Raw genomic sequence first — 235,096 nt, 5'->3', positions numbered from 1 at the left:
AAGTTTTCCCGAGCAGCTAAGCCAGTTGAGTTGTGGAATCCCAACCATCAATGCCGACCTGATACAGCTGTAATTCCCAGCTGAGCTAACGACACGCGCCAGTCATAGTATCGCATCGCATCTCCATATTATCTCATGCCCTAGACATCTATGGGCAGCAACTAGCAAGATATCAATGAATGAATATGTAGCAACTAGTCAAACCCGCTGTGACCATGAAATCGTGCATATTGAACCATTATTTCTGGCACCTCAAAATAAAAATGCAATCCTTTGAGCCGTTTTGTTTAACCTTGGACTCACGCTTGGACTTCTTTAGACTTGAAGTGTAAACATTGCACTTTGTTTCGCCGGCGTTGAAGTCGCTTGTCACCTCCGCGCATGTCTTGAGTCGCTTTGCACGGACTTATGCTGGTGCAGCGAGGGCACGAGGCCGCGGCCGGCAAAAAACTTCCTCATTTTTCCATCACGAGTGATCACGGCATAGTGGGATCGACACACATTTTGCATGACAAAGCAAACGTTTAGTTAGTTTGTTTTTCCTTTTCAATTTAGAATCTGTAAAAATTATTGAGAACGTTTGATAAATTGTTTGATCAAAACAGTGATATTTTTAAAGATATTATACATACATTTATACTGATAAAAGATTCCAATTTCAATCCAGACCAAGGGGCTGGAAACTCTAATATTACTTAGGAATACTGAGTATACTAACGATATTCCAGTATACTTGTTAGTATACTAACCGAAAAGCAATAAACTGTTAGTATATTAAAGATACTCTCAGTATATTGGTAAGTATACTGGCGATATGTAAAGGAAATAATAAGTATACTAACATATATTTTGATATACTGGTGAACATAATAAATATAACTCTAAGAGTTTCCAACCCCTTGATCCAGACTCGATTATCCGAAGTTTTGATTATAAGTTCTGAAGTTCGATTATACGAAGGTTTGTATGGGACTTCGGATAATCGAATCATCAACAAAAAAAATGTTTTGCTTTTAACATCAAATTCGAATTCTGCGACCCCATTTTAGTCAAATTTGAGTAGTTTATTGCCTTAAAATTAACAAATGCATTTTTTCAATGTTTCATCACCACCATTTTGGCCGCCATCTTGAATTTAAAAGTTGTGAACTGCCGCTGATCGCATAAATGTCCCATATGCATTTTCATCGTTTTTGCATTATTGATGCAGTTTGATTCAAAATCGTGTGCTCTTTCAAAAGAGCCTACGACATTCAGTACTTTGTTCTAAAAATCAGTAGGAAATCCTGTTTTTTCGCTAAAAGTTAACACGTAGCCTTATGTGTGGGACAAACTTGTTTTGCGTTTTTCCCAGCTTACTGTTTTTGCATATGGGACATTTATGCGAACATGGGCAGTGAATCACTTTAGAGTAGCTTAGGGGTTATACTCAAGCTCGACAATCAAAAACAAGACAACGAAAAAAATATTTTTCGTGATTCGATTATCCGAAAATACGAAGTGAAAATTTTCCGAGGCCTTCGGATAATCGTGTCTGGACTGTATCCAGTTGTGCATGCATTCTTTACGTGGATTTGTCGTTTATCCCTGTAAGTCATCGTAAGCTTTTGCATACCAAAAAAAGAAAATAAAAGCATTTTGCAAGAAAATTATTTTTGTCATTTAAAAATACTCTGGAGTTTTAATCACTATGGTATTTATTTAATTTTTGTTTGATGAATGGAAATTCAATTTCAAGTTGAAAACCCCTAAAACTTTGTCCATGTATTTTTAATTTAAGATTTTTTATATGTTTTAGAGGACTGAAAAAGACATCTTTTGAACCATAGTGCGTTGGTGGATACGAATTTTTGGAAAAAAGTAATGTTTCTTTGAAAAAAGCGAAAATCTGGATAAAACAATTATTAGAAATCATGTTTTGAAGCAAAATTAAATTTGCATTGGAAAAGTACAGTCATCAGAGGTTGCATTGTGGCTTGGGTCTGGAGGTGAGATTGTGTCATACAAAAATGCAAAAATGGTGAAATTTTATGCAATTTCACCTCCAGAACCAATGTTATCCCTGATGAAGGTACTTTACTTAATTTTTTTGTAAAGTACACCGTTTTCAAGTTATAACTACTAACTTTATTTAGGTTTTTTGAGTTTAAATAGTTCTAAAAAAACCCATCTGCATTTTTTTAAGATAGAAAAATTTCCAATAATTTTTAATGCGGAACTTTGAAAATCAGGCAATTCCTTTCTGAGATACAACCTCACGAATAATAATTTCTAATCGGCGAAAATGATTATTTTTTTCTCTCAGCATTTTTTCAATATTTCATAACCGCCATTTTGGCCGACATCTTGGAATTCCGTAGTAACAGTTCAATACGGCGAATCTTCATTTGTAAACAAGCAGTCTATCCCTTTTGTTCAAGTGAAGTTCACGTCAAGTAAGAAGGGAATAGACTGCTTGTTTACAAACGCAGATTCGCCCTATTGAAATGTTACTAATTATTCTTATTTAGAGTAGTTTATGAGTCATACGGATTTTTACCGTGATCCGATTATCCCAAGTGATTTTTTTCGAGGTCTTCGGATAATCGAGTCTGAACTGTACATGATAATCAACAAGGTTGATGATTGATAAAATTATCGTCAATGAAATCATCATGGTTATCGCTATCGTCAGGAATACTAAAATTTTCAAAAATTGCAATATGGGTATCAAACGAAGCAAAATTTCGTTTGCTTTTTCAATTTTCCATATACTAAAATTTTCACAAATTACCATTTTTTTTCGAAAATACTGAAATTTTCAAAAGTTGAAATATGGGTGTCAAACGAAGCGAAATTTTGTATGATTTTTCACTTTATTATTTTCTTTTGGAAAATTCCAAAATTTTCACAAAATACCGTATGTTTTCGAAAATACTCAAATTTAAAAAAAATGCAATTTGGGTATAAACCAAATTGAAATTTTATGTGCTTTTTTAAATTCATTGGAGTTTTTTTTTAAACTAAAATTTTCACAAATTACAGTCATCCCACATATTCGGAACGGTTTCCAGATCGGCCAATGTTCCAAAAATCATTGATGTTTTGCAGCGCGACTGTGTTTTAAATGTAGGTGGCGCCAAAATGAGGTTACATGCCAAAAATTGTATTCCTTTCTGCTGGATTCAAGAACAAAATCGCTTATTTCTCATGATTCCCTACATCAATCTTAATGAAACTGGTTGCAAAAGACGAGAAAATTTTTTTGCTTTAAAATAATGAACATCATTTTTTGGGCGCGCAAAAATGTGTGACCTTTTTCTTTTAAAAACATGTTTTGGAACACGAAAAAATGAGTTTCCCCGTATATAGCAATGAAATAAACAGTTATATAGTAGATAACAGATGTGTTAACGTATATTCAACAATTTTTATTGATTTTTGACAGACTTTCTTGCCAAATAGTCTAAAATACTATCTTTTTATAAATTTACAGTTTTCTCATATAAAAATCAAACAAATATTGGAAAGTTGTTCACCAAATTGTTGGAAATAATTTTTCTCATCCGAATCCGGCATAAGTTTTATAAAAATGTTGATTATGAAGCAAAAAACACATTTTTTCAAAAAATCATAGGTTTACGCTATTTCTTCATAGGTGGCGACATGTGTCTTTTAGCTTTGCTGCAAATTCTCTATAGCAAATCGATAATTGCACTTAATGATTCGCTTTTACCTTCATTTGAAAGCTTTTCTTGCGATCTTTCGAATGCTGTATCGAACATCTGCAAATTTTAACTTTTATACGAAGTTTTTGAAGAATTACTTTGACCCTTGACATCCAGAAATTCGGAACACTTTTTTCTTACGAATGTAAACAAACTTTGGATCTCTCCAGGAGTACATATTTATTACCAAATAATGACTTCACACACTGAAACCAATGAAACTCAAGCTAAGTGATGTTTTATACATGGTTTGATAACTTTTTTTGTGAAAATATCAGTTAAATTCAGGTGTTCCACAATTGTGGGAGGCACAATAACATCCCACAATTATGAAACAGGCCATATGGATGCAGTGTTTTGCTGCTCTGGACAAAATAGTCTTGGAATGTAGTTTTTTGTTCAAAAAGTACTACTTTTACTAGTGAAATAGCAAGATAATGTCCAAATGAAGGTTCTTAAAAATAGTAAGGTCGGCAGAAAAGCCACTTTTGGCATTCTATTGACAAATTATCATAAAAGTGTTCCGAATATTGGGATGACTGTACCGTATTTTTTCGAAAATACTAAAATTTTCAAAATATACAATATGGGCATGCTTTAAACAAACAAACAATACAATTGTGTAAATTTTCGAAAAAATACGGTAATTTTCGAAAAAAAAAATATTTTCAAAAAAAAATTGTTAATGTGAAAAAGCAAACCAAATTTTGCTTCCTTTGATATCCATATTGCGTATTTTAAAAATTTGAGTATTTTCGCAAAAATACGGTAATTTGTGAAAATTTTAGTATTTTCAAAAAAACTCTAATAAAGTGCTAAAAAGCATAAAAATCAAAAAATGTTGTTTCGTTTTAAAGCCATATTGCATATTTGAAAAATTCGAGTATTTCCGAAAAAATACGGTAATTTCTAAAAAAATAGTATTTTTCAAAAAATACATTCTTAGTGGAAGTATTGAAAATTTTACGTGGTTTGGTTTAATTGATTGATTTTAGAAAAAAAAATCAAAAAAATGAGATATCGTCCATTATTGGCGATAAGATTAGCGCCGATAGAATTAATGCACATCACAACACAACACACAAACAAGTTGCAACCGACGGGACTCAACCCCAACACCTCGTCGCCATCGTGCTAACTTGTCGTACGTGCATTTTGGGCCAAATTGAGTTAAGAACGCCATTTTGTGCAGCTCACAATGCCTCACCTTTTGACCTTCACAGATCCCCAAAATTCGATTTCAATCCTGAGATATTCAACAAAAACCGAAAAAACTCCGTGCATTTTTGTCACTTTACATATGAAAGTAGTTTCAATCTTGTCGTGCTATCTTGTCACTCTATGAAAATTGATGTAAGTGCGACAAAAGGCCAAAGGGATTTCAGGCCAGGAAAGTCAGGATGCGTTTGTCGCACGTACAAGCTAGACTACCGTAAACATTTGTAATTATAACTCGGGACTCCAGCAACCAACTTCAACCAAACTTTGGGACAATGCACAGAATGGTGAGCCAAACAAAACGTGTTTGTTATTGTTTACATTGCGTGCTCTCGTTTTTGAATATTCAAGGTCAAACATTAAAACGCGTTTTTCTCGGAACGTCAAAATGGCGGGTGCGACAAGATAGCACGATGACGTCGACCTACAGTAAGCACTGGCGCCTTAGCCCGCTCGGCCATCAGACCGATGAAAAATGGAAAGGATAAACGTATTTGTGAGCTTGCCATTCGGTCAAGTAGGTCTCCCATACGGATGGGCTACATATTGCAGGGTGTAATATGACATATAATTTCATTAAATAATGCAACATTTATTTTACACCCAGGCCTATTACACGCAGCTGGATTACTACTTTACTTGCTGTGTAACAATTTTATTTTTCGATAAGCGTAGCGTAATGTTTCCTATAATTTAAAAAAAATCAGACAAAAACAAACTTTCTATCCACTAAAGGGTTACCGATCGCGCGAACCCCACCAGCCCAGACTCAACGTCGTCCAGAGAACTCGCAAACATTCAGCAGAGTTCGCGCCGCGAAACAAGATGTGTCTAAATACCTCCGCTCGCTTCCTTCTAACACAGTTCAGTTGACTGATCGCGATCGTTTCCTTGCATAAAAGCACCAATCTATTCTGGCTCGATCACGTTCCAAACATCTTAAGGTCGATCGATTGGTTTCAAAAAGTGTCGCCGCGTCGTTCCGGGGGAGTGAGTGACCGCCCCCGAGGATCTACTTGTGCGTCTGTGATCCTCGGCACCAACTCGCGCAATGAGAATAATTGATTACTTCAACAACAAGTGCACCGAAAGTGGATGAGCAAACAGATACGGTGACACGGCCGGCAAACGCCTCGGCCAAGAGTGAGTGGGAGGATCAGTGATATTCGAGCCGTTGGAGGCAAAAGCGGTCACTTTTTTCGATTTCGGTGTTCAAGGAAGTATTCTGGAAGAAAGTGGTAGCCTAGAGGCCACGCGAGGACGTTTATCGCATTAACCCATATTCAATAACCCCGTTTGGTCTGCAAAGGAAGAAGTCAGCCACTCATGGAAACCAAGTAAGTGGCCACCAGGCACCACGTGCTGTTTGTGGGAACGTCTAGACAGGAAGACGATACGGGTGTGAACTTTTAGGTTGAACTCGCAAGGACGAACGGCAAGTGGCCCGGTTTAAATTTCACCGGCAAATGTGCTAAGAACTGAGGAGTGTGAGTCGGATTAAAAACTTAATTTAGGGAGCAAGAAGAGCTCATAACGCCCGCAAAAAAATAGTCACCAAATGTGACCAAGGAACAGATTTAACAATTGAAGCGAAATGACAAGTTTTTAAGAGCTTACCGAAGTTCCCCACATGAGACGAAGGTTGGGATTCCTCTGGAAGGGGTTTTTTACTGATCAGCCTCGGCGAGGGAATAAGACAGAAGAGACACAAGCGTGCGTCGTTGAACTTATTTTTCGGGGAAGATCAATATCTGAATGAAGTTTTGAGTGTAGTGAGTTGTTGCGCAATAAGGCAGGCAAGGTTAAGAAAGTACGTTTGTTATTATGCAACAAAAACTGTTATTTATTTTTTAGTCAAAAGATTTTGCAACAACAATAATTAGAAGATTTTTTTTCCATTTAATTCTAAATTCCCAAAACTCTAATGTTCATTGATTTGTTTTATTGTAATCTAAAAATCTATTTTTTTTTAGCAAATTGCTAAAAACTTTTTTTTTGCAATTCCGTCGTGAAACTACTACTTGTTATTCCTGTCATTTTCAAGTGACTAAACGGCCTTCTTTTTTAACAAAACTGACAGAATGAAAATTTAAAGATATTCAATACAAGTGCTGACAAGTTCTCAAATGAGTGCTGAAAAGTTGAACTTTTCAGCACGGTTATCGAAAGTAAAAAATGTCAATACTTTTTTGTTTTGAACGGTGAAATTACTTAACACATGGATGTTTGACATAAAATTCCATTCCAATGATTGCAATTTCCATTTTTCGTAATTGCAAAAAATGTTGTTGATTTCTTTCGGCACTTATCGTTTATCCAACTCGACTCGTTCAAATGTACGACTCATGCTGAAAAAAAAAAATCTTTTTTGCAATTCCGTCGTGAAACTACTTACTTTTCCTGTCATTCTTGAACGACGAAATAGCCTACTTTTCTGTACCAAAAATAACAGAATCGAATAGCAACACTTTTCAAAATAAATGCTGAAAAGTTCTACTTTTCAGCACTGAAATGGGTGCTAAAAAGTTGAACTTTTCAGCACTTGTTTCGAAAAGTAACACTTTTCGACATTTTTTTGATTTAAACGATTTATTGACAAAATACATGAAAATTCGACTTAAAATTTCACTCAATGGGTGTTTTTCGAAATTGCAAAAAATGTTGTATGGAACACGTTGCAAAACTTGATTTTTTCAGCACTCGTCGTATTTATCCAACTCGGTGAACCTCGTTGGATAAATGTACGACTCGTGCTGAAAAAATCCTCTTTTTGCAACTTGTTGCATAAACTACTATTTTCGGTTTTTCCATACTATTTCAAATCTGCGCTCAAAATTCGAGGATTATGTAATGTATGTAAATGTGTCTCAATTTGTCACAACAAAATATAATTCAACAAGGATCGTTTTCACAAAAAAAAATGTTTTCTGAATTCAAAACCACATCCAGGTTGTTTTCCAATTGAAAACTGTATCCAATGCAATACCTGTTGGCCGGCTGCGAAAATATGCAAAGTATAGTTTTTAACAAACTTAATTTGTGCTGATACAGCTTATCTCAGTTCCGGGTATGCTTAATTATATTGTTATTAACAGCATGCATGAAAGCTAAACATGATTGCCTAAACTAGATCAAGGAGCTATATACCTATGGCAAACAAACTAGCACTTTTTTGTGTTTGACAGTTTGCCAAACTCGCTGTTTGCGGCAAATTCCCAAACAAAGCCAAATGTAAGCAGGCTGACGTTTCTGCAAACAAATGCAGACAAACAAGCAAAGCAAGCAAACTGTCAAAAAGTTCGTTTGTTTGTTTGTCGTAGTCTAATGCATCCTTTAGTTGCGAACAAATAACAGTCATTGGCCACCAACGGCGCCCACCATGTCGGTTTGCAGATCTCGATTTTAAGGGACTGGAATGTTAGTAAAGCTTGTTTGCTTCTTTACGTTGTATGTACACACCACAAGCACCGAAACCTGAAAGTTTGCCATATAAAATAATGATGAAAAAAACAAAAATAAATAGAATTCCCAGTAGTTTTCAACCACGTATTTTTTTTATTATGAAATAGAGTAAATCGACGGTAACATTTCAAAAGGCATCATGTACATTTTGACACTTTCTGGGTTATTGTGTATTCTGAAAGTACTTCTAATAAGCTACCTCTCCACCAAAAATGAGCAAATGTTACTTCAGTAAAGTCTGTTTAATCATGATTTTAAATAAAGTAACATAAACAAAATCTCTGCCATCAGCAGTCCCTGTTTATATAGCCCTGTCAACCTGTCAAATAAAAGGCTACATAAACCTCGTGACGAAAAAAAGCAACATGAAAAAAGCGCCATGTAAATTCGGCGAAGAAAAACGAATCATAACAAAGCGCCCCCCTCAGTGACAGCAGGGTGATATCGACGTTGGTGATTTCAAAAGAAGTTATGTTTTTTTTTCGCAAATAAAATAACGGAAATAATGTTTTATTGAATATGGATGATCAAGTATCAACAAAAGCAATGTTTTTCATCTTATTTTGCTTTTATATAAAAATGGTAATTGAAAATGGATGCTCAACATTCAAATGCGTTTTTCTCAAAACGCATGGTTTGTACATGATGCTTTTTGAAATGTTGGCATCGAAATGTTAAGAGCTTTTTGCAAAGTACATTGTCATATTGGTCATGTATAACATAACCATCTGCACCTTGTTTTATTTAAAGTTGATCAAAATTGTGAATTTGAGAAAGAGTATGGTTATTGGTTGCTAATAGAAAAAGCTCTCACAATGTTTATTGTAAGTATATAAACAATAAATATTCTCTGTTTCGGAGTGAGTTGGTCAAATCTGAGTTTTTTTAAAGGCTAGTATGCAGATCGGAAGGAAAGGGGTCAAGAAACAGCTTTACGAACAGCGGAACAAAAGAGAGGGAGCGATTTCTTGGGGCTTTTCTTCACCCTGTCTGACTTGCTTGCGCTGCCGCTGCTGCCCATTTGATTTTTTTCTTGACCGGTTCCTTCCGAAGTGCGTATACCGCTTAAACAAGGTTCTATTACCTATTGTCGTTCACATGTTTATACTGCCCATGATCGCATAAATGTCCCATATGCATTTTCATCGTTTTTGAGTTATTGATGCAGTTTGGTTCAAAATCGTGTGCTCTTTCAGAAAAGCATATAACATCCAGTACTTTGTTCTAGAAATCAGGAGGAAATCCATTTTTTCACGAAAACTTAACACGTAGCCTTATGTGTGGGACAAACTTCAAATGCGTTTTTCTCAGCTTGCTGTTTTTGCATATGGGACATTTATGCGAACATGGGCAGTATAGGACTCTAGAAAAAAATTTAGAATAAGCAGAAATTGTAATTTATTCCAAAAATTGCCACAACAAAAAGTAGGTCGACGGTTACCACTGGAAAATTATAAAAATGATATAAAAAACTAGATAAGTAGAGGGTAGAAATGAGATACTTGTTCATTCTTCAAAAGCTCGATATACAGATCATTGCGGTTGTCGAAAATGTGCTTGTTGCTTCAAAGTAATGACGTGCTAATTTTCCAAATTCAGAAGCCATGGTATAGTGCGGATGCTTGTATTTGTCCAGTTATTTAGAGCACAAGTGACGTAGTGTAGACGTTAAATTGCAACTTAAATAATCGATTTTGTCGGATTGATTGAAGTACTTTGGATCGCAAGTGTCGGTTGAAAAATATTTGATCAAATTACATAACCAGATTTCTTGAAGATTGTCAAGTTCGAGGAAATATTATGATCTTCACTCACTTAACTCATCTTTAAAATTTCACGGAAATCGATATTCTCGAGCGCGAAAACAAGTGTGTCTGGCCTCAACAAAACATAAACACTTTTGCAGTGTGTGTCCTTACAAGCCACCCGCGCCGGGTAATAAATACTCAATATCTGAAAAGGTACACGATCTTTTTATTGCGCCAAGCCTCGCAAAGGCAAACAAATTATCGCGGCTATGCTTTTTTATATTATTTGTGCTGCTCGCGAAGGAGTTGAATCCGCGAATTCCGCCAGCAATGCAGCAGAGTGGCGATCAGTGCTAAAAATAAAGCAATTCGTCCTTGGGGCGAAGAATATTGGTCAGCGGACTGGAAATAATTTCTCAAGTCACTATTTTTAAACGAACTGCGAGATGGAGTTTAAAGAAACAATGAGCATCCATTCAAAAAAAGTGGCAAGAAAGTATGACGCTTCGGGGCAGGTTTGTTTCAGACAGATCTTGACAATTGAATATATATTTATTTGGATGTTCAAACATTTGGCCATTACTGACGTTCATTGTCAAAATTCTTCTGAATTTCCATGAACAATTAAATAAGAAATTGGGTTTTTTGTTGTCGCTCAAAACAAACACACACATCTTCTCATTGTGAGATGTGCGAACTCAACAGCAGAGACGCTAATTTATTTAAATCCGGCTGCGAAATGACCAGCGATTTGTGTAGAGTCGTGCGTGTGGCGCTTCGATTGATCAATTTTCACGAGCCGTTAAATTAGTGGATTGCCTTATCTCCGAAGGAACAAGTACCGTTACAGCGCGGATATGCTAATGAAGGGTTATTCCATAGATGTAAGGAATTTAGGTTGATTAGCCTTCCACAACTGGATTGTTTTGAACAATGTGTTTGTTGTTGATTTTATTAAGGGAACAAAGGGTTGGGTCATTCGTTCCAGAATTGCGATAAAAAAAAAACAAATTTCATTGTTTCTTATTGTGCAAAAATATTTTTTTTAATTTTCAGGGAAAGATTTGATTAAAAATCCTGAGAATAATATATTTAGAAAATACTAAAATTCTACATTTTTAATAGTTCTAAATTTCTGCTATTCTAAAATGCTGAGATTCTGAGCAATTCCATGCCAAATAGGGAATCGATTGTACCGGACCCTCTCCGATTTCAATGAAACTTTGTAGACATGTTATCCTACGCTTATATAAGCCATTTTTGTATATATGGAGCCAGTTTCACTCGATGATGACGTTTGAGAATGGCGTAAGTGTTTGAAATATTGTTGGTCAAAGACAAACTTGTAGGAAATTTGACGGGCTTTCCGAACAAAAATACACTGAAAGAAAAAAACACGCCACTTTTATGGACTTAGAACAGTGGTCAATATGAAAACTTTTATGTAAAATTGCCTGAAGAATCGATTTCCGTATTCGGTTTTTGAAAATTTTGACGTTTAGAGCACTTTTCAAAAAAAAAAGTTTCAATATATGATTTTTGTATTTTTTTATTTTTTTTTTTAGATTTGCTCCATCCTGTATTTTACGTGAGTCTTTTTATAATATCTTAGGCTTATTTTCACAAAAATTTTAAACGAAAAAAAATCATGGGCTCACCTTCTAATTTGACTTTGAAATTTTAAAATAAAAAAATCTCATAAAAGTGGAGTGTTTTTTTCTTTCAGTGTATTTTTTTCGGAAAGCCCGTCAAATTTCCTACAAGTTTGTCTTTGACCACTTTTTGATACGATGCAACGGCTTCGAGACACAGAAGTATTTAAATTACGAAATACAAAAACATTTAAAACACTTACGCTGCCCCTGATCGCATAAATGTCCCATATGCATTTACATCGATTTCGAGTTATTGATGCAGTTTGATTGAAAATTGTGTGCTCTTTCGAAAGAGCCTATAACATCCAGTACTTTGTTCTAGAAATCAAGAGGAAATCCAGTTTTTTCGCGAAAATTTAACACGTAGCCTTATGGATGGGACAAACTTCAAATGCGTTTTTCTCAGCTTGCTGTTTTTGCATATGGGACATTTATGCCAACATGGGCAGTACGCCTTTCTCAAATGTCATTACCGAGTGAAACTGCCTCCATATACACAAAACCGGCTTACATAAGCATAGGATAACATGTCTACAAAGTTTCATTGAAATCGGAGATGGTCGAGAAAAAAGTACCTAAAAAATTTGTTTTCAGCTGGAATTGCTCTTCTAAAATTTTATAATACAAAAAATGCTAAAATTCTGTTGTTCTAAAATTTTTAAATTCTAAAATTTGAAATTTCTGAAATTCGTTTAGTTACTTGGTCGGCTCAGTGTTTTTTCTCCAACATTCCAATAAGGAATAGCTACTGATTTTTCAAATATTTTTTTTAACTTACCCCGTTTTAAGGTTTTACCAAACAATGATATTTTGTTCGTAACTACCCCGTTATATTTTTCAAATAACAGTAAATCATTTACCACTTTCAGATACAATCACAACCCCGAGCTGAACGACAACATCCGGCTGCCGGTCAAACCCAGCCACTACAGGGAGCAGTACGATCCGCGCAATCCGGAGATAAACGACGCCTTTAGCAACTATCGCGAGCTAAACAAGGGCAAGTCCAAGCAGTACGATGCCAGCAAATACAACGACTACCACGAGCTGCAAGCTGAATTCAAAGAGTTGAAAGTAAAAAAGAAGAAGAAGAGCAGCGCTAAATCTAAAATGAGCAACGCTCAGCGGAAGGGCCGGAAGCGGAAGTCCAAGATTAACTTTGAGGGGGAAAAGTTCAAGGACCCGGACCCGTACCAGTTGGCCGTCCGGAAGACCCAGTACGGGAAGCAGCAGGGAAAGTTTAAGTTTGAGGGGGAGAAGTTCAAGGATCCGGATCCGTTCGGGCTGGCGATACGGAAGCAGAGCGGGACGGATTTGAACGATAAGGACGTCAAGTATGAGTTTATGTCGCAGCTGCACCACGCTCATCCGGGGTTGGTGCATGGAAAGTCGGAGTACTGCAACAACAATGCGTACATTGCCGATCTTGACGAAGACGAAGACGACGAGGAGGAGTACGGTAGCGACGCTTCTGGGGAAGATCGGTGCTCAAATAGGTCCGCGCTGGCGCAATTTCTCGCGGTCAGCGTGAAAAACGTCCTCCTGCTGGGTTACGGAATGACGCTTGGATTTCCGACGATCGTGATTCCTGCGATTCAGGGCGGTGACGGACGCGAGGCTAGCTTGGAGCGAGACTTTACGCTGAGCAAGGAGGAAATCTCCTGGTTGAGCTCGATCAACCTGATCTGCGTGCCGCTGGGTTGTGTGTTCTCGGGGATGCTGACGCAACCGATCGGAAGACGCCGGGCGATGCAGATTGTGAACATTCCGATTCTGATTGCTTGGCTGTTGTTTCACTTTGCGAGCGACGTTCACTTTTTGTACTGCGGACTTGCGCTGGCCGGCTTCAGCGGTGGGCTTAGTGAAGCGCCGGTGCTGACATATGTGGCGGAAGTTACGACCCCGAAGCTGCGTGGTATGCTGGCCGCTACTGGATCAACCTGCGTCATAATCGGAATTCTGATCCAGTTTCTCATGGGCAGCTTTCTCCGGTGGAGAACGGTGGCCCTCGTCAGCGCTTCTCTTCCGGTGATTTCGTTCCTGTTGCTGTTCCTCGTTCCCGAAAGTCCCGTTTGGTTGGCGGGAAAGGGAAAATATTCGCAGGCCAAACGTTCCCTTGCCTGGCTCCGCGGATGGGTTTCCGTCGAGGACGTCGAGATCGAGTTTTATGAGATTCAAAAGCACACCCAGCAGACGATCGAGATGGAGAAGGACTACAGCGCCACGGAACGGATGCGGCTTTACACCAAGCGGTCGTTCCTGCAACCGTTTGCCATTATCAGCTTGTGCTTCTTCATTGGACACTTTTCCGGGATGACTACGCTGCAGACGTACGCGGTCCAGGTGAGATCAAGGTGGAGAGAAACTCTTTACGGTTATTAAAACGTTTATTTTCTTCCAGATATTCCACACGCTGAAAGCCCCAATCGACAAGTACTACGCAACAGTATTCCTAGGAGTAGCGGAACTGCTGGGAACTCTTTTCTGCGTTGGTCTCGTACACTTCAGCGGGAAGCGCCCGTTGGTTCTCGTATCCACAATCGGCTGTGCGTGCTGCTTTTTCGCGGTCGCTGGATACGCTTTCTTTTTAAATTCCATTCCTGGATCGTCCGTGGGAAACGTGGTCGCGAATGTGTCCGCAATCAAGACGGAAATTCCTGTTATTCCGCTGAATCACACCACGGAGCGGCTTACTGCAATCGCGAACCTCTCCAACGCGATCAACGAGACAACTGACAGTATCAGCGGAGCCGTGTATGACGATCAAAGCTTCACACCGTACTATCTGAACGGATCGTACGACGACACGCTCAACAGTAGCATCCGATACGGAGAGTACGTAAAGTCCGCGATACCTAAAGATCTTCTAGTCCAGATACCGAACGCAAGCGAAAACAAATACCTCTGGCTACCTCTAACGCTTCTGCTGGCCAGTGCATTCCTCACTCACATGGGCATCCGCTTGATTCCGTGGATGTTGATTGGCGAACTGTTCACTCCATCGATCCGAAGCGGAGCCTCCGGTATCGCCGGAGGTACTGGATACATATTCGGCTTCCTAGCGAATAAACTGTTTCTAAAAATGCTCGCCACCCTAACCCTCCCAGGAACATTCTGGACGTATTCAGCAATCACGTTCATAGGTGCGGCCGCTCTCTACAAGTTCCTTCCGGAAACGGAAGGCAAAAGTCTTGTGGAAATCGAAGCATTTTTCATGTCCGAGCGCAAACGAAGCATTCATCTGGACATCGAAAATCCTCCTCCAAAGCCAAAACCACGAGGATTTGCAACGGCATTCGCCCCACCTCCACCCCTGCCACCAAGACCACACCCACTAAAGGACGACGTCGGACGAATCCGGAAAATTTCCCAACAATTCGGAGCCCAATCACGCAAGAGTTCCACCACCTCCAACCCACGCAAAGCCTCCCGAACATCGGCCAAGATCAGCGTTTGCTCCAACAAATCGTCCAACTCTTCCAAAGGTTCCGTCTGCACCTACAACATGAGCGGAAGTGATCGCAAAGCATCGCGACAAGAGGACAAACAGAAACAACCCTCCCCGGTATCTCTCTTCGAGAAGAACCACGGAACCCTTACGATCAGTGAAGATCCCAAAGAAGTCGCATCGGAAACCCCACCAGCAATCCAACGATATCGTAAAATTTCCGATTCCAAGCAACAACAAATCCCTCCCGCAGTTCCAACGATCGTAACCTCGGACGAAACTGCCAAACCCGTCAAAACAAAGCCCAAAAAGAAAAAGCCGTCCACCGACAAATCCCTCAAGAACTTTGACGTCAAACAGTGGGACAGCAGCAAACGGTTCGAGGAATTTCTGCGCAAAAGAGAGCAGCAAACGGGCCACGAAAACAGTCCCGTGACTACGAGTCAGCACGATTTGAAGAAACAGGTTGTAGATGAGGAGCTGCGAACGGATGCGCACCTGTTGAAGATCGGAATGTTGCGCCATCGGCAGAACTCGGGCAGTTTGAACACGCTGCTGGATATTGGGGGGCGCGAAAATCGGGGCTTTGTCGGCAGTCGGGTCAATATGAGTGAAACGAAGATGTAACGTAACGGTTGTGAATAAAGTGTAAATAGTTGTAGATAGTACTTAGAAGATTACGTTTGATTTGTTTTTTTTAATAGTTTGTGAAATGCTTGCTTCCACCTTTCGCATATTTTTTCATTCTAAAATTCTAAAAAAAATCATAAATTTTAAAATTCTTAAAATCTAAAATTCATAAATCATAAAATTTTAAAATTCTAAATTATAAAATTTTAAAATTCAGAAATTCTAAAATTCTGGAGTTTTTTTAAAGGTCCAATAAACCAAATTTTCAGTTTTTGCTTTTTGGACCTTTTGAAAAAAAAACTCAAAAATTCTAAAATTCAAAAATTCAAAAATTTAAAAATTCAGAAATTCAAAAATTCAAAAATTTAAAAATTCAGAAACTCAAAAATTCAAAAATTCTAAAATTCCAAAATTCAAAAATTCAAAAATTCAAAATTCAAAATTCAAAATTCAAAATTCTAAAATTCTAAAATTCTAAAATTCTAAAATTCTAAAATTCTAAAATTCTAAAATTCTAAAATTCTAAAATTCTAAAATTCTAAAATTCTAAAATTCTAAAATTCTAAAATTCTAAAATTCTAAAATTCTAAAATTTTAAAATTCTAAATTTCCAAAATTCTAAATTTCTAAAATTCTTACATGTAGAAAATCACAAAAAATCATTTTACAGAAAATTAATTGAATCCACTAAAAAGATGATTTTCAATCACTCCTGAAACTTTCATGAAGATATTACATGATTAAACTGAGTGAGAGACGATTTTAAGCTCAACATTTTGTCGTGCGCAAAGCGAACTGCCAAACTTTCTAAGCGTTTTTCTCGAAACACTGAGTTGATTTACAGGTGCCACGATATCTCGTGATGGGATGGACCGAATTGGCTGAAATTTGGAGTGCAGACTCTGAAGAACTATCCCGTATGCATGACGAAGCCCGATTTTGAAATGATGTTTTTTTTAAATACAAAAATCAAAAACTGATTATTTTTTATATAAAAAAAAAACAAAAATATTTTTATCTTTTTTTGGAATAAGTTTTTTGAAAATCGGCTTTCGTCATGCACACAGGACCGTCTAATGAGTCTTCACTAAAATTTTGGTCGACGATTTGGTCAAGGCAGTGTTGAGATATCGTGGCACCCGTTTTTTGAAACTGCTAAATTCAAATAGCTGTATCTCGGCAATGATATAACCAAATGTCTTCAAATTTGTTTTGATAATACATAGATGAAAATGTATATTTTAATGCCCTGAAAAAAACACCTTAAATTCTAAAATTCTAAAATTCTAGAATTCTATAATTTTGAAATTCTTAAATTCCGAAATTCTGAAATTTTATAATTCTTAAATTTTAAAATGTTGAGATTCTAAATTTCTAAAATTTCAAAATTAAAAAAAATCATAAAATCTATGTTTCTACTTAAATTAAAAAAAAACAAACTGCCAGAATTTTTTGCTAACAGCATGTCACGAAAAAAAAACTTTTTAATTTCCGTATTTTTAATTATTAAATTTCTAAATTTATTTATTTTTAACATTTTCACGAGCTACTTTTAAGATTTTTTTTTTGAAAATTTGTTTTGTCAGGCCTTAGGGCTAATATTTTGATATTTTAATGGCTCAATTTGATTTTACTTTCACTCAGATTTGTATCGTTTTTTTCTGATATTTCAAAAACTGTGAGATTCAGGGCGGTCATCAAAATCAATACGGCGCGAAGCGTTACATCGAGCCACAATATATTAGAAAAATATCGATAAAGCTCTGAAAAATAAAATAAAAACACACCTACCTTACTCGTACTCGCACAGGTGGCCACACTTGGGGCACCGTGGATTGTTCTGGAACCAGCTTTTCAGATGCAACAAATGGCCACCGTGCGAACAGCCCTGGCACCAGGCGTACAGACCGCGCACGACCGAATTGCACACGCTGCACTTGGACCCCAGCACCGATCGTCCGTCCCCACAGCTGAGGTGCATCGTCGTCGACTGTTGGTTCATCTCGGCCACCGATTGGATCCAGCTTCCGGCCTTGATGACCCTCGTCGCCTCGTTCCACAGCTGATGGCGGTGCAGCAGCTCGATGTAGGAAAGCAACCAATTTTCGTACACGGTCTGGTCGATCTGGAGACTGTGACGGCGTTCGCCGAGGGCCAGCAGGATGCAGGATGAGGTTTGGACGTCTCCTATTTCTGTTTGAAGGCAGAGGCAGTCAGCGAGGACTTGGTGGGGTTGCCAGAGCGGCGGGTTTACGGGATTGCTTTCGATGATTTTGAGGAATGAGGGCGGGTTTGGTGGTGGGGAGTTTTCCTGGGCGTTGTCGCGGAGGTCCTTCCTGGGGTGAGCTTGCAGATCGTGCATCACGTTTGACGAGGGGAACGTGTAGTCTTTGATTAGGTCGTGCGGTCCGGTGTAGAGGAAGCCGTCGCGGCAAGATTTGACATTGTCGAAGGTGAGTTCCGTTTCGCCAAACACAAAGTCACAGCCGGTTGGTTCGACGGAGAGTAGCTGGCCTTTTCCGGAAAGGAGCGAGTTTAGATCGCTTTTGGGGTTGAGGAAATCTAGGAAGTCATCAGTACAGCTCACAACCTGTCCAGCGGAGCCAACGTTTGGATTGCTTCCAGTTTTGTCTTCGGGGCGGCCCGAGCTCGACTGGTTGGAGTTTTGTGCCATCAGACGATTTGAGCTTTGGCCCTGGCTTGCGTTTGAGTTTCGTTGTTCCAGCTTTAGGTTTGCGATCGAAGAGTACGCGTACAGTTGGCTGATGAAGTTCCACAGGAAAGACACGCTCGTTTTGCCGTACTTTTTCGCCACTCCAGCGTTGTGGGCGCACATTTCCGTAAAATTACACTCTCCTTGCGATTCGTCCAGAATGTACTCGTTGGCACAGCCCTTGAGCGAGTAGAAATCCTTCAGCAGAGAAGTCTTTGTGACATCTTTGGAACTGGGAGCTTTCGTCAGGAAATGATTCAAGCTAGACTTGGCGAGATGAAACTGATCCGTAGAGGGGGGCGTTTTCTGTCGACTTCCGAGCAGACTTGGCTTTTGGACCGGCGGAGGCGTCGGAGGTTTCAGTTTGTACGCGTACAACAAATCGCCCTTATAGTTGAAACTAGCTCCTTGCGGATTCGCTCTCAACGCAGGCCTGGCCGCGTCTTTGAACATGTGCTTGAACACTGTCGAGTCCTTGCTCGTGGAGAGCAAGATGTGCGAATCGTTTCCCTTGAAGGCGATGCCGGTCGTCACGTTCGAGTGTTCGTTGAACGAGGCGTACGGAATAAACGGCCGACGGACGTCCCAGATGTAAATGTTATTGTCCACGACCAGGGCGCAGCTCGCGATGTGGTACATTTTGTCCGGCCGCCAGCGAACCCGCCCCACAACGGCGATCGTGTGAATGCTGTACTCGAGCGAAACATTTTTCGGGTTCTCCAACGAAGAATTTTTCGGATTGGTGTTCCAGATCTGAAATGGAACGTTGATTTTAGCATCAATCTAATTTGTGAAAAAAAGAGAAACTCACCTTAATCTGCTTATCCCGACTTCCGGTGGCTAGCCACTGGTGCTGCGGGTGCCAATCGCACGTGTAGATCGGTCCGCTGTGCGCCGTAAACTGCGTCGTACATCGATCATTCTTGCGAATGTCCCACAGCTGAACCGTCCCGTTCTCGGACACCGCCGCAAACGTGTTTGGCGCGTGCGGACTAAACTTGACGTCCCGCACGGGGTCCAGCCCCGAATTGCTAAAGTAAGTGTTGATGGCGGTCTTGTCCGTGCGCAGGTCGAAGCACTTTATCGTCCCGTCCTGGGACCCGGAAATAAGCAGATTCGCTTCGGCACCGTGAAACGCCACCGAGTGGGCTGTGCGCTCGTGCTCGGCGTACACCAGAAGTTGCTTCTGCCGACCAAATTTCGATAGGTCCCACACCGATACCACTCCGTTTGTGGCCGCCGTAGCGAGGATATTGGAGTCCAGCGCACTCCAGGCCACGTCGTTCGAGGAGGTGCTCAAATTCTGGTTCTTGCCTCCACGCATGTTGCACACCTCAGTAAAGCCATCATTCTCGATTGAGAATACCTTCAGCACTAAAATATTTCAAAATTTAAATCAATTTGCCCCGACATCCCCTACACAGACTACGATACTCACGAGAACGACCCGCCACGGCAATCTGCGTCGATTCGCGATTCAACGCCAGCGCATTCGCGTGCCCGTCCTGGCAGATGCGAATCGAGCACGTCCGGTCCTCGTTCATGGCGCAAACCGACCAAATCTCGCCACTTTTCCGTTAAAACTTGTTAAAACTCGGTTTAAATCGCGAATTTCGTTCCAATCAACCAACCTGTGCGTGTTTTTGTTTTGACTCGACTGACAGTTCAGCAAAATCGCGACGTCTCGCACACGAAGCTGGCAACACTGGCCGTCTCGTGCAAAGTGGCGCAAAAACTGCATAATAACAAGTTCTTTCCTGAAACAGCAGCAGAACCATGTCCGCGACGGAAGACCCGGACCTGGCGCTGGCCCGCCAGCTGCAGGAACAGTTTGACCGCGAGCTCGTCGAGCTCAGTTCCGGTGACGAAGATTCCATCCTGCTGGCCACGGAGCTGCAGAAACGATTCGACGCCGAGACAATAGAGTTGTCCGAGGGCGATGATGACGACGACGTTATTGTGCAGGGACCGGCCATTGTGAAGGTGGAGCGGAAAGTTTCCACGGCGGATTCGCCGCCACCGGTAAAGTTTTACCGAGCAGAGCGAAGGGATCTGAACGCGCAGGAGTACTTTATCGAAGAGCTGCAAACTTACGTCGATCCGGAGAACAATTTTGAGTGGAAGTTTGTTGAGGTCATGCCGGATTTGAAGGCAATGTTTCTGCGGCTCGACGAGCTGTTTTTCCAGTCGCGGTTCAAGGCTAAGAACTTCCAGGTACTGTGGAGCCAGGCCATTGGGAAGGAGTGTACGAACCGGAACTTTAACGATCCAACCGATGGGAGATATACGATTGTGTTGAATGAAACTTTGCTAGCTCTGAGGCCGAGAATCGAAATTATCAGTATACTGCTTGTAAATCTTTCAATCTTGCTTTAAAGAACATCTTAATTAACTTTTGTTTTCTTTCAGCACGAGATGATACACGCCTTCCTGAAACTGGAAGGTGTGCAAGAGCCCAACAACGGTCACGGTGCAAACTTCCGCAAAATGATGATCTTTATCAACCGTATGCTGCAAACCAACATCAGCTTCAGCCATCGGCTCACAAACACCAACACCCTCTGCCGAACTGAGTGGTATCGCTGTACGGGCATCTGCCACAACTACAAACCATTCCAAGGAATCGTCCGCTCCACCGACGACGCCCCCGGACTGCAAAACGAGTGGTGGAGAGTCCACGCGGAAAACTGCGGCGGAACGTTCTACAAGATTTACGAGATGAGCCGCATCGACGAGGACGGAGAAGTGTCCACGCGGTACGCCGTCAACGTAAGGTACATGAAACCCAAACGGGAAGACATTCGTGGCCGGTACAAGTCTCGCCTCCCCCCAAAAGAGTCCATCGATCTGACCAGCGGCACGCCTCGAGTCATTCCAACGCTCACGGAAACGGTGTCCCTCGATGACGACGGCCCGCGCGCCGAGGACACCAAAGCGGCGGACAAATTCATACAGAACTTTAACCGATCCGTCGCGCTGACGAGAGATTCGTACGAAATGCAGTGCCCAATCTGCCAGGATCGCATCAAGCGGAAGCTGTTCGGGAGTCACATTGACGGATGCAAGGGAGTTGTTCAGCGGATTCAGCTTAAATGTCGTCGGATGATCGTGCAGAACGGAACGGAGGAGCACAGACCGAGTCTGAATGTGCAGCCGAACTATTCGGCCTCAACGTCGACCGTGGACAACAGAGCGCTGGGATCGTCCTCCACCATCGCTGACTATCAGCGCATTAAAAAAAGACGTTTTCTGTAAGATACTGCCCTAGGAGCATTCCATTTGTACTGTTTAAATTTATGTAATTTTTATTAAACTGTATTTCAACATAACATACTTTCCATTCAATTTTGCTTCAAAATCCGTTTTTCGTGAGAAACATTTTTACGTTTTCTACGATTTTTTGTCTGCAGAAAGATTGCGCTTTCTCGCAATGAATGAATTTGCAGAACCGTAAGTAAACGTTTATCCCAAATTGTGAGCAAATTAATTTCAGTGTGTATCAGCTGTTGTGCCGGCCAGTGTTGCCAGGTTTTCAAAGGGAGATCTGTATTTCTTTTTAATATATAAGTTTGCTAGAATTTTTGCATTTTTTTTTTTTGTTTTAATCACACTGCATATTTTTTACTTAATTTATAGCTAAAAGAAGTTGTTTTTTGTTTAGCTCTTGATTTGCATTTTTAATATTTTTTTTATTTACAGTCCAGACTCGCTTATCCGAAGAATTTAAAAATTTAAATTTAAAGAATTTAAATTTAAAAGAATTTAAATTTAAAAATCATTTTAAAGTAGTTAAAGGAATACGTATAGTATCCAGGTTTTAAAGCGAAGATGGTGTTCAAATGGTAAAAAAAAGTAAGTAAATCTTTCCCAGTTCCTGAGAGGAACACCCTTGAAGAGTATCGGGGCCGGCATTTACAAAGCGGATTCAGTGGCAGTTTCATTCTCAACTTAATGTTAACATGTTTAGGGTTAATGTTAACATTCCATAGGTCGCCTCTCTAAGGTGTTGTGATAAGGTCCAGTTTGTGATGATACACTACCTTCCCTTTACTAAGCAATCGATTCCAGAAGGGAAAAGATCACCAGTTGTGTTGGTCCGAGCCGGGATTTAAACCCGCAGTAGCACCAACATTAGAAAAAAATGTGACTGTCATGCCATGGCACACTTTTTTCGTAATGTTGGTACCACTGCGTGATTTTGACATTTCGGGCGTTCACCTTTCGAACGCCATTTTCGCTTAAAAATCTGGTCCATCAATCAAAAATAAGACAACGAAAAAAAAACAAATTTCGTGATTCGATTATTCGAAGTTTCGATTATCCGAAGTGAAATTTGGCCAAGGCCTTCGGAAAATCGAGTTTGGACTGTACAATGTTAACATTTTCTTAAAATTTTCAAAATAAGTACAATGTATTGTCATGTCTTTTAAATTAAAAGTTCAACAAATCTGTAAATAATTATTACATATTTTCTGCATATATCTGGCATTACTGGTGCCGGCGCGCTTCAAATCCGTTCACAAAAAATGTAAACAAAATCAGCTGTTGACTTTTTTTTTTTTTTTTTGAATTAAATATACTTTATTGAATCTTTCTTATAATAATTACATTTGGTTTACATAATAAGTGGTCAGCTGTGGCTCTTCAGCTTTAGTTTGCTTTTCGTGATTTAAACACTGTGCATTTTCTTAACTTTAAAAGTATATGATTTATCATTTTTGTAACACTAGGTACAACGAGGAAAAAAAAAATTAAGAAAACATAACCTAACCTAAAACTAACTTAATCTTACCATAAACTAAACCAATCCTTGAATCAAGGGGTATTCAGATATAGCACATTTTTCCCTGAATTTCAAACATTTTTCTTGAATCTTCTGATCCAACATTTTTACTTCTGCTAATTCATGAACCTCACTTGATCTTGTCCAGCCAGGAACATTCAAAACCATTTTGAGTACCTTGTTTTGGACACGCTGGAGCTTCAATTTATGAGTTCTAGCGCAACACTCCCAAACAGGTACTGCATACTCAATAACGGGGTAAATTATTTGTTTGTAAACTGCTAACTTATTTTTCAAAGAAAGCTTTGATTTTCTGTTAATTAAAGGATACAAACACCTGATGAGAATGCTGCACTTGTTCAATATTTTATCTACATGCTGCCGAAACAATAGTTTCGAGTCAAGTATGAGACCTAAATAGACAACTTCCTTTGACCAGGGTATCGAAACATCATTCATTTTATCAAAACATCATCCTTTGGGGCAAATCTGGCCGATTTGGAAAGTGGAAAAATGATGGTTTGAGTTTTGGCTGCATTTATGCGAATTTTCCAGTCGCCAAAGTATTCGGAAAGAACGTCAAGACCCTTCTGAAGGCGGCCAACTAAATATCTGGTTATTTTACCCTTATAAATAACGGCAGTGTCATCAGCAAAAAGTGACAACACACCATTACCAGGAAGAGTAGGCAAATCAGATGTAAAAATATTGTACAGAAGTGGGCCAAGAATACTTCCTTGGGGAACCCCAGCATCAATGTTGAATAATCCAGAAGCAATCCCATTCAGAAAACCCTGAACGATCTCTCCGAAAGATAGTGCTGGATAATTTTGATAAGATACATTGGAAAACCGTATAAATACAGTTTATGTATCAAACCATCATGCCAAACATTGTCAAAAGCCTTCTCAACATCCAACAAAGCCATAGCAGTTGATTTAGACTCAAGCTTGTTCTGCTTGATGATTTTAGTTACTCTCGTAAGCTGATGAGCAGTATTATGTCCCTTTCGGAAGCCAAACTGCTCATTCAAAATTATATTATTATCGTTGGTAAAATCCAAAAGCCTTGAATAGATGACCTTCTCAAAGAGTTTGGACAGACTACTCAAAAGACTAATGGGACGATAACTTGTTGGCGATGTTGGATCTTTTGAGGCTTCAAAATTGGTATGACTTTGCCCAGCTTCCAATTGGTGGGGAAGTAACCAAGTTGCAAACATTTATTGAAAATATTGGCTAGATGTTGAAAGAACTGATCACTCTGTTTTTCAACACTAGATTAAAATGTTATCAAAGCCTGGAGCTTTCATATTTTTCATTTGTTTAACTGCAACTTTGACTTCCTCACCAGAAACATGGGAATCTGCAGGAAATTCAAAGGTAGAGTCATTGATTGTTGAAATACTATTGGCAACTGATGTTTCTTTACGGCTGGTCATGGAAGCGCCAAGATTATGTGAACTAACAAAATGAAGCCCAAGTGCATTTGCCTTTTCCTCGGATGTAATCAAACGAGAATCCTCAACAATAAGAGGAGGAATAGGCTTTGGTTTGTTTTTAAGAACTTTTGAAAGTTTCCAAAATGGTTTTGAATAATTCCCAAGCTGGCTTACATGTTTTGAAAATTCTTGATTTCTGATATTGTCAAGTCGGTCTTGTATGATTTTGTTCAAATTGTTCACTGAAATCTTTTGTCATAGTCCCCAGTCCGTTGATATTGTCTCCTATAAACATTCCTAAGTCTAATCAAGTGTTTAGTATCTACGTCAATATCAGTTACCTTAAAATTAACAGGAACCTCCCGAACGTTGGCAGCCTCTGCTTGGTTGATAGCCTGCTGGATCACCTCCAGCGAACGATCAATATCGGCAGAAGTTTCCGGGTGTTGATCATAGTCGATGTTGCTGTCGACCACTTGCTGAAACTGCTGCCAGTCAACGTTGTGGTAATCTTTCCGGGTTGGTTGCCGCTGCGGAGTAACGGAAGCTCCAACCTCCACAACCACCGGATAGTGATCAGAACTCAACTCTTCAAACACCTCAGGATGAGCCACGTTCTCAGCCATATTGGTAATGAAGAAGTCGATGATTGAGTGATTCCCAGACCGAGCCACCCTCGTTGGACGATCCGGACTCACAACGTTGTAGTATCCGTTTTGCAGATCGTTGTGCAGAATCACTCCGTTCCGATTCCTCCTGCTGTTGCCCCAAACTTCATGCTTCGCGTTGAGGTCACCAGCGATGATGTACTTTGCGCTCCGCCGTGTCAGCTTCTGGATATCGCTCTTCAGTTTTGCTGCTGAACCATCTCTGGAATTCACCTGACGTGGGCAGTATGCAGCAATGAAGAGTACTGGGCCAACCGAAGTGGGAATTTCCACCCCAACGGCCTCGATGATGTCCAGCTTGAAGTGTGGCAGCCGGCGTGGCTTGAGATCACGATGAACAGCGACAAGCACACCTCCTCCTCCAGAGGTGGTCCTGTCGAGCTGCGTCGCGATCTTGTAGTTTTGCAGATAAACTTTTTCACCGGGCTTCAGATGAGTTTCCGTGATGGCAGCTACGTCGATCTCCTTCTCGCGAAGAAAATCCACCAGCTCTAGGTTCTTCCTCCTAATGGAGCAAGCGTTCCAATTCAGCAGCTTGAGGGACCTACGATCCATACTGGATGACGAACGAGGTCAGCACTTCAATCTGCTGGGTCTTGGTTTTGCATCCACGCAGTGCAGCGGACATCTGTTTGAAAATATTGAGGAGTTCGGTTGAGGTGTAAAGATCATTACCATTTTCCTCAACTGCTGGTTCTTGGGTTGGTCTTGGCTCCTGGCTGAAGCCCGGTGGTGGCGGTCTCGGCTCCTGGCTGGAACCCGGCCGTGGATGATTCATCTCAGCTCTCTTCCTGGGATCCAACGGCAACGGTGCCAAGTTCGGGACCTGGCGTCGCGGTTGAAGAGGTGGAAAATTTTGCTCCACCAGGGCTGGAGGAGTTCTACGACGCTGAGGCTGATTCTTCGTCGATGCTTGCTGCCGAATTTTCACGAACTCAGCTCTCTTGGGGCACTTTCGGTCGGTTGACGAGTGCTCACCGTTGCAGTTGAGGCACTTCACCAGCGAATCTTGGATGCACTGGGATGTGATGTGCGCATCGGTACCACATTTGGCGCAACGACGCTTTAGGTGGCAGTTCTTACCTCCGTGCCCGAAGCCCAGGCAGTTGAAGCATTGTGTGACGTCACGGTGCACTGGTCGGTATCGCTCCCACGACACGATAATGTTGAAAACCGCTCGAATCGCCTTCAGCTCAGGAAGCGTCGTCGATCCCTTAGCCAAATGCAGCAGGTAGAGCTGGTCACGGTACTTGATGTCTTTGTTGCGTCGGCTCATTTTGTGCACGGCCAACACATCCAGTTTCAAAACTTTTAGCTCGGCAGCTAATTCCTCCACTGGCATGTCGTACAGACCTCTGACGACGATTTTGTACGGCTTATCCATGACGACATCATGGGTAAAGTACTCCGCCTCGTTTTCGGTCAAGTAATCCTTGACCAGTTGATAGTGCTGCCTGGATTGCACCAGCACCTTAAATCCGTCCTGACACAGACGAATGTTGCCTAGGACTTTCCCAGACTTGATGAGTTCAACCAGCCCCGCTCGAAAGTCGATCGTTGCTGCTGATTGCCTCACATAAAAAGGAGGCAGTTTCTCCTTTCGCTGTTTCACTTCATTCTCCTTTGCTTCCGCTACCTGGTCCTCGTCAGGCAGTCCAGCGAACTTGTTGTTCTTCAATAGCTGCTCCTCGTGCGACGAAGAGTTCTCCTCCTCCTCATCCATCGGTACAGTACCGTCGCTCTTTTTCGTCTTTTTGCTGTTCGATGTCACTTCCAAAAGCACCTTCCTTTTGGAAATCCCCGGTTTTTGGCCATCAGTTGAGGCCTCAACCTTCCTTTTGGAAATTCCCACTTTTTTGCCTGCTTGAGCCGCAGGTAGGGCAATATTGCCGGCGTTTTGCGCCGGGACGCGACGAGTCATGTTGATTCAGACAACCTTCACCAACGAATGCTCGGATAACAATGAGCTGTTGACTTTCTCCCTTCTTTCTCTACGAAGTGTCATTTTGAATTATGTTGTGTTCCGGGTTTTCGCGGCACTTGGATTGACAGCTGTTGTCAGTTTGTACGGAAAAATGAGAAAGATAAACTTTAAATTTCGACTTACTGAAATTTGCGTTGAAAACATTTTTGTACAGTCGAAATTCTCGGTAGAAAAATGTTTTTTTCATAACTTTACATTTTAATAATTTAGTTCAATCTAAAAATTATCAGAATTATTGTCGAAAAACAGCAATCGCGACTGAAATTAAAAATCAGTAAAGCAAACTATTTCTCACTATTTTTCGTGTTGCGTGCAAACGTCAACAATGCGCACCGTCATCGGCCGGGCTGCCAAATCGTCCTAATTTTCGCGACTTTTACAAGCAGTCGAGCCCGGTGCAAGCTGACACCCCTGCGGTCACAGTGAAAAATCAAACCCAACGGGAGCAAGATGGCTGCACACTCGGGAGGAATCGATTGGGCGAAAATTTTGCCCCTTTTGAGCAATTCAAGTGAAAATGTTAGCAAATCCGACACGCAAAATCTGGTGAAGACCATCATCCAAAGGTAGGTGGCCAGTTGGGACTCCGGTGGGAGGCATTTGGGCGGAGAAAAGGTTGATTGCAGTCCGGGGGGAGAAAATTTTCAACAATGGCGACTGTCGGCCCCAAGGCGGAGCTCCAAAGTTTGTGCAACTCGCACTCCCAGATGTTGGCTGGCGTTCCCGAAGGGGGCCCACCTTTTGCTGATCGATTTTCGTCCTTTCTTTTTGCAGCGAAAATGAAATCTTGGATCACGATGCGGCCCACAAGCAGTTTTTCGACAGTTTTGTCGTGCTGGCGGCCGAATATCTCACCAACCAAGTCACGACACGTAAGTTTTCTTTTTGTTTTCATCAAACATAATGGAAGTCGTCGGCCATTGCTGAATCGATTTTTTTTTTTTCGCAATGAATCATCTTTGAACAATTTTCTCCTCCGCAGTATCGCAGACCCAGCTGCCGCAGTTTTCCGAAGCTGCGACGGTCCTCATCCGGTACATTCTGCAGCAGCACCAGGACGTGCAGGCTCCGAACAAGCCGAGCATTCTGCTGATGGCCCTCAAAGTGCTGTGCGAAGGGCGCAAAGATTCCGGCGAGAATGGCACCGGAACCGGTTCCGGATCGTCGATAATTTCCGCGTCCAGCATGAAGTACCTCAAGTATCCGGAAGCGCATGGCAAATCTTCGTGCGGTGGCAGCTCGTCTTCCGGTGTGGGTGTCAGCTCCGGTGGTAGTGGCTCGGAGAAGGACAGTCCCAAGAGTGAGATGAAACGCTCGCGCTCAGATCTGTCCACCGTCATTCTGCAACAGCTGACGACCCCGTTGGGGGCCGGCGCGTTTACGTTCGCCACGTTGAGTGAGGAGCAAATTGATTGCACCGTAAGTTGTCTTTTGAATATTGTTGCTGATTTTGAATAACTTATTTTCAATTTCCTTCAAACCAGGACATGTTCGTCAAGTCCAACATCCAGTGCCTGCAGGCGACCAACGGAGGCGACACGCTGTACAAGTGGTGCTGCAACTCGCTGGCCACTCTGGCGAAATATCGCGCCAAGTACGAAGAGTGCACCATCCAAGGCAAACCACTCTACTTACCGATTACGACCACGGAGGCGAGCGCCGTCAAGGCGAACCTCCCGCAAATTGAGTCCGACATTTCGAACCTGCTGCTGGCGGTGTCCATGCCCGTGTTAGACCTTTGCCCTTCGAAGATTGCGCTGCTCTCGCAGTGCGCCATGTCCGCGCTGTACTGTGGCGTGCTGACTTCAACCGCCGTGAGCGTCCTGACGATGGCCGCAAGTGGATCGCAGAAGAGTGCATCGTCATCGCAACTGCAACAGAAGGAGCAACAACAGCCGGGAAACACTCCGTCGCAGAAGGAAGCTGACGACGAAGACGACCTGGCCCGGATCGTTGTTGATCGAGCGTTGGAAATTTTCACAAAGATTGGAAGCATTTTGAAGAGTTCGACGCGAACCCACATCTACCAGAACCACGTCTGCATGGGCGCGTGGCTGCTCATCTCCGGCATCCAAGGGACGATGGGAGCTTCGGGCAACCCGGGCGGAGGTTCCGTGCAGACAACGGCTTCGGTCAAAACGTCCGAGGAGAGTCTCAAGGGTAGAAGCCCGTTGAAAACGTTGGACGTACCGCAGATGGCGTCTGCCGCACCGACTCCGGCGCTCAGAGTGAACCTGTTCAAGGTTCAGCAAGGCTTCGGCGTTCTAAACGCGGCCATCGCCCGGCACAGCATCACGCTGCTTACGGAACTGATCGACGATTTGAAGATTGACTCTCGTACCGACGACGAAGAGTACAGCAGCATCGAGTCGGCCGGTTTCGATATCCTGGGACAGTATTCCTCAATCCAACGCGTTGTTCGTGTACTCAACAGTGCTACGTTGCAACAGCTGATGACCTTCCTGGCTACGGTGTCCTACCGGAAGGCATGCACTCTGCGCAGAATCAACACGAAAACCACCAACGAAGGCGAACCGATGAGCTACAGCGATTCCACGACCTACTACAACGACACCTTTTCCTGCTCGGAAGGAAGTGAACCCGAAGAGGAGGACAGCGACAGCTATTTGGGCCTCTGGTTCAAGGAGACTCTTTCCCCAGAGGCGAACGAGGAGATGACGGAGTCCCAGGAGCAGGAGAAAAAGGAGGAAAAACGGCACGGCAGCAACCTGGTTCCGGCCAAGGATGAACCGCACGAGTATCTCAACTTGAGCTCGCTGATTTTCAACTTTTTCGACGTTTCCCTCGGGGGTCAACACATCTATCTGAACCGTTACGTACGCACCGGACTTAGCGAGCAGCAAATGGTTCTACTCGCTAATATTCTCCGCGACTTGGACCGTGACTCGGCGCGTGGCGAACCCGAAAACTCCGGTTGTCTTCAGTGGCAAAACGCGATGGTAAAGTTCTCCGGTTCCGTCGGTCGTTACCTGCACAATCTGATCTCCAACTCGCTGCTAAACGAGTCGCTGCAATCGGCACTGCTGCTTCATCTGGGCGTTTCACCGTGGACCCAAGATTCCAACATCTGGCCACTGCAGGTGTATTCCCGAACGCTAGCCGTACTCGTGCAAATCTTGCTGCTGAAACCATCGCAAGAAAAGGAAGCGGCCTGCCTTTCGGTTTGGCACCGCCTGGTGAACACACTCGTCGAAGGCGTCTGCTCCAACCCAACCATCCCGAACGAAACAGAAATCGAAGACCTCAACGTGGAACATGCCCAGCTGCTGCTCTTCCTGTTCCATTCGCTCAACCTCATGCAGAAGAAGTCGATCCTGCTGCTGACCGCCGGCGGAGTGATTCGTTGCTCGGAAGTGTGCCGTTCGGTCACTCCGGAAAAGCCACTTCGTGACCACCAGATCATGCTCCTTTCGAGACTGCTTCTGTTCCTCGAGTATCTCATGAAGCACCTGTACAACCCGCCGAACGTGCTGCTCGAGCAGGTTCGCTGGAATCTGTTTAGCGTGTTCACGCTCGACTCGGAACAGAAAATTTCCGATCTCATCAACTACAAGACCAAAATGATGTCGTTCTGCCGCAAGGACATCGAGGACAAGCACAAGAAGCTGGCCAACGAGTTCAGCGTGGGCGGAGTGAAGCCCAAGTTCTACTCGCTCACAACCGTCGACGCAAAGATCCAGCAAGAGTTCAAGCTGGACGGGCTGGCGTGGAACTTTATCCTGTGCACACCGGACAAACTCAAGTATCCGTGGCTGATTGACGCGTTGATCGACATTCTCAGCATTACGGACATGTGCCTGGCCAAGATTCCGTACCAGACGCTTTGCGCCGTTCACTACTGCTTCAGTTTGTGCTGGAAGCTGCTGCTGGGTCTGCCACCGTCGACGCAACACGTCGAGGCACTGATGCAGGAAAAGGTTCCCAATCTGCACTCGCTGCTTTGGTCGATTCGTTGTCTGCATCCGATCACCCACTCGCACTACCTGATCGTTAACAGTCTGGTGAAGCAGGGCATGTACACCCAGTCGGCGGAAGCGCTCTGGAACCGCCTCACGGATCACGTCTCAGACGTCAAGTACAGTCTCAAGCTGACGCTGCTCGGTCTGGAATCATTCGCCGCCTCGTTCGCGCCCGATCAACCGCGGCTGTCGAAAATCATTCTACTCGACGCGCTCGTCTCCCACCTGTACGCGATTTGCTGGGCGGAAAAGGAAGGCGTCAACATCAAGACCAAGTCGAACAGCAGCAGCAGCTCGTCCAGCAGCAGTAGCAGTTCGACCTCGAGTAACAGCAGCTCCACGTCGACCAGTTCGAGCGGAAGCGATTCCAGCGTGGGAACCGTCGGGCAGACGCAGCTCACCGTAACGCCGGCTGTCGCAAGTACGACTGAGGTCACGGCCGCCGCTACACCTGGCGTTGAGGCCGTCAAGTTGGCCTCGCGGAACGATTTGACGCGCAGTTTGGTGGTGAAACTGATGGAAGTGCTGGATATTGTGAAGCAAGCCACCTACAAGACCATGTTCCAGAATTTGAGTGGTCAGATTCCGGCCTCGCTGATCGAACCGCTGATTGCGATCTGTGGCTCGAAGAATACCTTCTGTCAGGATTTGTCCACCCAACTGATTGGGCTGATTACCGGCCAGGACAAGGACTTGATTTCGGTCGAGTGGCGCAAAAATCTGTCGATTCCCAGCGAGGACAACTTTACAAGCGGATCGTTCCCGGTTGAAATGCACACGCTGACCGTGATCAGCAACCTTACCGAGACTTCGAAACATTTGACCAACTCTATTCTACTCTCGCTGAAACATGCGCTCAAATCGTGCGTCAACTTGATCTACTACATGTTGCCGAATTACGACGATAAAGATCTGGACAACGAGCTGAAGGATATCCTCATTCCGATGGTGTTTGATCTGCGTTCGGAATACCTGTACGACGTGGTCAACAAGTGTCTGGAGTCCCTGCTGGGTGGCGACAACAGCTCGGAGACGTACCAGCTGCTGGCCTACTCCAACATCCTGCGCCACAGCTATCAATTCCTCATTGAATACACGGAACTCTCCGCCCAAGGACAGACGATCAGCATCGAGGAGACCGTCCTGCACAACATTGTCAAGTTCTGGGAGTCGATGCTGGACAAATCCATCGGACTGAAGGCCATGCGAGAGTTCTTTTACGAAAGCAAGAAGGGCAACCTGGTTCAAATTCTGCTCTCGTTCACCGGCACAAATCTGTCGCAGAAATACTCAACGAAAGTGATGCAGTTTTTCGAAAAGTTGTTTGCCGCCTCCGAGAAGCTCGACGCCCAGTTCGATGAAGAAGAGGTTTGCAGCTGCATCAGCGAGCTCGCGGACGCGGACGCCATCAAACTTAAGAACTGGCTCAGCCACATTCTGCTTGGACCGCGAGGCGCCAGCCTCACAGCTGGCGGTTCGAACGCTTCCAGCAACGTCCCAACGCCGACCAACATGGCAACGGTATCGGCGATACCCAGCATCACCGACCAGTTGGCCGTTTCGGCCACCTCCGACAACAACACGGGGAACAACGCGTCGGTGACGGGCGCGGACGCGATGGAGATCGACTTTGAGTGCATGCCCTGGCAGCGGGAAACGAGCCGCACCGGCAACGACATCGTCGACGAAGCGCTCGAGAAGAACGGGAAGCTGCTGCAAACGCTGGTCAAGTACATTGTCGCCGAGAATCGGATTGCGCCGTCCGTGTCGGAAGCCCTGTTCCAGGCGTTGATCCAGATCGGGCACAATCTGCTCTGTCCGGCTCAGGAGGCGATCGAATTTGCTGACCTGCTGCAGGTGATGATTACGCTGGCCGACGCCGGGAAGGGTCGTGGCCACGCGATGCTGTTTACTGCGGCGGTGGATTGGTTGGAGATTTCCAAGAACCAGGTCCTCGAGAACAAGGGTGGCAAGAATGGAGCGAGATCGTCCGTTCAGTTGGAAAACGTTACGGCAATCTTGAAATACATGAGCGATTTGCTGCTTGGACTGGGCGCCGGAGGAAGTCGCGCGGCCAACTCGCTGGACGAAGAGTCACCGCTGGAGGTGGAAGACATCCTCGATGATCTGGGTGGTGACGATGAGGACAGCGCGGTGGAGGACTCGGACGAGGACAGTCTCAGTAACAAGCTGTGCACGTTCTCAATCACGCAGAAGGACTTTATGAACCAGCACTGGTACTATTGTCACACGTGCAAGATGGTCGACGGCGTTGGCGTTTGCTCGGTTTGTGCTCGCGTGTGTCACAAGAACCACGACATCAGCTACGCCAAGTATGGGAACTTTTTCTGCGATTGCGGCGCCAAGGAGGACGGATCGTGCCAGGCACTGTCTCGCCGCAGCAACTCCGGACACGGCGAAGATTCGATACTTGGGTCGGCGTTGCCACGATCCACCGACCCAGATTCGGTGCTGCTGACGAGCTCACTCCGACGTCGTGCTTCGAGCCCAAGTAGCCAAAATGCGAACCAATCCGGGGGTGGTCAAATGACGGAGAAGGAGCTACTGCTGACGAAGATCATCGAAAGCTCCAAGGACATTCTGAGTAACCCGGATCAGTGGAAAACCGTCGTACGATGCATTTTGACGTTCTTCAACGGACTGATGCCGGCCATTGCCGACCACTGCGCCAAGTACTCAACGGTCGGATGTCACCTGCGGGCTCGTAACGCCCTGGAACGGCTCCACCAACCGGAAAAGTCGTACTCTTTCAGCGACCAGATCATGGTGGCCACGCTGGGATCCCAGGAGGGAGCCTTCGAAAACGTCCGAATGAACTTCTCGGGCGAGCAAGGTCAAACCATCAAGCAGCTGCTGTCTTCGAACCTCGTCCGCCGCGTTGCCTTGTGCTGTCTGTCGTCGGTTCACGGAAAACGCCAACAGTTGGCCATTTCACACGAGAAAGGAAAGGTCACCATTCTGCAGCTGTCCGCGCTTCTGAAGCAAGCTGATGCCGCCAAGAAGAAGCTCACCCTGACAAGACTTGCGTCGGCTCCAATTCCCTGCACGGTTCTTTCGTTGGCATCGAACCCGGCCAACGAAGATTTCCTGGCCGTTTGTGGGCTGAAGGAGTGCCACATTCTTACCTTTACCAGCACCGGTGCAACGAACGAACACATCGTGCTGACTCCACAGCTTGAAACTGGAAACTTTATCAAGCGAGCCATCTGGTTGCCGTGCTCGCAAACGAAGCTCGCCCTGGTGACGGCTGATTTCGTCAAGATCTACGACTTGGCCGAGGACAGTTACAGCCCGCAGTACTACTTTTTGGTGCCCAGCGGAAAGATCCGTGACTGTACGTTTGTGTACCAGGAGGACGCGTACTACATGCTGATTATGTCCTCGCACGGATACATCTACACGCAACCGTTGAGTGACGAGAGTTTGGCCAAGCATGGTCCGTTCTACGTTACAAGCACCCTCGAACTGGACCATCCATCGATCACGGACGACAATGGACAAATCCTTGCCGGCGGAGTGTCCATCTACTACTCGCACGTGCTCCAGATGCTGTTCTTCAGCTACGTCGCCGGACGCAACTTTATGGCTCCGTTGTCCAATGTGAACCAGGGCGTCAAATGTGTCATCAATCTGATCTCAAACCCAGCTTCGAAGGTGTTTTCCAAATCCACGACCCAGCCGCTCTGCCAGTGGACGGAAATTCCTGGCCACCCAGGTCTCATCTGCGCCATGATGCAGAACCTCAACAACCCGGTCATCTTCATGATCAAACCGGACGGCTACGTTGCGCAGGAAATCAAAGCGCAGAACGCCAAGGCCAAAATCATGGACATGGTCGCGATTCGTCATTCGGTGTCCGGCGTGGAAAAAACGACCCTCATCCTGCTCTGCGAAGACGGCAGTCTGCGAATCTACGCGGCCCACCCGGAAAACACCGGCTACTGGCTCTCGCCGGAAATTCAACCCATCGGAAATCAGTTCCAAACCGGAAGCTGCTCCAAGTCGCGCAAGTCTAAGAAAGCCAACAAGCAGAACGCCAACAACCCGGTCGGTGGCAAAGGTGGCGTCGCTTCTGCGCCGGCCTTCCCGATTGATTTCTTCGAGCATTGCACGCTCATGAACGAGGTCGAGTACGGCGGCAACGATCTGCTGCAGATTTACAACACCCAGCACCTGAAGCATCGGTTGAACTCGACCGGACTGTACGTGACTTCAACGCGGGCCAACGGATTTACGCTGGATGTGATGAACAACGATGCAAACATGGTCATCACCGGTAAGTTTGTAGGCTTATTTGTAAAATTCCAAGATTTGCTTACAAGTTCCCTTTCAGGCATTCGCATCTCCATCGGCTCGCAGGACGTGGCCAAATCGCCCCAAAATGTCACCATTCTCGGGAGGGTCATTCCGACCGTGGCGACACGCGCCCGCTGGTTCGACATTCCGCTAACCCGGGAGGAGAGCTTGCAAAGCGATAAAAAGCTGAGCATCCTGTTTGGTTCGTCGGTTGACGCGGAAAACGTCACCATTCTGGACAGCATCAAAGTGTACGGTAAAACCAAGGACGTGTTCGGTTGGCCCGAAGAGTCGGAAGAGGTGGGCACATCGCAGCTGAACTCCGCAACGCAAACCCAGAATGGACAGCTCGCTGGATCGGTGACCAACGGAGATGGCGGGGATGGGAATGGATCGTCGGGAGCGCAGATAACTCCGCTGGATAAAATGGTTTCGACGATGCTGCAGGTACTCGATAGTGGAGTTTCGTTGCTAGGTGGAGCTAACAGCGAAGAAAATTGCAAGCAAACCGCAATTGACGTGGCCACGATGTTGATTCTGCACCCGACGACCAACCTGGTTCAGCAGGAGGCACGCAGCGTACTGACCACCTGCCATCCTAGCAAGGTAGCTTATCACGCGTTTAAAGACAAGGAAATCCTTGCGGATATCAACGCGCAGCTCAAGAAAATGGCCGATAACAAAGACTATCGCAAGATTGATCCGGAAGCGTTCTACCGTGTGGTGCTGATGACGCGAGGAATCGCCATCCAAAGACCGCAAGCGCTCACCAAGATCTGCTCCGAGAACCAGTTCCCCATTTTGCAACAGCTAATGGAACTGATGAAGGCTCTGTACCGCATCACTCCAGCGTACGAAGAGCCGCTGGCGATTGTGAAGCAGGGATTGTCTCACGTTGAAGCCGTCGTCTACTCGCTGGTGGAGATCATATACGCTTTTGCGCTGGCCGACAATGAAATGGTAGAACCGATGACCAAGTTCTTCGTGGAGTTGTTACTCGACACCGCGCCCATCATCAGCCACAGCGCCAAGCAGGCAATGATTCGCTTGCTTCGTCCGAAAGTGCGTCGTCGCAAGGTTCTGATCGAGAGTCCACCCGTTTGTTCGACACCAACTCCGTCGACTGTTGTGCCCAGCTTGGCCGGACCATCGACCTCGAACGCAGCAGCTGCGTCCTCTTCAACTGGCGCTGTCGGTGGATCTGCTTCGAACGATGACTTTGCCGGTGCAATACAGGAAGTGGACGCCATTGAATCGCTCGGATTGGAACCGTCCGGAGGTAATCAGGCACTTGCCTCATTGGAAGCATTGCTCGGCGTTGGCTTCCCACACCTGCTGGAAACGCCCGATGCAGATGATGAAACCATTATGGAGATTGCCATCGCGTTGAGCCTGCAGGACAACGAAACTGATCTGGCGGCGCTGCAGCAGAGTATCGCTCAGTACCAAGGAAGAAATCGTAACCAAGCCCCGGGACTGCCAGCGGCCATCGCCGGCGGATCGTCGTTCAATGTAGAGTCAAACACCTCCGGTGGAGGTTCGGACGATGACGAAATATCCAACGTGGCTACGGAAGGTTCAACACTGCGTACGAGTCCGGCTGGGGAGCATGCCGGAAGTGGCAGCGGAGGATCGGAAAGTGGTTGCAGCGGAGTCGAGAGTATCGGAGGGACGTCGGGAAGAAGTTCAACGTACGAGGAGCAACCCAATCCGTCACCTCCGAGGACGTCCGGTGTGGACCAGATTCCACAGCCACAGCCGGTTGCTCCACCGGAAGCCGAGGAAGGCGCTGGAGAGAACGCGTGCAAACTCCACGTGCTACGCTATTCAATTCTGAACAAGCTGGTCGAAAACTTTGCCATGTTGGACACCGTCAACGGATCACAGTGCATTCCCTTTATGCAGGTGATTTTGATGTTGACCTCGGATTTGGACGGAAGCCAGGAAGCCGACCAACAAGTGCTGGGTCGTATGCTGCAGGCGTTGGTTGATCGTTTGGAGATTTCTGCGACTAAAACCTACCAGATGTCGAATCGAACGTCCAAAACTGAAGTTCAGCTGATTATCCTTCGGCTGGTTGGCGTTCTGATGGGTAAGGTCAAGTCCAAATCGTCCTCTTCGTCTTCGTCGGGAGGTGCGTCGATGGTCAGCCAAGCAGTTCTGGACAACGCTAACTTTGTGGCCCAAGCAACGGCCAACGCCCTGATGAAGAACAACGCAATCCCGTACTGTCTGATGATCATGGAGTCGTTCCTGCCGCACTGGAAGAATGTGGCCAACAGCGAAGAGCTACCAGCCGTTGTCCCGAATAACGCCAACGCCGGTCCAAATGCTGGTCCATTCATCTCGGGTGGGGCACCGACCAACAGCCTGCTAAAGCCAACGCTATACGGTCTGTCCCCAGATATGCAGCCCTTCTTCGCTCGGCAGTACGTGAAAGGATGCACGGACGTGTTTGAGCTGTACCCACAGGTTCTCACCGAAATGGCCGTCCGCCTGCCGTACCAGGTGCTGAAGTTGTCGTCGGGACACCCGTCCTCTCACGAGTGGTACCATTCGCTGTGTGAGTTCATGACCAACACCCTGTGCGAGTACATGATGTACATGCAATCGCCGGTTCTACGTCGACAAGTGCGCAAACTGCTGCTGTACATCTGTGGTAACAAGGAAAAGTACCGCCAGCTGCGTGATCTTCACTCGCTCGATACACACATGAAGGCGGTCAAAAAGTGCTGCGATGGGAATGCCGCACCCCAAATTCCGGCCATCGGATCCAGTACGAGCGCACTGCTCAGCTATGACTCGCTGGTTGAGCTGACGGAACATTTCCGAGCATGTCAGGAGATTGCATCGATCCGTACGGGAAATTGGCAAAAGTTCTGCGTCCGAAATCCGGACATCCTTTCCTCGTTGCTGAACATCAGCTGCAACCAGCTGGAGGAAGGCGTTTCGTCGATTATTCTACAACTGCTCCAGTCGGCAATCTGCAACACACAAGGCATAAGAGGACCGGACGCGTCCAACTCTGGCAGTGTCAAGATTTCCGTCCTGAAGGAACGCAAGGATCGCGACAAATCGGAGGAATCGGACACCGCGACCGAATCCAAGTTTGACTCGGCACAGTGCATTGCACTCGTTACGCAGATCTTTAACCAGGTGTCGCTGCAAAACCTGACCAAGTTCATCCGCAGCTTCCTGCTGGAAACCAACTCCACCGCCATCCGTTGGCAAGCTCACAGCCTGGTGTACGCGTTCTACGAGAGCAGCAACGAGGCAAACAAGGAACTGCTGCTTCAGTGTTTGTGGGGTCTGTGGCCATTGCTGCCAGCGTACGGAAAGCGAACCGCCCAGTTTGTCGATTTGCTTGGATTCCTCACGCTCAACACCAAATCGCTGAGCGACAAACTGCCCGATTACACTGCCCAAGCGGTGTCGGTTCTGCGCCAACAAAACGAGCTACTCTCGAAGCATCCGAATGCTCCGATTTATACCGCCCTGGGACACGTGCTGGAGCTGGAAGGATTCTACCTCGAGTCGGAACCTTGCTTGGTGTGTAACAATCCGGAGCTACCCTATTCAAACATCAAACTCTCGACCATTAAGGTCGACTCCAAGTTCACGACGACCACCACCATCGTCAAGCTGGTCCAGAGTCACACCATTTCGAAGATCATCCTGCGCATCGCCGACCTCAAGCGAGCCAAAATGGTGCGCACCATCAACATCTACTACAACAACCGCACAGTCCAAGCCGTAGTTGAGCTGAAGAACCGCCCCTCGATGTGGCACAAGGCGCGCAAGGTCACCCTGCAGTCCGGCCAAACCGATGTCAAGATTGACTTTTCGCTGCCGATTACGGCGTGCAACTTGATGATTGAGTACGCCGACTTTTACGAAACGGTCAGCGGATCGAGCGAAAGTCTGCAGTGTCCTCGGTGCAGCGCCGTAGTCGCGGCCAACCCGGGAGTTTGCGGAAACTGCGGCGAGAACGTGTTCCAATGCCACAAGTGCAGAGCGATCAACTACGACGAAAAGGATCCGTTTTTGTGTCACTCGTGCGGTTACTGCAAGTACGCTAAATTTGAGCTGAGCATCTTTGGGCGAGCCTGTTGCGCGGTTGACCCCATTGAAAGCGCCGAAGATCGGGCCAAAACGGTGCAGACCATTCACGCCTCGCTTGAGAAGGCGGACCGATCTTACAAGACGCTGCAGAACAACAAGCAGATTCTGGAGCTGCTCGTGCAGAAGGTGGCCGAGCATAAGCTGGACCGTACGCTGGATGAAACGCTGATTGGAGCGGTTGTTGGGTCTTCGCAGGTCAACAAGGTGATACAGTTGTTGGCCCAAAAGTACTGCGTCGAGTCCAAGTCGACGTTCGAAGAGCTGAGCAAGATTATCCAGAAGGTTCAAGCTTGTCGAAGGTAGGGCGTATTGAATTTAGATTCTGAGTGTTTGCTAATGAACTTGATTTTTGCAGAGAACTCGTCGCCTACGATCGCAGCCAGATGGACTCCCCGGTTGGTGGAACGCTGACCCTTGGAGCGTCTTCGGAGCGGGCCGTTGCTCTGAACAAGTGCTACGGATGTGCGCTGGCCTCTACGGAACAGTGTTTGACTCTGCTGCGCGCGATGGCATCGAACATGCCGTGCCGCGTCGGACTGTGCAACCAGGGCTTGGTGCAGGAACTGGCGCTGAACAATCTTCGCCGTGGAACGAACCAAATTCAGGACGAAGTCCGTCAGCTGCTCTGCCTGTTGACGCGGGATTTGCCGGACGCAACTTTGGATCTGTGCCAGCTGCTGCAGGATCGCGTCAAGATGGCTCTCAGTGGAACCGTTCCGCTGGCCAACCTGGATTCTGCGGTGCGTCATGAGATGGGTCTGCTGGAAGCGATGACCGCCCAGGACGATTCCTGCTGGGAGCTGAAGCTGAAGACCGTCATTGAATTGTTCCTGCAGGCGTCGAGGTAGATTCTATATCGATTTCTCACATCAACAATTTTACAAGTTCCCTCACTTTACAGAGACGTCCGTGGTCCGGCAGTTGCCGTAATTCAACCCTGTTTGCGCATCGTCCAATCGCTCATGTGTCCACCGCTGCCGACGAGCAAGGCCAACAAGGATCTTACCACGCAGGAACTGTGCACCGTTCAGCCGACGGAGGGACTCACCATCAGCTACGAAAAGTGGATAGGCGGCGATCCAAACCACTCGTTCGCGTCCTGGAAGGAACGCATGCCACCGATTACCGGCACGGCAACTCCGCGCGCCGAAGACAGCACCATCCAGCTGGCGCAAACGGCAACTGCCTCAGGCCGCGGCGCTGGTTTGCCGACCACTCCGATCAGCACTTTCCGGTCGGCGCTCGAGCAGAAACGAAGCCAGTTCAGAAACGCATATTTGTACGAAAAGTACGGCAGACGCTGGCGGCAGAAGGTCCTGGGCAAGGGTGTGAACGCGGTTCCGCTGGAGTTGACGGCCGCTTGGTTGCAACCGGTGCTGTTCAATACCAACTCGCGGCTGGGTCGTCAGCTGGCGTGCGCTTTGGTTACATCGTTGAGTCGGACGCCTGAACGTAAGCGAGAGATTTTGGACCTGCTAACCAGTTTTCTGAAGCACATTGGTGAAAGTGGTGAAGCCAGCGCAGAGTTTATCGCTCTCTATCGTATTTTGGCGGACGAGACCCCGTGGCGACAGTATCTGGCCTTGAAGGGAGTTCTCTCGTTGATCGCCGACCTGTTGACTGTTGAAATTGAAAAGATTCATCGTCTGGAAGAAACGACCCTTTCCTCGGATTTGGCACAAGGCTACGCGTTGAAGCAGCTCGTCGAGTTGATGGCCATGTTTTTGGACAATCCACCGATCCGGAAGGCGTTCAAGGGCAAACTGCTCGGCTCGGTACTCCAAGGATATCTCAATCTGCGCAAGCTTGTGGTTCAACGGACTCGCCTCATCGACGATGCGCAGGAGAAGCTGTTGGAGATGTTGGAGGAGATGACCACCGGAACGGAGGAGGAAACGGCGGCCTTCATGGCGGTTTGCATCGATACCGTACGCAAGACTTCGACGACGGACGTCAAGACTCCGGTGTTTATGTTTGAACGTCTGTGCTCGATAATTCACCCGGAGGAGAATGACGTCGGGGAGTTCTTCCTGACGCTGGAGAAGGACCCGCAGCAGGAAGACTTTTTGCAGGGCCGTATGTTGGGCAATCCGTATCCTTCGAACGAGGCCGGGTTGGGTCCGTTGATGCGAGATGTGAAGAACAAGATTTGCATCGACTGCGAACTGGTAGCTTTGCTGGACGACGACAACGGAATGGAACTACTGGTGCATAACAAAATCATCAGTTTGGATCTGCCCGTCAAGGAGGTTTACAAGAAGGTTTGGCTGCAGGAAGGTGGCGAACGCGATGCCATGCGTATTGTTTACCGCATGCGGGGTCTGTTGGGAGATGCCACGGAAGAGTTTATCGAAACGCTCAACGCCAAGAGTCAGGAAGAGGTGGACAACGAGCAGCTGTACCGTATGGCGAACGTGCTAGCGGACTGTGATGGACTCAAGGTGATGCTCGATCGAATCGGAAGTCTGCAGAACGTATCGAGGTCTAGAACTCTGTTGCAAGTGCTGCTGAAGCTGTTCCTGCTGAGCGTAAAAGTGCGTCGCTGCCAGGAGGTGCTGTGCCAGCCTGAACTCGGCGCCATCAACACCCTGCTCAAGGTACTGCAACTCTGTCTGCAAAGCGAAAACGACGCACAGCAATCCGTTGTGACGGAGAAGTTGCTCGAAATCATGGAGACGATTCTGTCCAAGGCCGCTTCCGACACGCTGGACTCTTTCCTGCAATTTTCGCTTACCTTCGGTGGACCCGAGTACGTTCAGGCGCTTCTATCCTGTACAAACTGCGCGAACGTACGTAACAATCCGTCGGTTCTGCGCCACCTGATTCGTGTGCTGGCCGCACTCGTGTACGGCAACGACATCAAAATGGCACTGCTGTGCGAGCACTTCAAGGAGGTGTTTGATTTCGACAAATTCGACGCGGACCGCACCCCGGAGGACGAGTTCAAGCTGGAGCTGTTTTGTGTCCTGACCACCGGAATCGAGCACAACTCAATCGGAGGTATTCTGAAGGACTACATCATGAGTCTGGGCATTGTGGACAAAGCACTGGGTTACATCGTAAATCACGCTCCGTGTGTCAAACCGACCCTGCTACGAACCGATTCGGACGAGTTGAAGGAGTTTATCTCGCGAGCCTCTCTGAAGTACATCCTGCGGGCGCTAACCGGACTGGCAACGAAGCATGAGGCAACCCAGCTGGCCGTCGCCAAGGACATCATTCCCATCATCCATCGGTTGGAGCAGGTGTCCAGCGATGAGCACGTCGGATCGTTGGCGGAGAATTTGCTTGAAGCGCTGTGCACCGAACCGGCCACCGCAAAACGTGTCCAGGAAGTGCGTGACTTTACACGTGCCGAGAAGAAACGGCTCGCGATGGCAACCCGCGAAAAGCAACTGGACGCGCTAGGAATGAGAACCAACGAAAAGGGTCAAGTTACGGCCAAGGGCTCAATCCTGTCGCAAATCGAGAAGCTTCGTGAAGAAACGGGACTTGCATGCTTCATCTGCCGCGAAGGTTACGCCTGCCAGCCGAACAAGGTGCTGGGAATCTACACCTTTACCAAGCGAGCCAACGTCGAGGACTTTGAGATGAAGCCGAAGAAAACCGTGGGCTACACGACGGTCACGCACTTTAACATCGTACACGTGGACTGCCACATGTCGGCCATCCGGCTCGCCAGAAGTCGCGACGAGTGGGAGAGCGCCTCGCTGCAGAACGCCAACACTCGCTGCAACGGGCTGCTTCCGCTGTGGGGACCGGACGTGAGCGAATCTTCGTTCTCGTCGTGCATGGCTCGCCACAACAACTACATGCAAGAGTCAACCCAGCGGTGCGAAATAACGTTCTGCAGTTCTATTCACGATTTGAAGCTGCTCTTGGTGCGCTTTGCCCAGGAAAAGAGTTTCCACGAGGACGCCGGCGGCGGTGGACCACAATCCAACATGCACCTGGTGCCGTACCTGCTGTTCTACAGTCTGTACACCCTGCTGTCGTCTCGTTCGTACTCGCGCGAAGAAATGCTTCTGAGCTCTTACCTAACCCACAAACCGTCGGAGCGTTGGCTCGAGTGCGCGTACGAAGCCGATGGTCCGTTCTACCTGATAGCCATGTCACTGGCCCTGCACACCCCAGGTATTTGGAACCGCAACAGGTTGGCCCACCTCAAGCGACTGATCGTGATCGCCCACGCGCGCCACGTGAGCCCCAACTCCATCTGCAAGTTTATCGCCCCGGCCGACAAGTCCCAAAAGGACTACAGCGTGTACAAGCCGTACCTGCTGATGTGGGCGCTGGTCGATTTGATCTACAAAAACTTCTTCCGCACCGTCACCACGCCCAAGGACGAGGACTGGCCGATTTCGCTGTTTGACTACATCCGCCGCAACGACGAATCGATGCTGAAGCACGCGGACAGCACGCTGGAGACGTTCTCCGACGAGTTTGTGCCGTGCACGTCGTTTGCCGAGTTCTGCGATGTCGCCGGTAAGTTCAGCGATGATTGCGTTGATTTTTGAAGCGGTTTTTGAAATTTCTGCTTTTTTCCAACAGGACTGCTCGGAGATATTGAAAATCCGGACGGATGGCTGGACGAGCTGTTGCAGGCGTTGCCCTCGCCGGGATCGTCCGCCGCCGGTGGGTCTTCATCGGCCTCCGGTAGCGGCCCGTCGTCGACGAGCGCTTGAGTTTGGTACGAACGGTCACCGGCCATTGGTGACGATGACGATGATTGGTGATGGTAAATTGAAGTTCTGCGTACATTATATACTATCCACGATATGCAATTATTTAACCCAAAATGTCAAACTGTTTGAAATATGAAATACATTTGATAGAGTTGGCAGTGATTTAGTAATATTCTCAAATATAAACATTAAAACAGTAACAGAATACTGAAAATAATAGCCGATGCACGCCCTATAATATGAGTGTTTAATCAATTCACGTTCTTATCAAAAATAAAAATAAAGCAGCAATTTAAAAAATCTTAAACTAAAAGACCTTCCTTTTATCACAGCCTTCCTTTAAAAAACTACTCAATTTGAATACTCTGGTTGATAAACGACTCAAGATTATAGACCTATTTTCAGTTTGGAGATGGCCCAGACGGCAAAGCTGGAGTTGAAGCAGCGCTGGAAGTGCAAACGGTTGAATATGCCACAAACGACTGTTCTGGTTATATCGAAGATATTACTAGGATGAACGATTCTCACCGGTGAGTAGGATGAAGATGGACCATCTAAAGGACATACGCTACGTACTGTTTCATGTAATTCCACTGTTTCGGATTCTCTGTACTGAAAAGTCATTGAATTTGAATTATTTATTTTTTTATTTACTCGTTCCTCAAATCTCTACACATAACCCCCACGCCATTCACCACGGATTCAGCCACTTGAGTCGCGAATCCTTCCGCAGCGTCTCCCCGTCCATGCGCTCCTCGGTTTGCGTAAACTGAACCGCCGCCTCCAGGCGCTTGTCCCGAACGGTGCGCGTGTCCAGCTCTTTCACCACGACGCAGCTGCCGTCCTCCTTGAGGAACGTGTAATCAATGTCCGCCGCCGTTGGTTCCCCGTGCGGAAACGTGATGGGCAGCACCTCAACCAGATGCTTTACCTTCCACAGGCGGGCGTTGTTCTCGGGGATGTTCTTCACCACGGCCACCGCGTTTACTTCGTACAGTCCGAGATCTCTCAGGATTCGCTTCTCCCAGTGGGGACATCCTTTGACCGGCTTGATGCGACGCACCCTGAACAGTTTGGACGGTTCCCCGGCTTCCGGCAGCTTGTGGGAGCTACATTCACTGCGAATGAGAATAAAGTTCAATTATGTAAGCCAACATTGGTCGGTGCCGAGCTCACCTGTTTGGGTAGAAGTAAATGTTGTTTATCTTTACGCCGTCCTTGTACAGAAACTTTTTGTTGTGCTTTCCATAATTTCGAACTAAAGCGGGTTGCCTGCACGTGCCAGTAAATGCAGTTAAAACAGTTTTGAACATTTTAATTGCAATTTTACCAAACTGAAAAATCGGTCCTGCGACAACAAGCGCACGAGTTGGGTTGTTTTGGGTGAGCTGTCAAAATTCGGATTGTTCACATATTACGCAACTCTCTGGTTAACATTGCAGACTTTTTCTACATTCACACAGAGATCTGCACTAGGGCGATTCGAATCAAACCAAATTATTCAGTTGAGGTCAATTTTATTGTTCCTTTGAGGAAGTTTAGTTCATACTAAGTATTAAATAATTATCTGAATGCCCAAATTCAGGATAGGCACTGGTAACCGTGTAACAAAATAAAGTAATATCGAAGGTAACAAATAGCGATCCGACGTCGAACCCTTTCACCACTGTTCGCTATCCTCATCGGGATTGAACGGCGTAATGGTCAGCTTTCGCACAACTTCCTCCTCCGACGACGAATCCCCGTCCTCTTTGCGATACTCGTAACGTTGCTTCCTTAGCCGGGACTCACTGTGGTCCTTCCGCGGTGGTTTTCCGTGCCTGTTGAACAAGCTTGCCGTTGAATCTCGCTTGTTGGTCCCGACCTCCGATGCACCCAGAGTTGAGCCATCAAAGTGCACGTTACCCATGCTGTAGCCAGCGGGTATTAGATTCAACGGGCACGTCGTGCCCCCTCCTGCGGCTTGTTTGCCATTCGTAGACGACTCGTTCCGTGCGAGATTAGCCGAAGCTTGACGGCGCAGTTTAATCGCGTTGAGCGCGACTTGCACATCGGCCACGTCCACGTCGTACACGCGAGTGTCCGGCCGCTGGTACGGACTGGGGACGGTTGGTTTCTCTTTGGGAGGTACCTTTGGTTGGAATGCTGGCAGTTTGATTTCGACCTGCGGCGGTGGGTCTTCGTCGTCGTCGTCGTCGTCCGAGATGGACTCGTTGACCAGCTGCGAGTAGACGCGCGTTGTTGGTCGATTTCGCTTCTCTGCGGCACTGCTAGCAGCGGTTGTTGCCTTCTGGGCCAGTGGTGCAAAGTCCACCACGCTTGCGTTCCGCTTGTTGCGTTCGTCCCAGTCGAGAACCTTCTCGCGAGCCTGCTCGATGGCTTGGTTTTCGTAGGAACATACGCGGGTCGCGTGGCGTGGCTTGCACCGTGCCGAATATTCCGGCCGGAAGGTATTCGAGTGGAACTTCATGTTCTCGACGCGCTCGTTATCTTCGAAGCGCTGCATGTCCAACGTACGGAGAGTTGGAAGGCCTGCAAGGGGAAGGTTGTTACGACTCAGTTTTCGAGAAAAGTAATGTCATCTTACGATCGTAAAACTCCTGCTGTTCGACCAGCATCACCATTTTGCCGCCGGCCTTTTTGAGCAGATCCGTTGCATTGTTCGTCACGTTCTGGTGAGATGTGATCTTCATCTCACCAAAGTACATGTCGATGCCGGTTACCTCGTAGTGATCTGCCGAGAAGCTAATCGAAACCGCTTCCTCGATGCAACCCTCAAACACCCGCACCACTCCCGGGCTCCAATCGGACACTATTTTGGTCACGTTGCATCCTTGAAGGTAGTCATAGCTCTGAAATCAGCAAAAAAATAGTCAGATCTACCCAGACCTACCCCAAACCCGCGAAACTTACACACTCAGCCGGCAAAACTCCCCTCAATCCACCCCTCATAACCGTGGTCGGCGCCCCACCCAACCCAAAACGTTCCGGCAGTGGTTTGATGTACCGAACGCTGGTTTTGACCGGAACGCCCTCGTCGAGCGCCCACAAATTGCACTGCACCTGGCCGCTCAAATCCGGAAAAATCGCATCGACGTCCGCGCGAATCCACCTCGCCAGCTGGAAGTAATACACGGCCACCGTTTCGCCCACCTTCTTCGGGGTGTAAATCGCACTGCCGATGTTGCCCCGGCCGTACGTTTCATCGCAGAACTTGTTCAGCTCTTCCTGGAAGTTTTGTTCCTCGCCGTTGAACAGATAGGCCGATTCCTGAACGGGGGGCGAAAAGCCGGTTGATATTTGATTTAATGGGACCTGCAAAGATACGCACCTGTTTGAACCAAAAGTTGTGCGGATTGATATAATGCGTGATCCGAATTTGATTGTCCTGCTCTTGGTTGGCCATTGTATCAGGCCCCGGATAAAATCCGTAAAAAACGCGTGCTCAAACCGGACCACTCTTGCGTGTGTTTGATTGTAAACAAATCGATCGAGCGTCCTGTGCGGTAGGCGTTCATATAAGACGCAACGAGTTTTGAACGAAGAATGTGGCCAAATCTCTCAACCTTTTTGGATTTTTTCTTGGCGCGAATGATTCACCCGTCTGGCAGCACTGTCTAAGCGGTAAACAACCAACCTGTCAAGGCTCATTTCAAAACAAGAAGACCCGCGAAAGAACCGTTGCTCGGAGTTGTTGGCGCAATTTTATTTGTGATTTTCAACGAGATGTCCCCGATTCCAAGGCACAACACGGCCCTAACGCGAATTGCACTGCAACGAGAAGCGGCCAAAGCGCTGCTGGATGGCCGCGAGTCGGATGCAATTTTCTACACCACGACGTCGCTTTGCGCCGGATTTCACGCCAAGTTTGACGCAGATTGTCGCAAGTTTAGCGGAAGTGGTGGGGGTTTGTTAATTTTTTGATTTCTATCGAATTTTAACATACTTGATTTCAGATAATCTTGTTACAACACTGTTGGAAGACCTGAACGGCAACGTCCCAAAGGACTCGGACCAGTTTGAGCCCACGAAGGGATTCAAGGATATTCGACGGCAGTGCGCGGAACTTCCGGAGAACTGGACCGTCATTCAGCTGAGCAAGGGCTTCACTCCGCGATGGAACCAGCTGACGCACAGCCAGCTTCTTGGGGAACGCACTGCCGTCGATCTGGTGCTGTTCAACTTCCCAAACTCCGAACTCGTTGCGGGAGGTCCGCTTTTGATCCGGCTGGAACCGCCCGAGGATGCCGAGTTCTTCGCTCTGGCATCGTCGATCGCGGTCAAAATCAAAAGTCTTCTAACGGACGAAATCAACACGAGCTCCATGCGGCAGGAGGAGATGGAAACGTTGATTGGACGGGTGATAAGTGGAATCAAAAGCTGGCTCGGTCCATGGATCGTGCTGTTTGGCGGGAAGTTTTGTGATCCTGACGATCAGCAACTGGAGGCGGAGGTGTTCAACCGTGTGGAAGATTTCTGCATCACGAACAAACGCAGCAAACGTGACCAGGTGCTAATCTCGCTGATTGCGCGCCGTCTGGACATGGTGGACCATGCCAATGTCTATCGGTTTTGCTGCGAAATTGAAGAAAATGTCGAGCAGATTCGCGAGCTGTACACATTTCTTGTCAAGCTGAAGGATGCCAAATTTGAGGCCTTGCCACGGTTCAAATGTTTTCCGTGCCTGATGATAATTGACGAGCTGCTCGACGGATATCCGTGGGAAATGATGAACCTGTCGCAGGAATTTACGCGGGTTGCGTCCTTTCAGATGCTATACAGCCTCTTCCAGGCGCACAAAGCGAACATTCGAAACGGATATCTGCACATATCGGTCACAAACTGCCACAACATCATCAACCCAGGTTTGAGCGATTTATTAATTCTTGTGATAATTATTGCACTAGATCGTAATATTTCGGTAGGCATTTCTCGACTCACTCGTAAAATTTTGATCAACCATTGACAAATTACGATCGAAACATTACTATCAAGAAATTTCGACCGTAGATCGAGAAATTACGATCGAAATTTGTAATAGCAATTTATAATTCATCAAAAATTTAAAAAAAGCCCTAAATTCCAAAACCTTACAATTCTAGATTATCTTAATATCTAGATTTTAAAAGTTAAAAAAAAATTGATAAGACAAAAATCAAAATATTTATTTACAAAATCACAAATAATTTTTATTTACAAAAACTCAAGAATTTTCAGTTTTTTTAAATAAACAAAATCTAAAAAAGCGAATCGGGACGGTGGAGTTAGCTAAGGCGTGCGCCAGAGTTCTATTTTTTTAAAGGAAATTTGAGAATTACAGAATTTAAAACAAAAAAACAACAAAAAGAAAGGGAATTTAAAAAGTCTAAACAAAACATAATTAAAATTTTAAACTTAAACCATTTTTAAATGTTTTTTTTTTTTCAAATGAAAACAATTCGAAAACTTTTGGAAAATAAAAAACAGAAATTTAAAAAATTAAAAAAAAATAAAGACTAAAATTCCAATCTAATTAAAACAAATAAAAAAACTTCACGTGAACTATTTAAAAACATCTAGTAAACCAAAAAAAAAAAAGGAATTAGAAAAAAAATAATTAAAAATAATAAATAAATAAAATCTGAAAAAAATATTGGAAGACTCAAGTTCAAAACTAATTTAGCAAAAACAATTAAATATTTGGAGTTTTTTTTTAAAAGGTCCAATAAACCAAATTTTCAGTTTTTGCTTTTTGGGTGTTTTTTAATTCTGAGTAATTTTTATTTCTCTAATTTTGCTGTTAAAAAAATGTTTATGTAATAAAATTTATACCTTATGTGATTTTTGTATTTTTACCACTTGAATTTTTCAATTTATTTAATCTATGTTTATTATTTATGATCTTTTAAACTTTTGAATTTAAAAACGAAAAAAATATAGAAATTTAATAGTTCATAAATCAAAATCATAATTTATGAATTTTTAAATTTCTAAATTTAGTTAGTTTTAATTTTTATATTTTTAAAATTAATGTTTTGCGTTTTTAAAATTTTGTAATTATGAAAATTTTATTTTATTTAATAATAAACTTTTATATTTAAAAACTTATAAATTTTATTTCGAAATTTTAGAATTTTAGAATTTCCCTGGAGATGGAGCCACACGTTGCCGTCGTTTCAGGGCTATTTGCAAAGATGGTTTCCGATGTTGATATATATCACACATTTATTTTATATTTATATACTTGTGTTGATAGAAATCACAACTATTGTACTATGTAAAATTGCAAGATATTGATTTTTTTTATTTGCATCTCAATATTCTTGTTTGTAAAATCTGCTTTGAACAGGTTTTAATCTTTTTGATACGTCGTTAGCTTAGGTAGAAATTCATAAAGCACAGCAACGCTTACACAAAACAGTAAGAGAGGCCTCTTCTAGGCATTGTGATTTTTTTCGTTTTTTCAAAGTGGGTGTTAGGTTAGGATTTGGTATTTTGATAAATTAGTTTTGTTGCAAGGCACTCAGAATAGTTAGTATTTTTTTGTAACTTTAGGTTGTTTAATAGTTCCAGACTCCATCTGTGTGTAAGTGAGTTAAGTAATGCTTTCAGAATCTCTGATTTCAATTTATGTGGTATGCTAACCATTCGGAATAGTCAAAAAAATCCATAGAGTCTCGATCAATCAGTAATGAAATGATATCGGACAAAATTCGTTGATCTGTTGAACTAACGGTTTTCGGATTATGGTTGTATCGACCATTGTTGCGAATCGAGGATCTACTGGAGTTTTGACGATCAAATGGAGCCTAACATTTCAAAGGGACACATGGTTTTTGTGAACAGGGATGCATCTCTCTCACTCAAATGACAGTTTACATAATGTATGATAGGGATACACTCTTGTTTGCAGAGCTTCTGTGCCCTAATGAAATGGAAGGCACGAAATCCGTAATAACAGTTCAATGGAGCGCGTCTGCATTTGTGGACAGACAGTTTATCCCTTTCGCTCAAGTGACAGTTCACGTCAAGTAAGAGGGGGATAGACTGCTTGTTTACAAATGCAGATTCGCCCTATTGAACTGTTACAACGGAAATAGTCGTCTTAACAACGAGTGTTCAACTTGTAAAGTATGAACTGTTCAGTTATGTTTATTGGGTTAAAAACAAGGTAAAGGAATGTTTGGCATTTGGGAGTTTGAGATTCAAGTTTCTTTCAGAAAGTTTAGTTTAGGTTGTTGATAAATGTTTGTTTTCCGTAAATAATAGTTTGGACTTTAATCAATGGTTAAACTGGTCGAAGTGTACTATTTCATTTGCACATCTGCTTCTAGTTGTAATGTACGATAAGACTACTGACAGACGCGACAGGACGGGGCCCAGGAAAAAATGCATCAAGATTTATATTCCATAGACAAGTTAGTTTTCATCTTTCGGTTTCCATTTTTTTTAAATTTCCTTTAAATTTGAAATACATCATAGGTGTCCTTTGTATAAATCTCCGATTATTTACATTTTCTTATTTAATTAACTAATAATTTAATTTATTCCGGGCCTTCTTACTTTGAATCACAATTTCAGATTTTCTTTATTCAGTGTTAAACTTAGATTACCGTAACTGCACAAGTCATCCAAGTTCTTACTACTCACACCAACACTAATTTTCTTTCACCTCCCCCCTCCCGATCCCCTATATCTTCCGGTGGTGTTCATTTGGTATGCAATACTAGTTCGGCCACTACCCTATTTTCCACAAGAAACCGGACTTGGACTGACTTGAGGCCGCGTCCCCCACCTTGCTCCGTAAAACGAAATTTTAGAATTTTAGAATTTCAGAATTTTGAATGGCATAAATTGCGAATTTCTGAGTTTAAAAAATTGGATTCATAATTTTCTTAAATTTAAATTTGTTGAGCCTTAAATATTTTTTTTGAATTGTTATTTTTTTTGAAAATTTCAGATTTTAACAATTTTTGTATTTGAAATGTTTAAATATTTGAATTTTTGAATATTATTTTTCTGAAACAAAAAGAATTTTGAAGAATTATAAACAATGACAAATATCAAGAAATTTCAACTATTTTAAAACCTTCTAAGGTTAAGGTAAATGTTAGAAAGCAAATTTAGGACATCAAAACTTTTAAAAATATTTGTACCGGTCTAATAAAAAAGTAACAAGCTATTTAAAAAATAAACTTTAAAATTTTAGTAATCTGGAAATGAAAAAACTGTTACTTATTAAAAAAAATCTGATTTATTTTGATTATTTAGAAATTATGTAATTTTGGTATTTATTTTTTTATTTAAAAAAATTTAAAATGGAAAATTAGCCGAATTAATTTCCAGAAAAACGAGTTTGTTTGTGGCACAATGCAGTGTGTAAAACAAGCAAATGTCGAACAGATACATGAGTGTTAGTAATTTTTGAGTTAGAAATCCTTATTTTTGAATTCCTGGAATTTTTAATTTCTTTATTTAGAAATATTGGAAATTTTTATATTTCTTTAATTATTTTTGTTTTAATTTCGGAATGCTTGATTTTTTATTATTTTGAATTTAAAAACTTTTTTATTTTGATTTTTTTTCAATTTCTGTGAAAGTTATCTTTTTAATAATTTATTATTTTTTTTATTTCATAATTTTTAAATTTTAATATTTCGATCTTGAAATCTCGATCGTAAGTCGAGGAAGTGTGATCGTAACAATTTGATCTAGTGCAATTAAATCACCATTTCTAAGTGTGATATTCTTTAATTTTGCAGACAAAAGCTTGACGAAGATGAGTGCACGGTTGCAAACCTTCTACAAGGAGTGGTATCCACACTTTAAGCTCATCGTGGACCAACCTCCGACCAACGCTCAGTTTAGCAGTATTCTCCACGAGGCCGATGTTATGATGTAAATTGGAATTCTTCAAAATTTTAGAAATTCGAAATTGAATTCCTTCTACTTCCAGTTACAACGGCCACGGCAGCGGCCTACAGTTCATCGACGGCGAAACCATCCTGCGGCACGACATCAAGAGTTTGGTGTTCCTGTTTGGGTGCGACTCGGTGCGGTTGGCCGCCAACGGGCTGTTCAGCGAGATGAACGGTAGCCATCTGTACTACAACACGGCCAAGTGCCCCACCGTGGTCGGCGCGCTGTGGGTGCTGACCGATTTCTACACCGACTACTACTCGATCCTGCTGGTTGGCGCCTGGATCCCAACGGAAAATCCCAAACTGCGGAACCACAACGTGCTCGAGCTGGACCCGAACGCGTTTAAAAATGGCAAATTGAGTAAGTGACTATTGTGGGGAACTAATAAGACAATGATAATTTATTGTTTATATTTCACTTTCCAGTATTTGGTTCGCTGCTGCCACAGGACTCGTTTGACGGAAACTTGTTGAAGCTGATGGCGCAGTTTCGCTGGCACAAGTGGCTGCCGAAGCGCATCACATGTGCGATGGTCTGTCGCGGCCTGCCCGTGATCAATGCCGTCGAATCCAGCAAATAGTTATCGCGTAAGTTCCACAGAAAGAAAAAAAAATACTGTCTAGTCGCACTTGAAAAGCACTCGAAACAAAAAGTTTTTGAAATGTTTCCGTCTGGGACGCAAAAAGAATGTCCCGCTCTCCTCAACGTATCTCCCTCGGGGGACGGGAACTTTGGATCCGGCCAGCTGCCGCTGTACACGCGCACATTTGCGCACATACGCGCCGATTACCGCCAATTGGATAATGGAATGAGCGCTCAGATTCAATTTGTGGCGGCGCAGCGAACCGATCCCCGAGAGGGGTCTCTAGTCTCTTTCTTTCTTTTTTCGCAATATCGGTCGTCCTGAGAGGGAGGTGCTCACTCGAAGAATGTGATACCCCCGGTCGGATCAGTCGCCTCGAGGCACTGGGCGTTAATGGTTGCAGAAATTGCCAGTTGACCGTCGCGCGGGTGAGGTTTCGGAGTTGCGTTGTGAAATTGAAACGCCATTGGATTAAAATTGAAAAGGACTTCCCAGAAGGTGTAAGTCATTAAGCAATATTGAATTGAAATTTCTACAAAAAGTTGTGTTTAGTGCAGTGAAATGAAGCTGAATCTGCGATCCGCGACGACGGTGTGTTTGCTGATCCTGCTGGTTCTGGTGGGAGATTCGATGGCCCGACGTGGCCGCGCTCGAGGACGCACCAAGTCAAGGGTAAGTACCCATCAATCACCGTGTGTGAGAGTGTAAAGTATTGAAATCGGAACCAAGTTTGTGAAATGGGATCAAACCGCGGCGTTCCAACACAGAAAATGGTCTTAAAACGATGCAAAAGGTGATACGACAGTTAACTCTAAGTGGAAAATTACCAACAATATCCCACCAAAGAGCGAGAGTTGATTGTTTTGTCCAGCCCGATCTGACCTGTTTAGGTTTTGTAAGCTAGCGAGCGCGAACACGACGTGTTCTAGTTTGACCATCTTGACTGAATGACCGCCCTCTTTCTCTTCTGTCTGTTTTCAGATGCAAATCGGGCTCCCCATCACGGGAAAGTACCGAGATCCGGAGTCGGACCAGTATTACAACAACAATAACGTAATCCACCCAACATCGACCACACAATTCTGTAATGCTAAAGCTCGCATGCGTTTCAATTTTAGGGAGCAAAAATCACGCTGGCCTCGCATTTCGATTATGAATACGTGTTGGGCCACAAGATTGCGTTTCTTTGCGTGGCACGTGGAACGCCACGGCCAACGATAACGTGGTTCAAGGACGGGGTGGAAATCTTCAGCCACCTATACCTCCATGTCTGTACCATCCGTAACGGGTTCAAATGAGGGGCTTTCCTAATCAAATCATGCACTTTTCTAGGTGCACGAGTGGTACATCGGGAAGGATAAGGTCAAGTCCAAAATTGAGATCGATCCCGCGACGCAGATGGATGCGGGTGTTTACGAGTGTACCGCAGACAACATGTACTCGATCGATCGGAGGAGTTTCAAAACTGATTTCTCGATTGCGTTCGACTAGAGGTGGAATGAAGGTGGATTACGGGCTAATGTTAGAAGGAGGGAATCGACGGTTTGTTTTGGATAAAAATGCTATCAAATTGAATAAATTTTGAATCATTGACTGCTCATATTACAGATGATAATATACATTTTAAACTAAAAAACATCTTTTTTTGTTTCAGTATTAGATACGTATACACATAATAACCACCACGCGTTTCCATTGCAGTAAAATATCCAATACAGTCCAGGTTCAATTATCCGAAGCCTCGATTGTCGGAAGATTTGATTATTCTATGGTTTGTATGGGACTTCGTTAAATCGAATCATGAACCAAAATGGCCGTCATCTTGAATTTTTGAAATTTTTAGTGTTTTTAAGGTAGTTATGGGCTTAGTTTAGCAATCAGAATATAAGACAACGTTTTTTTCGTGGTTCGATTTTCCATTGATTAATGGCTGGATAACCTTAACTTGAAAACTTCCATCATTGCCAAGATTTTTTGTTCAAAGATAGAAAATTTTACGTCGCTTTCAATATTTTGACAAAATTCCTTCTACAAGTTTTTTAGAATAGTACCCTACACATGCTGATACTTTTTGGTAACGATTAACGCATTCCTTGTAAAGTTATGGAAATCGTAATCAATCAATGATTGCCAACTAGGACGTCAATGATTGTACCGCAAAATTATATAAATTTTCAATTCGTCAAATTGAATTTAATACAGATTTTATTTTTTAGTGATGATCAATTTTCTTCGAAAATGATCAACGGCTTCACCTTAAGATCAAAGAGCTCCATCGTAACACACCATGCTTCTCCATCGAAATAAGTTTATTTTGCTGGAGACGCATGGTGCTTTATACTCGACGAATGTATCATATCCGGTTATCTTTTATTTATTTATTTTCAAATTAAAAGCTATCTCCGAATTCGATTCACGGATATTCTCCATGTTTGGATATGTTACGTAAACATTCTGACAAATCATAGAAAAAACATTTTCAGCTGTGAGCTGTCGAGGTTCGAATACGTTCAAATCAGCAATTAAAAGTTTTCATTTGATCTGTAACTGTATTCAGCTGTGTTTATAAATATCTTAGTACTATTCATTAAAAGCTTAACTAATCATTTTTCATTTCGAGTTAAAATTGGTTCAGCCGTTCCAAAGATATGACTTTTTGAAAAATGTGGTTTTGCGAAAATGGCTATAAATCCAATAACCTATCTCGGATAAGACCACCCTAATCGCCAAACAAAAGTAAAAAATACGGGTCTGAGGAACTCCCATTGATTTTTCAGTCTAGGTTATCCTTCAACAAAATTTCCATTTGAAGTTTGTGCTAACAGATAAAACTTAATTAAGTTACTCATAAAACTGAAAACAGGATGTTTTTAGGTGTAGTAACCTGGAAAGTGAATTAGTTAACATCAATAATAAAACTAGTTGAATTAAAATGCTTTCAAATGTAAAATTCATGGGAAATTGGACAAATTAAATATATGAGATGAAAAAATCACCAAATGGCAAACCATAAAAAATGTCAAAACCATTGTTTTTTCAACAAGTTTGTTTTTAAAACCGTTGCATCTCCATAAGGATTGATCTTAAGACAATATGGGGATACTTATATAAACTCATGATTTTTATATATTTTTGGGAGAGACAAACAGAAAAAATCGTGGGTTCACTTTTAAAATTAAAATTAAGCCTAAAAATTAAAAATCACATAACAGTGGAGTATTTTTTTTGTTTCGGAATGCTCGCAAAATTTCCTACTAGTTTGTTACTGATCACTTTCTAATACGATGCAACTGTTTCGAGAAACAGTAATAAAGAAATCACGAAATACATACATATTTAAATAACTTATGCCCTTTCCAAATGTCATTCTCGTGTGCAACGGACTCCATATACACAAAAATGGCGTATGAGCCTATGATAACATTTTCGCATTCGCATTCACATTCGCATGAAGATGGTGATCGTAGCGGGTTGCAGACTGGATTTCGTCATGTATGTGTGATTGATAATTGTCCAGCCCCGCCTGCTTAGAAATTGATTATTTCCTTCATCCCTTCTATTCAGAACAGGACTGGTAGCACTATGAAAGCCATCCATTGCCGGCCGCATCCATTTCCACCAAAATACAACAAAATATGTAAGATTCCATGTTTTTATTTTGTAAGATTGTTCCGCTTTTTATTAGAGCGAGTTGTGGCGCTATAACCATGGCAAATAGTGTCCAGGGCATTTGTGGAAATACAATGTCCCATCCTCGAGGGTCCTGGAGCACCAAAACTTCTTAGCATGGTGCTCCCAACGATTCATTGCTATAAAAAAACAGGAACGTGAGCGGGGGATCCCCACGTTTCTTCCTCCCCTGTAGATTCAGAACTGTATTGTTGTTTGAACATTCGTGTTCAAACTCAATCCAATTCAACGAATCATCTTTGCGGTAAACTGGCCGCTTTAACGTTTTGTGATGTTTCAAAGCAATTTATTGCATTGGGGCACTGCAAATGTTAATAATGACAAGAGGATGCTAGGCGTTAATCAACCTAAGGCATTTTCCAGGATGCCCTCGAAAGACTGGCTGCGCTAGGGTTAGATTAGATTAGATTAGATTAGATTAGTAAGATTGTTCCGCTTTTTATTAATATTTGTTTTTTTTTTATTTAAATTAATTATTGATAACATTATTATGTCTTTCTTCATCAATTTGGCGATTTTTTTTCATGTTGACCAAAATTCCCACACCTCAAAAGATGCATCACGTGGCAGAAGTACGAGCCAACACATTTTCATAGGTGTTATATTTCAAACATTCTATTCTTGCTTTGTGGCCCAGTTTTGAATGCAAACACCATCCCACTCACAAAAGGTGCATCCTCGGCAGCGATAAATCACCTCCAATATCGTGTAACAATAGAATACTTACTCTTTGCATTGAGACGGGTGGCTATAAAAGTGCATCAAGTTTGATTTTCTCTTGGAATTTCTTTCAAAACTTTAAACGAGACAAACTGCATATTGTCATGACATGTATTCACTTGTTGCTGAAAAATTCACAGTTTGTTCGTCACTTTCTACACTCAAAATCAATCAAGCAAGACGGGTTGTGCTGTTTAACACACAATTAATGGCACATTTAAAATATTTTTAAAAAAGTCTCTAAATTAAGCGAGATTCTCTATGTGTTGATTATAAAAAAGTTCAAAGAAAATTACTCTCTGGTTGATCTGGGAAATCGTGCCACCGCCCGTGGTTTACGGATCCACGAACGAAATCATAATGTAGCGCGTGCCTTTGGTGGTGAGTAGCCCTTCATGGAAGTGCGTCAGTCGTCCCGGGTGCATCAGCATCCAGCCCTTTCTCGTGTCCGTCACGGAGCAGTTGTAACGGAGGAATTTACAACCACCGCCTTCGTAGTCGACTCCGGCCGTGTTGAGTGCCACGTTGATGGTGTACGTGGACGAGTCGTGGTGAGGTCGGAGCGACGGTTGCTCATCCGGTCGATAGCGTACCACAAAATTCATCAGGGAACGTGGCGGCTGAAAAGAGCGTTGAATTTAAGGATGGTGTTTCGAGAATACAAATGAAATTTAACTCACATCATGGAAGTATCCGATAAAGACCTTCTCCTGCAGGGGTTTTACGTACAGCTGGAGGAACTTTAGCCAGACCTGTTCGAGTCCCACTTGGTTCATGTGGATGTCGCGCGTTGGGACCGCCTCGTAACCTCCCTGAAGACGTTTATCGCTGTGGGTGCCGTCGGACCATTTGCCAAAGGCTTCCACGATTTCACGCAGATGGTCGCAGAACTTTTCCGTGCCAATCGAAAACCAGTAAACGTCCGGACACGGCTGCACCGGAACAAAGTCCTTTTCCAACTGTTTATAGTAGTCAGCGGAGATGTACTTTCGCTCCCAGTCGTACTTGTTGTTGAACAGTTGGTAGAAATCCGGGTGAGTTCGGTTGGCGTCGTAATAGTCACTGTCGATGAGATGTCCAAACTGCTCCGTATTGACCACGTGCATGAAGATTCCCTTGGCACGCATGTGCCAACATAACGCCATATCGGGATCGGTATTGGTGAGCTCGTAACTGAACTCTGGCAGGACCGAACTCTTCACAAGGTAAACCGTGGATATGAACGGAACGTTCCACAATCCCAAAATTTTCCTCCCGACAATGTCCATGTAGTCACTCGATCGCGCGTAAAATCCTTGGCTGCTGAGTGCGCCCCAGAAATTACTCCAAACCTTCTCCGGACGGGTCAGCACCGGTGAAATGATGTCCCTGTTCAGCGTGATCAACCGACGCAGCGTGTCCGGATCGTCAATGTGACCATCCGCATCGACAACGAACAAGTAATCACACTTCTTCTTAAGGCATTGATTGACGGCCAACGATCTACCCGCAAGCTCCTCAAAATCTTCGCTGTAGTCCACCATACGGAATGAACGGTACTCCTCCGTGTATTGCTTTATAAACTGATCGATAGTTGGTTTGTGGTGATCGACATTGTTGTGAATGAAAACATCCATCTTCTGCTTCGGATAGTTTAACTTTGCGATAGTCTCGAACCACTCTTCGATGAAAGGAGTCGCTTTCTCAACAAACAGTGCCACCATCACCGTCGGAAGGTTCTCTTCGTCCAACTCGATCAAATTCTCTTTAACCGTTTGGCATTCTCCATTGACGAAGGCTCCCGCCAGATAGTTGGCATATCCATTCAGGGTTATCTTGCTTGGACCGTTTCCGTGCACGACCAAAGGATTCGTTGAGTATTCAGTGTTTTTCAGAAATGCTTCCTTACTGTCTGGGTCAAGCGCAAGAGTGATCTGCTCCTCAACACCATTCATGTTCTGGAACAAGGCCGCAGTATGGTCCAGTTTCATATTAAGCTCCTCCCTCAACTGCTGATCAATGTAAATCTTCGTGTAGTACAGCTGATCATCGTCCGTATCCTTTACCGGATTCTTCAGCATCTGATACACCTTCGATGCGTATCCCATAAACAGTCCAGAGTTCAAAAACCTCGTCCCCCGGCCCTCCAGCACCGGGTACTTGTTCTTCAACTCCGGATCTGGCCAACAAAAACCCTCCGAACCGAACAGAATCGACGCTTCAAATGTTTCAAACTTTTCCACAATTTTCTCCAGCGAAGCAAGGAAAAGTACGTCGTAGCTGTCGGTAAAAAGCACGATCCGGTCGTCGTCCGATTTGTAAGGTTTCAACGCGCTCCGCAGCAGATTGATTTTGTAGCCGCCGCCGAGTTTCTTCATGTCACCACCCTGCCATGGCTTTCCGAGTCCGAGAGTGGTCACCTGGTGGAGGCGCAAAGTGTTTTTTATCCGATTTACATAATTTAATTTTAGAGAGCAAAATTTACCTCAATTCCGTATCGTTTGGCAGATCGAATGTAACGCAGATATGCTTCGGTCTCATTACTTGCTACCGTGAACACGAGGGGTGCCTTCCCTGGGAGTTTTTCTGAAGCAAGAAAATTAGAGACATTCCAAGAAATAAGTTTTTGAACTTTTTAATGTAAATAATTGTAAATGTAATATCGAAGAATGAGTGTCTGGGTGTAGAAAAAGGTTTTTGGAATATTTTTGATTGTGTTTAATTGATTAAGGAATGATTCTGTTTATTGTATCAACACATAATTAAGCCGATGTAAATATAAAAAAAAAATGTTTTCCTGGACTTTGGCTAGATTCGAAAAAAATTAGAAAATTGTTGAATTGAAAACATTAGTTTTCAAACTATGTGAGACTCGACGAAAAAAAAAAAAGTGAAAAAAATGTGTTTGCGGTACTGTACATTGAAAATTCACTCAAATTGATTGAAATATTTTTTTTCTGCATGCTACGATTTACCAACATTCTAAAAATGAATGGAAACGCAGAGGAACTCTTTGAAAAAATTTGCAACAGCCTAATAAGTGACCAAAATGACAAAATGAAAAAAAATACCAAAATTACAAAAATTACAAAAATGACCAAAATGACCAAAATTACCCAAATGACCAAAATGACCAAAATGATCAAAATGACTAAAATTACCAAAATGACCAACATGACCCAAATGACCAAAATGACCAAAATGACCCAAATGACACAAATGATCAAAATGACCAAAATGACCAAAATAACCGAAATGATCAAAATGACCAAAGTGACCAAAATGACCAAAATGACCAAAGTGACCAAAGTGACCAAAGTGACCAAAATGACCAAAATGACCGAAATAACCAAAATGCCCAAAATGACCAAATGATTAAAATAACCGAAATGACCAAAATGACTAAAATGTCCAAAATGACTAAAATGACAAAAATGACCAAAATGATCAGAATGACCCAAATGACCAAAATGACCAAAATGATCAAAATGATCAAAACGAAAAAATGATCTAAATGACCAAAATGACTAAAACTACCAAAATGACCACAATGACCAAAATGACCGAAATGACTAAAATAACCAAAATAACCAAAATGGCTAAAATGCCCAAAATGACCAAAATGACCAAATGACCAAAATGACCAAAATGACCAAAATGACCAAATGACCAAAATGACCAAAATGACCAAAATGACCAAAATGACCAAAATAACCGAAATGATCAAAATGACCAAAATGACCAAAATGACCAAAGTGACCAAAGTGACCAAAGTGACCAAAGTGACCAAAATGACCAAAATGACCGAAATAACCAAAATGCCCAAAATGACCAAATGATTAAAATAACCGAAATGACCAAAATGACTAAAATGTCCAAAATGACTAAAATGACAAAAATGACCAAAATGATCAGAATGACCCTAATGACCAAAATGACCAAAATGACCAAAATGACCAAAATGAACAAAATGATCAAAATGATCAAAACGAAAAAATGATCAAAATGACCAAAATGACTAAAACTACCAAAATGACCACAATGAGCAAAATGACCGAAATGACTAAAATAACCAAAATAACCAAAATGGCTAAAATGCCCAAAATGACCAAAATGACTAAATGACCAAAATGACCAAAATGACCAAATGACCAAAATGACCAAAATGACCAAAATGACCAAAATGATCAAAATGACCAAAATGGCCAAAATGGCCAAAATGGCCAAAATGGCCAAAATGACCAAAATGACCAAAATGACCAAAATGAATAAAATGACTAAAATGAACAAAATGAACAAAATGACCAAAATGAACAAAATGACCAAAATAACCAAAATGACAAATATTACTGAAATGACCAAAATGACCAAAATGACCAAAATGACCAAAATGACCAAAATGACCAAAATTACCAAAATGACCAAAATGACCAACATGACCAAAATGACCAAAATAAACAAAATGACCAAAATGACCAAAATGACCAAAATGACCAAAATGACAATAATCACAAAAATGACAAACTACCAAAATTACCAAAAATGATTAAAAACCAAAAATCCGAAATAACTAAATCCACCAAAATACAAAAATAACCGAAATGATTAAATCAATTTTATGCGATTCAAAGTACGATGTTGGAAGTTAATATAAAAAATATAATAAAACAATTGATGTAGAGGCGAATTTGGGTTGTAGAGGGTTAATTTGACTTAATTGGTAATTTTTGTCTGTCTTAATCTATTATTCAAAGCAGAAGTGCGGTTCGGTCATGGTCGTGCGTTGCGCGTGTTTGAAGTCAGTTATTACCGTGAAAAGCGCAATATATCGGGACGAAATTGTGTTTAAGTGATTTGCGACTGGCTTTCTTGTGCCGTCGAAAAGGATTTTTCCTATAATCTGCCCGAAATAAGCGATAATAGCTGATTTTATAAGTCGAAAGTTAGATTTTGTGGGAGGCAGCCATATTGATTTTACTTTCACTGAGCCGAGGCCTCTCGCGAGTGTTTCTGTATTGTGAGAAAAGAGGAAGTTTGTTGCGTGGTATTGGTGTAGCAGTGCTGCAGCCTCTTCCACTATATCCGATGAGTGCCGCGTTTTCCTAAAGAACCTAAGAAGGTTCTCTACGTTTCCTCTCCGAGTGCAGAGAGTTGTGTTGGTGTGTGTAGTTTTTTGGTTTGCCGATGACACTTCTCGTCGTACTTGGTGGAGGGGTGGTGTTGGTGAGCAATGAAGAGGGGTTGAAGTGTGCTCAGCAGCGATTTGTGTGTTGGTGTGTTAAGCCACCAACCTCGTGGCGTGTAAAATGATCGAGGTGTGCTGCTAAAAAGTGGCACTGCATCGGGTGAACGTGTGTGTGATGTGTGACAGTTACAGTCACAGACAATCAGAAGTTTTGTTTTCAAATACGAGTTCTGGACGATTTTTCATACGGCTGGTGGATGTTTCACGGTACCGCGCATTACGGGTTGCGGAGAACTTAGAATCAACCGAATTTGTACCCGAATTGTGATTTGCGTTTGTGATGGAGAAGGAGTAGTTTTAAGCATCGGATTGGCGAGTGGCGATGGGGCTCTGTGGTGAAAGACGCGAGCAATTCGATAACGGTTTTGGAACGAGAGGAATCGGTATCGGTGCAGAAGAAAACGGAAGTTACGAGCGACGAATTTGGTGAGATCAATCCATTTAGACATCATTAAATAATAATATATTATTGCATAGTTCACAACAGACGCACATTAACACTAACACACAAACAATCCAATAAAGTTCCCCTGCAAATTCTTCAATATTTCCTACTTTAGGCATCTATCTAAAAAAAATGCTGATTAAACTCATTAGGGTAGAGTAGTCATCAATGAGACACGGGGAACAATGATAAAGTGGCTCTCACAAGTCGTAGTTTCAACCAATCAGGCTCATATTTGGGGGAAAGGTGTGTCTACTGGATACACGTCTGCCATATAAGTGGCTTTGGTTATGGACGCTCCCTTGAAAAGTAATTCATAAATGTTTGATTCTGGGGTGTAAAAGTAAATCATGGACAAAAAATACTTTTTCGCTCGTAGGCTGCCATTTACACCAAAACTAATATTTCTTCAAATGTCTTTCGACGTTCCGTAGGGATTAAGTTGGGCTACAATGTCCTTTCATTAGATTTGGCCAAAATTTAGAATACACCCAAAATCCAGGACTGTCTCATTGTTCCCCACTCATTTCAGTCCATGGGTAACAATGAGACACTTTGATTTTTTCTTCAATAAACTTTTCAAAATTGATGGAAATCTTTCAAAACATGAATTAAAAGTGATTTTTGGCATATTTATAGAGTTTAAACTTCATTTAACCAAAAATACAAAGTTATTTGGCATTAATATATGGATTTTACAAAATTTAAATACTTTTTAGTGTAACTTTTGTTATCAAAAGTTTCATGTTGACAAAATTGCTCTAAAATGTTCAAGCCAAGTCACCTGCAATGGAACAATACAAAAACATGATGTTTTGCTAGAAAAATGTTGATTTTCGTAGAGTGTCTCATTGTTACCCAGCTGTCTCATTGTTCCTGCCAAGTGCGTCTACAATGAGACAGTCGTATAACTCTGGCTGTAGATGTCGGATCGATCTCATATTTTGGTCAATGATAGAACACATTAAAAGAAAGATAATGCAACTAAAAGCTCATTAAGACATGCTGATGAAAAAATTAGAAAAATCGTTAAAAGTTGAAAACCAAAAGTGTCTCATTGATGACTACCCTACCCTACACATAAAGCTAAAAATATTAACTAAGTATGCTTTTCGAACCGGTCGTTTTAATTTCACTTCTAAGTCTTATATTTAAATAAAACAAATAAATTAATAATTAATGTTTACTCTGCATCGCTGTAAGAGTTTAAAATCAAGATTTCAAATCAAATGCGTTAAATCATTACCTCGAATTTCGCTTAAACACATAATATTTAAAGGAAAATAAAACTTCTCTTTACTCTTACAGACGGTAGCTTGAGTTTAACAGCAGCCATGTTAAAACTGTGTTTAATCAGCATTGCTTTTACCTCAGAAAATGGTTAGTTAAGTAATACTACAGTCTATAATCATGCACGGCTTCGTCGCGTTGTACCTGCCGTGGCTTTAAATAAAATATTTATAAATCATGAATCTTTTACACTGTACAATCATCAGTATATGTTTAATAATAAAAAAAACTAACTCTATTTGACTCGCCCGCAATACCTTTCGGGGTATATCCTAGGGTCCTACCTCTCCTACTAACATTGAGTCCAAAACCTCCCTACAAACATCTATACCACTAAGGTGACGTAGGGGTCCCTGCGCACTTTAGATAGGTGTTTACTAACATTCCTTCATTTCCCCGAGGATAGCTTGGACCCGGCGTGGACCCCTTATGCCCTGGGCTGTATTACACACTCATCAAAAGATGAAGACATGGTATCTCCCGTGTTGGACTATTGTTCCGGATGAGGGTCTAACACAACCAGACCAAACAGTGGGATAAGCGTTGTGGAGCCTTCCGGTGGTGGGGCGTCCTCCAAATGCTAATGCTAATGCTAATGCTTAATCTATTATTCAAAGCAAATTGTTGCATTTTATGGTCATATTGAAAAACAAGAAAAGAAAATAGGAAAATAAGATTTGAGCTTGTAAATAGACTTCAAATAATCGGAAACAAAGAAATTCATGCATGATGAATGTATTTACATAAAAAATAAAGATTATTCATTGCTTAGTTAGCGATCGTGCATAGACTTCGGTCACATTGTTTTTTTTTTTTAATTAAAAATTGCAAAAAAGGTGTGGAACCTGTGCAAACCTCGTTTTATCATCTTTCGTCCTATTTATCTAACTAAGTAAACCTCGTTTTATAAATGCACAGCTCGTGCTGAAAAAATCTTCATTATGAACTTTCTAGACAAAACAGCAAATATCGTATGAATAATGCAGAGAAGTTTAAGTAATAATATGTAATAGTGGAGTCCTTAAAGACCGCTTTAAAATAGAACTGCCACGCAACAATCGTGTAGGAGTGTACAATCTGCTATATTCATCACATCATTTAACGAATAGTGTTGAAAACGCATTCTGCGGCAATATCTCTCCATGTTTTAAGTCAACTGAAGAGACGTTTTCACATCCGTTGTGGAAATGGTATGCTCGTTTACATGTGTTTGAAAAATGCTGATTGACTGTATTTTTTACAATTGTTACGGTGTCTATTTTGGGATTCTTTCCATTTGATTCCTTAGTAAAAGGGCATGTAAACTGCTGCAAAATGTTTCGTTCATCCTATACGATGCACACAATGTCCTCTCATTGAACGTTCTGGAATGAGTTTACAACCACGCAAAGATCGCACACACTGCTCAACCAACATGTGTGAATGTATTGCCCGGCTCGTAATGAAACTGATTAAATGATCTCACTTGCTGCCGCCGCAACGAGATGAAAGTGTATGGTAACAACGCGGTTACTTCCGCAAGTGAAATACAATGTTTATTACATCAATGTGTGTTTTGTATATATTAGAAGATGCCGGGAATGGGTGAGCAGCACATATGGCATTTAAGAATAATCTTGTCCGGAGAAAGCGCGTACGTGATTTCTCACACTTCCAGAATGGACCAGCTAAACCAAATGTTTGCTTTACATATTGTGCGGTACGATTTGGGTCATTTACTTCTACTTTTTTTTTGACTCGCTGACCAGATTTCTTATCAAATTTGTCTTGTTCAATTTGAACCCAGAGGAAGTGTAAAATTGTCGAACATGACGAGTTTTATAGCTAAAATGTTGGTTTTATTCTTTAACCTAAATATACTATTACTTACCTTCACCCACGCACAGATGGCTCACACATGCCAAAAGTAATACTAAAAATTGCGCTAAAACTACCGTAGGACACATTTTGAAACAATTCTAACACTACCACCGCATTGAATCACAAAAAAGAGTTAAGGCGAGATGGCTTATTACTAATTTGCAGTAATTCACTGCACGCGCCGCCTACTATTAGCCAGTGCCAATGAACTGTTCACCGCGGCTTCACTCACTGAATTAACCCAAGTCGGCACGAGAACGTCTCTGTTCGGCACGAAGCGATCGTCAGTCTGGAAAAATAATTAAAAAGTGCAAGCACAGCTCAGTCACTGCCACACACATCTGCGTTTGACTCAAATTTCGTGTTGTGTTGTTGTTTTTGGTGCGCATAAAGTCCCATGATTTTTATGCGGTAACTCCAGGAGCATGGGAGGGAACGAGAGAGAGCATAACAAAAAGGGGCGAGTGTGGAAAAATAAACGCATACGTTCTGTCATGTCAGCCTCAGCAGCAGTTTGTCGGCCATTTTCAGCCGGACTTGCGTGCAACATTTCGAGCAAGGTTGAATGGAAGTTATGTTTATGCTGTGGTTTTTGAGCAACGGACATGGGGGGATGAGCGGAACACCATGCGCCTCCTTTACTGAAACCTTTATACATAAATTGTGATTTATTTTTGAAATTTTTAAGATTTTTAATTTTTGTACGATTTTTTAACTGACCTAGCCGATTGATCTTTACAAAATATTTGTTTGAACAGATTTCTAGGGAAAATCGTACCTTCAAAAAGATGTTTATTTGTAAATAGATATTCCACTTTCAAGACATCAATTTTTCATGTGAATTTCGGGTGACCTTGATCCTTTGGGACTATTATTATTAAATTTTGAATGATAGAATATTTTATTTTAACGATTTTTATTGTAACCTGTAAAAAAAAACTTTCTAGGTACAAATCTTCGTTGGGATATCTCGGTCTATAATATTTTGCAAGATATTTGGCTTCAGCCTAATTTGATTTTAAAATTTATTAAATGTTTCTTTTTTTGCAATTCCGTTCCGTAACTTTTTCTGTCATTTATTATTTCGTCCGTACCTTTTACTCGATTCGAGGCTTGCCAATCTTGAATCTTCTTGTAGGCAGCTTCATATAGCGCCTTCCATTTTTTTTTCTGAAATGTATAAAGGGCAGTCAGAATCTGTTTCGGTCTCACTCATCCTTCTTCAGATCTTGAAAAAAAAATTGCCTTGATTTGACGGTGGTTGGCAAAATCATGACAGAACAAACTATTTCAGAATTCACAGGCTACTGAGTCGGAAAAACAAGTTATAATATTGTAATGCAAAAACATTTTTTGCGTTTCCATCGTGCAACAGAATCGAATAGAAACATTTTTCAAAACAAAAGCAACGAAATGGATGCTGAAAGGTTGAACTTTTTAGCACTCGTTTGGACAAGTACTACTTTTTTTTTATTTAAATGATTCATTGACTAAATTCTTGGACATTTGACGTATAATTCTGTTCAAATTTTTTTTTTCGGAATTGCAAAAAATGTTGTGTGGAACTCGCTGCAAAACTTGATTTTTTCATCACTCTTCGTATTTATCCAACTTGGCGAACTTCTTTGGGTAAATTTACGACTCGTGCTGAAAAAATCCTCTTTTTGCAACTAGTTGCATAAACTAATATATTGCTGTTTCTTCGAGTGTATTTTAATGCTTTCAAAAAACACTATAATTTTCAAAAGTTCATAAGACCGTTGTAGATATTTTTCAAGGTTAATGTCGAAGGACCTGTGCTATTGATTGACTATTGATGAACAGCTGAAAATAATGTAAAAAAAAAAACAATTCTCGCTGTCTGCATACTGCACTGACCCACAGAAGAGCCAATAAAACAAGTTTTTGGCAGCACTCAAGTTAATGAGGTGATAATGATGGTCGCACATTACGTAACCGGTTTTTCCTTTCTCGCAGAAGGGGACATCATAAAAGGGTGCTGCTTACATAATATTAATGTCTTGTAAAATTGCACGTGGAGGTCAACATTTTCTTTTTTCTTCATTCTTGCAGGTCATGCCCAATCATGGATGACGACAGCTCGAATATGATGCGTTGGAGCATCATCGACATCTTCTTGTGATAAGGTTAGTGGTTTTATTTAGCAAGTGAGTTTGTATTGTTCCATGATAAGAGACTGATGAAATAACAAATGAATTTGGGTTTTGGTACATTTTTTTTTATTTGGCTTTTTACAATTGAAAATACGTTTGAAAAGTTATTCAAGTTATTCGGGAACGTTAACTTTCGGCTATCACATTGACCTATCGAGCAGGTCGACTCAAAAAGAGGAATCACAATTTAACCGCTAAACGTCTGTGACTGCGCACCTGCGTTCGCCGCCGACCCACTGAATCCACCAAAGCCTGGGAAACCTCCGGCACCGCCCGAGAAGCTCTGGGCACCTGCGTTAGCTGCCGAACCGCTGAAACCGCCATGGGGACCAAATCCGCCCTGGGTGAAGGATTGCGAGCCTGCGTTTGCGGCCGATCCCGAGAAGCCACCACCACCGTGGGGTCCAAATCCTCCGAAGCCTCCCTGGTTGAACGACTGAGCTCCGGCGTTAGCAGCCGACCCCGAGGCACCGAATCCGAACTGCGGAGCGCAACTCACGGCAGCCACGATGGCCGCAACCAAGGCAATACACAGGAATGACTTCATTTTGAGGCTTGAAACTGACGAGGATCGCTACTCTTGAACTTGAACAGTGTTACACCGGTTATGATGCTCCAGTTCTCGAGTGGCCAATCTTTTATACTCGATGACCGCCACAGCATAATCACAAATAATACACATAGTAAAATCGTACATATACATTTTTTTTTCACTAAGGTATCAATGTTTTTGTCGGGAGCGAGCCGGCAAAGACCGGTCTTATCGGAAAGACCGCGGTGCTAGTCGTTATTTTTGTGTGTTGTGTTCGGTATTTTACAGTGATCAGCTGGTGGACCGTTTGGTTCGATTTCTTCTCTTTTATGGTGGTGTAGTAATTACTATACATGCTCTTGTTGACGCAGTCTGGAGCATGTTTCGAGCTGGGTTTCCCCGACACATTGAGTATTCCCTGCATGAGATCCAGTTCATCAGCTGTTAATAAGAAAAGATGCGTGTTTCGACTGGATTCGGGAAATTCCCTGCAAGAGTTATTGATCTGTATTTTTTACTCTGTATTTTTACTAGTTTTTTTTTTCTCTGTTGATGTCTCGTCATATTTTGTTTGAATTAGACACGCTAAAATTTGATATTTTTGATTTTATCATGTATATTTTTCATCATTTCTAGCTATCACTAAATCTAACAAATTTAGAATGATAAATGCAATGAACCATTCTGAGAAACCATGCGCCTCCATTGGATCTCCGTTTTAGAATAAATCCATGGAGGCGCCTAGCTTATTAGAATCATTCAATAGCATTTATTCCCGACGTTTTTAATGTTTAGAAAGGATAAATGCGGCACCTGGAAGTATTCATACAGCATCATTAATCAATGATTCCCAACTATTATCTATGATTGTACCACAAAATTAAATAAAATTTGAAACACATTTGATTTAGATCAAAAATTCCTTCAGTGGCTTCAACTGGCCCTTGCTGATTCATTTTGGTGCTGAAATTTGTTAAATTGAATTAAATACAGAGCATTTCGAGTGACGATCAATTTAATTCGAAAATGAACAACGGCTTCACCTTAACAACATTTTTTTTTAGCTTTTTGGATGTTTTTGAAACCGTCAAAGTAAAAAATGATTTTTTATTGGGCCTTTTTCGAAAATAAAAAGTTGGATTAGTTTTTAAATAAACAAAAAAAAAAAATATTTTGCAAAAACAAATCCAAGGTCAAACAACAATAAAGAAGAAGCGACGAGTTGCCATAATGTCCTGCAATAAATCAACTTGAGACGGTTCCCGACCGTTTCTACCCAAAACCAGTTTCGGTCGCGATCTAGTATGGCGTCATCCATAAAGTATGTCACGCTAAAATCGGCCAAAATTAACCCCCCCTCCCCCTATGTCACACTTTGTCACGCTGGCTCTGACCCCCTCAGAAAGTACGTCACGTTTTGTCGGACCCCCTCCGCACTATCTTGTTTTTGTACAATTTTACACAGTAAAAAATCATGGTAATATTACATCTGGGAAGGGGAACATCTTTTATGTCAGAAAAAATGTGTAATTTTACCTCTGAAAATGAGTAATTTTACCACTTTTCTGGTGTAATGACACTTTTTGAGTCTAAATTGAGGTAAATTTACATCAATTAATCTGTAAAATTCAACTTTCAGAAATCACAGCTTCGAAATTTACATTTTTTTACTGTGCGGCATGATTTATAAAAGGATGATTTTGAAATTCGGAATTCATTCGAGAATGTTTTTAATGTTTACAGGTTGCGTTTGGATTTTTAAATTTTGTTCAATGTTGTAGTGATAAAAATTACCATCACAGTTTTTTGAAGCATATTAAATCCATCATCAAAAACTCTGTTTCATAAAGCCTTGAATCGTGTTTGATTTATGAGTCAAAGTTATCAAACATTAAATTTTCAAAGCTATATTTTAAAAAAAAAAGTTCAATATTAAATAAACAGTCTAGCGTGACGTCACAGTCTCACGTACCCCCCCTCTCCCTCTTGTCACCCTTTGTCACACTTGCGACAACCCCCCCTCCCCCCCTAGAGCGTGACGTACTTTATGGATGACGCCTATGACCAAAAAGCAGAGTGGGTTGAATGGCCTATTTCTACAATATAAATACAGCCTTTGAATCAGGGTCAAAAATATGCTAGACTCTGCAGAGATAAACTGAAAATTGGAGGAACTGTTACAAGTCATGTTTTGATCAATAACAATAAATTATGAAATATGGTCCTGTCCTGTCTAATCCAGAATTGTCATTTACAGCCGATTTCACCTGCCATCACCTGAGAATCAAGTTTGAAGTATCATTTCATTTGGCTTGCTTGATCATTAATCATTTTCTTCTCTTTCCGAAGATTCACTGGTGCGGAGAAAGATCTCGTGCAATAGAGTTGGCCACTCGAATTATTTTCATGTCCAGTTAATTAAAAGCTAATGTTGGATACAGAGTCGATAACATTAAAATTATTGTTTTTATGTGACTAATGCTTATGGGGTTTTATCACTCCTTTAATGGTATTACCACTGATTAAAAACAACTCGCCGGTAACATTCCCGGCATGTCGGTGACTCTATTCAAAAACTGGATTTTGGTTTGCTGCAGGGTATCTGCTATTTTTTGTTCCCTACGATATCGAGAATACGCAAAGGCAGAGGGCGATTCGCGATCATCTTCGTATCACACATTCGACTGAGCTGTGTTCGTTCTCGCTCGCTCTCTCTCTCTGTTAACCGTGATGCTGTCTGCAGAGTCGTGTGTTTGAGGAAAAGGAGTGACCGCGACCGGACATATAAACATGATGTAAACCAGGTGGGGTAAGGCGGGGGAAGGGTGCAAGCTGGGCGGATGGCATCGTCGAGAGACACTAAAACGAAAATTAACAGACTTATATAAATACCCCTATCCAGTTCTAGCCCGGTATCATTGTGCGACCAAAGTTCTTAAGGTACATATCGTCTTAGTCATTCCAAAGTAAGAGTACAAAAAATGAGATCCTTCGTGTGTGTTGCCGCACTGGCTTCCATGCTGGCCGTGGCCAGTTGTGCCCCTTACGGTAAATTTTGAAATATTACCAAGAAATGCAAGTCAGCCTAATCTTATCGCTTTAATTGGTTACAGTTATCTACCTGGAGGAGGCTCCAATTCGTGTGGTTCGCTCTGCTAACGTTGGATTCGGTGGAGGTGCTTCCGGAAGTGCGGCCAATGCCGGTGCTCAATCATTCAACCAGGGTGGTGGCTTCCCAGGCTTTGGCGGAGGTTTCGGTGCATCCGGTTCGGCTGCTAACGCCGGTGCTCAATCGTTCACTCAGGGTGGTGGCTTCCCAGGATTCGGAGGTGGTCTTAGCGGAAGTGCCGCCAATGCCGGAACTCAATCGTTCACTCAGGGAGGACACGGAGGTGGTTTGGCCGGAAGTGCCGCTAATGCTGGAACTCAGTCGTTCACCCAGGGAGGACATGGAGGTGGTCTTTCCGGAAGTGCGGCGAATGCCGGATCTCAATCGTTCACCCAGGGTGGTGGTTTCCCAGGATTTGGAGGATTCAGCGGATCGGCTGCCAACGCTGGAGCTCAGTCGTTCACCCAGGGAGGAGGCTTCGGAGGTCTGAGCGGAAGCGCGGCTAACGCCGGCACTCAGTCGTTCACTGCGGGAGGACACGGAGGTGGTCTGTCTGGCAGCGCTGCTAACGCTGGTGCTCAGTCTTTCACCCAGGGTGGTGGTCACCCAATCGGAGTTCACTAAACTAATTGACCTGGAAAAATTTGCATTTGCAAATGGCGAAAGAAACAACAGACTGCTCGGAAATAAAGACAAATTACCTCTCGGTACTTATAACTGGAATTAAAACCTCTTGTTCTAACTGATGGTACGACATTGGTCGACTTGTGATGATATTAATGTTAAAAATAAATTGTTCAAGAACCAAACAATTTGTATCGATGAATTAACGTTAATTAATATCACCGTGCCCTCCCGCCCGTGTGAATCAATCGGACCGCGTACTGGACTCCCAATCTAGAGGTCGCCGGTTAGAATCCCGCAGCAGGCGCCCTAAAATTCTAATTGTCAATATGGGTATTCGCTGAGTAACTACTAACTATAGCCCCTTCAATGTTGCCCCGAAAAATCAAGGGGCAAAAAATATATTTTTTCAAAAAAACTTCTAAATTTCTATGAAAATTTAAGTGCAATCTGCTGAAATCAATTTAAAATTCATTCCTTAGCGTTTAGAATCATTTTAAATGATAAACTTATGCAAAAATGATGTTTATCAAATTGCAACTTTATATCTATTCAAATTTAAAAATTTTCAGTAAATTTTGTTTGTGTTTCGAATGCGGCCTTGGTACTACGACATCGATGTACTGCCGTACATCGTATGGCATTCAAATCTACGATGAACTCAATGTGAATTCATGTCATTTGGAATTATTTTTGTAGGGGGAGAGGGGGTAATATGCACCCTCTAAGGGAAAACTGTGATTTCTCAACCATAACATCAATTCTGTGGAAGAATTTTGTTAGATGTTCTAAAACAACTATTATTCTTCGAGCGAGTTGTGGCGCTATAACCACGGCAAATAGTGTCCAGGGCATTTGTGGAAATACAGTGTCCCATCCTTGAGGGTCCCGGAGCACCAAAACTTCTTAGCTGGTGGCTCCCAACAATTAATTGCCCAAACAAACAGGAACGTGAGCGGGGGATCCCCACGTTTCTTCCTCCCCTGTCGATTCAGAAATGTGTTTTTGTTTGAACATTCGTGCTCAAACACAATTCAATTCAACGAACCATCTTTGCGGTAAACTTTACGCAGTTTGCCTGGCCGTTTTAACGTTTGTGATGTTTCAAAGCAATTTATTGCATTGGGGCACTGCAATAGTTAATAATGACAAGAAGAGTGCTAGACGTTAATCAACCCTCGAAAGACTGGCTGCGGGGCAAAATGCACTACAACAACGGGGCAAAATGCATCACAACAATGGGTCAAAATGTACCGGGTAAAAGCAGTTTTCACTAGTCACCACTAGATGACACCGCTGTTTTACAAAGGAGCATCACAGCGGTGCATTTTGCCCCGAAAACGCTTATTACATAAAATTTAATTAAAAATACATTTTTTAATGTTTTTGGACTCATCTATCTATAGAATAATGAAGATTGTGGTAAAAACTATATAAAAAACACTTAGAATATCAATAAATGCTTTTTATATTGTCCAAAAATCATATTGGAAGTTCAATAAAAATTAGATCAAAACACAAAATTTTAAAGTTTTCCAAATAACTTTGGCTGTTTTTATCCTACCATGCTCAAACTTTTCCAGCATAGTTTTACAATGTTAAGCTTCCAATTTCTATGATTTTTTCCCAGGAAAATTCTTACTAATATCGAGAAAAGCTGGGGGTGCGTTTTGCCCCGGGGGTGCATATTATCCCCTCTCCCCCTACTAACAAGCCGCCTTACCCGACAAACTTCGTTTTGCCTTTTTTTCGTTTGTTGATGTTTTTTGCTTTTTTTCTTATTCAGCCTGCTGTGATCAAAATTTGATTTTACGTAACTTTTTCCATACAATTTGCCGATGCTCCGGAATCGGTTCCAGAGCGGCCAAAGTGTCAATTAGTTAGCGTATGGCAATGTTTTACCTGACGAATGATGTAGATTGAAGGAATTATTTCTATGAGGCTATCTCAGATATCTCAATGGAACAAATTGGCCCAACATTTGGGATAAAGATTTTTCATGAAAAAGTTTGATTTTATAATCTTGATAATTCAATTCTGTGAATTTTGCATTATGAAAGGTGCCACCCCAAATATGAACCAAATTGGTCTATGATGTGATGAGACATCATGAGCTTTTTTATATGTATGGAGTAGGGTGCCCAGAATATGGGACTTTTCTGTTCAAAACCTCGCTCAACAAGCTGAATATTGTTCATTGAGCTACACTGCCGTTCTACGCATAATTGTCCCATGTTCAAAAAAGTGCTACTGAGAAAAACGCGATTGAAATTTTTCTACCGATTTCTGTGTTTCTACGCATAATTGTCCCGTGGGTTGCTTTTCGCCCTATGTGTCCCTAATCGCCCCAGTTAGCAGTTTATCACCCTTAATTGTGATTCTGTTGCTATACAACAGATAAACAAGGCAAAAATAATGATTCCGTGTAAGAAAATACTTGGTGGGACAATTATGCGTAGAAGTTTAACGATGGGACAAACAGGCTTGGTGTTATTTTCAATGAGTTTCCGAACAAAGTACCAGATTTTATGTGTTTTTCTTAAAGTACAGATCAAACTAAACTTAAAAATGTCATAAAGTCAAAATCCTCCAAAACTGACATGGGACAATTATGCGTAAAACGGCAGTATGTACTTTAGGACTCTGGGCCAAATATAAGCAAAATCGGTCAACATTTACCCATTGATACTCGAAGGTGAAGTTTGTATGAGAAAAAACGAAAAAAAACTCGCTCAAAATTGCCACAGATGCTTAAAATAACCCAATAAACCGATTTTTTAATGTGCAAACGCAAAAAAAAAAAACTAAAAAGAGCAGTTTTCGTGTCGTGAAATTTTATTACTACTTCAACAAAATGGATCTTAAACTGAAGACAACATTTTATCACATTTTTCGACCATCTGTAACTTTCTTTGTTGCAAAGATCAACGATGTCATGATGTTAACAGATCTTTTGCATAATTTATGTGTGTGTAACTGACTCGCCTTATCAATACTTCGTTTGTAAACTAAACTTAATAATTAGTAATTCTGTAACATAAAATCCTCGCATTCAAACTGGGCAGTTTCCGTGGGTTCACATTGTTGGGAGATAACTTATCCACTGAAGGACTGAGCACCGGCGTTAGCAGCAGAACCGCTGAAGCCTCCGAAGCCTGGGAATCCACCGGCACCACCGGAGAAGCTCTGGGCACCTGCACTAGCAGCACTTCCGCTGAACCCTCCGAATCCTGGGAATCCACCACCCTGGGAGAAGGACTGCGAGGCAGCGTTGGCCGAACTTCCGGAGAAACCACCACCGAAGCCACCGGCGTTAAAGCTCTGGGCACCGGCGTTGGCAGCACTGCCGCTGAACTGAGCCGAACGGGCCACGCGGGCGACTGGGGCAGCTTCCACCGGGACCAGATACACAACTGCAAATTAAGTTTTAAATAATGATCATTTGTTCAACACACTGTGCACTTGAGCCGGCAACACTGTTTCACTAAAGTCCGGAGTCCACTCACTTTGGTAAGGGGCACAGTTGGCCGCGACCAGGACGGTGGCCAAAACAGCAGCTGCCAGGTAGAATTTCATCTTGATGTTGATTTGTTTGCGTTTAAAGTGCACACGAAACCGCACTAGGCTTTTGCTGTTATCAATTCCGCGTTGACAGTGATACTGGAGCATCTTGAGCCGGACTTCTTTTATATATCCGGGGGGTGAAAATGTCCGGTCGGCCAATGTTTGGCACGATCTCGTCGCCGGTCAGAAGACAATACCAGTTTTCCTGCGTGTGCCCCGCCGCACACATTCGCACGTGTGTGTGAAACTTGTCTCCGTTAAATGAGGGGTTTTTTTGGAAACGTGATAATAAAAACTGTCCCCTTCTTTTCCACACCACTCGGTTCGGTCTGATCTGGGTGCGTAATCGGTTAAGACAGACCGTTGGCCTGATGTGCGAAAAAATGGGCGCCCCGTCCGCAGCTTTGGTACCTAAAAATTTGGCATGCATGAGCTCCAAACTCCTTTTAGATATGTTTGGCCAATGGGGTTTTTATGACCAAGTTTGAGCAGTGTTTCAATATTTACATGAATTATTGACACTATTAAGTGGCCTGCTGTTGTCTTTGTTTTTTTTTTTCTTAAATTTAATTGTTTTCATCTTTTTGAACCAACTCTTATATGAGCTTAAACTGGCGATGATCACTTTCTAAAGTTCAAATATAGTATAATTGGGATGTTGTGTAACTAAAGCTTTTAATAGTTGCCCAATTGACACCTGCCTTGGTGTTAACTGTTTCACAGATAAAATTGACACTTAAAATTCATTGGTTTCTACCATTTATGTAAAGTCTTGTACCCAAACCAGAATATACAATCAATTAGTAGCTTATGTTGAATATTATGGTATCGAGACTAAAATGATGTGTGCAAATGTTTTGCGAAACGTTTTGCACCCTATTTGTAGAACAAAGCGATTTTTTAACATTTTGGTCTAGTAATCCGATCATAATGTTTCCCTTTTTAACATAAGTGGCGCAACTACTGTCTGTAGGGAATGAAGTCAAAAAGTTAAACATTATGATAACTAGACGAATAGAATCCAAACCCGCCAACAGTTCGTTTTTACCATTTTTTTCTCCAAAAGTCGTCAAATAGAATAACTCCTAAATTTTCTGATAGTTTAACTTTGTAAATCTTTGAAACATTTCGTTTTGCCTTTCTTACAAAAGAAAAGTTTAAGGTTTGCTTTTGGAAAAAAACACTTTTCTCAGAAATCTTAAAAAGTTCGTGCGCGGCGAGGCGTCGTCCCAGAAAAAAATCCTATTACTAAATTGAAGGTTTAAATGCGCTCTTTCGATTGAATTTTGGCCCGAAACCCGAAACTCAAAGTCTGATTTTTGAGAGCTCTTTTTCTGAAATACTTGAGCGATGTCTGTATCCACTCTTAAAAATTTGTGTCTTCCATTATTGGAAAACCGCTCGTAAAACCCACAATTTTTATATTTCAGATTTGTAGCCATGGGGTCGGAGACGAACATTTTATTTTTCGATTCACAATTTTCGACCAATAAATGTAGTCAAAGCCATTTTTAGATGTATTTTTTGGACTATTTTACTGATAACACTATCAAATTACAAGAATTTAGTTTCAAACAAAAAGCCATTCGAAAACATGCGCCATAAACTGCTTGGACCCCAAATTTGAAGCTTTTCCAAAGTGTATTTCCAGAGCTATAGCCATATTAGTGTTTTTCGTCTTATTTTTACTCTATTTTTTCCTATTAATTTGTTGGTTTTATACAGAATCATATACTGAACATCAAATTCGAAGTCCCGAAGTCGAAGTCGAAGCATAAACGCCAGCTTACGCTGCGCGTGAAAGTGTTCTTTTTGGCTTCTCATAATAGATCGACAAAGTGCAATAGCGATACATATTTCTTTAAGTTAATCATAGACTAACATTAAAGCCTGAGTACCCTTTATATTTTTCTAATAATATCAATCCAAAATGTTTTTCTTAATTAAATTTTAATACCTTGCGACCCATAATGTACCTTTGAATTTAAACAAAATGGTATTCGAGGTATAGCCTAAAAATATTCCAAGCTTTAGGTCAAATTCTCACGGGGTGGTATCATTTTGTTTCCTAAAATTTAATTGCACTAATATATTTGTCGGAGTTTCATCATTTTGTAAGAAAGGCTCTAGTTCACCTCTGGTGATATTAAATCGGGTTTTTAGCCAACTTTGATTGTGTTGTGACTTACATCCTCTATATTTTTAAGTGAAATTTATTAAATATTTATGCGGTATTTTTTATGATCGATAATGCCTGGACTTGTTTTAACGCAATTTGTTTTACTTTGCTTTTGTTATAATTCTGAAAATTGTCCGGAAAAATAAGAAAACTATAAAACAGACTAGAAACAATAATGAAAGAATAGATCTAATGCTATCAGAATAAAACAAACCAGATAAATGCATGACCGAAATTTTTAAAAAGGTTCTTCCAATTAAAAAAAAAAGCTGTGGTGTTTTAATTATTAATTTAATTTCAAAATAACATGAATATCTCCATCATCTTGACAAATCCAGATTTTTCTGGAATTGAATAAAAAACAACATTGATGAGCATCAACAATCAATTTTTAGCATTACTATACCTGCCCGGCAAGAAAGCAGAAGACAAACATATTAAATAAACAAAAACCGGTCCATGTTGACGCCAAGCCGCGGGATTCACCGTACCATATGTATGTGGGATTTTGTATATTTACATACATTTTGAACCGGTCGGCAAACGACACCAGCATTCGGACATCTTCTTATTCTGACTTGAGGAGTTTATATTTTTAATGGTTGCATTATGAACTTTTGGGTGATTTTTCTTTCTAGGTTGTGAATTGCGGTAAAAAATCCCGCTTCTCTACCTTTTGTGAAATAAGTTGTGCCTAAATTATCACTTCAATACGAAAATACGCCAGTCAGTTGTGTAAATCGTCGAAGGTCTCTGACTCCAGCGTTGGGACAACCCCGCGGAAGTTACCTTGTTAGCGATGTTTGGCTGTTTACATTGCTCATTAATAAACAAATATCTAGAGCCCACTATGCAAAGGAAGTAGTAATCGATGCTTCAGATGAGGGTTTTCCCCAAAAAAGGTTGATCTTTTTTTTTTTGTAAGTTGTTTGCCGTATAAAGTAAGAAACCACACCGATGATCCCATTAGTAAGTTGTCCAAACGGAAGACGGGTTTTTGGGGAGAGAACCGGTTTGCACCTTTTGTAGGTATGTGCGAGCAGTTCTTCGAGCGTGAAAGATGAACAAACTGCGAAAAATAATAAACAGACAGCAGCGGATCTGCAGAGGAGTGAGGTGGCCACTTAGGGCAGGGCAGAGCAGGGCAACAGATTCCGGACAGAACGTTTATCGCCTCGATGTCAGGGACGTTATTTACTAGTCAGAATGGCCGATAGAAGAGGGAACGGTAAACAAACTGCGGTTTGTTTTGCGATTTGAATATTTTTTTGGGGTCAGTGTTAGAAGGTTATCGCATGAAAAATAACATTGTTGATGCTTTATTGTTTTTTGATAAAAATAATTGTGGTTTAAAAATATAATTACAAGTTTACTGAATTCTTTTTTGAAGCGAATTATTAGCAAGGCCTTTCTTCACATTTATTTTGTGAGTTTTTTAAGCACACAGAAAAAAGTTGATGTTTGAAAGGTTTGTTGACACAAAATCTGTCATCATTCCCTGATGAATATTACCATATTTTTTTCTGTGCTGTCTGATAAAATTTTGAATCAATTTAATTTCCATTGTAAATGCCGAACAATCAGAAAATTTCATCATTTTCAAAATGTACTGTAAAATTATTTTGTTTAAAAGAATTTTGAAAAAAAAAAAATAAGAAATACATGTCCCTGCTTTGCTTGTACAGTCCAGACTCGACTATCCGAAGGCCTCGGAAAATTTCACCTCGGATAATCAAATTTCGGATAATCGAATCACGAAAAAAAATAGTTTGAATATGGCTCCAAACATGCTCTGAAGTGGTTTAGAATTTGTAAATCCAAGATGGTGGCCAAATTGCCGGTGTTGAAATATTGAGAAAATGTATGTTGAAGACAGTACCTTGGGGGATGAATAAAAAATCATATCGATAATTCCCGTAGTTTTTTTTTTTAAGGTACTAGATGTCTGTAACACAAATCTTGGTGCAATAGCTCTGGTTGATGTGCTCCGTTAAAGCAAAAAATAAATAAATAAAAAACCCGATTTAATCCCACCTGGGGTGAGATAGAGCCTTTCTTACTAAAGAATATAACGATGGTACTTCTTTCAATTCATAACATTGACTTTGTTTAGAAGAAGAAGAAAGTCTTATGATGAAAGCAAAGTATTATAAATGATATGATTTCCAAAAGAAACAAAAAACGCCATTTTCTCCAAAAGAATATTTTAAATCGTACATATTCTTAATCAAACAAGCGTTTATGACAAACGCGAGCATAGCAAGCTTCACATGCGCCAGTGACAACGCACACCGCGGTAGGCGCAAAGAAAACCCGAACCGCGTGTGCCGCACGGTGCAGGGAAGATAGCCATTCAGCTTCTACGAATGTGGCAGAGTCAGAGATAGCTATTTTTACAACCGCACTACTACACACTCAATCACGAGTACCTTAGGTAGAAAGCCATTGGCGTCGCCAGCATTGAAAACTTTGAAAACGATATAAACGATGAAAAGCTTAGAAAGCTCCTATTGGAATCAAATGAACCCTGTTAAATAAACTTACGAAATCACGAAAAAATTGAGTCTACTTTTAGGCGATTTTCGGAGCCCACGGAAAACAAATAGATTGTAGCCGGATGAATGTCCTATGTCACAAAAGTTTTTAAATAAACATTGGACAGTTATGCAAAAACAAACAGGGCAAAAGAAACCGAAAAGCTACGATATCTTACATGTTGTAGGAAACATCGGTAGACAAGCTACTACAAACGAGTATAAGTCGAGCCAGCAAATAAATGCGCCAGCATTCTCGCGCCAGCATTCGAAGCTCAACTTGACAACTTGTCGACTTGGCGACGAAGCGTCGAAAATCGATGCAGTGTGATTTTTGACGATTTTTCCGATTAAAATTCATGCTGAATCGACATATTTACGAAGATGGAAATGACGTCCTGGCTTAAAGTAAAACCTATACCTTTCTTTAGTAAGAAAGGCAAAAAGTAAATCGGTCTAAAAATTGATCGGGATTGCCGATCGATGTCGAATTTGTTTCAGGTGCTCACTCATAGTTTGTACTATGAATGTAGCAAGAAATTTTGAATAAAATCAGAAATGAAAAATGTTGGCGAAGGTCACCAGGTGGGCTTTTACCTTTTTTTAGGGATTTTTTTTCTTTTGGTAGGTTAATCAAACGGCTCTAACTCCAGAACCAGATTATGGATCTAGATGAAAATTTGGGAGGTTGTAGTGCTCGAAAAATGCAATTTTTGAGATAAATAAAAAATATGAAAATGATAAAAATTGACCATATTTTCATTTGAAAACTGTGTATTTTGTTGAAAAGTCTGGCCGCATCCGAAAACAGATGGATATTTCGAAATTTGCGAGGCAACTCGCCCAGGTTCAGCACACTAGCTTTCATCTGCATTTAGAAGAATCGAAATCGGATATATGGGAGCTGAGAACGGCGCGACACAAAATTTAGCAAAATTTTACCACATACGAACATCACTCGACCTCCACGGAATTTATTTTCTCAAAATTCGAGGGTGTGAGATAGACGAGTTCTGTCAAGGTGAATCGATAGAGCGTCGAAAATCGATGCAGTGTGATTTTTGACGATTTTTCCGATTAAAATTCATGCTGAATCGACATATTTACGAAGATGGAAATGACGTCCTGGCTTAAAGTAAAACCTATACCTTTCTTTAGTAAGAAAGGCAAAAAGTAAATCGGTCTAAAAATTGATCGGGATTGCCGATCGATGTCGAATTTGTTTCAGGTGCTCACTCATGGTTTGTACTATGAATGTAGCAAGAAATTTTGAATAAAATCAGAAATGAAAAATGTTGGCGAAGGTCACCAGGTGGGCTTTTACCTTTTTAGGGATTTTTTTCTTTTGGTAGGTTAATCAAACGGCTCTAACTCCAGAACCAGATTATGGATCTAGATGAAAATTTGGGAGGTTGTAGTGCTCGAAAAATGCAATTTTGAGATAAATAAAAATATGAAAATGATAAAAATTGACCATATTTTCATTTGAAAACTGTGTATTTTGTTGAAAAGTCTGGCCGCATCCGAAAACAGATGGATATTTCGAAATTTGCGAGACAACTCGCCCAGGTTCAGCACACTAGCTTTCATCTGCATTTAGAAGAATCGAAATCGGATATATGGGAGCTGAGAACGGCGCGACACAAAATTTAGCAAAATTTTACCACATACGAACATCACTCGACCTCCACGGAATTTATTTTCTCAAAATTCGAGGGTGTGAGATAGACGAGTTCTGTCAAGGTGAATCGATAGAGCGTCGAAAATCGATGCAGTGTGATTTTTGACGATTTTTCCGATTAAAATTCATGCTGAATCGACATATTTACGAAGATGGAAATGACGTCCTGGCTTAAAGTAAAACCTATACCTTTCTTTAGTAAGAAAGGCAAAAAGTAAATCGGTCTAAAAATTGATCGGGATTGCCGATCGATGTCGAATTTGTTTCAGGTGCTCACTCATGGTTTGTACTATGAATGTAGCAAGAAATTTTGAATAAAATCAGAAATGAAAAATGTTGGCGAAGGTCACCAGGTGGGCTTTTACCTTTTTTTAGGGATTTTTTTTCTTTTGGTAGGTTAATCAAACGGCTCTAACTCCAGAACCAGATTATGGATCTAGATGAAAATTTGGGAGGTTGTAGTGCTCGAAAAATGCAATTTTTGAGATAAATAAAAAATGAAAATGATAAAAATTGACCATATTTTCATTTGAAAACTGTGTATTTTGTTGAAAAGTCTGGCCGCATCCGAAAACAGATGGATATTTCGAAATTTGCGAGGCAACTCGCCCAGGTTCAGCACACTAGCTTTCATCTGCATTTAGAAGAATCGAAATCGGATATATGGGAGCTGAGAACGGCGCGACACAAAATTTAGCAAAATTTTACCACATACGAACATCACTCGACCTCCACGGAATTTATTTTCTCAAAATTCGAGGGTGTGAGATAGACGAGTTCTGTCAAGGTGAATCGATAGAGCGTCGAAAATCGATGCAGTGTGATTTTTGACGATTTTTCCGATTAAAATTCATGCTGAATCGACATATTTACGAAGATGGAAATGACGTCCTGGCTTAAAGTAAAACCTATACCTTTCTTTAGTAAGAAAGGCAAAAAGTAAATCGGTCTAAAAATTGATCGGGATTGCCGATCGATGTCGAATTTGTTTCAGGTGCTCACTCATGGTTTGTACTATGAATGTAGCAAGAAATTTTGAATAAAATCAGAAATGAAAAATGTTGGCGAAGGTCACCAGGTGGGCTTTTACCTTTTTAGGGATTTTTTTCTTTTGGTAGGTTAATCAAACGGCTCTAACTCCAGAACCAGATTATGGATCTAGATGAAAATTTGGGAGGTTGTAGAGCTCGAAAAATGCAATTTTGAGATAAATAAAAAATATGAAAATGATAAAATTTACCATATTTTCATTTGAAAACTGTGTATTTTGTTGAAAAGTCTGGCCGCATCCGAAAACAGATGGATATTTCGAAATTTGCGAGGCAACTCGCCCAGGTTCAGCACACTAGCTTTCATCTGCATTTAGAAGAATCGAAATCGGATATATGGGAGCTGAGAACGGCGCGACACAAAATTTAGCAAAATTTTACCACATACGAACATCACTCGACCTCCACGGAATTTATTTTCTCAAAATTCGAGGGTGTGAGATAGACGAGTTCTGTCAAGGTGAATCGATAGAGCGTCGAAAATCGATGCCGAATTTGTTTCAGGTGCTCACTCATGGTTTGTACTATGAATGTAGCAAGAAATTTTGAATAAAATCAGAAATGAAAAATGTTGGCGAAGGTCACCAGGTGGGCTTTTACCTTTTTTTAGGGATTTTTTTTCTTTTGGTAGGTTAATCAAACGGCTCTAACTCCAGAACCAGATTATGGATCTAGATGAAAATTTGGGAGGTTGTAGTGCTCGAAAAATGCAATTTTGAGATAAATAAAAAATATGAAAATGATAAAAATTGACCATATTTTCATTTGAAAACTGTGTATTTTGTTGAAAAGTCTGGCCGCATCCGAAAACAGATGGATATTTCGAAATTTGCGAGACAACTCGCCCAGGTTCAGCACACTAGCTTTCATCTGCATTTAGAAGAATCGAAATCGGATATATGGGAGCTGAGAACGGCGCGACACAAAATTTAGCAAAATTTTACCACATACGAACATCACTCGACCTCCACGGAATTTATTTTCTCAAAATTCGAGGGTGTGAGATAGACGAGTTCTGTCAAGGTGAATCGATAGAGCGTCGAAAATCGATGCAGTGTGATTTTTGACGATTTTTCCGATTAAAATTCATGCTGAATCGACATATTTACGAAGATGGAAATGACGTCCTGGCTTAAAGTAAAACCTATACCTTTCTTTAGTAAGAAAGGCAAAAAGTAAATCGGTCTAAAAATTGATCGGGATTGCCGATCGATGTCGAATTTGTTTCAGGTGCTCACTCATGGTTTGTACTATGAATGTAGCAAGAAATTTTGAATAAAATCAGAAATGAAAAATGTTGGCGAAGGTCACCAGGTGGGCTTTTACCTTTTTAGGGATTTTTTTCTTTTGGTAGGTTAATCAAACGGCTCTAACTCCAGAACCAGATTATGGATCTAGATGAAAATTTGGGAGGTTGTAGTGCTCGAAAAATGCAATTTTGAGATAAATAAAAATATGAAAATGATAAAAATTGACCATATTTTCATTTGAAAACTGTGTATTTTGTTGAAAAGTCTGGCCGCATCCGAAAACAGATGGATATTTCGAAATTTGCGAGGCAACTCGCCCAGGTTCAGCACACTAGCTTTCATCTGCATTTAGAAGAATCGAAATCGGATATATGGGAGCTGAGAACGGCGCGACACAAAATTTAGCAAAATTTTACCACATACGAACATCACTCGACCTCCACGGAATTTATTTTCTCAAAATTCGAGGGTGTGAGATAGACGAGTTCTGTCAAGGTGAATCGATAGAGCGTCGAAAATCGATGCAGTGTGATTTTTGACGATTTTTCCGATTAAAATTCATGCTGAATCGACATATTTACGAAGATGGAAATGACGTCCTGGCTTAAAGTAAAACCTATACCTTTCTTTAGTAAGAAAGGCAAAAAGTAAATCGGTCTAAAAATTGATCGGGATTGCCGATCGATGTCAAATTTGTTTCAGGTGCTCACTCATGGTTTGTACTATGAATGTAGCAAGAAATTTTGAATAAAATCAGAAATGAAAAATGTTGGCGAAGGTCACCAGGTGGGCTTTTACCTTTTTAGGGATTTTTTTCTTTTGGTAGGTTAATCAAACGGCTCTAACTCCAGAACCAGATTATGGATCTAGATGAAAATTTGGGAGGTTGTAGAGCTCGAAAAATGCAATTTTGAGATAAATAAAAATATGAAAATGATAAAAATTTACCATATTTTCATTTGAAAACTGTGTATTTTGTTGAAAAGTCTGGCCGCATCCGAAAACAGATGGATATTTCGAAATTTGCGAGGCAACTCGCCCAGGTTCAGCACACTAGCTTTCATCTGCATTTAGAAGAATCGAAATCGGATATATGGGAGCTGAGAACGGCGCGACACAAAATTTAGCAAAATTTTACCACATACGAACATCACTCGACCTCCACGGAATTTATTTTCTCAAAATTCGAGGGTGTGAGATAGACGAGTTCTGTCAAGGTGAATCGATAGAGCGTCGAAAATCGATGCAGTGTGATTTTTTGACGATTTTTCCGATTAAAATTCATGCTGAATCGACATATTTACGAAGATGGAAATGACGTCCTGGCTTAAAGTAAAACCTATACCTTTCTTTAGTAAGAAAGGCAAAAAGAAAATCGGTCTAAAAATTGATCGGGATTGCCGATCGATGTCGAATTTGTTTCAGGTGCTCACTCATGGTTTGTACTATGAATGTAGCAAGAAATTTTGAATAAAATCAGAAATGAAAAATGTTGGCGAAGGTCACCAGGTGGGCTTTTACCTTTTTTTAGGGATTTTTTTCTTTTGGTAGGTTAATCAAACGGCTCTAACTCCAGAACCAGATTATGGATCTAGATGAAAATTTGGGAGGTTGTAGTGCTCGAAAAATGCAATTTTGAGATAAATAAAAATATGAAAATGATAAAAATTGACCATATTTTCATTTGAAAACTGTGTATTTTGTTGAAAAGTCTGGCCGCATCCGAAAACAGATGGATATTTCGAAATTTGCGAGGCAACTCGCCCAGGTTCAGCACACTAGCTTTCATCTGCATTTAGAAGAATCGAAATCGGATATATGGGAGCTGAGAACGGCGCGACACAAAATTTAGCAAAATTTTACCACATACGAACATCACTCGACCTCCACGGAATTTATTTTCTCAAAATTCGAGGGTGTGAGATAGACGAGTTCTGTCAAGGTGAATCGATAGAGCGTCGAAAATCGATGCAGTGTGATTTTTGACGATTTTTCCGATTAAAATTCATGCTGAATCGACATATTTACGAAGATGGAAATGACGTCCTGGCTTAAAGTAAAACCTATACCTTTCTTTAGTAAGAAAGGCAAAAAGTAAATCGGTCTAAAAATTGATCGGGATTGCCGATCGATGTCGAATTTGTTTCAGGTGCTCACTCATGGTTTGTACTATGAATGTAGCAAGAAATTTTGAATAAAATCAGAAATGAAAAATGTTGGCGAAGGTCACCAGGTGGGCTTTTACCTTTTTTTAGGGATTTTTTTTCTTTTGGTAGGTTAATCAAACGGCTCTAACTCCAGAACCAGATTATGGATCTAGATGAAAATTTGGGAGGTTGTAGTGCTCGAAAAATGCAATTTTGAGATAAATAAAAATATGAAAATGATAAAAATTGACCATATTTTCATTTGAAAACTGTGTATTTTGTTGAAAAGTCTGGCCGCATCCGAAAACAGATGGATATTTCGAAATTTGCGAGACAACTCGCCCAGGTTCAGCACACTAGCTTTCATCTGCATTTAGAAGAATCGAAATCGGATATATGGGAGCTGAGAACGGCGCGACACAAAATTTAGCAAAATTTTACCACATACGAACATCACTCGACCTCCACGGAATTTATTTTCTCAAAATTCGAGGGTGTGAGATAGACGAGTTCTGTCAAGGTGAATCGATAGAGCGTCGAAAATCGATGCAGTGTGATTTTTGACGATTTTTCCGATTAAAATTCATGCTGAATCGACATATTTACGAAGATGGAAATGACGTCCTGGCTTAAAGTAAAACCTATACCTTTCTTTAGTAAGAAAGGCAAAAAGTAAATCGGTCTAAAAATTGATCGGGATTGCCGATCGATGTCGAATTTGTTTCAGGTGCTCACTCATGGTTTGTACTATGAATGTAGCAAGAAATTTTGAATAAAATCAGAAATGAAAAATGTTGGCGAAGGTCACCAGGTGGGCTTTTACCTTTTTTAGGATTTTTTTTTTTGGTAGGTTAATCAAACGGCTCTAACTCCAGAACCAGATTATGGATCTAGATGAAAATTTGGGAGGTTGTAGAGCTCGAAAAATGCAATTTTTGAGATAAATAAAAATATGAAAATGATAAAAATTGACCATATTTTCATTTGAAAACTGTGTATTTTGTTGAAAAGTCTGGCCGCATCCGAAAACAGATGGATATTTCGAAATTTGCGAGGCAACTCGCCCAGGTTCAGCACACTAGCTTTCATCTGCATTTAGAAGAATCGAAATCGGATATATGGGAGCTGAGAACGGCGCGACACAAAATTTAGCAAAATTTTACCACATACGAACATCACTCGACCTCCACGGAATTTATTTTCTCAAAATTCGAGGGTGTGAGATAGACGAGTTCTGTCAAGGTGAATCGATAGAGCGTCGAAAATCGATGCAGTGTGATTTTTGACGATTTTTCCGATTAAAATTCATGCTGAATCGACATATTTACGAAGATGGAAATGACGTCCTGGCTTAAAGTAAAACCTATACCTTTCTTTAGTAAGAAAGGCAAAAAGTAAATCGGTCTAAAAATTGATCGGGATTGCCGATCGATGTCAAATTTGTTTCAGGTGCTCACTCATGGTTTGTACTATGAATGTAGCAAGAAATTTTGAATAAAATCAGAAATGAAAAATGTTGGCGAAGGTCACCAGGTGGGCTTTTACCTTTTTTTAGGGATTTTTTTTCTTTTGGTAGGTTAATCAAACGGCTCTAACTCCAGAACCAGATTATGGATCTAGATGAAAATTTGGGAGGTTGTAGAGCTCGAAAAATGCAATTTTGAGATAAATAAAAATATGAAAATGATAAAAATTTACCATATTTTCATTTGAAAACTGTGTATTTTGTTGAAAAGTCTGGCCGCATCCGAAAACAGATGGATATTTCGAAATTTGCGAGGCAACTCGCCCAGGTTCAGCACACTAGCTTTCATCTGCATTTAGAAGAATCGAAATCGGATATATGGGAGCTGAGAACGGCGCGACACAAAATTTAGCAAAATTTTACCACATACGAACATCACTCGACCTCCACGGAATTTATTTTCTCAAAATTCGAGGGTGTGAGATAGACGAGTTCTGTCAAGGTGAATCGATAGAGCGTCGAAAATCGATGCAGTGTGATTTTTTGACGATTTTTCCGATTAAAATTCATGCTGAATCGACATATTTACGAAGATGGAAATGACGTCCTGGCTTAAAGTAAAACCTATACCTTTCTTTAGTAAGAAAGGCAAAAAGAAAATCGGTCTAAAAATTGATCGGGATTGCCGATCGATGTCGAATTTGTTTCAGGTGCTCACTCATGGTTTGTACTATGAATGTAGCAAGAAATTTTGAATAAAATCAGAAATGAAAAATGTTGGCGAAGGTCACCAGGTGGGCTTTTACCTTTTTAGGATTTTTTTCTTTTGGTAGGTTAATCAAACGGCTCTAACTCCAGAACCAGATTATGGATCTAGATGAAAATTTGGGAGGTTGTAGTGCTCGAAAAATGCAATTTTTGAGATAAATAAAAAATATGAAAATGATAAAAATTGACCATATTTTCATTTGAAAACTGTGTATTTTGTTGAAAAGTCTGGCCGCATCCGAAAACAGATGGATATTTCGAAATTTGCGAAGCAACTCGCCCAGGTTCAGCACACTAGCTTTCATCTGCATTTAGAAGAATCGAAATCGGATATATGGGAGCTGAGAACGGCGCGACACAAAATTTAGCAAAATTTTACCACATACGAACATCACTCGACCTCCACGGAATTTATTTTCTCAAAATTCGAGGGTGTGAGATAGACGAGTTCTGTCAAGGTGAATCGATAGAGCGTCGAAAATCGATGCAGTGTGATTTTTGACGATTTTTCCGATTAAAATTCATGCTGAATCGACATATTTACGAAGATGGAAATGACGTCCTGGCTTAAAGTAAAACCTATACCTTTCTTTAGTAAGAAAGGCAAAAAGTAAATCGGTCTAAAAATTGATCGGGATTGCCGATCGATGTCGAATTTGTTTCAGGTGCTCACTCATGGTTTGTACTATGAATGTAGCAAGAAATTTTGAATAAAATCAGAAATGAAAAATGTTGGCGAAGGTCACCAGGTGGGCTTTTACCTTTTTAGGGATTTTTTTCTTTTGGTAGGTTAATCAAACGGCTCTAACTCCAGAACCAGATTATGGATCTAGATGAAAATTTGGGAGGTTGTAGTGCTCGAAAAATGCAATTTTGAGATAAATAAAAATATGAAAATGATAAAAATTGACCATATTTTCATTTGAAAACTGTGTATTTTGTTGAAAAGTCTGGCCGCATCCGAAAACAGATGGATATTTCGAAATTTGCGAGACAACTCGCCCAGGTTCAGCACACTAGCTTTCATCTGCATTTAGAAGAATCGAAATCGGATATATGGGAGCTGAGAACGGCGCGACACAAAATTTAGCAAAATTTTACCACATACGAACATCACTCGACCTCCACGGAATTTATTTTCTCAAAATTCGAGGGTGTGAGATAGACGAGTTCTGTCAAGGTGAATCGATAGAGCGTCGAAAATCGATGCAGTGTGATTTTTGACGATTTTTCCGATTAAAATTCATGCTGAATCGACATATTTACGAAGATGGAAATGACGTCCTGGCTTAAAGTAAAACCTATACCTTTCTTTAGTAAGAAAGGCAAAAAGTAAATCGGTCTAAAATTGATCGGGATTGCCGATCGATGTCGAATTTGTTTCAGGTGCTCACTCATGGTTTGTACTATGAATGTAGCAAGAAATTTTGAATAAAATCAGAAATGAAAAATGTTGGCGAAGGTCACCAGGTGGGCTTTTACCTTTTTAGGGATTTTTTTCTTTTGGTAGGTTAATCAAACGGCTCTAACTCCAGAACCAGATTATGGATCTAGATGAAAATTTGGGAGGTTGTAGTGCTCGAAAAATGCAATTTTGAGATAAATAAAAATATGAAAATGATAAAAATTGACCATATTTTCATTTGAAAACTGTGTATTTTGTTGAAAAGTCTGGCCGCATCCGAAAACAGATGGATATTTCGAAATTTGCGAGGCAACTCGCCCAGGTTCAGCACACTAGCTTTCATCTGCATTTAGAAGAATCGAAATCGGATATATGGGAGCTGAGAACGGCGCGACACAAAATTTAGCAAAATTTTACCACATACGAACATCACTCGACCTCCACGGAATTTATTTTCTCAAAATTCGAGGGTGTGAGATAGACGAGTTCTGTCAAGGTGAATCGATAGAGCGTCGAAAATCGATGCCGAATTTGTTTCAGGTGCTCACTCATGGTTTGTACTATGAATGTAGCAAGAAATTTTGAATAAAATCAGAAATGAAAAATGTTGGCGAAGGTCACCAGGTGGGCTTTTACCTTTTTTTAGGGATTTTTTTTCTTTTGGTAGGTTAATCAAACGGCTCTAACTCCAGAACCAGATTATGGATCTAGATGAAAATTTGGGAGGTTGTAGTGCTCGAAAAATGCAATTTTGAGATAAATAAAAAATATGAAAATGATAAAAATTGACCATATTTTCATTTGAAAACTGTGTATTTTGTTGAAAAGTCTGGCCGCATCCGAAAACAGATGGATATTTCGAAATTTGCGAGACAACTCGCCCAGGTTCAGCACACTAGCTTTCATCTGCATTTAGAAGAATCGAAATCGGATATATGGGAGCTGAGAACGGCGCGACACAAAATTTAGCAAAATTTTACCACATACGAACATCACTCGACCTCCACGGAATTTATTTTCTCAAAATTCGAGGGTGTGAGATAGACGAGTTCTGTCAAGGTGAATCGATAGAGCGTCGAAAATCGATGCAGTGTGATTTTTGACGATTTTTCCGATTAAAATTCATGCTGAATCGACATATTTACGAAGATGGAAATGACGTCCTGGCTTAAAGTAAAACCTATACCTTTCTTTAGTAAGAAAGGCAAAAAGTAAATCGGTCTAAAAATTGATCGGGATTGCCGATCGATGTCGAATTTGTTTCAGGTGCTCACTCATGGTTTGTACTATGAATGTAGCAAGAAATTTTGAATAAAATCAGAAATGAAAAATGTTGGCGAAGGTCACCAGGTGGGCTTTTACCTTTTTAGGGATTTTTTTCTTTTGGTAGGTTAATCAAACGGCTCTAACTCCAGAACCAGATTATGGATCTAGATGAAAATTTGGGAGGTTGTAGTGCTCGAAAAATGCAATTTTGAGATAAATAAAAAATATGAAAATGATAAAAATTGACCATATTTTCATTTGAAAACTGTGTATTTTGTTGAAAAGTCTGGCCGCATCCGAAAACAGATGGATATTTCGAAATTTGCGAGGCAACTCGCCCAGGTTCAGCACACTAGCTTTCATCTGCATTTAGAAGAATCGAAATCGGATATATGGGAGCTGAGAACGGCGCGACACAAAATTTAGCAAAATTTTACCACATACGAACATCACTCGACCTCCACGGAATTTATTTTCTCAAAATTCGAGGGTGTGAGATAGACGAGTTCTGTCAAGGTGAATCGATAGAGCGTCGAAAATCGATGCAGTGTGATTTTTGACGATTTTTCCGATTAAAATTCATGCTGAATCGACATATTTACGAAGATGGAAATGACGTCCTGGCTTAAAGTAAAACCTATACCTTTCTTTAGTAAGAAAGGCAAAAAGTAAATCGGTCTAAAAATTGATCGGGATTGCCGATCGATGTCAAATTTGTTTCAGGTGCTCACTCATGGTTTGTACTATGAATGTAGCAAGAAATTTTGAATAAAATCAGAAATGAAAAATGTTGGCGAAGGTCACCAGGTGGGCTTTTACCTTTTTTTAGGGATTTTTTTTCTTTTGGTAGGTTAATCAAACGGCTCTAACTCCAGAACCAGATTATGGATCTAGATGAAAATTTGGGAGGTTGTAGAGCTCGAAAAATGCAATTTTGAGATAAATAAAAATATGAAAATGATAAAAATTGACCATATTTTCATTTGAAAACTGTGTATTTTGTTGAAAAGTCTGGCCGCATCCGAAAACAGATGGATATTTCGAAATTTGCGAGGCAACTCGCCCAGGTTCAGCACACTAGCTTTCATCTGCATTTAGAAGAATCGAAATCGGATATATGGGAGCTGAGAACGGCGCGACACAAAATTTAGCAAAATTTTACCACATACGAACATCACTCGACCTCCACGGAATTTATTTTCTCAAAATTCGAGGGTGTGAGATAGACGAGTTCTGTCAAGGTGAATCGATAGAGCGTCGAAAATCGATGCCGAATTTGTTTCAGGTGCTCACTCATGGTTTGTACTATGAATGTAGCAAGAAATTTTGAATAAAATCAGAAATGAAAAATGTTGGCGAAGGTCACCAGGTGGGCTTTTACCTTTTTAGGGATTTTTTTCTTTTGGTAGGTTAATCAAACGGCTCTAACTCCAGAACCAGATTATGGATCTAGATGAAAATTTGGGAGGTTGTAGTGCTCGAAAAATGCAATTTTGAGATAAATAAAAATATGAAAATGATAAAAATTGACCATATTTTCATTTGAAAACTGTGTATTTTGTTGAAAAGTCTGGCCGCATCCGAAAACAGATGGATATTTCGAAATTTGCGAGACAACTCGCCCAGGTTCAGCACACTAGCTTTCATCTGCATTTAGAAGAATCGAAATCGGATATATGGGAGCTGAGAACGGCGCGACACAAAATTTAGCAAAATTTTACCACATACGAACATCACTCGACCTCCACGGAATTTATTTTCTCAAAATTCGAGGGTGTGAGATAGACGAGTTCTGTCAAGGTGAATCGATAGAGCGTCGAAAATCGATGCAGTGTGATTTTTGACGATTTTTCCGATTAAAATTCATGCTGAATCGACATATTTACGAAGATGGAAATGACGTCCTGGCTTAAAGTAAAACCTATACCTTTCTTTAGTAAGAAAGGCAAAAAGTAAATCGGTCTAAAAATTGATCGGGATTGCCGATCGATGTCGAATTTGTTTCAGGTGCTCACTCATGGTTTGTACTATGAATGTAGCAAGAAATTTTGAATAAAATCAGAAATGAAAAATGTTGGCGAAGGTCACCAGGTGGGCTTTTACCTTTTTAGGATTTTTTTCTTTTGGTAGGTTAATCAAACGGCTCTAACTCCAGAACCAGATTATGGATCTAGATGAAAATTTGGGAGGTTGTAGTGCTCGAAAAATGCAATTTTTGAGATAAATAAAAAATATGAAAATGATAAAAATTGACCATATTTTCATTTGAAAACTGTGTATTTTGTTGAAAAGTCTGGCCGCATCCGAAAACAGATGGATACTTCGAAATTTGCGAGGCAACTCGCCCAGGTTCAGCACACTAGCTTTCATCTGCATTTAGAAGAATCGAAATCGGATATATGGGAGCTGAGAACGGCGCGACACAAAATTTAGCAAAATTTTACCACATACGAACATCACTCGACCTCCACGGAATTTATTTTCTCAAAATTCGAGGGTGTGAGATAGACGAGTTCTGTCAAGGTGAATCGATAGAGCGTCGAAAATCGATGCAGTGTGATTTTTTGACGATTTTTCCGATTAAAATTCATGCTGAATCGACATATTTACGAAGATGGAAATGACGTCCTGGCTTAAAGTAAAACCTATACCTTTCTTTAGTAAGAAAGGCAAAAAGTAAATCGGTCTAAAAATTGATCGGGATTGCCGATCGATGTCAAATTTGTTTCAGGTGCTCACTCATGGTTTGTACTATGAATGTAGCAAGAAATTTTGAATAAAATCAGAAATGAAAAATGTTGGCGAAGGTCACCAGGTGGGCTTTTACCTTTTTTTAGGGATTTTTTTTCTTTTGGTAGGTTAATCAAACGGCTCTAACTCCAGAACCAGATTATGGATCTAGATGAAAATTTGGGAGGTTGTAGAGCTCGAAAAATGCAATTTTGAGATAAATAAAAATATGAAAATGATAAAAATTGACCATATTTTCATTTGAAAACTGTGTATTTTGTTGAAAAGTCTGGCCGCATCCGAAAACAGATGGATATTTCGAAATTTGCGAGGCAACTCGCCCAGGTTCAGCACACTAGCTTTCATCTGCATTTAGAAGAATCGAAATCGGATATATGGGAGCTGAGAACGGCGCGACACAAAATTTAGCAAAATTTTACCACATACGAACATCACTCGACCTCCACGGAATTTATTTTCTCAAAATTCGAGGGTGTGAGATAGACGAGTTCTGTCAAGGTGAATCGATAGAGCGTCGAAAATCGATGCAGTGTGATTTTTGACGATTTTTCCGATTAAAATTCATGCTGAATCGACATATTTACGAAGATGGAAATGACGTCCTGGCTTAAAGTAAAACCTATACCTTTCTTTAGTAAGAAAGGCAAAAAGTAAATCGGTCTAAAAATTGATCGGGATTGCCGATCGATGTCGAATTTGTTTCAGGTGCTCACTCATGGTTTGTACTATGAATGTAGCAAGAAATTTTGAATAAAATCAGAAATGAAAAATGTTGGCGAAGGTCACCAGGTGGGCTTTTACCTTTTTTTAGGGATTTTTTTTCTTTTGGTAGGTTAATCAAACGGCTCTAACTCCAGAACCAGATTATGGATCTAGATGAAAATTTGGGAGGTTGTAGTGCTCGAAAAATGCAATTTTTGAGATAAATAAAAAATATGAAAATGATAAAATTGACCATATTTTCATTTGAAAACTGTGTATTTTGTTGAAAAGTCTGGCCGCATCCGAAAACAGATGGATATTTCGAAATTTGCGAGGCAACTCGCCCAGGTTCAGCACACTAGCTTTCATCTGCATTTAGAAGAATCGAAATCGGATATATGGGAGCTGAGAACGGCGCGACACAAAATTTAGCAAAATTTTACCACATACGAACATCACTCGACCTCCACGGAATTTATTTTCTCAAAATTCGAGGGTGTGAGATAGACGAGTTCTGTCAAGGTGAATCGATAGAGCGTCGAAAATCGATGCAGTGTGATTTTTGACGATTTTTCCGATTAAAATTCATGCTGAATCGACATATTTACGAAGATGGAAATGACGTCCTGGCTTAAAGTAAAACCTATACCTTTCTTTAGTAAGAAAGGCAAAAGTAAATCGGTCTAAAAATTGATCGGGATTGCCGATCGATGTCGAATTTGTTTCAGGTGCTCACTCATGGTTTGTACTATGAATGTAGCAAGAAATTTTGAATAAAATCAGAAATGAAAAATGTTGGCGAAGGTCACCAGGTGGGCTTTTACCTTTTTTTAGGGATTTTTTTTCTTTTGGTAGGTTAATCAAACGGCTCTAACTCCAGAACCAGATTATGGATCTAGATGAAAATTTGGGAGGTTGTAGTGCTCGAAAAATGCAATTTTGAGATAAATAAAAATATGAAAATGATAAAAATTGACCATATTTTCATTTGAAAACTGTGTATTTTGTTGAAAAGTCTGGCCGCATCCGAAAACAGATGGATATTTCGAAATTTGCGAGACAACTCGCCCAGGTTCAGCACACTAGCTTTCATCTGCATTTAGAAGAATCGAAATCGGATATATGGGAGCTGAGAACGGCGCGACACAAAATTTAGCAAAATTTTACCACATACGAACATCACTCGACCTCCACGGAATTTATTTTCTCAAAATTCGAGGGTGTGAGATAGACGAGTTCTGTCAAGGTGAATCGATAGAGCGTCGAAAATCGATGCAGTGTGATTTTTTGACGATTTTTCCGATTAAAATTCATGCTGAATCGACATATTTACGAAGATGGAAATGACGTCCTGGCTTAAAGTAAAACCTATACCTTTCTTTAGTAAGAAAGGCAAAAACGAGATTTTTTCATAATTCGATTACACTCATACACTCATAAAGTTGGACTCAATCAGACTTTTTTTTTTGCTCCACACTTAGATTCTGTGCAAAGATTGTAGATAAAATGATTTGTTTGTTTTGAAATTTTGATAATTTGCTTGAAATATTTTTTTTAACTCAATTACGGTATTTTCGAACGCAAAATTCAAAAAAATCAGATCAACCGTTAATGAACTCGTAAAATTCTAATAATACACTGATTGACAAACATCTTGTTAAAAATCTCAATTTCGGCAATCATTCTGATCAGTACAACACAATGGTTTGTGTATTTTTGCTCAAGATGTGGACTTTTCCTACTTTAGTGGCATTTAGTTTCATTTACATTTTGTTTTAGGAACTTGAACTTGCCGTTTGTCAAGTCTGAAATTTCGTTCAATTGTGTGGATTAAAAGCTCGATATTTTAAAATTAATTTTAATTATAAATAAAACAGAGTGAAAACACATATTAAATAAATACTTTATTTTTGAAAGTATTATTTTATCAATAAGTGCATAATATTAATTTTCAACAAACATTGTTTTAGTTTTATGGAGACGCATGGTGTTTCTGATGAATTTTGAAAACATTGCTTTTTGTTAGTTACCTCTGATGAAATAAAATATAATCATTTTTTGTAGATTAGATATTTCTTTTCGCATAGCTTTAAATAGCAAGACCTTTATTTCGCTGAGTTCAAATCACTTTCAATACTGATGCTTGTGAACTTGCGTGTGCACATTACCGTGACCATCGTTCGTACTGGAGACGCTGACACCCGCGCCGTGCGGACCTTGGGCACTGTAAACATTGCCGCCACCTTCGCCGAATCTGTTGGCCGTCGCAAATCCACCACCGTTGCCAGACGATGAGCTGAAACTGCTAGAACCGCCGCCATTGCCAAATCCGGAAGTTCCGAACGAGCCGAAACTGGCTCCTCCACCATTCGATCCGCCGAACCGGTTGCCAGTGGAAAACGATCCGCCATTTTGTCCATAGTGTGTTCCGGATGCTCCTTGCGGTCCGAAATGGGTCACACTGGTTCCGGATGGGCCACTGCTAACGCTTACGCCCTGGAAGCTACCTCCGCTGCTGCCTCCCTCTCCAAATCGATTACCAAGTGATCCTACATGGCCACCTGAACCGGTAGAAAAGGCTCCTGCAGAAGCTCCTGCGCTGGCTTGACCGAATCCACCACCGTATCCGCCTCCAGGAATCTGGGAGCACACATCAACAAACGGAAGCGGGGGGAGTCCGATCTGAGGGAAGGCCTGCGCAAAGTACTGGTTTTGAGCGGCCTGCGTTTGAAGCGCATTTTGTTGAAAACTGCGACACGCTTGACCCCACGCATTCACTTGATTCTGGGGGTAGTTGTTTGGCTGAAAACCCGGATGAGCTGGAAATTGAAGCGATCGTTACACCAACGTCACGCACAGGGAAATGGGTCATCAATCATTAACACTCACCAGTCACTAATCCAATCACCACCGCAATTAATCCGATCAATTTTGAGAGCCCCATGATTCTGTCACGACGACGTCGTCTACAAAACTAACTGCTCGAGTCCGAACGAAGGTATTGAGTCGCCTCGGATCATTGCGTTCCTTTATAACCAATTCTCCTCTTACATTTTTATAATTACCTAGCCATAAAAAACCCGGCGATTTTTGATCGGCCAGCTCGCGCTCCCCAACTCATTCATACGAGAGTATGAATATACACAAAACCCAGCCACGTACAGCCTTATCAAGTCTCCAAAAGGTCAGCAAAAAATGAAATCCCGCGCGCACATACAAATACGAACCGGGGGCGCAAAGAAGGGAGAGTTGGTCCAAAGAATTAAAAGTCATTCCCGTCATGTTTACCGAGAAATAAACATTTCTTATATTTCATCGTTGAATCTCAGTTTTGCCAAACCCAAGCCCCAGTCTCAGTCTTTTTAACGGTGCCATCGGCCGACTCATCGGTGCTTATCCTAACGCCAAATCCGTCACCTTGTTGGTGAAATTCGGTTTTATGACCCCCATGGCCGCCAGCAGAATCATGGCCGTGACCTCCGCCGCCTGCACTTGTCGATTGAGCTCCAGCCTGAGCTCCACTGCTCGATCCCGTGCCGTGACCAGATTCACCTAAATGACCCTGCTGACCGGAGCCGGATTGGGCACCGGCGCTCGAACCCGACCCGACGTTTGCACCACCATGGCCACCACCCGTCGAAAAAGACTGCGAACCGGCCGACGATCCCGAAGCACCCTGGTGACCACCGCCCGACGAGAACGTCTGCGAACCGGCTTGAGAGCCCGAGCTTGAACCGCCGTGTCCGGTTTGGGAAAATGATCCCGACGAAGCACTGCTTCCCGATCCACTGAATCCACCCGGAAACTGTCCCCCAGGAAACTGAGGAAACTGGCCAAACGGTCCGAACCCTGCTTGGGGATTAAACTGTGGCATGAATCCAAACTGCTGTCCTCCATGTGGCATTTGACCAAATTGTGGGAAGTTGGAGAAGCCAAATCCGAACGATTGCGCGCCAGCCGATGCTCCACTTCCGGTGTTACCTCCTAGGCCGCCATGTCCACCCGCACTGGTCGATTGAGCACCAGCCGAGGCACCACTGCCACTTCCTCCCGTATTCCTCACATGGCGACTCAGCGGAACTGCGAAATCATTGTTCAGTTAGATCATTTAATTGCTCGCAAGGACGACGGTTTGAAATATATATCTACCGGTTTTGCAGCTCGCACCGACGACAAAAATTACCAAAAAGACGACCAGACACTTCATGCTTCCTCTAACGAGCGTTTCCTACTAATGAAAGATGTCGTCCGGCTCATCAACAAGAAATGTTTTACTACGCCTATAGAACGACCTTTTGATTACCATGAACGTATTTATATACATAGTCGCACAAAAGATTACAGTACCGGTCCATCGTAGGGGATTTAACATTCGGTTCGGAAAGCCCGACGATTTATCAGTTCAAAAACCGACCTGTACTGGTTCGTCCACGCGATGTATTTTTTGCGTAGTCAAAGCGGCTAAAGAACTGCAGTTCAAGAGCAAGCCAAAAGATAAAACCTGAAAGTCATGCCGGTTGAATTGAACTGGACCACAATCTTCGTTGGGATGATGCGGGGGAAACCCAAAGATGAATCAGTGCGTAATTTGTTGAATGATCAAAACATTTTATTTTTGTTTCAATGGTTCATAAGAACTCCGGTGCATACCGGCCTACATAGTGTATTTGAAGAACTTTGGTGGGGGTGGTGTCACCGCTTTTGTCCATCAAGTGTCTAGTTTAGCCGGTAAATCCATTTCTTGTCGTTTTAATTACCGGTTAAACTGGTTCAAATTGGCTTTATTGCTATGGATAGAGTATTGACATAGGTCGTTCGAAGATGAGATAGATTGTTCTGCATGTATTTTATTTATTTATTGAAATTTGTAGAACCAAACATATGTCTAACATAGTTTAACCTTCAAACTTTAGAAAATAATTGGTCGAGGAATCGCCGGGTTGCCTTCACTGTGGGATGCCTTTGTGTTTGGCTTTTTTTCTCCTCCGTATGTCACAAAATATACCTCAGGCTGTGCGAAGGTGTAAGTTGCACCGACTAAAATAAACAGATTTTGTTTTCGCAAACTAAAGAAAATACTACAAAATAAGACTTACTTGAATCGAAGTTTCGTTGAACATTGCAGTTCACACCCAGAAGTAGTAAAATTATACAAAGCAGATACTTTAACATTTTGATCCTGTCCGCTTATGGTTTCAGAAAGAACTAGAATCGTCTTCGCCATAAAAATTGATTTTAAAGTCTTGGTTGCATACGAATGGGAATCTTGAACCGGTTCAGAAAATGTTGTATACTTGCATACTTAAAACAGTATATAAGCTTAACTAATACCTACTTAAAACGCAAATTGTATTTTTAATATTATGTCTAATTTATTCTAAAGATTACTGGAACACAACGAAACTTGATTGGTAAACCATCATGCGTCTCCATCGCTGGGCAGTCGTTGCAAACAAGTTGGAGACTTCAATGATGGGCAGTTGAGGAACTTGTCACAAGAAACGAACCAGTACGAAGTGGTGGATTAAAAATGCATAATTAATTTACACAGTTTTGTCAAATTATTTAACGGTTAATCTATAATACTGTAAAATGGGCGAATTGTGATTCATAGGGCGAATTGGGACGCCTACTTTAGTCATGTTATTGTGGAATAATTTGATATTTTTGAAGAATTTTGGTTAGGACAGAATTTTAAAATGGAGTAATTAAGAACTCTTAAAAATGCTGTCCCTGTTCGGACTTTAGTCCCGATTCGCCCCCTGATTTTTAAAGGTTTTTTTAAGCAAGGGAGACAAAAGTTTGAAATAAAATTGGAATTCGCCGATTCAATTGCAAACGTCAACGTCCGGCTGAAAAGCTCTACTATATCTGAGAGCTCTTTATCTGAATCAGCAAACCTAATGAATAAATAAATGAATAAACATACAGTTGCCGACCGAGCTTCTTCAACGCGACCACTGTATTTATTAAAAGGTGCGATATGTTGCGTTTGCCGTTGTGTTAGTGACTGTTAAGCTTTCAAAATTGGTTGCAAATACGAATTAAGGTTTAAAAATATAAGATGGATTCTAAAATTTTAAAAATATTTTATTTGAGGGAAACAGAAAACATAAATGTTGTGCCTGTTTCAAAAGTTTAAAATTTTATTCAACACAATTTAAAAATCCAAAGTTTGCAAAGTTTGATTGGAGAAGAACAGAACATGCAAAATTCATTTTCTCAAAAAAATGAATAAATAAAGAGGCAGTGTCTCGTAGCCAGTTTCCCGTTAAGGTTGCTGCAAATATTTTTCAAAGTTTGTTGGCTCGAAAAATTAAGGGGCAAAAAAATGTTTAAAAAAAAACTTCAAAATTCCTATAGAATAAGACGTGCAATCAACTGAAAACGATTTAGTAGTTTATGCAACAAGTTGCAAAAAGAGGATTTTTTCAGCACGAGTCGTTCATTTATCCAACGAGGTTCACCGAGTTGGATAAATACGAAGAGTGCTGAAATAATCAAGTTTTGCAACGAGTTCCATACAACATTTTTTGCAATTTCGAAAAACACCCATTGAGTGAAATTTTAAGTCTAATTTTCATATATTTTGTCAATAAATCGTTTAAATAAAAAAAAATGTTGAAAAGTGTTACTTTTCGAAACAAGTGCTGAAAAGTTCAACTTTTCAGCGCCCATTTCAGTGCTGTAAAGTAGAACTTTTAAGCATTTATTTTGAAAAGTGTAGCTATTCGATTTTGCTATTTTTGGTACAGAAAAGTAGGCTATTTCGTCGTTCAAGAATGACAGGAAAAGTAAGTAGTTTCACGACGGAATTGCAAAAAAACTACTTACTTTTCCTGTCATTCTTGAACGACGAAACAGCCTACTTTTCTGTACCAAAAATAACAGAATTGAATATAAATTCTGAAATGTTATACTTTTCAGCACTTGTTAGGAAAAGTTATACGTTTATAAGTTATTTAAACGATAAATATACGACTCGTGCTGAAAAAATCCTCTTTTTAAAACTTGTTGCATAAACTACTATTTGAACAATTGTGAAATTTCGACCGTTTTTTGTTCGCATTTTTTTGCATCGTAAATGATTTTAAAATAATTAATAATTTTATAAAATAAAAGATAAAACATGTTTTGGCCTTGCAACGATTTCGAAAATATGAAAGGCAAGTTTTAAATCCAGACCTGTGTCCATAATCCATGCTGTCTGAATAATCCGTGCAGAAAAATAAGAAAATACAAAAACTTAAATAGATAGCCACAGTTTAAACATTTGAATGAAAAAGTGTTTTAAAATGCATTTAACGTCCGAATCTTTATTTTTTGCATTTTGGGTGTTATTGAATACGCTTGACTCAAGGCGGTTTCAAAAACAACCAAAAAGCAAAAATTAAAAAAATTATGTTTATTAGAATTATTAGGGTTGAAAAGCGAATGAATCTTTTCTGCAATTCCGTCGTGAAATTAATTACTTTTCCTGTCATTTTTGAACGACGAAAAAGCCTACTTTTCTGTACCAAAAATAACAGAATCGAATAGCAACACTTTTCACAATAAATGCTGAAAAGTTGAACTTTTCAGCACTTGTTTCGAAAAGTAACACTTTTCAACATTTTTTAGATTTAATTAATTTATTGACAAAATACATGAAAATTTTACTTAAAATTTCAATCAATGGGTGTTTTTCGGAATTGCAAAAAATGTTGTATGGAACTCGTTGCAAAACTTGATTTTTTCAGCGCTCTTCGTATTTATCCAACTCGGTGAACCTCGTTGGATAAATGTACGACTCGTGGTGAAAAAATCCTATTTTTGTAACTTGTTGCATAAACTACTATTTTAACGTTAGTTTTACTGAAAAAAAAACGTTTTCAATAGTTTTTTTTCGAAATAGTATTTTTTTTGTAGAACTCATGGTAGAACTCGATTTTTTCTCCACTCGTCATATTCATCCAACTCGGTGAGCTTCATTTCGCAACTTGTTCGATTTTTGCTGCATTTCCTCAAACTTTTCCAACGCCCGGTCTTCCGGCATGGCGCGCTCTCCCGGTGCTCTCCGCCGTCGTCTCATTCTCGGTACCGACCGGCTACTCCTGCCAATGTATTCGTGTGCATGAATTCATGCTGTCTGTACTCACTCGGACTCGCTATACGCTGCCTCAGTCACAGTATTTTATTTCACAACATTGGTGACTACCGCGAGGATCGTGCGCGCTTATCATCGGAGAGCTCTTGCGGCGCTGCTGGAGCAGGTTTTCGGCGAGAGCTGTCTGTGACGTTTTCAGTGTTTGGTGTATTGTTTCTGTCGAATCACCTCGATAAACATCGGTTTCGAGGAGCCACGGCCTGCTAGACTGGTGCTGCTGACAGCTGCTGAATAGTCGAAGAACGTCGTTGACTGCACTGAAGAAGGTACGGATAGATTAGATTCGGGGTGTAATCAGTGACATCATCCGGCGGACTTCGTGACGATGCAAAATTGGTTCTTTTTTCAGATATCGGAGCGATACCGGCCCGGTGGTGACGTAAGCGTGGGAATAATCTGGAACTGAAGGGAGTAAAGGCGGGCTCTAGATAAAAGTAGGTGCTTGGACTAGCGCACCAGTCAGACAGTATCGAGCAGCAGCTGGTGCTGAACGCAGGGTGTCCGAGGTGAGTTGCATTCCACGGCGTATCGGCGTTCAACTGGCTTCGGGAGTACCACGCGGCACAAAAGGACGCTTTTCGGTAATTGTGAGGAAACGGGAATTTTCACAACTTAACCTTGGCATCCATGAACGGTGGTGAGGCCTTGGTGGGGGGTGGTGGCCGCGGAATACATTCATGATGTGCAATGCATGGTGCCACTCCATGGCGCTGATTGTGGAACGCACACCAGCTCAAAGGCTTACGATAATATCGCAACTCACACAGGCAGCCACGTGGGGCCGGGAATCGATGGTAGTGGTGGTGACCGTATAGTAAACAAAAAGAGCATGTCCTTGACTGGGACCATCTGATTTCTATGGTGTCTCGAGTGGTCCAAACAAACCTGGAACGTTAGGTGCGGTGCAAAAGTTAACAGTCATCATTAGATAGACAATAAATTCTAGGAGCTGAGCGACACTCATGAACACGAACTTTCTCGTCTCGATGGTCATTACGTAACGGCGCGCGAGTTGGAGAGATTGTGTGGTCGCCGCGCGGTAATCTGAGAACTGTTCGCGCGTGTTTTGTACACATTTGTCAAGGCTGAGCAATTTATTCGCCGTAATTGTCGTTCCAAAGTGATTCGAGTTCATTGATGTGCCTAAACAAAAAGATAGACATTGATTGTGATAAAAGTCATTTGCTTAGCGGTGAAACTCATAATTAATTCTTTAAACAAAGCTTTTATCAGTGGTACGCTGAACAGTTTTATCAGTCACGAGAATCAACCGTTTTAGTTATTCTAGTCATTACACAGTGGCAGCGGCATTCTTCGCGGTAGATACTGTGTTCAAGATATACCTATATCAGATACGACTGAGTGTGAACAAATAAACTATCGGCTCACGTTGAAAGTCCGTTTCAGTCCAGTGTTCTTCAACTAGTCGTGTTCGGTTTATTTACCCCCTTACGTGAAGCGCCGTGTGTGGTAGATCCTTGAGTGCCACTTGAACCGTGACGACTAGACCCCGCTATAGACTGCAAAAGTTTCACTTCGGTCATTCGAAAAAGTATCAGTTTTGTGATAACACGCATTTTTTGTTGCTGTTCCAGTTCCCACACAGTTCCCTCACAGTCGTATAAATATATTGAACGCTAGAAGCAAGGAGAAGAGATGGGTTTGCTGTCGGAGGGAAGCCCGTTGAGCTGGGAGGAGACGAAAGCGCTGGCCCAGCATGTTCGCGAGCACGGCATCGAGCAGTTCATAAACATGTACGCGCGGCTTCGGGACCGCCAGGGCGATATGCTGAAGTGGGGTGACGAGGTCGAGTACATAATCGTGAGGTTTGATGACGAGCAGAAGGCGGCCCAGGTGTCGCTGCGGGCCCGCGAAATGCTGGCCGTGCTGAACGAAAAGGAGGCGGCCGATCCGCAAGGTACGTCAAGGTGGGTTGGTTGCGTTTGAACTGACTGCTAATAATTCTCCTTGTAGGTGTCAAGTCCCTGTGGCGTCCGGAGTACGGCGCGTACATGATCGAAGGAACGCCGGGCAAACCCTACGGAGGTCTATTGGCTCACTTTAACGTAGTGGAAGCGAATATGCGCTACCGTAGGCTGGAAGTGGCAGAGATGTTGTCTCCTGGAGAGCACGTCATGTCTATTACCAATTTTCCCCGCTTGGGTTGTCCCAACTTTACGTTTCCACCGGCGAAGCCAACGCCCGAGGACGAAACGTGCGCGGCTCGGTCCCTGTACTTTCCCGATGAAGCCATCTTTCCGGGTCATCCACGCTTCAAGACACTCACGCGGAACATTCGTCAGCGCAGAGGTGAAAAGGTATCGATCGATTTGCCCATATTCAAAGACAAGAATACGGTGATTCCGGTGGAGGGTAGCCTCCCGGAAAAGCCGGACCACGTGCACATGGACGCCATGGGCTTTGGAATGGGTTGCTGCTGCCTGCAGTTGACCTTCCAGGCTTGTAACATTACGGAGGCACGCACGCTGTACGATCAGCTCACTCCGATGTGCCCGATCATGCTGGCGTTGACGGCCGCCAGCCCTGCCTACCGGGGATATCTTACCGACGTGGACTGTCGCTGGAACGTCATCTCGGCCTCGGTTGACTGCCGAACTCGCGAGGAAAAGGGAGAAATTCCACTCAAGAACGATCGATTCCGCATCAACAAATCCCGGTACGACTCCATCGATTCGTATCTTTCCCCAGCCGGAGAAAAGTACAACGACGTGCCTTTGGTTATGGATGAAGCCCTGTACAAACGACTCCGCGAAGGAGACATCGATCACCTGTTGGCGCAGCACATTGCCCACCTCTTCATCCGAGATTCAGTTTCGCTGTTCAGCGAGAAGGTCCACCAGAATGACAAAGAAGACACCGATCACTTTGAAAACATTCAATCTACCAACTGGCAAACGATGCGATTCAAGCCGCCACCGCCAAACTCACCGATCGGCTGGCGTGTCGAGTTCCGACCGTGCGAGGCTCAGTTGACCGACTTTGAAAACGCTGCCATCGTTTGCTTCGTCGTTCTGTTGACCCGCGTCATCCTGTCCTACCAGCTGGACTTCCTCATCCCGATCAGCAAAGTGGACGAAAATATGCAAACTTCCCAAAAGCGTGGAGCCGTGCTTACGGAGAAATTCTGGTTCAAGAAGAACATCAACGGCGCCAAGGAGAACAATCACAGCAACGAATCCAACGGACTGGACGCCGAGTACGAACTGATGACCATCGACCAGATCATCAACGGCAAGGGTTGCTTCCCGGGGCTAGTCCCTCTGATCAACAGCTACCTCGGCTCGATGGACGTGGACGCCGACACGCACTGCACCATCCAGCAGTATCTAAAACTGATCCAGAAGCGCGCCTCCGGAGAACTACTCACCACGGCCTCGTGGATTCGAAAGGAAATCACCGAACACGAAGAGTACAAGTAAGCATCGACATCGTACAACCCTCCCAATCAATCGCAAATTTAATCCCCCTTTTTCAAAAACAGGCACGACTCGGTGGTGAGCGAGCGCATCTGCTACGACCTGCTCAAGAAGGGCAAGGACATCCAGGACGGCATCCGGCCCTGTCCGGAGCTGCTCGGCGCGAACGTGGGCTCCAAGACCGCCGACAACATTCCGCCGGCGATCGAGAAGCACCTGACCAAGCACTGCTGAAGGAACCGCGCGCGTTCCAGTTCAAATTTATTGTTTTTTTTTATCCTTAAATATTAGTGTTTTTCGTTTTTATTAAGAAGCATTTAAAGCATAAAACTTTACACTGTTTGAGAAACAAAGATGTTTTTAACTTGAAAAACTATTGTAGTGAAAAAAAAAAAGAAATCAAAAGTAGTGTTTAATTATACGGGTAAAAAGATTTTTTCCACCCTCCCCTCAATTGGTTTCCAGATAATTGGAGAATTGAATAGGTTTACGAATTTGGCTAGTTTTACGTTTTGTTTAGTTTCTAAGGAATTTTGTCGTACTTCATACTTTTTAATATTCCTTCTTCGCCAATCATCCGCAATAGTTTAGTTGAACAGAGCAACCGATCAATGTAAAGTTATTATGATTCCAGCAAAGCAAACGGCCTTCATCTTTTGCATTAGAATTACTCTTCTTAGGAGTTTTGAAGTGTGCGGTACTTTTGCAATACTTTAGTATTTCTCGCACTTCTATTCTATTGAGCAGGTATAGTTATTGTTCTTGATGTATTCCCCACAGTGTATTATGAACGATCAATAAAATGAATCTTCACAATCTGGCCTCCAACAGAAGTTTACTTTTTATTTTAAAGTGTCGACTTAAATAACAGTGAAAAATTGCCTCATGATTGTCATTTTTCCTTGACTTCTCCTAATGACATACAGTGGACTCTATAGCTGTCGATCATCTCGATACAATCCCTTCAATATCGACGACGAGAGAGTCCACTGTAATATTTTTTTTTTTGCAATTCAGTCGAAACTGCCTACTTCTCTACCATATTTAAAATAATGGAAAATTAATACATTTCAATACCAGTGCTGAAAAATTCTTCATCACTAGTATCGAAAAGTAACATTTTACATTTTTTTTTTTGTTTGAACAGTGAATTTACTTAACACATGGATGTTTGACATAAAATTCCATTCAAAAGCGTTTTTTCGGAATTGCAAAAAAAATGTAAACTTCGTTGAATAAATATACGACTCGTGCTGAAAAAATCTTCTTTTTGCAACTTGTTGCATAAACTACTACTGAGGGCCTCGTGGCGCGGTGGTTAGCGGCTTCGGCTGCCGATCTCGAAGTTGCTATGGGGCGCGGGTTAGATTCTCGCCTTATCCTCCTGGCCTTATATCGGATGGGGAAGTAAAACGTCGGTCCATTTGCGTAAAAGAGGTTTTGGGTGACTCACCACACATAACCTTCGGACGCCTAGAAATGAGCAGAAACTTGCAACAGAGCCCACAAAAGACCCGGGGGTCGTTAAAGCGGATTGCTTTGCTTTTTTTTTTGCATAAACTACTATTTCAGCTTTTTGATCATTGTGAGTTGAATTGAGATTTTTTTTAGAAATACCTATTACAGCAGTAATCGAAACATTTGGATCGTCTATCTAAATAATAATATAATTTGTCTTTTATCTAAACATTTTTCAATTCAATTCAGTTTTATTGGTGAATAATCAAGTTACAATAAGTTAGTTTTGCGTTCCGTACAGAATTTTTGGGTTCATTTCAGCTGTGTATTGCATTATAATTTGTTTTTGAGCAATTGAAGATTTTAAACAATGCATATTCAAAAGTAAGAAAAAGTAAATAAACATACTTGCTAAGGAAGAGGAAAAGAGAGAGAAGAGATCAAAATTCTTTAAACCAGCAGGATCCAGATCAAAAGTGCACCAATTTGGCTCAAATTTGGCATGGGAGTTTCTTGGCCAAAAATAAGTTAAACCCGAGGTTAGATCCGTATTTTTTTTGGGATTAGGGTGGTCCAAAAAATGGCCTTTTTAACGATGTTAGCAAAAACCACGATTAAAATTTTCTAAAATCGACTGAACCAATTTTAGCTGAGTGGCCAGAATACCAGACATTAACCGATTATCCGAAGTTCGATTATTCAAAGGTTTTTTTTGGGACTTCGGATAACCAAATCACGAACAAAAAAAATATCCTTTTTTGATTTTCAAAATCGAGTTCTGTGACACTATTTTAGTCAAATTTGAATAGTTGATTGCTTATTTAATTACAAAATGCATTTTTTAATACTTGATCATTCTAGATCACTTTAAACTAGTTCAAGGGTCGTACTCAAGCTCGACATTCAAAAGTAGACAACGAAAAACAATTTTGTGATTCAATTATCCGAAGTCAAATTATGCCAAGGCCTTCGGGTAATCGAGCCTGGACTGTACTAAGCTTCTCCATCGAATTGAGTTTCCGGTACTTTTCCCTGGAGACGCATGGTGCTTTCCGATCCAAATCTTTTGCGGTACTGTGCATTAAAATTCCTCAAAAATTCAAAGATTTTTAATCGAGCCCAAACATGGTAAATATGATTAAGGAAAATGCATTCAAAAATTGTTTTCATTTGTTAAAACTTCTATTTACACTAAAATGTTGATGCTACTGAAAAAAAAAATTGGGAGGGAGGAGGTTGGAGAAATAACCTTTGAAAAATATTTGCAATGGCCTTATGGACTTTTAAATCGTAGATTTTAATTTTTAATTAGTTTAAAAATTTTAATTTCATTATTAAGAATCTCTGAGGTTTCCTTTTTTATCTTTAAAATTTTGAAATTTTTATTCTATGAATTTTGAATTTCTAAGCAACGTCAAACACCAATTTCTGTTCCTGCCCCTCTTCAGCTGCGTGCCGCTTAAGAAAAATCTTTTTGTGACCCATTTCTTGATAGTTTCTTAAGCGTTTTTTACTAGCCTTATGTCATCAACATTAAAACACGCTCATCTCATACTAAAATAGCTTCGTTTATTAATTGATCATCAGTATATTCGGGTATAAATAGTATCAAAAGTAGTACTCTATCGCATAGTCATTCTGCAAGCGACTAAGTCAGCGATCTCCGCGCTCGTTTCCTGGCTACTCCACGCTACACACGTCTCTCTTAAATCTAAATCTAAATCGTACTTCACAAGAATGTCGCTTCTTTCTGCCATAATGTTGTTGAATACTTTACGAGAAAAAAAAAACTATCACGCATAATCTCATCCCGTTTCCGGGCGAAGACTAGTCCCGAACCTAAACTAAGGGATAAATCAGATGTGAGGGAAGAGGGAGAAAAAAAAAACTTCAGCTTTCCCTGCAACTTAGCCACAGTCTGTTGAGCCGATCACAGATAGAGGGGGGAAATGGCTGCGAATCTTTGGAAAAGAAGGAATTTTATCATAATCACTGGGCAAGCCTTACAAAGTAAACATATGAATCACAGGGCGGAAAATGGGTGTGTGGGTCTTTAGATATCTTCGCTGGTGTGGGCAGCGCTCGGTGCGAGTGTGTTTTACACGTAGTAATCAAAGATCCTAAACTGGCGTCTATAGTAGTAGTTGTTACCGATACGAGAGGAACCGGCTCCTCCTCTGTACTGAAAATGAAACAGGACGAAAGAGAAGGAAACAAGAAGAACACAAATCACAAAAAGGCAGTTGATTGAGTCGGGCCGGGGCAGCTTTGTAAGCAGCAGAACTTGTTGGCTATTCTTTAGTTAATGCGCTAGGCTCTTAAACCTTACTTGTTAATAATCATCGTGCATGCATTTAGGTTGGAAAACCTTGATTGTGCTGGTGGACAAATTTGTGGGTTAGTGCTGTTCGTTACAATTGTGAGGAAGGTTTGGGCATTCTCCGGGAATTTGCACCGCGTATTAGTAATAAGACGGATAGTAGTAAACACACGCACACATGAGTTGCCGGATTATCTGGAGAATCACTCCTAGGAAAGCAGCAGCAGCAGCAGCAGCAGCATTGCTAGCGACCATGGGGGAACTGTACTAAACTGTAGTGTTTGTGGTTGATGGAGAAGCATTCACCGGTGCCAGGGCCATGGAGGATGAAGCCGCAGCGGCCGCGATAGGTACCGTTCCGGGGGTGGCCACGTTGTTGGGGATCGCCACCACACACGCCCCAGCACGACTGTAGTTCACCGGTGCGATCTGCTGCCACTCGTTGCTCTCGGTGTCGTACTGCTCGACCGTCTTGAGATATTGGTTTCCGTCGTAACCGCCGACCGCGATCAACCAATCGCCGATCACGCTCACTCCGATCGCGTCGCGACCCACGCTGAGCGATGCAATCTAGAAGGGAAGACTGACTTAACAAATATTCTCCAAAAATAATTGCATTCCGTATCTTACCAAAGTCCACGTGTCCGTCGTTGGGTCGTAGCGTTCTACCGTTTCGGTTCGATACACCGCCGGATTGCTGGCCGGACAGTCATGACCTCCCAGTGCGTACAGGAACCCATTGAGAACACCAACTCCAACGCCGCCACGTCGTTTGTTCATTGGGGCCCGCAGGGTCCACCTGTTAGTGTGCGGATCGTAACACTCTACCGTACGATGGCAGACGCTTCCGTCGCGACCACCTGGTAAAATAAAAAATCGAATCAAATTTGTGAGATATCAATCAGGCTACTACTAATTGGTGCGATTTTTGGTACTTTTGAGGACGTCAACGATTTTTGGTTGAATTAATCAAAAACCTAATGATATTGAAGTTCGTGTTTCAGGGAACAACTTTGCCGAAGAAGTCGAAGAGATTCGTCCACTATGAACAATGCTACAGAACTTATAATACCTGATAATACGATCCCTCAAAGCTTCGACAATTTCTTCAAGCTCTTCTTGCAGCACTTGCTGCTACTGCAGAAAGGATCAAGGTAGGCGTGACAACACAGTTTGCAACCAAACATGCTTCCCATCGTTGAAGGCTACTACCCACTTCTGTCAAAATTGAGATTTTTGTTCCGGATCTAAATTGTTCAAAATGACCTCAAGATCACCTCATCTCTCTGTCAAATTCTTACCGATAACATACAACCGGCTGCCTAGCACTGCCACGCCGGCTGTAGATCTCATCGACGCCATCGGAGCCACGTAATTCCAGGTTCGTGACGCAGGATCCCATCGCTCAACCGTGGCCAGGTAGGACCACCCATCGTGACCACCAACTGCGTACAGCGGTCCCTCCAAGAATGCCACCCCAAGACCATGTCTAAAAATAAAAACAATTTGATCAACTTCTACAAACTAACAAATTGAATCACAGACCTTGGCGTCCCCATCGGCGGAACAATCGAACCCCACGTCATAGCGGTCAGGTCGAAACACTCCACAGTGTTGAGTGTCTTCAGGCCGTCGCGACCGCCCACAATAATCAGCTTATCGTCCATAACGGCCACCCCAAACTGGAGCCGCCGCGCTGGCATATTCTTCAGCAGGGTCCACTTTTCCAGCCGGGGTTCGTAGCTCTCTATGCTGTTGGATCCCGAAACAAAAGCACAAAATTAGTATGAATGAAATCGAATTACTGCGAAATGCCTCACCTTATCGCGCCCTTGTGGCCATCCATCCCTCCGACGGCCAGCAGCTTCCCGATGGTCGACTTTCGCGGCCGTGTCCGTTGCGTCGAAATCTGGGACCGTCGACCCGGTATTAGGTGCCACTTGAACGCCTCCATCACCAGCTGTTGGCACTCGTTTGCTCCGCATAGCGCCTCTACGTGGTCAACGATGAACTGCAATGGGATCATGTTAGCAGCTTAAGCTCGACTTAATTCGATACAACATACCGAAGGTTGCAGCAGCGGTAACCGCACCAGGGCCAACAGGTCAGGGATGAACTTTTTCCGGTTGTCCGGGTCGAACTGGATCCAGGCCATGAGGGCGTGAAACACTTCCTGTTCGTTCGGTACGTTTAGGTCGTCGCTCATGAGCAGATTCGATAGCTGGAACGAGTCCAGTTGGAAGAATTCCTGGTTCTTCCAGACCTGCATAAAGTGCTGGCAGGTGTACGCGGATGCGATCTTCAGCAGGGCCGTACAACCTTGCTGTTCGGCAAAAAGCGAAAATCCGAGACAGTTGGACGGATGCAGCTGGCGGGCTAGGAAGGTGCAGCACGCGTTGACGATCGTGCTGAGCTGCAGCAAACAAGCCGTGGCAAGCAGCGTCTCAACGGTATCTTCGCGCAGTTCGATCGAACCGGTGTAACAGTACTGGATGAGCAGTTGCAGCGCTTCTCCGCTGACTTCCTGCAGGGTGATTTCTTCCTGTTGGCTTTCGCGTAGCTGACCGGTGAACATTGCACTGAAGTAGGCTGAAGAAGCGGATAGCACTAACCGGTGGGCAGGAATTCTAGAAATTTGACATAAAAAATAGTTAAAGTACATTACAATCTACAGCTATAGTTTCAGCGCGACTTTCAAAACGGGATTCTATTTATTTATATTTGTGTTATACTTTACAACACTTCTGTTTGACTATAAATTGACACGGTTTTCTTGCAATCGGTATAAAACACATCCAAACGGATGAGTCAACCAGGTTCGTGAGCGAATGATTGCCATCAAACCAGTCTTCCCCGCTTCTCGTTTCTACCGTATATGGTCGGTCCAGGAAGCAAATCATACATATCTTGACCCGCTTTAATCAGCACCTCTCGGCACTAACTAGGTGCGGGACGAAACAGAACGTAGCAATTCTGCCACATCACTTGACCCACCAATTACCAGAGCGTGCAGAGGGTGAGATTCGTGTGTATAGAACGACAAACAACAGCGCGACTGTTGTGTTGTGAAGGGGTTTAGTTCAATAATGAAACGTTTCATTTGTTGGAACATTCTAAAGAAAAGTTCTTATTTTACGTCAAACAGCAATTTTAAGATCAACATCATCACATTTTTGAAATGAGTTCACTTTGAGAGATAAGAAGAGGAGAGCAACAAAATCTCACGAATCGTGTCCTCAATTGAAGATGCGGAGTGACTCGCGAGGCTCATTAACGTGTGCCAATAAATTGGTTCGGCTCACATACCAAACATGATAACTCAACATCAACAATGAGTTATAATGTAACAGACGCTGGATCGAGCTGCAAGAAGAGTAAACTCTGTGTACATCGCATGGTCAATGAGCGTTGATGATATTTTTTGTATAAAAAAATAGTTTTTTTACGAAAAAAAAACTCAAGCATCAACCCATTAGAAACAGTACCAATTCCATAAAAAGATGCAGGAAATGTCGAAGTCTCGAATAAACAAACCGTTTGCGCTTGGGTATAGTAGAACTCGGATCGCGATCGTGTCTGCGAAACTTGCCGCGCAATCACAGCTGATGACCAATGATCATGTTATTTACTACAGTGAAACGTCTGGTGGTACGGTCGATTTATTATGAACTCACCAGTTGAGTTGCAAAAAAAATGCGATTGTTTTATTTTAATAAATGTCCTAGGCATCTTGCGTAGATGGTTTCCAGCTAATATTCAAGGCTCCCGAACACCCGGAGAGATTCCGTTGAAAATCAAGTGAGATGTGTAAGAACCTTTAAGTGCACTCAAAGAGCTTTTGAGAAGTTCTTGAGAGCTTATGATCACAGTCACATGAAAATATGTATAGCTAAAATCGGGTTTTTGCAATGAACCAATGTTTTCTACACATAATTCATATTTAAACTTTGAACGAAAATGCCATCTAAAACAGCCGTTAAGAAGAGCTCTTAGTGCCGATGCATGTCTGGTCCTAAGGTCATTGCAAATTTTATTTCAAGTTTTCCCCCTCCTTTTGAATTTCTTTTCGATTTTTATTCATTTATTTATTATATTTCCTCTAAGTTTCCGAGATGTCGCAAGTTGAAAATAAGGACAATTTAAATAAAAACACTGAGAAAAACTATTTTTTCACAAAATTTAAGTTTTAAGAGGCTGTATCTAAGCAACCAGTAGACTGCTCAACAAAGTCGAAAACAGACAATTGCAGGAAATTTCGAAAATATTTTTGCAGAGGTGCTTTTCCTTCATAAATTATTTTTAAATAGCAAACATTATTTGAAAAAAAAAATCACCTGAAATCAATACACAATCAATAATATAAGAGGAAGTAAAACTTAATTGTACAGTCCAGAGTCTGGACTTCTGCGACCCCATTTTAGTCAAATTTGAATGGTTGATTGCCTTTTAAATTAGAAAATGCATGTTTTCAATATACCGCCATTGTGGACGCCGTCTTGGATTTAACCCTGTACTGGCAAATTTTTTTTCGAAATTTTTTATTTTTCCCGTGTTCAGGAGGTCATTTTGAGCAACTTTTGTTCTACAAAAAACTTTACTTATCTTGTTTTATGTTTTTGTTGTTTCATTTTTAGTATTTTAATCTGCATTTATCTTGCATAGTTTATGTTTGTTTTGGTAATATTCGGCCTACTTTACCACCTCCTATCATTACGTTTTGCCTATCTATTTTTTTTCATGTTTTTACAGTAACTTTTTCATTTGTTTGCATGTTTTTCACATTTTGTGCTATAAAATGGCACCATTATCATTAAAATTGTAAATAAATGCGTAGAGGCAGTCTGGGTCACTAGAAAAATTACTGCATACTTCTTTTTACTTGAAATATAAGAAATGTTAGTAAAAAACAGTGCTTTAGTCGACCTCTAAAAAATGACATTTAAAAAAACATTGGCAAAGTCACATAAAACAAGTAAAACTTCCAACCCATAAATTTTCTAAAATTTGAAGAGTTCTTCTTTCCAATGCTTTGTAAAGATCAAAAATTTGTTGAAAAATTAAGACCAGGGCTGTTGAGTCGGAGTCGGAGCCGGAGTCGTGTGAGTCGGGTCTTTTTGGGGACCTGGAGTCGGAGTCGGAGTCATCAAAACTCTAGTAGCTGGAGTCGGATTCGGCTAAATTGTATGAGCTGAAGTCGGAGTCGGAGCCGGAGTCGTAAATTTCTGATAGACCCGGAGTCGGAGCTGGAGTCAGAGTTGTCAAAAAATTTAATATAATTTACGAACTTATCTATTGTTCAATATTTGTTATAATTCAGGTTAAATCCCATTTTTTATGTTTTAAATTTATTTATTGAATTGTGTGCACTACGTTGACCTTTTTTTGTTTAATTTATTTTTTGGTTCAAGATATTTATCAGATTCCATGATATTTTCAAAGCATTTTTATTGTGATTGGAAAGCTCACTATCAACATTATCAACTATTATATCAATCTTCTACTTGAAACGCAACATGCTCATTTTGTATGTAAATATAAACAAATCAAAGTGTCGTGTTGAAAACATTTCAAGCTGACAAAAAATATCGAAAATAAGTTGCAACTAATTTTGAAATACAGTTAAACCGGCGCCCTTATGCCTAGCATATGCAACATTGCATATACGAGTCATTTAATTTATTAGATATATCGATTACCCCAATGTTTACAATTTCTTTACAAAACTCTTAAAGTGTTGATCCTTAAATAATATCGTTGAACAAGTCTAATTTTTGTTAAATGCCTTAAATGCCTGGATCACACAATGTCCATGTACTTCTTCTCAAATAAATTCAAAAAAGCTTTAAAAAATAGTTCAAAGTAACTATTTTTTAAAGCTTTTTTGAATTTATTTGAGAAGATTATTAAACCAGGGTATCTTTGATAGATTAGGTGTCGGAGTCGGAGTCGGAGCCGGAGTCAACAAATTTTGGAAAGCTGGAGTCGGGGTCGGCTAAGGTTGGTAGGCCGGAGTCGGAGTCGGAGCCGGAGTCAACAATTTGTGGAAAGCCGGAGTCGGAGTCGGCTTAACTCAGAAGCCGGAGTGAAATTTTTCCGAGGCCTTCGGAAAATCGAGTCTGGATTGTATCAGTTTTGTTAGATTAAGCAATATCTGGAGTATTTTTCTAAAAGGTCCAAGAATCTATTCCGCTTTCTTTGCTATTTGTCCGGTTATAAAAAACAACACAAAAATGTTTGTATTGGCCGTTTAACAAACTCGACGAATGTTTATTTATCATGCTCCCCCATCATTCATCAGTTTTGATGGAGACGCTTGGCTGATCAACAAAAGTGGCAAAATCTTTTTTTTTTCTGGAAAATCGATTTAAAAATCCGTTGCTGATGAGTTAGTTAATTTTTTTTCTCATATGTTTTAAATTAAACTCGAGCTTGAATTTAACAGGTAAAATTAGTAGCTGTAAAAGTAGTATGAGTGCAAAATATAGAAAAGATCAACCTTGACATTTTTCGATATAAATAATTGAATTAATTATTTAATTAATTTATTTCATATTTGAACAACTAAAAGAAATCATTTTTTCAAATCGTACGAGCACTGACTGTGTCCGGCAAACTAAAAAAAAACGATCACGACGACGACGCTCAGGCACGCTTTCCTCAATGTATACAGTTTCGAGTAGACGACGGTAGACTTCTTCGCCGCGGACCATGTTTGTTACCCACACCGGACGGGCGCTTCTTTGTTTGTAAACTTGTTTCGTCTGACGACGCTTGTTTATTGGCGTGGTTCTGTACAGGAGGTACTCTCGCGCACATGGTAAGACGGTAAGGCTTGAGTAAGGTCTGAGAATTGTTGCAGGAAGATATTGATGAACTTGAACACTTTTTTGTCAAATGTTGTCAATTGATACAACTAATAGAAAATTGAGAAAATCTCTCAAATACGCCACTTCCAAAACCACGACTCGCCTCAACGTAAAAGGAGCGAAGCAACCTATAAGGAAAGACAAGTTCCAGCAACGCCACAAGAACCCTTACAAGTACCAGGCGGCGTGCCGGTTCTTGTACGCGCGCAAACCCGTACAGAGACAAAGCAGGATCCCCCCTCATGCTCCATCTGGAGAGGACAACGCACCCGCCGTACTATGCTCACTCTTGGGAAAATACTATTTACACACATTGACATTGGACTTACCGCTTTCCGTCTATCCCGGCGATCAAGATCACGTCGCACAGCTTCTCGTTTTGTAGATATTCTGAAAATAGCGTTGGGTCGGCGGAGAAAGGAAGAACAAACCCGATTAGGTGGCGTGCATTAGTAATTAAAATTTCCTGCAATTAACTGCGACGCCGGGTCACGGGTCGGCCAAAACGATGGGAATCTTTGTTCCGTTGCGGGACGGGGGCTTGGGGGATGTGTTCTATGGTTGGGTTGCATGAACTTGAACACGGAGGATGATGCCCTTTTGCAGAATGTTTTATTTGTTTTACTTTGCTGGAATAACGTGCGTCTCTTTTTTCAATATTTATAAGAACATTGATTTTTTTTACGAATGTCATCATTTAAATATATTTTTCATAGACATTTATAAATAATGTATAGATCAGAGAGTAACCGCAAAAAAAAATCATCGATTCCACGTCAAACCAGCAGGTTCAAAATTTAGCTCAGCCCCTTGGTTTTGGTAGGGTTGTCAGATCTTCAATGTTTTGTACTTGTTAAAAGGTTTGAATACTTTCAAATACCTTTTTTTAAAATGTATATAGCAGCCTAAAAATAATATTGTTCCAATTTTTTTTTTTCGATATACAGATGAAATTGGGTCATAAACATTTCTGCATTTTTGTATGACTTAATCTCACAACCCCCCACCTCCAATGTCACGGTACCGCAAAAAGTTTATTAGATCCCCTCGTTCTTAGTTAAAGTCGAGGGCAATAAACAATATGTCCAATGCTATTGTAATATATTATGATTTATCCTTAATTTCCAGTGTTGGTACTCTCGCGCTCTCGCGAGAAAAAATCCTCTCTCTCGCTTGCGGCGAGAGTGAGAACGCGAACGAAAATGCGAGCGCGAGCGAGTAGAGAATAGTTCTACAAGTTCTCTCCCTCGTTCACGAGCGTGGAATGCTTTCCTTCTTCTCGCTCGAATTCCAACACTGTTATTTTCCATTTTGAGCCAAATCGGAGAACTTTTGATTTGGATTCTACTGGAATCCCAGCCTGCAATGTCCTTATTTTTGACAAACTTTAACAACAACAAAATAATTATGTTCTTCTATTTAAAATTGACTCCTTGCAACCAGTTTCAAAGAACCAGGGCTCGGTGCAAGTTGAGAACCTGGATTCGAAGTCTGAGCCATCTTTATTAAAAGTATGCGAGAATTACTAAGTATCAGGGATGGAATAATCGCAAAAAAATCAATTTCGCTTGCGAACTTTCTTCAACCGCGAAAGAGAGAGGAGGCAAATCACGCATAAGAAAATCGCTCCCGAAATTCTCCAAGAAAATCAATCTGCTGATGATTTTTTGTGAATTTCCTTTTCAGCACCACTTAAAAATATTTATTTCACTTTGTTTACACACATTGCCCATCTACAAAATGTGAAAGGTCATTTTTCGACGTGTGACGTTACACTTGCAAGTGTAGTAGTGAAAAAGATGTTTCACCGAATAATCAAGATGATGACTTTTTTAGGTTCTTTTTACCGATCTTTCGTGCGCGAGAGAGGATAGCCATGCTCCCTTTGGATTTTTTTCTCTTGATGAGCATTCAAAGATTTTCTATTGATGATGATTATTCCATCGCTGCTTAGTATATTTAGTTATTAAGTATTTTTAAAGAAATTTTATTTTCCTCGTGTTAGAACAGGGGTGACCAAAGTACGGCTCGCGGGCCAAATGCACAGAAAAAAATCAATTCCCGTAATCGTTAATTAAGTTCACGAATGTGAGATCCACAAAGGAATTTATTCATGAGTATGGTGCATTTGCACCAGAGCAATTCTCTACCAAAACCGGAAATGGATTTTATTTGTATTTTTTGATTTGGCTCAAACTTTGTGGGGGCCTTCCCTATACCCAAATATGCTATTTTGTGTCATTGGTTCACCCATACAAGTCTCCATACAATTTTGGCAGCTGTCCATACAAAAATGGTATGTAAATATTCAAACAGCTGTAACTTTTGAGTGAATTTTTTGATCAATTTGGTGTCTTCGGCAAAGTTGTAGGTATTGTTGAGGACTTTTGAAAAAATAGGTACACGGAAAAAAATTGCAGATTTTTGATCAACTTTTTTACTAAAACTCAATTTCCCAAAATACGTATTTTTGATTTTCGAGATTTTTGATATGTTTTAGGGGACAAAAATCCGCAACTTTTGAGCCATAGAAACATGGTCAAAATCTGCCGCCGAGTTATGAATTTTTGAAAAAATAGTGATTTTTGAAAAAAATCGAAGTTTCATGCAAAAACAAGTTTGACATTATTTTTTAATACAAAATTGAATTTGCAATCGAAAAGTACTTTACAGATTTTTTGATAAAGGGCTCCGTTTTCTAGATATAGCCACCGAAAGATTGATTTTAGCGAAATATTTGCAGTTTTTCAATTTTTAAAAATAGTGACCGTGAGTGACCATTTCTAAAAATATTTTTTTTGAAAAGTTCAGAAAATTTGCTATAAAATTGTCTAAGAGACATTGAAGATTGGACCTCTGGTTGCTGAGATACAGCTGCTTAAAGAAAAAAAACACGAAAATTGAAGTTTTCTTAGTCTCACCCAAACAGCCCACCATTTTCTAATGACGATATCTCAGCAATTAATGGTCTGATTTTCAATGTTAATACATGAAACAATCGTGAAATTTTCCGATCTCTTCGAAAAAAATATTTTGAAAATTTTAAAATCAAGACTAACATTTTAAAAGGGCCAAACATTGAATATTACGCCCATTTAAAATGCTAGTCTTGATTTAAAAATTTCATAACATTTTTTCGAAAAGATCAGAAAATTTCACGAATGTTTCATATATTAACATTGAAAATCGGACCATTGGTTGTTGAGATATCGTCATTAGAAAATGGTGGGCTGTTTGGGTGAGACTTAGAAAACTTCAAATTTCGTGTTTCTTTTTCTTTAAGCCGCTGTATCTCAGCAACCAAAGGTCCAATCTTCAATGTCTCTTAGACAATTTTATAGCAAATTTTCTGAACTTTTCAAAAAAAATATTTTTAGAAATGGTCACTCATGGTCACTATTTTTAAAAATTGAAAAACTGCAAATATTTCGCTAAAATCAAACTTTCGGTGGCTATATCTAGAAAACGGAGCCCTTTATCAAAAAATATGTAAAGTACTTTTCGATTGTAAATTCAATTTTGCATTAAAAAATAATGTCAAACTTGTTTTTGCATGAAACTTCGATTTTTTCCAAAAATCACTATTTTTTCAAAAATTCATAACTCGGCGGCAGATTTTTGACCATGTTTCTCTATGGCTCAAAAGTTGCGGATTTTTGTCCCCTAAAACATATCAAAAAATCTCGAAAATCAAAAAATACGTATTTTGGGAAATTGAGTTTTAGTGACAAAAAAGTTGATAAAAAAATCCTCAATTTTTTTTTCCGTGTACCTATTTTTTTCTCAATAGTCCTCAACAATACCTACAACTTTGCCGAAGACACCAAATTGATCACAAAAATCACTCAAAAGTTACAGCTGTTTGAATATTTACATACCATTTTTGTATGGACAGCTGCCAAAATTGTATGGAGACTTATAGGGGTGAACCAATGACACAAAATAGCATATTTGGTCATAGGGAAGGCCCCCACAAAGTTTGAGTCAAATCAAAAAATACAAAAAATAAAAATGGTCGAAATCGGCCGATTTCGTAGAGAGTTGCTCACCATAAACGTGAATCTATTCCTTCGTGGTTCTCATAATCATGAACTGACTTCACGGTTTCGAGAATTGATTTTTTTCTGTGTGTGGCCCGCGAGGCGATATTTTGTGACCCGCGAACCCATTTTGAACGATCATATAAAATAGCCCTTTAACCAATCTGTAAAGTTTAGGTTTATGCATTTTTTATTTTTTTAAAATAAAAAAAAATAAAAATTTAAATAACAAGCCATACACGGAGAGACTGTGCCCAGAAATTTTAACAATTAAAATTGTTGATTTTACTTTGGTAAATTTCACAAAAACGTACTTGTTACGGCCAATTTTCAGTTGAATCAACCAAAATTCAGTAATAATTTAATAACCTGTTTGTTGAAAATGCTAAAGGCAAAAAGCTAACAGATTTCCCGAACTCGAATGAACGTGCTCGACTGTTAGCTTTGGTTTTAGAAAAATCAAGATTTTTTTTGGTTAAATGTAAATATCAATTGGTTGATTATTTAAAAGATGAACTTGGGTTTGTTTACGTTTGTCATTTGAAGTCAGGATTCGAACAAGAGCGGTCGATTTGTTGAGTTTGTGTTGTTAATTGTGAAGTGAGAGAATGTAAAAACGAAACTATTGGCACTACGCCCCCCGGGGCATGGCCTTCCTCTAACGTGGGATTTCTGCTCCAGCGCCTCTGACGAGACAGGAGAAACCGGGACCGACGTTTTACTTCACCATCCGATAGAAGCTCAGTGGATAAGGCGGGAATCGAACCCGCGTCTCATAGCATCATCGGGATCGGCAGCCGAAGCCGCTACCCCTGCGCCACGAGACCCAAGTGAGAGAATGTGAAAGGTGAAAATCACACTATTTGGCTAATGTTGAAGTGCAAATCGAAGTGAACACTGTTGCAACTGTGGAGGTGCAATTGGTGAGTAAGTTTGTTGATGATTTCTTTGCAGGTGATAAACTATGAAGAACAAGACGAGGACATTCGCAATGAGGACCTCTGATGCGAGGGGACTTCATGACAATGTTTTAAGGAAAGGGAAGGGCAGTGAAAGGAAGAGGCGGGCGAACTCTTGCACGACAATACTTGCACGGGCAAATTTAACAAAAGGTTGGTTAATCTAAGTAAGTATGCATTTATTTTTACATAACAATTTATCTGTTGTGATTTTAATTAGAAAACTGAATAATCAAAAACCTTCGTGCTTACGATGGATACAATTTTAATGAACCATTTTTTTTCAGAATCATCAACCATAAAATATATGGAAATGAGTACACATAATATCAAAATTAAAATGAGATGATCGGAAATGTCTAAAAAATAAAATTTATAAAAGATCCTACAAAAGAAGATAGAAATATTTTAAAAATGCTGTTAATAGAAGACTGCTAAATAAACTGGTAAGTAAAACTCAAAATATTGTTTTCATGAAACGGAGCATTATTGATATTTCTTCTTTCCTCATTATAATTACATTTATTTACGATCCTTTATTCAGTTTATAGACAAAATTAAGGATTTTGTATCAAATTACTAATAAATTTTATATGTCTATTTGCAGCAAATGGTTCGTTTTGGTGTAAATTCTGTGTGAAAAATAACTAAACCTGAGACCGTTGTAGATGATGATGACTTATCGGATGATTGCACAGTGATGGTAAGTGAATACAACACTTAATTTTATACAACATAATAACTTACTTGGTGAAATATCTTCAAGGAATTCACGAGAAATTAAACATCTTTTATAAATATGTTTAACAAAATTTGTAATATGTTTTATTATTATTTTTTTAGATTTATGCAACGTATTTTTTTCAAACTTTAATCAAACTTTACATGTTTTATAATAACAGATAATAAAAAGTTTTGTTTTGATGCTTTTCAACAGTAATTTAATAACTTCATGCAAAAAAAAAAAACAAATTAGTACAAAAAGTTAAAATTTTAGGCAGAATAAATGCGAATATAAAAACACCCAGCATTAATTTGTGAGGCATTATTATAAAATTTACTGCAAATTCAATAAAAATATTGCTAACAATAGCTAATTATTGACTACATGCACGAATGTTTTTCTGTATTTAAGTAAGACATTAGTTAAAATTATAGCTAGAAATTCAGCCCGGCCTGTATCGTTAGATAATTAAAGAAAATATATATCGACACTAACATAAATTATGTTTAATTAAGAAATGTTTTGTTATAATTCACTAATAATTTGCAGCATGCAAAAATATTTCAGTTAATAAAACGAAAAAATTGTTGAAAAATAGTTGAAAAGTATGGCCCAGCCTGTTTTTACAGAATATTCCACAATATTTCAGCTTAAAACAAAAAAATTAGTTAATTTTCTGAAAAAATATTCTAGCAGTCGACTGCTAGAATTTTTTCGGCCATTTAACCAACGAAAATGGCAATTCCAACTATTTTTTTAGTTAATTTTAGTTACTGGTGGTCAGCAATTTTGGGTTAACAAAATCAACAATCGATTGTTGAAAAAAAGCTGTGTAAAAAATTAACCCATACTTTTAGTTAAATTAACCAAGATTTTCTTAGATTTGCCCTGGCCGGTCTCTCCGTGTAGTCTTCACATTTAAATGAAAAAAGTGTTTTAAAATGCATTTTACACTAGTTCAGTTGTTTTGCAATCATTAGTTTTCAAAAAATCTAAGATCTGACAAAAACAAAAATTGTATCGAAAAAAAAGATTTTGCATCGAAAATTTTCAAAAAATCTTAATATTTTTTAATAAACCCAAACATGCTAAAAATGATTTTAAACGCAGAAGAATGTATTTTAATTTGATTTCAGCTGGTTGCACTTGAATTTTCATTGAAATTTTGAAGTCTATTGTAAAAATATTTTTTTGCCCCCTGATTTTTCGGGACAATTTTGAAGCGGGGGGGGTGACAAAAACTTTTAAAAATATTTGTACCAGCCTAATTGCTGAAAAAAAATCTTATTTCTATTTTTACAAAATCAATCAAAATACATGTGCGTTCAATTGAATACTTTTTTTCATTTTCCTTTAATTTGTGAATTAACGATTCTTTTTGCCAAAAAATGTGCAACCACCCCTTGACCAGTCGTGGAATGTAAACTTTTTTTCAATATTTGCAATACTGCGGCCTAATTTTATTTCAATGTTTTTTGAATCATAAAAAATGCAAGAAAAGATACGAATATTTTTTTGTCCTTTTTTTGTTATGTTAATTTTAATAAATTGGAATCACGATTAAAAGCTTTTTAAAACAAAACCGCTTTGATTTTTTTATTTTTGTTTGAAAACGTAAAAAAAACATGTGATTTTAGAAGCTTCAACTGATAGGTGTACGTTTATGTTTTAAAGATTGAAAGAACGTAATTAATTTATTTTCTGATTTATTTTTATTTGAAGGTTTCAAATTAGCAGGCCATGTGGTTTACGCATGATCCCTGTCCAATGCTTTTAGTAAATTCAAAATCGGCTTATTTTTTTGCGAATTCATAGATGTAAGGCTGTCTAGAAGCGGAGTTCAAGGGAAAACTAAACAATGGTTTTAACCCCAAAAATATTGAGGGATTTTTTTGAGTGTTTTCAAATACATTTCAAAAACCACTAATTTTTGGCTCTTTGGCAAATTTGGCAAACGTTTAGAAATTGTATCCAATCGACAACTATTGATTAAATCGGTTTTTGGGGGACGAATGAATTAATGATTTAAGCAGGCAGCTTGTTCCAATATATAGTTTAAATCAGTTTTGAGGGACAAATCGGGCAAATTTGCCGTAGCAAGCAGTGCATGAAACCAGTTGCTCGGCTTCGATTTACAATTCGCCAAAATAGTAGTTTATGCAACAAGTTGCAAAAAGAGGATTTTTTCAGCACGAGTCGTACATTTATCCAACGAGGTTCACCGAGTTGGATAAATATGAAGAGTGCTGAAAAAATCAAGTTTTGCAACGAGTTCCATACAACATTTTTTGCAATTCCAAAAAACACACACTGAGTAAAATTTTATGTCAAATTTTCATGTATTTTGTCAATAAATCGCTTAAATCAAAAAAAAAGTTGAAAAGTGTTACTTTTCAGCATTTATTTTGAAAAGTGTTGCTATTCGATTCTGTTATTTTTGGTACAGAAAAGTAGGCTATTTCGTCGTTCAAGAATGACAGGAAAAGTAAGTAGTTTCACGACGGAATTGCAAAAATCATTTTTTTAAACCAATTTGTGATCTTTTAAAAACATTGGAAAGAAAAAATCCTTAAATGTTAGAAAATTTATGTTCCAATCCACTTGTTTTATGTGATTTTGCCAATGTTTAAAAAAATGTATTTTTTTAAGGGGTCAATTTTGGCTGTGTTTTTTCCTAACATTTCCTATGTTTTAAGTGAAAAAAAAAGTTTGCAGTCATTTTTCTAGTGTCCCAGAATATGCATTTACACATTTTTTATAATTTAAATGATAATAGTGCCATTTTATAGCGGAAAATGTGAAAACAAGTAAAAACATGAAAAAAATAGATAGGCAAAAAGTATTGATAGGAGGTGGTAGAATAGGCCAAATAATACCAAAAACAAATGAACAATAAACACGATTATTGCAAACTAAAATACTAAAAATGATCCAGAAAAACATTAAAAAGAGAAGTAAAGTTTTTCGTAGAACAAAAGTTGCTTCAAATGACCTCCTGAACACGGGAAAAATAAAAATTGTCGAAAAAAAAATTTGGGTTGTACAAAAATAAACCGCGGAGATAATAGGAAATTTTAATAGGAAATTAATAGGAAATTTTGCGTTAGATAGTTCTAATCTACTAAAACCTAGCATTTAGTTAGTAGTTTTTTAAATTATTTTTTATCTATATACCAGTATTTTTTATCTATAACCAGTTGCTCGGCTTCGATTTACAATTCGCCAAAATAGTAGTTTATGCAACAAGTTGCAAAAAGAGGATTTTTTCAGCACGAGTCGCACATTTATCCAACGAGGTTCACCTCGTTGGATAAATACGACGAGTGATGCAAAAAATCAAGTTTTGCAAAGAGTTCCATACAACGTTTTTTGTAACTCCGAAAAACACTCTTTTAATAGAATTATAGGACAAATGTCCATTAGGATGTAACAAAAATGACTTTTTGGCGGGCATTCAAGGGTTTGTTCCGGTGGGCATACTAAGCCCAAATCCAAAATATGAGCTTGATTGGACGTAACAGGAGCTGGCGCTCCGCCCTTCAATTTTAAATGGGATTTAACCCGTAAAAAAAGATTTTTTCAAAAATGTAACTTTTTGAGGCATTTTGGCCACCAATGCGTTTACCAAAAACATCACTGGCGTGTTGGCCAGATCCTTGCGCATCTTTTGGTATATATAACATTGACATTTGGAGCACCCTGGAGCTCGGTACAGGCCTTCAAAGTTTGGCATTTTTTCGAAAAATCGGCCCCGGCAAAAAAGATATGCGTCGCGCCTCGCGACGCCCTAGACGCCATTTGATTTTGCCGGGGCCGATTTTTCGAAAAAATGCCAAACTTTGAAGGCCTGTACCGAGCTCCAGGGTGCTCCAAATGTCAATATATACCAAAAGATGCGCAAGGATCTGGCCAACACGCCAGTGATGTTTTTGGTAAACGCATTGGTGGCCAAAATGCCTCAAAAAGTTACATTTTTGAAAAAATCTTTTTTTACGGGTTAAATCCCATTTAAAATTGAAGGGCGGAGCGCCAGCTCCTGTTACGTCCAATCAAGCTCATATTTTGGATTTGGGCTTAGTATGCCCACCGGAACAAACCCGAAGATCGAAGTAAACCATGCGCGTGTGCGGATCGAAATATTTTTCGCTGTCAATTTTGTGCTTCAAATTTTCTTTCAAAAAATATAAAAAGTACTTAATTTTGCCCTTTTTTGGCAATATCCGGTGGAAAACTTGGTGGTCACGGACAAGCGCTTCAGCAGTTGTATCCAGCGGAGCATTTGGAACAAAACCTTCTGGAATTTCGAAAAGGAGTTTGTTGCAGATATCGAAGCAGCGTCCCGGCTTCAAATGGAAAGAATCATCATAATCAAGATTGTCCAGCAGCAGCAACTTCATCCGGTTCACTTTGACGGAGAACGGTGGAGTCCGTCGGCAACGTCACCAATCCCAGTAAAACGTCGTGGTTGGCTTTTTTAAGTTTGTTGAAGGGAGGTCATCGGATCGCAAGTTTATAAAATCGGACAACTCCCGGAACTCAAATGAAGCTGTCTTGAAGCATACATTATTTGGTGAGCCCGTTCTTTTTTATAAAACATAAAACTCTCTCACTAATATTCTAACATTCGCTCAAACCACTCAAGACAACCACGCCAAATTACCATTAAATACGCGGTAGGGTGTTCCCTTGGTCGTTCGCTGTGAGTTGTGGATTGCCTGCTTCTCTAATGAAGGTTCGACTGAGGGGGCATGCTTATTAATTTCTCGTCGCTCCATACCCTCAGTGACGTGATGGGAACAAGGGCGTCTATGCAAAGTGTCCCTACACCCGCTACAAATTTCCGGCACTTGGGGAGGGAAAAAGGGAATGATTTTGATTTATGTGCCGGTGTTTGTAGCAATAAAATTCGTGCAAAAAAACTTATGCACGTGGGTGTACAGATTATGGAGTAAAAGATGATCGAATTGTTCACCTAGCGCTCACATGTGTTCCAGGACCAAGTTGCCTGCGGGTATGGGGATCATACATACATACATACAGTATGCCCACCGGAACAAACCCTTGAATGCCCGCCAAAAAGTCATTTTTGTTACACTCTAATGTCCATGCATTGAGTCAATGAATCGTTTAAGTTAAAAACAAATAAAAGAACAACTTTTTCAAACAAGTTGAACTTTTCAGAATCCATTTCAGTGCTGAAAAGTAGAACTTTTTAGCATTTGTTTTATAAATTGTTACAGGGTATTTGACTCTGTTATTTTTGGTACAGAAAAGTAGGCTGTTTCGTCGTTCGAGAATGACAGGAAAAGTAAATAGTTTCGCGACGGAATTGCAAAAACCATTTTACAGTAGAAATTATAAATTTAAAGAAAATCATTGAGTTAATGCTTTGTTAATGTTTGCCAACTAAAAAGTTTAATTCACTAGTTTTTGCCGCATTTTTGACCAACTTCAAATAATGTAACAAAAATTGTTCAAAATGGTATTCTAAACACAGGGAAAATGATAAAAATATAAAGGAAAATTTTGCAGTTGGTATGCATAGTGGAAAGAGCGGAGCATAAAAATCATAAAAAATACTTTTAAACTTCGGTAGAAACTAAAAAAGTTACAATCACAATCCCACAATCTACTCAAATGTGTTGCAGTGTCACTCCCAATCACTATCGTTCTGTTCTGTTTTGCATAAAAGAAAATCCATATCCGAACGAAGCGAACGAAGCGGGGGTAAAGAACGTTTGCCAAGATCATTGCCACCCAGTCGAGCAATCAACCAACCAAGCCCAACCCGACAAAGAGTGAAAGTCCCATCTGTGCGCGACGGATGACGACGACGACGACCTCTTCACCCCGTTTTTCCCACCACCCTCATCCGTACATGTCACTCACCCTGCATCCGTTTCAGAACCAGCTCCGAGTGTTCCCTCACGTTCCGGAAGAACTCGTCCTGGCTGACGGTCGAGTTGAGGCTGGCCAGGCTGAAGTGACTCTCGTCCGTGGCCAGGCTAATCCGGGCGCTGGCACTGGGACTGGACGACATTTCACTCATGATTGAACACTGAACTCCTGACACTAGAGGCTAGTACAGCACTAAACACTACAACTTTGTTTTTATTTTTTTTCCACTTGGCTAATCTTTTCGGTTTTGAAGGTTTTCGCTCGATTGTGAGGATGGTTTCTGCTGGTACAAAGCCCGTGTGCTGACAACACCGTGTGAGAATTCACTTGTCCGCTCCGTTCGGTCTGCTGCCAAAGACTGCTTATGGCTCATTCGCGATGTAACTGGAATAGCTGATTTTTCTCCCCTTCACTGGCTGCTGCTGATGGTTGATGCTGTGCCAAGGCACCAAGACACCACAAATCTGCACACATTTGCGCGAGGAGGTTCTAAACTATTTTTTTACACTCGTTCGTTCTACGACGACGATGGCAGTTTCCTTCTTTGTGTTCTCACAAAATCGCCAACTATGTGTTCTATTGTGGTTTATTGTTCAGGGAAGAAAATCACACCAGTGGAACGACGGCGACCCTCACTTATGGCCAGCAGCAGCAGCATTTGTGATTGATGTTTTTTTTTCGCTCTCCTTGCACTCTGCTGGTATCTTTCACTCTGTAGCTTTCCCCTTGTTTACTGTTTGTGGTGGTATTTGTGCTGGCATGGTTCTGCGGTACAGTGAGCTCTCGTGAAATAATGTTCATTTACTGACTTTTCAGCGCACAACATAATATTAGTGAAAAGATCAACTTGCTGCAAAACTCGATTTTTTTAGCACGTGCCGTAGTTATTCAACTGGGCAAGTCACGCACAAAGCGAAGAGATTTTAATTTATTACACAGAAAAAAATAATGTAAATTTGGAAGGTGTAATTTTTGAAGGTTGAATATTACCTCTTTTATGATGTAATTTTACCTCAATTTAGGCTGAAAAAGTGACATTACACCAGAAATGTGGTAAAATTACACATTTCCAAAGGTAAAATTACACCTTTTTTCTGACATAAAAGATGTACCCCTTCCCAGATGTAATATTACCATGATTTTTTTTTTCTGTGTATGTACTCGCTGACAGGGGCGCCGACTCTGGGGAGGGCACGGTACCTGGAACATTGTTTGTTCATAAACACACACAAAATCTGTAAAAATCGTAAAATCCATGTTCAAAACCATTTGCTAATGCATTGAGTATGCATTTTGATTTTATTTGTTGAATTTTGCATTTGTTATAAATTTTGTTAAATTATTGAGGTTCTTAATTTTATTGATTTTTAAAATTTCTAGAGTTTCTATGGTTTTTTGAATTTTATATTTTTTTTTGAATTTATCGATTTCTCAAATTTGTTAAACTTATTTGAATTATTTGAATTTCATCTTATTATTATTTTTATTTCTTGTATTTATTTTTCAAATTTTACTTCGTAGCTTCTTAAAATTCTTGGATTTCATTAAAAAAAATATTTATTTTCTATTTCTCAAAAAAATGTAATAAGCTTTATAATCTTATTATCTCACAATTTTTAATGAAACAAGGTTATTTTCTATATAACGGGATTAGTTTCTAATGTTTCTTGCCACCTTAGCAAGAATTACTTTTTGTTGAAATTTCCTGAATTTCTTGGATATCTAGAATATTTTTAAATGTTTCATTTTAATTTCTTAAATTTTATTAAGTAGAAACTTGAAAAAGAGACCACAAAAAATCTGGGGGTCGTTAAAGTGGATGGTCTGATTTTTTTATTGGAAATTTTATGAAATTGTCATAATTTTCCGAATTTACAAACAAAAATTACACCTCTTTACAAAGTACGCTTGAATTACTCTTTTTATTTATTAAATTTTTAAAGTAGGTTTTTTTTTAATATTCTTGAATTTTATTAAGTTTTATGAATTATTTGTATCTTATGAAAATATTTAAATTTATCAAATTTCGTCAATTCCTGAAAATTGATTTTTTTTTAATTTCATAAAGTTATTTAAGTTTAAAATTGCCTAAATTTCATTGAGTTATTTAAATTTCTTGATTTTTTTTAATTTCCCCAATTTATATGTTTTTTTTTTTAAGTTCTGTTGCTTACAAGCCAAAATTATTCCTTTCTATAAAATACAATAAAATTCCTTGTTTTCAATAATTTTTATTTCGTGGGTTTCTTAAATTTTTAATAATTAATAATCATTAATCTTATTATATAGTTTGAATTTATCAAATTTTACTAAATTATTCAAATTTCTTTAATTTCTTGAACTTTAAATAATTTTAAATTTCATCAACTGCCGTTCTACGCATAATTGTCCCATGTTCAAAAAAGTGCAACTGAGAAAAACGCGATTGAAATTTTTCGACCGATTTCTGTGTTTCTACGCATAATTGTCCCGTGGTTTCCTATTCGCCCTATGTGTCCCTAATCACCCCAGTTAGCAGTTTATCATCCTTATTTGTGATTCTCTTGCTATACACCAGGTAAACAAGGCATAGTGCTTAGTAAAACTTATGATTCCGTGTAAGAAAATACTTGGTGGGACAATTATGCGTAGAACTTTAACGATGGGACAAACAGACTTGGTGTTGTTTTTAATGAGTTTGCGAACAAAGTACCAGATTTTATGTGTTTTTCTTATAGTACACATCAAACTAAACTCAAAAATGTCATAAAGTCAAAATCGTCCAAAACTGACATGGGACAATTATGCGTAGAACGGCAGTCAATTTCTCATAAATTTCGCATTCATTTCAATTCCTTGATTTTCGAATATTCTTAAATTCTTGAGCGGACAAAAAAAATATCTTTTTTAAGTTCAAATGTTTAATGGAATTTCAAGTGAGATCAAATTATATAAATTTTAAATACATTCCCCAACGTTTAGAATCACTTTTAGCATGTTTTGGTTGAATTTTCAATGTACATAACCGCAAAAAGCTTTTTTAACATTTTTTTTTTGTCAAATCATACATTTTTTGAAGACTTATGATTGCATATCAACTGTAAGGGTGTATGTATTATGTATTTTCCAATAGTTTTTTCACTGAAATGTTGAAATTCTGGCATGTTATTTAAAGTTTTATATATTTTTTCCATTAATGCATTTTCTATTAATATCAGGTAATAAATAGCTTATGAGAAGTGACTAAGCATGTTTCTATCAAAACTTTGGAGTAATTTGTTAAATTAGGGAGAATTTGCGGTTTGAGCCTTCCAAATACAGTACTTGTTCGGTAACTGGGCTGAGAACGTAGCCCAGTAACCGAATGCTGCTCATTGACTGGGCTGAACGAAAAATAACGAGGGGACCACCGATGCAGAATATTTTCCTGATGAAATAAAAAAAATAATAGTTTATCAAATGTATTTACAATGGTAACTTTTCATATTTTTTTGTAACTTGAAATTAAATAAAAGTTTGAAAAAAGTTTTTTTTTTACTAAACATGATTTTTGCATCCATTCACCCCTTGGTTATTTCGGTTTGTTTTGGTTTTTTGACGTTTGTCTGCTTTTTAACTGGGCTACGGCCCAGTTATCAAACGCCCAGTTTAAAAGATGCCCAGTTAAACAACGCCCAGTTACCGAACAACTACTGTATTAATAAAATTGGCCACCGAAAAAGCGCTTCCCTAACACGGATATGAAGTTCAAGCACATGCATAACATTATAAAAGGAAATCTAGCTGTTTCCCAACCCATCTCATAATTGAATTTCCAAGACTAGAATCATTTTATATTCCATCAAAGATGAAGTTCTACTACATATTCGAACAGATTTTTTTCAGAAATCTTCTCATTTTTCAAACACATCTTGTAGGTGAAAATCGAGAAAAAAAAATACTATTTTCAAGGTTACTTACCTCCTTTTAAATATCTCCTAAAACAGAAACTCGCAGATACGCATAGCGAAAGTTTACATGGCTGTTTAACTAGCTTGGAATGCACGTGCCTCCGGAAATCAGACCCAAATACGGCATCCCGTTTCCGACGTCGAGCACGGGAGACGATATGTGGTGGAAGGCGTAGTTGGCTGTCAGTGGCAAATACGCGATTGCGCCATCGTACCTGGAGTCACCTTGATGGTGACCATCATGTGCGCGGCAATTATCTCACGCATTCCGCAGTATGGGCTTCTTGAAGCGGAGATGATGTAGCTCTCGTGTCCTAAGTCCAAAATTTTCGCTTTCTTTCTAATTGACCCGCGGATCTTGGTAGAGGAAAATTCTTTCATCAATTTTTTATGTCGGGTTAAGCCTGGGATCCGATTTGAAGCAGGACACTTCCGTAATTGAGAAGGGCACTTCTTATTAGGAATTCCACGGCCTTTTGGAACATACATTGTTTAAATTTAGTTTTTTTTTGTTATGCTTAAATTGCAAGAATTTTCTTTTAGTTCTAAAAAAGAGTTGGAAAACTACAGGCCAATTCCGATCTTTCACATACGATTTGATAGAAAAAAAAGTAACGGTTTCCCGTGTAGAGATTGATAAGAAAATTATTAACGTACCATGGAAAAATAACTTGTATCGAACCAAGTAAAGAAACGTTGTGCAAGCTACCAAATCTTTTTGAAAAATCGTACCTGTCCTGTGAACCTTCATCACTCTAAATCATTGGTATATTAGAGCAAGATACGTAAGATTACATCCAACTTAATTGTACCACAATTATCGATATTTTGTTATTACTCTGTTCAAACACTTTACGGAAAGAATTCAACTCAAACAAACCGTCCTTCTCATTCGCTCTCCTCCTTGTCCTTGCGCGACTTTTTCTTTTCGGAACGACTGCTGCTGCTGCTGCTGCCGCCGCCTCCACTGTGGCGCTCCCGCTCGCGGCTACGCGACCTCCGTCTGGACTTGGACTTTTCCCGGCTGCGGGATCTCTCGCGGTATCTGGAATTAATTTGATTATTAATTTTACACTTAGTTTCACAGTTTAATAACCTCCTACCTGTCCTTGTGTCGATCGGACTTTGAAGAGGAGCGCTTCTCCTTGTCCTCGGGCTTCTCGCTCCGTGGACGGCTCGGTTCCGGACCTTCCATCTTAACCACGGCCGACTCCCGGTCACGATCGCCCCTATCTCGATCCCGGCGATGTTCTCTTTCATCGCCGCGGGAACGACGGCTTCGGTCTCGGTCGGACCTATCGTGGCTACGCCGTTCGTGGCTGCGCATTCCGTGGTGGCCACCCATACCGGGCGGTCCCATCGACATCGGCGGTGGCATCATGTGCGGTGGCGGCATTCCCATGCCCTGCATCATCGCCGGAGGACCTGGCGTGAGCGTCTTAATGCCATGTGGCTGCCACTGGGACTCCTGGTTCCATTGGGATTCCTGCGTTGGCTCGTACCCGTAGTCACCGTAATCGGCCTCGTGTTGATAAAAATCGGGCGGTCCCCCGAACGGAGCTCCCATCGAGTCAAATTTGGCCGCGGAACGACTGTACTCACGCCGGTCAGCGGTCATGACCTGGATAACGTTTTCCTTCGGGTGACGCGGCATCATCATGTCCCCTTCCGGACGTTGGTGCATGTTCATGCCTCCAATCACGTCAATACCGTTGTTCATCTTCCGCGGCGGCGGTGGCCCTCTCCAGTTGTTCGGGGTCTGCGCAGCTTGCGGATTGTTGATGGTCAATCCTTGCAGTCCAACGCCACTCTCGTGCATCCGCATGCGCTTCTGACGCTCGCAGTAAGCCCGCCAAGTTTCCTCGTTGAACCCATAGTTGAAGTAATCCGTAATATCGGAACCGGGCTTACGCCAGGGCTTTTCCTCCAGCGAATCAATGCTGAACTCGTGGGCCGGAACGCCATTAATGGTGCCAACGCTCTCAAACTCATCGATGCTAAACTTGCCCGCCGGTTGTTTGGCCTTATCCTGACCAGGTGCCGCCGGAGCAGCCACCGGTGGAATAATCGCGCCCCTTGGCTTTATTATGTTGTAACTCGGTCCAGTTGGCCGAATCACCACGTTAATATCGTCGTCATCGTCACTATCGTCGGAATCCATCTCACCATCGCTCCGAACTCCCCCTTCATCCTCCTGCAAATGGGAATCCTCCTCGCCTTGCTGGAACAGCAAAAAAAAATCCCAAACCCAATTAGTCAGACCAATTCGATACCTAACCCCCGTGTTGTTTACTCACGAAATCTGCCGCCTCTTCCCCACGGCCAGCAGCATCGGCATCGTCTTCGGCCGGAACGAGGTCACTCGAGTCCATCGCATTATCGTCGTGCTGGTGGTGCTCATCGTCGGAGAAGCTGCACCGGGGGCGCTTCTTTTTTCCCGGAGAATCCTCAGCGGATTGATCCACGGCGGAGGAGCCATTTTTCTTGCCACCTTCCGGATCTCGCTCGTCTTCCTCTTGGCCACCACCACCGTCCGCCTTTCCGTACAACCAACTGTCCTCGTTGCCTTCGTCCGCCATCACTGGACGCTAGATTTGCACCGAAATAATCCGGAATTAAAAGGGTTTAGCGTCCGATCGAATTTTCGTAACTTGCTCGCGTCTTCTGGTTTTGCGTGAAATTTTCGTTTTGACGTTTTTACTCTTGCACGCTTACTCAAAATGAATAACTTCTGAGTTTAATTTTCACTCATTTCAGGTGGAACTTTCCTCAGAGTCGAAGCAAGGAGTTTTTTTTTTTCAAAACAAAAGATAAATATATAAAAATTTAAAAAATAAATAATACCTTGAATAATACAGTTGAGACTCCATTATCCTAATGATTTTGGATCACTTTTTTTTAATCAATCGTATATTTTTAACTACTCTTATCAAACACAACCAATTAGATTAGATTAGTTTCAACTACTCTAAAATGATTTAGAATTTGTAATTCAAATGTGGCGGCTAAAACGGTGGCGACTCGATTATCGAGTCTGGACTGTAATGAAGAAAAAAAAATAGAAAATATGAACAAAATTTAAATTTAATAACAAATTTATGATCTAAAAAATAAAAAAAGTAAAAATAAAGAAATTTAAAATAAGAAATTTATAATCAAGAAATTAAAAAAATGACAAATTTTAAATGTATGAATCTAGGTATGAATTTTAGGTATGAATCTAGGTATGAATTCAAAATTAAGAAATTAAAAATTAAGAAATTTAGAAATTCAAAATTCTGAAATATAGCAACTTTTTAATTTTGTCAATAAAAAATAAAGAAAATAAAAATTGCAAATGAAGGAATTGGGTCCTAAAATTAAGCTTTAATTTATGATATTATTGTTCACAACGATAAAGCTTATTTTTCTGAGTACAATGACCCTTTGAACGACCGCAAAGGATCTAAAATGGATTTTTAATTCAATTTTTAAAAATTAACTTCACGGCCCTTTTTGACTTAAAAGGTCCTACTCGTTCCAAGGGGACCATAGTTGATCCATCGAAAAAATGTTGTCTAGTCAATATTTTTTTTGCATAAAAATGAAAAAAGTGATCAAACATGGTTAAGTAATCGTGTTTTTTACCTTTGTACATAAAAATTTACGTAGGGCTTTAGTACTGTTAGTGGACTGTATCGTAAATTGGCCAAGTTCCGTCGTCGGAAACAGTGGCGCGGGATTGAAGGAAGACTTTCCGGCGGATTAGCGACTTCGCGCACGAGAAAATAAAAAAGACGTCTTTCTCTGAAAAGCCTCCTTCCTGACTAACTTTTATTCATCTTCCTCCTTTTCTCCTGCCGCAACGGCAAAAAGCGCGCAACGGCGTCAATGACGTTTGCGTTTGGTAGGCCGGCTGAGCCCAAGGGGTGGGCCACTTTTCTTCTGCAAACATCCTCCCCGCCTTGAGACAGCGTCTCAATTCGGAAGCGGACAGATCTTCTGCACCGAGCGTTGGTACTCGTGCTTCCCACGACGCAGCGTCACGTTCCGAACTAGTCCTGCTCGATCCGGATGAACTGCTACGACACGGGCCAGCTCCCAGGCGGATGGTGGAGCGTTGTCATTCTTGACCAGGACCAGTTGCCCCGGCTTGATGTTCTCCTCACTTGCGCGCCACTTTCCTCTCGGCTGCAACGTCGCGATGTATTCATCACGCCAACGGTTCCAGAACTCGGTGGAGTAGCGCTGCATCTTCTGCCAACGATCGAGCTGATTCATCTTCAAGTGCATGACGTCGGGCTCTGGAATCATGTTCAACGGCTGGCCCACAAGAAAGTGCCCCGGCGTCAAAGCTTCGAGACTGTCCGGTGATGTTGACAACGGGCAGAGTGGTCTCGAATTCAAGCAGGCCTCGATTTGGCAGAGCACCGTACTGAGTTCTTCGAACGTCAGTTTTCGTTCCCAACGACTGGACGCAGCAGGCTCTTGGCACTTTTGACGGCTGCTTCCCAGATGCCACCCTGGTGAGGGCTGGCCGGCGGAATAAACTTCCACTTGATGCCGAGATTGCAGAGGAATTGCTCGGCTTCCTTGCTGTGTGCCATAATCGCTTCGTAGATCTCCTGCAGCAGTCGGTCCGCACCAACCAGATTTGTGCCGTTGTCCGACCAGATTTCGCAACAGTAACCGCGACGTGCGATCATCCTCTTGAGTGCGGAAATGAATCCCTGCGACGTGAGGTCGCTGACCGCCTCAGGTGTACGGCCTTGGTTGAGAGGCACACAAACACGACGATGTACCCCTTCATACAGCGTGTTCCTCGGGTGTTGCTGCAGCGCACTTGTATGGGCCCGGCGTAGTCCACCCCCACGTGAGTGAATGGCCGGCACGCCGTGACTCGAGCTGCAGGGAGGCTGCCCATCAGCTGCTGCGCCGTCTTGGCCTTCAGACGACGGCACCTCACACAGTTGTGAATCACCTGCTTGATTACCGATTGGCAGCCTTGAATCCAATAGCGTTGGTTGACCGTAGCAGTCAAGAGCGACGGTCCGGCGTGGCAGTTCTGCGAGTGGAGCTCCTCCACCAGCAGCTTCGTGAATTGATGAACCTTAGGAAGAATCACCGGGTGCTTGACCTCGAACGGTAGGGACGACTGCTGCAAACGACCGCCAATTCGGAGCGTTCCATCGCCGTCCAGGAACGGGTACAGGTTGGCAATCTTCGACTTCGGTGAAACCTCGCGACCCGCGGCGAGGGTTTTGATCTCCTTCTGGAAGACGTCGTGCTGAGCCAGCCTTACGAACTGCATTCGCGCGCTGTGCAGCTCAGCCGGGGCGATCGAACCGGAACGCTTCTCCTTGTTTCCCGGTCGCAGGTTGTAGAGGAACCGGTTGACCCGTGACAGCTGTCGGCACGCTCCAAGCAGTGAAGAACGCTTCTCAAGAATCTGCTTCTCCTCTTCGTACGTGGTTTTGGTAGTCTGACCACAATGTTGAACGTTCGGAATTTCTTGCGTACCTCCAGCGTTGCTTCGTCGAATTCCTCGTCAGGCATCTCATGCTTCCAGGTTGACGCATGTGCCTTCAGCCACGGCGGGCCGAACCACCACAAGGGATGATTGACCAGTTCCGCCGGTGAGATTCCACGGGAGGCACAGTCGGCTGGATTCTCTTCTGACTTGACGTGGAACCAGCGAGACCGTGGCAGTACCTCCAGGATCGATGCCGTTCTGTTGGCCACGTACGTGTCAAGTTTGCGCGGGTGGATAGCAAGTTGGTGCAGAACGATCGTTGAATCTGTGTACGCAAACATCTCCACCTTGAACCGCTCGAACGCCTTGGCCACCCGTTTCATCAACCTTGCTAGGAGCCACGCTCCGTTCAACTCCAGCCGAGGTAGTGAAACCTGCCGGATTGGTGCGACCTTCGTTTTGGCCGCGACTAAGTTGACGTAGGCACCGTCAATCTCGTTGAACGTTCGGATGTAGACGACGGCAGAGTAGGCTTCCTCGGAGGCGTCCGAGAAGCCGTGTAGCTCGACGCGTCCGTTGTAGCTCGACATCCACCTTGGTATCTTGACCTGCTCCAGGCGCGGCAGGTTCTCCTTAAACTCGATCCACATTTGCTCGACCGCGGCGGGCAGCGGGTCGTGCCAATTCATGTCGTACAGCCAACACTGTTGAAACAGGATCTTCGCTCGCACTGTCACTGGCGCCAGCCATCCGATGGGGTCGAACAGCTTCGCCGAGTCGGACAGCAACTGGTGCTTCGTGTTTGGTCCATCCGTTTTCATGTTGACCTTGAAGGTGAACGCATCCTCTTGCGGCAACCAGTGGATCCCCAGCGCCTTGATGGCGTTGCGTTCGTCGGGGAACTGGATTGGCACCGCTGCGTTCTTCACGTCGGCGAGTGGTAGAAGCGTTTCGTCCACGTTGGAGCACCACTTGCGGAGAGTGAAGCCGGCCTTACCAGCAATCTCGTCGATCTGCTCCACCAACCGCGCTGCTTCTGCCGCCGAATCTGCACCGGAGACCAGGTCGTCCACGTACGTGTGTTCCTTGATCCGCTCAGCAGCCCCAGGGTAATGCTGCTCGAAGTCCTCTGCTGCTTTCTTGAGCGCTGACATCGCCAGGAACCCGGAGTTCTTCAGCCCGTACGTTACGGTCAGCAGACGAAAGTGCCGGATCGGTTCGTCGGGCGACTCTCTCCAGACGATGCGCTGATAGTCCGTGTCGTCGCGGTGCACCCAGACCTGGCGGTACATTTTTCAACATCCGCCGTGAACACTACCGGGTAGGTTCTGAATCGCAGCAGCACATCGAAGAGATCTGCGTTGACGTTGGGTGCGTTCAAGAGTAGGTCGTTTAGTGAGACCCCGGTCGTGGTGGCGCAAGAGCCGTCGAAAACGACCCGGAGTTTGGTCGTGGAGCTGTCCTCCTTCACGACCCCGTGGTGTGGGAGATAGTAGGACTTGGTGCAGTCTGCTTGAACCTCCGTCTCGGGAATTTCCTCCATGTGGCCCAGCTTCTGGTACTCGCGCATGAAGGCAACGTACCGTTCCTTGAAGTTGGGATCCCGTTGGAACTTGCGTTCCATGGCCCGCAGGCGCTTGGTTGCTGCGTTGAGCGATTCTCCCAGTTTGCACTTTGAATCGTCGAGGGAGTCTGACGATAAAGTGGCCATCCTTCTCTGAGCGCGTGAGAGTCGAATCGAAGTGTTCGATGACCCTTTTCTCCTCGGTTGTCAGCAGCTTGCCTTCAGGGATCTCCTGGTCCTCCCAGAACAACCGCAAGGTGCGGTCGATGTCAAACTCCTGGGCGACGTTGAGAACTGCATGGTGACTGCTTGTGCGACACGGCTGGGAGATCTTCCCCGATACCATCCACCCAAAGATGGAACGCTGGGCCACGGGGATTCCTTGGCGATTCTTGACCTGTCCGGCTTGTAGGATGGACAGGAAGACATCTGCTCCGAGAATAACGTCCATCTCGCCTGGACTGTTGAAGCTCGGATCCGCTAACTCCAGCCCCTCCAGGAAGGGCAGGTCTGCTACGTTGAAGCGCTGGTTGGGCAGGGTTGCCGTCAGCCTTCCCAACACGTAGGCTTGCGTGGTGAGCTTGGTCTCTCCGTCGAAACGCGAAGACATCACCAGCGTGACTGCACCGGCCGTGGTGCCGACGACTTCTCCGTTCACTCCGGTGACTTCCAGGGAGGCGTTCGTGCGCTTCAGCCCAATGCGCTTGACACATGCCTCCGTAATCAGCGACGCTTGTGATCCGCTGTCGACGAGACATCGCACCTGGTGCAACTTCCCGTCCTTCCCTTCCAGGTTGGCGATCACCGTGGGCAGCAGTGCCACCGACGACGGTTCGTACTTGGTTGCCTTGGCTTGAGCTGCGTTGGCCGAGACCGACGAGGCCTCCTCCGTCTCTTCAGGTTGGCGTGGAGGATGGTCGCGGTCAGCCTTCTCCGGTTCCTGACTGTGCTGCTGCCGCTGCTGGCACAGCGTCGTGTGATGTCGCTGCTTACAATCGGGCGTACGGCACGTTGACTTCGACGGACACTTGTTCGCCGTGTGGAGCGGCTTCAGACAGTTGAAGCACAGCTTTTTGGAGAGCACTAACTCCCGCCGTCCGGCCACGTCCATGGCCTTGAACAGGTCGCAGTGATACGTCGGGTGATCTTTACTGCATTTCGCGCAGCTCACAGCAGCGCTCGTGTGGAACGCTTGCACTTTCCTTTGGGTTGGCTTTTGAGACTCCTTCTTCGAAACTTCAGGGCCCGTCTTCTTGCTGAACGCCGAGCACGTCTCCAACGCGTCACACCGCTGCTCCAGGAACTCTTGGAAGTTTGCAAAAGTCGGGTTCTCCACGGTGATGATCTTCTGCGCCCACAGTGAGCGCGTCTCTCGATCCACCTTCTCCAGCAGCAAGTGGATAAGCCACGGATCCCGTGACTCGTACTCCCGTCCTAGGGCCTTCAACTGGCGGACGACGTCATCAGATGTGGCCACGAGGTGCTTCAATTCCTTGGCGTTGGTGACTGGTTGCTGGTCGACAAACTCCCGGACGAGGGCAAACACCGTGTATTTGTGTTTGTCATAGTAGGTCACGAGTGCGTCCCACGCCTCACGGTAGTTGCCATCGTTGATCGAGAACGAGTCGACTTTCCCCTTCGCTTCACCGTCCAGGTAGGAGAACAGGTACTGCATCTTTACCGAATCCCGCAGGTCGGTACGGCTGTGAATTGTGCACACGAAGAGGTCCTTAAATGAGCGCCAGTGCTTACGCTCCCGGTGAACTTCGGAATGTCGATTTGTGGCAGCTTGACGACGTTATGGGGTACCGGGTTCGATACCTGGCTCCCCGCCGCTAGCGCCAGCGTTTGTGGTGGTGGTTTTTGGCACTGCGCGAGCAGCATCTGCTGCTGGGATTCAAGGAGCGCCTTGACGGCGTCTCGCAGATCGTCCTGCCGGTCTTCCGGCCTAACTTCCGGCTCCTCCACATGCTGGTCCAAATACTCCGTGTAGATGTCCTTGATCTGGAAGTAGGCGTCCTCGAACAGGATTCGGTGGTTGAACACCGTGACCACCTCCTCCAGGTTCGGCGTGGCCTCCTCGATCTCAGTCTGTACGTCGTCAAAACACTGAGCGAGGCCGGTCAACTTGTCCCGCCGTTCCGCCACTTCGCCGAGGGACGGGTTGCGGGTTTTGATGGCTTTCGCGACGGACAGCTCCCACTTCACCTTCGCGAGGATGACTTCTCGCTTGCTGGTGAGGGACTTCAACCGCTCTTGATCCATATCCGCGCCGCGAAGGACCAATGTTAATGGACTGTATCGTAAATTGGCCAAGTTCCGTCGTCGGAAACAGTGGCGCGGGATTGAAGGAAGACTTTCCGGCGGATTAGCGACTTCGCGCACGAGAAAATAAAAAAGACGTCTTTCTCTGAAAAGCCTCCTTCCTGACTAACTTTTATTCATCTTCCTCCTTTTCTCCTGCCGCAACGGCAAAAAGCGCGCAACGGCGTCAATGACGTTTGCGTTTGGTAGGCCGGCTGAGCCCAAGGGGTGGGCCACTTTTCTTCTGCAAACAAGTACCCAATTAAGAAGTTTAAAATAATGCTATTTAAAAATTAGAAATTCAAAATTTAGAAATCTAAAAAAAAATAAATTTAGAAATTTTAAATTTTGATATTTAAAATTCAGAAATTTTAAATAAAGAAATTACGAAATTTATAAATTTGAAATTTCACAAAAAAATATTAAATCGAAAATTATGATATGACAAATTTTGACATTTAAATTCAGATTAACAAAAATTATGAAATTGAAATTAATAGGAAATTAAAAACAAAATTATAATTGGACAAAAAATTTAAAATCTTAAAAATAATAAAAGAAAAGTGAAAATCAAGAAATTGGGTACTAAAGCCCTCTGTAAATTTTTATGTACAACGGTAAAAAACACGATCAAAAACCATTTCTGATCACTTTTTTTCATTTTAATGCAAAAAAAAAAAAAATAATGACAAGACAACATTTTTTCGATGGATCAACTATGGTCCCCTTGAAACGAGCTGTCAAGTAGGAGCTTTTCTGTCAAGAAGGACCGCGAGGTTAATTTTTCAAAATTGATTTAAAAATCCATTTAAAACTCTTTGTGGTCGTACAAAGGGTCATTGTACTCAGAAAAATAAGCTTTATCACTGTAAACAATAATATTAGAAATCTAAGCTTCATTTTAGGACCCAATTTAAGATACGAAATTTATAATAAAGAAAACATTAAAATTTATAAATTCAAGATCAAGAAATGCTATATTAAGAAAGTTAGAAACCTACAATTTATCTAATCAATTTAAAATTTAGAAATCAGAGATTTTACTGCAGGAATTTTAAACTAATAAATTTAAAATTCAGAAATTTATTGTGCAATTTTCACTAACTTGGACTTCGCACTAAATTATTGCTATCGATCGCACTATTGCGACTTGTAAAACTGGCTTGGGAAATTTTAAATTTCCTTAAAAATGATCAAAGCGAGTGGCTCCATTTTGAATTAATGCGGCAGTCCAGTTTGGTGGAAACTGCGACTGGAAATGAAAATAAACAACGAGTGGTTGCCTAGATTTTTCAATTTTTGCTGTCAAAAGTGCGAAAGAAAAGTGCGGGCAAAATCCAAGTTACAGTGCAATGAGCAATAATTTTTAGATTAATTATATTATTTATACTTGGCAAGATAACTTAATATTCTGCGGTTCTAGAGAGTGTCTGTCTGGCTACTTCGCAAAGTGCGGCAGTCTGTTCTGAACTGTTCTTGGCCGTGACTATGAAGCGCACTTTGATTAGCGCAACGTATTTACCATCACGTGTCACTTCAGGATACAAAAAAAAAAAACAGCATGGCATGCTTTGCTTATTTCAGATTTTTTGCAACCACGCGTGACTTATTCAGATATGAAAAGCAGCATGTTGATAGGACATGCCAACAACTGAGCCTACTAAGGGACCTCTGCGACTTTGGCAAGTCCGGGATACGATCGCGCAGAATGATAATTAATCCTGACGGCCACAATATTTCGAAATTTATAAATTTTTAAATTTTAAAATTTGGCAGTACATATTAAAATTAAGTTGTTGTCGATTACTCTTGTCGAGAAATTAAAAGTGATAGTGTGTGCATTAGGGTGGGTACGGGTTTTGAAAAGTTCTCAGATCATGTTCTGGTGTGGTTCCCCTTGTAGGGTATACCCAAAGGGACTCTCATGCCAAATTTCAGCTCATTTAGTTGAAAACTGGCTTGTCTCAAGCGAGTTCAAGTTTACATGGAAATTACTATGGGAAATTTTGAATTTTCGTTCATTCGCTCCTACAGGCCTGGGGAAAACATGTAGAAACTTCTAGGATGGCCAGAAATGAGCGGAATCAAGGGCATTTCAGTGAGCAAAAGAGTTCCTCAATTTTGCCCAGAGTAACGCGAGTTTCTCAATGTTCCTCCGAGTTACTCCGGTTGCTTTTCACCAATCCCACCTAGATAGATCAACCTTGTGTTTGAAAAAATGTCAGGTGTTGTTGCTAAGGTTTGTTTGTTTTGAAAACCAAAATCTTTTATCTTGCAGGCCCAAATGCCAACAGCAAGTGACTGGATTTACGGGGGCCAAGTTTAAAAAGTTTCCCTCTCGTCAGCAGGCGGACACGTTTGTTCGGAAGCACGGCAGCGGATCGGGTCTGCTTCCGACAGCGGAAGTAACTCGTCGTCGGCGGGGGCCATGTTCAATTCGTGGTTCCGCCGGTGGATTCCGTGCGGGTTCTGATTGACAATTACGAAGAGATCAACGCGGCTTGATCGAGGGGTTGAAGTGGGAGCTGGAGGAGCTGCGGGGTTCAGGATCGGGGACAGGGAGAAGGGGAAGAAGCTGGACAGCGGCGTGAAGCCGTTGATGAAGCTGGAAAAGTACTGCATTTATAACTTTCATCAGAACGAGGATGGTTTCGTGTACGTTTACACGGATGGTTCCTGGGAGGGCAATGGGACGGCGGCGGCCTGTGCCGGGCTGGGGGTATACTTTGGCGAGGGACACACGCTGAACGCGGTCAGTGGACGAGCGACCAACAATTGCAGAGAGTTTCAGGCGGCTGCGCTAGCTGCGGTAGCTGTTTGACATGTGGCGTCGCAGTTTGCATCAAGCATTCATAGCATGCTAAGGAAAATTTGATGCTTTTCTGGGGAAAACCGTTGGTTCCGAAAACCCCGGATGTATTGCCGTTGAGCTCGATGGGGGTTAACCGAATCGATCTGGTCTCTTAGGGAAAGTTGTTCTCCAGACGATTCCGCTCATTTCTGGCCATCCTAGAAGTTTCTACATGTTTTCCCCAGGCCTTTAGGAGCGAATGAACGAAAATTCAAAATTTCCCATAGTAATTTCCATGTAAACTTGAACCCGCTTGAGACAAGCCAGTTTTCAACCAAATGAGCTGAAATTTGACGGGAGAGTCCCTTTGGGTTTACCCTACAAGGGGAACCACACCAGAACTTGATCTGAGAACTTTTCAAAATCCGTACCCACCCTAGTGTGCATGCAACATGGAGTTAAACTTTCCAAAGTGCTATGGTAATCTTCCCAGCAACTTCACAGAAAGTCAAACTCCATGTTGTACACACTCTCACTTTTAATTTCTCGATAATTTTGATATGTACAAAAAAGGTTTAAAGTTGCAAAAGAGTTTTAAAATTATTTAATAGTAACTGGTAATGGTAACCCTATCTCGTCAACACGTCTAAAATATCTCGTCGAAATAAAATTCTCGTCTAATTCATCATCTGTCACTTTTCAGAGCAGCCAACCTCCTTCCGGTGCAAAAACAAAACGCTCTTTCTTTCTCGATCAACACATCAAGATGGGTAAGTCGCTGGTGGCTCGTGTCGGCCAAAAATATCGTGAAAAAGTGATCAAAATGGCTCGTGAATGGTGTGAAATTAGTGTTAATCGGTAGATTAACAAGCCGCGCGTCAAATGCGGTGCAATTTGTGAGTTTTCCGAGCTGTCTTGCCCACTTTCCGGGTGGAAACTTTTATCCACGTTTCCGATACATTTTGACACTTGGAGGAGCGGTTGTTTGGGGCCATTTGCCGCAGCCTGCTGTGTGCGTGTTGCGCGACGGAACTTGACCCGTGTGTTTCTTGTTTCCCTCTTGCAGGTATCAGCCGCGATAGCTATCACAAGAGGCGGGCCACCGGTGGCAAGAAGGCCGCCATCCGCAAGAAGAGGAAGTACGAGTTGGGACGCCCGGCCGCCAACACCAAGGTAAGAGGACGGAAGAGCGGCTTTGTTTTGGGGCTTTTTTTTTGTAGGTTAGCTGATTGATTTATTTTCTCTGTTGCAGATTGGAGCCAGCCGTATCCACTTTGTGCGAACCCGCGGTGGAAACAGGAAGTTCCGTGCGCTCCGCCTGGACGCCGGCAACTTTGCCTGGGCTTCGGAGGGATGCGCCCGCAAGGCACGTATCATCGATGTCGTGTACAACGCGTCCAACAACGAGCTCGTGCGCACCAAGACGCTGGTGAAGAACGCCATCATCGTGATCGATGCCGCCCCGTTCCGTCAGTGGTACGAGAGCCACTACCTGCTGCCGCTGGGCAAGAAGCGTGACCTGAAGGCCGGCGAGGAGGATGTGTTGGCCAAGAAGCGCAGCAAGCATCTGCTCAAGAAGTACGCCAAGCGCCAGAAGACTGCCAAGATCGATCCCGCCCTGGAGGAGCAGTTCAACGCTGGCCGTCTGCTGGGTGAGTTTCCGAATTTGTGGTTTTGCTGTTATTTATTTTAAACCATTTTAATGATGATAAATCCAAAAGCGACTCACACCTTCTAATGAAGGTTCAACACGGTTCCAAGTCTCGTTTTGAGACGAGGAACCGTTTCAGTGAGAGATGATCCCAGCTTCGTCATAGTTACACTGATCTCGTTCAGAGAAACTAATCAATTAAGATCTTGTTTATGAGCGATGACTAATGTTGAGCATCTTTCTCGTTTCAAAACAGCCGTCATCGCTTCCCGACCTGGACAGAGTGGCCGTGCCGATGGTTACCTGCTGGAGGGTAAGGAGCTGGAGTTCTATCTCAAGAAGATCAAGAACAAGAAGTCCAAGTAAGCGCGCGGTAACGGGTGTGAGGAAGAGAGCGGAGGAAAAAGTGTGACCGACCGATGTGATGGAAAGTGTTTAACCGTGAAACGGTAATCAATTGTACCGTTTGTACGCGACATTCTACCGAGCAACACTCCAACAAAAAAGTACGCGAAGGGAATACACAAAAATATTCACAATAAAAAAAAACCGTAAAAAGTGAAGCCAACCTGTGTGTTCTGCCATTTCGTGTGAGCCTGTGTGAATATCACTGGCCAATCGTCGTCTTCTTCAAAGGTCGTTTCGTAAGTATCTCCCGCTTTGTTCTGTTTGTACCGTTTAATACTTGGTCATTACAGCTTCGATGGGCTGCAGCGTAGTCCGCCTCCTCGTGGTGCAGCCTGGGTAACGCCAAATGGACTACAAACTTCCAAAACCCCGAATCCAAGATGTGACGCGACCCGTGTCGAGGGATGAATGGCGAGGGGGGTCAATCACCTCGCCGCTAACGGAGCCTGTGGGGCACCGGGGCGCACCCCACTAGTAAACTGCGCCCTTACTGCGTTACGGCAGGGCACTGGCGCAGCGGACCAAATACTTCCCTAGCGACTCGTGGGATTCAAAATATGAGCAAGCAAGAAACAACAAACAACCAAACCAAGGGCCCCGATGCGCCCCAAGCATCGGAAAACGAAACTCCGTTGCCGGACGGCAGCGATTCAACCGTCAAGGCCGAACCCGGCATGGAAGTGGACGGCGAAGAGAGCAAGGAAGCGGTGGAAGCGAAACCAAAACTTCACACCTGCGGTTCGCAGCGCAAGCGCTTCAAGTGGTTCATCAGCCAGGGCTACGAGTACGAGGAAGCCTCGGAGCTGGCCAAGGACGCGCCCAAGTACCGTGAGCTGCGTGCCGCAGCCGAAGGCAAAAGTCTCGAGTTGTCCGAACGCGATGTCCAGCTGGCCCAGCAGCGCAAGGCGTTGAACCGTGTCGCGAAACAAAAGTACACCCAACTGCGAGAGCACGGCTACTCCGAGGAAGAAGCCATCGCTCTTGCGCCGACGCTGGTCGAAGATCCTGCTTCCAGGAAAAAACACCTCGAATCAGGCGGGTCCAAAAAGTCGGGCGACGGCGTCAAGATCATCGTCGCGATGGCCAACTACCCGCAATCGGTCCTCACCGAAGACCAGGCCGAGCTGGTGAAAGAAGCCATCCTGAAGCTTGTGGTGGACCAAAAGGTTAGCAAAACAAAGCCACACTTTGCCGGTTGCAACTTCATCAAAGGCTACCTCGTCTTCGATTGTCTCGACCCACAAACCATCACCTGGCTTCAGCACCGAACCCGAGAACTCCAACTCTGGGAAGGTTGCGCCCTGCGAGCAGTCTCCGAAAAAGTTCTCAAAAGCACCAACATGTTCACACTCCTCCTGCCCGACAGCGAACAGGACACCGACGAAGACATTGCCAACTTCCTGAGCAAGCAAAACGATGGCATTGACACGGCCAAGTGGGTTTTCGCCGACCGCAAGCTCGACGAAACCACCAAAACCGTCACGCTGACCCTCAAGATCGACCCCGTCTCCGCGAAAACCCTCCACGAACGCAACTACAAACTAAACTACAAATTCGAGCAAATCACCATCAAGAAAATCACCGTCAATCTGTTCGACAATCCGCCGAAAAAGACGACGCCACCCTCGAACAACGCTCCGCAACGGCGACCCTATCGCGGCGGGTACAACCACCCCCAAAACAGGTTCGGCGGTCGGGGCCGTGGCGGGTTCAACAGTTACAACCGCCCGGCGACCGGCAACGTAATGGGCAGCTTGTACGATCAGTTGAGTCGGAATTTGGCGTTTGAGCGACAGGTGCGGCAGAACAACTTTGGCGGTGGTGGCGATTACATTGACGGGTTGTTGGATCAGCTGAATCGAAGTTTGTATGCGACAAGTAGCGGCGGGTCGTACTACACATCACCCTACGGAAGGGGGGGAGGTCGAGGTGGTGGTGGTAATCGTAACTATCCCAGGCAGAGATTCTTCTGATCTCTCTCGTAACAAGTATTAAAAATCATCTCATTCATACTAAAAAATTCCAAAATAAACTTGTGTGTAACCTTGAATAATTTGTGTTTTATGGTTGTAATCCGAAAAGAATATTTACTGTTGGTTCATAACTCGCTAGTACCTACAGGGGCTACAGTCTTAAAAGGGAGGGACAGCAGTTTAAAGAACACTTCTGGAGTTAGAACCGCCTCGAGTCAAGGGTATTGAAAAACACCCAAAAAGCAAAAACCGAAAATTTGGTTTATTGGTCCTTTTTTAAAAAAAAAACTCCAGACTTCAAAGTTTTGAATATGGAAAACAACGCACTTTTTTGTTCTTCTGTGTCTTTTCTATTTGTACCAAAAAAAAAACAAGCCAACAAATTTTGTCAACGCAGGAAAAAATATAATAGTTTTCAGTAGATTGCACGTCTGTTACTATTGATAGGTATGTTTTGTCTATTGACGTCGAACAAATTCGATGCACAAGGCAGCTTATCCGTTGTAGATGTACTTTATCATCAGCTCACTGAGAGCTTGGAATTGTTCTGCCTTGTTTCGGCAGGCACGAAAGCGCGTAAAGGGAACGCTGGGTTGGTCGATGGAACCGCTCCTCCGTCAGCTGATGCAGCGGTCGAGCTCGAAGTCTTCGGAGGTTGGCAGGACGCTGGCGCTTTTTTCTTCTTGTCCTACTCCTGGAGGTACTTTTTCCGCGCGGCACAGCCACGGAAATTCGCCGTGTGGTTTCCACCACAATTGGCGCACTTGACACGCGCTTTGTGCTGCTGGGCGTTTTTTCCCCAGCTGGTCAACAAAAATACTAAAATTAAAAAATTCTGAAACTCTTAAATTCTTACATTCTTAGATTATGGCCAAAAACATTTTTGGAATTATAATTTCTTTATTAAAAACAATTTCAGCTCTATTAAATATTTAATTGTTTAATGTTCTTACTTTTCAAATTTGAAATTTTATTTTTTTTATTTTTTATTTTTGACTCTTGCATTTTTAAATTTACGATTTTTGTTTTTTTTTGTATATTTTGCATAAACAATTTTAAAACTCTGTAATTTTTTAAACTGATTTTTTATCAATTTCAATTTTTTTATTTCTTAACAGAACTTTTACAGTTTAGATTTTTTGAATCGTTGGTTTCGTCATCATGAGCATGAGAGACCACCCATGGTTGCCCCACAGAGTAACCCAGAGGGAGCACTGGCATTTAATTTATGGTTGCGTTACGCGGTACATCGTGGTACATCCCCCCTTCAGCAAAACTTTCTTGGCCTCGAAGTAAACTGACGTTTAAGGCGTTCCTTTTTTTTCGCAGCAACCAGGTTGTTGTAAGTTGTCAAAAAAATTCTCAATCACAACAATTCAATCATGTAAATTTTCTGATGGCAATCCAAAGGAATCAAAAGAATTTCAGTGAAATTTTCAGAAAACTAAACATTCTTTTAAATAGAAAATTGTGCGAATTTGTTTGAGAGACTATCCGTGGCCAGACAATATCTCTAACTAGTTTTAGGGGAATGACGGAACATACCACTAGAAAAAATTGTGTTGTTAGAAGAATCTTTTTGTTTTTATGTTTAATTTTCATTTATGCAGGCCAAGTGCGAATGATGCTGATGATACCTCTTCAGTTGACGCTCAGGCGAGGAACATCCTGGAAGGAGCGTCACTGACTACGTCCGTAGTCCTGTAAGATCATACTTGATCAAGACAGTATAGCTCTGGTTCCTTGCAAGTGTCCTATTTTCTTACCTCCACGTTGGCTTGGTTTTCATGATGACCTAGCTGGTGGCCTGTGGAAACGGATCGTAAACCTTTGACCAAAGTCAAAGTCGAGACGGCTAAAAGAAAGGGGCGCGACAATGTGGGAAAGGGAAGTAATTTGTGATTGTAGACGGTATTGTTTTGATTCGTAGTATGTTGAGTCAACTGCTATGGATGTACCTGAAACATCGCACAACGGGGTTTCTCTTCTCTTCATTCTCAGCTACCACCTATCTTCTGTTTATTTTGTTTCTTTGATTTTCTAACGCGGCTTCTGTTTACTATCCTCTATTTGATTTCGATTTTACTCATTTGATTCTCTTATTTTTCAACGCTTTTTCACTCTATTTTACCAATTGATGCTGCTGTAACATACTTTCTGCTTTCCCTTAATTTGGCAGCGATGTCAATTTTGTTATCATCTGCCTTTTCTTTATTTATCTATTTGAATAATTTTTCATTTGCCCTATAAATTGCCCTCAATACAATCTAAGCTTGTTTGTTACCTCTATTTATTAATTATTGTTAATTTATTTATCTACTTCATAAATTACTATCTTTCTTTTACTATTGATTCTTCAAATAGTATATTTCTTTCACTGTCCATTGTTTTCAATCTTCACCCTTTTCTTCAAACAAATGAGGTTCGAGCCCTTACTCATTTTTGGAGTGATCAAAGAATTAACACAAATATTACTATTGTACTTTTGAAAAACTTTTATAAAATGCTTAGGACCAAAAGTTGTAACAAAACACCGCGACAAAAGAAATAGCAACATAAAAACACGACTCAACACTAGGAAAGATTTCAGGAGAAAACAAAACACAGTAAAATAACAACTAGTTTTTGAATTCAAACTAAAAATAAAACAGTTTTTGCTTTAATGAAAGTTGATAGGCACACTAGAAATGGTTAGGCGCTTATACTTACATCAAACCCTACGTAATGTACCACCCCCGGCCGAGTTAAAATGCGTAACCGGAAAAGAAGGTGTGCATGCCTGGCACGAACACTCAAAGCGTGTTCTAGCGTGTTGCTCGTGCTGACTCAGAGCAAGGGTGAGATGTAGGTGTAAGGGCAGTGCGTGTTCGTCGGGAACCTGGTGCATAAGATCGGTCAAGGCCCGTTCTTACACTGAAAATTGCGAATTGCGAATGTTTAATTTTCATTTAGGGGAGCTGGGGGTAAGACGGCCAGGCGGGGTAAGACGGCCACCCCACTGTTTTAATAATTATACTAATGAATATTCCTAAAATGTTCAGCAATACTGTTCCTCATGCTAAATAATGCATATGGAGTCACCTTTGCCAGAAATATTGTTTGAAATAGTATAAAAATAGCTCAAAATAAACAAATAATTTTTGAACTTGAAACTGGATGTAATTTGCATGAATTACAACTTAGGCATTTTTGTCAAATAACAATATGTTTTTCTGTCTTCAAATATTTTTTCATGTTAAATTGAAGTTTTCCCTAGATTATGTCCCTCGAAAAAGTTCAAAAAATGCGATGAACTGTTTACAAAAAATGTTTAAAAAAAATAATTTATTTGGGGGCAAGACGGCCACCCGTAATTTGTAGATTTTATTTGACATAGGTTATATTTTTGACGGTTTTTGACTATTAAGACATATTTGTAGATAAAGGAAAAGCATTTTCAATAAAACTATCCATTTTTAATCAAAATGCTGTTAACTACCGTTTCGACAACATTCCTTACTGTGATATAGCAAAACTCATTGAATAGTATGAAATCCTATCAAACTTTTCATAAAAATCGCTAATTTAATATTGTTTACATAATTTTGATTTACTTATTCTAATCGAAATACACAAACTAATTTTTTTGTATCAAATTGTGTTTGTTTTGTAGTAAAAAATCAAAGTTTTTCATAAAATGTGGTCGCAATAATATGAAATTCACTGAGCCAAAATATGAAATTTTTTAAACAACATTTTTCTTCACATTTGAAACCTGATTTTTTTCAACCGAAATAGTTGTGATGTTCAGAGAAGTCTGTTGAACCAACCATGTAGATGTTTGGGTGGATTTAGCAAAGTTATTGAGTTAATTTATAGCATTGGCCGTCTTACCCCACATGGGTGGCCGTCTTACCCCGCGTAATTCATATATATACGATTTCATTTTTTTTTTTAAATTGCTGAAAAGTATTGAAAATTGGTCTTTAGACCAACTAATTTATGTCATTTCTATAATGGACTAGTAGTAGAACAATATGTACGTAATTTGAGATCAAAATAATCTGTTGTGTAAATTTTATTAGACTTTTCCCTTAGGGTGGCCGTCTTACCCCCATCTCCCCTATATTCCTCAGTGTGGTCTGACTTGGTGCAAAGACTTCTCTTGTTTTTGGGACTAGACACATTTTTAGTCGTTTTAGGAAGGACGGTTAACCTCAAGTATTATTCCCTAAATAAAAAAATATGTCGCTACGAAAGATTTCCCTCTTCCCACTGAGAATTTTGGCTCGAGCCAAAATTCTCAGTGGGTTTTGAATCTGCAAAGAATGCATAGCATGTGTTTGTAAGTGAGAAATCCCTTGGAGACTGCTGAAAGGTTCAGACGCCCTTCCCCCCTCCCTTTTTCCTTGTTAACTAAAGTTCACAAACAAATTTGTTTGTATGTGGCGTGGACAATCGCCAACATCTCATAAAACCTTAACAGGACCAACTTCGTCAGAGAGTGCTCATTGATTCCATTGACATTGGGCAAACTACTCTGGTTAGGCAATAAGATTTTGCCTAACCCACGAGCGGCAATTACGACTCAGCTGCATATTCATTATCAACATGAGATAGCAAAACAAAACCCGGAAAGAATAGACCAGGATAGATGCTATTGCCCCACCGCCAAATTAAAGTGAGGAACACTGCAGAATTAGGCTGAATTTCAACGTTTAACTGCTTCATCAATGCCTTTTAAATTCAAATAAATCAGAGAACTTGAACAGAAAAAAAATTCAACAGCAAAGCCATCAAAACCTGACAGTTGTCAAAACAAACAAATCTGAAAAATTCTGAGTTTACTTTGATGAAAATGTAGCTTAATCAAACCCGTAACGCTCGAAACATAACGCCCAAAGCCACTACCTTTCCAAAGGGTATAGTCGTAACGGAGCCACCAAATTAGCTGACAACTGTTCGGACTGTTCTCTCTGGGTTACTCTGTGGTTGCCCCTCCGTTGCTGAACAGAACCGTAGGGGAAGGTGGGGCAAGACGACCATATGGGGCAAGAGGAACAATCGCTCGTACGGCCGTAATTTTTACAATTTTGATTATTTCCAGTATGAGGAAATGTTGCTAGCAATGCAATTAGCTGATTCTACTACCACATAACCGCCAAAACGACGTAAACGCCACGGAGCATAAGATTTAATGAAGTTTTTACAAACCTTTATTTTCTTATAATATTTGGAAAGTACAAAATAAGACTTTGGGTTAGTTTTAAGGCTCATTTTATCAAAATGCAATTTTTCCTAGATCAGTAGTGTCCCTACCAATGACTTGCACCTATTATAAAGTATGATTTAACTTTTGGTTATATTTGTTGAGAGATTTTAAAAGAAATTGTTCAGGTGGGGCAAGTGTACCATATGGATTTTTAGTATGGAAAAAATACGAATTGCTGCAACAACATATTTTATTGTGAAATAAATACATAAACGCACTTAATAACTGATAAACAATTGTTTAAAAAAATGTCCATGCAAAATATAGTGATATTATGAAAATTTCCTGTTTTTCATCTAATTAATAATCTTTTTCGTAAAAACGATCAAATTTTTAGTAAAATAATATTCTTTATTCTAAAAATGAAAGATACGTTTCAAATACATCCTAATCTGATGTATCTAAGTGATAACAGTTCAATTGTCAGCAAATTAACATGTTTTTTCATGCATTGTTCCTCTTGCCCCAACGGGTTGTTCGTCTTGCCCCACTAGTTGAGTAGAACATACGGAAAATAAAAAAAATTAAAATCATTTTTTTTGCATTAAAAACAGGATTTTTTGAAAACTTGTGCTATCAAAGTCTTAGTCAAGACCTGGAATAAGATGATTATTATAAAATCCGACAGATTTTTAACGTTTTTAATGAGTTACAACGATCATTTCCTTAGCTTGTTACACTTGCCCCACTTTCCCCTAATATCCTTTCAGCACAACTGATTATTTTTCCCTCATCAATTTCCCTCATCAACAGCATGTATGAATGCGCTGAAAAGATAAAACACCATGATTGCTAAAGCTAGTAAAGCTAGATCAGTTGCGAATAGGTAACAGTCATTGGCCACCAACGGCGCCCGCCATGTCAGTTTGTAGATCTCGATTTTAAGGGACGGGAATGTTAGTTAGCGCAGGTTGCTACTAGTGAATCGTTGGTTTCGTCATCATGATGACAAAGTGTGACCTTGCTGGTGGCCTGTGGAAACGGCTCGTAAACCTTTGACCGCCGCGGGTCAGAATCGAGACGGCTAAAAGAAAGGGGCGCGCCAATGTGGGACAGGGAAGTAATTTGTGATTGTAGACGGTATTGTTTTGATTCGCAGTATGATGAGTCAATTTTACTAACATTTGATTCTCTTATCTCTCAAAACTTTCCACTCTTTTTTACCAATTGAAACTGCTGTAACTTTGTTTTTTTCCTTTAAAATATACTTTTTCCTAATGTACTGCTAATATCAAGTCTATTTAACATTTGCCTAATCTTTTTGGATTTTATTGCGAATCTATTTATTTGAATAATTCTTTATCTGTCCTATAAATAATCATTACTATAATCTAGGCTTGCTTTTTATCTCCTTTTATTAACTATTGTGTAGTTTTACATCTACTACATCCAGCTCCTCATTTTTATTCTTTAAAATACAATCATCATTCTCTTACTATTGATTCTTGATTTTTTTTTTTTTATAAAATATATTCTCTTTTACTGTCTATTGCTTTCAATCTTCACCCTTTTCTTCAAACAAACGAGGTTCGAGCCCTTAATCAATTTGGAATAAACAAAGAATTAACACAAATATTACTATTGTACTTTTGAAAAACTTTTATAAAATGCTTAGGATCAAAAATTGTAACAAAACACCGCGACAAAAGAAATAGCAACAGATTAACACGACTCAACACTAGGAAAGATTTCAGCAGAAAACAATACACAGTAAAATAACAACTAGTTTTTGAATTCAAACTAAAAATAAAACAGTTTTTGCTTTAATGAAAGTTGATAGGCACACTATAAATCGTTAGGCGCTTATACTTACATCAAACCCTACGTAATGTACCACCCCCAGCCGAGTTAAAATGCGTAACCGGAAAAGAAGGTGTGCATGCCTGGCACGAACACTCAAAGCGTGTTCTAGCGTGTTGCTCGTGCTGACTCAGAGCAAGGGTGAGATGTAGGTGTAAGGGCAGTGCGTGTTCGTCGGGAACCTGGTGCATAAGATCGGTCATGGCCCGTTCTTACACTGAAAATTGCGAATTGCGAATTGTTGATCGTAAAAAAAATTAAAACTTCCCACACTAATGAGCAATTTAAAAATGAACGTTGATTTTTGGCAAGCAGAAATCTACACTGAACAAAAATTACCCTTTTAAATCAAGTGTTCTACCCTTGATCTGACCCTGCTATACAATGCACTTAAAAACCAATCGCAAAACACTTGAATTTTGGGCAACAAAATTAGCTGTCAATTCAATAACAAAACACTTGAATTTGACGTGTTGTGTCACATGAAATACTATATTATATTTGTTGGTTTTAAATGGCATTTCTTTCTATAATCAATGCATGTTTGCATGTAATAGAAATTGATTTCGATTTGTTTAAAATTAAAGAATATGTTGCGCAATGAAATGTTTTGGCTTCTTTTATTTTCTATCAACCTGGCGTGTAAAAAAATTGTTATTTTTTTCTTCTGGTCGGGATCGGTTTGTTCGCCACTGCTTCCTGGGAGGTTTCTCAGCGTCGGCGAGTGAAGCACCGGTGCCGGCGGAGATGGAGGCACCCTGGGGAATCTTCTTGTTGATGCGAAACCGTGGTGGTTCGAATCAAACTGTGCCTTGACCATTCGAATGACGCATATCATGGCCCCTGAGTTGAATGCATCCAAATCTTGCTTCTCACTGGCACCTCCTACATGGTACGGCATCTGCAGCTCTTTCGCATCCTTCCTGTGAATCATACAAAATACATCCAAAAATCAAAACAAAACCCAAAAAAAAAATCTCTCCCCACTCACCAAATGGGTCCGGAAAGGAACTTTATCATCAAAGTTGGCTACTGCCCGGGAGACCAAGCCCTTCCGCTGGCCATACGGAGCTCGAGCCCGAGGACACAGCCTTGTGGCGATGCTCATCTTCGCGGTCACAAACCGGGCAGGCACTTTTCTGTACTGGAACATGGCGGCAGCGAACTCAAGCGGTCTGCGAAAAACGAACACACCGGACCTTCAAAACTTTCAAATGAGGAAACGAAGCAAATTCCGACGAAGCTGTCGCGAAACTGGATTTCAAATCAAAACAAGATCAAATTCAAGTGTTTTGCTCATCACTTTGAATAGTTCAGCACAGTGGGGCAAATTCATGAGCAAAACACTTGAAAAGTTTGAGCCACCCAAATGAAAATAAGGTGTCAAAAAATACCAAAAAGTCAATCGCCAAAACACTTGAATTTAATAATGGATTGGATTGAAATTTAAACACAAACAAATTAGATCTAAGATGCGGATTAATTGAATCATTCAAGTGTTTGGGCACTTGGAAAAAAAGGGTGGCGTATTTTCAGTGTAGAGTTTTTTAGGGGTCCTATAAGCTGTTTATAGCACCTGTTCAAAAAAAATCTAGAAATGTTTAAAAAACTTAGTTTTGCCTAAAACGGTGTCAACAAAAAATGATTCAATAAATAAAGAACACGTTTGTTTTAGCTATAACAATCCTTTTGAACAAGCACTACTTGCTTGCAACATTTCATGCAAACCACACCCCCCCAACAGCATCGCCCACCCAACACTCTGCTCACCACCCAACGCAAATTCTGTTTTGAACGCGTCCCACCCAACCACCCACCACCCCTTTTCGTCCTTGCTCTCACCTAAAGTGCGAACGACGACTACTTGGATGACAGCTTTGTTTATGTTGCACACACACATACTCGAATAAATCTTGACGGGGCAGCAGCCAGAAGTCAAGAGTGAATGAGTTTTTCGTCCCTTTTGCCTTGATTTGTGTGGATGGTGGTCCTCCTTCTTTTCCGCCTCGTCGTCCTTCTTTTTTTGGGTGGAAAAAGGAAACGCGAATTAGTGTGTTTTCGGTGTGTTATCGTGCAAAGTTGTTCATCCACCAAGGAAGGGAAAATTTATCGACGACGACCTGCGATGATGGCGTGCAGCAGTGGGTCCTTCTTCCTCCAGGACAATCGTGGCCAACGCTGGTGGTGCTGTCGCCGTCGCTGCTGAAGGAAAAACACATTTGCATATGACCTGATTCGACGTCGTCGTCGGAGCAGCAGCAGCAGCAACTTAGTAGTAGGTTCACAAAGGTGTGTAGAATAGTTTGGCCACAGTGAGTCAGCAGCAGCAGCAGTGCCGAACGAGAGATGATCCCTTGGATGCGGGAAAAGATTGCCGAGCGGAAGGCGCGCTGGCAGCAGAACCGGAAGCAGCGCGATTCTGCCGCATCCGGTGGGTCGGCCTCGACCGTGACAGATGGTGGCGGTGGCGAACCGTCGTCTTCCCACAGTGGTAGCACCTCGTCCGTAGCAACGGCGGCCTCCTCGTCGGCACCGTCACCCAGCTCGAGCAGCTTCCGGGGAAACTCGCCGCGAAACTTCCGCTTTTCGACGAAACATCAACGACACCACAACCACCACCACCATCATCATCATTCGCAGCAGCAGCAGGCCACGACATCCGGGGATCGATCACGGTAAGTCAAAGTGTTTCCTTGGTAATGTTGTTTTGCTTGCTTGCGTCGTTCATTAGTGATGAGGCGAATTCGCAGATTGTTTTGCAATCCCTGGTGGAGGAGGTGGCGGCGACGGGGACTACGGCCCTCGAACTCAGCCGAAACGGCAGCAGGAGATGGGGTGATAACGGCGAGGTGAGAGAGGTCACCCTTTTATCCTTTAATTTTATTGCCTCCCAAAGTGGAGCGCCGCCACACATTATGGGCAAACCATCCGACGAGATAAAAGTTTAATCAGGCCCCCGCGCCCTAGCACCGGAGTGCCCACCCCAAAACCGTGCCGGTGTCACAAAGGGAAGATTTTTTTATCCTCGTTTTGTGGTTTGCTAAGGTATTTTGCTTGACTTTTCGGAACTTGACGACTTTGTGAAAAGTTTTCGCATCTCAAATGTTGCAATTCCGCAACTTTTCAACACTTGTATCGAAAAGTTGTATTTTTCGACACTGCTTTTGTTTTTGAGTTGACCAAACACCAAACTAAAGCAAGAAAACGAACGTTGCTCCGAAATAATGTAGAAGCCTCATATTATCAGAAACAAACATATTCTAAGCGAGATATGTTGTTTTTATTAAAAAAAGTAAACAAGAAAAAAACATAAAACAAGAACAGTAGCAAACACGGAGAAAATAAAAATAAAATCAAATAAAAATTGCATAAGAGCAGTGGTTCTCAACCTTTATTTAACCATTCCCCCTTACGGCTGAATTTCAAGAACTTAATTCCTCCCTTTTAGTAACCAACTGATCAGTTTAATTGAACGAATGTCATAATTTTGGCATTAATACTTGCAGAGATAGAGTAAATATTTCGCAAGATTACATTTTTGCTTCACTGGCAACAATTTGCATATTCTTGAAGCATTTTAAAAACGATTCCTAATCACCTGCTCAAATTTAATGGAATGCAAAAAAAAAACAACGGAATCGACGTAACACCTTATAATGTGGCCCTCTTAAACCTTGCGGTTTCGTCAACGAATCCACAGGCGTGTATCGTTCTTTTCGCGACAAGACTCCGCCTCCCGGGTCTGCTAAGTGTGAAGGTATGGGCACGGGGAGAGGGCACCGAATACCTATATTTACACTTAGCATTTTTGCGTCCGCCTCGGGATTCGAACCGGCGACCTCTGGATTGTGAGTCCAGTGCGTGGTCCGATTGATCCACACAGGCAGGAATGCAAAACCTCTCGAAAAATATTTGTTAAAATCAAGATGTCAATTAACTTTTACAACAATCATTATATAAAACTCGATTTCTTTTCAAAGTACAGTCCAGACTCGATTATCCGAAGGCCTCGGAAAAATTTCGCTTCGGATAAATCGAATCACGTTTTTTTTCGTTGCCTAATTTTTGATTGTCAAACTTAAGTATGGCCTCTAAACTACGCCAAAGTGATTTAATTTTTTTTAACTCAAGACTCGAATTTGATGTTTAAAACAAGAAAAAGAAAAAAACCTTTGGATAATCGAACTTTGGATAATCGAAACTTCTGATAATCGAGGCTTCGGATGATCTAGTCTGGACTGTAATAGAACTTTGCAAAAAAGATACACTCAACCCCCGGTGGTTGGTCACTTTTTCGTTTAACACTTTTTTAGTTTGTACCCCGTTGGTTGGTCAAAATCAAACTAAAAAGTGACGAACTGTCACTTTTTACACGGCGCTCATGCACACTATCAAAACAAACGTTTGGCAGCAGTGATGTCAATCATCGCGACGCTCATTTTTGGTTCGCGGCACATTTTGTTTGTAGTGCTTTTCAGTTACGGAATTTGACAAATTTGTGTATGAAGGACTTGTAGAACACACCAAATCGTACAACTTTGCTGAACATAGTGTAAATTTTTGATGAATACAAAAAAAGTTACAACCAAAAATGCGTTAGGCAAACAAAAGCATCGCGAACCATTGGTCCTGAGGTCTGAAATCTTCTTGTAACTTTTTGCGTAAGAATTTTACAGCTTTACAATGTTCTGAAGAAATGTTGCTGTTGATGAGTTCTACAAATGCTTCGAACACCATTTTGTCGAATTCCGTAACTGAAAAGCACCACAAACGCCGCGAACCAAAAATGAGCGCCGCGATGGTTGACATCACTGTTTGGCAGTGTGTGTGAACTCCGTGTGAAAGGGGTGTCAAACTAAAAATTGGTGTCAAACCATCGGGGTTTGAGTGTACAAACACTCTCAGAAATAAATGTGAATAATGTTCTTAAAAACTCGGAACAACGCAAAACCTCACAAATATATTTTTTTAATAGGTGGTGGGTCGGGAAAAAAATACCAAAACCTAACAAAAACCAAAAATTAAATTTCAAAAGATTTTAAAAGCTGCACATTTTGAGAAAATATGAAAATTAGCTTGAATATATATATATATAAAAAATACAGCTAATTTTAGGAAACTATAACAAAAATATTTAACTTCTGCTCATGTTTCAAATATTGTGAAAATTCACAAAAACTGATGTAAGAAAATCTAGTTTTCAAATACTTCTCATGTTTGAGTAAATGCAAAAACCAATAAATATAATAAAAAATATCATAAAACCCGATTTAATCCCACCAGGGGTGAGATAGAGCCTTTCTCCACATCGGTAGAACTTGAGATTCAAAAAGAGGGATTTATACAGTGCTGCCTCTAGCGGTGGAGAGCTCCAACTTTTATAACAGATTTTATAATAGATTTAACCGAGGGGTTGATCAACAGCACGATTTTTTCTCCAGCCTGAGCAAATAACTCGAAACACAACTTTAGAACCCCTTGACTGATAGAAACTGGCATAAACTGTTATACACATAAAAGAAAACAACATCGTAGCTGGCCATGCAAAAAAAAAAACAATTTTCTAATGTTTACAAATTTCCGTCCATCTTCAGGAACCATTTTCGTTTAATTCCATTGCGTCCTAGAAGAAACGGATTTCCATAAAAAAAATCTGATGAAAAATGTTTAGTGTGAACATCACTTGATCGAGAACCAGAGAAGTTCCATCTGAATGGATTATTTTCCGGTGGTTGGGGATAGTTGGATTTGTTACGAGCATTATTTTTATGAATCTTTTACAAAGATGACATAAGTTGAACTGAAATAAACATTACGCTTGAAAGGTACGGTAGTTATTTGAAAACAAGTGGTTCAATGAAGCAATTTTGAATGTGCCTCCAAGTGATCACTTCTGTTGTCTTAGTTGATGTCACCAGGCCAAGATTTTTTAACTTTCAATCTGTACTCTTGTTAAGGTGGTTGTTTATGGAAGACGCAAAACGCTTAACATTGCGTGTGATGGCCAGTTTAACGGAAACACATTTTCACTCAATTTTTAGTTGATAAAAAGGTGCAAATCGTGATGAACTTGTTTGTTTTGATTCGTTGCCACGAATGTCAGTCTAACTGGTATACATTTTCTTTTATGAGATCGTAGTGTGCTGAGAAATCATCCAGGACAAATTTATCGTAGAACACTAATAAACTGATTTCTCGTCACACTTTTTGAGCACAAATTTGTTCAGAGTTCCACGGATGTGCTTTCTCACTAAAGAATATAACTTCTTTCAGAGTAGATAACCATTGGCGTCGCAAGCATTGAAAACATTGAAAACGATATAAAGCTTAGAAGCTTAGAAAGCTCCAATTGGAATCCAATAAACTCTGTTAAATAAACTTACGAAATCACGACAAAATGAAGCCTACTTAAAGGCGATTTTAGGAGCATACGGGAAACAAATTGTTTGTACCCGGACGAATGTCCTATGTCACAAAAGATTTTGCATAAACATTGGACAGTTATGCAAAAACGGACAGAGCAAAAGAAACCGAAAAGCTACGATATCTTACTTGTTGAAGGAAACATCGGTAGACAAGCTACTACAAACGAGTATAAGTCGAGCCAAAACATATATGCGCCAGTATTCGAAGCGTCGAAAATCAATGCAGTGTGATTGTTTGGCGATTTTTCCGATTAATATTCATGCTGTATCGTCTTATTTACGAAGATGAAAATGACGTCCAGCCATAAAGTAAAACCTATACCTTTCTTTAGTAAGAAAGGCAAAAAGTAAATCGTTCTAAAAATTGTTCGGGATTGCCGATCGATGTCAAATTTGTTTAAGATGCTCACTCATGGTCTGTACTATGAATGTAGGAAGAAATTTCGGATAAAATTAGAAACGAAAAATGTTGGTGAAGGTCACCAGGTGGGCTATTACCTTTTTTAGGGATTTTTTCTTATGGTAGGTTAATCAAACGGCTCTAACTCCAGAACCATATTATGAATCTGGATGAAAATTTGTGAGGTTGTAGAGCTCGAAAAATGCATTTTTTGAGATAAATAAAAGATATGAAAATGAAAAATTTTGACCATAGTTTTCATTTGAAAACTGTGTATTTTGTTGAAAAGTCTGGCCACATCCGAAAACAGATGGATATTTCGAAATTTGAGCGGCAACTCGTCCAGGTTCAGCAAACTAGCTTTCATCTGCATTCAGAAGAATCAAAATCGGATTCAAGGAGCTGATAACGACGCGACACAAAATTTGGCAAAATTTTACCACACACGAACATTACTCGATCTCCACGGAATTTATTTTCTCAAAATTCAAGGGTTGGAGATAGACGAGTTCTGTCAAGATGAATCGATAGAACGTCGAAAATTAATGCAGTGTGATTTTTTGGCGATTTTTCCGATTAATATTCATGCTGTATCGTCTTATTTACGAAGATGAAAATGACGTCCAGCCTTAAGTAAAACCTATGCCTTTCTTTAGTAAGAAAGGCAAAAAGACAGAAAAAAACTCGAAAATATATAAATTATACTTTATATAATTATTCAGCACAATTTTTTTCGATTGTTTTTTTTTTAGCTTTTGCCAGCAACATTTTTAAAACATGATGATTTTTTATAAAATCTAATTGAATATCTGTTGCATCGTCATTATTATCTTTTCTTATCTTTTATCTTTTCTTAAAATCAACTTAAAGCCAAGCATTTAAAAATGACAAACTTGGTGTTCAAGATCTTTGAAATGCTCGGTTTAATTTAAAAAAAAAATCAGCCTTTTGAAATTATAAAAAAAAAATCCTAGTAAAATAAGGTTCAGCAACCTACTTCCCTTCATTGAAAAAACGGCTATTATCCACTTTTGACAATTTTTGCTCCAGATGGTAAAGGATGTTCCAACCATTCCAACGCATCTACTGAAACTTGAATTTTACTAAAATAGTGTGTATACACATAACATTTTGGTTTGCCATTTCAGTAAAATCGACGCCAACATTTCAAAAAGCATCATGTACAAACCATGCGTTTTGAGAAAACCGCATTTGAATGTTGAGCATCCATTTTCAATTCCCATTTAAATATAAAAGCAAAATAAGATGTTCTAATGATAACAAACGATGAAAAACGTTGCTTTTATTGATACTTGATCATCCAAATTCAATTAAACATCATTTCCGTAATTTTATTTGAGAAAAACAAACATAACTCCTTTTGAAATCACCAACGTCGATATCACCCTGCTGTCATTGAGGGGGGCGCTTTGTTATGATTTGTTTTTCTTCGCCGAATGTACATGGCGCTTTGTTCATGTTGCTTTTTTTTCGTCACGAGGTTTATGTAGTCTTTTGTTTGACAGATTGACAGGGCTATATAAACAGGGACTGCTGATGGCAGAGATTTTGTTTATGTTACTTTATTTAAAATCATGATTAAACAGACTTTACTGAAGTAACTTTTGGTCATTTTTGGTGGAGAGGTAGCTTATTAGGAGTACTTTCATAATATGCAATATCCCAGAAAGTGTCAAAATGTACTTTTGAAATGTTACCGTCGAAATACCGTCGAAATATTCACATAACTGAAATTGAGAAAAGTTTCACTGAACCATATAGATGATCCATCGAAAAAATGTTGTCTCGTCAAAAAAATTTTTTTGCGATAAAATAAAAAAAGTGATTAGAAATGGGTTTCAGTTTTGTTTTTTACCGTTTTACATAAAAATTTACATAGGGTTTTTGTACCCAATTGTCATTTTGACAGATGATTGACTGAAATTCAGTAAAACTGTTGTCAAAACAACTGAAACTTCTGCAAAATAAATGTCAGTTTAGAGACATTCTTTTGTCAGTTTGACTGATCATTTGTTGAAGTTTCAGCAATCCTTGCTGGTTTTTCAGATTTCATTATTTGATTTTTAAGCCAATTTATGCCATTGCAAATTTTACTCGAAGTTTTCAAGTCACGAGTCTTAAACTATAAATTAAATTTGTACCAGCCTAATAGATTACTGAAAAATTAAATATAGTTTATTAAAACGATGAGCAATCGTTTGCATCCCTGCCTACAACATTGTCGAAGATACCAAAGCGATCAAATAAAGGTTTTTATATATTTAAATATTTAATAGCTCATTTTGTATCACTGGGCAGCAAAAGTGTTTGCAGGTTTGTTGGAAAAAACATGTTATGCAAAATTGCTTCTTTTGACAAAACAAATAAAAAATGTCTAAAAAAGCAAAATCGTAGAGAAAAAAGTTAAATATATAAATTCAAATCAAACCAGATTCAGAGTAAATGTAATTGTAGAAACAATTTTTTTTTTTATGAAATCGAAAAAAACATCTATAAAACTTCAAAAGTATACACCGTTCGTCCTCTCCGCGCTAGTTGCTGTGTCGTTTGTTATTCATGCTGTTGCTGTCTCCGTATCCTTCGTTGTCGTCGTCGTCGTCACCACCAACTGCCTTCCGCTTCGATGCTGCTGCTCCAATGATATCGATCCAATTTGGTTTCACTTTTTCCGCGCACGCACGTGTTTCTGTTCGCTCTATTTTGCAGACCCACGAGCAGTGCCAGTGCCGGAAGCGCGTGCCGGTCCGGCGGCAGTGGTCACATTTGCGGACTGGTGGCTTCGACGTCTTCCAGCGCCAAGAATTCAACGACGACGGTGGTGCCGCTGCGTATCATCAGCCCTCGGGGTGGCATCGTCGGCGTTGAGGTTCCGCCGGATTGCAGCGGGGCCCAGCTGAAGACGTACGCGCTGGACCAGTTTGCCAGCTGTTCGTTTTCGTTGCCGCACTTTTCGTCCGACGTGGACGAGCTGATAAGCCGGTACAAGCTGATACGGGCCCGCAATCGGACGGTCGTCCAGGACGGGGACACGCTGGAGAAGTTGGCGGTGCGGGTTGATGGTGAGTCTGGGTGGAGTGTGTGTGTGTATGGAAATTTTTTTTTTTTTATTTTAGCATTTAGCCCAGGGTGGCCACCTCGGGAAAAAACCGGGATTTTTATCCACCGGGAGAAAACCGGGAAAAACTCGGGAATTCGACTGACAAACCGGGAAAATATTTTAAGTTTAGTTAAAATTTGACAAAAGCCTCTTTAATTTATTCAATATGTTCTTTTCTCAATTAGAATGTTATTCCTGTTATTATAAATGAAGAATTCGCGAAAACTATGTTTGAATTTGTGTAGTAGACTCATGCTTCTTGGTTATGGATGTTTTTTGTATCCTATTATATTTTTACAAGGCGATTTTTTTTTTAATAAAGCAAAATGTTTCCTCTACCAGCGATTCTCAACCTGGGGTACATATACCCCTGGGGGTACCACGAGCGGTCTCAGGGGGTCCGGAGGACAAACCCCGCAATCAGGGATGCCACTTGTTTTTTTTTAAATGTCTGTAAAAAAGTCTGTGTATGTCTGTGCATTTGTCTAAAATTCAAATATATCAATACACAGTCATTGAAATTCATCAGAAATTGCGTTTTTAGGCATTTGAAGACTAACGAAATAAGTTTCGACAAAAAAGATTACAAAATAATAATTTAATGAAGTTTTTTAAAAGTCTGTGCACCTCAAAAAATGTCTGACACAAGCTCAAAAGTCTGTGAAACACAGACAAATCTGTGTATCTGGCATCCCTGCGCGCAATGGCGAACATTTGTCCCAAACAAAATATTTGAGAGAAAAAAAAAATTGCTTTGAATCAAAAAAATAACAACCATGCTTAAGGTGCAATGAATTACAGGCGAATTGTTTTTGACCAATCAGAAAATGTTTAAAAAATATTTGAATGATAAATCTATAATTTGCATTCGTTTAGAAATTTTATGAATTTGAAGTAAAGTGCACCGTTTTTGAGTTTTTTTTGTTTTTTTTTTTTTTTTTTACAATTATTTGTTTTAAATTTGTATATGCAACAAAAGAATGGATCAAAAATGTTCAAAAAAGAAAGCAGAAAAGAATTTTCTCAACCATTTAATAGAATAATTTTTCAATTGAAAATAGCTACAACTTCAAAAAAATACTATTTACAAAATTTAAATTTACATAAAAATAAAATAAAAAAAAATATGGGGGATGTTTGTAGAAATGAAAAAGACAACGAAAATTTAATTTACAAAAAAAATCTCTAAATTTAAAGACATTTTCAGTAGTTTTAAAGAAAAACAGGAAACAACATTTTATTATGAAGCTTTATTAAAAAAAAGAAAAAAAAACTGATTTGAAGAAATGTACATGGACGTTGTGTGGCCTATCCAGTACATGTTTTTAAACAACTCTAGAAACAAGATTTACGACATTTTTAATACTTCAAAATTCATGTTTCTTTCTTCGTGAATTGGAATGTAAAAAAATCTCATGCAGACGAAAAATTTCATGTATGAACGCTAGGGGGTACCAGCAGCTTAAGTAACACGAAAAAGGGTACCTAGCCTAGAAAAGGTTGAGAACCGTTGAATTATAACATATTTCAACATAGAAATAATAATATCATGGAGTTTCTGTCTGTAAATAAATTTTATTTGGTAATATTTGAGAATCTCAGCCAGACAAATTATTAAGGACAACTTGCAATGATTTTTTTTTGCAAAGTTTTTTTAAATGTCGTTTGAAATTTATGTAAAATTTTCAGAAATTTTAAAAATACAATATATTTAGAATTCTGCTACAAAAACGTCACTTGAAATACAGGCAATCACTTTAAGGTGATTACTACATCAACACAAAAATTGAGATCATGTTGAAAATAAGGCCGATGCTAATATTTTTCAAAATTTTTGTCCCTCGGCTCTGGCCGGGGTCAAGTGGGGGAATAATCCATAGTCTCAACATTTGAATGCAAAAAGTGTTTAAATACATTTTACACTAGTTTATTTGTTTTGTCTTCAAAAAATGTAAGATTTTGCGGTAACAAATAAAACTAAAGGTGTAAAATTTAAAAAAATAAAAGATTATTAAATTAACCCAAACATGCTTAAAAATGATTCCAAACGCAAGGGAATGCATTTTATATTGATTTCAGCTGGTTGCACTTAAATTTCAATTGAAATTTTGATGTTTTTTAAAAATATTTTGTGCCCCCTGATTTTTCGAGGCAACTAACGAATTAACGAGCATTTACATAACTGTTGATAACAATTTATTTTTGCAATTCTTTTCTTTAAAATAATAAATTGTAGTAATAATTAATCTCATTCTAAAAAATAAAACGATTTTTTTATTTTGAGGTTAAACAATCTACATGTATGATGATGAAAAATCCCAATCATTATGGAAATTAGATGTTTGGATTGGAAACAGATAAAAACGGCTTCGTTTACAACTTACTTACTTTTTACTCAAGATTTGAAAGCTTTCTTGAGGAATTCAAACTTTGAACCAAATGTATGCGTTCAAAAAGTATGTTGGTACTAACGTTAGCCTAAAAAAAACATTGTAGTTTGGTTTAAAAACATTTCGGAAAATTCCTTCTGGGCTCGGGAGAAAACCGGGAAAAAACCGGGAAATTGAAAATCGAAATCTGGTGGCCACCCTGATTTAGCCCCTCGTATGGATGATGAATGGGTCTCCGTTTGAATAAACAAGCCATTTGTTAGAGTGACTCGTGTTCTTTTTTTTTCGATCCTAAATGCGATTAGCATTTAGAATGACCGTAATTCTCATTATTATGTTTGATGGGTTTATCCTTCTTCTTGCAGAGGAGTTTCTTCTGGTGGTTAAGCGCACCGATTTTATTCCGCCGGATGAAAATTTGAAGGGACCGAGCACGTCCGAGGTGCTGGCCGCAACCAAGCACGTTCCTCTGTCCCGGGTCAACCAAGCCACGGCCAACTTTAACGTGGGAATGCTCCAGACTGATGTGAGTGCACCAGAATTAGAGTAGTTATCGAGATATTGACCCTACCCTCTTCCGTTATAGCTGCAGCAAGATCTCCGGCGCATACTGATTTCGCTGGCCCGGGCATCCGCGTTCGTGATAGGTTCCGGACGATGTGCGGAGAAGCTGATCGTGCTGTTCAACCAGCGGCTGATAAATCGGCGCAAGCACCAGGTGCGGTCGATTGAAACGCTGCTCGAGATGGGATTCTCGCTGGACAAGATTCATCAGGCGTTGGAAATTACCAAGTATGTATTGATGAAAAATCTGTCTTTTGACGATGAACTTTGTCTTCAGGGCTCTATTTCTGATGCGGTGTCAATTCAGAGAAACCCAAAATAATCTCCGCTTGTTTCAGAAATATCTTCCCCGCGGCCCTGGACTGGCTGATACAGCACGATAGCTCGGTGAAGCTGCTCAACTGTGATACGAAAGGAAGTGGTGCTGCTCCTCAAATTTGCACCGGAATTGCAGCAACGGACGCCAGCGGCACCAACGACGACGTGCCCTCAACGAGTACCGTGCCGCTGCCTCCGCTGGCCGTCGCGGAAACGGACATCGAAGAACCTCCAAGTACCTCACAACCCGCGAGTCCGAGTCCGCACGAAGACGAGTCGACATCGCCAACCCCCGCAGTTCAGCAGGAGGAAGAAGACGAAGCGGCCAAGTTTCAGCGAAAGCTGGACAACGTCGAAACGCTGCTGGACATCATCCGGCAGTACTCGGATCGGGACGTGTTTCCGGCGCCGGACATGGTGGCCACGATCGTCGAGATGGGTTTCGAGGAGAAGAGCGTGCGGGAAGCGCTCGTTGCCACGCGGAACAATCAGTCCGCAGCGGTAGGGTGACTTGGCTTATGGTTGTGAGAAGTTTAGATTGAACGTTGCATTTTTCTTCCAGTGCGAATGGCTGCTCGGCAATCGGAGCAAAAGTTTGACCGAACTCGCGGACGGGCTGCCGCAGGACTCCCCAATTCTTCAGGTTCTACTCGCCTCATCCCAAGTACAAATTAGCTTAGGCAATCCAAAGATGTTTATCGGTGAGTTTGAAGGGATTTCTCTTTTAATTCTAGTTGACAATCTCAAATTTTTGCAGCGCTTCTCTCGATGCTAGACAACTCGTCCACGATGACGATGTGGCTCAGCGATACCGACACGGCAGCGGTTCTCGGCCACATTCTGCGGACGTACCACGAGGAGAAACACATTGTGGCAATCAATCAGTTCAACAACGCACAAAGCTTTAACCGAAACTAAAACACTCTAAACACTACAAAAAAAAGATAGTAGGAATTACGGATCAATTATATTGAAGGAAAAACCCCAGAGTTAGGAAGAGATGAGTAGACTTTTATAGTGTGACGTTGTGTGGTAATCGCACGGCACCAGAAGAGGAGCTAAATCAAAACGGTGTTGATTCAATACTTTCTGTATAGTTATTGTAGAATTGTTCCGCATTCTTTGCTACACATATCCGCTCCGATTTCTTAGGCCGAGAATCTCTTTGCGCTGCTTAGCATTTGCTCATCCGTATACTTCTTCTCTTCGTAGGAACTTTTCTCAGACCTTCCATATCGTCGTAAACAGCAGCAATAGTAGTGCTCTCTTATTATCTAGTGATTAGCCAGGATCAATCAATCGATCGTCGCGACGCGACTGTTGAATGAAAAGTTGTGTGCTTTTCAGTCTAATTTTTGCTTTCCAGGGTGGTCACTCAAATCGAAAAGGGGCCGAAATAATGATCGACTAAAACATACATATTTTCTTCTTTCTTTTTTCAATAGTTACCATTTTCCAATATTTCTAATATAATTGTTCAGTAAACATCAAACAACTTCCTGTAAGTTTGCACCAAAGACATTGATAATTCGAACATTTTTTGCAGAGAATTAATCTCTGATAGACAAAAAATACTCAATCCACGTTTAGGTGGTTGGTCCTTTCATCAAATTCATTTAGTGCATCTCCAAACAAACCTCGAAGCAAATCAAATTTGCACCCGACATCAACCCTACCGCATAAATAATTTCAAGATTGTTCAGGTGTAAACAGAAAACGCGATCAAAAATTAATGTGGTAGAATGAGGCTTTCAACTGCTTATTTAATTGTCGGTGTACAGGACGCCGTACTGTTTAATCATTTTGTGGCGTACATTCAATTTTGCAGTCCAACACCAGTCATTGAATTGGAAACATAAAATTCTTTTTCAAATTTTCTTTTCTTGATTCGTGTGCACCTACGTCGAAGACCAAGATTGTTTACTTTTTGCTCTTTGGCCTGACAGTCTTGGTCTGACAGCTTTATCATGAATTTCGGTCTGGTCTAGGCGAGAGATAGGACACAGCGCGGTCGGTACCTGTTGCGGTAGCAAATTAGCTCTAAGTTCTTGGGGATTTCACTTTGCTACCCGGTATTCAGCCTGTTTGCTACCGCATCAAATGGAATTATGCACGGAAAAATTGAATCAAGCACGGAAAAAATAAAAATCAGAAAAAAATAAAAGAAATCTGACAACATTTAAAAAAATCAAAAATTCATAAAAAATTTAAAAAAATGAAATTTTAATCAATTTTTTTTAAATTTAGGTTTAATAAAAAAAATTAAAATTTGTAAAAATTTAAAAAAAAATCAAAGAAATTAAAAAAAAAGTTATAAAAGTTAAAAATAAGTGACAAAATATTGAAAAACTAAACAATTACAATAATTACAAAAATAAAAAAACACGAAGAAATAAAAAGATAAAAAAAAACTCCTAAAAAATTAGAGATTGAAATCATTTAAAAATTTAAAGAAAATATAAAGTAAAAAGTTAAAATCTATGCTTTTTTTGATAACGTCTTATAATCAAATGTGAACATTTAATGTATTCCGCTTCCTCCGATGTACATTGACATGTGAGTGCGAAGTGTGAGAGTTTGTGTTTACATTTGTTCATATAACCTAATCAAAAGAAGTCTAGAAGTCAATAAATTAAGAAAACAAAAAAATAAGTCTATAAGAACGAAAAAACCTAAATTAAAAGAAGTCTTCTAAATCTCCAACAAATTTAAACAGATAAATAAATTTGAAACACATTTTTTATAAATTTCAGGATTTTTTATTTTTAGAGTTTCGAATTTTTAAATTTTTAAACTTTTTGTTTTTTTTTTATTTCTGATTTTTGAAATTTAGTTTTTTTTTAGTTTTTGAAGCTCTGATTTTTTGAATTTCTGAATTTTTGTTCATGTTTGCTCTCATCAATCAGAGCAGACATCCAAAAATCACCAAAACACGCATGCAAAACTTTGCTCTCGGCTTGCCGGTACTTGTCTGGTACTGGACAGGTACCGAAACATATTTTTGAAAACGTTTTTTTGCATATTTTGAAAACGTTTCATGTTTTCTGCATGTTTTCTGACAAAAAAAACTGAACACAAATATATTTTAATGATAAAAATAAAAATATTTGCAACGGTCTTAGCAGATAAAAAACATGCATTTTTTTAGCTATGGCACAAATTAAAAATTCATTTGGCAATGCTGCCAGTTTTTCCAAAAAATTATAAATCATGGAAAAAAATTACGGCCAACGACCAAAAATTTGCTTCGCTGGGAAATGGTAAATCTAGCGGATTGCAGACTGGATTTGGCCTTTTGATGTGATGATTGTCTAAGATTCTCATAACTATGACAGCCGTCCATTGCCGGCCCAACCCATCTCCACCGCCCACCAGGAACAAGGAAAGAGATTCGGAAGACAGAAAATGTCGATTTTCTATTTTTTTAAGGGGATAAGGGAAAATCTCCACGGTTTCCCCAAATAAGTTTCGCTTGGAGTTGGGCGGTTTTGGTGAAGGCGGTTTGGCATTTTTTTCAAATCTCACTTATATTATCTCAACCTCAATTAACTTTCCAAGTTGCAATGGTTTCCAAGTCCCAATGGTTTTTGAGTGGTCACCCTGGCTTTTACGATATAGGTAGAACGGGGTTACGAGAAGAAAAAGGGAAATTTAATACAAACTTGTTGCATCGTTAAGTACACGCAGTGCCAATTATACCAATAAACTAATGTGTAAGGAAAATGCTTTTCGCGCGCGCACCTTTTAAGTATAGTAGAAAGCGTTTCAGTTTTTAAACATTGCTGAGCTGATTTAAGGCAGAATAAAAACCAATCGTCGTCAATAAACAAAAAAAAGTATTTTCAACGCGCCAATGTGATAGTGTTCATGAGAAAGGAATAAATGCTGACAACAGAAAATATTGTAACAAAACAAAAATGAGTTTTTATTGCTTAGTTTTAAAAATGTACGCATCGATCACGCTCGCGCTCAGACTTTGTTCGATTTCTTCGTAGGTTTTACACTGCATTAGAACCGCCTTCCGGGCGCGGTTTCCGCGTAACTTTGACATAACGATAATCGCCAGCTCTTCGCGACACTCGGGAGAGCTGAGCCGCAGCCGTTGGTTAAAGTACTGGCAGATGTAGCGAAACAGCTCGACGGTGTCGTTCGAGTCGTCCAGGACGGGGATCGTCTGCAGCGCGAACAGTCTCAACGAGGGATCCATTACTACTAACATTTTCGGGATTGGGAAGTGGAGAGATTTCTGCCGCTATTTGCACACAGTTTAATGATAAGCGCCCGTTATCGCATTCTACAAACTATACATTACTCATTGCAAATACACCCTCAGCGAACCACTTTCGATACGAGCTCGTCGTGGGTTTTGCACTTTTTCTGGGCGGCCTGCACGGCGTAGGTTCCGCGAAGTCTCGAAGCCATGATGAGGCCCAGTTCCTCCTGGGCGGCGTTCGAGGCGCCCACGAGCTGGTTGGCAAAGTACTTGCTAGTGAACAGGAAGAGCTCCTTGGAGCCGGCGGTTCCGTCCAGCACGGGGATCACCCGCAGAGCTAGGTCGCGCAGTGTGGCGTCCATTGGTGTCGTGAGTGATGAACTGATTGTTAGCTGGGTTGAGAAGCGAACTTTTATAATCGTCGATTTAAATTTCTGTGGTTAGTAGAACCACTATTTTGTGGTAACTGTCATGATTGTGATAAGAACCTAAGTAGTTTTGCAAAAAAAAGTTTCATAGATCGATGTGATATACAGTTCAAAAATTGTATTTGACATTTGTTCAAATTTTGAATTTCGCCATTTTGCATCATTGATTTCTCCATTCAAGTATCCGGAAATTTTTACCATGAAGATAAAGGGATTTTCTGATCGATTCGGTAAACAGTCCAGACTCGATTAAAAAATAAAATATGTACCCGCCAGCAAAAACAAATGGTAAGCTAGTGAGCGGGATATCGGGCTTCGACATGGGCTTGGATAACTCTGTGTGATATCCGAAGTCACATCGAATCACGAACAAAAAAATTTTTCTTCGTATTTTCTTATTTTTAACATCAAATTCGAGTTCTGCGACCCCATATTAGAGCAATTCTCTCAGATTTCGGTCATTCGATTTTTTTTTGTATTTTTTAATCCGACTGAAACTTTTTTGTGCCTTTGGTATGCCCAGAAAAGCCATTTTGCATTCTTTGTTTGTCCATATAAATTTCCATGCAAATTTGTCCATAAAAAATTATATATGAAAATTTCAAAAATCTGTATCTTTTGAAGAAATTTTTTGATCGATTTGGTGTCTTGGGCAAAGTTGTAGGTATGGATAAGGACTACACTGAAAACAAAAATGATACATGGTAAAAAAATTGTGATTTTTAATTTAACTTTTTGTCACTAAACCTTGATTTGCAAAAAAAAAAACACTATATTTAATTATTTTTATTTTTTGATGTTTTAGGGGACATAAAATGCCAATTTTTCAGAAATTTCCAGGTTGTGCAAAAAAAAATATTTCAACTTCATTTTTCGATGTAAAATCAAATTTGCAATCAAAAAGTTCTTTAGTGAAATTTTCAAAAAGTGCACCGTTTTCAAGTTATAGCCATTTTTAGGTATCTTTTTTGAAAATAGTCGCAGTTTTCCATTTTTTTTAAACTAGTGCACATTGTTGCCCACTTTTGAAATAGTAGTTTATGCAACAAGTTGCAAAAAGAGGATATTTTCAGCACGAGTCGTATATTTATCAAACGAGGTTCACTGAGTTGGATAAATACGAAGAGTGCTGAAAAAATCAAGTTTTGCAACGAGTTCCATACAACATTTTTTTGCAATTCCAAAAAACACACACTGAGAGAAATTTTATGTCAAATTTTGTATGTATTTTGTCAATAAATCGCTTAAATCAAAAAAATGTTGAAAAATGTTACTTTTCGAAACAAGTGCTGAAAAAATTTCAAAAGGGCTAAACATTCAAAATTACGTTCTTTTAATATGTTAGTCTTGATTTAAAAATTTTGAAAAGATTTTTTTCGATTAGATCTGAAAATTTCACGATTTTTCATCTTTTAACATTGTAAAATGGTGGGTTGTTTCGATGAGACAAAATACATCAATTTTCTTGTTTTTAAACACTTGCATGGCAATATCTCAACAACGAAGGGTCGTAACAACAAAGTTTAAAAATGCAAAATATAGAGAATTTTCTCAGCTTTAAAAATATATTTTTCAAAAGTGGGCAAACATGTGCACTAATTTAAAAAATAAAAAACTGCAACTATTTTCAAAAAAGTTACCTAAAAATGGTTATAACTTGAAAACGGTGCACTTTATCAAAATTTTACTAAAGTACTTTTTGATTGCAAATTTCATTTTACATTGAAAAATAAAGTTGGAAATTTTTTGCGACCAATATTTCGATTTTTCGAAAAAATCAGTATTGATTCAAAAATTCATAACTCGGTCAAAGATTGTTTGCACAACCTGAAAATTTCTGAAAAGTTGGTCCCCTTAAACATAAAAAAATAAAAATAGTGTTTAGTCAAGTTTTAAAAATTTACCGTGTATCATTTTTTCAGTGTAGTCCTTATCCATACACGCAGAAAAAAGTTTTGTAGAATCAGCCTGTACGAGGTTTGAATCAACAAAATTTGTGTTGAATATAATCAACGCCGATTTTGTGTTGAAACAAAACTTGATTTTCTCGATTCCACAAAAGTCTTTTGTTGTTTTGAAAATGCTGCTTTGACGTTTAGCGTTGATTCAACAAAAATTATGATTTTCAAATCAACAAAACGTTTTGTAGTTTCAAATATGCCTTATTTTTCTGCGTGTACCTACAACCTTGCCCAAAACACCAAATCGATCAAAAAATTTCTTCAAAAGATAAAGATTTGCGAATTTTCATACACTTCCAAATTGTAGGGAAATTTATATAGACAAACTAATGATGCAAAATGGCTTCTTTGGGCATACCGAAGGCACCAAAAAAGTTTCAGTCGAATTAAAAAATACAAAAATTAAAATTAAAAAAAAATATCGATTTCGTAGAGAACTGCTGGTTAGACAAATTTGAATTGTTGATTGCTTATTTTTAAATAAAACATGCATTTTTTCAATTTATCATAGCCGCCAACTTGGATTAAAAAAAAATTAAATCACATAAGAGTAGTTCTCAGTCCCCCTTCCACATTGTAAAAAAATCCAAGACAACAATTTAAAAGTTTATTTATTTATTTTTTACCACTCTGTATTCTGGGGCCTCAGATCTAATTTTTTCAGAAAATATTTTTTTTGACTTTTTCAGAATTTTTAGAGAACTTTTAAAATTCAAGAACTTTTGGATGAATGAAAACTTGTAAATCAATTCTTTTAAATAATATTTCGAGTTTTTGGAATTTTTATTAGTTTTTAGTGGCAGTGCGTGGCCGAGCTCTTTTGAAATACCACACGATTTTGAACTAAACTACATCAAAAACTCAAAAGTGAGGGAAATGCATACGGGAAATTTATGCAATCAGGGGCAGTATATTAGTTTCTGAAAAATATTAGAAATTTTGAAAACACGAGAGTCTTGTAAAAAATACCAGGATTTTTTTAAGTTTTGGAATTAAAAGATTCCTTTTTTTGGGATTTTGTCATGTTTAAGAAGTTGTAGTAATTATAATGTTTTTGGATCATGTAGAATTTTCAGAAATTGGAATCTCAAAAGCTGATAAATTTTAATAATTTATAATTTCCTTAGAATATAAATATTGACAAATTCCTTTATACACTATCACGGATATGCTAAAAAAATACGCAAAATATTGATAAATTTTTATAAAGAAAAAAAAACCTGAGGTGTTTTGTCTTTCTTCGACCTGTAGTAAAAAACTTGAAATACAATTGGACAAATTTGTAAATTTAGGATTTCTTTAGACTTATTCTTTGGTTTTAATTTTAAATAATTTTAAATCTATTTAATATTTTTAACTGTCTTTTTTGCAGTGTTGCGTTCCTCACGTTTGTTCCGATTTTTTCAGCTCGCGTTTGCTCCACGCTCGCGCTCGCGCTCATATTTCGCTCACGGAGCGCTCATTTTGGACGTGTCGCTAATCATTTAACGCTTTTGAAAAAGTTTTTTTTCAATTCTTTATGGATTTTTTGCTTCAGGTGCAGTAGAGCTGTAGAATTATGACTTAGTGAACAAATGTTATGATATATGAATTGGAATAGCTTATTTGCATCAACCATGTTTTAAATAAAATGTTGGATTCGCAAGGGACAAATCATCTTTTAGGCATACAGTTAAATTTATAAAAATTTCAGAATTTAAAGGCCTTATTGTAGCAGAGAGGTGCGGGGGAGGGGTATAGACGCCTAAATAAAAGGGCCTGTAAGCCTTAGAAAAACTTACAAAACAATTAATTGATTCAAGAAGATCAATGCTTTGGTAAGTTCGATTCAATTTTAAATGCTTGGTTGATTAAAATATAACATTAAACTGTTTTATGTACCTAATCAGTGTTTTGACTACATTTCCAGATTGCGGGTCAGTGGCGCAGGGGTAGCGGCTTCGGCTGCCGATCCCGATGATGCTATGAGACGCGGGTTCGATTCCCGCCTTATCCACTGAGCTTCTATCGGATGGTGAAGTAAAACGTCGGTCCCGGTTTCTCCTGTCTCGTCAGAGGCGCTGGAGCAGAAATCCCACGTTAGAGGAAGGCCATGCCCCGGGGGGCGTAGTGCCAATAGTTTCGGGTCAGTATAAGCTACCATTAAAAAACGTTTTTCCGATTGTTAAATCTTTCAGTGATTCAGTGATTAGAAACGGCGGATCATTTATATAAGGTTAGTCTTTATTTGGCAAACATTTTAGAAAATAGGGTAACATTTTTGAAACAGTTCTATTTTTAAATATAAGCCTCAAAATTGCTAAGGGTTTAAATAACCGTTTTGACTCAAATTAAATAAATTGACAATATTTCACCACGTATACGGTGGCTCTTCCTCCAGCAAAAGGATTTTATTCAACACTTCCGCAACCAAACCTTATGAAAAAATTATATAAATTGTCAATATTTTAAAATAAAATATACATAAATTGTCAATATTTTAAAATAAAATATACATAAATTGACAAAAAAATTGTACATAACAGCAATACAATATGGTCCAATATGGATTTGATTTGTTAACAAACAGTGCGTCTCTTCACGTCAATGAATGTTTACATTATGAATTTAGTTTTTTGTTCCTTGTTCGAAAATGTCTAGATTTTAAATAGAACGTATATTTCCGTTCGCAGGCCCAATCCATTTCATTGCTTACTTTTGTTTGTTCGACCACTTTCTTATTTGTTTTTGCTGCCTGTGCTGAGATAGTTCTAGAAACTTCGTTTCAACAGAAAAAACCTTAGGACAAAGTTCTTTGTCAAAAACAACTACCTACTTTGGCTCACCAGCTCATGTGAGCGCAAAACGCTCCGGTGAGCTACCTGATAAAAAACTCACACTCCAGCTGGAGCGAGCAAGCCTTCCGTGAGCGCTCGTTCATTCGCAACTCTGCTTTTTTGTAACTTTTAATAGCCCAATTTTAATTCTTTTTAAATATAGAAATTTTTGCGTTAGAATCTAATGATTTTATAAATTTTCTGAATTTTTAGTTTTTTTTCTTTAATTTGTAAATTGTTTGAACATTTTGAAACTTACAGAAAAACTTTTTTTTTAATTTTCAGAAGTTTAGCTTTCGAACTCAGTTTTTAAAGAGTTTTCGAGACTTTTTAGTGTTTAGAAAATGTTTATTGTTTTTTTAAGTATAAAGTTTTTAATTTAAAAAAAAATAATAATAATAAAATATTTGGAAAATTAAAGCAAGTGAGAGTCTTAGAAAAATGGAAAAGATCTTGAAGATGTTTTAAAGCTTTGAGAATTTCCTGGTTTGAAAAATTTCATACAATGTGTATTTTTTTGAAACTTAACTGATTTCTTATTTTTGGTATTTTTTTTAACTTTTTGAACATGAGGATTCGAGACATACTTTCATGCATATTCCTGCATAAAAAACTTGGCAAAAAGCTCGATTACTGGTTTGATGTGATTATATGATTTAAAAGACCAATATATTTTTTTTCAAAAACGTTGTTTTATTCAGAACAGTTTCGGTTAATATCGACAAAGAATGGCTTAAAAAATAAGTTAGTGTGCGTGAGTTTGTGCGCTTTATACAAAATAAAAAAAAAAACGAAGAATTGTTCAGTCAGTTGCTCACTAGATAAAAAACGAACAGATCAAATCAGCAGATGCTGACAAGTTGTCTAATGCTATTTAAAATCGCCTTTTCTTCTTCTAAACTCGCACTCTGTCTCACTCTTTTGTTTCACTCATGCTACTCTTAAATGTTACAGGTTTTGTTTTTTACAATCTTCCGCGCACTCGTCAAACGACTCATTCTCACACACTGGTTACTTCTTGGGGGCGTTCCTCACCGAATTGACTGTTTTTTTTGTATAAGGAATGATAAACACACGACTTGCTTAGGGAACGCTCTTGCGCACCTCCCCGCCGGACGGGCTCTTCTCCAGCTCGTTGGTCATGTTGGTGCGCACCGTCTTGAGCACCACGTTCGTCTTCTGGATCTGCTGCTTAATGTCCTGCTCGAGGCGCTCCTTGCGCCGGTTCGCCGACTTGATGCTGTCGTACGCGAGCTCCAGGTGGCGCCGTGTTTGCTTGTAGCGGCGCTTCAGCTCGGCGTAGTCCGCTTCGATCTTGGCGCAGTCGTGCGGGGGCGTCGTCGTCGTCGCTGACGTCGGGTTGAGCTCTTGAATGGCTGAAAAGTGAGAGATAAGTGTGAGAATTGAGCTTCTCACGAAGCTGAGGGCGACTGCGGCGTGCTTACCTTCCTCCTTTGGTTCCATGAGCAGGTTGCTCATCGAACGGGTCAGCTCGAGCGTTTTGAGGAGGGGACGGGAGGGGCTGGGTGCGGGGGGCGGTGCTTGGCTTTCGGTGTGGGAGTGACGGCCGGCGTCGCTTTCGATGCCGAGATCGGGGGAGGAGTTTTCGGGACGGGAGGTGCGTTCGGGTTTGGCGGGGCGGCCTGCGACGAGGAGGAGTTCCTCGGAGGTGTAGCCGGATGCGATGGAGCCTTCCGCGCCGGAAGAGCTGTTGAGTCGCTTGGGTGGAGTTCGCTGCTGGGTGGCGAGCTGGAGTTGGCCTTGGATTTCCTGCAGCTTGGCGTTGAGGGCGTTTTTTTCCTCTTTGGTGGCACGCAGGTCGTCCTGGCAGTGCTTGAGTTCGTCCTCGAGTTGACGCTTCTCGTTGAGTGCTTTGGTGCGTTCGATGGCCGCCTTGGACGCTTGCAGGGTGGTTTCGTCGAGCGTTTTGCGCATGGATTGGACGGCGGTTTCCGCGTCCTGGAGTTGCTTCTTGAGTCGCGCTTGGTCTTCGCTCATGCCGAGCAGCTGCATTTCGGTGTCGTCCAGCCGGAACATCACCTCCTGCAGTTCCTGGAGCTTCTCCTGGTGGATGTTCTTGGAGATGTAGGACTCGGAGAGGCTAGCTTCGAAGGAGGCTTGTTTGGCCTTAAGTTGACTGTTGAACGACTCGGATAGGTCGCGACGGAGGTCCTCCAGCCGTTGGCGTTCCTGCGCCAGCAGAGTCTCGATCTGGTCTTTGTGCTTTTGCTGCACTTCTTGGTGCTCCGTTCGGAGGTTGTCGAGCTTCATGACGGCGACTCGCAGGTCGACGAAAGCCTGCTCGCGCTCTTTCCTGAGTTTTTCGAGGACTTCGTCCTTTTGTTGAATCTCCCGGGTCAGCTCTTCCAGACGCTTCTCGTTGGTCTTGCTGCGATCCTGTTGGACGCCGTTTTCCTTCTCCAGCCGCTGGTTGACCTGGCGGGTGTTCTCCAGCTCGGCCTGCATCCGGGACGCCTTCATGCGTTCCTCCTGCAACTTGTTGTCCAGGTCGACCAACCGACTCTGCACGTCCAGTATTTTGCTGTCCTTTTCCTGCAGCGCACCGGTCAGCGTTCCGACCGTTTCCTGGAGCTGCTTCAACTCGGCCGTGTGCTTCTTGAGATAGCCCACGTTCTCGTTTTCGGACGTGGAACTCAACTCCTGCAGGACGCCACCACGAGTCACGACGCTTTTGACCTTGCTGGCCGAGTTGGGCAACGAGGTTCGCTCCTCGAGGCCAATCCGCGCCTGCGAGACATCGCGATCCGGCTCCGACCAAGCTTCCGAGTCGGAAAGCGGCTCTGCAAGAGCCGGGATGATCTTCCTCCGGACGTCCTTCTTGTTGTGCCCAGCGAGTTGCCCCCTCAGTTCACGATTCTCCGCCTTGAGCGTCTCAATCACCTTGGCCACACTGCCAACGCTCTCGTCGGCGCGGTTCTCCTTGTTGGCCTCCAGCAAGCTATCTTCCCCAGCGTCCAAATACCCACTCAAGCAACTCAAATGCGCCAGACTACTCTCCGGCAGCGAGAAGCCCGTCACTGAGATGGACATGTTCAAGCTGCGCGACAGATCCAAGCTCCGATCGACGGCCTTCCGCATCGCCTTCCTCCGGTCAACCGGCAGCGATCCGCTAAACTCCTTGTTCCGCAGCAGCGAGTCCAGGAAGCCGGCCAGTTCCTCCAGCCGCGCCGTTGAGATCGCACACAGGTCCATGCAGTCCTTGCGCCACCGCTGCGCTTTGTCCGTTTCGTCCCGGGCCTGGATCAACTCCTCGTTGAGCTGCTTGATGATGATGTTCTCGTTGCGATCCGTCGAACCTCCCGTCAACTTCGCGATCAGACTCTCGTTCTTCTTCTGGAGGGCGCGCAGTCGCTGGACAACGGCATCGTACTCGTCCTGCGTCACCGGCTGCTGGTTCTCGTCGACGATGGGGGCGTTCTTGGCGGGATTTCCCGGGTCAGAGACGATCTGTGGGAAAGAAACATAATTACTTTTCGACCTAAACGAGTCTTCGAGACATTCAAATGTTATCGTTGAGTGCAAACAGGTTGAAATGCGGTGAATGTGAGCAACTTTTCGCAACAAACAGGAACCTTCACCGAAAACAGAACCGACTTTTGTACTCACTGTAACTTAAATCTAGATTTGAACTGCTCGAACAATGATAACTTAAACATGTGAAAATAACAACAACAGGTGTAGAGCATTCATGCAAGGAGGAGGAGGAGGTCAGGCAAATGAGACTCGATCTAGCGGCGACCGAACAAATTTAGCGTTGATTTTGATGGCTTTGGGAGGACCTACAACAAAACGTGTCGAGAAATGATTCCAAAAATGACTAATTATTCTACCTTTTTCGCAACGGCTTCTTTGGGATTAGGGTCGGGATTCTACGAAAAGAATATCGAAAACAACAAACTTAAAATTCACACCGCAAATTCACACAAATCCAAAATACACACCGAATTCCGCTTCAACCGGGAGATCTCCTTCTCCAGCTCGGGGATCGTCTTGCACAGCTTTTCCACCACCTTGCAGGCCTGCACGTGCTCGGCTGTTTTCTCGCGCAGCTTCACCTCGGTGTCGTCTAGCTGGCACAGCTTGTCCGCCAGGTCCGACTTGGCCGCGAACAGGTCCTTCTTGAGGCGCATGATCTGTGGAGAAATTAAGAAGAAATTAGTTTGCGTATTCGGTTTAGAGCATCTCCACACCCGGGAGGAGAAAAAATGGGACAAATCTATTCAGAATTTCAGAATTTTTAAATTTTAAGGTTGTTGGAATTTAGAATTGTAGAATTTTAATATGTTAAGACATTTTTTAGAGTTTAGAAATGCCTTTAATAATAAAAAAAAAAAACGATGAATTGAAAAACTCAACAAAAAAGTATGAAAAATTTAGAACAATTCTCGGGTGAGTTTTAAAAAAGCCGTAAGAGCCACCGTGACCTCTGACACTAATTTTCGCTTTTCTCCTAAATTAAACAAAATTTCATTTATTTTTAGTTTGGGGCACTTGAAGGACGTGTAGATGATCATCATAGATGATCTGTTCGAACAATCTCAGGCATTTTTGATATTGGTTTTTCGTAAGTAGGTCGAATACCGATGCAAAAAGGACATTGTTTACCAATGGCTCTTACGGCTTTTTGAAAACTAATCTGAGAATTGATAGACCTTTATGGTTTGAGAATTTCAGAAATTAAAAAATGAAATAAAACAGTAAATTAGTAAACTACCCTGACACAAAAAAAAAGATTTTTTAGATTTTTACTAGTTTTTTTTTGTATATTTTGTGTTTTAGAACTTTTTATAATTTATTCATTCTTAGAACTTTTTTACAATTTGTCAAGTCTATGATTTTTTAGATTTTGTTTATTAATATTTTTTTAATATTGAAACAAAAATTAATTCTTAATTAAGAATAACAAAAAAAATTAAAACAGGAATAAAAAAAATCAAAGGTCAAAGAAGAATTGAAAAATTTAAAGAATTTATAGCATTTGAAGAATTTGAAGAATTTTGAAAATTTCAAATTTTTTAAAGATTTTAAAGAGTTTAAAGAATTTTTAAGAATTGAAAGAATTTTTTTTTAAGAATTTCAAGAATTCAAAGAATTTAAAGAATTTAAAGAACCGTCATCAGGTTCAGGGGTGACATTGGGTCGAGGGGTGAGATTGGGTCATACAAAAAAGGCTGAAATTTGTATGCCCAATATCACACTCCCAGACCCAATGTCACTCCTGATGACGAGATTTAAAGAATCTTAAGAATTTAAAAAATTTCAAGTAATGGGAGGATTTTGAGAATCAATAGATTTAACTTTTTTTATGTTTCATATTTTTTTTGGAATTCTTCGATTTTAAGAAATTAAAAAATAGTTGTTTATGCAAAACGAAACGAAACTATTGGCACTACGCCCCCCGGGGCATGGCCTTCCTCTAACGTGGGATTTCTGCTCCAGCGCCTCTGACGAGACAGGAGAAACCGGGACCGACGTTTTACTTCACCATCCGATAGAAGCTCAGTGGATAAGGCGGGAATCGAACCCGCGTCTCATAGCATCATCGGGATCGGCAGCCGAAGCCGCTACCCCTGCGCCACGAGACCCAGTTGTTTATGCAACGAGTTGCAAAAAGAGGATTTTTTCAGCACGAGTCGTACATTTATCCAACGAGGTTCACCGAGTTGGATAAATACGAAGAGTGTTGACAAAATCAAGTTTTGCATCGAGTTCCATACAACATTTTTTGCAATTCCAAAAAACACACTGAGTGAAATTTTAAGTAAAATTTTCATGTATTTTTTCAATAAATCGTTTATATCAAAAAGATATTGAAAAGGTTCAGCACCCATTTGAGTGCTGAAAAGTAGAACTTTTCAGCATTTATTTTGAAAAGTGTTGTTATTCGATTCTGTTATTTTTGGTACAGAAAAGTGGGCTATTTCGTCGTTCAAGCATGACAGAAAAAGTGAGTATAAAAGTGAGTAAAATATATTTTTGGAATTTTGTTAGTTTTTAGAATTTTTTTAATTATTAAATTGCTTAGAATTTTTAGAAATTTTCAGATTTTTAGAATTTTTAGAACTTAAAAAATGTTTAGGTGGTCTAAAATTTTTAAAATTTTAAAAATATTCTGAATTTTTAAATTTTTTAGATCATTGAAATTCATTGAAAGATCATTGAAAAAATTTGTTGAATTTTCAGATTTTTATGTATTTTTAAATTTTTTAGAATTGTCCGAATTTTTAATTTAATGTTTTTAATTTTTAGAATTATAAATTTTTAATATTTATTTTGTTTATTTTTAAATTTTAAAGATTTTTGTGAATTTAGATTTTTTTAATTAGTAGATTTTTTTATTTTTAAAATCATTTATTTTTAAAACTTTTAGAATTGATTTGTTCTACATATTTTCTGATTCTCGAAATCTAAAAATTTAAATTGAAGGTTTTGCCACAGAGAACAGATGTATATTATTGAACAAACAGCATTGAAAAACGTGTGTAAAAATTCAAACCAAAATACGTTGAAAAGAGCTAGGGTGTGCACCATCCGCCTAGATAGCGCCACTTCCAAAATCATGATGGCCTACAGTAGCAGAAAGTTGGACCATCTAATCACTGCCTGAAACATTCCATACGAACGACATCAGACCAATGTCTGGCTGTCCTTCATCAGAGGGTTGCAATTTTACGCGCCAAAGAAGGTAAACAAAACGAAATCGGACATAACATGTGTTAATGGAATATTTTCAATTTGTCGCTTGAAAAATCATTTTTGAATGAATTTCCTGTTATGTTTTCGTTAATGTTAATGCATTTTTGCATTATTTTTAGTCAACTGGAATTATACAGAAGTTAATTTTATATTTAAACGAGGTTAACATTTATTTACTTTCGAAATTATTGAGCCTTTTTCTTTGTTAAGTCAAGTATTCTCAGCCGCGACGTTGGCGCCGCCAAGCGTATCCTGCACACTCTAATTTCTTTGATGCAAGACTGTATGCAATGCATTTTTTTAGTGCAACAGTGTTTACACACAAGTTAGAGTCTAGATGTACATCTCTCGGATTAGTTTTCAAAAAGCCGTAAGAGCCATTGGTAAACAAAGTCCTTTTTACATCGGTATTCAACCTACTTATGAAAAATTAATATCAAAAACGCTTGAGATTGCTCATCTACACGTCCTTCAAGTGCCCCAAACTAAAAATAAATGGAATTTTGTCTCATTTTCGAGAAAAACGAAAATTAGTGTAAGAGGTCACAGTGGCTCTTACGGCTTTTTGAAAACTCACTCGAGATCTGTTCTCTGTGGTTTTGCCTAGCGTAGTGTTGGAACGCTTCCAAATTGAACCTCGGTGGAGATGCCCTTAAAATATGTATTTCTTTAGGTAAAATGTAAAGAATAAGCTTGAAACGGGTTTTGCATTTTTAATAAACATTTTTCTTGCAACATTTCATGTAATTAAAACTTTGAATTTTCAAAAAAATGCTTCATTTAATTTTCTTGATGTCGGCAAAGAACCCCTGCAAAAAAGGACTGATTTAAAACAAAAATCAAACCAGCTTCCGCACAAGCTAACCTTAATTTTGTCAAAGTACTGACTCTTGCTGGCTCTGCCCGAAAGGGGCCATTCTTTCGCGTCCCTTTTACTGCCACCGGAACTCGTCTCCTGCTGCCGGATCAGCGCAATCTGCGTTTCCGAGCCGGACTTTTTCTGCCCCGACCCAACGACAACGGCTTTCGGCTTGATCGGACTGGAAGTGTGTCTTCGAGCCGTCGATCCCGTCCACGAGCATTCCTCTTGGGTTAGACGGTGGGTGGGAAACACTTCCAGACAGAGTCGCTGCCGGCTGAACTGGAGCGCCATTGGAAGTGGCGGCGCCGGCATGCTTCTGGGCCGGATGCGGCTCTTGGCGGAAGCGGCCTGCACCTTGAGCTGCTCAATTTCCGAGAGAAGTTTCGAGCGCTCGCGTTTGAATTTGGAAATTTGCCCGCTCGATCCGTGCTGGAAGACGGTCTTGGTGGCGATTATGTCCTGTGCGAGGTCGAGGGTGAAGGATTAGGGGGGAAGTGCTCGAAAAAATATTGAGTGGCAAGTTACGCTCATTTCCTGCACCAGACGGGACTGATCGGTTATGATCCGAAGCTGCGTGCAACTGTCCTCCTTCAGTTTGATGTTGCGTTCTTTGAGCTGATCGTTCAACGACTTCAGGACCTTATTTTCAAGATTCAAGTGAATGATCCGCTCCTCTTTGGTATTGATTGAGTTTTGAAGCGTCTTCGTCATTCTCTAAACACGTGCAAAATTCCAGTTCACAAAGGCAAAAAATCGGATTATTGCAAGCATACTGATCGTTGCCAGTATGTTGATCTACCGTTTTATATGAAATTTCAAAATTCAAAATTCTACAAAATATAAAATTAAAAAAAAATCTAACACAGTTCAATAAAGAAAATTAAAAAAAATCTAAAAATAAAAGTTTGAAAAAACGAAATAAATCTTATGATTTTAAACATTCTAGAACTTGTTTTAAATTCAAAAACTAACAACATTCAACAAAATGTAATAATGCTAGAAATTATAAAATTCTAAAAATTCTATAAATTATGAAATTAAAAAACCTAAAGTTAAAAATTAAAAATTTAAAACTTTATACAATTAAAAAAAACTACATTTTTTAAGTTCTAGAAATTTAAAATTACAGAGGTGCAAAAGGATCAAAAGTTTCCAGAAGCTACAAAATAAAATAAAACAAATATGTATTATTCTTAAAGTTCTTGAAATCCTTAAAAATCTAAAAATTTTACAATTTTTAAAACATATTTTTTATTTTTTTTAAAAAATCTTAAGATTTTGAATGTTTCATCTAATTTTTCAAATTCCTCAGATTCTTACGATTCTTCAAATTCTTCAAATTAATCAAATTCATTAAATTCATCAAATTCTCAAATTTTTCAATTTTCTCAAAATTTCAAAACTCTGAAAGTTCTAAAAAATTAGAAAATTTATTTAGATTTATTGAAAAAATTCTAGAAATTACAAAACAAAAAAAATCTTCAAATTCTTAAAATTAAACAAATCCTAAAATTCGAAAAAAATTGAGGATCTTAAAAGTTTAACATTTATTTTTTTAATTCCTCAAATTCTACAAACTCCTCAGATTCTTCAGATTCCTCAAATTCATCAAATTCTTCAAAATTTCAATATTCCAAAAATATCAAAATCCTCAAAGGTTTTAAAAATTTGAAAAACTCATAGTGCTTTTAAAAATATATAAACATAAAAAAAACTAAGTTTCAATAATCTAGATTTTTTTTTAAATTATTATTTTTAAGATTATGAAAAAAATCATTCAAAAACATTTAAAAACTCCAAAACTTTTGAAAATTCTTTAAAAATTATTAAATTTATATTTTTAAAATTCATAAAATTCATAAAGTTCATAAAATTCACGAAATTCATAAAATTCATAAAAATAATAAAATTCATAAAATTTATAAAAATCATAAAATTCTTAAATTTCACAAGGTTAAAAAAATCATAAAATTCATAGAATTCATCAAATTCCTGAAATTCCTGAAATTCCTAAAATTCATAAAATTCATGAAATTTTTTAATTTCTTATATTTCACAAAGTTAAAAAATTCAAAAAACTCATAAAATTCGTAAATTCTTAAAATTCTCAAAATTTTTAAATTCATAAAATTCCCAACATTCATAAAATTAATAAATTTTATTCTTATTCTTAAAATTCTTAAAATTAATTAAATTCTTAAAATTAATAACATTCATGATATTAGTTTTTTTTATTCTTCAAGGCCAAAATTTCTAAAAAAAATAGAAATTTGAGAAGTTGCAGAAATTAAAATAATTTAAAACATTTACAAATTCAATAATTTCAATAAATTCAAGAAATATAAGAAATTAAAGAAATTCAAGAAATTCAAGAAATTCAAGAAATTCAAGAAATTCAAGAAATTCAAGAAATTCAAGAAATTCAAGAAATTCAAGAAATTCAGGAAATTTAAGAAATTCAAGAAAATCCAAGAAATTCAAGAAATTAAAAAAATTTAAGAAATTTAAGAAATTCAAGAAATTTGAGAAAATCAAGAAAATCAAGAAATTCAAGAAAATCAAGAAATTCAAGAAATTCAAGAAATCCAAGAAATTCAAGAAATTCAAGAAATTTGAGAAAATCAAGAAAATCAAGAAATTCAAGAAATTCAAGAAATTCAAGAAATTCAAGAAATTCAAGAAATTCAAAAAAATCAAGAAATTCAAGAAATTCAAGAAATTCAAGAAATTTAAAAAATTCAAGAAATTCAAGAAATTCAAGAAATTTGAGAAAATCAAGAAATTCAAGAAATTCAAGAAATTCAAGAAATTCAAAAAATTTACGAAATTCAAGAAATTCAAGAAATTCAAGAAATCAAAAAAATCAAGAAATTTAAGAAATTCAAGAAATTTAAGAAAATCAAGAAATTCAAGAATTCAAGAAATTCAAGAAATTCAAGAAATTCAAGAAATTCAAGAAATTCAAGAAATTCAAGAAATTCAAGAAATTCAAGAAATTCAAGAAATTCAAGAAATTCAAGAAGTTCAAGAAATTCAAGAAATTCAAGAAATTCAAGAAATTCAAGAAATTTAAGAAATTCAAGAAATGCAAGAAATTCAAGAAATTCAAGAAATTCAAGAAATTCAAGAAATTCAAGGAGATCAAGGAGATCAAGAAATTTAAGAAATTCAAGAAATTCAAGAAATTTAAGAAATTTAAAAAAACTAATAAAATTGAAGAAATTAAAAAATTTAAGAATTAAAAAAATTAAAGAAATTCTAGAAATTTTAGAAATTCAAGAAATTTTAGAAAATCAGGAAATTCATTATCATTTTATAAATATCATCCAAATTTTATCAACTTACCTCCGCATCAGACGTGCTCTTGCCGTTCTCTTCCAGCTTGTCCTTCAGCTCAGCGCACTCGAACCGCAGATCGTTCACCTCCGCTTCCAGCGCTCCGATTTTCAACTCGCGCTCCTCCAGCTGCTGGTGCAGCTCGCCAATCTTCCGGCAGAGTTCCTCGTTCTGCTCGTGGCACTGCCGCACCACGCTGTCCATCTCCAGCGCTTGCAGCTTGTCCTGCACGTTCAACTCCCGGTGGTCCATTCTTTCCAAAAAGTCCAACAGACCGGTCTCGTTGAGCCGGCTTCGCGTCATGTTCGCCTGCTGCTGCTGCTGCCGTTCGGCCTGTTCCATCTGTTTGATTTCGTGATGCAAAAGCTCGAGTCGGTGCTCCAGATCATCGATAATCTCCCGGTTGTGGTCCTGGGCCTTCCGCGAACTTTCCTCCATCAGGTCCATCGCCTTGCCCGCCTGAAGCAACAAATCCTGCTTCTCCTGCAGATCTTTTCGCAACGATTCCAACTCGACCTGAAAAAAAAATCAAATTTGTAACCCTTGATTAATAACTCCGTCCCAGCTGCGCACCGAACCGCGGACAATGACTTCACGCTCCAGTCAACCCGTCCCAAAAAGACAAGACCAAACCCACCTTCAGATCGATGTTCTGCTTGATCAGACTTTCGGGCGTTCCCCCCGAGGTGTTCCCGTCCGCCGTCGTCGGCGAAGTGGCGTGACCCGCGGTGAGGCCGGCGTTCTCCTCCAGAAAGTAGATGCGCAGCTTGAGGTTGAAGTTCTCCTTGCGCAGCGCCGACATCTGCTCCTCGTACTCGCGCAGCGAACGGCCCTGGGCCGGCGACGTTTGGCCGGCCAGGGCGCTCATCGACGGCGACCGGAAGCCCATGGAATCTGTGAAAGGGGAAAGTGAAAAAAAAAGTTGTTGATAATTTTAATTTAACGACGAACTCAATTAAAAACCTAAAACTTCTGCGCCAGAAAGATCCATCGGAGGAAGCGCAATCCGAGCGTGAACCGGGACCTTCCGAGATTTTTTTTAAGCTTTTGAACTTTTAGAAAACAAAATAGAAAATGGTCTGAAAGGATCGTGCCACGCGTCTTAGCGAAAGTTGACAAGCAGGATTTTTAGGATATTTGACATGAGACACAAGAGATCATAGCCTACTTCTTGACTTGAACGACTTGCCACAAATCTAGGATTTTATGAAGATTTCTGGAGTTTTTTTTTGAAAAGGACCAATAAACCAAATTTTCAGTTTTTGCTTTTTGGGTGTTTTTTAATACCCCTGATTTAAGGCGGTTTCAAAAACTGATGCACAAAGTAATAACATTCAAAAAAGCAATTTCAGACCCAGTTTTAAAAATATAGATGCAAAACGTATAAGGAAATGCTTTATAAATTATTGCAGGTAGCAAGATTTTTTTGGTTTTTTTTTCTACTGTTTTACTTCGTTTCCGATCTTTGGTCCAAATATTTAAAAGCCTTGAAGAGCTCTGATTAGTTGAAACTACAAAAAATAAATGTTTTAAAGTGTATCCTAGATTTCTGACTATAACAAATTTTAACCACTCCTAAAATAAACTATCAATAAATCTATCTATCAATAAACTATATAAAAAAATAAACTTTCCATTTAAATTTAATTCTGAAAATTATAAAATGGTATTTTTTTCAATTCATCAAAACTTTATAAGGCTGGTACAAATTTTATTTAAAGTTTTTGTCCCCCCCCCCCTTCCAAGTTGGCCCGATAAATCAGGGGGCAAAAAAAAAATGTTTTCAAAAAACTTCAATATTTTTTATGAAAATTTAAGTGCAATTAGGTAAAATCAATTTAAAATGAATTCCCCTGCGTTTAGAATCATTTTTAGCATGTTTGGGTTGATTTACAAATTTTTTGATTTTTTTAAAATTTTCGATGTCTACTATCGCTAAAGTTCTTTTTTCGCTAAAATTTTTGTTTTCGTCAAATTTTACATTTTTTGAAAACTTTTATTGCAAAACAACGGAACCAAAATATTTCAATGTTTCTAAAATTTTACTTTTATTGCTTTTGAATTGATTTTGAAAATTCAGAAAGAATTTTCATGTTCATGTGTTTAAAAGTTAATAAAAATCTTATTTTTTTATTCTCGAAGTTCTTCATTTTTTAGAGTTTCAGAGATTCCGTATTTTGCTTAGTAAAAAAACTAACCTAATCCACCTATGCGGTTGATGCCTTCCTCACTTTTTACCAAAAATGGGTAATATGAGTGGTTTGGACACACATTTCAGCTATTTTTAGTTCCAGAAAAAAAACACAGATATAACTTATGTGGTAATAACTCGAGACAGGGTTGCCAGATCTTCAATGTTTTGGACTCATTGGAAAGGCCTTTCAATTGCCTAACCAACGATGGGTCGGATGATGGATCCGGACATAGTTTACGTGCATATAATTGAGATCCGGATATTTGCGAAAACACGTTTTTATACATAACTTTTGAACTACTTATCGAAACTTCAAACAATTCAATAGCGATGTATGGGACCTTAAACCAAGTCGAATGCAACTGGTTCGATCGAAATCGGTTCAGCCAGTGCTGAGAAAACTCAGTGAGAATTTTGGTCACATACATACATACACACACACATACACACACACATACACACACATACACACACACAGACATTTGTTCAGTTTTCGATTCTGAGTCGATATGTATACATGAAGGTGGGTCTAGGAGCTTTTAATAAAAAGTTCATTTTCAGAGCAGGATTATAGCCTTACCTCAGTGAGGAAGGCAAAAAACAATTAGATATTTTAACAACCTTAAAAAAATAGATTATATATTTTTTAAATCATATAAATTTCTTTGAAAAATCTTCTTTGAATGTAAAAAAAAACATTATTTAAAACTTTATAAAATTCTTTAAAAAAAGCTTACTTTTTTTCATAAAAAAATCAACACGAAATATATTCATAAAATTATTAAAATACAGTTTATTTTTATTATAAAAATTCAAATTCAAATGATTATTGAAAATTCTTACTCTAAAAAACTGTCAAAAAGTGTTGGTTCTCAAAATTATTAAAAATATCATAAAATTAAAATTTGTAATTTTTTTACGGTTTCTAAAATTTTAATTTTATTTGTATGATATTTTTAAAATTCAAAAAAATGCTTTTATGCTTAATAGTAGTTTATGCAACAAGTTGCAAAAAGAGGATTTTTTTAGCACGAGTCGTACATTTATCCAACGAGGTTCACCGAGTTGGATAAATACGAAGAGTGTTGAAAAAATCAAGTTTTGCATCGAGTTCCATACAACATTTTTTGCAATTCCAAAAAACACACATGAGTGAAATTTTAAGTCAAATTTTTATGTATTTTGTCAATACATCGTTTAAATAAAAAAATGTTGAAAAGTGTTACTTTTCGAAACAAGTGCTGAAAAGTTCAACTTTTCAGCACCAATTTGAGTGCTGAAAAGTAGAACTTTTCAGCATTTATTTTGAAAAGTGTTGCTATTCGATTCTGTTATTTTTGGTACAGAAAAGTAGGCTATTTCGTCGTTCAAGAATGACAGGAAAAGTAAGTAGTTTCACGACGGAATTGAAAAAAAAAATCATTAAATGTCAGATTTTTTTTAAATACCCAAAACAACAAAAAAATAAATTGATAAAATTAAATTCATCAGCAAAACAAAAAAAAATATATTTTTTTAAATTATAAAGCTTTTCGGTAAACCACATAAATTATACAAAGAATAAAATTTGCAAGGTTGTAATAACGTGTCATAAATAGGCTGTTGCAAATATTTATCAGCGGACAACTTTTTTTTTGTTTCAAAAAACTTCATTTTTTTTTATAAAATCTTAAAACAATTTAAATGCATTTAGATTTTAATTATCAACGATTTTATTTCTTTCGAACATCGTAGCTTCGAATAATCGACTGGCAATCGTATTTTGACATTGGAGTAGTTAACTTCATTTTAAGATTTTAATAATTAGACATTTCGACATAAATACTTACATGAATTATCCATGGTGGCATCATTCTGGTGACTGGGACTTCCACTGTAAAGAGAAAAAAGACAAAATCATAACTAAATCACGACCATTTCATCTCATTTTCCCTCCCCCAGTGATTGTTTCCCCAGAAAGAATCTGTTTGTTTGCCACTACCCGATCCGGTCGGTCCTGCCCCGCCGCGAGAATCATTGTAGGTCAATAAACAACAATTTTCCCCACATTTACGACGCCCAATTGGCGATTCCCAGTCAAGGCAGTGCAGTACGCAGTGCGGTCATAAATCAGAAACATCTGGTTGATGAGATCAGCCACCCACACCGAGTCTTTAAGCACAAGACACCATGTCTAGTCTCCGATTAAACTGCGAAACTGGCAAATACGACCATACAATTCCGAGAAAAAAGCGGAAATAAAAACGTTTGACTTTCGTTTGATTGAATTTGACGATGATCGGGAGGCCAATTATCGTCGTTGTAGAACAATTTCGCTAATCACACACAGTTCAATTCAATTCGAACTTGGAGGCGAAATTAATTAAGAGGTTCGCACAATACTCTCACCACTCGCTGTGATGGTAATGACGACCCCTATTAAATATCGCCCGGGTACGTTGACCGCGGAACTAAACTTGACTTGACGAAGTGAGTGTTTTTCGTCGAATTATGACGAACGCCGGGAAGACATTATTTTAATTAGGTTCTAGGTTAGACGGGCGAAAGTGCTGTACAAAATTGGGTTGAGGGATGGTCACGATGACCGCAGTTTTGAGAAGAAAAATAAAACATTTTTATGGCTGACGCAGGGTTTGCGGTGCAGATATTATTGCTGAGATTGTAAGAATGGTGAATGCGGCACAAAAGTGCAAATATTTACATTGTTATCAGTGTGAATTACGGAAAAATATGTTCTCAGCTCTCCACACAAAATCTAATTATATTATAACTTCGTTTTTGAGCAATTCCAACTCAAATCAGGGATTTTCAGGCCTATATAAGCCATTTTAGTGTATATGTAGCCAATTGTATTCGAAAATGACATTTGAGAAGGGCGTAAGTATTTCAAATAATTTAAAAAAATACTATAACTCAAAGCCTACCCGAGCAGACGGAAATAACATTTCTTGATACTGGAAAATACTAGGCCAATAACATTTTATGTTATTTTATAACAAAATTTGTTATTCGTCGTTATGATTTTTTTGTTATTGGATTGTAATTGTAATAACAGACTAATAACATTTTTAGTTATTCTTCGAACAAATCTTTGTTATTATTTTTTGTTATTTTAACGACTAATCCGATCATCCTAATAACAGTTGTAGGTATTCTTCCATAACAAAAAATGTTATTCCAATTTTTTTTTGGCTGTCAACCAATATCAGACCAATAACAAATTTTGTTATGATAACATAAACTGTTATTAAACCCTTATGCAAAAATGGATTTTTCAAGAAGATTCCATAACACTTTTTGTTATTTTAAGAATATTTGTTATTGAAATGGCATGAATTTTGTTATTACCGTCTGCCCGGGTATGCAACGTATCAAAAACTGGTCAAAGACAAACTTGTAGGAAATTGGACGGGCTTTTTGAAAAAAATTACACTGAAAGAAAAATACACGCCACTTCCATGAGATTTTTCAATTTTTAAGTTTAAAAGTGATGTCACGATTATTTTTCGTTCAAAATTGAGGAAATAGCCCAAAATTATACAAAAAGACTCACGAAAAATGCAGGATGGTATGTCTCTACTAAAAAAAAATAACATACAAAAATCATTTACTAAAACTGTTTTTTTGAAAAGTGGTCTAAACGTCATAATTTTCAAAAACCGATGGTAAGAAAAGATTCCCCAGACAATTTTACAAAAAAGTCTCGATATTGACCATTGTCCTATGTCCAATCCTTGTGAAGATAGAGCGGTTTTAAAAATAAAAATGTTGAAAAATTAAGTTTTTTGATGATTTTTTGCAATTTCTAAATGACAGACTTAATTTTTCAGTCTCGCAGTTTTAAACTAATGATTGCAAAACAACTGTACTAGTGTAAAATGCATTTTGAAACGCTTTTTTCATTTAAATTATTTTAGACGTTTAAATTATTCGAAGCTCTCCATAAAATCTTTGAACAATCGAATCATGAAACAAATTCATCGCTTCCATATTGGTAGCCGTCTTGGCTTACTTTAGAGCATTTTTGGAGTAATATTTTAGATAAAAAAGTGGTTTTTGAAATTTTTTGAAGTTCCTTGTTTTTTACAGTTAAAGCTCGATTTTCCCAAATTTCAATATTCGATCATCACGAAATTGTGTTATTTTTTTCTCAAATTCAGCGATATCAAATAAGTAATAATTTGTTGCCTGTTACTTTTGTACTAAATTTATTTATTAATGAATATTTATGTCACTTGGCCGCAATTTTCGATTAAAAATTTAGTACATTCATGTTTCCGGAGTTTATTTTAGAAAACGTCCAATAAACTATTTTTTGCTGTTTTGGTATCTTTTTGAATACTTTTTACTTAGACGGTTTCAAACACCCAAAAAGCTAATAATGATAACTTGGTTTATTCGATCTTATCAGAAATATTCAGATTTAAACTCAGTAACAAATGCGGTTTTTTATGACTCAAATTAAAATATTTAATATCAGGAACAAAAATGTTCACAATTGTTTGATGGACCTGTAGTTTTTTTTTAAGATTTTACGAATTAAGTTTTCAATATATTTTATTTTATTTGATTTCATTTTTTCCAAGCTATTTGTAAAACACAGAATTAGATTTGAAAAATGTATAATATTGACGAAATAATCAGCGTTTATGGGTTAATTGTTTGAAAGCAAGCTTCATTTGTTATGTAAATAGGAACGCATAAATTAACTGTCTTATCGCTCCGAAGGATGTTACTAAAACATTCCATCAATCTCCTTGGTTGTATTGACGATCAAGTAACCGTCAAAAACCACTGATAGCGACCGTAATAACCGTTCTAGTAGGCCATGTGTAGTGGTGAATGCTGTTGTACACTTATCATAACGTATTATGCGTTGATGCTACTACTAAAGTGCTACAAATGGTGGCTACTCGTGGGTCTGTGTAAACAGTGATACGGGTGCTGAGTAGAGAGAAGAAATTTGCAATAATTGAGTCAATTGGTCACTCGCTCTCTTGTTGGTGCTGTTTGAACTGATTGCACTGTGTTTTTTTTTCGGTTGACTTGTTTGGAAACTGAAATAGTTGCCATTAAAATCATCTGGATATTATCTACTAAAAGTTATCAATTTTACGATCCCAGTAACCATAAATAACTAAAAGCTGAGATCACTCGCCGTTACAAAAACTCAAGGCACACTTCGACCCAATCCATTTCAGTCACTCTCGATTGCCAAATATTTAAAAACACTTCCCATCGGCATCTGGCGATTTCCGATGGGTTGATCCCATCAAAATGTTGATAGGTCATTTGAGATAAGTAAACTTTCCGCAACCAAATGCACTGCCAAGTCACTAAGCCGATGGCGCCGCCGCCGCCACCACCAGAAGAATGTGAACACTTTTTACGACCCTTTCGGCAGTCTTACCCGAATCCCGTAACACCGAACGCTGACCGGCGGTTGGGCGTGCTGGCCGCCGCCCGGTTGGGAGTATATTTGAAGATTCCGGACATGGCCACTCATCGGCATTGGCGGTTTATTTCCGGGTTTCCGAGCACTGCTACGCCTGCTATGATCACACTTGATTTTTTTCTCTCTTATAAAACACTCAAATCATTCATCTTTTTCTACTTTTTGGTTTCTTTGACTAGAACGATTTGAGACTTTCTTCCCGTTTGGCACTCGCGTCCGAACTGATTGGCACTAAATTTCCGCTGGTTTTATGCTTCCTGTGGATTTGCAAGTACGGTACGGAATTTGTAAACAACAACAGAATCGTAGATTTTGCTGGTCGAATGCCAGCGATTTGGGGGATGATACATCGTCGTCGTGGTGGTGTTTTCCGAGCGAAATTCTTCATCGTTATACGTTGAATCGCGAATTGGGTAAAGTTCAAAATTTGGCAGAGATTGGGGGCGCCAAGCAACGTGGCGATCGCAGTTGGCGCGAGTACTCGTGCTCGAGAATACGAGCAGCGCCTGCTATAAACAGTTTCCAAGGAAAAATCACCCAGAGGATTGTTTATCGATCAAAATTCCAGGGAATCGACGGATTTCATCGTCTAGTGGAAAGCAGATGTTTCAAGTTTTGAAGGTTGCCCAAACTCATGTGATTTCTTATAACCATAAACATTTATTTACCTTGTCATGCTGGGGAATAACTCTTTAACAACAGTTTGATTTGAATTCATTTTGAAGATTTAACACTGGGATGTAGGTCTAGGTTGACATCACTCTTCAAACACTACACTGTAACTAATTGAAAAGACAACTCGGTGGCAGCAGGAAAATCCCAAAGAAACCATTCATGAACAGGTAAGCGTTTAAAAAATGTCCTACCTATTACTTTTAGATTTTTTTGGTAGAGCAATTATGGAACTAAATTTTCTGATATTAAAAAAAATACATTTGTTCAAGTTGGATGTAGTTTTTGAATAAAAAATCTCATGTATCACGATTTTTTTACACAAATTTGCATTAAGTCCCTTAAATACCGATTAACTATGTATGAAGCCTTGTCAATTCTGGTTAAAAAAAAACAATACAAAATATGTAAAAATAACAAATAATATATTTGAAACTCACAGAGACTTTCTACTATTTGATCGAACCAAACAATCCTTTTTGGCTTGCATAGCAAATTTTGATTGATTCAAAGCCGGAATTTTCAGGCTTTAAGTTTAAAAAAATAGGTATACGATTTTATATTTATTTACTTTTTGAACAATTTTAAATAAAATTGTCAGATTCAATGTTTTTTTTTATTTGGTTGAAGGAATTTTGGCATCGCCCTGACAATCCAAAAAGCATATATTTTTTAAAATTTTAATCCTGAAATTTCCAAAAAATATTTTTTTTTTTTGTGCGTTTTTCTTTGTTGTAATTTTATATGTGTTTTAGTGGACTGAACTTTTTTTTTCACGTAATATTGAAAATGAACTCTGGAAAAAATCAAAAATAGTTATTAAAAACTCACATTTTTGAAGATTCAATACCACTTTGTTGACAATTCGTGGTTTTCAAGTTATATCCATTTGAGGGTTAATTTTAGCTAAAATGTATAATCGGACAAAGTTTCTGTGATGGAGTATCATTGTTAGAGATCTTAATTGAGAAAAATAAAATTTCATATTTTGTGTGTATTTTTTTTAAGATTATCTCTCATTTTTCACCTAACAATGGCTCGGCAACTAATGGTTAGATTTTAAACTTCGAATATTTTTGTTTTCAAGATTTCTTAATCGATCCTAACATTTTTAAAAAGGTAAAAAATGTGTTTTTAGCATTTTTGAAATGTTAGGCTTGATTTTGAAATTTGCAAATTATTTTTACAACAAAAAAGGAAAATTTCATATATTTTTTAAACATTAAAAATAAACTTATAGCTGCCGAAAATTTAAAAATTAAGGCCAATTGAAAACACATAATCACATAATTTTTCTGTAATCAGTGATCAGCTCTTTATCAGAAATTATTTGTCCGATTTTATCAGTCTAAAATTGTTTTATAAAAAGGATTTTACCAACTAAAAAATATCGAATCCTTTGGTGATTTCAGTAGCTTAGAAGTTAAGAATTACACAGCAATTATTTTCAACAATTATATTTTTAGTTTTGACATGTCCTCAATACATAAAACTCATTTCAAACAAAACAACCTAAATGGGCCTAAATGGGTAAACTAAGCTATTGTTTTTATTTAAAAAAAGCACAGATTCAACGGAAAAGGCAAAATTTTCAAAAACGTATTCTAACGATCAAGATTTTTAATTTTTTTTTATAGATACGTCAAAAATAAGTCTACATTTAGGGTTGTAGCTGCTGACAAAGAAAAATCAACACACAAAATTGGAAACAATTTTTGTTTTTGTCAAACAAGTTTAGTTTTCAATGCAGATTTTACTGTACAAAATAAAAAAAAGGTATTCTGAAGCCAACAGTCTTTCCCGATATTTTGCAAAAAATGCAAATTCTCTATTTTTCAAAATTCTCAATTTTAGTGAAAAAAAAAAAACAAAGCGAAAAACTGTTTTTTTTTTTGTTTTTTTAAGCATCTGTACCAAATTTGAGCAAGCTCTATTTAGTTTAAACATTAATACTTAGGGGTTGAAGCTTGTGAAAAAAAATTTCATAGAAAATTACTTTTTCAATTCGTTGAAAACTTTTTTGAATACGTTTTTAAAATTTGGTCCCTTCGTCAAAGTTGTAGAGCGCTAAATTTCCTACTAGAATCCAAGCTCGAATCACAATTGTGAGAACAAACTTCGCTCGCGAATGTCTTTCGGTAAAAATCGACCAATTTTGTTAAGTTTCCTCCTTCATACAACGCTTTTTCAATTTATTTATACTAAGAAATATTTTCCCGACGAGGGAAACGAAAACGTAAATATTTATGAATAAAATTCGCAACGAAAAAGGTTATTTTTATAAATCGATAGCAACAAATAAAGTAAATTTCCTTCATGTCATTCCAGATATTTCACACATCGAGTAGGCCTTGTAGCGCGTTGAACACCAGCGGGGAAATCCCTCTAGTCTGGTCCAACGGAAGCGCCAGGCCTACTGCCTCGATCGCAATAAACAACATCACTGATGCTAATGCATTAGGAGAGAGATTGCCAAACGGGCAGAATCCTAACATTTCAGCACTTCCTTCTCACGTTTTCCCGACGGGTTTGACGATGATGCATCTCATAAATGGTTGCACAGGTTACGAAACCACTTCCCTTCGCCGTCTTCTTGGAGGAAAATAAACCATTCTGCGCTAGAGATTTTATATGCAACTTACGGCTTTCACGCTAATTAGCAGCGACTGCAACGAGGAAATGGCACGAATCTGGTTCATTTCCTTCGCACGTGGTCGATACTCCCGCGGAGATCTCAAAAACTGCCAAAATTTAATGGATGGACGGAATTTTGACGGAAAAATTCACCTACACAACCGCGTCCGTCGCCAGAGTAAATATTATTAATAGATTGCTCGATGGGCAAGCAGGCGAACTTTCAAGTCGTCGCGAGCGGTTTGTTTACACGACGACCGCTGTCATAGCAATGAACGTCCGTGGAAAACCAAGCGAAGCCGCGACGGCGCGAGTTTTTCATTCAAGAGGGATGCAACAAGTATAATATGGACTGCATATTGGCACGTGGTCACAGGGTTGAAGCCCGCGTATTTGGTTTTAAGACCATAATCCGTTAGTACAAATACTGCGCTTCCAACAGTTTGTAATCGAGCACGTTTTCGCGCTTAATTTTATTGAAAGCGTCGACCAGAGACGGAGATAAAATTAAATAAATGCATTTGTGTATATTTAGTCTGGCCACTCCAAGACGCATTAAACTGGGGCTAGCCGAGAGGCACATCTCTCAATTCGTCGCCATCGTGCTAACTTGTCGTACGTGCATTTTGGGCCAAATTGAGTTAAGAACGCCATTTTGTGCAGCTCACAATGCCTCACCTTTTGACCTTCACAGATCCCCAAATTCGACTTCAATCCTGAGATATTCAACAAAAACCGAAAAAACTCCGTGCATTTTTGTCACTTTACATATGAAAGTAGTTTCAATCTTGTCGTGCTATCTTGTCACTCCATGAAAATTGATGTAAGTGCGACAAAAGGCCATAGGGATTTCAGGCCAGGAAAGTCAGGATGCGTTTGTCGCACGTACAAGCTAGACTACCGTAAACATTTGTAATTATAACTCGGGACTCCAGCAACCAACTTCAACCACACTTTGGGACAATGCACAAAATGGTTAGCCTAACAAAACGTGTTTGTTATTGTTTACATTGCGTGCTCTCGTTTTTGTTTATTCAAGGTCAAACATTAAAACGCGTTTTTCTCGGAACGTCAAAATGGCGGGTGCGACAAGATAGCACGATGACGTCGAATTGGAGGAGCAAAGAACGGCTCGCTCAATGCATCAACCTTAGTCTAAGACTAAGCTAATCCACGTTGGTTGGGGGCCGAAATGCGAGAAGAAGCAGACTTCATCATTTCGAGCGCAGTAGGCCTGGTCGGACTGCAGCAGATGCCGATGCCGAAATGCAGTCGATTAAGACAAGTGCGATTAAACCGAGCTGATGAGCGATCCAAGTAGCTCATGAGTGAGTGTGCTTCTTTTTATCTTGTGAAATCTAACCGAATTGGAACACCCAAGAATCGGGAACGTACTCTCTGGGTAAAGGTCGACTGGGATGAATGAAGCGATTGTTTTGTGCAGAAATCTGTGAAGCAAAAACGGTCAGCTCATCTCAAAACAAGAGAAGCAATTAGCTTCTTCCCATTTCGGACTTCAAGCAGATGCCACCCCCACAGCAATATTCCAAGTATTTGACGTCCCCAACCCACCCTCTGTCTGAGCATTGAGATTGAAAACCGGCAATTTTCGTGTTACTAGGTGACACTCGATTATTATGCAACAAAACAAAATGGTCTGCCAATAGAACAGAGAAGTAATTCACGCGCGCCCACCTACTCGTGCACAGTTTGATTTGAACGCACACAGCACAGCCTGCTGCTACACAGTATCTAGCTTCAAAATATGTAAAATCAATCAAGCGCTGCGAGGCGGCTAATTGTTTGGCCTACTGAGAGACGCAAAAGCTGGCGCGATTAAATGAGAGGAGGGAGGGAGAATTGAAATTGTTGTTTTAAGAGTGAGTTTTATTGTTGACAACAAATTTAAAGATAATAGTTAAGAAATGAATTTAAGAAATATAAATGACACAAACTAAAACTAACAATTTTTAAATTATCTTATCGATTTCGTGTCTTCAGCAAAGCTGCAGGTTATGATTAGGATTTTTTAGAGATCTTTTCATCACTAAAATGTGATCCTCATTTTTCGAAATATTTTGAAATGTTTTGGAGGACTAAATAAACATCAATCTAAAATATTGTCAAACGAAATTTAACCATCTATAACCAAACCCCGCCTTTAGCCAGGCTTCGATCTAAAAAAATGCCAAAAATCAATTTTCAACCAATTTTTGATCTTTAAAAAGCATTGGAAAGAAGAACTCTTAAAATTTAATAAAAATTTTAGGTTTGGAAGTTTGACATGTTGTATGTGACTTTGCCGATATTTTTAAAAATGTAATATTTTTAAGGGCTGTGTTTTTAACTAACATCTCCTATATTGTATGCAAAAATAAGTACGCAGTAATTTTATTAGTATTCCACAGTTTTTTTTACATTTTAAATGATAATGGTGCCATTCTAAACCAAAAAATGGTGCCATTCTGGAACAAAAATGAAAAAGTGACTGTAAAAACATTAAAAATTAGAAAAAAAATTAATAACTGGAGGTGGTAGTATAGGCCAAACACTACCAAATTTATATAAACTAAAAAAGATAAATGTAAATTAAAAAACCTAAAATAAAACAAAATTTGTGATTTTTTCTGTTCTTTTAAATAAAAATATTACCATTTTTTTTTAATTTAGCACAATTTTTGAAATGTTATAAATTAGTGTTTTCAGCCGTTAAAAAAAATCCTGAAATATTTTTATAAAAAAGAGTAAACAATATCACAAAATTTGCTGTACCAGATTCTGCACAATCCTAATCTCTAGCGGGTTTCAAAAAATCTGAAATAAGCCAAGCATGCTCGGGATGCCATGCTGGTTTTTGGTATCCTGAAGTGACACGCGGTCGTTTTTTTCTTACTTTTTACGTCATATTTGAGTTCTGCGACCCCATCTTAGTGAAATTTTAATAATTGATGGCCTTTCGAAATTACAAAATGCATTTTTTTAAAAATTTTTATCGCCGCCATTTTGGCTACCATCTTGGATTTAAAAATTCTAAATCACTTTTAAGTAGTTTAGGGATCATCCAAAGTTAATTTTTCTAATGCCTTCGGATAATCAAGTCTGGACTGAATGATATTTTTAGTTATTATTTTAAAAGTCGAATGTTTTAAGATATTTGTGATTAAAAACCAGGGATCATTTTGGCAACACAAAAAATATCGTTTTTTCCTTTTTTTATCTTTGCTGATAAATTTGCTTAAATTTTTTTTTTCAAATATGGAAATTATTTTTAAAAATTGAAAACTGCGATTGCTTTTTAAAGTTGTTTAAATAGCTACATAACTTGAAAACATTAACCAAAATTTCATGTAAGGCCTTTTTGATTGCAAATTTGATTTTACATTAAACAGGAAGTCAATTTTTTTAAAAAGATTTTTGTAAATCAGTATTTATAAAAAATAAAACTTGGCAAAAGTTTTTTTGCCTATCCTAATTTTTTCTGAAAGGATGGCATTTTATATCTTCTAGAACGTATCCAAAAATAAAAAAATGATTTTGAAATTTAAGTGAAAAAAGTTTTTTTTTTTCAATTTACAAAATTGTTTTTTTTCTGCGTATAGGGGAAATTCTCGTATGTTTGGCAGGTTAAGCACTCTCTCCTAACTCCATCCAATTTGCCGATTGTATCTATTTAAACAACTAATTTCGCAAAACTTTTGATAGAAACTTGCTTGCTCACTTCTTAATGGGCTATTTATCATTAGATTTCAGTTGAAAACGCTTTAAAATAGCTTTAATTGAATGTCAAAGTTCTGACCTGCCAACATTAGAGGCACGCTGGAATTAGATGCTGTTCCCCTATTTTTTTTCGGTGGAGTCCTCATCCATACCTTACACTTCGCAGGAGTCACTAAATCTATTAACATATGAGCAATTCTCTACGAAATCGGTATTTTTTTAGAATTTTAATTTTTGTATTTTTTAATTCGACTGAAACTTTTTTGGTGCCTTCGGTATGCCCCAAGAAGCCATTTTGCATCATTAGTTTGTCCATATAATTTTCCATACAAATTTGGCAGCTGTCCATACAGAAATGATGTATGAAAATTCAAAAATCTGTATCTTTTGAAGGAATTTTTTGATCGATTTGGTGTCTTCTGCAAAGTTGGACTCCACTGAAAAAATGGTACACGGTAAAAAAAAATTGATGATTTAAAAAAAAATACAAAAAAAAAATCGAATGACCGAAATCTGAGAGAACTGCTTATTCCTTCAAAAAATAAAGATTTTTGAATTTTCACATTGCATTTTTGTACGGATAGCTGCCACATTTGTATGGAAAACGATATGGAGAACTGATGATACAAAATGGCTTCTTTGGGCGTAAGGTACCCGTAAAGCTTCAGCCAGAAAAAAACGAAACTTAAATTTCAAAAATCCTCATTTTTTTGAAAATTGCTCCAAAATGAAAGGCCCTCCACAAAGTTTTAGCCAAACAAATAAAAAAAATACAAATAACTCATTTTGAGAATTCGAGGAGAACTGTTTCTTTTGTTTTAAAATTTTGAATGATTTAAAAAAATGCCACAGCCATTCTTAAACTGAGATTTTTGGTATTTTTGGAAACGGTGACATTGAAATCAAGGCAATTCAAAACAATTCTCCCACAGCCACCACCAACGATTAAAGTAGAACAATGCGTCGCTTAAAATTCTAACACGTGGGCAGATCACACATCGCGCACTGGAACTCGCCATCAGTCAATACCGATTCTACCCGCGCGCTGTTAGAATGCATTATTTTATGATAATGATTGATCGATCGAGCGACACCTCGCCAACCAGATCTGCCTACACACAGTATTCAGCTTGCCGATCGGCATGTGAATCGCTGGACACGTGTGGGCATCAAAGCAGATGCATATTTTGCAACCACCCTACCAGAGTGATGATGATCATCATCAGTTGGAATCACCCTAAATCAACCAAGATGAACGACCGCCGTGTGGCTAACTAGATCGGAGACGATAAATTTCGACTGTTATTACTCGACCGCGGCAAAAGAAGACAAATTTGGCGCCATTCCCGCGTACGCCCCACGCCTACGTTGACAGAAAATGCAAAGCACGTGTCCACTGGGGTCATAATTTGCTGGTGATCAAACGTGGCTGGGTGGATGGAGAAAAGTGCGTTTGATTGAGAGCGCGCGAGTGGCTGCCATTCACAAGTCCCCGCGAGGCTAAAATTAGATACTCTAGGGGGGGAACCGTGTTCTAGAGAGTCGAGCACGCAGCATAAAGAAACGTGGTCGATATGTTGCCTTTTTTTGAGTTATGAATAAACAAGTGTGTGCTGGCGATCGTCATCGTTTTGCTGAATGAACGCCGAATCGACGCCGGGCTGTGTAGGTGTGCGTTCTCTCAAACGAAGCCAAACGAAGTCGTACTCGCGGCTAATTGTTACTGCCGGCAGGCACCACACAAGTTCCACAAAGTGTAGTCAAATGACCCAAAGAGCGCGTTGCGCAACGTGCTTCTTCCCTATTTTTGGAGATAAGCCGTTCTTCAAGTGGTCCAAACCCACGAAGATCACTCGAGTAAGTGTTGCCTCATTTTCGGCATTTCCATGCACTTTTTAAAGGGGGTTTGCTATCTATTTCAAGCGATGCACTGTGGCAGGGCGGTGTAAAATTCCAGAATTCTTCAACGCTCGATCTCCGATCGCGGTGGCGGCACTTTTAACTCCCCAAGAAAAGCTATTTTGAACGACTGTTTTCTCTGGTTGGAGCAAATTTGCGATCGCGAGGCCGCGATCATGTTTGTTGGCTTGCGTTTATCCAAATAAACAATCGGGAAAACATTTGGCGCGCGCGAGTGACAAGTGCGATCTCGATGGCGTCATGACGGATCCAGATCGAGGGTAATTGCGCGGACATTCAAGGTTCCGGTGGGGAAAATTGGGTCGAAGTTTTGGTACTAAAAAAGGAAAAAAAAAATATAATTCAGAATGACACATTCAAAAATAGAAATAATTTTGAAATAAATTCTATGGAATCATGTTGAGCAAACATGCTCACTTTCTTATAAACTACCATGCACACCCACTTATCAACTTCAAAAATATCGAGTTGTGATATTTGTTATCTCGACTACTAGAATGAAATGTTTTTGTATGTATTTCATGATCAAACAGTGTCAAACTAGCGTCGTAAAGAGTCTATTTACGAAAACTTTAAAACGTTAACTGATTGATCTAATATTTTCTCAGTTTATGGCTTCTACACCCTTATATCCAAGGACTTTGAGTAAATAGACTATCAAACTCCTCTTAACGACTCGTAAATGTCACAAACTCAAACATTTAAACCATCTCAAAATACCGCAGGTGCACTTCATCTCCGAAGTTTCCTTTCACGTGCGGCGTACTTTACACCAACAAAATCACGGGACGACCCCTGTAATTCACGACGACGAACACGGTGACGTTGAAATCTAACCGAATGTGAGTTGATTTCGTGAAATACCGCGTGCGTGCGATCCGCCATAAATCTTAATTTATTTCGCTTGATTGGCTTGGCGGTGCTCACAGCAAGCCGTGTAAGATCACCCCGAGCATGGCCTCCTACGACGATGACCTGGCTGCCGTCATTTTCGGGGTTCTTTAAAAATGTCACATCCTCCAGCGGTTGCTGCGTTCATTCATACGACAAAAAAAAAAAGCCGAAAAATAATTGGAAAAATGCGGGTTTCTTTTGTTAGTCTCTCATTTTTTCCTACCGAATACTCCTCCTCAGACAGGAAAATGAGTATTATTTTAAATTTCATCCACCGTCGCTGTGTTTTGAGCTCGCTCTAGATGTGCTCCCAATTGTTTACGAGAACGTTTGGATGCACTCTCATTTATTAAGGCACGTCGTCGTCGTTGAACGTACAACATGGATGCAACATCCGGTTCTAGAGTTGGGTGGGATCGTACCCTTGTCGTAAATAACTCAGGGAAAATTTGTTATTTAAAAAAAAAGATTTTGAAAGAGATAAAGATACCGATTTTTTTAAATTATATTTCGAAAACTATTATTTTTTTAGCAAAAATCTAAAAAAAAAATCACACAACCACACAGAGTCACTCTGATACATTGTGCTTGTCACGAATTTCCGGCCCATCCGGTTGAGACAAATTTCCACCGAATTATTTTCGGCACCGTTCGTCGGAGAAGTACAGCGACGCGGAAACCCAGGTGGGTCGTTCCTCCACGACGGAAACTTCACCGGCACACACAAAAAAAAACATCTCGAAGCTTTAAAAATAAAACTCCACCAACGAACGAACGCCGTCTAGGCAGGCGGTGAGCATTTTTCGTTCGAAATGTTTTCCGCCCTCCACGAGAGCGTGCTGTCTACTTTGATCACTTTTTGGAAGTTGGAAAATGTTGGAAAATTCTTGCGTGGAGGAGATGAAATCAGTTTCAACAATAGCATAACAATAAATTTGAGGAAAATTTGGGCAAACAAAACTATCAATGTCGTTTGAAAGAGGCTGGAAAATGTGGGTGTTGGATTTCTGTTCCAAAAGGTAGTTTATTTGGAATTTTTCCAAAAACCAAAATAGACCAATTGTAACTCAACACCAACCGATCTCTTGGCACCCTTGTAAAACTATAGGATTAGTTTGAAATCCTCAACACTAGTCAACAATTTGTCTCGAAACGCATCCACTCTGCATCGGTTTCTCGCACCGGAGATAAAATTAAACCCTTCAACTGTTTCTGTAATGACCTGTTTATTGAGTTAGTTTTCACGGCAATGCCCACAAAGTGTATCCAAGTGCGTCCTCAAGACAGTCCTCTATGGCGTACTGCGACTTTATATTTAGCCCCTATGGTGAAAAGCTACGCTTTTCAAACGCTCAATCTTGGGTGCTTTGTTTTTCTCGATTTTCCCATCCAAGCAAGCGGCGCGACATTCAAGTCTCGTGAGTCGCGTCAAACTCGATTAAAAGAGTGCGTTCTGTGCGAAGAAGCATCCCCGTTGGGAATCCCGACCTCGGTTACTTTGATGAAGAGAAGCTCTGAAGTGTATGGCTTTGCAAATTTGCAATCAATTTCAAGCGATTAGAAAAACATTACAATCCGGTTACACAATGCAACAAAATAATAATGGCTTCCAACATATGCATTTACAGATGCATTTTACAAGTCGTGATGCATTTATAATTGTCCCGTCCGTGTGGATCAATCGGACCGCGCACTGGACTCACAATCCAGAGGTCGCAGGTTCGAATCCCACGGCGGGCGCTCTAAAATTCTTTGTGTAAATATGGGTATTCGGCGCCGTCGCTCCGTGCCATACTTTCATACACTTAGGAGCCCAGGGCGGCGAAGTCCTTGTAGTTAAAAGGAAGACACTAGTGGTTGGTACTAGCAATGGTGGCCGACAGCTATAAAGTCAACTTCGTTCGATGCATTTATAATTTCAAAATAATTTCTTTTTCACTTAATTTGCCTCCTAGGTCATAGTCATAGGTCATTAGGTCCAAAATAGGAACATCTGCCCTACGATCTTTTGCCTTGTCTGTTTGGAAAGTTCAGAATAATTTATTGTTGTTTTGCGAAAATAGTGACAACTGAAGGCCACATTCCGTTTGCCATCAGATGAGAGCGCTGATGCAGTGAAATAAAATCTGTTTACAAACGGTCCGCTTTCGTAGCTCTGTGCGCGACTCTTGTTGCGAGTAGAAAACGCATTAAATCACCACGTTTTTTCCACATTTTTTTTCAATATCCACGAATTGCACGTAGATGACTGTTTTTTCAATATAATTGACCGTACAACCGTAGGAGTTATGCCAAATATTGGGGCATTTTGAAGTACAGGCCAGATTTGATTATTCGAATCAAATTTCGGATATTGGAATAACGAAATAAATCATTGTTTTATTTATTATTGTAGAGCTTAAGTATGCCCCCTAAACTACAGAAAAGGAGTTAGCATTTTTTCAATCAAAGATTGAGAGACTGTTTTGGGTGATTTTATAGGCAATCAACCATTCATATGTGATAAAATGGGGTCACAGACCACAAATTTGACGTTTGACGTAACAAAATAAAAAAAAATCACGATTTTTGAGTTCATGATTCACTCGTGAGCACAAATCGAGCGCGACACAAAACTGCTCTGATCCATTCCTACCGTTTCTCACTTTCACAAAAATCGTAACTGAAAACTCGCTCTCTCGCTCTTTTGCTCTCCGTCTCACTCGAATGGCTCAAAGAGATCGATGGCGCACTGTCGCTCAAATCTGACTCAAAATAGTCCGACTTTGCTTTGATCATTTTAAAAAATTGCTTAAAATCAATGTTATCAAAAAAAAAAAAAAAAAAAAAAAATGTTTTTTGACAGCAATTTCCACCATGACAAATTCTAATTGACGGCAAAATGTGATAGTGCAGGCCAAAAGAGCGCCACGCTGGTAGCTAGCGAGTCGTGCTCGCCCGCGAATGGCTCTGCGGTCAAAGATTCGTTCGGCGATGAGTGATTGATTTCCCTTGTTTTGAACATAGAGAATTGAGATTGTTTTTCTTCAAAAAAATTTGCTTAAATTCAAATTGAAAATATTCTAAATTCAAATTAGTTTTCATAAATAAATATACGCTTATACATACTATAAACAAATGTGTGAAATTTCAAATCACCAAAAAAGTGTCGGAATTCGACGCGAAGATTCCCCCCTGCGTTCCATTATCCAGAGAGGAAACACGTTTCAAGAGGAGAAGTTTTCGTCTTCCCCCTTTTTCCAGCGTGCATCTGCCGTTTATGATTTTCCCTTTTTCATAAACACCGTTCCCCCTCTTCCAATGTTGATGAAGAATTTTCTTCCCGGCGGTGTAACCGCCAATCACGACGACGACGTATCATCACAATTTTCGACAAACGATGACTCATCGCCCCTCGTTAATCCTGCGGGGACTACTTGGATGGCACATGTGTTATCACTTTTTTTGAACTATTTTCAGGTACAAATCAGTCGCGATAAGTGATAAGATTTTTGAACTTGTTTTGCTCTCGATCAGAACAAATTGCTTCACTTCTTCCTTATTCTGTCTTTATGTGCCACTCATGTGAGTCACATCGCTTTCTTTGTTGATCCGTATGGAATTTGCATTTGGGATCAAAACTCGCTTGATCGCGATTCTACCAGGAATGTCGATGCACTTTAATCCAAGCTAGCTGTGCTGCTTCGAAGTAGTCGCCGCTGTTCTCCTCCTCAAGAAATGGCGCGCACTTTTTGGCACGATAATCCAAAATTATTTATAATCTGCACAGCGCGCGAACGAGAGCGATATGAACTCGACACAACTGCTGTTGACTTTTGTGATGACATTTCTAGAGAGCACACACGTTTTCTTCGTTCTTTTTTCACTGTGAATCACAACCAAACGCGCATGCCCGGCGGATGCTGCGATGGCCGAACAACTGACCACACAATCCAAGCAATCTCCAAAAGTTGCACAAATAACCGAACAGAACGCAAAACTCACGAAATCAAAGCAAGTCGATAACTTCAAACTGACCACCGGAAGCGCGACTCGCGTGTAATCAAAGCGACGCGCCGCAAAGAAAACTGTCAAAGCGCAAATAAGAAGATGACGGGTGAACAAAATACGTTGCACGACGGCTACGATCCGCACGGCGGAAGTCTCACTACGATACTGAGCGCAGAAGGGAAAAAATCTTCTCTCGTTGCCAAGATTCCCAGACGCGTTCTTCTCTTCCCTATTCACAACCAGCATGGGTTGTGTTGGGTGGTGTGTGAGAGAATCGAGAATCACGTGGTTGTGTGCGAGTTTGTGAGTACTCGTCGTGCAATCAGCAGGCTGTGAATTTAATAGGGGAACTATACCCTTTCTCAGCCTATTTCTATTATCGGCCTATCAGCACTTTGATCATGAATTACAGCTTATATAAAGTGTTTTTGACTGTTCCAAAGTAATAAATAGCTCAAATAAAAGTGAGCAAGCAACTCTCCATTGTTGAAACATCTGAAAATGTTGATTTAATAGCAGAAACGGCAAAAGTGATGAGAATTGGTCGAAAGGCTTAGTGTGATTAAAATGGGTATATTTCCCCTACGAGCATATGGAACATTCTGTGTTCTGAATCAGTACACAATGATGGGAGGGAAGTTGGCGAGGGGTCCAACAAGAGTTGTTTTCATTAAATATGATTAGAAAATTATATTTTTTTTTGCAATTCCGTCGTAAAACTACTTACTTTTTCTATCATTCTTGAAAGACGAAATTGCCTACTTTTCTATACCAAAAATAACATAATCGAATAGCAACACATTTCAAAATAAATGCTGAAAAGTTCTACTTTTCAGCACTGAAATGGGTGCTAAGAAGTTGAACTTTAAAGCACTTGTTCGAAAAGTAACACTTTTCAACATTTTTTTGATTTATACGGGTAATTCTCTACCAACTCACACGAAATCGGGAAAAGTTGCCCCGACCCCTCTTCGATTTGCGTGAAACTTTGTCCTAAGGGGTAACTTTTGTCCCTGATCACGAATCCGAGGTCCGTTTTTTGATATCTCATGACGGAGGGGCGGTACGACCCCTTCCATTTTGAACATGCGAAAAAGAGGTGTTTTTCAATAATTTGCAGCCTGAAACGGTGATGAGATAGAAATTTGGTGTCAAAGGGACTTTTATGTAAAATTAGACGCCCGATTTGATGGCGTACTCAGAATTCCGAAAAAACGTATTTTCATCGAAAAAACACTAAAAAGTTTTAAAAATTCTCCCATTTTCCGTTACTCGACTGTAAAAATGTTGGAACATGTCATTTTATGGGAAATTTAATGTACTATTCGAATCTACATTGACCCAGAAGGGTCATTTTTCATTAGAACAATTTTTTCATTTTAAAATTTCGTGTTTTTCTAACTTTGCAGGGTTATTTTTAGAGTGTAACAATGTTCTACAAAGTTGTAGAGCAGACAATTACAAAAATTTTGATGTATAGACATAAGGGGTTTGCTTATAAACATCACGAGTTATCGCGATTTTACGAAAAAAAAGTTTTAAAAAAGTTACTTTTTGCGTTTCTCTTTGTTTCGTCGTCCGTGTCTGTCGCGGTTGACCATGAACAGTCATGATCGATGACGACCAACTTTTTCAAAACTTTTTTCGTAAAATTGCGATAACTCGTGATGTTTATAAGCAAACCCCTTATGTCTATACATCAAAATTTTTGTAATTGTCTGCTCTACAACTTTGTAGAACATTGTTACACTCTAAAAATAACCCTGCAAAGTTAGAAAAACACGAAATTTTAAAATGAAAATTTTGTTCTAAATGAAAAATGACCCTTCTGGGTCAATGTAGATTCGAAAAGTACATTAAATTTCCCATAAAATGACATATTCAAAAATTTTACAGTCAAGTAACGGAAAATGGGAGAATTTTAAAACTTTTAAGTGTTTTTCGATGAAAAATACGTTTTCCGAATTCTGAGTACGCCATCAAATCGGGCGTCTAATTTTACATAAAATTCCCTTTGGCACCAAATTTCTATCTCATCACCGTATCAGGCTACAATATATTGAAAACACCTCTTTTTTCGCATGTTCAAAAATGGAAGGGGTCGTACCGCCCCTCCGTCACGAGATATCAAAAAACGGACCTCGGATTCGTGATCAGGGACAAAAATTACCCCTTAGGACAAAGTTTCACGCAAATCGAAGAGGGGTCGGGGCAACTGCTGTGTGAGTTGGCGGAGAATTACCCATACGATTTATTGACAAAATAAATGATCATTTGACTCTAATTTCACTCAAAGGGTGTTTTTTGGAATTGCAAAAAATGTTGTATGGAACTCGTTGCAAAACTTGTTTTTTCAGCATTCGTCGTGCTGAAAAAATCCTCTTTTTACAACTTGTTGCATAAGCTAATATTTATGTAGCAAATTTTCTTGAAAATCAAAGTTCATTTGAGGAAAAATCTAATTTTCAAAGCATCCATCTACGAAAATTTCTCTCTTCCTTCTAAACATTAACGAACAGCTGTTGTGCAAGGCGTCACCGGATGAAGAGTCCTTTTGTACAACGACCCAAAAAAAAGCGGCATATGCGTAGCAAAAGGAAAAAGTAGTCCTTCGCCGAAAGCAGGTAGTCGAGTTCCACTGCCGAGGATACACCCAGGCGTGTTTCGAAGATCTTTTTCGATTTGTCATGGCGCTTCAAATTTCAACCACCACGTGCCAAACAGGCCTCTGTCTGAATGAGTTGTGCATCTGGTGGTGTTTTTGAGGAAAATGGTAAAGATTTCAGGATCTCGGAAGTGCAAGCGTGAAACGGAATGTTTTGGCGAATTGTGTAGATTCACTATGTTGTTCGTACTTTGGTCTAGATTTGCTCCTAATTTTCACACACAGCAAAAAATGTATAAATTTGGAAGGTGTAAAATTGGAACGTTTAATATTACTTCTTTTATGATGTAATATTACCTCAATTTAGACTGAAAAAGTGACATTACAACGAAAAAGTGGTAAATTTACACATTTTTCAATTTAAAATTACACATTTTCCCTGACATAAAAGATATCCTTCTTCCCAGATGTAAGATTACCATGTTTTTTTTCTGTGCGGCATAACCACAGCCAAGAAATCAAGTGTCTTGCACAGAAAAAAAGCGTAAATTTACTCGACACGGAAATTATTAATCACATGTAAATTAAGTTTATGTAAACTTCGATTCAATATAATCGTCTGTATCACACGTAATATCATGTTTTTACGTATTATTTGTTGTAAATTTACATCAAATCGCATTTAAATTTTAATGATTAATGACTTGCAGAATATTTTTTTCTGTGTGGGTTCTAAGAGGTTCTCGATTATTTCTTATTTGCAACGATAAAATGCATGTCAACAAACTATTCCTGATCTCTTCCATATTTTTTCTTTGCACCAAAAACGATAGATCAAACTTTTCTGTCAAAATTAAATAAATATGTAATAATGTTTTTTGTGAGTTTGTCAACGAATGACAGGGAAGCGAAAAAAAAATCACAGAATTCTTTTAATATGCTGTTTACAAGTTAGTTTTTAATAGTGAATTTAAATAAGGTTACTTAAACAAAATCTTTGGCAAATTTTCCAAAAAACAATTTTTCAACCAATGATCTTTGATTTTTAAAAAGCATTGGAAAGAAGAACTCTTAAAATTTTAGACTAAGATGTATAACTTGTTTGGTGTGACTTTGCAAATGGGTAATTCTCTACCAACTCACACGAAATTGGGAAATGTTGCCTTTTTTTCATAAAATTATTTTTATAAGATACTTTTCGGTACTGGGACCTGGTTAGGACCGAGTTGGCTTTTGTGATGACATTGTTCTTAAAGCTAAGAGTAATTACAAAGGAACTTGTGTGAAAAGTTGTCTTTGATTTGCGTGAAACTTCGTCATTGCTACATTGTTATTTGGAATTTAGTGAAATGGACAAAGATCCGAGTAGTCATGGTTCATAAAACTGGTTGACGTATGTTTATTTTTATTAAAAATATTCAAAGTTTGCAAAATGACGCCTACAAATCAAAGTCCATTCTTCTGGATTGATTAGCGCACATCGCTTAGGATGGAAACGAGCAGAAATGAAGACAAAATTGTGCTAGAGCACAGCCACTTTCATCACGACTGCACGGTGCGAGATGTGATCGTTGCGAACAAAACGGTAGGATCCCCTTCAAGCTCGTCAACCTCCGAAGGAGAAACTTCATCACCAGTAACCAGCAGGGACACATTACAGCAGAAGCTCATCCGAGAATTTCCCGGAGGCCGTGGCGGAAGAACCAAAGCCAGAACCCTTTACAAAAGAATCTACCGACCGAGACGGTCGATCCGGTCTGCTCGCAAGATTTGCTACAAGACCACGGTGGAGAATTGGCGACCCGGTGGAATGAGTATCAAGTGCCCTGCCTGCCAGTCATGCCGAATTCCTGTGGTCCGATCGCACCAACAACACGAAACACGGTCCTCATTTTGTGCGTCGTTACTGCTGTGCTGTTGGACATTCTTCTGTCTGCCCTGTTGCTTCCCCCAACCCAAACGCGAATACCTGCACTGTTCAACCTGTAATGCGTTCCTGGCAATGTACGACTACGAGGAGAACTGCGTTGAACCAAATTTCGACCTGTTTGAGGGAGGATGATGGACGTTGCGTGCTACTTACATGCTCTCGGTGAAGCTGGCAAGACACTCGCGGACGTGGTCGATTTGGCTGTCGTCCCAGGTGCTGTTCTGCTCCGGATTGGGGGCACTCATTTTGTTTTTTCAACCCCGCAAACACTTGTTCCAACTGTAACCACTACGATGAAAATAAAAGTATCACAAACGCACTAAACTTGGCACCGAAACAGCTCACACACTGCAATTTTGAGAACGAAGAAGAAAAAAAACCCGACGGAACCAAACACGAAAGACTTGGTGCACAAAACGCGGCTAAACACTCGAACTAGCGCGACCGCGACTCGAAAAAGCGTTATTTTTACGTGTTTATGTTTTGATTTGAATTTTGCTCGCATGCGAGAGATGACGTTTGGCGCGCGCAACGAAAATTGAGAGAGCCGCCGGAGAGGCGAGAGGGAACAAACGGAACAACTTGAAACTGAAACGAAAAAGGGTCGTTCGTGCATTACGTGGAGGAGCCATCGATACCTTTTTTTATTTTTTATTGTCGCTTTTAAGATATTCAATTTTAAGATCTGGAGTTTTTTTTTGAAAAGGTGCTATAAACCAAATTTTCATTTTTGCTCTTTGGGTGTTTTTGATTACACTCGAGGCGGTTCTAAAAACACCCAAAATGCAAAAAATGAAAATTTGGTTTATAGGACCCAGCGATGGAATAAACATCATCAAAGGAAAATCTTTGGATGTTCATCAAGAGAAAAAATCCGAAGAGAGCATGTCCTCCTCTCTCGCGCACGAAAGATCGGTAAAAAGAATCTAAAAAAATCATCATCTTGATTATTCGGCGGAACATCTTTTTCACTACTACACTTGCAAGTGTAACTTCACACGTCGAAAAATGACCTGTCACATTTTGTAGATGGGCAATGTGTGTAAACAGAGTGAAATGAATGATTTTAAGGGGTGCTGACAAGGAAATTCACAAAAAATCGTCAGTAGATTGATTTTCTTGGAATCGCACTCGAAATTCCGATTTTCATTGTCAAACAAGCACAAGATCCTCTGTAATTGGGTCCTAAAATGAAGCTTAGATTGCTGATATTATTGTTTACAACGATAAAGCTTATTTTTTGAGTACAATGACCCTTTGTACGAGCACAAAGAGTTTAAAATGGATTTTTAAATCAATTTTGAAAAATTAACCTCGCGGTCCTTCTTGACAGAAAAGCTCCTACTTGACAGCTCGTTCCAAGGGGACCATAGTTGATCCATTGGAAAAATGTTGTCTTGTCAAAAAAATTTTTTGCATTAAAATGAAAAAAAGTAATCAGAAATGGTTTTTTATCGTGTTTTTTACCGTTGTACATAAAAATTGACATAGGGCTTTAGTACCCAATTACTCTTAGCTTTACGAAAAAAATAATTACAAAAGCCGACTAGGTCTTAACCAGGTCTCAGTACCGAAAAGAACCTAATCATAATAATTTTATGAAAAAAATGTCAAATAAACAAACTGTTAAGTTTTAATATAAAACGACTAAAAACCACCGGCGATTGAATGGACTAAGTGACCTCCAGTGACCTCCCCAAATTATACTATTTTTTCGAAAAAAAAATCGCACGAAAAAGTGGAAAGTGAACTCAGCAAGTTCGTCATTTTTGTACGACCCAGTTGACCCAAATTCCGTTTGTTCCGTTGGAATCGTCAACGAGGGGCTTGAAAAGAATTGAATTTGTCTGGTTTTTGCTTTGGCGGTTGAAATTAAATTCTAACGGTCTCATAAAAAGACTGTTTAGTAAGCAATTGGGTACTAAAGCCCTATGTCAATTTTTATGTACAACGGTAAAAAACACGATTAAAAACCATTTCTAATCACTTTTTTTCATTTTAACGCAAAATTTTTTTTTGACAAGACAACATTTTTTCGATGGATCTACTATGGTCCCCTTGGAACGAGCTGTCAAGTAGGAGCTTTTCTGTCAAGAAGGACCGCGCGGTTAATTTTTCAAAATTGATTTAAAAATCCATTTTAAACTCTTTGTGATCGTACAAAGGGTCATTGTACTCAGAAAAATAAGCTTTATCGCTGTCAACAATAATATCAGCAATCTAAGCTTCATTTTAGGACCCAATTCTGTTTAAGATGAAATTTTCATTACAGAAATTATTATTCCAATAAGAATGCAACAGAAAAATCAGGCATCGGGTCCAGACTGTTAAATAATAGTGTATGGGTCGATTTTTGTCCGACCACCCCTCATTTTTGATATCTCCTTAAAGTTTCGAATTTAAATAAAAGTTGTACCAGCCTAATTTTTTTAGAATATATGATTACAAGCGAAATCAAGTTTGTAATAGTATCAAAGTTTTTGTAATGAATATATATTTATTAAGTTAAAGCCATATTAATTTTAATTTGTGGCAAAACTTGATGTAAATAATAGAAAAATGTATATTTGTATATCTTTTTAAATTTCTGAAAATATAGCTTTTCAAATAGCTGAAATAAATCTGTATGATTTTTGATTTTGGACTATCAAAACCAGAATAAAAATTTATAAAAAAATAGTTTTTAATATCGGCATCCTCTGTATTGAGGAAGCAGAATATTTTTAATCTAGAACACCCATTGGAGATTTAAACGTACACAGTTGTGTTTCACCTTCCTGATTAAGAATATGTTCGATTCAAAATATTCTATCGGTGAAAGTTGCGTCATTCAGAAAAAAATATTTTTTTTATACTAATGGAGACGCCTGGTAATGAGTAAAAAAATATGATTAAAAAAATGCTTTTTTCGAAAGTTTATGCTAATTAAGGTAAAAGAAATGTACACATTTTCTGCAATTCCGTCGTGAAACTACTTACTTTTCCTGTCATTCTAGAACGACGAAATAGCCTACTTTTCTGTACCAAAAATAATAGGGGAACAGCATCTAATTCCAGCGTGCCTCCAATGTTGGCAGGTCAGAACTTTTACATTCAATTAAAGCTAATTAACAGCATTTTCAACTGAAATCGAGTGATAAATAGCTCAATAAGAAGTGAGCAAGCAAGTTTCTATCAAAAGTTTTGCAAAATTAGTTGTTTAAATAGTTAAAATCAACAAATTGGATGGAGTTAGGAGCGAGTGCTTAACCTGCCAAACATACGAGAATTTCCCCTAGAATCGAATAGCAACACTTTTCAAAATAAATGCTGAAAAGTAACACTTTTCAACATTTTTTTATTTAAACGATTTATTGCCAAAATACATGAAAATTTGACATAAAATCTCACTTATAGTGTGTTTTTTGGAATTGCAAAAAAATGTTGTATGGAACTCGTTGCAAAACTTGATTTTTTCAGCACTCTTCGTATTTATCCAACGAGGTAAACCTCGTTGGATAAATGTACGACTCGTGCTGAAAAAATCCTCTTTTTGCAACTTGTTGCATAAACTACTATTTAAGCACTACATATAATAAGTAAAAGTAAATCTTTCCCAGTTCCTGAGGGGAACACCCTTGAAGAGTATCGGGGCCGGCATTTACAAAGCGGATTCAGTGGCAATTTCATTCTAAACGTAATGTTAACATGTTAAGGTTAATGTTAACATTCCATAGGTCGCCTTCCTAAGGTGTCGTGATAAGGTCCAGTTTGTGACGATACACTACCTTCCCTTTACTAAGCAATCGAATCCAGAAGAGAAACGATCACCAGTTGTGTTGGTCCGAGCCGGGATTTGAACCCCGATCTACCGCTTACTAGGCGGGAGCGTTACCACTAGGCTACGTGGCTCGGACTCACAGGCTTATAAACAAATTATTAGAATATACTTGAGCCACCATGCGCCTACTCATGGTATTTTAAATGGGAAAACACGTTTTTCCCAGTATCATGGTACATTTTTTTTCAAAAAACTTTAAAATAATAATGAAATTGGAAGACTAATAAACTGAAAACAGTTTCATTCGATTTTCAGCATTTCTTCATATTAAAATCTATAATTTTTGGATCTAAATCGCGCTTCAATAAACTTGTTTACTCGACTCCATACCTGAACTCGCTATAACAGTCTTGCGAATTCGACAGTTTCCAAATTGAATGATAATCAACCAGTTTCGCAAAACCATAACTTGGGCGATAATTTAAATTCACGTCACTTACACAATCGCCTCACCTTCCCCGACGAATTTTCCACAGAAATGCAGCAACCCCCAGCTGTGGTGGAAAGGGAAATTCGTGGAGGAAAAATAATTTATTTAATTTCTTTCCTTCGTTCGCTTGTCGTATACTAGGACGCGGATTTTGGGAGGGAAAAGAAAAGCAAATCGAACTTGGACGTTGTCGTCGTCGTCGAAGTGTCTTTGTCTGTCGTCACGCGATTTTTCATGTCGTTGGGTGGGTGGTTTTCGGGGGTGGGATTTGGAAAATGTTGTAAAAATGAAGAAATCAAGCGGTAAAGAGATTCGTATAAAAATGGAAATAAATGCAAGGGATTCGCCTTGGAGTCGGAGGAAAATCGTAAAAAATGTGCATTTTTATTCGCGGGAAATGCTTTTCCCTCTGAAGAAGACGGAAGTGTCCGCAAATGAAGGAAGAAATGGTGTTTTATTTGGTTTGAAAGGCGCAAAGAGAGCAAAACCGCCAACGATTTCAATTTGCGCCATCTATCGACAGGCAGGCGCAAGTTAGCCAGATAGATGAACCGGAATGAAGATGGATGGCAGCTCGAAATGCAGACGTCAAGGGGATAATTTGTGCCAATTTGTATTGGCTGTTGGGATGGGAGGGGGAGTGAACAGAAAGTGAACGGAATTGACGAGGCAACTATTTAAATGTTGAATAAATTATTGGAACGTGACGAAATTGAGGTTTGAAATTGTGTTTCACTGAAAGGATAGATATTTTTGCTTTGACTTAAAATCAGATCAAATTTCAATTTCAATGAAAAGTCTGATTTTTTGAGAATCGATTTTATTAAAAACATAGCAAATAAAGACCAATAAGGAATCTGGAAGTAATCATGTATTAATTTATCGCGGTATCGCAGTTTTGAAAAAAATATCGACGATAAAATTTCTAAATCGAATGATTTTTCAGCCCAATTTCCCGCTAAAAAGAAGAGTCCAATACTCGGATGATACCAGCGTTTGCTTTCAAGTCGAATCCGTTAATGTAACTCGTAATGACGGCCCATAAAATATTCACAAATTGCTCCGCTGGAGCAAAGAAAGCCCCAAACAAATGAGCCTGCACGGTACACAGAAAAACTCTCAAAAGTGATGAGAAAACTCAATTACGCTTTATTGAAAAGTCATGAAATAAACGCGCGCGCGAAAGGCCGCGTATCACTGACGCGCGATCATCATCGTTAAGGAGCGGGGAGAGATGAATCATGAATGAAATTCAATTTCCACTTCCGAAAGAGGAATATTACAATTCTGCACGGTTGATTAACGCTGGCAGGCATCAAGGAAAGCAAGCATTTCACCGGAATCCACTCGAACGCCACGTGGCCAACGTAAACCGGAAACGTTCAAAGCATGTTGGTTGTGGGAGGGGGTTGGGGGAAGAAATCACTTCGTTTACGTTGGCCATGCTTTTAAATATTTAACCACCGCAAATGATGTGCAATGAAGTGGCTCTCACTTTATTATTACGAAAATTTTCTCTTCCTTTACTCCGGCGAGGGAGTGTGGGCAAGTCAATTTAGGCATCCAGCCTCGTGCTGTCTGTTGGGAAATAAAAATTTCAAACAGGCTTTTCCCCCCATTCGAAGGAGGAGGGTGGAAAAAGTTTTCAAATCAAATTTATGCCAATTCTTGCTAATCTCATCACCATCAACATCATCGTTCCGCTCCCTCCTAACCTAGTAGGCGAATGGATAATTAGAGGGGCCGTTTTCAGTTAATAAGCTGTCGCCATGATCCTCCCACCTAGCTCATTCGCTTATATTTATAATGCTTAGTGATTTATCACGGCAAACATTCTAAATTTCACGGGGTCAATATTCATAAATTAAAACAATGTTGGAAAATAAATGTTTCTTGTTTTAAATTTATCGCCTCTCCAACCTTTTAAATTTTTTAAAGTTTTTTAACACCTAAACCCCCAAATCCAAGAAAAAGGGGGAATTTTTAGCATTAGCATTAGCAATAAAGGTCGCACAATTCCGGATGGCTGCACAACGCTTATCTTGCTGTTTAACTGTAATTAAACGTATAATAGCACTAGACTCTCATCCGGTTACAATATTCCAACACGGAAGATACCATGTTTTCATCTTTAGATGAGCGTGTAATACTCTCCAGTAAGATAAGGGGCTCCTGGCCGGTACCTTGCTAACCTCGGGGATTGGAAGGCATGTTAGTAAACATCTATCTAGAATGCGCAGAAATCTCTACGTCACCTAGTGGTATAGATGTTTGTAGGGAGGTTTTGGACTCAATGTTAGTAAATTGAATGTTCTTATTATTTAACACCATCACCACCACCACCAAAAACAATCCCATCACCACAAAAAACCAAGCTAAATTTTAACACAAATACATTACAAAACGAACACGACAATAAAACCATCATCCTGGTACTGCTGCTCACACGATACTGACGCGCAATAATATTCATTAGCACAATGATCCCCCACCGCATGCATGGTATGAACATGAACACGAACACAGCACAAAGAGAACACCACAAAAATCCATCTTCCCATCACTACTGCTTGCACTCACGAACAGCGACACAAAAGCACACAAAAAAAATTAACCTGAATAATCACGACTTCGCGTCCCCACTTCCAGCGCACCAATCCCCAAGAAAAAGGGGGAATTTCATAAAAAAAACATCTTTTCCTCAAGCTTGGGAGTTCAGGTGTTAAACTTAATGTTTTCGATCCCTGATTTAATGAGACAAAAAAATTAATTGCCTCATAAGCCATCTAAAAAAATCAAATCAAATTATTCGCCATACAGCATTGCCTTGGCGTTCTCGATTGCGAGATTCCTACTCGAAACTAGGCTTGATTGTTGATGCAATTGCAAACCTCTTTTTACACCTAAGCCTACATCCACCCCGGGATTCGAACTGACAACCTTTGGATTATGAGTCCAACTGCCTACCAGCGACTCCACCGAGGCAGGACCCAGGGAGAAAAAAAAATGCATAAAATGGTCGAAATCTGGCGATTTTGTACAGAAATGCTCATGAATGTTATTTTGTTACAACCTAATAAAATATTATATTCCCACATTTTCTTAAGGATTATTTTTTTAAATTACTGTATCTCGAAGCCCGTACCGCACCGTATCAAAAAGTGGCCAAAGACAAACCTGAAGGATATTGCACGTGCTTTCTGAAAACATACACTGAAAGCCTGTCCAATTTCCTACAAGTTTGTCTTTGACCATTTTTTGATACGATGCAACGGCTTCGAGATACAGCAATATTTAAATTACGAAATACAAAAATATTTAAATGTCATTATTGAGTGTAACTGGCTCCATATACACAAAAATGGCTTTTATCCAGGTTTTTAAGCGAAGATGGCGTTCAAATGGTGAACGTCCGAAATGTCAAAATCGCGCAGTAGCACCAACATTAGAAAAAAAATGTGGCTGTCATGCCATGGCACACTTTTTTCGTAATGTTGGTACCACTGCGTGATTTTGACATTTCTGGCGTTCACCTTTCGAACGCCATTTTCGGTTAAAAACCTGGATAGGCCTAGGATAACATGTCTACAAAGTTTCATTGAAATCGGAGAGGGTTGGGTACAAAAGTACCAGACAAATTCCTGATTTAAGCTGGAATTACTCTATAAACTTTTATAAATTTTATCCCGCAAAATTTACCAATTTTCTGGATTAAGTTTTATTGAAATACAAAATAAAAATTTTCAAAATAATTTGTGAAAATGTAGAGAAGTACCATATAGATTTTTTGAATACCATTTTAAAACATCATTTATAAATAACATTTGAGATTGACTTACCAGTTTTTTTTAATATAGAGGGAGAGGGGGTAATATGCACCCCCGGGGCAAAATGCGCCCCCTGTTTTTCTCGGAACTTTCCGGGGAAAAAAATATGGAAATTGGAAGCTTAACATTGCTAAACTATGCTGGAAAAAATTGAGTATCGTGGTATAAAAACAGGTTAACTGCCCCTGATCGCATAAATGTCCCATATGCATTTTCATCGTTTTTGAGTTATTATAACATATAACATCCAATACTTTGTTCTAGAAATCAGGAGGAAATCCAGTTTTTGTCGCGAAAACTTAACCCGTAACCTTATGTGTGGGACTTCAAATGCGTTTTCTCAGCTTGCTGTTTTTGCATATAGGACATTTATACGAACATGGGCAGTTAAGTTATTTGCAAAACTTTAAAATATTGTGTTTTCATCTAACTTTCAATGAACTTTCATTATGATTTTTTGACAATATAAAAGCATTTATTGTTATCTTTATTATTAATCTTTATTATTCTGTAGATAGATGAGTCCAAAAACATCAAAAAATGCATTTTTTATTAAATTTTCTGCAAAAAGCGTGGTCGGGGCAAAATGCACCGCTGTGAAGCTCCTTTGTAAAAACAGCGGTGTCATCTAGTGGTGACTAGTGAAAACTGGTTTTACCCGGTGCATTTTGCCCCATGTTGTGGTGCATTTTGCCCCGTTGTTGTAGTGCATTTTGCCCCAATGTTGCGGTGCATATTGCCCCGCATGGTTGTTTGAAATGAATCAAAAATGTTTTTAGAAATCTGATATTTTCGAACAATTTTGAGATTTTTTAAGATTTTTTCACATGGATGACAAAGAATAATAGTTGTTTTAGAACATCGAACAACATTCTCACAGTAATGCTGTAATGGTTAAGAAATCACAGTTTTCTCTTAGGGGGTGCATATTACCCCCTCTCCTAATATGATATTTAGATATTTTATTGAATAAAAAAAATTAAACCCGCAACAAATTTTAAGTGTTAAAAAGGTATTGGTTGTGAAATTGAAAATTCTACATTATTTTTACAAAATTACATTTCGAGGAATCTAGTTACATTCTTCAGTAATATGTTATTCCAAGCATTTGTACACACAGACAAAAAAAAAATAATGGTAACAGGTTGAACAATTGGTTGGTCTTGAGCATAACTGGAAAATGTATGGGGATAGAACATGATTTTTTTTAGCTGAACTGAACTGCTGAGAGCAACAATTTTCACGAATTTCACAGATTCCGTGAAATCGTGAGTAATCACTGACTCCAACTTGAGGAAGCGAGCACCGTTGAGGCAACATTAAATGATTGCTCCTCGATTTGAGTGCTACTTCTTTCAAATGGCCTAATTATTAACGGGCCAAGAGTTGGGTTTGCCCTCGTAACGACCTGTCGTGTAAACATTTTGGGTAGATTTTCGTTTTAATTAAAATGAACATTTCTTCCTAACCAAATAGAAACGCAAATTGACGTGGGTGAGGCAAACTTTTGATGCTGGATTGGAGCCGGGAGCCGGAAAGAAACAGGGGCGGGAAATCTTTGCGATCTCATTACGTGATAAAGTGCTCACTTTGACAGTTTTCACAATGGTGTAAGACCAAAGATTGCGCGCAATCGAGAAATTGCAATCTGCGGCGTCGTCTGTGTGTGACTGAGCAAAAAAAAAAAGCGTCACAAACAATCGAAGAAAGTTATCTCCCGGAACTGGGCTGCTCACACTAGGCACACGTGAAAACGCAAGATTGTCGCGTGCGGTGGTGTGAATGACTATTTCCGGTGTAATGGCGCGCGCCCCATGGCAGGCGGCCATCTTGGAAGAGACTTACAAGGGTAAAAGGACACGTGGTTGAGGGTGGTGGGTAGTTTCTGTTATCTTAAGTAGGGTATTTTGAAGCCTGAAAGAACGTAACTTGGCTGCTTGACATACAAATTAGGACTAAATTTGCATTGTTATCGGGTTGAATAAGGTAACCTTTGTTATTGCGAGGTTGAATGGTAGAGGTGTGTCATATACGAGGGTTGTTTGAGTGTTCTTGTCTAAATAGGTCAAGGCAGGTTTGTTTTATGTTGTGTGACAAAAAGTATTTTCTAGTATTTGTTAAAGATTGTAGAACGAAAAAAAAAAAATGATTTGTAAGACCAATTTTATGACATGTTACGGTACTTTTTTAAAACCAAAATGATAACGATAACTACTGTCAAACCTTGGAAGAAGTTTTGGTTTTTGAGTGCGGTAATATAATTACGAATTTAATGGATGAACAGCTTAACTTTACTGATAAAAACCAAAAATTGTCGGTTCTGTCACTAATGCTTCCAAGATGAACTTTAAATAGCCAATTTTGCAAATTTTCCTCTCGAGACTTCAAACCAACAAAACGCCCAATTTAGCTAATTTGACTCGTAATAGCCAAGAACCCCAAAACCACCTTGAACAGAGAGGCGCCCAGCCCGCCTTCGGATTATACACACTACCTGTTAATTAACGTATTGGAGTGAAAATATTACCCACCATCCTGGAGGGAGGGGCCAGGGCGCTGCAAAACCCGGTCCGGATTCATACGGGAGGGGAATGGGGGATGGGAAAGAAAATCCATTTCTGCCAGCCAACTATATTATTACTTGTTATTGTTCGGCCGGATCGGCGGGCACGCAATCCCTTAATCATAGGGAAAGGGAGGGAAAAGAAAGTGCCCGCGCGAAGAACCTTCTAACCCTTGGTGGCAGTGAAATTACAAAAGAAATCCAATTAAAACAAAAAAAAAAACAACTCTTTAATTTACTTTTTTTCCCGAAAAACACTTATCACAGGGTTGCCAGATTTTTATATTAATGTTAATAATATTAAAGAAAATTTTTTGACATCATTTTCATTTTTAAACATCATTAAGTTTTTTTTATTTGTTTAAACAGGGTGGCCAATTGTAGTGATAAAAATTCCACGTCTTTTAAAAACTTTTCTAAAATTATACATGATTATTTCTTCCAATACCCACCTTTTTAACATTCCAATTTTAAGCAAATTTGTTTTTACAACGACATTTTAATTACTTCACAATCAAACTTTATAATTTCCAATGCAATTCCCATATTAAAACGTTACTTAATCGATCCTCAGGTGGTTGGTGCCTTCCTCACATTTAGAGGGTAATGCTATCCAAAATAGATACAAAAGGGCAACTTGATTCATACCATCAGATTGGGTAGTCAGATCTTCATAATTCAGAGCTGTTATGTGCTTATAACTTTTGATAGGGTTGTCAGATCTGCAATCTTTTGAACTCGTTGGAAAGGTCTTTCGACTAGTCGACGACTAAGTCGCATGATAGATCCGGACAACGTTTTCATCAATATATATATATATGAGATCCGCCCTTAAAAAAGTTCATAAATAACACTTAAGTTCGTATAACTTTTGATAGGGTTGTCAGATCTTCAATGTCTTGAACGCGTTGGAAAGATTACCTATCCAACGCATGAGAGATCCGACGTCCAAAAAGTGCATAAATAACACTTAAGTGCTTATAACTTTTGATAGGGTTGTCAGATCTTAAATGTTTTTGACGACCACCCTTTTTACAATCTTCCGGACTATTGCTAAAATCGTTTTAACTTAGCATAACTTTTGAAGTACTTAACTAAACTTTATAATTTCCAATAGCGATCCAGTGCAATTTTTTTTATCAACATCCCACCACACACACAGACATTTGCTCAGAATTTGATTCTGAGTCGATATGTATACATGAAGGTAGGTCTATGAGGTAAAACTAAGAAGTTCGTTTTCTGAGTGATTTTATAGACTTTCCTCAGCAAGGTGATGACTTTATAATTCTGAAAATACAAAAATCTTCCACATTGGTATCAAACGATGATTTTTTACAACATTAGTGTTTTTCATATAAAATATTAATTTAAAAAAATCCGTTTTCATATTGATCTTCAATTTATTTTAACAATATAAAAGTTTTTTTTTAATTTTAAAGTATTAAATGAAAACAGTTAAAAAAACAAGGAATTCAATAACTTTAATAAGTGGGTGCGAACCAACGATGTTTAACAATGTGGTAATCGTGATTGTTGGGACAATAACGATAGATGTATCAGTTATCAATTAAAACATAAGTTTTGGTAACGTAGCTATGTTTAAAAGTTTATGATCTCAAACACTTTCACGCAATATTGCATTTTTAAAATACTCTTAAATTGATACGTTGCAATATGCACTTCAACCGACGACAGTGTCTAATGTGAAACGCTCAAATTTTCACGAAACATCGTATTTTTCAAAAAAAAAACTTGTTTTTTTATAATCTGCAATATTTGATACCCATGGGCAACGATGAGGTGGGTCTCGTGGCGCAGGGGTAGCGGCTTCGGCTGCCGATCCCGATGATGCTATGAGACGCGGGTTCGATTCCCGCCTTATCCACTGAGCTTCTATCGGATGGTGAAGTAAAACGTCGGTCCCGGTTTCTCCTGTCTCGTCAGAGGCGCTGGAGCAGAAATCCCACGTTAGAGGAAGGCCATGCCCCGGGGGGCGTAGTGCCAATAGTTTCGTTTCGGGCAACGATGAGGAATTTTGTTAAGTTCTTAGATTAGAGTTTTCAATAATATTGTATTAAACAAAAATGTGAATTTCCTTTTTGTAGTGACTTAAGCTGGTACAAATATTTTTAAAAGTTTTTGTCAAAATCGGCCCGAAAAATCAGGGAGTACAAAAATGTATTTACAAAAACTTATTCAATGGAAATTTATGTGCAATCAGCTGAAATCAATTACAAAAGCATTTTCCTGCGTTTAGAATTATTGTTTGCATGTTTGGGTTTATTAAAAAATCTATTGACTTATTGAAAATTACCGCAAAATTTTTATACATAAGTTCCAATACGCTTGAAAAAAAAAATCAATAAAAACAAAATGTTCTTTTAAAAGTCCAAGAAGATTTTGTTTGAATAAATTCATTATTTCATTATATATTGAATTCATTCATTCACATCCTTAAATTTTATTGAGTTTTCACATAACGATTCCTTTTGGTATTAAACACTTCATTTTAAGAATGTATTTACTGAGATTTTTGGTTTAAATATGGGTTTTTCTATCCAATGTTTTTTTTTAGTTGTTCAAGTATAATTTTATTGACAGTGTAATTGTACGGCATTTCATGTTATTTATTCTAATTAAATTTGATAAGCTAAGGCTTTTCAACTGATACACTACTTCTCCAGTCTGTTTCCCCGAAAAGGGCACAGACCAGAGGTTATCGTGAACCTTTTCACCTGATTGCCCTGGAAGACTCTAAGATCAGCAAACTTATGCTTCGATGAATGCTTGCGCATGAAAAATAACGTCCAGCTCTTTGCAAGTTTGTAACTCCAGCTATACGATAACATTTTGACTGATGAGCCCATTGGCATTATGAAACCATATTAAGCTAAAGTATTAGAGCGTGCCAGATGTGAAAGGTTGAGGATAATTAGTAGGCTGAAATATCACGACTGCGAGGGTCATGGCCCACTTTAATCATCTAATTCTGGTATAGCGTTTTGCGGAAGGTCGACAGGACCGCGCAAAAAAAAGGAATGCCGTGGAGTGAATATTTTATTATTACTTGAAATATGAGCAAAGAATAACAACTCAGTGTTGACCCCCTCGGTGGCCGGGACGTTCGCTTGAACTCAACGACTTTGGTCTGGACGGAAATGATTTAACGGGACCACTGGATTTTTTTTCCTATGAGGGTTGTGCAAAAATACAACCATGAACATGATATTATGGGGAGTTGTTGACCATTATTTAACCCCCGAGAAACCTTTTGCTTATTCAAATTTTTGCGTAACCGTAAACAATATTGACAGAGTAATATTTCAGCAAGTTTTTTTTCCCCTCAGCACATGTCCGCTTCAAAAGCATTTCAAGAATTCCACGTTACGGAACGTTACAAACGTGGCCACTCGCGTCGGAATCCAGAAGGCCATGGGTGTTTCGGAGAGACACGCGTTTGGGCGGCCATAGTTGGCTGGGTGGAATTCATTAAAATTTTATTGTGAACCCTGGACAACACGGCACGCAACCATGATAAACGGTGGCAAAGTGGCATAAATTTGGTGACCAAAAACAGCGGGGAAAGCACCGTCGACGGAACGGGGCCACTGACGGACAAAGGACATAAAAATGTGGAACGGCTGCTGTCAGCGATGACTGGCCGGAATTCGGGTCAACTGTGTGTCGGTTACCGGTTTAGGGGGTTCTACTGTCCGGGGTGGCTTATGGTAATCACTAAATTTGAAGAATGGCATTGAGATTTTAGCATTTGAATTTTAAAGTTTAGATTTGTAGCTCAATCAAAAGCAGATAAATTTTATTCTTTTTCATCAAATGACGATTGTATACTTCTATCGGAGAGATTATGTGTGAAATTGGCCAAAAAAGTCGTCCCAAAATCTATAAGCTAACGAATTTATCGCACTATCGAAACTTTTCCCCGGCTCTCGCCTGCCAAGACTAAAGTCGGGCCAAAGTTTGGACATCCAAGTGCTCGGTGACAAAAAATTTCGCCGAGTTCGCCGGACGATATTGATTTCACAGGAAGCGACCAAACGAGCAAAGCACCATCGCCGAGGTCGTTTGCTCGCTGCCGGAAAGTGAAATTGGTCCATTTTTAATGGATTTGGGACACCGAGAAGCTCTTAGCTAAATAGAAGGAAAAGTCTTTTCCAAAACTCGTTGTTTCATTCTGTTTGTTTTTCCCTCCTTCAGTGGAAAGGTATATGCCGTATCGATTAAAGTTTAAGCCGAATTGTTCTTTGTTTTGTTTCTCGTTAGCGAAAACTCTGATAAGTAAAAAGCACTTTTCGCCTCAGCTTTTCTCCCCAAAAACTTTTCGACTTATCGGCTGTGAAATTTTAATTTAAAAGTGATAATTTCAAGCACGCCTCATGCTTTTCTAATTCATTCCCTTTTTTCACTTCATTGCCAACTTGGATCGAATAATTACTGTACCAACCTGAGTTTCATTAGCTTTCATAGCCGGCTTCGTTACTGGCGCTTAGGTTGAGTTGACAACCTACGGCTACTACGACCGGGACTCGACCATCAGACGTGCCAGGAAAATATGCTTCCGGAAAAGCTTTCCCCCATTCCTGTTACACTTCCCATTGACCATCAACGAACGTGTCGAGAACGAGAACTGAATGAAAAGCTCCCGTCGACTCTCCGGACCCAGCTGATGGACCATAATTGCGGTGGTCCACTTTCGGTGGTTGTGCTCGTTCCCTTTTGCACCAAATTGTGGGGGTTTGTCCTGCCCCGAATCAATGACCTACCATCGCCTCCCCTTCCCCCTGTCATTGGCACCCGAAGAAGGTGTGAAGTGGCTTACTTTGCTCCAGACGTGGAGAGCACTCTTGAGTTCAATGGGGTGATGGCGGCTGACCAAACTGCCATCGCCTACTTGATGGACGGTTCGGAGCGTTGCTGGCAGGGGGGTAAAAAGTGGTTGCTTTAATCCAGGTGGACGTTTTTTTTAGTCCTGAAACAAGTTTGGATGGTTATTTTGAATCAATAACAACTCACTTAGACGTTTGTTTTACTGAGTTCAGTTCAGTAATGAAGTTAATTATTGTTCAGCGTACAACCGGATTACCACACCCCTGAAATCTTCAACCTTTTTCTTCAAGCTCTTCTGGCAACATTCAGCTGGCTTGGTTGCATGAGCACCGTGGACGAATCTTTTCGTACTCTTGAGCAAAGTTATTCCTTGGAATACGAACTCTGAGCTCGTAAGGTTTTTGAAAATTGCAAAAATCGTTAAGGGACTCAAAACTGGCAAAAACCAAAGCGCACCAAACGGGATTCGGGCTCAGTACACCTAGGGGATCATGCCCGGAGATGCCCGCAAAAATCGACCATTTTGTTACGTAGTAGGGGAGAGTGGGGAGACTTGACTTACACACATTTTTCTAAAACGAGCTGCAAAAAACTTAAAAGAGATCTTTCTTTCTATTTTTGATATGCATAGAAAACACATTATTCAAAAAAAATATTTTTTATACATGAATTGTTTGATAAACTTATCAACTCAAAAACCCTTACGCATTTGATGTTCAATTTATCGTCATACTATTTTTACAATCAATTGTTTAAAAAAGTGCGTTTTGGGAGACTTGATCCCTGCATTTTTACAGTCACTGGAATCAGCCTCAAGATTAATTAATTGGGCTGGGTTTTCGTACATAGTTTCCTTTAGAATAGTTGTACATAACTTACTGCAGTTTGAACCTTTTTTCAAAAGTTTTGTAAACAAAAATTTTCAGCTTTTGTAAACATGCTTAATTTTGGTCTAAAAAATAATATTTTAGGTTTTTAAATATTGTACATACTAAACTTGTTATATTTTGAACACAAACGTACAGGTTTTATGTGAAATTGCTGTAATTTATAGAAAATTAAAAGTTTGGATGAATAAGAAACATTTTGCTTAAAATTTCTTCAAAATGTTGAAAGGGGGACCAAGTTACCCCTAACATTTTTAAAATGCCAGTTTAAAATATTTATTTAAAATGCTTGGCATGACTCGAAGAGTTCATCTGATGAAATACCCTTATTAGCCAAACATAGATGAATGTTTAAGCTTTCAATTCATGCAAAAAGTTTATAGTTTTGTGAGAAATTGACAGAGTTATGTGCGATACAAAAGAAGGGGATCAAGTCTCCCCACTCTCCCCTATATATATCTAAGTTTTGATTTGAGCTGAGAGTTTTTTAAGGGAAAGTAATGTTTGATTAAAAAAAACAATAGATCTATTTTTGTTCTTGATATCGTACTTTACATTGATTTTTAGTTCACAATTCGACGTCGTCGTGCTATCTTGTCGCACCCGCCATTCCGACGTTCCGAGAAAAACGAGTTTCAATGTTTGACCTTGAATAAACAAAAACGAAAGCACGCAATGTAAACAATAACAAACACGCTTTGTTATTGTTTATTGTTTTTTGCATTATTCCTAAGTTTGGTTGAAGTTGGTTGCTGGAGTCCCGAGTTATAATTACAAATGTTTACGGTAGTCTAACTTGTACGTGCGTCAAACGCGTTCTGACCCCTTTGGCCAGTTCTCGCCCTTACATTAATTTTCAGGGAGTGACATGATTGCACGACAAGATTGAAACTACTTACATATGTAAAGTGACAAAAATGCACGGAGTTTTTTCGGATTTCGTTGAATATCTCAGGATAGAAATCGAATTTTGGGGATCTGTGAATGTCCTAAGGATGAGGCATTGTGAGCTGCACAAAATGGCGTTCTTAACTCAATTTGGCCCAAAATGCACGTACGACGGCGACGAATTAGAAAATTGCTTCACTCCTGGTCGATTCTGTCTAGTGTCGAGAATAAAAACTCAACTAATTAATTCAATATAGATTTTGATAATATTTATACCTCAATGCATTGTAACATAAACACTCCACTTTGGTTCTTTGATAAATACACACATCAACCACATTAAATCCCCCCTCAAATCTGTTGTTTTGCCAAACATTCCCAACTGTTAATAAAATACTCACCGCTTTAGCAAGGAACACAATTTGAAGCTCGTGGTATTTTGCGAGCTGATGAAAAGTTCCACAAAATTCGTGCATTACATTAATTAAGGCATGTCAATATTTCCCGTCGGCTAGCACACTGTACCCACGCTGATGTTAAATTAATTTGCTCAACCCAGACTGGGGAACTACTCACAGTCCGGTGAACTATTTTTTTTTCTGCAGCGTATCATTACCTCAAACCACAGTTTCCCGGGGTCGCTGGGTTTGGAGGGTTGGAGGGAAATTGCATCGCACAGTCTTGCAGCGCGCAGAATTCTAGTTTCTAACGGGGATTTCCCTTTCACCTGTTTGACCCCCGCCACAATCTGGGTTGGTTAGGGGGGTCAGTCATTTTATTTTTTTGTTCGCTACTTAGTTTTCCATGCATCAACGATGTATGAAGCGTA

General features: G+C 40.0%; 23 protein-coding genes across 31 annotated transcripts; 10 read left to right on the top strand and 13 right to left on the bottom strand.

Moving 5' to 3' along the window:
• The first annotated feature begins 5,737 nt into the window (after positions 1 to 5,737).
• LOC6044739 lies at positions 5,738 to 15,918 on the top strand. The gene is made up of 3 exons (XM_038260000.1): positions 5,738 to 6,262; positions 12,660 to 14,133; positions 14,192 to 15,918. Exons 1-3 carry the CDS (start codon positions 6,252 to 6,254, stop codon positions 15,863 to 15,865), a joined length of 3,159 nt encoding a protein of 1,052 aa, XP_038115928.1. The 5' UTR covers positions 5,738 to 6,251; the 3' UTR covers positions 15,866 to 15,918.
• Positions 15,919 to 17,589: 1,671 nt separating this feature from the next.
• On the bottom strand, positions 17,590 to 20,156 carry LOC119769748 (GATOR complex protein WDR24). The gene is made up of 3 exons (XM_038263279.1): positions 20,020 to 20,156; positions 19,393 to 19,955; positions 17,590 to 19,334 (listed from the first exon to the last, which is right to left on the bottom strand). Exons 1-3 carry the CDS (start codon positions 20,123 to 20,125, stop codon positions 17,661 to 17,663), a joined length of 2,343 nt encoding a protein of 780 aa, XP_038119207.1. The 5' UTR covers positions 20,126 to 20,156; the 3' UTR covers positions 17,590 to 17,660.
• Positions 20,157 to 20,214: 58 nt separating this feature from the next.
• Positions 20,215 to 21,910, top strand: LOC119769749 (DNA-dependent metalloprotease dvc-1-like). The gene is made up of 2 exons (XM_038263280.1): positions 20,215 to 20,933; positions 20,991 to 21,910. The coding sequence occupies exons 1-2, from the start codon at positions 20,358 to 20,360 to the stop codon at positions 21,834 to 21,836; spliced, it is 1,422 nt and encodes a 473-aa protein (XP_038119208.1). The 5' UTR covers positions 20,215 to 20,357; the 3' UTR covers positions 21,837 to 21,910.
• A 5,951-nt stretch (positions 21,911 to 27,861) lies between these two features.
• On the top strand, positions 27,862 to 44,868 carry LOC6044741 (protein purity of essence). Its single transcript, XM_038262824.1, has 8 exons — positions 27,862 to 28,023; positions 28,232 to 28,329; positions 28,440 to 28,876; positions 28,942 to 35,734; positions 35,792 to 40,175; positions 40,232 to 40,720; positions 40,778 to 44,361; positions 44,428 to 44,868. The coding sequence occupies exons 1-8, from the start codon at positions 27,908 to 27,910 to the stop codon at positions 44,559 to 44,561; spliced, it is 16,035 nt and encodes a 5,344-aa protein (XP_038118752.1). The 5' UTR covers positions 27,862 to 27,907; the 3' UTR covers positions 44,562 to 44,868.
• A 321-nt stretch (positions 44,869 to 45,189) lies between these two features.
• LOC6044742 (39S ribosomal protein L30, mitochondrial) lies at positions 45,190 to 45,945 on the bottom strand. Its single transcript, XM_001862170.2, has 2 exons — positions 45,738 to 45,945; positions 45,190 to 45,679 (listed from the first exon to the last, which is right to left on the bottom strand). The coding sequence occupies exons 1-2, from the start codon at positions 45,872 to 45,874 to the stop codon at positions 45,253 to 45,255; spliced, it is 564 nt and encodes a 187-aa protein (XP_001862205.1). The 5' UTR covers positions 45,875 to 45,945; the 3' UTR covers positions 45,190 to 45,252.
• Positions 45,946 to 46,066: 121 nt separating this feature from the next.
• Positions 46,067 to 48,060, bottom strand: LOC6044743. The gene is made up of 4 exons (XM_001862171.2): positions 47,893 to 48,060; positions 47,475 to 47,831; positions 47,149 to 47,413; positions 46,067 to 47,093 (listed from the first exon to the last, which is right to left on the bottom strand). The coding sequence occupies exons 1-4, from the start codon at positions 47,965 to 47,967 to the stop codon at positions 46,222 to 46,224; spliced, it is 1,569 nt and encodes a 522-aa protein (XP_001862206.2). The 5' UTR covers positions 47,968 to 48,060; the 3' UTR covers positions 46,067 to 46,221.
• Positions 48,061 to 48,196: 136 nt separating this feature from the next.
• On the top strand, positions 48,197 to 69,505 carry LOC6044744 (separin). Its single transcript, XM_038261100.1, has 6 exons — positions 48,197 to 48,462; positions 48,518 to 49,426; positions 53,303 to 53,438; positions 53,497 to 53,822; positions 53,888 to 54,049; positions 69,348 to 69,505. Exons 1-5 carry the CDS (start codon positions 48,288 to 48,290, stop codon positions 54,040 to 54,042), a joined length of 1,701 nt encoding a protein of 566 aa, XP_038117028.1. The 5' UTR covers positions 48,197 to 48,287; the 3' UTR covers positions 54,043 to 54,049; positions 69,348 to 69,505.
• On the top strand, positions 54,359 to 55,660 carry LOC6044745 (immunoglobulin domain-containing protein oig-4). 2 transcript variants are annotated; one of them, XM_001862173.2, is made up of 5 exons: positions 54,359 to 54,543; positions 54,603 to 54,717; positions 55,027 to 55,098; positions 55,164 to 55,313; positions 55,378 to 55,660. In XM_001862173.2, the coding sequence occupies exons 2-5, from the start codon at positions 54,607 to 54,609 to the stop codon at positions 55,534 to 55,536; spliced, it is 492 nt and encodes a 163-aa protein (XP_001862208.1). In that variant the 5' UTR covers positions 54,359 to 54,543; positions 54,603 to 54,606; the 3' UTR covers positions 55,537 to 55,660. The 2 variants fall into 2 exon arrangements, with proteins under 2 accessions (XP_001862208.1, XP_038117029.1); XM_038261101.1 differs by having other exon boundaries at positions 54,360 to 54,545; positions 54,598 to 54,717.
• On the bottom strand, positions 58,549 to 67,655 carry LOC6044746 (procollagen-lysine,2-oxoglutarate 5-dioxygenase). Its single transcript, XM_038261099.1, has 4 exons — positions 67,285 to 67,655; positions 60,920 to 61,020; positions 59,136 to 60,854; positions 58,549 to 59,075 (listed from the first exon to the last, which is right to left on the bottom strand). Exons 1-4 carry the CDS (start codon positions 67,358 to 67,360, stop codon positions 58,791 to 58,793), a joined length of 2,181 nt encoding a protein of 726 aa, XP_038117027.1. The 5' UTR covers positions 67,361 to 67,655; the 3' UTR covers positions 58,549 to 58,790.
• Positions 69,506 to 69,539: 34 nt separating the features above from the next.
• On the bottom strand, positions 69,540 to 70,091 carry LOC119769189 (keratin, type II cytoskeletal 2 epidermal-like). The gene has a single exon (XM_038261102.1). It carries the CDS (start codon positions 69,993 to 69,995, stop codon positions 69,636 to 69,638), a length of 360 nt encoding a protein of 119 aa, XP_038117030.1. The 5' UTR covers positions 69,996 to 70,091; the 3' UTR covers positions 69,540 to 69,635.
• Positions 70,092 to 72,872: 2,781 nt separating this feature from the next.
• LOC6044747 (glycine-rich cell wall structural protein) lies at positions 72,873 to 73,898 on the top strand. The gene is made up of 2 exons (XM_001862175.2): positions 72,873 to 73,028; positions 73,094 to 73,898. Exons 1-2 carry the CDS (start codon positions 72,962 to 72,964, stop codon positions 73,711 to 73,713), a joined length of 687 nt encoding a protein of 228 aa, XP_001862210.2. The 5' UTR covers positions 72,873 to 72,961; the 3' UTR covers positions 73,714 to 73,898.
• Positions 73,899 to 76,526: 2,628 nt separating this feature from the next.
• Positions 76,527 to 77,397, bottom strand: LOC6044748 (glycine, alanine and asparagine-rich protein). The gene is made up of 2 exons (XM_001862176.2): positions 77,220 to 77,397; positions 76,527 to 77,126 (listed from the first exon to the last, which is right to left on the bottom strand). Exons 1-2 carry the CDS (start codon positions 77,380 to 77,382, stop codon positions 76,810 to 76,812), a joined length of 480 nt encoding a protein of 159 aa, XP_001862211.1. The 5' UTR covers positions 77,383 to 77,397; the 3' UTR covers positions 76,527 to 76,809.
• A 21,068-nt stretch (positions 77,398 to 98,465) lies between these two features.
• On the bottom strand, positions 98,466 to 99,599 carry LOC119770758 (keratin, type I cytoskeletal 9-like). The gene is given in 3 exon segments (XM_038266207.1): positions 98,466 to 99,293; positions 99,364 to 99,484; positions 99,555 to 99,599. Coding segments are annotated over 3 exon segments (855 nt in total). The 3' UTR covers positions 98,466 to 98,604.
• Positions 99,600 to 99,752: 153 nt separating this feature from the next.
• On the bottom strand, positions 99,753 to 100,749 carry LOC119769724 (keratin, type I cytoskeletal 10-like). The gene is made up of 2 exons (XM_038263184.1): positions 100,624 to 100,749; positions 99,753 to 100,554 (listed from the first exon to the last, which is right to left on the bottom strand). The coding sequence occupies exons 1-2, from the start codon at positions 100,679 to 100,681 to the stop codon at positions 99,800 to 99,802; spliced, it is 813 nt and encodes a 270-aa protein (XP_038119112.1). The 5' UTR covers positions 100,682 to 100,749; the 3' UTR covers positions 99,753 to 99,799.
• Positions 100,750 to 104,621: 3,872 nt separating this feature from the next.
• Positions 104,622 to 108,888, top strand: LOC6044749 (glutamate--cysteine ligase). Its single transcript, XM_038262830.1, has 5 exons — positions 104,622 to 104,886; positions 104,970 to 105,126; positions 106,216 to 106,538; positions 106,595 to 108,056; positions 108,123 to 108,888. The coding sequence occupies exons 3-5, from the start codon at positions 106,277 to 106,279 to the stop codon at positions 108,289 to 108,291; spliced, it is 1,893 nt and encodes a 630-aa protein (XP_038118758.1). The 5' UTR covers positions 104,622 to 104,886; positions 104,970 to 105,126; positions 106,216 to 106,276; the 3' UTR covers positions 108,292 to 108,888.
• A 2,174-nt stretch (positions 108,889 to 111,062) lies between these two features.
• Positions 111,063 to 131,004, bottom strand: LOC6044750 (kelch-like protein 5). 2 transcript variants are annotated; one of them, XR_005278444.1, is made up of 9 exons: positions 130,314 to 131,003; positions 119,031 to 119,091; positions 113,901 to 114,462; positions 113,656 to 113,846; positions 113,381 to 113,587; positions 113,137 to 113,324; positions 112,466 to 112,695; positions 112,012 to 112,405; positions 111,063 to 111,697 (listed from the first exon to the last, which is right to left on the bottom strand). XR_005278444.1 is itself a non-coding variant. In XM_001862178.2 (9 exons), the coding sequence occupies exons 1-9, from the start codon at positions 130,471 to 130,473 to the stop codon at positions 111,614 to 111,616; spliced, it is 1,980 nt and encodes a 659-aa protein (XP_001862213.2). In that variant the 5' UTR covers positions 130,474 to 131,004; the 3' UTR covers positions 111,063 to 111,613. The 2 variants fall into 2 exon arrangements, 1 of the variants encoding a protein (XP_001862213.2); XM_001862178.2 differs by having other exon boundaries at positions 112,109 to 112,405; positions 130,314 to 131,004.
• Positions 131,005 to 134,986: 3,982 nt separating this feature from the next.
• On the bottom strand, positions 134,987 to 136,965 carry LOC6044751 (pre-mRNA 3'-end-processing factor FIP1). The gene is made up of 3 exons (XM_038264635.1): positions 136,549 to 136,965; positions 135,355 to 136,472; positions 134,987 to 135,296 (listed from the first exon to the last, which is right to left on the bottom strand). Exons 1-3 carry the CDS (start codon positions 136,828 to 136,830, stop codon positions 135,140 to 135,142), a joined length of 1,557 nt encoding a protein of 518 aa, XP_038120563.1. The 5' UTR covers positions 136,831 to 136,965; the 3' UTR covers positions 134,987 to 135,139.
• A 1,716-nt stretch (positions 136,966 to 138,681) lies between these two features.
• LOC119770754 lies at positions 138,682 to 143,532 on the bottom strand. The gene is made up of 6 exons (XM_038266198.1): positions 143,033 to 143,532; positions 141,487 to 142,970; positions 141,049 to 141,347; positions 139,751 to 140,983; positions 139,043 to 139,712; positions 138,682 to 138,998 (listed from the first exon to the last, which is right to left on the bottom strand). The coding sequence occupies exons 1-6, from the start codon at positions 143,530 to 143,532 to the stop codon at positions 138,682 to 138,684; spliced, it is 4,503 nt and encodes a 1,500-aa protein (XP_038122126.1).
• A 2,113-nt stretch (positions 143,533 to 145,645) lies between these two features.
• On the top strand, positions 145,646 to 146,392 carry LOC6044752 (ribonuclease H1). Its single transcript, XM_038266193.1, has 3 exons — positions 145,646 to 145,701; positions 145,850 to 145,976; positions 146,060 to 146,392. Exons 1-3 carry the CDS (start codon positions 145,646 to 145,648, stop codon positions 146,390 to 146,392), a joined length of 516 nt encoding a protein of 171 aa, XP_038122121.1.
• A 660-nt stretch (positions 146,393 to 147,052) lies between these two features.
• LOC6044753 (40S ribosomal protein S8) lies at positions 147,053 to 148,581 on the top strand. Its single transcript, XM_001862181.2, has 4 exons — positions 147,053 to 147,132; positions 147,429 to 147,535; positions 147,615 to 148,014; positions 148,270 to 148,581. Exons 1-4 carry the CDS (start codon positions 147,129 to 147,131, stop codon positions 148,377 to 148,379), a joined length of 621 nt encoding a protein of 206 aa, XP_001862216.1. The 5' UTR covers positions 147,053 to 147,128; the 3' UTR covers positions 148,380 to 148,581.
• Positions 148,582 to 159,314: 10,733 nt separating this feature from the next.
• LOC6044755 (ubiquitin-associated domain-containing protein 1) lies at positions 159,315 to 172,819 on the top strand. Its single transcript, XM_001862183.2, has 7 exons — positions 159,315 to 160,120; positions 166,998 to 167,350; positions 170,144 to 170,304; positions 170,365 to 170,570; positions 170,681 to 171,161; positions 171,223 to 171,361; positions 171,418 to 172,819. The coding sequence occupies exons 1-7, from the start codon at positions 159,792 to 159,794 to the stop codon at positions 171,576 to 171,578; spliced, it is 1,830 nt and encodes a 609-aa protein (XP_001862218.2). The 5' UTR covers positions 159,315 to 159,791; the 3' UTR covers positions 171,579 to 172,819.
• Positions 172,820 to 180,760: 7,941 nt separating this feature from the next.
• On the bottom strand, positions 180,761 to 217,496 carry LOC6044757 (centrosomin). 7 transcript variants are annotated; one of them, XM_038260385.1, is made up of 9 exons: positions 212,121 to 212,621; positions 198,598 to 198,899; positions 195,017 to 195,060; positions 191,631 to 191,887; positions 191,003 to 191,509; positions 184,041 to 184,232; positions 183,930 to 183,968; positions 181,524 to 183,546; positions 180,761 to 181,454 (listed from the first exon to the last, which is right to left on the bottom strand). In XM_038260385.1, the coding sequence occupies exons 2-9, from the start codon at positions 198,681 to 198,683 to the stop codon at positions 181,162 to 181,164; spliced, it is 3,441 nt and encodes a 1,146-aa protein (XP_038116313.1). In that variant the 5' UTR covers positions 198,684 to 198,899; positions 212,121 to 212,621; the 3' UTR covers positions 180,761 to 181,161. The 7 variants fall into 7 exon arrangements, with proteins under 7 accessions (XP_038116313.1, XP_038116314.1, XP_038116315.1 ...); XM_038260386.1 differs by having other exon boundaries at positions 212,404 to 212,621; XM_038260387.1 differs by having other exon boundaries at positions 212,464 to 212,621.
• LOC119768866 lies at positions 187,140 to 188,421 on the bottom strand. The gene is made up of 3 exons (XM_038260391.1): positions 188,183 to 188,421; positions 187,661 to 188,116; positions 187,140 to 187,604 (listed from the first exon to the last, which is right to left on the bottom strand). Exons 1-3 carry the CDS (start codon positions 188,366 to 188,368, stop codon positions 187,572 to 187,574), a joined length of 675 nt encoding a protein of 224 aa, XP_038116319.1. The 5' UTR covers positions 188,369 to 188,421; the 3' UTR covers positions 187,140 to 187,571.
• Positions 217,497 to 235,096: the final 17,600 nt, after the last annotated feature.

The sequence above is a fragment of the Culex quinquefasciatus genome, chromosome 3 (assembly GCF_015732765.1).
Source record: "Culex quinquefasciatus strain JHB chromosome 3, VPISU_Cqui_1.0_pri_paternal, whole genome shotgun sequence".
In the NCBI taxonomy this organism is placed as follows: domain Eukaryota; kingdom Metazoa; phylum Arthropoda; class Insecta; order Diptera; family Culicidae; genus Culex; species Culex quinquefasciatus.
The sequence above is the reverse complement of the archived record's forward strand: the minus strand, read 5'-3'. Positions and strand labels throughout refer to the sequence as shown.

Excerpts from the sequence above, each read along its gene's own strand:
- LOC6044739 (XM_038260000.1), top strand. Across the intron at positions 14,134-14,191 it reads TGCAGACGTACGCGGTCCAG|ATATTCCACACGCTGAAAGC; the intron begins GTGAGATCAAGG and ends ATTTTCTTCCAG.
- LOC119769748 (XM_038263279.1), bottom strand. The coding sequence starts at position 20,125 with ATGAACGAGGACCGGACGTGCTCGATTCGCATCTGCCAGGACGGGCAC. Across the intron at positions 19,956-20,019 it reads TGCCGTGGCGGGTCGTTCTC|TGCTGAAGGTATTCTCAATC; the intron begins GTGAGTATCGTA and ends GAAATATTTTAG. Across the intron at positions 19,335-19,392 it reads GTCGGGATAAGCAGATTAAG|ATCTGGAACACCAATCCGAA; the intron begins GTGAGTTTCTCT and ends GTTCCATTTCAG.
- LOC119769749 (XM_038263280.1), top strand. The coding sequence starts at position 20,358 with ATGTCCGCGACGGAAGACCCGGACCTGGCGCTGGCCCGCCAGCTGCAG. Across the intron at positions 20,934-20,990 it reads AAATTATCAGTATACTGCTT|CACGAGATGATACACGCCTT; the intron begins GTAAATCTTTCA and ends GTTTTCTTTCAG.
- LOC6044741 (XM_038262824.1), top strand. The coding sequence starts at position 27,908 with ATGGCTGCACACTCGGGAGGAATCGATTGGGCGAAAATTTTGCCCCTT. Across the intron at positions 28,330-28,439 it reads CACCAACCAAGTCACGACAC|TATCGCAGACCCAGCTGCCG; the intron begins GTAAGTTTTCTT and ends TCTCCTCCGCAG. Across the intron at positions 44,362-44,427 it reads CGAGTTCTGCGATGTCGCCG|GACTGCTCGGAGATATTGAA; the intron begins GTAAGTTCAGCG and ends TTTTTCCAACAG.
- LOC6044742 (XM_001862170.2), bottom strand. The coding sequence starts at position 45,874 with ATGTTCAAAACTGTTTTAACTGCATTTACTGGCACGTGCAGGCAACCC. Across the intron at positions 45,680-45,737 it reads ATTTACTTCTACCCAAACAG|TGAATGTAGCTCCCACAAGC; the intron begins GTGAGCTCGGCA and ends TCTCATTCGCAG.
- LOC6044743 (XM_001862171.2), bottom strand. The coding sequence starts at position 47,967 with ATGGCCAACCAAGAGCAGGACAATCAAATTCGGATCACGCATTATATC. Across the intron at positions 47,832-47,892 it reads ACAACTTTTGGTTCAAACAG|GAATCGGCCTATCTGTTCAA; the intron begins GTGCGTATCTTT and ends CCCCCCGTTCAG. Across the intron at positions 47,414-47,474 it reads GAGTTTTGCCGGCTGAGTGT|AGCTATGACTACCTTCAAGG; the intron begins GTAAGTTTCGCG and ends TGCTGATTTCAG.
- LOC6044744 (XM_038261100.1), top strand. The coding sequence starts at position 48,288 with ATGTCCCCGATTCCAAGGCACAACACGGCCCTAACGCGAATTGCACTG. Across the intron at positions 48,463-48,517 it reads TCGCAAGTTTAGCGGAAGTG|ATAATCTTGTTACAACACTG; the intron begins GTGGGGGTTTGT and ends ACTTGATTTCAG. Across the intron at positions 49,427-53,302 it reads CCACAACATCATCAACCCAG|ACAAAAGCTTGACGAAGATG; the intron begins GTTTGAGCGATT and ends TTAATTTTGCAG.
- LOC6044745 (XM_001862173.2), top strand. The coding sequence starts at position 54,607 with ATGAAGCTGAATCTGCGATCCGCGACGACGGTGTGTTTGCTGATCCTG. Across the intron at positions 54,718-55,026 it reads GAGGACGCACCAAGTCAAGG|ATGCAAATCGGGCTCCCCAT; the intron begins GTAAGTACCCAT and ends GTCTGTTTTCAG. Across the intron at positions 55,099-55,163 it reads AGTATTACAACAACAATAAC|GGAGCAAAAATCACGCTGGC; the intron begins GTAATCCACCCA and ends TTTCAATTTTAG.
- LOC6044746 (XM_038261099.1), bottom strand. The coding sequence starts at position 67,360 with ATGTGTCCTACGGTAGTTTTAGCGCAATTTTTAGTATTACTTTTGGCA. Across the intron at positions 61,021-67,284 it reads CCATCTGTGCGTGGGTGAAG|AAAAACTCCCAGGGAAGGCA; the intron begins GTAAGTAATAGT and ends TTCTTGCTTCAG. Across the intron at positions 59,076-59,135 it reads TTATCGGATACTTCCATGAT|CCGCCACGTTCCCTGATGAA; the intron begins GTGAGTTAAATT and ends CGCTCTTTTCAG.
- LOC119769189 (XM_038261102.1), bottom strand. The coding sequence starts at position 69,995 with ATGAAGTCATTCCTGTGTATTGCCTTGGTTGCGGCCATCGTGGCTGCC.
- LOC6044747 (XM_001862175.2), top strand. The coding sequence starts at position 72,962 with ATGAGATCCTTCGTGTGTGTTGCCGCACTGGCTTCCATGCTGGCCGTG. Across the intron at positions 73,029-73,093 it reads GGCCAGTTGTGCCCCTTACG|TTATCTACCTGGAGGAGGCT; the intron begins GTAAATTTTGAA and ends AATTGGTTACAG.
- LOC6044748 (XM_001862176.2), bottom strand. The coding sequence starts at position 77,382 with ATGCTCCAGTATCACTGTCAACGCGGAATTGATAACAGCAAAAGCCTA. Across the intron at positions 77,127-77,219 it reads CAACTGTGCCCCTTACCAAA|TTGTGTATCTGGTCCCGGTG; the intron begins GTGAGTGGACTC and ends CTTAATTTGCAG.
- LOC119769724 (XM_038263184.1), bottom strand. The coding sequence starts at position 100,681 with ATGAAGTGTCTGGTCGTCTTTTTGGTAATTTTTGTCGTCGGTGCGAGC. Across the intron at positions 100,555-100,623 it reads CGGTGCGAGCTGCAAAACCG|TTCCGCTGAGTCGCCATGTG; the intron begins GTAGATATATAT and ends ATGATTTCGCAG.
- LOC6044749 (XM_038262830.1), top strand. The coding sequence starts at position 106,277 with ATGGGTTTGCTGTCGGAGGGAAGCCCGTTGAGCTGGGAGGAGACGAAA. Across the intron at positions 106,539-106,594 it reads GGAGGCGGCCGATCCGCAAG|GTGTCAAGTCCCTGTGGCGT; the intron begins GTACGTCAAGGT and ends TTCTCCTTGTAG. Across the intron at positions 108,057-108,122 it reads ACCGAACACGAAGAGTACAA|GCACGACTCGGTGGTGAGCG; the intron begins GTAAGCATCGAC and ends TTTCAAAAACAG.
- LOC6044750 (XM_001862178.2), bottom strand. The coding sequence starts at position 130,473 with ATGAGTGAAATGTCGTCCAGTCCCAGTGCCAGCGCCCGGATTAGCCTG. Across the intron at positions 114,463-119,030 it reads GCCGGGATAGACGGAAAGCG|AATTCCTGCCCACCGGTTAG; the intron begins GTAAGTCCAATG and ends TCAAATTTCTAG. Across the intron at positions 113,588-113,655 it reads GGCCACAAGGGCGCGATAAG|CATAGAGAGCTACGAACCCC; the intron begins GTGAGGCATTTC and ends GGGATCCAACAG.
- LOC6044751 (XM_038264635.1), bottom strand. The coding sequence starts at position 136,830 with ATGGCGGACGAAGGCAACGAGGACAGTTGGTTGTACGGAAAGGCGGAC. Across the intron at positions 136,473-136,548 it reads GGGAAGAGGCGGCAGATTTC|CAAGGCGAGGAGGATTCCCA; the intron begins GTGAGTAAACAA and ends TTGCTGTTCCAG. Across the intron at positions 135,297-135,354 it reads TCCGATCGACACAAGGACAG|ATACCGCGAGAGATCCCGCA; the intron begins GTAGGAGGTTAT and ends AATTAATTCCAG.
- LOC119770754 (XM_038266198.1), bottom strand. The coding sequence starts at position 143,532 with ATGGATCAAGAGCGGTTGAAGTCCCTCACCAGCAAGCGAGAAGTCATC. Across the intron at positions 142,971-143,032 it reads CCACAAATCGACATTCCGAA|CCGTACCGACCTGCGGGATT; the intron begins GTTCACCGGGAG and ends CACAATTCACAG. Across the intron at positions 141,348-141,486 it reads GGACCAGGAGATCCCTGAAG|CAACCAAGCGCCTGCGGGCC; the intron begins GCAAGCTGCTGA and ends CGCTCAACGCAG.
- LOC6044752 (XM_038266193.1), top strand. The coding sequence starts at position 145,646 with ATGAGCGGAATCAAGGGCATTTCAGTGAGCAAAAGAGTTCCTCAATTT. Across the intron at positions 145,702-145,849 it reads GTTCCTCAATTTTGCCCAGA|GCCCAAATGCCAACAGCAAG; the intron begins GTAACGCGAGTT and ends TTTATCTTGCAG. Across the intron at positions 145,977-146,059 it reads GTCTGCTTCCGACAGCGGAA|AGATCAACGCGGCTTGATCG; the intron begins GTAACTCGTCGT and ends ACAATTACGAAG.
- LOC6044753 (XM_001862181.2), top strand. Across the intron at positions 147,536-147,614 it reads GCCCGGCCGCCAACACCAAG|ATTGGAGCCAGCCGTATCCA; the intron begins GTAAGAGGACGG and ends TCTCTGTTGCAG. Across the intron at positions 148,015-148,269 it reads CAACGCTGGCCGTCTGCTGG|CCGTCATCGCTTCCCGACCT; the intron begins GTGAGTTTCCGA and ends GTTTCAAAACAG.
- LOC6044755 (XM_001862183.2), top strand. The coding sequence starts at position 159,792 with ATGATCCCTTGGATGCGGGAAAAGATTGCCGAGCGGAAGGCGCGCTGG. Across the intron at positions 170,305-170,364 it reads TGGGAATGCTCCAGACTGAT|CTGCAGCAAGATCTCCGGCG; the intron begins GTGAGTGCACCA and ends CTTCCGTTATAG. Across the intron at positions 171,162-171,222 it reads GGAACAATCAGTCCGCAGCG|TGCGAATGGCTGCTCGGCAA; the intron begins GTAGGGTGACTT and ends TTTTTCTTCCAG.
- LOC119768866 (XM_038260391.1), bottom strand. The coding sequence starts at position 188,368 with ATGACGAAGACGCTTCAAAACTCAATCAATACCAAAGAGGAGCGGATC. Across the intron at positions 188,117-188,182 it reads GTCTGGTGCAGGAAATGAGC|GACATAATCGCCACCAAGAC; the intron begins GTAACTTGCCAC and ends GACCTCGCACAG. Across the intron at positions 187,605-187,660 it reads AGTACTTTGACAAAATTAAG|GGGTTCTTTGCCGACATCAA; the intron begins GTTAGCTTGTGC and ends CCTTTTTTGCAG.
- LOC6044757 (XM_038260384.1), bottom strand. The coding sequence starts at position 217,249 with ATGAGTGCCCCCAATCCGGAGCAGAACAGCACCTGGGACGACAGCCAA. Across the intron at positions 184,233-191,002 it reads AGAGCACGTCTGATGCGGAG|ATCATGCGCCTCAAGAAGGA; the intron begins GTAAGTTGATAA and ends ATTTCTCCACAG. Across the intron at positions 181,455-181,523 it reads CATGGAACCAAAGGAGGAAG|CCATTCAAGAGCTCAACCCG; the intron begins GTAAGCACGCCG and ends CTCACTTTTCAG.